At 42.9% G+C, this 243,793-nt stretch overlaps 4 protein-coding genes across 7 annotated transcripts; 3 read left to right on the plus strand and 1 right to left on the minus strand.

Annotated features, from left to right (window-relative positions):
• The first annotated feature begins 5,682 nt into the window (after nt 1-5,682).
• CACNG4 (calcium voltage-gated channel auxiliary subunit gamma 4) lies at nt 5,683-63,262 on the plus strand. Its single transcript, XM_032457037.1, has 4 exons — nt 5,683-6,143; nt 51,249-51,332; nt 56,203-56,343; nt 60,370-63,262. The coding sequence occupies exons 1-4, from the start codon at nt 5,924-5,926 to the stop codon at nt 60,906-60,908; spliced, it is 984 nt and encodes a 327-aa protein (XP_032312928.1). The 5' UTR covers nt 5,683-5,923; the 3' UTR covers nt 60,909-63,262.
• Nucleotides 63,263-73,174: 9,912 nt separating this feature from the next.
• Nucleotides 73,175-84,466, plus strand: CACNG1 (calcium voltage-gated channel auxiliary subunit gamma 1). The gene is made up of 4 exons (XM_006177422.3): nt 73,175-73,502; nt 81,856-81,930; nt 83,052-83,189; nt 83,699-84,466. The coding sequence occupies exons 1-4, from the start codon at nt 73,268-73,270 to the stop codon at nt 83,923-83,925; spliced, it is 675 nt and encodes a 224-aa protein (XP_006177484.2). The 5' UTR covers nt 73,175-73,267; the 3' UTR covers nt 83,926-84,466.
• Nucleotides 84,467-96,776: 12,310 nt separating this feature from the next.
• On the minus strand, nt 96,777-238,499 carry HELZ (helicase with zinc finger). 4 transcript variants are annotated; one of them, XM_032457042.1, is made up of 33 exons: nt 238,450-238,499; nt 237,066-237,124; nt 233,064-233,120; nt 215,466-215,693; nt 213,093-213,129; nt 203,123-203,247; nt 201,477-201,533; nt 197,325-197,376; nt 195,869-195,944; nt 193,501-193,699; nt 192,928-193,035; nt 191,582-191,879; nt 183,700-183,967; nt 177,344-177,677; nt 176,894-177,024; nt 171,974-172,153; nt 171,329-171,430; nt 165,474-165,652; nt 162,583-162,701; nt 161,267-161,412; nt 159,856-160,003; nt 153,646-153,829; nt 151,473-151,701; nt 145,537-145,741; nt 139,408-139,459; nt 138,433-138,623; nt 136,522-136,729; nt 133,070-133,149; nt 129,031-129,601; nt 128,388-128,631; nt 127,073-127,589; nt 108,605-108,857; nt 96,777-104,855 (listed from the first exon to the last, which is right to left on the minus strand). In XM_032457042.1, the coding sequence occupies exons 4-33, from the start codon at nt 215,673-215,675 to the stop codon at nt 104,521-104,523; spliced, it is 5,838 nt and encodes a 1,945-aa protein (XP_032312933.1). In that variant the 5' UTR covers nt 215,676-215,693; nt 233,064-233,120; nt 237,066-237,124; nt 238,450-238,499; the 3' UTR covers nt 96,777-104,520. The 4 variants fall into 4 exon arrangements, with proteins under 4 accessions (XP_032312933.1, XP_032312930.1, XP_032312931.1 ...); XM_032457039.1 differs by having other exon boundaries at nt 171,329-171,433; XM_032457040.1 differs by lacking the exon at nt 237,066-237,124 and having other exon boundaries at nt 171,329-171,433; nt 238,450-238,496.
• LOC116669296 (translation initiation factor IF-2-like) lies at nt 236,812-243,505 on the plus strand. The gene is made up of 3 exons (XM_032498593.1): nt 236,812-236,840; nt 237,910-238,510; nt 238,916-243,505. Exons 1-3 carry the CDS (start codon nt 236,812-236,814, stop codon nt 239,129-239,131), a joined length of 846 nt encoding a protein of 281 aa, XP_032354484.1. The 3' UTR covers nt 239,132-243,505.
• Nucleotides 243,506-243,793: the final 288 nt, after the last annotated feature.

A 243,793-nucleotide genomic window follows, 5' to 3' on the forward strand; every position in this document is an offset into this window, starting at 1 on the left:
TCCCCATTTTAGAGGGGCCCAGAGAGGTGTGGCCACTAGTCCAAAGCCACACAGCTGCACATGGCAAAGCACAACTAGAAAGCTGGGTTGACCTGACTCCAATGACCTTCCCTTTCCTTTTCCTAAGAAAAGATCTTGGAGAGAAAAGCAGCAAAGACTCAGCAGCTCTTCAGTAAAACAAAGTAAGTGGGAATTGCCAACAGAGGAGGCAGAGTGCAAACATCCCATTGCTTTCCATGATTCAGAAAGAACATCTGCCGTAGAAAGCAAACTCTCCCATCCAGAAGGCCAAGAGTGGCTGCAGCCCCCACCCCAGCAGGCAGCCTGGAGCCGCAGGAGGCAGGCGACGAAAAGGAGGGTGGGTTCAGAAGTCGAAAGCAGCCAGACCTACCCTGATCCAAACCTTTCATTCAGCAGCAGGGCACTTGGCAGCAAAGTTCTGCAGGAAATGCAGCCTTTTCTTCGAGCTCCTGCACCAGGCTATTATATTTTAGAGATTAAAAATGCCACTTTGGTAAAAGCACAAACCATCTGCGCTAGTTGCAGAAGGCGCCGTCACTGACCACCTTCCCCACCCCCATTCTCAAACGTTTCTGCCTCCTGCACCAGCAATTTCCTCCTTGGAGTTCTTCTCAACCCTTTGAGCCTCGGCTCAGTTTCAGAGGCTGGCTGTGGACAAAGGAACCTCTCAGCCTGTTTGTCCTGTCGAGTGTTTTGAAAAGAAGGTTCTCAGAATAACCCGCTAACTGTCAAGCGTGCTGAGCCGGAAGCTTTGGCCGAGTCAGGTTGTTAATACCAATATGTTTGCCAATGGGGCTGGTTCCCGAACAAATTCTAGCTGGGGAGACTGCCCCGAATGCAGTCTTAATGGAGTCCAGTTTGAAAACACACAGGTTTTGAATGAGCCCACATGCCCAGGAGGGTGGCAGTCTGAGGCCAGAGCTGTCTCAAAGGAGCCACTGGCCCCAAATTAGGGTGGCTCCCTGCCCTCCACTCTGGCCAACACCAGAATGGACCCTGGGGGTAGGAGCCAGGAGGGAAGAGGAGGAGAGTGATGGCTTCCAGCACCTGCCAGCAGCCCAGCTCACTCCTACCTTCCCAGGAGATGGGAAGCCTGCTTCACCCAACGTGGGTTGCAAGGTAGAGACATGTCCTAACCTCTCCACCCCCATATGACTTTGAACTTGATTTCATCTGGATAAATACAAGAAGGAGTGGGGGGCAGTGTGTAGCTGACAGTCTGGCTGTGCTCAGGCAGAGCTGGGTTCAAATCCCAGCTCAGTCACTTACTCTCTGTTTAGCTGCAGGCTCATCCTTTACAAAGTGGGGAGAAAGGCATCCACCTTCTACAGTTGCTGCTGCGATTAAATGAGTTGATGCACACAGGGGGACTGCCGCTCAAAGGCCACTCATTAAATGCTGCTCCCCTTCCCTCTGCACTGCTAGGGGCTGGCCTGGCGTGGAGACCATGAGCCTGCCACCGCTTTATGCGGCAGAGCTAAAACAGAATGCTGCGTATCCAGCTCCAATCACCTTGCAATGGGATAGAAGTGATAAGCAAATGAAATGGAATAAACTTGAATACATAAGGCCAGGTACCATTTTCTGATCTCCCTCAAAGGAATCTGCTGGAATATTGAAGATGAAGAAGAAAAAAGTCATTTTTGCAGTGTGCATAATCTGATGGAGGGGAGGCTGGCAGGTCTAGGCTCTGGAGGCATTCTTCTTGGATTCTGAGCAGATTGGATGGGTTGCAGATAAGCCTCCACGCTGAGCCAAGCCCCGGAACCTTCTAAGACTCATCCCCAACCCTTTGCTATAGAAACTCAAAATCACTCTTTCTGTTTATTCACCAGAGATATTCTCCTAGGCTCCCCAAATCCCCCTTAATATTAAGCCTTGCGAAATCAGCCGAACCATCTGCTTGGGGCAGGGAAATGAGATATTACAAAAAGTTGCCACACAAAGGTCATTATTTCTGGAGGACAAAGGGAGAAAACAAAGCTTTTAATAAAGGCTTTAGGAGCCGCTGCTGCAGAACGCGACCACGCTCCCCTCGCCAGCGCCAGCGGAGGGCTTCTCCCTTCCTCCTCCCCATGACTGCAAATGCAGCCTCCTGGTGGCTTTGACATGCATGTTACACAGCAGGAGCCGCCTAATACTGTATTCCTCTCCCACAGCCGCTGCCTGGCTGCTTCACCCTGGAGTTGGGATTGTCAGAGGGTTCTGAGCTCATTAAAGCTTTGTCTTCACAGCCAAAGTAAAGCGAAGAATTGTGGTAATTACCCAAATGATCTGGTGAGGGGGATAGAAACCACTTTGTGTTGCAAAAGATGGCTTTGAAAGCCTGGTCTAAATAGCTCCACCGTCTCGGCTGTCCAGAGAGTTAATACTATGTATGATGACTTATCCCCTCCCCCAAGAGGAAAACATACTGAGTGGCTCCCTGGGGAATGATGCCAAGTGTCCAGCCTCTCCAGAAGAAGAGCAATCCAGAGCCTTCTCCCGAGCAAGTGAAGGACATATTTCCCACCCCCCCCCCCCACACACACCCTAATCAAGAAATGTCACATGGGAGAAACTCCAAGGACCTCAGGCAGGAGTTAAATACTGCCATTTAGAGTTCTCTAATCCGGCTGAGCAGAAATTTCCAGATTTAAATTGTGCTCACCCAGGCATGATGAATGGTCTCAGACAGTCTTGAGTTTGCTCCAGCATCCTTCGCCGGCGGTCAAGTCCTTATTTGACTCCACAGTCTACATCCTCACAATCTCAGGACTCAGCATGGTTGCCAGCTGGGTGTCCACAGAGAGAAAAAGGAAACCGCCAAGCCCCCCTTGGAGTCCCCTGCCCTCGAGTGAATTAACAGGTAAAAATAACACTGTCAAGCACCACTTGACAAGAACCAAGAGGCTACTGAGTGTCCTTGGAAATCTCTGGCCTTGAAGTCATCGGGATCTGAGCTGGGATCTTCCAAGGTGGGGCATCTTGAATGAGTGACTCGCGGTCTAGGGGCTGTATATTACATGTATCGCTGTTCTAGCTATTATCCCCCTGCTGATTCCCGGGGAATACGAGGCACAGAGAAGTTAAGTAATTAGCTTGGTGGTCTCCAAAGAAAGGTAGAAAATGGAGCATCTCCTTCTCATTCCACAAAGGGTCGCTAAGTGTATGTGGTGTGCAAGGTACTCTAATTTGACCCTGAAGACAATTCTGAAAGGGGGGGGCTGGAGACATTTCTTTCACCCAGGTGGTTCTGACTTGTCCAAGATCACCCTGTTAGTTAGTCATGGAGTCAGCATGAGACAGTGACAGTCTTGGCTCTTAGTCTCCTGCTTTTTCAACTCTCCCACGAGCCCCTCTGAGAACAGAGGGGTGGGAGCTGGTCTAACAGGGCTTTGATAAAGAGTTCTGTCTTCTTGGGTCTGATACAAAGGTCACTTGTTTGGAGGAGGACCCCACCACCCTGGTGTCATCTCCCTGACCTAAGAGGAGACTGAGGGAAGCTACTGACCCCATTCACCAATCCCCACAGATCAGATCCATTTATCTGGCTTTCATTTGTTTCTCTCAAGGTCCCCGAGGAAGCCTGCAAGCATGGAGGGGTTGTCCCCAAGTGACCCAGGAACTGACTGAGGATGTCAGTTTTCACACCATGTTTCATGGAAGCCTAGGTTCACAGGGCTGCTTTGAGGGCTGCCAGGGGTGGTGTGGGTGGGTGGATATGGGTATTCTGGGTCCCCCATTCAACCAGAGCAATGCCATCTCTTACCTATAGAGCTCACTGGTGGGAGACCTGGTTTGTTTATGCTGGCCTTCTGTTTAAGGTTGAATTTGAAGCAAAGATTTGTTCCTTTCAAAGAAGAAGAAGGAGAAGAAAAGAGAAGTTTGAAATCCATCTTTCTGGGAGCCTCTGAGAACAGAACCCAGAATTTATACTTGTGGATATTAGGGACAGAGATAGGCAGCCCTGTTCTGAGCCAGAGTAAGTCATCTCATGCCTGGTGCACACCTTCAGACACACATTGGGTACCCGCTGGGTGCAGAACCCCGGACCAGGTGGCAGGTGGGTGGAATTAAAATACAGGTGATGACTCTTGTCCTCTGAGACTTGGAGGAAGCAGAACAGACACCCCCAAAGGCAAGAGAAGGGGTCAACAAATGCTAAGTAATGCAGCCAGTCTGCTCCTCGGGCTATGTTCTCTTGGAGTTTCCCCCCTCTTAATTATATGCTCTATTTTCCCCAATCAGACTATAATTTTCCAGGGGGCAAGAAACACTTCTTGCTCAGCAAACATTTCTTAAACGCTTCTCATATGTGTCAGATATGGGAAAGGCTCACAATCACATGCAAGAGAAACCAGTAACTCTAGCAGGGGGTAATTAACTTCCTTTGGGTAGTAGGGGCCAGGGAAAGTGCCAAAAGGAGGTCAAATTTGCATCTTTCAAAAGGAAAGCAGCTCACCATATATACAGTCTCTCCTGGGGTCCAGCACTGTATGCCACAAGACATCCATCAGTGATGCGACCTGAGCTTTGGGAAGGTATGAAGTGAAGGCATGCTGGACACACAAGTGCTGGTCTCTGAGGGCTTCCTGGAGGGGAGAGTGTGGAGCTGGGTTTTGAAGGAGGAGCCTGGACTGGTTTTGAGGAGAAGGGAGTGTGTCCAGATTGGGAACATGCCAGCAGCAAAGACAATTAAGTGAAGTCAGTAGTGCTTGAGGCAGAAGCTGGCAATAAAGGGAGGAGGTGAGGGAAAGCCAGTTAAGCTTGAGTAGAGCGAAAGGGAAAAAGAAATAAAAGTACTGAAGAGGGAGCTGGGAGACAGAGGGAACCAGCTGGGGGTTGAGATGGTGGAATCCAGTACAACTGGGGTGTTCCTGGGCTGGCAGTAATGTTCCATCAGAAGTGGGGTAATGGAGGAGAGCCTCGACTTCAACAAGCCTCACCAACCCTCTATAAACAGGGATCTCATGTTCTTCCCAAAGGACCTCTGGCTGACACCTCCCTTCTCCCTCAACCCCAAAGTCTGGGTCCTGCAGCCCCTGCCAGCGGATCTGGAGGAGCTGGTGGGGGCAAGAGCCACCGAGGTGGGGGAGGGAAGTGGCCAGGGCCTGGCTTGGCCTGTAACGCCTCCTGGCTGTGACCCACATCTGGGGCTTCTGGAATTCTGACCTGAACACTCCCACTCCCACACTCACCCTATACATTCATCACCAGGTAGCAGCACAGATACGTGCATAGGGAAGAAGGGACACCACACACACACACAGACATACACACGCCACATATTCAAGAGTCCCCAGGGCCATTTAAGAAAGGCGGGGTGTCCTGGGTTGGGAAAGTGGGGAGGCTGCAAAAACGGTTTCTTTTCGATCCTCCTGGGGAACCCGTGCCTCGGCTTCCTTCGCTCTAATAATGTGAATGAACCCTGGAAAAGGAGCAGAGAGCGCGCGCGAGCGCGGAGAGGGGAGAGGCGGGGAGGGAGAGGCAATCCGGGCAGGGGGAAGAGGGGAAGAGAGGGGAGCGCACACCCGGTGGGGGCCGAGGCTCGAGGGGCGGCGCCGAGAGGAGCGGGGCGCGGGCCGGGAGCGCGGCGGCGGCGGCGGCGGCGGCGCGGAGGGCGCGGGGAGGAGGCGCGGGCCGAGCCGGGAGGGCGGGCCGAGAGGGAGGAGCTCCCGGTCGCCGCCAACCCGCCCGGCGGCCCGCGCAACCCTCACTCGCCGCCGCGCCTCGGAGTTTGAGCCCCGGAGCGGCCGGAGCGCAGGCACGCCCGGGGCGCGGGGTCGGAGCGCGCTGCGCGGCGCCGCCCCCCGGCCTTCGGCCCCCCAGCCCCCGCGCCCCCGGAGCGGCGCGCGGAGGGAGGAGGGCGGGCGGGCGCGGCGGGCCGGGCCGGCGGGCGGCGGACTATGAGGCGCCCACCATGGTGCGATGCGACCGCGGGCTGCAGATGCTGCTGACCACGGCCGGAGCCTTCGCCGCCTTCTCGCTCATGGCCATCGCCATCGGCACCGACTACTGGCTCTACTCCAGCGCGCACATCTGCAACGGCACCAACCTGACCATGGACGACGGGCCCCCGCCCCGCCGCGCCCGCGGCGACCTCACCCACTCCGGGCTGTGGCGGGTGTGCTGCATCGAAGGTACGTCCGGCCCTGGCACCCCCCACCTCCCGCCCCACACGCGCGCGCACACACAAACACACACACACCCTGCTTCGGGCGCCGGCCGGGAAGGGGGTGGGCGCGGCAGTGGCTCCACGCGAGACACAAAGGAGCCAGAGCGAACCCGCAGGTCTCCTCGCGGCCAGCTGTGCACTACCTCGGGGGCCCTCCTGGCTGCGGACGCCCCCAAACACACCGATCCCACAAACTCTCCACTGGCACACGCACACCCCCTCGCACACAGACACAATGAAACACACCGAAACTCACGCGCGCGCGCAGCCCAAGACCGGAGCAATCCCGAGGGGCCGCGCCGGCGCCCCCGGGGGAGGTGGAGGCTGGCGAGGGGGCGGGAGGAGGCTGGGGTTGGGGGGAGCGGATGGGAGAGGAGGGGAGGGAGGAGGGGGAGAGGTTGCTTGGCAACCGGTGTCTGTGCGATTGCTATGGGAACTGGCCATCCTGGGGCGGGGCCGGCCGGGGGCGGGGAGCTCCGGGGCTCCTCCGCGCTCGCTCCAGGCCCGGGCCGAGGGGTGGGAGTGGGGGACTGGGCTCCGAACGGTTCTGAGAGACCCAGGTCGCCCAAGCCCGACGCCTGCCGGAGACCCTGCTCCGCCACCTACTCTTCCACGGAGCCAATGGCCTGCTCCTCCCTGCTTTGTGAGAAAGGGAGAAGAGCGTCACCGAGTCTTCCCCCGACCAGGGCAGGGAGCCCTCCGTCGTCGTCCCAAGGCAGGGAATCAGCAATAGAACAGGAATGAGCAGGGGTGTCCCTAGGACCGAGAACAGCCTGGGAGGGGCGTGGCCGCCCGGTCCAGGACAGAGGGGAGGGGCGCTGCTCCCCCCAGATGCGCGACACGGCGAGTAGTGCGTGCTGTAAGGATGGAATGCCTCTGGGGACCGGGATTGGGTGCCCTGGGACTGTGGGGACCGCTCCCTCCGGGGGAGGGGCTCGGACACCTCCAATGGCGACATGCGCCCGACTTAAGCGCCTCCCGCCCGCCCTGCTGCGGAACTTGAACTAACAGGTGGCTGTTCAAGGGCGATCTGATCCCAGCCAGGTCGTGGACGGGTCCGCCGCTTGGTCTTGGCTTTCAGATTGGAAAAGAGATGGGGGAAGCTGGCAGAGCGTTCCTTTCAAAAATCCTTGGACAGCGTTTTCTCTTTCTCTTTCTCCAACCTTTCCCCGAGTGTTAACTCCGCCCCTCAGTTGTTCGGGAAGTTCTCCCACACACCTAGCCTTCCTTACTGCAGTTATAGCCCCTGCAAATAGTTGAGCGTGGTTGAATTTTCGTGGAGGTTGGAAGGGAGCTCTTAAAGAGATGGCCCCTTTTCTGGCCGCATGTGGAGTCATGTCAAAAGAGGCTTTGTGAAGCTGGCTGGGTTGGCTTGGTGAGGTTGAATTTGCCCCCTTCCTCTGCCCCCTAGATCATGCCTGTTCTCATCTGGAGGCCTGCCCACCTCTGCCCCCCGCATTTGCTCCCAAGCGAGGAGGCTTTGCCCTTTGCAGTTTGGAGCTTAATGCCAGGGCTAAGTGGAGTCTTCCAGGAGCAAGAATGTGCAATCAATAGTTTAGGAAACACAGCCACACAAAGGATTGGTGGGCCGACAATCACATCCTCCTTTTTTCTTTTGAAAAACATCACTTTTGCTGTGCAGTTGCTAAGATCATGAACACCCACTCCTCTCATCTGGAGGATGTACCCACGTCACTACCTGCCACAGCACCTGAGTTAGACACAGGGGCTCCGGGGCCCTCCTGTTCTACCACACAGGCTCCATGGTGTTGTGTATGTGGTCCAGTAAGTCATGCCACTGTCATCAGCCTGACACACATGGGGACCCCAAGCCCTCCAGTTTCCCAGTTGAAATTGGAACTAACTCCTCCACACCGGCAAGCCTGGCCTCTGCAGAGTGGCTCGAATGCCTCCTTTATTAATTTCTCATCCTAATTAGGATTGATGCTGCACTTAGCATCTTGCCAGCTGCCTCGAGCCGTTTGCACTCGATGTTCATCAAGAGAGCCCCAAGCTGATCTGGGCAGCTGGCTCCGCTGGCAGAGGGAGGGTGGGGAGTTGCCATCTGGGGGACTTCGCCGAAAGAACTGGGCTGCTTCTGTCACCCCCCACCACACACATACACCTAGAGCTCAGGGGTTCTGAGGGCCAAACCGGGCCACCTCCAAGGGCCAGAACATCCTCAGACCAACCCAGAGCTGGGAGAGCTGGTTCCGGATTCCTTGTTGCACTAGAATCATCGTGACCGTCCCTCAGCCTGGGCGGAACCTGCCAGCTTATCTCATAAAAGCACATCGCAGAGTCCGACAGCAGTCTGACATCTATGATGTTGCCACCTGCCAGCGAGCGTCCAGGCTGAGACCCGGACAGCACACACACCCCAGGCCGTTCCCTGGGGCCATGGTAACCTCAATATTGGCTTTTGTGTGTACGATGCATTATTTTCACCCGCTCTCTAACAAAGTACCCCAAAGCATTAGCTGGAAAAAGATGAAAAGATCAAACCTCTATGCTGAAGCTGAGGAAATACTGCAGCAGGCAGCTAATAAAGCACCAGTTGTGACAGCGGGACGCTGAAGGGTTTGCTAGCAACTCACAAACAGCAGGTCCAGTTTCTTTGGTTGTTTCCCATAAAGGATGTTGCGGGGTCAGGAGAGCCCAGCCCTCTATGTACTTAAGGCCTCCATGCAGTCTGGCAGGGCTGCGTGCAGAGAACTGCTCCTCCCAGCCTCACCAGGGCTGACATCACCTCAGCTTTTACTGCCCCCAAAGCCAGGTCTCCCCGCTGCCCCTCTAGTAGACAAGTGTCAGATCCTCCAGGACACAGAGCCTGGTGAGTGTTACCGCACGGTGTGCTCACAACAGCCCTGAGAGGAGGCTGTCTTCCCCGCCATCTCCAGCTGAAGAAGCAGGCTCAGAGAGGGCAAGGCACCTGCCCAGAGGCTGCAGGGCCAGATTTGAGGCTCTGTCTCACTACAGAGCTCTTCCCACCATGTCATCCTGCCCTTTCCCAAACATCTTCTGGGTTACCATTAAAAATAGAACCAAGTACTTGACTACCCAGTGGAGCCCAGCTCTGAGGGTGGCTTGCGGCAGTGTGAAGGCATTTAGAAGTGAGGCCGTACAACCCATACAGAAACTGCATAACACACACTCTCTTCTTCTCTCTCTCTTCTTCCACCGTGTTCTGGACTAGCCTGTTGCCACCACAATGAGCCATCTGCTCCTTCTGTCCTCTAGACCCCCACCTCCTTCTTGCTTTGTATCTTTGGTGACACTGAGCCCAAAGCTGGGGCCATGGGAAAGGAGGCATCAATCTTTGTGGACTTTTGATCAAAGTTACCACCAACCAATGTTTGTTCAATCTTGAATGCAGTTTGGAATTAAGCAAGGTAGAGAAGGTAGACAAGCATTCTGGAGCATGTGCTATGTGCCAGAGACAGGAGACCTCATATAAACATGGGAGGGGAGGAGGAGACCCTGCGCCCCAGGGGTAGCAGCTCATATCAGCGTGCAAAGCCCCCACACCCATGTCAGCCCCGGAGTGTTCACCTGGGCTGCTGGACACCAGGGTCCACATGGGACCATCTCTGTGCTGCCATCTGGAGAGCTCTGGGTCTAGAATAAATGGTCCTGGCAAAATTCAGCCTCAGCAGCACCCCTCCCCTCCCATGTCCTCCATGCTCCCCAACACACTCACAGTGCTCTCCGAGCCTTTGATGGCCCCGTAGCTGCTCTGCCCTGGGCATTAACTGGGAAAGGTTTAGAGATATTTTAGACAGTGAGAGGGTCCTTTGCCCCAGTCATGCTCACCTCCCTTACCCGGGCAGTATCTCACACCAGCGTGCCCAGACTTTATCCACACCGTGGCACAGAGAAAGAGAAGTTATTACACTGCACCGTGGGGGTGGGGACGGAGAGGACCGCCATCCGTGACTATCTCAGGGGCACCTGCCCAGGTCCCCAGAGGTGGGGGTAGGGGCCCACTCTTCCAGCACACCTGGAACCCTTTCACACAGGTCCACGGGGAAGCCCTGCCTTAAACCACACTCCCGACATAGGATCATTCAGGGACGTTTGGATCCAAATAACATCCTTTCCCCACTTGCTCCAGGCCAGGTACTGGGCTGGGTGCTTTTCCTGTCTGTGTTTGCTTTCATTTTCTCTTGCAATAACTCCCAGGCAGCCTGTCCAATCAGGCTCAGGTGGGTGAGAGCAGAGAGCAGGCTTCCTTCCTGCAGCTGCGAGCTTGCCAGCTGGTTACCTCACCCGCGGGCCCTCCTTTGCCCTCCCGAGTTGATCATAACAGCCATCACTTATTGAAGACCTTCATGCAGGACATAGCATTCGTTCATGTAATTGCCAGCGAGTCTTCAAGGTAAATATTAATCATCTGCCTTTCCTAGGTGGAGAAAATGAGGCTTAAGAAGGCCACGGCTCCTGGCACCAGGGATGCTGTCCACTGTCTGTATCACAGTTGAGGTTGACCAGATTTGGGAAGGGGCAGGTGAGGGGCTTGTCTCCGTAACAAAACACGATGGGCTTGATGGCTTAAACAACAGACGTTATTTCTCACAGTTCTGGAGGCTGGAAGTCCAAGATCAAGGTGCTGGCCAGTTCAGTTCCTGGTGAGAGCTGCTTCCTGGCTTGCAAACAGATCCACCTGATCCCTGTGTCCGCATGTGACAGACAGCTAGCTCTCTGGTCTCTCCTTGAATGGACACTAATCCCATCCTGAAGGCCCCACCCTCGTGACCTCATCTAAATCTAGTCACCTCTCAAAGCGCCACCTGTGAATACCGCTGGGGAGTTAGAGCTTCAACATATGAGTTTGGGAAGGACTTAAAGATTCAGTCTGTAACAGACGTTCTTCCTTCCTGTCCCTGCTCTACGGCTGGTGCTCACTCTCTAATCATTCAGGAGGGGCCCTGGCAGTCCCTTCTCGTGTCTGCTCTGTCTCTTCACCCTCCTGTGTCCTTTACTCTTTTCTCTCTTCTTATAAGGAAAAACCAGCTGGAGCCAGCTGACTTAGTGAAGAGAAGCTGGGGATCTTAGTGGACCCCAGCCTGACTTAATGGCCTCACTGCAGAGCCAGCTTTGGAGGACCCCTATGTCAGGGGCTTCAGAAGGGCTCAGTAGGAAACCAACAGCTGTTTAAAATAAATCTCCTATATCCATCTCCTTAGACAGCCAAAACTGTGGGGATTTCTGCACATAGTCCCAGAAGCACAGTCGGAAGGGGCCTCAGATGATCAGATCAAGGGTGTTGGAGAGCCTAGTGGGCCTCTGTCTCCTCATCTGAAAGTGGAGCCTGGTTGATCAGGAACATTCCTGCCACCATTGACTTTCTGCCACACAAGCCCCAGCCAGAGAGCCCCCACCCAAAGCCTCCAGGTTGAACAAGGTTCAGCGTGGCCTCGAAGTGGACTCATGGGAAGCTGGGTTCTCCAGCTGGAAGAGCCTTGGAGATTACTTAGTTCAGTGGCTCTCAACCTTTTCTCTGTTAAGACATACATATAAAGGATATGTCACCTGCCTACTGGGCATCCTTCATTCCTTCATTCCTTCATTCATTCATTCCCCCATTCTCCCGTACATGCTCACTGAGCACCTGCTCTGTGTCAGACGTGTGGGGCTCTGAGTCACAGGGGGCACAGAACAGACGTGGTCCCTGCTCTCTTGGAGCTGACATTCTAAGGGGGTAGCTGGCACTTCCAGGTACTGATGAGTGTTTTGACAAAAACAGACAGAGGGGTGTGCTGGGTGGCTGTTGGTCAAGGGGACGGGAAAGAGCTGTCAGAGGAAGGCTGGCGGGAGAGCTCCCAGGGAGAGGAAGAGGCCCTGAGGCAGGAAAGAACCTGGTGAGGATGGAGGAGCATGAGCGAAGAGCAGGGGTGGGCAGGGCTCCATCACTGCATAGGGGTCTGCAGGAGGCTTCAAGGTCAAGGTCAGGAGCCTGCTTTATTTGCTTCATATTATGAGGGGTCAGTGCTTCTGGAGGGTTTTGGGCAGGAGAGTAAAGTGATCTGGTTTCTGTTTTCAGAAGATCTGCTGGCTGCACGTGGGGAATGGAGATTCTGGAAGGCAGGGGAGGCCACCAGGAGACCAGTCTGGACATTCTTGCAGGTGCCCAGACTGGGAGGCTGGGGCCGAGTGGAGTGGAGTGCAACTCAGGAGAACCACAATGACTCCTAATAGTCCAAGTGTGGTGGGTTCGTCACCACTGCCCCTCACGACAGGGCAGGATTTCTCAACCTGGTACCTTTGACACTTGGCGCTGGATCATTCTTTGTTGTGAAGGCTATCCTGTTTATTGCAGAAGGCTTCGCAGCGTCTCCGGCCTTCACCAGCTAGAAGCCAGTTACAGCGCCCCCCACCAAGTTGTAGTGACCAAAAATACCTCTGGACTTTGCCAGATGTCTCCTGGGTGGGGTCAAATTGCCCCCCATGGAGAACCCCCTGCTCTACGGGAAGCATCATTGAGGTCAAGGGCAAGGGCAGGTCTAATTCCTGGTAACTCCTGGTAATAAGAACTCCATTCATTTCTTTTTCCTTGGAAAAAACGCATGGACTGCCAGCGGGGGACGGGGAGCATCTCTATTAAGGGGATGACCTGGCATCAGCTTTAGGAGGCATCAAGGGTGCCCAGCTCCATTCCTTTCCTAAGAGTAATGAATCACCGGTGACCCAGCTCACCCTGCCTGTGACACCCCAGCATGTGTCCCCATGGGGATGGGAACTGCTGAAGTGGCCTAATCCTCACACTCTGCAAGCAAAGGAACCTCAAGGCTGGACAGGCAAAGCGACTTACTCAAGGTCACATGGCTGGTTAGTAAGAGCGGGGAGCAGAAGCAGGTGTGGGGGCTGCCTGGTTAGGGCTCTGCCCGCACAGCCTCCCCTCGGGCTGGCACCTGGGCGAAGGTTGGGCAACAGGCCCCTGTAGCACGAGGTAGGCCGCCAGAAGTGCGGAAAGAGGAAGGAACTCATTTCCTCTGGGCCTTCTCTGCCCCAGCACCCCACTTGCAACACGGTTAAGTCCCGTGTGTGTGCGCGCACGCTGGTTCTCCAGGGAACAGCTTGTAAATGAGAACAGACTGGTTCTCACCCCCAAGGATGGGCCAGGCAGGGCCTGCCTACGTCCACCCTCAAGTTCCCCCCACAGTTCTTCCTCTTCACCCCCAGGGCGCTCTGGGAAGGACTGCATGAGACCATCTTTTCTGAGCTGCAAGTCAGGACCTGGTACCAGACCAAGGACGTTTTTTCCTAATAGATCAATTTCTTCATATGAGAAACTTTTTGAAGCCGTGAACATGACATCACATGATTTTACTGTGTGTGTTTAGTTCTTCTTCCTCCAACCAAAAAAGAAAGGAAGGAAGGAAAGGACAAGATAAATTACGAAATAGGTGAGGGACTGAGATGGAAGTTAGAATGAAATAAGGAAAATAGATGATGGCTGAGTGCAGTCGGTGCATAAAACACCTGCTGTAAAGGCTGGCTGGGTTGTCAGAGGTGGGCTGCAGACTTGCCTCTGGGCTTCCTGGGCTGGGACAAAGAGAAGAACGTGCCCAGGTATAAAGGCCACGGGGCACATGTAATAAAAGGAAATAATGGCTCAAGAGAAGCCTAGCTGTTTCGGATACAGAGGCCTGGAAGAAATGTGCCCCGCATCTCCTTGTAGAAGGGACATTCTGTCCCATTAAGATGGACTCTGTTGAAAAGGCAGCATGAGATGGAGGAAGGAGGCCAGGTTTGAGGGAGAGAAGACTTGAGTTCAAATCCAAGTTTTGCAGGTAGCTGTGTAGTTTTGGGTAGATTACTCAACTTCTCTGACTTGTTTACGTGTCTGAAAGATGGAATAATGAGGCAGGGAACGTGGAAGTACTGAGCACACACTTACAGAGTAGGCGTTCCCCAAATGGCGTGCTTGTTCTGAGAACCCTGGGTGGAATCGAGTCTGCCAGGGCCTCTTTATGCCCCCAGGCTCCTGGGTGGGGGCTGCAAGTCAGACGGAGAAGTTAGCTGCCAACTGCCCACACGTGGGGGATGTGAGGGTGGCCATCCAGGCACAGGCTAGACATCTTTGCCCCTTCGCATTTTGAGGGCTCCCTGATACCCCTGCAGCATCAAGATGGGGCTGGGGTCCAAATGACCCTCCAAATGAAGCTCCAGGGTCTTTGCAAAGCAGATGGTACCTCCTTTCGAAGACTCAAGGCTCCCTGCTGGCCCGAGGATGCAGGGTGTGACTTCACCCTTAGCCACGCCTGGCCTTGGCACCAGGCCCTCTCCTCTTCCTCCTCTTCCTCCTTCCCTCCCTCTTCCCTGGAGCCAGGATGGAGGCAGGGGAGCCGCCCTGTTGGGTTGCTGGAACCAAGGATGTACTTAGGTCAGAAGAAGCCTTTTGCTCCGCAAAACATCAGGATCTCTCCATCATCCCTCCTTCCACCCATCCTCCCCTGAACTTCAATCTGTCCTTCAAGTCAACGTCCTCCATAAAGTCAACCCCAAGTCTGTCCTTGGACTCCTCAAGCATTTAGGTCCCCCAGTCACAAAGGGACTTGGGCTGGAAAGGCCTTTGGACTTTAACTGGAGCTGCTCTCACCCCTCCCCCACCTATTACTCCCCTCCCCCACCTCTGAGGTTGCAGACCCAAAGCAAAGCACCCCCCCACTACAGCATCCAGCCCTTCTGTGCCTCCTACCGAGCCAAGCCCACAGAGGCAGGGTGGCCAGCAAGTGCCGTCTGTGTGTCTCCCCACTCGCCTCAACCCCCACCCCGCCGCTGCCCCATCTCCAGAAGAGAATATGGAAAGATCCAGGGGAGTTCCTGGACTCAAATTCAGCTCCAGAGCCTGGAAGAAAAACAAATAATTAAACATTGTTAGCCTCCCTAGCTCACCTGCCGTCAGCCTCTCTGTCACCTCCTGGCCCTGGGGAGACAGACGGGCTGCGTGCTTGTGTCAGCTCACTTTTGCCAACCCTTTGTAGTCCACATGGAAGTGGCAGCATCAGATATCTAGCACTGAAGTCGTGTGGACCTGGCCTTGAGTCTAGACTCTGCCGTTAATTGGCTGTGTGTCTTCAGATAAATTACCTAAACTCTCTGAATTCCAGTTCCTTCATTGTAAAACGGGGGCATCATCGAATCAATCCTTGGGATTGTTGTAAAAAATACAAGAAAACACAGCAAAATAACCCTCATGGCACCTGGCATCTTGTAGATATTCAAGGTATGATTGCCTTCTCTCTATTTCCATATTTCCTGAAACTTGGAAGTTTTCCCAGAACAAGTAAGTCAGCCAACCTTTGCAGCTGAGCTGAGTGAGGCCCCAGGTCAGCTCACGGGCCTCCAAGGTCTGGGAATGGGAGAAGCTGAGCATCCCTGGGGATGTTCAGGCCGGTGTAGAATGCAGCACTGTTTCATCACCTCTCAAAGGCAGAACTGCTCTGAATGGCTTCTGTGAACCATAAAATCAGAACCTGAGCGTTCTCAGTTAAGAGTTGAAATAGGGTCTGGCATCAAGGCAGCGCCCAGGGTGGTGATGGCAGCCACCCAGGCACTCATCCCCTCATCCCATTTCCTGGTAGGCACAGAGACTACAGCTGTGAACTCCAGTGTCTAGGGATAAGGGTTCTGATAAAGGAGAACGGGGAGCTGAGTGTGGAAACATCAGGGTGGGAGTCAGGAGACCTGTGGTCTGGTCCTAATTCTGCCACTAACCATCTGCACAATCTTCTGCATATACCTTAGCCTCCTAGAGCCTCTGATTGGCTGTCAAATTGGTAAATGATACCTGTCTTTCCCCCCATCCTTCTCTCATCCTTCCCTCCGTCCTTCCCTCCTTCCTTCCCTCATTCCTCCCTCCATCCTTCCCTCCTTCCCTTCCTCCATCCTTCCCTCCATCTTTCCTACATTTTCCTCCATCCTTCCCTCATTCTCCCTCCTCTCTACCTCCATCTCCCTCTTTCTTCCATCCTTCCCCTCTCCTTTCTGCCTCTATCCCCCATCCATCCCTTCCTCCCTCCGTCTTTTCTTCCTCCTCTTTCCTCCATCCTCACCATGTCCTCCTCTTCCCTCCCAGGGTTGTGTGAATATCCGATGAGAGGTTACTTGGCAAAGTACTGTGAAAAACAGCGTGGCTGTGCTCTCACAGAGGCACTGCAGAGGGGATAGGACTTCAGGCTCATTTTCTTAGAAACACTTGGCTTGGCCCCCTTCACCCTGACACGTCAGCAAGGACCTGCAGGCTGGTGGTAGCCTCAGCCATTGCTTTCGCTTCTGCTGGTTAGTGTGTTCTCACCTCAACAGAATCATCCCATTGCCTCTCCCACAGTCTGCTTTGTGCCCAGCACAGTGCTGGCCACCACAGAGACAAGACTAAAAACCCCTTTCCTGTGACATCCTGGCACGATTCCTTAGAGCCCTCCCCAGCCCTGCCGGCTTTCCCTCCACCTGGATCCCAGCCTCTGTCATCTCTCGCCTGGATGCCCCAAGTAGTGGGCATCCCCACTGACCGGTGTTCCCACTGTCCCTCCTGCCCACCCCCTTGCTAGCCCTTCTTCACACACAGCCAGAAAGCTCTTGTAAAAGTGTATATCAGATCATGTCACTCCCCAGCTCGATACCCATCAATGGGACCACATCCCACTTGGGATAAAGTCAGACTCGTTCCCTGATCTTTGAAGCCCTGCAGATCTAGCCCCACACACCTCCCTATCATCTCCCATTGGGGACTTCCCTGTCCAGGAGGGAGTCAGGGAAGGTGATCTCTGAACTAAGTCCATGTGACGGTTAATAGGACCAGGGCTGGGGGTCAAAGAAACCTGCGTTTGCATCCTACCCTGCATTAGCTCTGTGACCTTGGGCGAATTCCTTCGCTTCTCTGAGCCTCTGTTTCTCATCTGTAAAACGGAGATATTATGGTAGACACCCCATGGCGGTGAGCCATTCCCCAAGACACAGAACCAAGGAGGAGTGTCCTGGGGGTGGGGGGGGGGTACAAGGGAGCTCGGCTTCGGATGGGCTGAGTGCACAGCGCTGGGAGACCACTCTCTCTACAGGGCAGAGGCAGGGCTGGCCTGCAGACACGGATGTGGGAGTTACCTGCTGGCTGGATGGAGACAGATCCCCTTGTAAGGAGATGTCAGGCTGTGACCATTGAACCCCGCTGCCTCTGGTTCCCTGACAGGACGAATAGCACTGAGGCATTTGTCTTTTCTGAACCAAAATTCTAGACAAAAGAGCAGAGGACAGATTTTCTCGTGTTGTTGTAGATATGAGAGGCAATATAGGAGGTGTTACTGAGATCTTGAAGTGTTGACATGCTTAGTTTTGGTGGCGAGATGGCAGAGGAGGAGGCAGGGGATGCAGAAAATTTTAAATCAAGACTGCCCTAGAAAAATCCAGATCCGAGTAATAATAGGTCATGTGAAAAAATGATTGGTGTCCCCAGGGCTGTATTCATGCACATTACACATCATTTAATGCTCTGCTGTCACCATCTTGAAAATCTTAATCATTTTGGAACAAGGGGGACCCACGTTTTTTATTTTGCACAGGACTGGACCCTCAAAATTACATAGCCAGGCCTGGGTGTCCTGTTCTATCCTGAGAAAAGACTTTGATTGGAGGAAGGATGGGGCAGGGGAAGCTGGAACTGGAGGGGAGGCGATACTGGAGCGTCCTGAGTGCACAGAAATTGGTGGCTGGGGTGGGGAACAGAGGTGGGTGCTGGAACCATCTCGTTTTCTCCGAGGGCCACCACAACCAGTACGCAGGGCCTGGGGCTGCCTTGGAGATGGAGAGCAATGTTACTTAAAACTCCATCACTCTGTTAGCATTTATGGGCCGCCTGCTGAGTGCCTGGCTTCGTGCTGGGCCCTGTGGGTACAGAGAGGTCTTGGGGAACTTACTCTCTGGTTCTGGGGAACCTGCAGGAGAAAAGACACGCAGCAGAATCCAGTGCAGGGTGTGGGCAGAGCATCAGAACACATCTGGATGTCAGGGCCTCCTCCTGGGGGCTCTAACAAGGCCTGTCTCTTTGGGTCTTGGGAAATGGGAAATGGGAAATGCACGCGGGACTCCACGTACATCTGCCTCTGGATAAACTTGAGATACACAGCAGCTGTTGTGAGTGGCATCTTGGGGCGGGGTGGGGAGGGGGGACATGGCCGTGGCTGTGGTGGTGGAGGGCCCCAATCCCGGAGCGAATTAGGGTTTGAGTCCAGGCTCTGTCTCCTACTAACTGTGAGACCTCCAACCAGCCAGTTCACCTTCTTTGAGCCTCAGTTGCTTTCTCTGCAAAATGGGTGTGTTAGCAACATCTACCGTGCAGATTTGCTGGCAGGAGCCGAGACGAGCTGTGTCAGCACTTGGCTTGGGGCTGGAACACGGTGCCCGAAGCCTGGTGACTACTCTCACTTGCTAACCCAAAGCAAGCCCTGTGCGTGGGGCTACAGGGGAAGGGGGCCCACAGTGAGGGTGGGTCTCAGAAGAGGGAGACCCCAGCCCCCAGTCCACACTGCAAGCTGGGAGAAGAGAGTGGCTCCCCGAAGACTCCCCGAGGACATCTCAGGACACCCAGGCTTCCTTCCAGGGCCGGGATAGTCCAGCCAAGGCCGTGTCACCGGCTCGTCTCGGCCGAGCGGCGGGGGGAGGCCGCCCGGCGCTTGCTTCCGGCCCGATAACAAGCGCGCATTGACGGCCGGGTTCCCCAGGGCGAGCGCGCTGTTCCCGGCTCGCATCTGAGCCCTCGCCCGAGACATTTTCTCGCTTCAGCAGTTTGGCATGTCATACAAAGGGGCTCTGATTTTTCCTGATGTCCGACTCCTCTTGCATGAAAAATAGCTTTTGTTATCTTTCTGCCCACGGATTCCTGCGTGTGAGTCAAGGCCAGATGCCTGGTGGGTGGAGAGGCCCCATTTGCTTAACCGTTTGGAGGGTCTTCCTTCTTGCACCTTGGCGGCCACTTGGGGCCGGTGGCCATGGTCCTGGGGTTCCATCTCTTGGGGAGTTGCCTGCTGGTCCCTGGCCTGTCCCCCATCCTCACGCTGGTCAGCTCCTCTTCCCACTTGGTGGCTTTCGATGTGCCCAAGGGTCCTTGTTTGGGCTCCCTCCACTTCCACCGCCCCCACCAGGACCACATCCACCTGGTCAACGAGTCGGCCCCCTTCTATGGGTTCATTTGTTCCTGCCCAGCCCTCATCCTTCCTCCCTCCCCCTCTTCCTTTTCTTTCTTCCTAACTTGTGTTTCTAATTATTCCTCCCGCTTTTCCTTTCTGGTCTGCCATATTTAAATCACACAAGCCCTCTCTTACTTCCTGTTCAAGGCAGTCTTTTGAAAGTTCTGGAGACACTGAGTAGATAAAAATGTATTCTTTTAACTCCGTGATTATTAAGAGGGTTATTAAACATGAGGGGAATTCTGTTAAATAGCAAATTGAGTGAATCAAAAACCCACAGATGTGAAACCTCTAAAGGTCACCTGGTACAGAATAGATGTGAATACGGCTGTGGCTGTTCTATGAGGTCTGAAAAAATACTGGGAAAAAAATCCAGCAAAAGAAATTTTTTTTTAAATGATGGTCGTGGGAACTCTGAGTGACTTATCGCCTTCTGTCTTTTTCAAATTTTCTATTGTGTTGGGGAGGAATACATGTGTTGTGTACATAAACCTGATACTTAATTTTAAAAAGCGCCAATCCTCAGACAGATGAATGGGTCTGTACGTTCATTCAGCATTGATGGTGTCTGTTCTCTTCAATCTTAAACGCATCCAGGAACACGTTCCAGGCATCATGCCCAGTCACCTTTTGTCAGTGTTTGATTACAGGCCACCCCTGACTTATAACCAAAGTGATTCCTGGATGAAAGCCTTTTCGAGCTATCCACCATTGAATCTTTATTTCCTGTAAGCACGATTTACACACTGGGTTTCCATTCCTAGAAATCCATCTCGTACAATAAAACTGCCCAAAGTGACCACTACAGTAAGTGAACAGTAAATAAAACCCAGATATATGCTCTTACAAACTTTTATCACATATGTAAAACTAAGCACTTAATATAAGAACTCTGCCATGAAATCTTCCTTCGGGGGTATCTTTCTGCCTGAACCAGACAGGCCAAAGTTTCTTAAAATATGAATCCAATGAAGTTTGAACAGAAGATGCTTGCTTTTTATTTTTCCCTGAAAAATCTCCCTGTGGCAAGTTTAAGCATGCTCCGTTGCACCAACCAAAAAAAAAAAAAAAAAAAAATCCTCAAATGCTGTAAGATAAAGGCTTCTTCTGTCTCAGAGTTTTTCCATCGCCAATTCCATTTGTGTAAATTCTTTAGAAAAGGTCTTTGCCTGGCAAATATCGGAGGAAAGGCAGGGTCGGCTGTGACTTGCACCGCCGTTGTGAACCATCCCTTGCTCTTTGTCTCGGTGAGTCAGTTGACCCTTCAAATGCCAATCAATGATGAGGAATCAGCTACCAGGGGTCCTTGCTGCCAGGTGCTCATTAGCGCTGCTTTTAGCCATTAGCTGCAGTCGTAGTTAAGATAAAAGCGCCAGTGCATGGGTAGAGAGGCATCCACGTCCGGCAGTCTGTGGCTGAGATGCTCGATACTTGAGCTGGAAAGTTATTTCTCGAGTCTCATCAAAATCTCCATGCCTCTAATGGCGAGGTCTAGTCCTTCTTATTCAGTTTTTCCCGGAGCTGAAAACAAAGCACTCATCTTCAGCCTTGAGAGCCCTTCATCTGCTCAGAAGTGGTGTTTATGCCATCCTTCGGTCTCCCCATCTCTGGAGGGTCGGGAAGGAAATTTACCTGGTTCTCTTGTTTTTTGTTTTTAAACCTGGGCGCTTTCTCTAGCTCCTTTTTCTGGCTTTCAAGCAACAAGCCTTTAAGGCATGGCTGCTGGTGCCAAGAGCTCTAGGAGGTGCTGGGGTCCAGAGCTCCGTGGGGGACCCTCCCCTTAATCAGAGGTGGGTTGTCGAGTTGCCCACAAGCAGGAAGGGGGCCAGGCCAGCCCTGCAAAGCCTAACAGCCCTTGTCCCCCCACCCCCACCCTTACCTGCTTATCCATCCCACACCCTCCTGCTCACTTCTCTGTGTAGGATCCACAGCACAGATTCTTTTTAAAATCAGGGCAAATATCTGTGAGCGCTCACTGTATACTGAGCACTATATGTATAATCTCAAGACCTTTCCATATGTCATCCCTGTAACAGCTATGATTGAATACTGTTAATTATCTAGCGGACTATTAGTTAATCAGGCATCTGCATAGAGAGAAAGCTGTCACTTATCTGGCCTTTACTATGTGCCAGGAACTGTCCCAAACACTTTATAGATAGATAGATTCATGGTTTAGTTTATCCTCAGCCACCCCGTAAGGTAGGTACTCTCCCTACTTCCATTGTATACACAGGGAAGCTGAGGTTCAGAGAGGTTAAGCAACTTGCCCGAGACCCCAGAGCGAACACGTGTTGAAATCAGGATTCAGATCCACACAATCTAGCTTCAGATTTCATCCTCCTCTTCACCGAGCCGTGACAGCGATAGCTATGACATCTGAAATCCTCTCATGTGCAGGCACTTTGCATAGTTCCTTTCATCCCTACGACACAGCACGGGGAGCACTTCCCTCGTGGGAGGCGGGGAGATGGAGGCAGGTTTTCTGGACTGGGACACAGCCAGCATTTGCATCCCGGGCTCCAACTCTAAAACCCATCGCCGGCTTTGTCTCCAGTCCCATGCTGAAAAGTCTCCTGTGCCCGCTGCATGTCAGGGAAGAGAAGCAGTCTCCCTGAGGAGAGGCTGTGGAGTGGCTCAGTGTCTTGTAAATGTCCCAAGCCTGCCACAGTGACTCTGGGAACCCAGGGGCCACTGCAAAGGCTGCTGATGCTGAGGGAAGGTGGGAGGAGGAGGGCTGCATGTGAAGACAGAGCAAGACCCATCCCCACAGGTGCAGCTCAGTGGCTGCCAGACGCTGGCTGTGGGCCAGGCTGGCATGGCAGGCTTCTCGGAAGAGGTGGGCACAGCGTCGTGACCAGAACAGCGCACGATGCCGGGCCTCGGGGCTGACTCATGCAGCCTGGAAAGGAAAGATTCTGCTGTCAGACCGAGGGCGGCTCTTAAGATGGGATGCTCTCAGCAAAGAAGGTGAAAATCATTTTGCTCAAGACAGCTCCTTTAAGGAGGCAGTAACTGTGCACTTCAAACCCCCAGAACCCACGTTTTGCAGGGGATGCCACCTGCCAGCATGCTTTCACACCCAGATTCCAATTGTTGGCATTCACGTGGTGACTCCCGACTCACCAAAGGCAGATAGAAAAACAGAGTCTGATCATACTGTATGCTTCCATTCATATCAAGTTGAAATGCAGGCAGAACTAATATAGGGTGATGGAAGTCAGCAACGTGGCTCCCTTTGTGGAGAACGGACTGGGAGGGGGCAAGAGGGATGGCAATGGTCTATATCTTGATCTGTGTGATGGTTACCCAGAGTAGACGTACAACCATCAAACTGCACTCTTAGGATTGCTCTCGGTATATTACCCTCAATAAAAATTAAAAACAGACAAGTACAGTTCTGGGGTGACAAAGCCCCCTCAGGTGGCCTGCCACCAGCCCTCACCTGCCCCCATCCATCCCCACCTCCTGGCCTCTGTTTTCTTCAATTCTCATCAATCCAGCAAATATTCATCGGGAGCGTGTGCACTTACCTGTGCTCAGTTCTGAAGATGCGAAGATTCACTTCTTCACTCAGGCATTCATCCAGCAACTGTTTTTGTGCTTGGTCTGCTTGACCTGCTAAAGGAAAATGATGTTCCTTTTTTCAGCGAGTTGCGTGATTCAGAGCTGTTCAGAATGACGAGACCTCCCACCTGTACGCGCCTGATGGTCAATAGACTCTCATGGAACCCGCAGAACCCCTTGGGAGACTGCTCTCTCTCGACTCTGCAACTGTGGTTTTGAAAAACTGTTTGGTACCCTGCCCTGGGAGACATTGCCATCAGTCCTCATCCTGCCCCCTCCCCCAGTTCTCCACCCGTACATTCTTTGAGTCTGTGTTAAAATCTAGCAAATACTCATTGAGAATTGAAAAAACAGCCCCTGGACAGAATCATGGGCATCCAAAAGTTCATTCATTCATTCAGCAAACATTTTCTGAGTGCCTGCTACTTACCAAGCAGCATTCTAGGTGGTAGGGAAAGTTTTCCCAGCAGTAAATAGAACAGCGATTCGTGCTAATGACTGTTGTCACAGGGGAGACACACAGTAATCAAGAAAAAACTGAGAGCATCAGGGTGAAGGTTGTGATGATAGAGTGGCTGGAGTGGGCCTCAAAGGGACAGGCCTGAAGGAGGTGAGGAGGTGAGCCCTGCAGAGGTGTCTGGGACAGTCAGGTCAGGCAGAGGAATAGCAGGTGTCGTGGGCCTTCAAGAGCCGAGTGGCTGGAGCAGGGAGCAGAAGATGTGGGTCAGAGAGGGGCCACTGGTAAGGACCTGGCCTTTTACTCTGAAGAAGGAGTTGTGGAGGACTTGGAGCAGAGTCCTGACATGTTTTTGCCTGGGTTCCAAAAGGATCCCTCTGGCTACCATGTTGAATAGTGTAGGGCCTGCCCTTTAATGGCTCCTAAGTGGATGGGGCTCTTCTGGGATCCTTGGTTAAGAGAAGCTTGTCATGCTGTTCTCCAGTCCAGAGAGAAATCAGGGAAGGCTTCCCAGAGGTGGTGACATTTGCTCTGCGTCTTGTGGAACATGCAGGAGTCTGCAGGCAGAGGGAGCTGAATGTGCAGAGTCACGTCTTCATTCATTCACACATTCATTCACTCATCTGTTCATCCTTTATTCATTCCACAGACATTTTATTGAGCACCTGGGTGAAAAATAGAATCCTGTTCCTCAAAGAAATCAGAAGGGAGACAGCAGGACACCCAAATCCATTACAATTCCGTGCAGAAATGTGACAGTACACACAGATCCAAGGAGCTGCAGTTGCACAGAGTGGGGAGAGGGAGGCCCTCTGAGGCACGGGGTGTGGGCACAGGAGTCTTTCTAGATGCCAAGTCATCTGAACCGATTTTGAAAGATGAGCATGAATTCATTAAGGAAATAGGAAGGAGGCTAGGGTTCCAGGCAGAGCACCAGCACAGGCAAAGCTCTGAAGCGGGCACGCGCTCAGGCATTCCAGACTTAGCGCGTGCCTACTGTATCCCAGGTCCCGAGTGAGCCACTTGGGATGTACGGGACACAGTTGGTTCTGGAATGCCGAAGAAATTTGGGTCTGCTGAGACAAAAAGCCCAGTATAGGAGGAGGCCCAGGAGCCAGCGTCGGGGAGGAAGGTGGGGCCGGAAGCTGGCACTCTTCACACGTGTCAGGAGCCTGCATTCGGACCTCCGGGCAAGGAGTGGCTCTGCTCCGAGGGATGGAGTGGAGGGAGCCAGGCTAGAGGCCAGGAGACCTGTTAGGAAAACTCTGGAGGAGTCCAGCCCAGGGGAGATGAGCCCTTAACGAGGACACGGGATGGAGCAGAGGATGCACGTGAGATCTGTCTTGGAGACACGGGGAGGAGAGGGGAGAGCTCGTCCTGGGGTGACAGGGTGGGTGCTGTGTCACCAAGCAAGACAGGACACTGGGAGGAACAGAGGACCTTATGAGTGGGACTGAAAAGTCCAGCTCCAGGGCAAGAGCTCAGGGCGTGTCTGGGGAACAGCGGGGCCCTATATAGCAGCTGGTCTATAGAAGACCATACAAGGCTCTCATGTGGGAGCTGATTTCTTCGCTATTTAACTATCCCCATTTCACAGATGGGGAAACTGAGGCACAGCAAGTTACAGTCACTCTCCCAAGTGGCAGAGCTGGCACTGGGATTTGAACCCAAGCCATCTGGCTCCCAAGGCCAAGCTCCAGAGCAACACACTGTGAGGCAACCCTGGGGGGGGCCCCTACCCCCTGGATGCAGGGTGAGAGCTGGAAACTTCGCTGGGGCAGTGAGTGGAGCCACGCAGGCTGGAAGCTGTTTCTCAGCGGCATATGGGGTAGCTCTGCACCCCAGGAACCCCCAGGTGTGACCATGAAGAAGCAGCTTCTTACTGAGGTCCCCTCAGCTGTGTCTCCTGGAAGGACTGTGCACGCCGGTGGGCCTCCCCACGCAGGTCACGTCTCCATCCCGCAGTGCTCGCTGGGAGAGAGTGACCACTTACGGTCTAGTGGCCCTAGCTCTCAACACAACAGAACTAAGCCCTAGAGGACTGGGAGCACAGTGACAGGAAACACTCCAGCGCGAATGAGCCTTGTAAACATTATCCTACGTGGAAGAGGTCACACACAAACGCAAGGACAGCTGTAACAAAGGGCCACCAGCTGGTGGCTTGAACCACAGAAATGTATTGTCTCCCAGCTCCAGAGGCCAGAAGCCCAAAATCAGGGTGTCAGTAGGGTTGGCTCCTTCCCAGGGCTGTAGGGGAGAATCTCTCTGTGTCTCTCCCCAACATGCTGGTGGCTGCCAGGGGTCTCTGTTTTTTCTTGGCTTTTTGGTCTCTGCCTTCATCTTCACAGGGTGCTCACCCTGTGTGCATTGTGAAATTTTCCCTTCTTATAAAGACATCAATCATATTGGATTAGGGCCCATCCTAAGGGCCTTCTTAACTATCTCTGCAATGACCCTATGTCCAGATAAGGCCACATTCTGAGGTACTGGGAGTTGGGACTTCAACATCTGAATTTGGCAGAAAGGGGACACAATCCAATGCTTACCTGCCACATACTGTGTTATTCCTTTTATACAACATACCCAACGTCTTCATAGAAACAGAAGGCATATTAGTGGTTGCCAGGGGCTGGGAGGAAAGAGGAATGGGAGTAACTACTTAATGGGTACAGGGTTTCCATTTTGGGGGGGTGGGCATGTCCTGAAACTAGGAAATGCAGGCTTAGGAAGATAGGTAACTTGCCTGCATACAGACGGCCGCTAAATGGGTAAGATGAGGTTTGCCCCAAAGCTTGTGTTCTTTCCATTACGACTGGGTTCAAATGGGAGTTTCTTTTCAGACAAGTTATTTAAATTCTCTGAGCCTCATTTTCCTCATCTACAAAATGGAGTCCATATATCAACCCCATCCTCCATCCATGTAAAAATTCAAGGAGATAATAATGCGTGTAGGAGTCACTGGCACGTTCTAAGTGCTTAGTAAATGGCCATTACTATTCCTCTATCAGCCAAGGGCCATCCAAGAAAACAGAGGCCACTCTGTGTCTTTAGACAGAGGAAATTTAATAGAGGGAGCTGATGCCCCAGGTGACGGAAGAGCTAAAGAGCCGAATGTGGGTACCATGGGACGCCTGCCACCGTTACAGTGGAGAGGAAGCAAGAGGAGGTGGTTTCACCAGTGTCCAGAGGCCAGGCCATCAGCAGGTGTTTAGATCACGGAGGAAGATGAGACCACAGAGAGAGGGACTTCCCAGAAGGAACTGGACTCCCAGAAGAGATGCTGCAGCTGCTGCAAACACCACCCAAAGAAGAGGAGGAAATTATGCTGACTTCTCCTTACCTTCCGCCCTCTCATGTTCCAGTGCCTCCGGTTGAGCACACCCTGAAGTCAAAGGGCAAGGGAGCCTGGGAAGTGTAGTTCCCTGGGATGCAGGGACTCTCAGGCACCCGTGTGGATGGTGAGCAGTGTCTACCGTTGGTCTGCGTGTGCATTTTCGTGTACGGCAGCGGTGTGCTGAGATGAGCCACGCCTCTGGCGTGTGCACGCCACAGCTCTGCAGCGAGGGAGGAAGCAGAGTTGTAGTACATGCGTGCATCTGCCCCGTGATCGCACCTCCCCTGTGTGTGCATAGGGCATGTGCAACTGCACACTGTAGGGCCACAGAGCCACTGGCCCAACAGGACACAGCCTGACCACATGGGTCCCCATGTGCCGGTGCCTAAACCGTGTGACAGTGTCTGGAAGGCATCTGCCTGCAGCCCGCCATGTATTGTGGCCGCAGTGGGAGCACCAGGCTGGGACACAAGCATCGAGGCTCAGAGCGCTCTCCTCCGCGGTGCCCCGCGGCTCGGCCAGTCTGGCCATCTGAGCCGCTGGACGGATCCATCTTGCTCCTGCACACTGCCCTCTACGCGACAGAGGATAGGGGAGCCGGGGAAAGAGGAGGAGGCCGCCGGAATCTGCAGCACCAGCTTTTATTTGAAGTGAGGAGGCCGCTTTTCTGGTGTCCTTAGAAATCCAGCTCCGTCAGTGGAGATTTTGCCCTGTCTGCCTATTGCCTGCAGGTCGGCTGGGCCCCCTGCAGGGCCCGCCTCCCATCGTCTCTCTGATTCATTTGGCCCCTGCCTCTCCCACCGCTCGGACCGCACCGAACAGCTCACGGTCCCCTCTGCTCTTCAGAGGGTCCCCAGGAATTTGAAGCTCCTCACCTCTCTCGGGACAGAACGTTCAAGAAAGTTCTGGGTAGAGGCTTCCCATTTCTGGTTCTGTCCTGGATAAAGCGTTGAAAAAGCAGGAGAGTTAGATGAGGAGGAAAAAGGAGGAAGCTGAGGGCTTTTTACTCCCAACATCTTTAGCACTGGGGTGTGATTGAGTTGAATTGTGTCCCCAAAAGGGTTGAAGTCCTAACCCCGGTACCTGTAAACGAGACCTTATTTGGCCGTCGGGTCCCTTCAGATGTGATCAAGTTGAGATCATACTCAGTCAGGATGGGCCTTAATCCCAACAGACTGGGTCCTTAGAAGAAGAGGAGAGACACACACAGGGAGAAGGCCACGTGAAGACAGAAGCAGAGATCGGAGTGGTACAGCTACCAGCCAGGGAACACCAAAGGCCGCGGGCAAGGACCGGAAGCTAAAGAAAGGCACGGGACGGATTCTTCCCTGGACATTTCAGAGAGGGCAGGGCCCTGTCAACACTTTGATTTTGGACTTCTAGCCTCCAGAAGGGGAAGAGAATACATTTCTGTTGTTTTAAGCCATCCCTGTTTGTTGGTGTTTTGTTATGGCAGGACTGACGGAAATTAATTCAACTCTGCGAATAACCACCCAATCGGCCAGCCTCCTGAATTGTTGCCTGTGTCCCCCTCCGAGAGAGGGTAACCTCAAAGAAAAGAAAGTCAATTTTGTTAGCAACTGTGTCTTGAGAGCTCACTCTGTAGGCTGAGAAGAAAGACACATCATCTCATTTAATCCTCCCACCAACCCTCTACTGTAGGGACCGGTCTTATCCCCATTTACAATCGAGGCAACCGAGTCTCAGAGAGATGAAATAATTTTCCTGAGGCAACGTGAATATTTTTCTTTCTTTCTGGGTCCAGGGCTGTTTTCAAGGCTGGATTGGGGCTGCTGAAGGCAAAAATGGGCTTGTTTGGATGAGAAATATATTTGTTTTTGATGCTTCTTAACAAATTACTGCAAGCTTCGTGCCTTAAAACGACAGATTGATGATCTCACAGCTGCTGTGGGTTGGGAGTCCAGGCCAGCTTAGCTGGCGCCTCTGCTCAGGTCTCCCAAGGTTGTAATCAAGGTGTCTGTGGGCTGCGTTCCTTTCTGGGCTTGGGGTCCTTTCCCATGCTCCCTGGTTGTTGGCAGAATTTGTTTCTTGTGGCTGTAGGACTGAGGCCCCGTTCTCTTGCCAGCCATCAGCCAGGGGCCTCTCAGTTCTTGGGGGCGCCCACAGAAACTTGCCACACGGCCCCACCGGCTGTTCACGACATGGCAGTATGCTTTCTTCCAGGCCGGCAGGAGAGTCGCTCTAACTGCTCCCCCTCCAGCCCGCCACAGTGGAGCCTTATATAATATGACCTAATCATCCCTTTCACAGGTGCCGCCCACACTCAAGGCGAGCTCACCAAGGGGTTTGGATTCTGGGAACTATGTTAGGATTCTGCCAACCAAGGTCAGGCGAAGTTGACTTGGAGACCAAGCTGAAGTTGCCTTGGGGGCCTGGCCCTGTCCCTGACTTGGGGTGTGACCTCAGAGAATTTTCTCTCACACCCTTTAAATCTCGGTCTCTGTATTTACAAAAGCGGGATGATAGTACTTGATTCAGGGGGGTGTTAGGAGGATTGGATCGGTGAGACCGTCAAGCACTGGTCGTTGCTAAGAGCTCAGGAAACGGTGGCTCCCTCCCCTCCCCTTGCAAGAGTATCTCCTTCACAAAGGAGAACACAGGATGGGCAGAGCACGTGGACGGCACCTGGCCCCGGAGCCAGAAGGCCTGGCCGGGCTCCAGCCCGATCACCGGCAGGGCACGCCTGTCTTACAGTTTCTGCTGCCCCCTCCCCTGCTCCCAAGTGGTAGGAATCACTGCAGCTTCGTCTGGAGAAAAGTGAAGCTGAAATGAGATCCCCTAACAAAACAACCACCTCCCCGGACAGTGTGAAGCGTGGCTCCCCTCCTCCCAGATGCCAGATCCCACAGCGGGTGGGGGGCGACCTTCCTGCCAGGCGCCGAGCCAGGCGGTGGTGCAAGGAGTGCGGGTCGGTGGCCGATGTCTTTTCTCTTGTGTCACCACTCATTGTCCATTTGGCACTTACAGCATGTTCTCTGTCGTGACCCTCAGGAGAGTCTCGTACAGAGCAGGGATTTCCCACCTGGATGGGGTGTGGGCCCCACCCCCTGTGTAGCCCCCAAACGCTAGTCCTGGAGAGGACCTGACAGCTCCTGACCACACGTTCATGATTCTTGGAGGAGTTGAACAACCAGCCAGGCATCTTGCCATCCGAGGGCCAGAAACCTTGTATGTTTAGGGCGTAAACTGGTCCTGATGCTGAAGCACTCAAAAATCGGAGGTGCGAAGGCACGATCTGCAGGCTGAGCTTTGCCACATCGAAGGAGAGCCCCACGTCGAGATCCCACTGTCTGCTCTGTGTTTCCAGCCTCACCTCCCACCGCGCCTGCTGGGATGCCCGTGGGTCCTCCCCGGGGGGAGCCACCTGCCCACCCCACTGGGTGCATCCTTCAAGACTCACCTAGAGGCGGCCTTCCCCGCGAAGACTTAACCACATTCATTCATTCCTCCATTCATTCATTCAACCTAGCACTGATTCTCCCAGACACAGGGTCTATATCAAATAAGAAGGTCCTCCCAGCTGCTCAAAAGGGACCCAGCCCTGCCTGCCACCATGCCCATCTTTCTCAGACAGAGGGGTCTGTGTACAGAAGCCAGCTAGAAGCAGCCCTACTGTGGGTGGATTGGGGGGGGCGGTGGTCAGACAGGAGCTGCCGGTGTGCACCCCTCTGAGGCATCTCGAGGCTCCCCGGAGCCTGATGTGGGGTGAGAAGGTGACAGCTGGTGGGGAGGGGGGCTGTGCTGTTTACATCGCTTTCTCCGGACAAGGTCAGCACAAAGTGGGGTTACCATGATGCTCAAGAAGCCGAAGCTTCAGGTCTTCCCTTGCAGAGTCCCTTCCTAGGTCTGGATTCTGTGCATTTGTAACTGTGTTTTTTTTTAAGGCCTGTCGAATGCAAACTTCAGGGCCCAACAAAATCTGGATCTGTCCTGGTTGGACCGTGGGTATAAACATGCCCCAAACAGGACTTCTCTGAAAGATGGGGTCCTTGTCTGTGGGGGCACCTGGAGGCCCTTTATGAAAGAAGGTTCAGGGGCTCAGAATGTAAATGCATACCTCTGAGGGGAGCCCACTGCCCCCAGCAGGCCTCCCTACATCCAGCTTTGTGGGGACAGGGACAGTGGGCTTGTGGCACTGAAATAGGACTGGTCTCTAGGGAGAGAGTTGGGGATGCCTCCTGCTGGTCCTACACCCTTACTGCCCCCAGGCCAGGCAGGGGGTCTCCCAGTGAGGATTGTGAGTCTTTCCTCTCCTTGCTCGATTCTCTGGCCCTCCAGAGAGTCAGAGAACACGCTGATCAGGCTGACCTTTTTGATTCCAGCTGGCAGTCCTGATTCGCATCTGAACCTGGCTGCCTCTGACTTCCCCAAGGGAAGCCCCAGAGGGGACGCCCACCCCTGGGTCCAGTGGCCCCACGTGTCAGCAACTGGCCCCAGTTCACTGCCCAGGCTTGGACTGGTCGTGAGTGATCTCCTGCTGGCCTCACCACCCGGAGGCTGCTTGGCACCGTTCATGGGGGCCGCACAGCACTGTTTCAGGGCTCGACATTTGCTGAGAGGTTTTCCATCATTTATTAATGAGCCTTGGCAGCAGCCCTGTGAATTAGAGCTCAGTTGGAGACATGGGCTTTGAGAGGCTGGGCCAGCCAGGCCACTGGCTTCCGGGGGCTTGTCATCGGCTGCTAGAAGACACTCTGGGCTGCTCCTGCCTGTGGGTCGCACCCTGACATCCTTGTCCGCTCAGAGCGATGAGCATGCATTTGGGGGAAAAAGGCAGCTTCTCACCCTCTCTGGGACTGGGCTGGGCCCTGGGACAGGTGCACACCCCTCCATCCACCTTTCCCCCGCATCACCATCCCAGCTGGAGCTCCCATGCACCCTCTCACCTACACGCCTGTCCACACACAGACAGCTTGACACATCCTGTCATTCGAAGAAAGAAGCATTTTAAGATCAAGGCTAATGTTACAAAGTGCTTTTCCTCTAAGGGCAGACACACACGGAGCAGGCGCGTCAGGCACTGTGCCAAGGTCCTCTCTTGCTTTTACCTAATCTTCACCCTCAGAGGAGGGTCCTGGGATTATCCTGGCTATTTGGAACAGGAAAACAAGGCATGGAGAGGGTCCCAACTTGAACAGCCTGTAATAGACTCAGCTGACTGCCAAATTGGCCCTTGGAGTGGCCTAGTCCTAGTGACCACGGAGCTGGGTGTCTTGTAAGTAAAAGAATACAACTATGGAACCAGATAATTGCGTTCAAATCCTGGCTGTCTCCACTTGCTCTTCATAGCACTTCCTGGAGCCTCAGTTTCCTCCTCTGTGAAATGGACATGTCAGGCAACAAATATGACAGCACCGAGGCCGACACTGGCCCAGCCAGCTCGCGGGTTCCCCGTCCTTCCTTCTAAGAAGCTGATAGGGGGTTAGGGGGTGAGTAAAAGAGTGATATTTCCCAGATGGGGGCGGTGAGGAACTGGGGAGTCACAGCATTGATATGGCGAGGGCTGGAACCACCTTTCCCCCGGATTATCCAGAAATTCACGGCCTAGTGGACGCCAGTGGAGACAGCCACTTTGCAAAGTGCTGTAGACTCAATCTAACATCTTTATTTCTCTTTAACAAATTTCCCCTGGGGCTGATTTCAAATCAAGTTTATTCTGGTATCTAAAGGTATAAAGCCCATAACTCAGAGGCATTAGATGTAAAATATTCAGGCCTCCACGGGCCTGGTGCTGGCTTCCGGCTGCAGCTCGCGCCGCTGCCCTGGGTCGAGGCACCTGGACAAGCTTCATTTTCCGGCTGTTGTGTGAACCGCTGGCAGTGGGCGTCCTGGGCTTCCGTCCACAGACAGGGAGAGGTTCTACTGGGGGCTGACGCATGTGCTGTTCCTATGTCTGGATCCAGATTTCAACTGGGAGGGAAATGGCTTACTGAGTGATGACTGCCCTGCCATCGCGCAAGGCGGCTTCTCACGGCGCTGGGGGTCGGGGGGAGGCAGGGGCTTTTCGGCTCCGGCTAAGAATGGGGAGGGGTGGGAAGTGAGGGGTGGGAGGCTCAGGGTCAGGACTTCCAGGCCGGGCAGGGGCGGGACTTGAGAGTCCACACTGCTGTTTGCCCACCGCTCTCCGTGGGGGCCAGCGTTTTTTCTGAAACATCAAGAATCTAGGAATTTAGGACAGTGTGTGTTGGATCCAGACAGACCTTGGGGTTTTTCCTTCTTCCTTGTGGCGATCATTTCAACCTTTGGTCTTAGAGTGGGTTAAAGTGGAGCCTGTCTGACAGCCGGTCACACTGGATCTCCGCCGTGGTTCTCTGAGGGCAGAGCTCCTGGGCATTCTCCTCTAGAACAGTCTTGTTTATCATATTACAATCGGCTTGTGCTTCCTGGAGTGATGTGTTGACCTAGGAGGGTTGATGACAAGCAGCGCCTTTCTCTGGCATCTCTCACTCTTCCCAGTGCCTTTCGGCTCTGTTATGGGGCGTTCTGGGTGCCACCCTGGGGTGATCACCCGCTGGTGTGGAAGACGGGTGACAGTGCAGAGTGGATGGTCTTTCCACTTTCCCCATGTGGACCTGGAACCAGGGGGAACCAGGAGAGAGCAGTGCCCCCCGACTTCTCCAGCCCCACAGAAGCCCCTTATGGAGACAGAAGCTCAGTGCAATTCCTCTGGCATGTATCAGGCAGATGGGAATAGGAGCTGGAGATTCAGAGGTACACAATTCTCAGACCTGGCCCCCTGAATCAGGCGGGGAGACACAATTTAAATACAATGCAGGAAGTTGCAATGATAGGGGAGTGCACATTATAGTGCTCAAAAGGAAGGGGGAAGCAGGTCCAGGAGGGCTTCTTGGAAGGGGCGGCCCTGGCCCTGATGACATTGGGAGTTCACAAGGCTGAATGGGGGAGGAAACTCCAGGCCAGGGGGAGAACCGAAAGCAGAACATAGTTCAGAAGAGCATGACAGGAACAAGGAATCCTCGTGGGGTCAGCCCTGAAACTCGGGGTCAGCAGGAATCAGCCCACGATGGCTGGCACGCCCAAACTTGTTCCTGGGGGAGGAGGAAAATCATCTATGGTGCTGTGGTCAGAGTCCCGTGTCACCAGAAGGAAGGTGATTTCAAGGGAGGCAGTGACAAGGTTACCAGTTAAGAGAAAGGTTATGCAAGCCCAGACATGGCGAGGTCGTGGAGAGCGGACGGATCTCTGTCTACTTGGCCTGGCCTGAAACGGAAGCTGGTGAGAGGCAGGCGCTCCTGAGGTGGTCCGGGGAGCTGGTGGGACATTCTGTTTTATGGGCTGGGCCTCCTTCAACCCTCTCCTGGCCAGCTGGTGCCTGTACGAATGTATTATAGAGAGTGTGTGACGGCAGTAGGGCTGAGTGGCTTCAGTGCTGAGGCTTTGAGGGATGGCTGCCTGCGTTCTACCCTGGGCAGCCCTGGGCAAGTCATTTAACCTCTCAGGGCCTCAGTTTTTCCATCTGTAAAATGGAGTCGATAGCAGCCCCACAGGAGAGGGTTGTAGTGAGGACAAAATGAGTTAAAACATAAACACTTGATAAGCGTGTTAACTAACTGATGTGTGTTAGCTGCTGGTGGCCACAGGAGTTCTGGTAGCACAGGAACAACTGCTTGACCCCAGAAGGCTCCCCTCTGCAGTCTTTGGTCCTGTGTCCCTTGTGCATCTGCAAAGTCTAGCAAGAAACCAGAGCAACTGCAACTGTTAGGGTAGAGGAGGCTCCAAGTTCAGGCTGTCTGACTGGGTGGCCTCCAGGGAGCAGGGCTTTATGTAGATGATTTAGGGGAGAGGGCCGACTTCTCCCCCCTGACTTAAGTGGGCCTGGGACGGAGTGGTGAGTAATAGATTCAGAAGCAGCACCCAGAGAGGAGGTAACATTTAGTGATGTCCAAACACAGACTGCTTCCTCATCAGGTGAGGACCACGGGTCCTCACCAGCCTTACCCTGGGCGCTCTCCGGGCAGAATCCCACTGCATTCCAAGCCGCTTCTGCCTTCCTCTGCATCTCTCGCCAGCATTTCTCTTGCTTAATAGTGAGGAGCTGCAGCACGGCTTCCCATTAACTTTTATCCTCCCCATAAACGGCCTGCTTGACTCACAGCGACAATTGTTCTGCTCTGTTCCCAGGGGTTTCTCCATCATCCTCTTGCTCCCAGCCAGCCTGTAACTGCTGAGGCCCAGCCCACCAACGCCCCACTCACCAGCCCTGCTGTGCCGAGAGGGAGGAAATCTGGGTTTTACATTTGGTTTACTTTTTTCTTTTGCCTTCAAGCAAAAGCTCCCGGCCTCAGCTCCAAACTTCCTGGAGAAAGTGGAGGGAAGTTAGCTGTCCCTGGGAATGAAAGGTCCAGGAGGCAGGGGAGGGACCACAGGCACAGGACATGTGCCCTGGAACCTGGAGCCGGCAACAAAGACAGGGGTGTGGATGTGGCCTCTGGGATGAACAGGGAGGGGCACAGGAGGACTGGCAGGGGCTAGTGGCCACGTCCTCCAGACCCTGAGTCTGGGCACAGCCAGAAAGAAGTGGGTGAGGCAGCCTGGGGAGGCCACTTGGAGAGGGCACTAGTGTCCCTGAGCCAAGACTGCTTTCCAGGGGGGATAGATGCTTAGTCTAAAGCCGGATAGGGGTGGGCGTGAATTCACCTTGGGGAATCCTCCCTCTCTGCCTCAAATTAGCAGGTGACTGTGAGTGAGACTTTTGTCCCAGAGCCTGGATTCCAGCTGCCTTCTTGTCTCTGCTCTGTACCCCCACCATGCAGAGGGACAGAACTTTCTAAAAACTTCAGGGTTCCCTCTGGTTCCGAGACCCTGCCATCTCCCATCTCTGCCCCCAACGCAGGCCCTCCACCTCCAGCCACCACATGGACCTCCTTTGAGCTCCCCAGATGTGCTCCAACCGCCTACCTCTTCCCTCTGGGCCTCAGCAGTGCCATTCCCTCTGCCTGGAACACATCCACCCTGTTTTCCCGCTGCCGGTTCCTGCTCGTCCTTCACGACCCAGCTCCAGTGCCAGTTCCTTGGGCAGCTTCCCTGACCCCATTACAGGCTCCCCAGCACCTTTGGTGATGCCAAGTCAAGAGATTCTGGCTCGGTCCCCGCTGCGGCCCAGTGTCCCGCCTGGCGCCTGGCACACGGTAGGCCCTCGGCACAGTGGTTGCTGACTTGAATTGAGGGGGGACTGGATGGCTGTCAATCCGCAGCTGCTCCACCAGCACTGGAGGGGTCCTTGTGGGGGGATGGCACTGACATGCTCTCTCTGGCTCCAGAGAGAATGGAAGGTACCAGGTCCAGCAATAATGAAGCCCTTCCGGAAACATCACCAGACGGTGGACCGAGCACAGTCAGGACATCCGGTGCTCTGAGGGTTGGGGACAAAGAGACAGGGCACTGGGTGCGGCTGAATAGCCCAGGTGCTGAGTCCTGTCCAAGCCCAGGGCTCGGTGGCTCCTCACCAAGTGACCTGGAAGCATCAGGGTCCCCGCAGGTGAGGGAGAATTTTAACCTGGCACTCTGGACTGCGGGTGCCGGCGGCAGTGACAGGGGACTTGAAAACTGGGTTGGAACCCAGGTGCTGGCTGACCAGGAGGAGCTGTTCCCAACCCTGGGGAGATACAGGAAGTGGATCTGCATTCCCAGCAGCCTGCCTCTCATCCCTCCCCACCTGCCTGTCAGAAAATGCTGGTGACCCAGCAAGCGTGTGCCCTCCAAGACACTGGGTCTCTCTGCCTCCCATCTTTCCTCTCTCCTGTCTCCCGTCTCCGGTTCTCAAACAGAACAGGGAGGCAGGGCAGCACCGTGGGGAGAGCTCTGGTTCCGGAGCCAGACGGGAGCAGGTGAGAACCCTGGCTTGGCTGCTTGGGGCTCTGCTACCTCGGGTAAGTTACTTGCCTTCTCGGAGCCTTGTCTTCCTTGTGTGTAAAATGGAGCTCCTGTTTCATAGGTTATTTTGAGGCTTAAACGAGAAAATGTAAAGAGCTTAGCACAGGGCTTTGCAGGGAGTCCGTGCTGAACAGAAACCAGCTCTTGTCAGCCCACTGGTCACAGGACTAAGGGACAGCTGGGTCATCTTGCTGGGCCTTCTAACAGCAGGGGGCTTTGCACGTTTTGAAAGCCGCTACGTCATGGGTATCTGAGGACAAGGAAGTGTCCGTGTCAGTCCTGATAGGGCACAAAACTGGCCTGCTCCCTTCTGATAGGACCAGCTGCCTCTTTGTCACTAGAGCAGGGCTGATTACCCTCATAGCAGCTTCCACGTTGTCCCAGGCACGGTGACACTGAAAGACTGTGTTAACTTGTTTAATCCCCTAAACAGCCCTCTGAAAATTTTCCCATTTATGATCTCCATTTCACAGATGGGAAAAAGTGAGACACAGAGAGATTAATTAGGACCCCAGATCACACAGCTAGTAGATGTCAGAGCCAGGACTCAGACCCGAGAGAATGATTTCAGAACCTACCATCTTCATGGTATCTGGCCTCGGGATGATCCAAAGGTATCAGCTTGACTTGTAGCCCCTGCATAGGGCATGGCATTGGGAATTTAGACTGTGATCGGGGAGAAGAGCGATAAGCAATGTCTACCATGGGCTTGGAGGGAGGATTCAGGTCTGCGCAGGCTACTTCTGTATCACAGACCACAGCACTAATGCCATTTTGGGTGGGACCATTCTTTGCTGTGTGGAGCTGTCCTGTGCACCGTGGGATGTTTAGCAACGTCCTCGGTCTCCACCCACTAGTTGCCAGTAGTACCAGTCTCCCCTCTCCACCAAGTTCTGACAGTCCAAACTGTCTCCAGGCATCATCTCCTGGGAGGCAAACTCTTCCCTGGTTGGGAACCTCTGCATTGGAGCAGGCGGTGCGGGGTGGGCCGAAAAGCACTGAGCTTGGAGTCAGGAGACTTGGCTCAGTCACCAGCCAGCCTGTCCCTCTGGAAATAGCCCCTTATCTCCCCAGGGGTCAGGCTCTTAACGTGTAAAGTGAACAGGATGAAGTAGATGGTCCCAAGGGCTCCTTCAAGAAGTTTATGATTCCGCTCTGTGTATCTCCTTCCCTCATCCAAGCCCTTCAGTTAAAGCTTTCGGGTTATTGGAGCGCAGCTTTCCAAAGATCTGCAGAGCCAAACCAACCTGGAAAAGCCTGGAACCTGCAGAGCTGTTTCGCCCCTTGGAGCTTCATATTTGCTCATGAAAAGAATGAAAGAAACAACGAAGAAGAAGGAAAAACAAAACAAAACCTTGGTACTGAGATTTCATACAAGCAGCAGTTATCAAGCAGATTCAAGTAGAAAAATCAGAGAGACAATAACTGAACACTCATTTCCCTGTGTTAGGAGAGAAACGAGCTCTTGGGGAAATCTCTCTGACTGCATTCAATTATGAATCTCGGCAGGAAGCCTGGAAAATCCCGGCCGCTCTGGAGCAAGGGGTTGGAAGATGCGTGAGGCCGGTGCTGTGTGTTCTTGGAGAATTTGTCAAATAAAATGAAGGATAGCGGATGGTGAGAGAGTGAGGCTGAGGTCCCACCTCCCACCAAGGGCCAGGGAACTGGGCCGTGAGGATAGGGACTCCCGTGCTTGAGAGCCATCTCTCGGGTCCTCACAGCAGGCCTTCCTTGAAGTGGCATCACGTTTGTGGGAGGAGACCTGGGTCAAGGGCTTAGTTCATGGGCCGCCAGCAGGTCGGGAGCCTTTGTTTCAGGGGAACAGGTAGGAAGCCTTTGTTTTAGGGGGATGGGGGAGAAACCACTGCGAATGGGAGCTTTCTCTGTGCTGGCCTCACGTGCTCTTGTTTCCCTAATGCCTCATGGCAGCTGCACAAGGTCTGTGAGGATCCCCACTCAATAGATGAGGAAACAGGGAACCATTAACTGATGAGCCCAGCAAGGGTTTTCCCAGGTGACTGAGCTCCCAAGAGGCTGAAATTCACAGGTTCCACGTGGGAACATGGGGACTGGCGTTCAGCATTCCAGTCCCCTGAGATTATATTCCCCTTCCCCTCCCCTGGGTTCTGTGGTCTCCTGGGAACCTGCACTCATTTTCACACCTCGTAAGAGCATCACAGACCTGCCCTGAGGAATGACGTGTGGCCCCAGCCCATGAGAACTAGGTTGGAATCTCTTGGGTGGAACCCCCGATGAAGGTGTGGGTGGTTGGGGGTTAGGGCTCTCCTGGATGCAAGAAACCAACTTCCTCTTACTTGGTCCTAAAGGAAGACTTTATTGGAAGAATGTGGAGAGTCCAAAGGGATGAAAGGAGCTTAACAGTCAAGATTGAGGAAGGGGAGAACCAGAAACTTACGTAGCTAGCATCATGGACCACTGAGAACACCTCATTTGTGAGCTCCCCTGAGTCTCCTAGCCCTTGAATCTCCTCTGCTTCTGACCCAAACTCCAAACTCCTAAGAGAGCATCTGATTGATCCAGCTTGGGCCAGGTGTGTGCCCGGGATGCCTGCCTGGAGCAGGGCCATGCGATGCAGCCATCTGGGGGATGCTGTGAGAGACACATTCTCAGAAAAAGGGGCTCCCCAAGGTGTACCCCAGGGGTACATCAGAGACTCAGGATGGGCTGAGCACCAAGGCGATGGCCCGCCCCTTCTCTCCCCATCTTCTGCCCTCTGAGTCACTGCCCAGCTGTCCCAGCATAATATCCTTGGCGTCCAAGACCTCTAGAGGTGCCTCCGTTTACCAAACTAACTGTGATCTCCAGGTTCCAGGTTTAAAGAGACAGAGTTTGGGGGCAGAAATAGAGTTCTCTCTGTGAATCCTGGGGGAAGAAGCCTGAACCAGAACGAGTTCAGACAGACCCCCAGTCCTCCGCTGGACACTGAACTAGAGCCCAGCTCCATTGAAACGAGTGCCATCTTTCTTCTGTTGCTGATGACAACAAGGGTGACTTCTTTCCCAAATCCTCCTCTAGCCCCACTCTGACTGTCCCAGTGGGGAAACACCCTTAGGAACATAATAGCTCACCTAGACTGCTGAAGAGGAGACGAAGTATCTGAGAGATGGAACCCCCTGTCCGCCACCTGGTTACAGACTAGAGCTGAAGGAGGGGCCAAGTCTCTGGGGAATCCACTCTCCTCTCTTGGGTCAGAAACAATGCAAGTCAGGGCCCATCACTGCTCAAGACGCTCTCTCCTTGTGAATGACAGTGAGTGAGGGGTGAGGCAGGCTGCATTTAAGGTCCCTTGCCAACCTCCCCGTTCCCTGCTCCTGGCAGCGTGGACACTGAGGATGCCACAGTCTGTCTGGCAGCTGCAGGAAGCTGGTGACTCTGAGCCAAAGTTTAAATGTTTCCCTCCTCCCAGGGCACTGCGGTGTGAGGGGGAGCAATGAAGGGAGAGCTTGTTAATCCTGGGAGAGCCGAGCCTGCATCTCCCAGGCAGCTGGGCTCCTCTGGGACTGAAATAAGATGCCCATGAGGCCCCAGGGTAGGGCCCTCAAATCTAACAGGTCGCATTCCCACGGAGCCAGCCTGGGAATAGAATCGGAGACGTGTAGAGCCTTGGGGGACAGGCGGTCCTTGAATTAGTCATGGGGAGACTTTTCCAGCTTCAGGAAGGTCACGGCGGCACCTTGGGGCCAATGGCATTGAATCCAGGATCCTTCCAGGGTGATCCAGACCCCCTCTGTGACTGCTGCTCCACCTGCTTTATTCCGCTTCAGCACCACCCCCACCAACTCCCCATGCACGCTCTCTTCCAGAAGCTCACTCCCCAGACACACCTCTGGGATTCTCCCTCCTGTCTTCCCCACCTGGGTTGCCACAGGTCAAATTCTACCCACTCCTCACCGCTCCCCAGAGCTGCCCCAGACACCCTATCCAGCACTTAGCCCTCCTTCTCTGAAAGCCTCATAGCACGTGTGTCACTGGCTCTCCTGTTCTAAGGTGATGCGGACACTCACCTCCCCAGCCAGGCTAGGAGTTCTCACCGGCAGGACCCGAGTCTGGGTTCCCACAGAGCCTGGCATCGATAGATGAATGGATACTGAATTAAAAGAATGGGCAAAGTGTTAAATAGATGAACCACGTCTCCATCAAAAGAAAGACCCCAAACAGATCCTGGAGGGACAATGAGGCACTTCAATGATCTAATAAGCTCACTTCAGAAAGGAGAGGAGAGCATGTGGGAATCTACCCCAGGCGCTGGTGCCCAAAGAGACTGCCCGGGCTCTGAATCCCAGGCAGTTGGCCATGGACAGGACATGGAGGGCTCCTCCCCAAACTCCAGTCCGGAAACACTCTCATCTGAAGCCATCTCCAAGAAACGAGGGGTTAAAAACTACATCCTCACCCTCCGCATCATCAGGATTGAGCCTTCTCAAAATGCTCTGACCTACGTGGGGCTCGCTGGGCCTCACTTCAGCTCTGAAAGATGTAAAAACATTTCTCCATATTTCAGATCAGGAGATGCTCTCCTGACTCTGCAGCCTGGGATGACGTGCTCTCTGAAACTCCAGCCTCCTCCTTTCCTCAGTGGTCACTGAGCGGCTGTGCGCCGGGAAAGCTGCAGGGTAGTGGAGACCCTGCCTGCCTTGCTGTCCCCTTGTATTATTGATTATCGCTGTAACAGAAACACGCCCAAATGTAGACTGTCTGAAACGTAATAGAAGTGGGTTTATCACTCGTGGAGCAGTTTAAAGTGGGTAGTCCTCTTCGTGGATGGCCTTCCTCCACAGTGGGATTCAGGGACCCAGGCTACTCCTGTCTTGTGGCACCACCATTCCCTGGGCTGGTGGAGGGATGCTGTGGAGATGGAGAGGCACCCCCACTTCTCCAGAGCCTTCTCCAGGAAGGACACACATCACTTCCGCTCACATCCCATTGGCCAACTTGGTCACATGGCCCCATCTCACTACAAAGGAAGCTGAGAGACAGAGTGTAGCCATGTGCCCAAGAAGAAGAGAGCCTGCATTCTGAGTGAGCAGATGCTCTGCCACATCTCTGAGTCCCCAGCGTCTAGGGCGTGGCAGGTGCTCAAAAGCCTAAGTTGGATGAAGGAATTGAAGGTCATCATGGCTTAACAGGGTCTTACAGAGAGTCACTTACAAGCCAGGGAGCTAAGGCTCCCCCAAGAAAGCCCAGCCCAGTCCAGCCCAGGCTGCTGCTCCAAGCCCAGAGTTTCTCTGTAGGAACCCGTGGAGAGGTTTCCCAGCCGCCTGCCTCCTCGCAACTGGAGAGAGGCCAGCTCTTAGGAGACACCAGCGTGTGCCAATTGGGAAATCACAGTGATTAGGAGGGCCCTTTGGAGTCTGGCATGGAAGTGGAGGAATTATGAAGGGCGCTCAGAGGGGGAGTTATAGGGAGCTGGAGTCAAGGCAGGGCAAAGAGCTGGAGGGGTGGGAGAGACGTGGAGCCTGGGTTTGTTGGTGGCAGCTTGGAGTACCGGATGCCTGGCCAGTGCCTCTGCCCCTAACCCTGTCTCATGGGCTGTGTCCCCTCCAACTCCTGTGTTGAAGTCCTAACCCCAGTACTCAGAATATGACTGTACTTGGAAATAGGGTCTTTATAGAGATTATTCAAGTTAAAATGAGGTCCTTAGGGTGGGCCCTGATCAAAAGTAAGTGGCTTCCTTATGAAAAGGGGAAATTTGGAGACAGACACACACATGTGTGCAGAAGAGGAAGGATGCGTCTACAAGCCAAGGAATGCCAACGATTGCCAGCACACCATCCAAAGCCTGGAAGATGCTCCCTCGAGCCCTGGGACGGAACCAAGTCTGCTTGCACCTTCATCTTGGACTTCTGGCCTCCAGAACCATGAAACACTGAATTGGTTTGTGGTACTTTGTTACGGCAGCTCTGGAAACAGTACACGCTGACTCTCCGTGCCAGAATGATCTTGGCCCATTCATTTCCGTCCCAGGCTCCGGTCCCTCATCTGTAAACTCATCTAAGGACAAGAACCAGGGTCTCCCTAAACAAGCTCCCTGTTTGCTCTGCCCTGTGCTGCCTTTCTTTTATATCTCCTTGCTGCCCTTACTCCGTGCAGCTCCTTTCAGGAGTGGCTGTCCCCGCAGAGCCTCAATCACAAGTCACCCTCGTGGAGACCACACAGTGAAGTCCCATCTCCTCAGCCCACCTGCAGGACACCACCCCTAGCCCAGCCTCTTCTGTCTCTGCCTCTCCATTGCTGCTCTCCACCCAGGCCAGGCCAGGCCACCTGAGGTTCCAGAGCACAAGGCTGGCCTGCCTGTCTGTTTTTGTACCTTTTGCTTGTACGGACCACTGTAGCGCCCCTCTGTCCACATCGGCACCTCTGGAAAATCAACCTGCCGCCATGGGCAAGCTCTGCCCTCACGTCCACCCCCACCCCTCCCTGACCACTCACTGTCCTGACCTGTGTGGGGTCTTGGATTGCCATCCCTCCTGCTCCAGCATCTCCACTTCCAATAAAAGGTTAACCCAACCTCAAACATGAGCTGGTGCCCTTAGCCCCAAAGTCTGGGAAAACAAGTTTTCCCACCAATAAGGAGTGTCAAGGACCCATGTTTCCCCGTCATGCTCCAGCCAATCAGAACTGCTTGTAGCTCTGAGAACACAGCGTGTCCTTCTGCCTCCACAGTGTGGGAGGTAAGGGCACGGACTCTGAAGCCGGGCAGCCTGGGTTCAAACCCCAGCTAGGGCACTTAGTAGCAAATGGTTTCAGTAATCCTATCCACCTTTAGGGCTTGTATGGAGTTCATAGATGTCAGGTGCTTAAAACAGAGCCTGGCACATAACAGATGCTAAGTGAATCCTTGATATTATTCCTATTGTGAGGATAACACTCTCTCCTCCACCTTCTTACCCATCATTCCAGCCAAAACCCTGCACCCCTCAGTTCTTCACTTCTTCCACAAAGCCCTGGGTCCTTTCTGGAAAGGTCTGTATCCTCCTGGAAACATACAGCCCTCCTGCTGAGCTGTTCCCATCCTTCCCATGGGAGGTTAGGGTCAGGGGACCAGGCTCATACATTAAGCAGCCCTGGGAAAACATTGGAGGAGGAGCCGTTCGAGCAGGTGATTGGCAGCAGGTGAGAGACGCAGGCAGGCTCTGAGTTCCTCCCACTGCCCCACCTGAGATGTGGATTTGGTGCATCTGGCCCTTGGACCAGGGCTGTGGCTGGCACAGATGACCCAGCTCACAGTGTACAGTCCAGTGAAACCATCCTAATCTGGACTAGTTACGAGATGGCCACTTTGAATTATTACAAAATCCAAATTGATAGCTATTTAGCAAAATAAGTGTGGTTTGATTATTTTCCAGCATGTGATTCAAACGAAGCTGGTGGAAGGTTTGGCCCCACATGGGGTTCCCACCCTCACCTCCTCCTCCAGTCTAGGCAGCCTCCATCAGCAGCTGGGCCTCATCTGGGCTCTTCCATGCCTCTTATTGACCAGGGTGATGGGGATGTTCTGAAATCACGTGTCTGAGCAGCCACCCCCGAAGAAGCATCTGTTCCCGGATGTGGGCCCCACACCTGAGCCCCGACCTTGGCTTTGAGCTCAGCCTCCACTTAAGATCCAAACCATCTCGTATCCCTTCTCCAGCTGTCCAGCTCGTATTGCCTCCGGAAGTGATACCAACCGAAACCCGCAGATACAGAGGGCCGACTCTAGTCACAATCACCCTGTCCTGGAGCCGAAAGGGGCCTTGCCGTGCCTGGCCTCCTCCTCCCCAGCTCCATGTACCCCACTGACCCAGAGCCGCCTTTTCCAAGGTCTGGAGACACCGTTGCCTCCTGCTTCACCATCAGGAAACTGTCCTCTTGATGCTTACCCAGCACCCTTGATTGTTACCTGGTTTCACTTCCTGATCTGTCTTGGGGAGGAAGGCCAGTGACCCACACTGCATCAGAACCCTTTCCTGCATTCGCTGAGGGCTCTTGGAAAGGCAGCATTCGGGTGCTGTGGGAAGAACACTTGGGGAGACATCAAGAAGCTGGATTCCAGGGGCTGCCGCTCTGCCACGGGCATCCCCTGAGCCTCTTCTTGAAAATGGGGCAAAGAAGTCTTTCCTTTACCGCATTAGGCAGCTTGCCTCAGAGCTCAGAGTTGGATCTCTGCGCTGGGGCTTGGGAGAACAGGGCTTTCGATACCTCTAAGCCTCTTTCTTGCATCTTCAAAGGCGTGTTGTTACAAAGATGAGATGGGCTGATGCACTGACCGTGCTCGGCACATTAGTTTTCATCTAAGCCTGAGCCCAGGGCGTGCACACAGGCGCTGTGTCTTGGGTGGCCATCCTGGGGAGCCGGCGTGGGGGAGGGCTGGGAGAGTGAGACTGAGGGAACATTTACCCACCAGCTCCCATCCTCCAGCTCAGAGGTTACCCTGGGGCAGTGTGGGAGGGGCGGTGCTCAATCCCTCGAAATTCAGTTCCACCCGTGCGCATGCGTGCGCTGCAGCTCCCCTGGGCAACCTACCCAGTGCCCTGGGCAAAAAGCAAGAAGTAAGTGGAGCAGCTGAATCGAGACAGCAGCCGGCGACACCCGCACGGAGCTGACTGCCTCACTGAGGAATGGCTGGAGTAAACGGTGGGCAGAGACGCAGGAGGTGGGGCAGAAAGTATGCTTTCGATGGGTGTGCCTTGCTGCCGTTAGTGTCAGTGAGGATCTGATGAAGTAGGGCTGGTGAAAATGCATTGCAAGCGATAAGGAATTACACGAGTGAGCGCCATGATTATTAAGCCTCCCTCTAACGTTCTTTTCTCCAGGATTCCCTGAATTATGACGGACCTCTGAGGTGGCCTATTATGGAAGCTTAAGTCAGATGCTGAAATGACTCATAGGGTGAACAACTTGTCCTGGTTTGTCTGTGACTCTCTTGGTTTCAGCGCTGACAGTGCTGCGTCCCCATGCCTGCCTGAGTCCTGGGGATTGGTCACCCTTGCTGCGTATCAGGGCTTAACCTCAGGGCATGACCATCACAGCCCAGAAGGAAATCAGTGGGGAGACTCACCCCTGGAGGCTAAAATATCACCCACGCTCATCCCCCCACCGCGGTCCCCACCCCACTCCCCAGCCTCCACATCTGGGTGGACCTGTGGTTCCTTCAGACACAACACCACACTTGCCTTACAATCAAAGATTTGGTTTCTTTTTCTCACTTTCAGTGAGCCTGGCTGGTTCACTTCCAGATGTTGTAGAAAATTCAGAAAATGCAGAGAAAATGTAAAGGAGAAAATTTTAATTCACTCGGAAGTAAAACAGTGGACACATTTTAGGGTATTTCTTTCCAGATGCTTCCTATGCCATCGAAATACCTTTAACAGGACGTATGTCAATGAATAGAGCTGTTAACACATGCACAGACTCCTGGACCTTTTCTCCACAAAATAGTCCTGGAATCTTAGAGCAGGAGGGGCTCCCTCTGGCGTGGTTCCCGAGTTTTACAGATAAAGAAATCACATCAGTGGTTTCCTGACCCTTAGGAGGAGGGGACCACTGGGTCTCTGGGAGCACAAGCCAGCGACCTCGGCACACCTTGGTACTCCTGCGCTGTGGCCAGTCCGGGATCTCAAAATTAGCCGCCCTGAATGTCACTAGATAGAGAACGCAGCAAATGGCGCATTCACCGAGAGAAAACACATGTGAAGTGGATGGGCAACGGCTTTCTCTCTTACTTCTCACATCAGCCATTAATTTTCTCCCTATTAAATGCCTCGAGGCCAACACTAACAAAATTAAATTTGACAGGGATGAATGTGGAGTCCTTAGAACTGAACACTCCACTCCACAAAAACAGGTTGGGGGAAGTGAGGCAGCTCTCGCGAAAAAAGTCCCAGGAGACTGAGTCACTGGGAACACCAGGTCCCATTAACAGAAGCACGGGGTCTGGAGAAGAGGAGGGGACAACACTGCTGTGCTCTGGGCTGGTCAGACCCAGCCTGGAACACTGGGTTTGGTGGTGAGTGCTGTGCTTCTGAGCACTGGGAGCTGGGAGCTGACCCAGAGGAGGGGGCGGGGCTGGAGAAAGATCTGGAACCCTCAATAATGAAATGGTTGAAGGAAATGAGGATGTTTGACCCAGGGAGGACTTTCATTTAAGGGAAATGCTTACATTCTTGATTCCAGGGGTGGGGAGCAATCTCTTTCACACTCCGTGTGCCGAAATGACTCCTGCCCTTCTCCCATAGCGCCCACTACTTAATGGGGGTAGTGGGGAGGCTGATGGGGGTGGGGTCAGGCTTCCAGCCTGGTAACAATGTCTGGCTGGGGGACTCATCTGGTCCCAACTGTTGGCAGCTGGCCAGCCACCTCTGGTCCTCAGTTTTGAGCTTTACTTTTTGTGCAAGGCCTGGACGGCTGGAAAACTAGCATGTCCTTCCATGCTGTTGGACACAATTCCTCTCTTCAGTGATTTGAAGAGTTGACACTTGATAGGTGATGGATTCTTATATTCCCCGGGATGATAAGTCATCCCTGTGGATGGAGTTTCGTGGAAGTAGATGGCCTCTCAGGAACTTGAAGCTAAAGCCGTTTGGAAAGAGAATGCCGTAGGAGGTGGTGAGGTCCCCGTCGCTGGCTGGAAGTAAGTAGAGGGGGAAGACTCAGGAACCTTCCCCAGTGCTTTGGAAGCCTAAGCCTGAGAGACTGCGTGAGTTTTGCTGTGCACCCAACAAGAAGATGCTTTTACAGATGCCCCATGCACGTGGCTTCTTAGACATCGCTGAGGGCCCCTGCAGTTGACAGGGTGCAGGAAGACCTAACAGGTCTGTCTGCCTTTCGGCAAGGCTGGACTCCAGTGATGAGTGAACGAGGCCCGCCGCACTTCCTCTCCCCTGTGTTAGCTTCCAAGGGCTGTTGTATAAGAAACTGTCACAACTGGGTGGCTTAGAAGAAACAGACTATTGTTGTCTCACAGTTCTGGAGGCCAGAAGTGTGAAATCTATGTGTCTGCAGGGCCCTGTCCCCTCTGAGTCTCTGGTAGATCCTTCCTTGTCTCTTCCTAGCATTTGGTGGTTGCCTGTGGTCCCTGACATCCCTCTATGTGTAGACGCATCGCTCTGATCTCTGTCTGTGTCTTCACTTGGGCTTTTCCCATATGTGTGTCTGTGTCCAGATTTCCCTCTTCTTGTAAGGACACCTGTCATTGGATTTAGGGCCGCATGAAGTCAGTGTGATCTCGTCTTACCTCGATTACATCTTCAAGACTGTTTCCAAATAAGGTCACATTTACGGGTATCAGGGGTTCCGACATCTGCAAAAGTTTTGGTGGGAGGGACACAGTTCTACCCATAGCAATGCCCGTTCCTTCAGTCTGTGCAGAAGAGCTTGGTGTGGGAGGAGGAAGGGAGAGGAAAAAGGAAAGAAAAGGAGAGGCGTCGCTGTGGGGAAGAGCGAAGGCAGAATATGTGCAGTCAACGTATCTCTGAGCAGAACGCCACGTGGCAGGAGCCAGAGCCCCAAGAAAGGAAAGCGTCTCTTCTACCATATAATCAAACTGATAAACCCTAACTACGGATGGTCATGCAGCTTCTAAAAAGAATGTGTTTAAAAATGTTAATATGTTGGACAGTGTGATTTCTATTTACAATTTCTACCAAATACAAAATATCACCCTAAATGCAGAGTGGAGGTTAGCAAAATGTATTGGAAGGACATTTGGAACTCGCATGTCTATACACAGGTGAATGTGTCAAAATCTGAGTTTTGTTTTCCGACTGAGTATATAAATATATGGTTTCCTCATCTCTGCCAAAGCACAATTTTCTTTTAGTGTTATCAGTGTTAGAGCAAGCTTTGGTCCCCAAGCCCCTCTGCTATTTCCTTCTAAGATTTCCAGCAATTTTTGGATTCGTATCAACTTACTGGTTTTTTTTGAAGACAAGTTTTTTAAAGTCAATTCTATGGGTATTGACCTAGAGAAGTTTGTATACATCAGTAAATGAAAAAAGCAGGTTACAGAGTAAAATGTATTGAATAATTCCAAGAGGGAGGCAGCTCTTCTGCAAACCAGTTAGGTTGGCCCTTATAACGCTAAACGAGCAACCATTGTATGACCCAGCAAGTGCACTCCTGGGCCTTCAACCCAGAGAAATGAAAACTTAGGTTCACCCCAAAGCCTGTACATGACTGTTCATAGCAGCATTATGAGAAACAGCTGGAAACCACAGCTGTGACTGGTGGAAACAATCCAGGTGTCATAAACTGGTACATCGATGCCATGGAATATTGCTGTGCAAGAAAAAGGGACAGACTGTTGATATGTCCAACAACTTGACGACTCCTCAGAGAATTATACTGAGTGAAAAGAGCTAGTCCCATGGTCACATGCTGTGTGACTCCATTTATAGAACCTTCCGGAAATGACAAAACCATACAAATGGGAGGACAGCTTGGTGGTTGCCATGGGTCAGTGTCCGAGGCTGGGGACAGGAAGGAGGTGGGTGTGGCTGTAAAAGGGCAGCATGAGGGATCCTCGCGCTGGTGGCATGTTCTTGACCGTCGCAATGTCAGTATCCTGGTTGTGATACTGTAGTTTTGTAAGATGTTATCATTGGGGGAAACCCGGAAAAAGGTATGTGGGATCTCTCTGTATTGTTTCTTACAACTGTGTGTAAATCGACATCTCCATGTAAAAATATTAATTTTTTTTTAAAACAAGGGGAAGCCTCGCGTACGTGCACACGTGTAGGTGCACATCACAAAGAAAGATGTGGGGAGACGCAGCAGGCGGTAGCCCCAAAAGTGTGCAGGGGTCAGGGGAGGAGGGAGGAAGGGGAGAGGGCTCCGTCTAGCCTACTTGCCCCTGGAAAATGCTTGTTCAGTATCTCCATGAACATCTTCAGTCTTGGGTGTGGCCTGCTCGAGCCTCTGCATCTCCCACCTCTGGCCACCCTGACACCAGCCTGTCCTGGTTCTGTTTCCTCTTGCTCACAGACGCTCATGATTCTCCATCAATTTAACCACTCACAAAAGAGTAAGACCCCTTGGGTAAAGGGTTGGGGATTTCTGGATCCCATAGCAACCTGCCTCCCTGATCCACCACCTTAGGCCAAGAATCGTCTTAGTGCCTTTCAAGTATTACCTCAGGTGATTCTCCTAAGAGCCTAGGAGATAAGGCCTGTGGTCATCCCCATTCTACAGATGAGGAGACTGAAGGGGAGTAACTAAGTTGTTCCTGCTTGACCTGGCAGAGTTCACTGTCTTCCGCTGTCCCTGACCAAGCCCCACCTGCCCACCAATCGCCCTGGAGGCCCCTGGGTCTTCAGGAAGCAGGGGTCCTTACCCAGCACCCCAGCTCCCTGAAGGCAGCAGCTAAGGAGCCGGACGTAGGGGAGAGCTTGGGGAGAGCTGGTAAGCCGGCTGACTGGTAAACAGGAGGAAAAGCAGCCAGCCCCCAGCTCTTCAGAGGCCTCTCCCGATTGGAAGCACCGAGATGAACGCTGGTCTGGCCCAGGCCCTGCTTCCTACCTTGTGCTCCCGACCAGGAGGTCAGACTGGGCGTGGGAAGGCCAGTGAGACGCTTGGCAGCAGCTGCAGAACAAGAATTGGCTCTGGTGGAAACCGCCCCCCACCCCACTCGGGCAGTGCAGGGATGTGGAGATGAGCCCCTGCAGGAGCTGGGGGCGGACCTGGCGTGAGGGGGTCCGCCAGCCAGGCAGAGCCTGACCCCCCGAGAACCCCCTCCACCTGTGTCCACTTCTGCACTGGCAGCTCCCAGACAGCAAGAGAGTGGGGGCTGGGAGAGCTAGACGGAAGATTCTGGAAGGGAGGACTGGGCTGTCCTCCTGCAGTTACTGAACTACCCAGGGTACCCTGCCTCCCACCCTGTAAGGCAACTTCTCCGAGCAGGGAGGGGAAGCCAGGCAGAAGAAGGTCTCGACTTTTCTGGCAGTTTCTCTTGTTCCATCTTCTCTTCCTTCTATCACACTGAGTGAGGCGATTAGAATCACGTTACCAGCTGTGTGCAGATTTGATGTGTAACTTAGGAGGGATTCACCATAATTGTGTGCTTGAGAGAGGGAAAGACAGACAGACAGACACCATGGGGGCAGATTTCATCCTGACCTACCTGACCCGTAGCATCCGCCCCACCTTCAGTCACAACCCCTCCCCCTATACAGGTCCTTCTCAGCTCCAGAACTTCCCACCCTGGGCAAATACACAGCCTCCTCCTTGGCCTCAAAGGCCTCCTCCTCCATCCCCTTGGGAAACTGTCATTTTTCAAGACTTGGCTCTGCAGCCCCCTTGAATAAGGGGGTCTCTTGTCCTGCTAGCCCAGGAATTTCTGCTTGAGTCCTCTTGTCCCTGCGTGGTTACTGATGGTGGCCTCACTCTCATAGGTGTCCAGATGTGGACTGGAAATGATACGGTCACCTTTGGGCACGTTTCTCCTGTGCAGTTCTTCTCTGTGTGTGCCCATCACCCCCCACTAGACCCGGGGACCCCTGACCGGATCGTTCTTCTCCCTCCGCGCCCAGAGCCAGGCACGCACGCAGCACGTGGATCTGGAGTGCGTGCACTTGGAGCCCACGCACACCGACCGCACTCTTCTCCTCTCCTTTCCTCCAGGGATCTATAAAGGCCACTGCTTCCGGATCAATCACTTCCCAGAGGACAACGATTACGACCACGACAGCTCGGAGTATCTCCTCCGTAAGTGTTGAGAATCCCTCCTTCATGTGCCAAGCAGGAGTGGGTGGCGGGTAGGCGGCTGGAGGAGAGATGTACCCGTGGGAGTGGGTGGGGTGCTGTTCTCTGGGTGCTCCTGTCACTCCCTCTCTGACTCAGAATTGTTGGTTCAGAGGATGGCGTTTTGTTCAAGGCTGGGCATCCCAGTGGAGTTACTTGGCTGATAGGATCATGCCGGAGGAGACTGGGGCCTGGGAAGAGGAGATGAGTCTGGGGCATCCCAGCTCCCCGGGGCTTCTGGGCATGGCTGTCTTCAGAGGAGTGGTTGCTGCAGCCAGTCCTGACAAGCAGGTTAGAAACATAGGCATGCCCAGTCCCAGCATCCCTGGGGGGCTCTGACACCCCAAGGACACTGCCCTGCCAGCACTGGATTGCCCACCCCTCCCCACACCACCCAGCATTCTCCTCTTAAAAAACCAGATTAAGTCACACACTGAGGAAGCCCGGTGGGTGCCAGGCAGCCTGTGGAAGAAGGTGAGGGAGGTAGCAGGACCAGCCTCGGACATGTGGGTCCTCAGTGTCTCCAGCACCAATTGGTCGAGCTGTCACCTCTGCCCGTGAGCTGCCCCTGCCCGGGTCCTGTGGCTGGGCTGGCCCCCAGATGGGAACCCAGAAGTCACAGAATATACTGAACCCCAAAGGACGAACAGCACTATGCCCTAAATCCTGATCTCATCCCTGGGCCTGTGGACACCTCCCTGGGAGGAAGGATGGAGCCACAGCCCAGGAATGAACCTGGAAATGGAAAAATCAGCACCGTTTTGAAGTCATTTTTCCCTTTTGCATTAGCCAAGACACACGCAGAGCTGCTCCCAGCAGCTCCCCCAGGGGCTGGTGCCAGCTGCATTTATGGAGAATCGATACCAGCATCCTCAGAGGGAGCACAATCCACTCTGCACCTGCTTATGGATCGTTTTTTCTAAGAGAAAGGATTTTGGTTGTGAGTCATCTAGTGAAATGAAACAGCGTGTGGTTCCCATGGAGTCTGGGGCAGTGTCAGGATGCTCTGGCCAGGCCCAGAACCTGAAATAATTTGGCCAGATCTGCCTTCTATCTCTCCTCCCTTACCTTCTCCTCTTCCTCCCACCTGTCCTCTCTTTCTGCTTTCTGGGGGTCAACACTAAACCAAGCAAATGTTATTCCATAGGGCTGCCACAAACGGTTGTGCAGGTTGCACACTGCACAATTCAAGGGATGTTATTTGCATAGACAATTATATAAATAACACTCCGTGAGTTGCACAGTGCATGGCCTGCACAGCCATCTAGGGCAGCTACTGGTGCTCAGCCCAGCCAGAATGGCTCAATTGAAAAATCAACCCTGCCTCAGAACCTGCCTCTTTCTGCACCCCCCAGGGCAGTTGGGTGGTTCTTAAGGCTCTGAGGGCAGATATGCCCCAGTGACCAGCCTTGGGACTGTGGGGAAGGAAGCACTGGAGAAACAAACCATTCTCTCCCACTTCCCACTTGAACTTGCCCCAGGTTATGGGAGTTGTCTCTGCTGGTTCTTCCTCTTTACTCCCCACCCCTGTCCCCTCACGGTCTCCAGGGTACAGGAATCTCTTGGTGGATGGGCCTCATGACACATCAGCCCAGAGGTCAGATGATACGGCTTCCCAGGTCCCAGCAGGAAGCAGAGAGTCTGCTCAAACGGGGTGAAAGGTCATTTAGTGAAGGACTCATTACAGAGGGGTGGGCAGGGCTCAGGGAAACTTGCAGGGGGTGGAGAGCACCCCGGGGCTAGCAACAGAAGGAGCCCTACACCCCTCGGCCTGAATAGGTGGGAGAATCAGGTATAGTCACCTGGACGAGGGGCGCTGTGAGAACAGGGCCTCCTGGCAGGAGTGTGGCCTTTATGAAGGAATGCAGCCACTCATCCTTGTCCGCAGGAAGGGAGCCAGAGGAATAACCGTCTCCCCTGCTCTCCTTCCAAGCCAGAATGAGGGGACCCTGATGATCTGGTCCCTGGCATCGGCCTCCCTGGGCCCAGAGCAGGATGGGGAAAGGGGGTCCGAGGATCTGGAAGGGCAAAGCGAGGGTGTACCGCACACTCGCCGATCCAGCTCCAGGCCCCCGCTGTCCTCAAACTCTGGCAGTGGTGTCCTGGGGCAGGGCGTGAGGGCTGGGGGTGGCAGGGTCCCAGCAGTGATTTTCCAAAATAAAATGATGGCGACAGCACGTCAGCAATTAAAGCTCATTTGGGAAGGAAACGTGGGGAGACCGGCTGGGTTCATTAACCAGCCCAGAGACACCCAAGGAGGAGGAGGGGCGGTGGCTTCGGGGCCTGTGATGTCGGCTGCTGGTGGAACTGGGGTGGAAAGTGCAGCCGACTCTCCACTCAGGGGCTGCGGAGGCAGGGAGAACTGACCCTGAAAGCGAGCTCGGAGTGCAGGTGCCTGTGAGCTTGGAGCCAGAGGGAGGAGGCAGCATTCCAGGACAGGCCAAGGTCTCTGGCACTGCGGCCACCCGATCTGTGTTTCCCTGATTCCCTGCCATTTCTATTCCACTGGCCCCACTGGCCTCAGGAGTTCCTTCCCACTTGCCCTGGGCCTGGTTCCCCTTTTCCAGGCTCCACTTTTCTGGTTGGGTGGATGGTTTCTGTATTAAGCCTCAGGAGTGCTCATGTCAGGGCTACTGGGAGTCCATGGTGTGCCTGCAGGTGAATTAGAAGGAGATGCTCATTCTCTGAGCAAACGCAGGTCCTCGCCAGGGCTTGACATGGCCCCAGGGCATGGGCTGGACATCAGCCCCGCTCTGTGCAAGACCCAGCCTGCACCAATGGCTGGCGCCTGCACACCCAGAGCCCCAGAATGAGCTCATGTGGCAAAGGACAGCGCTCACATGACTTACCTGGGCAGGATGGGCGGCTCTGAGCCCGGCCCGACCTCAGTGATTTTGGAGGGTCCAGTCTCCCTTCTCTCCTGTGACCCGTTTGCAGAACGAGGGCATCGAGGGGGACCTGATCCTCCTTTTCTGGCCAGCACAGCTCAGAGGCCCATTTCAGAAGCGCAGAGGAAACCTCCTCCCGGAGCCCACAACTTCAAGAAGGCAGAGAGGGGAGGAGGAGGAGGTGGCATAGAGAAGAGCTTCATTTAATGCCCCAAACAAACCCCTCTCTGTGCGGCAGGGGCACACACTGGTGGGCTTACAAAGAAGGAGACAAACGCTGCCTTCAGAGCCTGAAACCAGCTCAGCTGGCTCAGGAGGGGGGCCTGCCAGTGCTCCCTGACTCACTGTCCCCTGCCGGGGCCACCCAGGGTCCACGGAGCTGGGACTTCTCCTGGGCTGGGATGCAGGCGCAGCAGGGAGGCTGAGCTCGGGGCTCCTCTTCACGTGCCCTCTCCCTTCCTCCCGCCCCTCCTCCCAGCCAGATGCTAAGGAAGGGGGACCCGCATCCCCTAGGTCCCTACTAAGTGCTTTCTGTACCTTATTCCATCAAATTCTCACCACAACCCTCGCAGGTGGTGCATCCTTTTCCTAAGGCCACCGTAATAAATTACCACAGAGTGGGTAGCTTAAAACAACAGAAACTTACTGTCACACAGTGTGGAGGACAGATGTCTTCAGTCAGGCGTTGGCAGGGCTATCCTCCCTCCAAAGCCTCTAGGGGAGAATCTTTCTTTGCCTCTTCCAGCTTCTGGTGGCCCCAGCATCCTTGTCCTGAGCAACATGACTTCTTTCTCTGTCTCTGTCTTCACATGGCTTCTCCCCTTGTGTCTCCTCTTCTGCCTGTGTCTTTTCCTTTCTCATAAAGGCACTTGTCATTGGATTTAGGGCCCACCCGAATCTAGGATGGTGTCATCTCGAGATCCTTAACGTAATCACATCGGCAAAGACCTTTTTCCAACTCAAGTCATACTTACAGGTACCAGCAGTTAGAACCTGGACATAGCTTTTGGGGAGGGGTGGGCCACAGTTCAGCCCCCTACAGGTAGGTATTACTGGTCTCCCCTGGTTATAAAAGAGGGGACCAAGGTGGTCAGAAGTTAGATGCCCTGGTCACCCCACCAGGAAGCAGCAGAGCAAAGGTGCAAATCTTACTCTGTTGGACACCATTCCATGGATTTCCAACTCTGGCCAGCTGCCTCCTTCTCTCTGACCTCAGGAGGTCCTGAGTTTCTGCATCCTCGTCTGTCCCCTGGAGTGACGATGATGACGATGGCGCTAAAGGCTGTCACTTCAGAAGTGCATGCTAAGACCAGGCCCTGTGCTGAGCCCCTTAGGTGTGCAAAACCAGCTGCAGGACGTGGGTGCTGTTATGAACTGCTTTCCACTAACAGGGAAGCCCAGTTTTAGGTGATGTGACCAAAGCCACACAGCCAGCATGTCACAAAGCAGGCTACCCAGACCCACTCAAGCGAAGCCTGTGTCCTCAGCCACCCACCGCAGCTGCCTGTCTTGCCTGCCGCTCCCCAGCCTCCTGGAGGCTTCGTGGAGATGGTGTCCATGAAAGGGCCTAGTGGGCTGTGAGGTGTTGTCCGACTGTGTTTTCCTGGCTGTTGTGGTGGCTCCCCTGGTGGCACTGACTCCTCCCTCCTGGCTGGCAGAAGTGTGACCCACACCCCGGAAGAGGCCAAGCGAGATGTGGACAGTTATGACTCCAGGCCACTTGGCGTCCGGGGGGGTGACCAGCAGGCCTGGGCTGTCACTTGGATCTGGTCCAACTGTCCCCGCCTCGGCTCCCTATCCACCTTGGGTCTCCAGGACCAGACGGGAGTCTTGGAGTCAAGGGGAAGGGCCTTGAGAGCTTTGGGGCTTCTGGCCAACGCCCCCGGCCCTGCCCCAGAGGGCAGCTGGTCTCACCACCCTGTCTGCTCTGTCTCCCGCCGGCCCAGGCATTGTGCGTGCCTCCAGCGTCTTCCCCATTCTCAGCACCATCCTGCTCCTGCTCGGCGGGCTCTGCATCGGCGCTGGGAGGTTCTACAGCCGCAAGAACAACATTGTGCTCAGTGCCGGCATCCTCTTTGTGGCTGCAGGTGAGCTGCCCGCTCTGGTCCCCGCTGCACTGAGTGCTGGTCCTGCTGGGGGAGCGGGTCGGCCATAAGATCACTGGGCGTCATTAACATCAAAATTCCAGGGGGCCAGGCAGGGGGTGGGGAGCAACTGCTTATTGGGTATGAGGGTCTCCTTCTGGGGTGATGAACATGTTCTGGAACCAGGTAGAGGTGGTAATTGCACAACATGGTGAATGTGCTAAATGCCACTGAATTGTGCACTTGGAAGGGTTAATTTTATGTCATGTGTATTTCACGTCAATTTGGAAAAATAATAAGTCCAGGTGTGTAAAATGCCACAAAAGGGCAGTGCTAGTGCCTTACAAGCCTGTACCAGGGGAGCCTGGCTGAGTCGGGGCGTCAGGGAGGTACCCAGAGGGACTCACGGAAACCGAGACTTGAAGGAGTTGAGCAACTGCAGACAGGGTGAGGGGGAACAGGGCTGGCGAGGGTGCAGAAGCAGAGAAGCCCAGTGTGCCCGGGGCAGGGGAGCAAGAGGGCTGGGGCGGGAGCGGGGCAGACGCCCCCTTCACCGGGGCCATCCTGATTGCCCAAATCTCCTGGCTAAGAGATGGGCGGCAACACCTCTATGCCACCCCTATGTCGACCCAATGAAAACCCACAGAGCTGTGGGTAACAGTAACACACTCCCGGTCCAAGTGGTAGAGTGCTTGCTTAGCACGCACAAGGCCCTGGGTTCAATCCCCAGTACCTCCAGTAAGTAAATAAATAAATGAATAAACCTAATTACCTTCCCCCCAAAAAAACAAACCAAACCAAACAAAATGGCTTTACACTGTCGCTCCTCCAAGCCTGGATGCAGACAATTCAATGCCTGTCCCCTCTCCCCTCACACTGCAGACATGGGAGAAATCCAGGCAGGAGATGGGTCAGTGTTTATTCACCATTCAGCAGAGAACCTGGGTTTTCTGGCCTGAGTTGCTGGGGTGGTGGGTGCATGGAGGGGGTGTCTGCGGGACAAAGCTTGGCCAGTGGCATCCTTGGGACTCTGGGTGGCTCCTGAGGAGTGAAGATAACAGTGCAGCAGAGGTCCCTGTCCTGTCTGGAGCAACAGGAGCCATCTGACTTCGTAGGCCCCATTCCAGTGAATAAATGCGAGAAATGTTAAGATGCTCAGCAATTCTTTCCTAAATTGTTACCATAGCTCCTTACACGGTCCTAACAGCATTTTTGCTTTTGAAGCACCTTTCTTTTTTCTTACACCGGACTGGTGAGGTGGAGCAGTACAGGGGAGGCGGCCGGAGCTGGGCCGAGGCCCTGTGCCCTCTCTGCATCTGGTCTCACATCCTAATACTGTGAGGGTGGCCATGAGAATCCCAGTAGCTGGTGGTCTTGCCTCCTTTGCTGAGCTCAGGGAGGGGCCTCGAAAGGTGCCTGGCCCGTGTAGGTCCCCAGAGGTCCTCCTATCTCCATCTCTTCTTGTGTTCCCTTGGAGAAGGAGGATGACTTCCTTTTGCATCATGGACCTGAGGGGCCAGAGCGATTCAGAGACCGGCTCAAGATCTCCCAGGCAGGTCAGCAGAGCTGGGGCTCCTGGCTGTGCTTCTCATGCTCTTTCTTCTACGCCCGTTCAGCTGTCATCCCCTTCCAGGGCAGTCAGTGTATGCGTGTGTGTATCTGAGGGGGGGATGTGTGCATCAGGGTGTGTGTGCGTGTGTGTGTGCGCATGCGCATGTGTTGGGAAGTTAGGGTCTCCTTACCAAGAAGCAGCGTCCTCCTTCCACGCAATTTCCCTGCCCCGTCCCTTCTTTCCTCTCCTTGAAGCAGTCAGATTTCTCCAGGTGTGGACCCTTATAGAAATCCCTGCTGTGGCGTTTGAATGCTGCCCCCGTCCTTTCCCGAGGAAAGGAAAGAGGACGTACACTAACACGAGTGCCCGGTACTCCGTAAGCACAAGCCCCTCATCCCAGCTCCTGAGGAGGCAGGCAGGTGGCTCAGGCAGCTTCCCTGAAGTCACACGGTGGCAAAGACACGGCTGAGCCCAGGGTGGTCAGCCTTCAAAGTGAGGTGCCCCCACTGCTGCCCGTTTCCCCAGGAGGAATCATTTCAAAGGTATGTTCAGAGGTGCCACATCACCAGAGGAACTACAGAGCCCAGGGCCCAGAGACACTCAGCTAAAAACAAGGATCCAGCCAGAGAGAAGAGGACGCGGCAGGCCAGCAAGGGGACATTCATTTGTTCCCATTTACTCCCTGGTTCATGGAGCTTTGACTGTGGGCCGAAGCAGCCAGGCCCTGGGGCCCATGCAGGGCCCAGCCCCAGGCCACTCCAGCCCCAGCAGCGAGGTGAGACAGGCCTTGAAGAATTCCACATGGGAAATGATCAGAGCCTGGGGAGAGGTAAGATCCAAAGGCTGGGAGAGTCGGAAGAAGATGCAGCAACTTCTCTGGGAACACAGAATCTGCTGGGATGTGGCTTAAGGAGCGTTCTTGTGACTTGTGTAGAATACGGGGTAGGGAAGGAGAGACAAGCTAGGAGTCAGGGAGAGAAGGGACAAGAGAGGAGGGAGGGAAGGAAGCAAACGGTGAGCATGAAAGCCCATGTCGGGGAGGGTTCTTCTGGAACATAGCAGAAGGGGCGAGGGGCCCAGACTTAGAGCCAGTTTGCTCAGGGCTGGATCTCTGGTCCCTTAGCAGGAAATACGCTAACCTATCTACAGTGAGATCGGTGCAGTAGGAAAATGGACAAAGGACCTGGGTGGGGCATAGACAATACAACACGCTACTTTACTATACAACACAGTAGCCTGTAATAGAACTTAAAGCAGGCTCCCTGTGTGCCAGGCATGCTGTAAGTGCTTTGTACCTAGTAACTCATTGGATCTCCACAGCCAGCCAGTGAAGTGCGCACCACTGGTATTCCCATTTTGCACATGAAGACCCTGAGGCACGGAAAGGTCATTTGTCCAAAGTTCCAGAGCTGAGAGTTGGGAGAACCAGGATTCACACCCAGGCAGCTCAGTTCTGCTCAACCTCACTTGTAATTAGAGAAAATCACGTAAACACAACAACAGCTTTCACCTCCCACATCAGCAAAGATCCAGAAGTTTGATAGCACAAATTGTAGGCTGTTGAGATATTTTGTGCCCTTATGGAGGGGTCTTGGGCGGGGACTCTGAATTCAAATATAACTAAACTCAAGATCCTGGGACAGAAAAAGGACATTAGTGGAGACCCCAGTGAGATCCGAGGAAAGGCTGGAAGGTAAGTGAGTAGGAATGTAAGAGGCAGGATTCCTGGTTGTGACACGTGGACATAGTCATGTCAGAAGTTAATGGGGGAAACTGGGTGGGGAGTTGGAAAGGGGCTCTCTCTGTACTGACTTCACAACTCTTTAGTAAGTCTAAAACTATTCCAAAATAAAAGTTCGTTTTTAAATGCACACGCCTGATGAGGCAGCAGTTTCTCTTCAGGGAATTCATCACAGTTGTACGTGCGTGTGTGAAATGGTGTAGCCACAAGGCTGTCTCACAGCAGAGGGCTGGTTAGATGTCCCTGCGGCGGGTGCCACTTACAGTTAGAGACAGTGCTTCGTGTCCTGATAGGGAATCGTCTCTCAGGTTGTCTGTTAAGTAAAAAGAAAGGGGGCTAAAGAGTACTGTGCAAAGAAAAAAATAAATATATGTGAGAGAGACTGGATATGGTTATAAGAAGGATATATATACCGAAGAAGATTAACAGTAGCTGCCTTCAGGAGGGGAGCTGGGCAGCTCAGAGCCTGTGTTTTACTGTATACTCACCCGAACTCTGTACTTTATTACCCATTCAAAATTAACTACTTTTACTTAAAAGGTAGCAACCAGAACAAAGAAATACCTATCAAACGGGGAGGGGCCAGCAGCCCCGCCCACCGCCACGCCCACGGGCCCACCACGCCCACAGCCCCTGCTCCGCCCACGGGCCCCCGCCACGTCCCCCGCCCACCGGCCCAGCTGGGGTCTAACCTCTACCTCTCTCCCTCCCGCCCCACTCCTGCTTCCTCTTACAGGCCTCAGTAACATCATTGGCATCATCGTCTACATTTCCAGCAACACAGGCGACCCCAGCGACAAGCGCGACGAAGATAAAAAAAACCATTACAACTACGGCTGGTCTTTTTACTTCGGAGCCCTGTCTTTCATTGTGGCTGAGACCGTGGGCGTCCTGGCTGTAAACATTTACATTGAGAAAAACAAAGAGTTGAGGTTTAAGACCAAACGGGAGTTCCTCAAGGCTCCCTCCTCGTCTCCCTACGCCAGGATGCCGAGCTACAGGTACCGGCGACGGCGCTCGCGGTCCAGCTCCAGGTCCACCGAGGCCTCTCCCTCCAGGGACGCGTCTCCGGTAGGGCTGAAGATCGCCGGGGCCATCCCCATGGGCGAGCTGTCTATGTACACGCTGTCCAGGGAGCCCCTCAAAGTGACCACGGCCGCCAGCTACAGCCCCGACCAGGAGGCCAGCTTCCTACAGGTGCACGACTTCTTCCAGCAGGACCTGAAGGAAGGCGTGCACATCAGCATGCTGAACCGGCGGACCACCCCGGTGTGAGCCGCCCTGTCCTCTCTGCGCCGGCCTCTCCCCGGATTGGCTGTTTGTATCCTGCAGGGGGGGGGGCATCTGACCCTTAAGACGACGGACTGAAGCCAAACCCCACCCTCCCCAGTCTCCAGAATGCATCGCGGGCTGGCTTGGAGCAAAGCCCCCCCCGAGACCGGAATTGGAAGCAAGAAGGCTAACTTTATCCCCCAAAAGGGTGTTTGGATGCCCCACGGTTCTGAAATCTCCCAGGAGGCCCCAGAGCTCTCCTGAGGCTGTGCAGCCTTGAGCAACCTGGTAAAGCAAAATCGAGCCATTATCTCCTCTTGGAAGCAAATCTTGCCGGAAGAACAGACTTTCCGGGTTTTCCCTCCCAGCCTGGGCGCTGGGCCACTGGGAGGGCCTCGCGGGGCACAAGGGGGCCTCTGAATGCTGGATGGTTGCTTTTGAACCTGAAGTTCCTGTGTCTGTGAGCTGGAGGCGAGGATGCTGAAGCTTGCCCCCTTCCTCTTCTGTCTGTCTGTCCCTCTTTCTTGGGCAGTGGCCTATTGTCGAAATAACAGCAATCCTGTGGCCAACTGGTGCTTTGGCCTTTGTGCTATCCTGGGCCGGCTTCCCTCAACCTGAGGACACCGAGGCCCATGGAGGAATCTGCAAAGGGGGAGGCCTTCGCTGGCCTGGGCGTGAGGTAAAGGCCAGAATCTGTCTTTGGCTTTCCTCTCTGCTCCTGGAAGTTTCTGCCTCACATAGAAAGGGCAGAACACACTGACTGTACTTGAGCATCTGGAAGATTCCACCGGTCAGAGGAAAGGTGGCCAAGTGGCCTCTTGCTGTATCCTCCCCACCCCTGCCCACTGGCCTGAGGAGTGGCTCTGCCCCTCATGGTGGTGATAGGGGGCTGTGGAGACAGACCCTCTCCCCTCCCCATGGTGTTTGGGAACAGAATCCATGGCCTACTGAACGGCAACCAAAAAGAATCAGAACAAACATCCATTTCCTGGGTGGTTACTAATCCCGACTTATTGCAAATACCAGGAGAGCAAGTTACATTCATCCCCTCTTAAAAAGCAGCAGCAGCACCTGCCCCAAATCCTATAAGTGTAATTTATTCTGCCACCACCTGAAAGGGCTCAGCGAGGACGTTTGAATGCAAGGCCGACTTGACGTCTCAGCACTTGGGAAGCCAGGCGGCAGGTTCCATGTTTGACGTTTTCCCAACCATTTTTCCCCCTCCGGAAGCAAGCAGAGAACGTGGAAGCATGTCCGGGTTCAAAAGGAAAATGTCCTGGAACATGGAGCTGACCTTCTTTTATATAAAACACGTGCTTTCTAAAGACAAACCCTTTCTTACTTTTTGAGACTTGGTAATCATTCTCGAGCAGTTGTCTGTGATCCCGGTAGCTGTCGTACTTAGAAGTGACAAGCAAATTCTTACCTCAGCCATCTGTTCCCGGACCCCCCTGGGTGGACTCGGCCCCTAGGAGTTCAGATCCAGGTCATGGTCATCGCCATCCTCCTCTGCCCCACCGAGGGTATCTCCACATGTCCCGCCCCCAACAGACTGCGTGCCGGGGGCCCCTCTGCACTTGCTCGAAACCCCTCCCTCCCGTTGAGGTTGGCTTTGTGTGGTTTGTTCAAGCATGTACAGCAGTGAATGCTGGAGTGTCAGGGCTCGTGGCCTGCCCCTGCTGTGGGCCCACCCCGTCCCGCCCCCACCTGTCCACCCTCACCCTCTCCATGCCATGACACCATCTCACTGGGCTAGAAGGATGGGGGCGACATCTGGGGACACATCCCCCAGCCAGGCCCCGAGACTCTGCCTCTGTCACTTCCAAAAACAGGCAGCCTCATCCTTTCTTCTGCGTCAGCCACCTTCCCACCTGCTGCCCCGGAAATTTCTATCATTTCCTGGAGAAAGCTGTGTTCCAATGAATCCTACCTCTTGCCCAGTCCCAGGCAGAGAACGCGGGGCCCACTCTAGGGACCAAGAAAGTAGAAGGAAGTGACAAGGAGGGACAGAAGAGCAGGGAGCAGAACAACCTCAGACCCTCTGGTCTTCACAGCCTTTCTCCCCACCGCCGCCCCGGGCTCTGGTCCACCCCCTCTCCTCGGGCATCCTGGGCATCTCGGAGGGGCCTCCCTGGGGAAGGGAGTGGAGCTAGCTCCCCCGCCCTTCACTCAGAGACTCTGTGCCCACGGCGGGAGGGGGTGGTCTGAGCCTCCTTCCTCATACTCCCCCCACCCCTACCCTCTCCATCCAGCCCCTGTGTGTTTCGCCAGTTAAGCACCTGTGAATCCTGTACCTACTACTGGTTTTGGGTTGTTAGTTCTGTCTTTTTTTTAATTAAATAAAAACATTTTTAAAATGTTCTCTTCTTGATGTAGGGGGAGGGGGAGATCGCCCTTCAAGTCTTTGTGGGCACATAGTGTCCCTGGGAACGGGGAGAAGCTGGGGACCCTCCAGGAGAAGAGGAAGGGAGGGTGGATTCTGTGCTGAGCAAGGCCGGTTTCTCTGGCTTTTGTCCAGGTCACTGGCCACCTCCCCAGCACCACCAGCTGGGTTTTGACTTCTGGGTGGTGCTGTGGAGATGCCTTTTCCCAGATGAGCCAGAGGGACAGGCCACCTCCAGCGTGGTGGGGGCATCTGGACAGCTGAGCCTGCCAGGCCTGTCTTCAGAACCTGCAGGGTGGGACCAGCCCGACAGAGCCTCAGCCTCAGGGTCCCTAATCTGCCTGGTGGGGTTCCTAAGGAATTCAGTAACCAGCCTCCTTTCCCCTCCAAATCCTAAGGTGACTGAGAAACAGAGGGAGGAGCCCCGTACCAAAACCGTGAGCTTTATGCCTGGAGGGGCTGGATGGAAAATATGGCTCCAACCAGAGGCCAAACGAGACTGAGCCATCCAATCCTGGGCAGTGCAGCCGGCCATCTCCAAGGGATGGAGAGAGGGACCAGAGTGACCCTTCTGATCGACATACAGCACAGGCCCCCACCAGTCACAGTATAACCCGCCAGCTTCACCCTTGCAGGTGGGCACTGGCTGGATGTCAGCCCTCCCCTCTTGGGAGGCACTGAGGAGAGACGTCAGTGCCCTCCAGTCCTGCTCGAGCTGCAGACCCGGGCACTTTCACATCCAATTTCACATTCCCTTCTCTTTCAGGACTAAGACAGTGAGTTTTCTTCCTGAGAGCCCCGGTCTTCTCTGACCCTGTTGGAGTCAAGATGCACCAAACTCTTGAGCCTCCTTCAAGAGCACTTTGGTGTCACGAAGGCCTTTCCCACCCTGGTCCCAGCAAAGTGCTTTGAGCAGGGAGGCTGAAGACCCAGTGTCTCCATGAGCCCACCCTCGTGGCTGCAGGGACCACTCCGGCTTGTCCGAACTTTCAGCCCTGGCTTTCTAACCCTCTTTCCTCCTGCCTGAGATGGGCACTAGGGAAAACTGATGCTCCCAGATGGGCTGGGCCACGAGGCCCAGGGCCCAGGGGAGCTCGGGTCCCATCCCACCAACTGACCCCTGCCGAGCTCTGGGCTCAGGGCTCCTCCAGCCTGGAGCCAGCCCCGCCCGTCGTTGGCACCATGCGCCGGAACTTCTGTTTATTCTTAGCTCCGAGGAAACTCTGGCTCAGCACAAGCTCTGCAGCCGTCCTGGGCGGACTCCTGTGCAGCCTGTGTTCAGTGACACAGTGTGGCCTCTCTGTTCGATGTGGGGCTCACATGGTCGTGCATTTTGTTCAACTAAAACTCTTGCCTCTGTAAGTTGCAGAGTTAAATCCACAAGAACTGACAAAGAAGTGGATGTTCTGGTGCCCTGATCAAAATGCCACCCAGAGTGCCTGCCAGCCCCCATTCACCCTTCACTTGTATTACTCAGAGTAAACTAACGACATAACCAACAGCCTGGAATGCAGACTGGCTTAATACAATGGAAGTTTATTCCTTATCTGTGAAGCCCGATCAGCTGGGTGGGTAGGAGGTGCTCTGTTCCACACGGTTATTCAGAGATGTAGAGACCCACGCTATGGAGGCTCCACAGAGAGTGTTGTAAGAGGTTTCAATGGCCTGGAAAGTTGTAACTTCCCCTTCTGCCCACATGCCGTTGGCCAGAACTCAATCACATGTTCACATCTGAGAGCAGGGAAGATGGGACATGTAGTCTAGCCCAGGAGGAAAGGAATACAATTTGGGGGCATAGCTGGTCAGTTTCAGCTCCTGGTCTGTGTCTTTCGGCATCTCCCTCTTTTGCCTCCCCCTCCCCAATCTTTGTGGGAGTGCCTATTTGAAACTGACACCTTTGCCTGGGACTACATCAACTTCTGTGTGTCCTGAGCCCCTCCTTCAGCTCCAAAGCTAAAATCTGGGCTCTTCTCTGCTCCCAATGCCCCATCTGTAAAATAGGTCCATGCTATCTTCCTTCTTCGTAGGATGGAGGAGCAGGCTTGGGCTCAAGCCTTGATTCAAACAAGAACCACAGAATCACTAGACACTATGACCAGCAGGAGTGGCTGGTACCTTAGGAAGCATCTCATTCAATGTGCACATCACAGGAGAGGAATCAAGGCCAAAGAAGGAGGTGAGGGGGACGTAAAGGAAGAATAAAAGGAAGGAAGGAAATGTTTTTTTCGCGAATTTTTGTGACAAACTCGTCAAGCGGGGGCGATTTTGCTCTCAGGAGACATTTACCAATGTCTGGAGACATTTTTGGTTGTCATTTTGGTTTGGTTGACAACTTGGAAGGGGATGGGACTGGCATCTAGGGAGTGGAGGCCAAGGATGCTGCTGCACATCCTACAGTCCACAGGACAGCCCCTCCCTCCACCCCCAAGAATGATCTGGTCCAAAATGTCAGCAATCCCCAGGCTGATTTTACAGTGAGGGAAACTGAGGCACGGGAGGGTGACGATCCCACAGCGAGTGTTTGGTATTTGCATCTGTGGACATAATATGAAAATTCGTGTTTATCCTCAGTATTTCCTTTCCCTGCAACACACTCCAATTTCTGCCTTTCTTCTCTTCACTTTTGAGCCAACAACTTTGAAAAGAGAGGTTGGGGGTTGAAGAAGGAAATAAGAAAACAGTCACTTTTCCCCGGTGGGGGTAGTGGATACCTTATCCCTGGGTTTGTGACAAAAGGCTGATGGAATTGAACCGAACAGGCAGCGGTAGAAACAGCCCAGAATCCTGGCCCAGCACGACACCAGGACTCACCGCTGGCCGTGTCCTCCGCCCACACCCGGCAGCTGCAGCGAGAAGGCCAAGAGCCAGAAAGACGGAGATTAAATCCTCCAGTCACCCAAGCTCTCTCAGAGCCCTGGTGCCCTCCCAGGTCAAATAAGGAGGGTAATGCTTCCCTCCCAGTGCTGTTGGGAGAATGAATTAAACTTTAACTTAAGCAAACATTCATAAAGGCTCCAGCTTTACAACTGGTCTTCGTGTGAGGTTTCAGGAGTGTCTGTTGACTAAAAACACTCAAGGAATTTCCCAGAAAGAATTGTTCCTAACAGCCCTGGGAGGTGGTGCTCTCAGAGCCAGGCCGAGCGCATTGCACTTTGGTTCTAGAGAAACGTGTCATCCAGCTGACCCAGGCACAGTGTGGTGCACCCCTCTCCCCGCCCCCCAAGAGAGCCCTCCCATCCCAGTGGCTTCTCTGGTTGACACCCATCCACTTCTGCCCTCAGTGGTCCCCAGGCGGTGGAGTGGTGGCCATCAAGGCAGCCACATGGCTTCTGCTTTCTTTGCAGGCCTTGCAATCCCCCAAACCCCATCGGGACGTTCCCAGTTCCATGCAGGTGATACAGGCAGCAAAAGGCCCGTCCCAAGCAGTCTCGGGTGCCCCGGGAGCCAGGCTGCGTGGGGAGGGGTCCTGTTCTGGGCACCTAGCATGGAGCTGGCAAAGAGGACAGGCCTGGGGGGAGGGAAGGCTTCCTGCAGGGAGCTCAGAACCCACCAAGTGACTTCATCTCCCTGCACTGGTTCCTAATATAGCACCCCTGGCTGCCCAGCCCTGAGATGAGGGGTGGGGAAGGACCGAGGGGAGAGATAGCTGCTCAGGGACCTTAGAATCCAGAGGGGCAGAGGGGACAGGTACACCTGATACAGGTATTTTTAAACTTGCAGCTTTCCACAAAACTGCCGGTATGACTTCAGGAACAGAAGACTGCGATCAAAGAGGGTATGAACCCACTTCCTCGTGCTCACAACAACAGGAGAGGGGGCTTGGAAGGACCTAGGTCCTGACCTTTGTCCCCTGATGAGTGTTCTTGGAGATACATTAACCCCCTGTCGGATCTCCAGAAACCACAAATTAAACTGCCAATAGCCAGGTGCTTTTCAAAACAGACAATACTTACGCTTTTCTCATTCTAAAAGTATTACATTTTACCTTAAAAAAAAATCTAAAAAATACAGAAAAGTTAAAGAAAACAGTATCAGACAAAATGCCAGCACCTAAGCACAGGTGAGGTTTCAGTGCACCCAAATGTACATGGGGCCTGGCTTAATATCATGCCCCGTTCACTGTTTTTCATCCTGAGGCTCCTCCTATGTCTTTAAATATTCCTCGGAAACATAGCCTTTAATGACTGCATAAAACAGAGATCCCGCCGTTTATCTAACTATTGCTGGATGTGGGTCTCCGGATCTTAAACCAAGTCTGAATGGGGCCAAAGTGCTGGGATATTCGGGAGGCATCTGGTTAAGATCTGGTGACTTCCCACTATGAACCTTGGGCCTGGCTTTATCCTAGAGGCTGATGAAAAGATAAGGTTCCAAACCATCACTCCCACCGTCCTGGGGGAAAGCCTTCTCCGAGGGCCTGGGAGGCCATCCCGAACCCTTTCTCATCACTGTCCTCTCCTGAGCATCTCCTGGCTACTCCTTCACGTCATCAGGGTCTTCATCTTTGGCGGAAAGCCCTCCTCTGTACCCCAAAGTCCTGCCACCATCAAACTGAACCACATCTACGTCTCTGGGGCCAACCACTCCGGCTCCTGGTCTCACAGCTCTCCTGCCTTCTCACCTCCATTGACCATCTGACCTTCTCACCTCCACCGACCTTCACCTCCAACCTGGATCTTGTCTTCACCCCTGACTGTCCCCCCACCCCGTAATCCTCAGGGCCATCGTCCTGCCCTCTGACCACAGCTTCCAATGCTCCCAACTCCTTCACCACCTCCCTCCACTGCACCCGTTCTCCAACCTCACCAAGCCCTTCTGGGCCTTGTCCTCTCCATTTTCACATATTGACTCTTCCTGGCTGCAGGAAGGCCCAGACAAATGATGGCAAATCAGCATCAAAACTCACCCTTGCCATGGCCCTCAGTTTCCTTGGCCTCTTTTCCTTGGTGGAGCTCCAACCCTCTTTCAATCTCACCTCTCATCTTCTCCATCACTACACCTGAGCTAGAAGGTGATGCCAGAAAAAACTCAAGCAAACCATAAGTCAGCGCCAGTGGTGGGCAGAATAGCAGCCCCCAAGGTGTCCAAGTCCTCATTCCTGGAACCTGTGTCTATGTCCCCTTACAGGGCAAAAGGAACTTTGCAGATGGGATTAAATTAAGGATCATGAGATGGGGAGATTTTCCTGGATCATCTGGGTGGACCCAGTGTCACCACAAGGGTCCATATAAGGGAAAGAGGGAGGCAGGAGAGTCAGAGAAGGAGACGTGATGATGGAAGCAGAAGTCAGAGTGATGGGGTCACTGACTTTGAAGATGGAAGAGTTCTGGGTCCCGTGGACAGAGGTAGAAGCTCACAGGGTGGAACTGGCAACAGAAGATCCAAGCTGAAAGTGTAGGGGGGAGATGAAGGGGCAAAAATAGATTGAGACCAGTTGGTGGTATCCTGTTTTTTTCTAGTATGTTAAGATCACACACCCAAGGCCATTTCTCAGCCGAATTAAGCCTGAGCTCAAAATTAGATCCACATATTGCCAAAGGGTTCATTCGGCCCCCACCCAGGTGTGCCCTGACCCTGGCTCTGGGAGATGTTTTCTTTCCCCTAATTATGTCTGGTCCTTCTTGGGAAAATAGCAGTCCTTTGGGATAAATGAAAGCTGGTTCGTCTGAACGTGTGCAATACAACTCCCGATTCAATGAGTGTGGCATCTCTACTGCGAAGACCATCTATAGAAAATGTCAGGTCTTCCTTCCGACTTGATCACAGAGGTGATGATGGTGCCCTCCTGGGGTGTCCCTCAGCACCTAGAAGCAACTTAGCCATTGGTCCAAGCTGTCCTGGGTCTGCCCTAGCTGGCATTTCTTATGTCCCTGTGGCCTTAAACCACATAGAAATGTCCTTTGGGTCATCTGGTGGAGTCAATTATTTGAGTTTCTGTCCCCTTCTTTTCAGTCCATCCATCCATCCATCATTTAATAAACATTTATGAAGATCCGACCCTGGGCTTAAATCCACGGAGGTTTCCGAGGGGACCCAGAATGAGTACATAATACAGTCTTATACAGTCTCACCATCTCTGCCCTCCAGAGGTTTACAGCCTATCAGAGAGAGCTGATCCACCTGCAGTCTATAAGTAACCGTGATAGCAACAGCCCCCCTGGATGGACTGCTTCCTGTATTAGTCAGCCCGGGCTGCCATCGCAGAAGACCGTAGACAGGGTGGCATAAACCACAAAAATGTATCTTCTCACAGTTCTGGAGGCTGGATGTCCTAGATCAGGGTGGGTTCTGGTAAGAGCCTTCTTTCTGGCTTTTTTTTTTTTTTTTTTTTTTTTTGCCTTCTCACTGAGTCCTCATGTGGCAAAGAGCGAACAAGCTCCCTGGTGTCTCGCCCCACCCTCTTGACCTCATCTAAACCTCATTACCTCCCAAGGCCTTGGCTGAAAATGCCATCACGTTGGGGCATTTAGGGGCGATCTAACTCAGCCCACGGCACTCAGCACAGGCTGAGCTGGTCAAGCAGACTCCCTGGAATCCTAGAGGGAAGGGCCGTTAGAGGGGTTGATGGCTTGCTGGAAGCCGCGCAGCTGGAGGCCAGCAGAGCAGCGATCTGACCCTGGGGCAGATCCGGGCCCCACTCCCTAAGATGCCCCCCTCCCTGACTCCCCGGGGAAAGGGAAAGACTGTGTGGAGGGTGCTGGCGTCGCCCAGTCCAGGCTCCCAGCCTCCCCAGAGCCCCCTTCCTGGCCAGCAAGGCCCTGGGGAGCAGAGCAGACAGCCCGACAGTGGCCTTGAGGATCAGAGACCAGTAAGCCGAGCAGAGAGAGCAGACTTGCCTGCAATTCCTGGTGCTGCCGACCTCGTGCTAGATTTACACAAAGTCTACTTCAAAAGGAAGCGGCCATCAATCTTTCATGTTTCTGCTGGCAGGGTCGGAGGACTCAGGACCCCTGCGTGGCACAGGCCTGCCCCTCACGGAGGGAAGGTGCAGTTCGGCTTCTCTGATGGGCCTGCGGTGTGGCGGCCGCTGAGGCTGAGTGCACACGCGGGCCAGGCTCCCCCCACCCCTGTAGGGCTCGGAGGCCCTCAGGGGCTCCTGGGACAGGACGGGCCAAGAGGCCCACCCCTACCCACCACACCAGGAAATTCATTTTTGGTTCTTCAAGTGACACCACGTTTACTCGTAGTGCTAAACTTAAAATCGCTTCTTTCCAGATATTCTGTCATAAAACACAAGAACCTTCTTGCCCCCCAGCTGCTGCCTGGCACACGGCGGGTCTGCCTCAGGCTACCCAGTGCCCCCTGAGACCTCCAGCTGCCTGGACCCTGAAGCTGGGCTCACATGGGCGATGGGAGGGGGCTGAGGCCACGAGTCATGTCCCAGCTTCTGAGAGTCCCTGATGGGGAAGGCCCACCTGTCTGGAGACAGAGTCACTCTCTGAGCTGAAGCAGGGCAATGACAGGCATCAGCAAGTCACTGGGCAGTGACAGGTTGGGGAGGGGGTGCAGGGAAGGAGAGGAGGGGGCAGAGATGAGGAAGGTGCAGAGAGAAGCTGTGGGGAGATGCTATCTGGGTGCAGAGGCTTGTACCGGGGAAGTTCAGCTGTAACTGCTCTCAGGCCAGCCTGGGGCCAGAGTCGCGAGGTCTCAGCCCTGGAGCTTGTTCACTGGGTTTTCCTGGCTTATGCCATCCTCTCTCTAGGCTGCAGGGTCCCTTCATCAGTCATGACGGGTTTCAGGACACGCTGCCTCAAAATACTGCGTATTTTCCTTGGTGTATTGCATGTGTTCAGCTGAAGGAATCTGAGAAATGGCAGGTGCAGGAAGGACTCTCTGACCCTCCCCTGAACCAGGTCATAAGATTCTCACGAGAGAGGTGCCCTCCTTGTACCTGGAAGAAAGCAGCAACCGTTTCACAAATGCAGAGGAATCTGAATGAACAGACCTTCTTTTCCCCCCAGTTTCCTGCCCTCAGCTCAGATCCTTTTGTCCTACTGTATTTTTCCACTCTCCATCACACCTCGTATTAAAACGCTCTGCCTTAGATCATTAACTGTTTATCCCTGGATGAGGCGGGGGCGGTGGAGGTTACAGAGAAGGAATACAGAAAGAGTAAGTGTCACTTTTCTCCTCCATATACAAGAATGTGGTTGCATTTTTATAATGAATGTGTTTTCATGTCGGGAAAAAAAAATTAAGTTAATACAATAAATATGCTGCTCAGAAAAAAAGACACTCAGGTTTAACTCTTTCTTTAGGTCTTCATTTTTCATGAAGTCTCCTGTGCCACTTAAAACTTGTATTAATTTATATGCTTTTCTCGTTAATTTGTCTTTTGAAAAGACGGACCTGAGCCTAGAACTTAAAAGGGGTGGAGGACAAAGACATTTTCCCTCTCCTACTGTCACAATAGATCTTGAACCACTGGTTACGAGTTTGGGCTCTGGGTTCTGAAACCTGGCTTCACCATTTACCTGCTGGGTGACCTCGGACAAGTTCCTTCATGTCTCTGAGCCTCTGTGTCTTTATCTGTAAAATGGGAGTAATAGTTGTACTGACCTCATGGATTGGTGTGAAGACTGGCTCCAATGATGGGGAAAGGCTCAGCAGAGTGCCTGGTAGATAGTAAGCACTCCCTGAAGTTGAGCTCTTACTACGGTCATTGTTACTAATTAACAGTCTGTGATTCCAAGGCTGGACCCCTGAATGTTTCTCCCGACTCGGGCAGTCCTTCTATAAGCCGTGTCAACCTGAAGCCAGGATTTTAAAGGCCAAAGCCCTGCCCAGCTCAGGGGTCTATTTCTGGCCATGCATGCATCAGCCTCTTGGATACATCCCAAAAGAGGCCCCTGGTGAACTGAGAAAGGCAATACAGAACCTGGAGGGTTGAGGGGCTCCCAGCCTGGAGTACTCGCCTGGGGAGTGGGGAGGCAGGCGTGCATGTGGGTAGGCAGGACCCTCACATGGTGGTCTCAAACTTCCATATGTCCTTTGCTGTATCCACACACCCATTAACCTCTTAATAGTCACCTGTCTTAATAGTCACAGAAATCAACCTATTTCTGCTCGTTTTTATGTAAGTGTATTTCTTTTGTAAATGACAATATAATCAGAAAATCCTTATTACCTGCCATTAATAGAAGGTAAAACTGAAACGATATAATGAGAACAGAACTACAGTCAAACCCAGCTGGATTTTTGGTCCTTGCCAGGCTATTCTTTGATTCACAAGCATCAGAAAGGTGCTGGAGGGATGAGAAGGGAACTGAAAAGGAAATACGTTCTCATGCTGGGCACAGTGTTGGGTGATGCCAAGCCCAGGAACCACAGGAAATCTTCCTGCAGTTTGAGGGATGGGGTGGGGTTCAGGTCTAAAGCACTTGCCTGGGCAGTGGGGTCCAGGGGCCCTGGGCGGGGCATCCCTGAGATGTCCCTTGGCAGGCTCCTGGATCCCAGACCCCAGGGGACATTCACCCGGTCCTGGTGACCGGCCTGCCCAGTGTTAGGACTGAGGCTACGCAGCCTGCGTCCTCCAGGGTCCCTGCCCTTACGCCCGGAGCAGGAAGATGCCTGCACACCTGGCGTCCCCGCTGCCTGCCCCTTGCCCCCTCCCAGCTCGGGTACCCTGTGCTGCCATTCCATGGACGGTCTCCAGTCTCCATCTAGAGCCTTCTCTCCTTGCCCCACCCTAGCCTATTTCTGCCTCCAGGAGGGGAAGAAAACCTGAAACCCGAGGAGACGCTGTTCTCGAGGCTTCGCCTGGAGAGGTGCATTAATAGAAGCCTCCCTCAGGCCCCTGACACGTCTGGGCAGCTGCTCAGCCCCGTCCAGTGTCCCTCAGCCCAAGGCCAGCCCACTCTGGCGCGGCCAGGCACACTAAACTTAGCTTCCTGGCTCGATAACTACTGCTGCCACCCCGGCCCAGCCGCCACCTGCCCGGGAGGACACTGCCCCGAGCACCCACCCCTCCGTGACCACCATGTCCCAGACCAAAGCACTGAAGGTCCGCGTGACCCTCTTCTGCATCCTGGTGGGCATTGCACTGGCCTTGGTGGCCGTGGTGACCGACCACTGGGCCGTGCTGAGCCCCCACGTGGAGCACCTCAATGCCACCTGCGAGGCGGCCCACTTTGGCCTCTGGCGGATTTGCACCAAGCGGATCTTCGTCGGCCACAGCAAGGACAAGAGCTGCGGACCCATCACCCTGCCTGGGGGTAACGTACCCTTCTCTGTCCCCTATCCCCACCTCCTGCCCTTCCCGTCCCTGGGGAAAAGTTGTCTGTGGGAAAGAGGGCAGGAGTCTCTGCGTCAGAACAGAGCTGGGCCCGGCCCTCCACGCCCGGGGGAAGAGGATCTGAGTTGCATGTGGTGGTGCTGCTGGCCAGAGCCGGGTTGTAAAATGAGCACCTTTGTCTCCAGCTACTTCTGTCTTGCTGGGGCTCGGGGCTCTTCGCCCAGAGCAGAGGTCTGGAGGGGTGGGCAGGAGGCTCGAGAAAGAGACTGTGGATCTACCAGGCCAGGGCTTCGGGGCGTGCCTGGCTCCTCTCCCTGCAAAGACAGGCCCCGTGTCCTCAGGTGGCAGGGACCCCTGGGCCGGGGGAGGTGGGTCCTTCTCTAGCCTCCAGGCCGGGGTGTAGACAGGCTCGGCTAGAGAATTTACAGGGCCCTGTGCAGAATGAAAACGCAGTACTCCTTGGTATTACTATTAAGAATTTCCAGTCGGCAAGGGCAGAGCACCAAACCAAGGGGGGACTCCCTCCCGGGAGCCGGGCCTTGAGCCACAGCACCGGTCACATGTGAGGCAGGACCTGGCTGTAGATGAGCCACCTGACTTTGTCAGCACTGTGGGTCCTTCTGCACATCCTCCCTTAGCTAGGACCCCTTCGGAATTAGAAAGCATTTCCTTCCACTATGATTTACATGCCTTCCTGGAATTCCTACCACGTGCGTGAACCACCCATGGAGGGTGAGCTCTTTGTCAAGAACACCTGGTATTAAGGTGACTGGTGTATTCCACAAGCGTGGAGCCCTCTGCATTCATAGCAAATGGAGCATGTGCTGAGCCTTGAGTGGGAAATCAGAGGCTGGGCTCTGCTCCGGCCTTGCCCCGACCCGCTCTAAGTGACTCTGGGGGGTCGACAAAGCCCATCACAGCCTCTGCTTCTTCCTGTGAAATACGGTGCTTGAGCTCGGCAACATCAAGTCCCTTCCAGTGCTTACAAATGTCACTCCAAGGTGGCAGTGGACCAGGGTGAGTGTGGCATCCCTCTGGTTTTCAGAATTATTCCCTCTGTTATAAGACTGGGTGTTCCTTGACACTTGCCCTGCAAGGAAGCCATGGCTAAGTCCCCAAAGATCTTGCAGCGTGTGGGGGACAAAGTAGCCCAAACCCCATTCCTCCCATTTCTGTCCTTCCTCTTCCTTCCCCTCCTGCTGGCTCCAGGAAATGCCTGCCTTGCTCACTCGCACTAGACACTCAGAAGACTCGTAAATACCCAGCTGTCTTGGAAACACCAAGTCCCAGGCCTGAGGGGTTTAATAGGCACAGCCATGTGCTTGAAGGGTATCATATAGCCCAGACGCCCACACCCCTCAGCCACGGCTGAGCACACCCATAAACAGTTGCAGCATCCAGCCAACCCAGCTCTCCCCAGGGACGGGGTGGGGCAGGGCAGGGCAGATTCTCCAGGTACCACGCATGGGAACACACTGTTATGGGCCTGTTCACCTGTCCTTGGCACCTGTCTTTTAAAGCCTGGTGATTTTTCAGAGCAGATGAGCAGGGAAATGAGGTGAGTCTATACAAGGAGAGACAGACTGGTGGGAGGTGACTGGGCCAGCCACAGGGGATGAGCAGGCACGGCTTGGCCTTGAGCCTGAGCAGAGTCTATCTCTATGCCATCTTATCCTGGTCCAGAGTGGATCCTACCTTCTATACCTGTGGCACTGCCTTACCCACAACAAGCTTCCAAAGTGTGTTCCTGCCTTCTTCCCTCTCCTTTCTCTGCCAGTGGACACATTTTTCCTGTCCCATCCAACTTTCCTGTGCTCTGTGACATCTCTCTTTTCTGGAAGGAAAAATGTATGTTCTCTTGTTTATTAACACCAACAACAACCACAAATACAAATATAGCACCGTCTGCCAGACATTGTTTTAAGTGCCTTATGTACATTAACTTTGGATGACATCAGAAATAAAGAAGGACAGAGTAAGAGCCTTCGAATATCCTCTTCTCCAAAAAAACCAATGAGCACAGTGGCCAAAATGGTCAGAATAAACTTTTTCAGAACTCTCAAGTTAACCAGTCTTGCAGCAATCCAGCAAGTGCTTATTCAAGAAAAATGGGTGAATCTAAGTAACTACAGTGAGTTTTGTGGTACCCTAACTTGCTGTAATCCAATTCTCCCCTCCCCAGCTCTGTGATAGACTTGAAAACCAACAGCCTGCCATCACAGTGAACCACAGCAGCATGGTAGCCACCAGAGAGGATGGAACAGGACTGGATCTCTTTCAAAGCCTCATTCCCAGAGAACTATCATGATTTAATCTGTCTGGTGGCTCCCTGGAAGTCCCCACCTGCAAGACTGCCTTTATTCGACCTTACTCTGAGCTCATCCAGTGGAAACAGTCTTTTTTCCCAAGAGGCATTTGTCAAAAACAATTAGAAGCAATTGTTTAATACTGTGACTGCCTAAGGCAGTAGGTAACAATTAGGGCAAACAATAGGCTGACCAAAAAAAGCTGGAGAATGAGATGGGAGGCTTTGAAAAGCTCCAACATACTTCTGGGAATTTAAGAGGCCGTGTGCATCCACAGTGCTATCTGTGTGCACAGGAAAGATCTGAGAAGGCCCAGAAATTTTATCTCTGGCTTATCTTGAGCTGTGTGGAAAAAAAACAAAAAAGTGAAGGCTTAGGCAGAAATATAGACTACTCAGCTGAGTGTTTAGCTCTTTACTTAGCAGTTAGCACAGAGCCCCCCTCAGTAAAGACTGGGAGATGTATTGGTTCCAAGCATTTTAGGAAATCTGGGTTAGCTGACCACCAAACTAACTGAGCAGAGATCTCAGTGGCCACACATGGTGAAGAATACAGACTTTACAAACTTAATTCAGAAACGTCACTCAGCAGACAGAAACAAACCCTGGGGAAGAGTGGAAATCGGATTTCCAGAGTTTGTTGCATTATATTATTTTAAATATCCAGTTTCAAATTTGAAATTGAAAAAGTTACAAGACATGCAAAGAATTTTTTAAAATGTGGCCCATATATGGGGCGGAGGAGGATGCAACCAACAGATCCTTAAGGAAGCCCAGATATCGAACTTACAAGATAAGGACTTTGAATCAGCTATTTTAGATACAAAGAACTGAAAGAAATCATGTCTAAAAAACTAAAATAAAGATTAGAATCACAGTTTAAAAAATGGAGAATATCAATAAAGAGATAGAAATTATTTTTTAAAGACCTAATAGAAACTCCAGAGTCGTGAGGTACAATGACTGAAATGAAAAACTCACTAGATGGGTTCAGTAACAGATCCAAGCAGACAGGGGCAAGAATCGGTGAACTTGAAGATAGTTCAAGTCAGATTAGCTAATCTGAGGAACAGACAGGGAAAAAAGAATGAAGAAAAATAAACAGAGCCTCAGAGACCTGTGGGACAGTATCAAATTTACCAACCTAGGCATAATGGCAGTCTCAGAAAAAGAGGAGTGAAAGAGAGAGAGAGAGAAGAAGGAAGGATACGTGAAAAATAACGGCTGAAAATTTCTCAAATTTGATGAAAAACATTAATCCACAAATCCATGAAGCTTAATGGACTCCAAATGGGATAAATCCATACCTGGCACATCATAATCAAACCACTGAAAGATAAAGACAGAGAATTTCATAAGTAGCAAGAAGTGACTCATTACATACAAAGAATTCTTAATAAGATTAAATAGTTTATTCTTCCATGGAGGCCAGAAGGCAGTGGGATGTTTTATATATATATAAAACATATATATATATATATATAGTCATATATAATCCTCACAAAATCCTCTAGGAGCTCCATACTATTATCATCATCCAATCTTGCAGATAAAGAAAACGAGGCACAGAGAAGTTAAGTCATTTGACCAAGGTCACACAATGGCCACGGCAGAGCAGCCAGGACTCGCACCCCTAAAATTCACCTTAGTTGCTACATTATGCTACTTTACAACAACCCCATGAGGAGGCTCTGATTCTACAGGAGGTTCTCCTTCTACATGAGGGAAAACTGAGGCTCAGAGTGGCCTTCCCAAGGCCAGCCATCTAACAAGTAGAAGTTCAACACCCACATTTCAAATCCAGAGCCTCTTTCCTCTCCGGTCCCTTCTCATACCCTCCGCTGTACATAGAAACACCACTCCCAAAAGCTGCTGAGCCAGGCAAACACATTAGAGACCAGCTTTTGACATGACATGGTTTAGAGCCGTTGCAATAGCTGGTGCAGTAGAGGAGAGTTTTCAAGGTCTCATTCAGCCATGGAACGCTGGAGGATCTGAGAACACCAATTGTCTGATTTGGTTCTTTTTACCGACCAAGAGTCCCTGAAGGACTGCCACGCACAGCATCTACATCTGAGGTCAATTCCAATGTCTCCAGTATTAGAGTAGGGGATTCCCCAGCTGTCAGAAGAAGCTGTCTGTCTGAAGGTCCAAGTGAATTCCCAGAAAGGTCATCTCTTGCCCTTGGTCCGGGTGGAATGTTGTTTCTTTCAGGCTCTGCCTCTTTAACGCAAGGCAGCAGCCTGCCCCAGTGCCCAGTTTCCCTAGTGGCCCATCTTCTCTTCCAGTGCTCGGAGCAGGGACTGGGGCCATGTGAAAGAACAAGATGCTAGTGACCCCAAGAATTTCAGACGCCCCTTTTCCCATCCAGAGGAGTCCGTGCCGGAGACTCCAGCCATAACTAGGCTTGTCCCCCATACAACAGCAATGCTCTGAAGCTCTGGGGTCAGGTCCCGAGGATTTCTCCAGCCCATTTTATAAAAGTCTTCACTCAGAGGGGTGGGGGTGGACAGCACAGAGAAACCACTATCAGGAACATCAAGAACTTCTTCTACAAAAAACGGGTGAAGACAACCCTGGCATCGATGCAAGTAACAAGTGGGTGGAACATTTCTTCCAACTCTTAAAGCACTTGTTCTCTGGGTTTTGTGCAAATCAACAAGGCATTTTAAAATATATTAAAGTCTGCATCCACCAGCATTGAGTACAGTGATACATTCTCAGCGATAACCCAGAGGCATCCCTTAATCATACAAGCTGTTCCAACTATCAGAGAAAGATCTATATTAACTCAAGTTCAGCTTGGAGTTAAATGTGCCTTCTGTTCTAGTTCTCTGAAATTGGCACAGATATGGTTCTGCATAGATAGTCCCTCTCTTAGAGTATTTGGTTAGCCTGAATGCTCCAACCCCAGTCAAGCCCCATAGCTGAGTTCACCATATTTTTTTTAAAGAATAACCAACTTAAAGTTTTTAGACCACTGAGTCTTGGTAGACATTTCTAAAATACAGGGGAAAAAAGAAATACAAATATTAAAATTACTGTGAGTCATTTGCAGAGACAAAGGAGGCTGGGGAACCTCAGAGTTCCTAATTATGGTCCCAGATCATCATTCACCCTGGCTTGGGTATCTCTGCTGACTTGGTCCCAAGCTCTTGCTTCCTCTATGCAGTAGGGGGCTGGAGATCAGCAAGGCAAAGCTGCAAGTCCTGAGCTTTGTGCAAGTAGGATGGAGGCCAGGCAGGGGGAGCATGGAGGGGCATCAGAGAGGCAGAGAGGGGCATCAGAATCTGCACAGTCTGCACAGAACCATCACCTGCCCTCCCCTCCAAGCCCCCTACCCATGACTAAGTGACTGAGTGGCTCACACGGGGCCCATCTCAAATGTCCTCCCTTTTCAAGCTGCCCCTGATGCTCAGTTTGCCCAGACAAAGGGGCAGGGCCCCGGGATCTGCCCCTCTCCACAGGACCCTGGGCAATTCTTGAGTGACACTGGCAGATGCCCGAACTGATTTATCCTGAATGAGCATTCTTTGGTTACTGGCCATGTCTGACAGCCCACGCTGAGGCCATCAGGGACCACAAAGGGGCGTGTAGTGTCCAGTGGGCAGCCACGGAGCGGATGTTTCTCCTGGTCCAGTGCAGAAGACAGTGGCCTTCCTCATGTGCTAAGTCCAAGAGAGGGGACGGGGTCGGTCCATCCATCCTGAGTTCAGCGCGTCAAAGAAAAGCTGAGACTTCCAGATGCCCTGAGTGGAAGCCCCACCTACTGGGCTCCCTCCAGCCCAGCCCCCATGTGTGAAAGCATTTAATAGGGAAGGGGAGGGAGGGGAGCCACTAAGGGGAAAAATCCCTCCAGAATCTGCAGACTGGCTTCTGCAGGCATGCAGCCTCCCGCTGTGGCCTGAGCTAAGGCAGTTTTCATGCCAGGACCCAGTGGCAGCGGCCTGTCCAGAATGGAGCCGGGTGGGGGCTGACAACCCAGACGCTACCTGTGCTGGACGCGCCTCAGCCACGCAGAACTGCCAGGCGGCTGGGCCTTGGCCAGGCCCTGGGCCGGCCTTCATCTCCAGGCCCCCTGCTCCAGAGGCTTTTAACTCACGGTTTGCGAGCAGTCAGGAGGCAGCTGATCGTGAAATACACTTGAATTCAGTCAATTCTTTTCAGAAGGTTTTCACTGACAACCGAAATTGGCCCTTAAAGAATGAGACAGAAATCGTTCCTTTGTCCAGAGGGAGACACTTGGAGACCTGCGACGTCGCACAGGCCATTTTGAAGCAGGGATTTAAGAGAATCTATAGTTAATAATCTAACAAATATAAGAGAGTTGCATTATGCTTTAAAATAGCACCAGAAGCTGTGAGGGAGAAGCAGCAGCAAGTCTGACATCACCAGCGGCAGTCAGGCACCCCAGGTACCTTGGTTCAAAAGGAAAGTGATTTAAATATAGAAGCTCAAAGACAGGGCTGTTTACCTCACGGAACATTTCCTGCCGCCAAACCAGGCTCGGTCTCCTGGGGTCATTTTCTTTCTCCACTGAGGGAGCGGCAGGAACCCTGACACTGGGCGAGGGTGAGAGAGTGGGAGGCCACGGGCTTAAGCGGCAAGAAGGTGATACGGGTCAGATAGAAGGAAGCCAGTTCCTCAGCGAAAGCTCTGACTTTAGCAGCCCCTCGGGTGTGTTTTCAAAAGAAATTAGGCATCACTCACCTGGGGACAACTTAAATGTAGGCTGAAGGTGAAGAAATGAACGCACAAACTAGGTGCCCTCTAAACTAGGAGTGGAGATGTCCTACTGAGGTTCAAGGAGCCACCGGAAAGAGAGAATTCAATGAAGGGCCTCACAAAAATAAAAAGCAACCTAATTTAGTTTTTTCTTAAGAAAGCAAAATAGCATCCAATAACCCATTCATCTACTTCCTAAATCAGGAGTAAAGAACATTAAACTATATTTAATAAGCAGTAAGACTATCCTTCGATTTTTATAGTATGCCTGATTACAAAAGAGATTAAAGGAGGAAAAAACAGAAGAGAAATTATATTGAAAATCAGTGTGAATTTTTTTGTTCTGAGTCCTTCCCTCTGCCCCACCTCCCCATCAAATCCAGACTTTTGGTCCTAGTGCCACGCAGATCAACTATGGCTTTTCTGACACTAGTCAGGTGGGCCAAGCAGCTCACCTGGGGAGGTCTTAGCTGGGCTGCATGTGTGGACACAGATGTCGAGGGCCTAATGAAATGATTTGATGGGGACATTTGGCCCTTGATTAAAAGTTCTCTACCATTCACCCAAGTCCATCTAGATGGTCCGCCTAGAAAAGCCCACTTTGGGGCATTTTAAGGGGGCCTGGAGCCAGGCTGCTCAACCTGGCAGAGCATCAGAATCTCCTGGAAAGTTTTTGAAAAGCACTGTTTGCTTCCCAGGTCACACCCAGGGCCTCAGGGTGGGTCTGGATGCTGATAAGAAACTCAGCTCTCCATTGGATGGAATCCACAGTTTCTCAGCCTCAGCACTACTGATAATTCTATGTTGTAGGGGCTGTCCTGTGCACTGTAGGATCTCCAGCAGCCTCCTGGGGCCCCACTCCCTAGATGCCTGCAGCATCCTGCACAGATGTGACACCAAAAATGTCTCCAGACATTGCCCAGGGCACCTTGGGGGCAGAATCAGCCCCCAAGAATCACTGTTTGGCCCTTGGTTGACCACATGTCCTGCACCCGCTAAAATACAACTTGAGCTCTGGGCCTCAGTTCCCCTATCTGCCTAATGGGCTCAGTACCCACAGTGGACTCAGAAAGCCTCAGCTCCCGGCCTCTTACACAACCCCCCTTCCTACTGAAATTTTGGTGTAAGGGTTAGAGAAAGACATTTGTTTCAGCCCAGAGTCAGGGTTTGGGGAGCCGAGAACCAACCAGAAGCACCGTTCATGCCTGCTCCAGGGGGATCACACCCACCTTCTCTTGGCCAAGCTCCTGCCCCAGCTGCAGGCCCTTTCTCTCAATTCATAGGCTGTCTTCCTCCTTTGCAGAGAAAAACTGTTCCTACTTCAGGCATTTCAACCCAGGCGAGAGCTCGGAGATCTTTGAAGTCACCACTCAGAAAGGTGAGCCCGTGGTGGAGAGCTGGGAGGGGGAGGAAAAGTGGCTTCCGTCACACGCTGCTGAGCCAGAAAATCATCTAGCACAAAAGCCCCAACGTCCTGGCTCTCTGTGACAAGCGGCCCCTCCTGATGCAGAGCCCCGTCACCCTCCGTGCTCTGGAGTCGGCGGCACCCCATCTCCAGGCATCCCAGCAACCATGCATCAGGGCTTGGGCAAGTCTGTAAAAGAGAGGTTTCCTGGTAGGCTCCCAAATGGCAGGAAGCATACATTCTCCCACGGAGCCGAAGGGAAGCTGCCGTGACAGGAGCTCTGAAACTGCAACAAGGATGCAAGGTCCCTGTGATGGTTTTCAAGGCTGGTGGGTCAGAGTCAGTAGGGCATCTGAATCCCTCCCGCACCTATAAATCACTCCCTGAGAACCAGAGGCGGGGACTTGGGCAGATGTGTGAAGGACCACAGGAGCACACGTGCCCTGGGAGCCTCCTGGGAACCATGGAATTTGGGTGCATCCCCCTGGCCTGAGTACAACCCAACATCTGCATATGTACAGATGACTGCACACGGCATGGGCTTGCACACACGCACAAGCACACATACACACATGCACACACATACACACATACACACACGCACAAACACACATGCACATATTCTGACACACATAGATTCTCTCCCACACCCAGATCTGTAATAAGCCACCCTCTGCCATCCTCCCAGAGGCTGCTTATCAGTCCAGGGACAGCCCACCCCCAACCTGAGTGCTGCCTTCTTCCCAGTCACTTGGAGGAGGGCTTCTGTTCCAGAAAGGTCTCCAGCCACAAATCTCCCACCTCCTTCCGAGGCCTCTGCCCCTGGAGGGAGGAACTTCAGTTTAGTGCCTAGAAGACCTGGGGGAAGGAATGAGGTCCTGCGAACGTCCTGGACCCACCCCTTATCCACTATGTGACTTTGAGGGAGTGATTTCATCTCTTGGACCTCAGTGTTCTCATCCAGGAAGTGGGAAGATAGAATGTGGTACAGTCACTAACCTGGTTGCAGGCACAGCCAGCAGTGACAAAATGTCCAAGGGATGAGCCCCTTCTGAGGCACCTGGGGGCCATCTCTGCCCTTTCGTGTGTCGCAGAGTACAGCATCTCGGCAGCTGCCATCGCCATCTTCAGCCTCGGCTTCGTCATCATGGGAACCATCTGTGTGCTCCTGTCCTTCAGGAAGAAGCGGGATTACCTGCTGAGGCCGGCATCCATGTTCTATGCCTTTGCAGGTACGATGGGGGCCCCTGTCCCTATGCCTGGGGTCCCGGGGGATGCTTCGACCCCATTCCCACATCGCCTGGGATTTGGGTTTGGAAATTCCTAGACTCCAGCCAGGGGCAAACCTGATCAGGGCTTCAGCCACTGGCCATGTGCCAGGAGTAAGGGCAGATCTTGGCAGTTTGTCCATTTCTTACAAAGACAATCCTCAAGGCAGTGAGGATGCTAATTAATAACAAAAATTAAAATTAATTTTTAAAATAGTACTAACAAATGAAGGAATGAAAGGCGGTTAAAGGCAAAGGGGTCACTTTGGCAGGTTCCCAACTGGAACTTCAATCTCAGGGCCGTTCTCCCCACCCGGAGGCTGGGTCTTGACCTTGACCCGGTGCGGAAGCCCCGGCAGATGCAGTGAAGGCCGCTGGGGGGGTGGGGGAAATGGGCGGGGGGGGGGGAGGCAAAGGCCGCAGGGGCTTGCGGCATGGAGCCCAGGGCCCTGAGAGTCCGGCTCTGCCCTCAGGTCTCTGCATCTTCGTCTCAGTGGAGGTCATGCGTCAGTCGGTGAAGCGCATGATCGACAGCGAGGACACTGTCTGGATCGAGTACTCTTACTCCTGGTCCTTCGCCTGCGCCTGCGCCGCCTTCGTCCTCCTCTTCCTCGGCGGCCTCGCCCTCCTGCTCTTCTCCCTGCCGCGAATGCCCCAGAACCCCTGGGAGTCCTGCATGGACGCCGAGCCCGAGCACTAGCCCCCCAGGGGGCCCAGAGACCCTCGGGGCTTTCCCCTCAGGACACCGAGCCCAGCCCGGAACATTCTAGAAAGGAGGTGGGAACTTTACTTCTCCCCTGTTCCCACCTGCCCCCCTGTGACAACCGCAGCTGCTTCCCCTCTCTGAACTCCTCTCTGGGCTGGAACAGGCTCCTCTGTGAATCCAGCAGGTGGACGTGAGCCAGGCCTGACCAAGGCGGGAGGGAGACAGGGCCAGGGGGTGCACAGATGTTTCGAGAATCCTGACCTTCCACTGGAGTGCCAGGTTGTCCCCACCGGGCCAGTTGTCCTTGATAAGCCAGCTCCGATTGTCCTCTGCAGCCTTAGAGGCATGCCCTGTGCGTATGTACCAGTCCTGGGTGTCTGCCTGTGTAAATAGGCAGCCCCTCTCTCCTTCTCAGTGACAAGATGCACCCTTCCCGGTGACCTGAACGTCTGCTTTTTGGCTTCTGGGAGACTTGAGAAGCATTTTTTAACTGGGTGGAATCTTACTGTGGTTTGAAATAAAATCTGTTTGAAAACTTGCTTTTTCCTTGGCCTTGCAGAGGACCACAGCCCAGGGGCCCTATGACCTGGCAGGAGAAAGGAAGGCAGGTCCCCCAGAGTGTGTTGAGGACTTTAGTGTAGATGAGGGGAGATGGAGGGTCTGGTTTACGAATAAGACCTAGAGTTTCCGAATTCCCATTTGTATCTCTGGGACCTGGGATGGTCTTTGGGAAAAACCAGAGGCCATCTGACTAGGCAAGGGTGTTAAAAATAAGGAAGGGTTATTTCTGGAGCCGTCGGCATGCTAGGCATCTGAGCGCTAACACAGCACTCCGGCCGAGCAGCTACAAGTGATTTTGGACGCTGCACTTCTGTTCTGAAGAACATCAGGAAGTGAGGCTTAGCAGCTAGACACGCAGGGCCACCCGCAGTATCCCAGTTCACACTCTTCTGCCTTCAAAACCCCACCGTCCACAGCCAGCCCTCAGAGATGGAAAGTCAGACATAGTCGGGGGAGGGGACCCGGTGCTCCTTGCCCTGAACGTGCACGAGAGGCCCTTGTGGGGTTTATTCTTGCAAAGTCAGGTCAGCAAACCACTGGCCCGAGGTTCAACCTGGGGCTCCGTCACCTGCTAAGAATGGTTTGTACAATTTGAAATAGTTAAGAAAAATCAAAAGAAGAAAAGTCTTCCGTGGTGTGAAGATTTCATGAAATTCAAATTTCAGCGTCCCCAAGTAAAAATTTCTCAGAACTGCCGAAGGTAAACAAAGCCACAGTGAGAGTGGTGAGGACAGACGTTAATCAGTAACATACTATTGCAGCCGGAAGAGTTGGTATGAACTGAACTCAGCTGTCTGTACAAAGGTGACCGGGAGTTTTAAAGAGTGAATGTGGGCGGGGTGGAGGGGGGCTTTGTAGAGTCAGAGAAGTGGAAGTGTGCAAAGAGCTGGAAGGAGGTGGTCATGTGAAACCCGTCTAGGTTGGCCAACTAGAGGTTATCAAAGTTAGGTTCCTACCCTCTCGCCGAAGCTGGAAAACGAGGGCCTTCTCCTCAGGTGCTGGCTGGACAAGTTCTTTAGGAAGCCTTGAATTTTCTCAAGCAGACACTTTAAGGAGGGGCTTAGGTCTTCCTAGGGATGTGGCCTTGAGCAGTTAGAAACGATGCTCATGTTTGTTCACATCTTTCTAAACCAAGGTTGAGGGGAGAGGAGGACTCAGAGCAGCTTGGCTAGAGTCTGGTCCAGGAGAGAGTCTGTCAGGGCACAGCCATGCCCCTCTGATGGCTCATTCTTGCTTCCTGGGCAGTGTTAAGTAGTTGCGACACGGCCTGTCTGGCCTGCAAAGTCAGAAATATTTACTGTGTGATCCTTTTAAGAGAAAGTTTGCCAACCCCCATTCTGGAGTAACTACTCTCATCTGCCAGCTTATTAACCCCTAGCTGTTAAATCTGTAAAGTGAGGGGAAAGAGACTCGTTCCTTCTGCTAAGAACAATTTAAACGGAAGGAGCATGAGTCGGGGGCACCTGGGGAGTGGCCATGGTGGGGCTTGTGGAGCTCCCTCTCTGCTACCTCAGAGGTCTGGAAGCCTGGGAGACAGACAGCCGAGCCAACCTTTGAGTCAGGGGAAGTGCAAATGCCTGCTGCCTGGTTTTGAAGCCAGAAGGGTCCAGGAGTGGAGGGTGACACAAAACGGGATGAGGTCAAAGTGTGGGTGCTGCGGAGAAGGGCAGGCGGCTGCACAGCTCCGTGTGGTCCTACAGCCAACGACGGGATGCTTCCTGAAGATGCAAAGACACAGCAGACTCACTCCAGGTGAGAGAACAGGAAAAGCAAAGCCTGGCCCAGCCTGGGAGCTGGGGCCACGGTTTATGAGTAAGAAGAAAGACAGATGCCCTCCTCCCGCAAACTCCATTTTGGAGTTCAGTATTATTGTTTTTAGTGTTATTATGATTACTTTTAGAAGAATTAGGCTGGTGTGCATTTTATATCTCTACACGGATAGCTGTATGTTTAGCACCAAACCCCACTCTGAATGGAATATCCGCTGAATGTTCCATTCCACTCCAGAAGACATTTGGTTTCCCAGAGGTTCAGCAATTTGGGAGAGACATAAGCCCTCCCGAAACTGCTGGGCAGACAGAAGGCTTGGAAGGTGGCTGCAAGGATTCTACAGAACAAAATAGAGCCGGATGCCGATTAACAAAGAGATCGACCAAACCAATGAGGGAAAGCACCTTTTTCTCCCCAGTCCAGCCACGGGTGCTTGCTGGGAAGGATGTCGGGATGGGCAGGGGGTCAGTCTCGCTCCGGTTGGGTCTGGCTCAGACTTCGAAGTGTCCCCTGGCCTCACGGCAGAGCCTAGCTGGGGCCGTGGTCAGAGGGTCTGCCCAGGGGCACACAGCAAAACGACAGTGCGATTTGCTCTAACCTGTGCAGTTAGCATCAGACACCCACAGCTTCTAATTCCTCCCTGGAGGCATGTGAATTTAACAGTCATCAAACCCTGAGGTTCCATGATGCTTTTTTCTCAGCTTTTTAAAATTCGTCAGATCCCATGAGGTAAGGAAGGTGGCAGAGCCAGGACTAAGCAACTCAGTCAAGATAAATAATATTTAAGTGTGAGATTTCTTTTTTTTTTTTTTAATGTGGTAAAATATACACAGCCTAAAATTTACATCTTAACTATTTTTAAGCGGAAAGTTGAGTAATGTTAAGTGCATTCACATCGTTGCAGTCAGTCTCCAGAACTCTTCCCATCTTCCCAGACAGAAACTCGGTCCCTGTTAAACAGCTCCCGCCTACCACAGTCCTCCCCAACACTCATTCTACTTTCCATCTCTCCGAATTTGACTACTCTGGGTGCCTCATATGAGTGGAATCAGACAGTGTTTGTTTTCGTGTGTCTGTCTTATTTCACGTAGCACAATGTCCTCAAAGTCCATCCACGTTGTAGCCTCTGTTGGAATTTCCTTCCCCTTTAAGGCTGAATAATGCTTCACCGTGTGAATACACATTTGTTTATCTGTTCATACATTGATGGACACTGGGGTTACCTTCACCTTTTGGCTATTGTGAATAATGCTACTATAAACATGGATGTACAAATATGGATTACAAGGTCTTTGGGACCTTGTTTTCGATTCTTTGGGATATATAGGATATGTGATTTTTTTAAATCACAATTATTGCAAAATATCCAGAATGATGATAGTGAGGTAGGAAGCCCCCTAAAAAGACCGGCAGGACCCCCAGGCAGGGCCACTACTCTTCTGCCAGCACCATCCGGTTTCCTGGTCCAGAGGCTCTATCTCACTTTTTGCCTCTGAAACGGCTTACTTACCTCTAAAATCCTGTTGATTCCCTGAGCTCCCTCCTGATTGGTTATTTCCTTCACTCCTGTTTGGTCCATTTCCCTAACTTCTGATTGGTCCATTTGTAGTACTTCATTTGCATGGAGCTCACTCCTGATTGGTTATTTCTCTCCCTCCTGATTGGTCCATTTCTACAAAGCTTGTTCCTAATTAGTCAACTTCTGTTACACTTTATTTGCATATGATTTTGCAAAGTGTAAACTGACAGCCTATAAAAGCTTGTGTAAACCTACAGACAGGGTCCAGAGCTTGGAGTGTTAACCCCTTTGGGCCTGCTGGCGTAGTAAACCTGAGTTCTCCAACTCTCCGAGTGCTGCTTGGTCTCTTGCCAGGGTCCAGGTTGCTGTCACAACTGAGCTATAACACATTTTTTCTGCAACAATAGTATCAAAATTTTAAATAGAGACAGCGTCCATGTTATGGATTGTTCCTTTTTGTCACTCTCCTGTGGGTCAGCGGGGCAGTGGAAGGTAGCCACGATGATCCCCATTGTACAGAAGGAAAGACTGAAGCCCTGAGGAGGGCTTGCTTCCCACCGTCTGGTTAACTGGTGCCGGAGCAGGAAAGAGAACCGAGGCTGCTGGTTTCCCACCTGTGTAACCAGGGTCCTTTTCAGTCTTCACTAGGGGGACCAAGAGACATCAGACTCTCTCTTTGGCTAACCCATAGTCGGGTCTAACACACAGAACTGTCCAGGTGGTTGGGTTCTCATTATCCCTCCTTGAGATCGAACGTTTCGAGTCTGTGTACCTCCATTCCTCCTGCCTGCCCCAATAAAGAGGGGTTTTAATCACATCCTATGTCAGTGTTTCCCCTGCCTGCTGATGTGACTTGTTCCATTTTGAGCAACTGTTTTATTTACAGATTCATGTCTAATTTATACCCTGTCTGCTTTCAGAAAAGATCTGAAGTGGAGACAAGGTATTAATAAATCCATGGTGTGGAACATGTCTGTTAAATCAAGGACTGGCGGGAGGTGAGGATGCAGCTGCCCGTGGCCTCCTTGAGCCCTCATTTCATGGCTCTAGAGCAACCACCGGTGCCAGCAATTCATCCCCACACCAGGCATTGATCCTGTGCAGCAAAGGAAGTTCATTAAGGTAATTGCCTTTACAAAGAACTATACTTTGTCTTCTTCTGACTTTGCTCCAGACAAGAGTTTTTGGCCTGAATGTGAACACCCTGACCTCATGGAAATGCTTGTTGATGTGGTTTGATCTGCCTCATCTTGGCCCACAAAGGGATCCTGGTAACCCCGGGGAGAAGTGGAGGATGGGGTGGAGGGTTGTCTGCAGCCACGACCTGCGAGTTCTCAGCTCTGAGCTTGAGGAGCCCCAAAACACACGTCTGAGCCATGATTTCAACGGCTAACACTCTTCCTGCCCCCACCTCGCCGTGTTTTAAACAGGGCGCCTTCAGGCAACCGTGCACATGCTTCAGAGCCTAATGAAGTTAATAGAAACAGGGATACAGTTCACCTAGGAATGTCCAAGAGGCAGGGGGGTGACAATATAGAATCCTCTCCATCTAACGGGGAGGAAAATGAGAAAAGGGAAACACAGCAGCCAAGGCCAGCCCCAGCTCAGCGAGAGGCTGCCGCAGTGGTTAAGATGAGGTGATGGGTGAGACTGAAGCCAAGAGGCTGGCCTGCAGTCTCCAGAAACTCAGGTATCAAACTCTCAGCAGAGAGATGGGATCTAGGAGCAGTGAAGAACCACGGCTCTGTAGGTTTCACAGGTGTGAAATTGACCTCTGAGGGAGGACACCAGCTACCCTGCTGAAAGATGCTTCTCCTCCTCCTTCCCATCTTCAGATATTTGGGAGATGTCTGGAGGCCAGAAATAGTGGCCTGTGAAGTGTGGTGAGACCCAGCTCGTCCCTGAGCCCCAGGGGCCCCCTCCCCCTCCCCCTCAGAATGGCCGAGGCCATGGTTGACATGCCTCCCTCTCGTCATTTCCTGGTTCAAGATCTGCTTCCAACACAGGACAGAAAAAGCTCCAGGAGGGCAGAGGCTGGCGGGCTCATCCACTGCCACTACAGAGGCCCCGCACACAGTAGGCACCTTAAAGGAGGTGGAAAGAAAGGAGGGAGGGGAAAATAGTGCTTTTCCGCAGGTAATGTAGGTTTGTGAGTGGGGTCAAGGACGAACAGGGCTGCCGATCAGCAGAGTCTTCCGTTTGCATTGACGACGGTGCTGCTCCAGGGTTCCCTTTGCTGAGGTCTGCCCTTAGTCACCCTCACCTTCCTGGCCCCACTACGCGCCAGCCTGGGGGTATAAGAGACAGAGCTCCAGGTCAGGGCAGCTGTGGACCTTCCCTGGGCCTGTTTCCTCACCTGCAAACGTTAACTAGCTCATGTGAGACTGGAGCATGTGTCAGACTACCTCATCGTTACGGTCCCTCAAGCTCTACCATTCTCTGGGGCTGTGAATACCCAGATACACGATGGGGTCCCAGACCTCAGGAAACATGATGTGCACATTTAAAAAATCACCATCAAATGTCCTTGAAACAGTAATAATGGTGCACTTGATGTGTATTTTCTCTCTTAAGCCTCACGACAACCCTGTGTGTTAGCTTCGATTATTATTCCCAATTAACAGATGAAGAAACTGAGACTCAGCAAGGTTGAGGGCCTAACCTAGAGGATCTAACACAGCTGGTACGTCCCACAGCAGAGCACAGAATGAGAGTCATGTGCTTGTCAGTTTCAAGGGGCTGAACTGGTAGCCACCTTGCTGTGTAATATGAGTTCAGTCTTGCCAGGTCCTGGTTTTCTGGAGAGACCAAAGGTTCCTGAAGGTTTCTCGTGAGCTAGGCAGATATCTGACTCTAGTTTATTTCAACTGGAACAAAACCCAACATGCATTTATATGTGTCACGTGCATCACTTTGGTATATTAAGGACCCCTGAAGTGTTAAACTCTGTGCTGTCACTTTCTTCTTCAGACATTTCTCTGCCTACATTTCAGCTTCTTGTCTGTGTTTCATGGATGAGGATTTTTGTTCTGAGTTGGTCTTTGGAAAATTCAGGCCTGTGCATATCGGCTCAGATAAAATGGTGCAGAGAAAATTCTACTGTTTATTTTCATTAATCAAAATATTTTCTCATATCGCCCAACCAAAACAAAGTAGAGAAAATAAATTAGTGTTAGATTTAGATGTCAGATTGCTTCTGTCTTTCATAAATTCCATTTTCCAATGCTTGTGTCCTTCGGAATAGCATCATTACTCTAATGAATGGATTTTACAAGAGGCTGTTGTGAAATGTGTTTACTAAATACATTTACAAAAGTAAAACCTGTATTTTATATATTGTATATTGAGGCCTTATAGATATAGGTTCTAATGTAAGACTTTGTTAGAATTTAAAAAAAGGACGCTGTTGCTTAAAATGTTTGGAAACCCTTGATGATCATTTGATTATTAGATGATCTTTAAGAGTCCTGGTTACATTCAATGAAGCAGATCATGCGATCAAAACTTGTAAGAGTTCAAGAAAGAGCTCTTTGAGAAAGTTGACACTGCTTATCTTATGGATGGCCAGGGAAGGCCTTTGAGGAAGAAAGTGGTCTGACAAAGATAAACGAGATGCAGATGAGAGATGTCTGAAGGGGCAGAGGCTGCAGGTGGAGAAAGGTAGGGCAGTGAATGTTCCTTCTTCTAAGATCTACCGTGTGGGTTTCATCTCCCGTTAACTGACCAGAGTCTCGAAATAATTCTCAGTACCCCGGTCACCACTGACTTTGCATTCCCTTCTCAAGCCCCACGTGCCACGCCATGGAGTGTGCTCTCCTGAAGGTCACCAGGGACCTCTCCATCGCCAAGCTGCATCCTGCAACATCCTTCTCTAGCATTTTGCCCTTCGGGCCTCTGCTTCCTCCTTCAGATTTCCTGAATTCTCCCTTTGTACTGGTCCTGTTTATGCAATGTTCGTATTTCTACCCTGCCCCTTGAACTTGTGTGTTTCCAAGGTTTTTGTCTTTGGTCTTCTTAGCTCGCACCGCAACGTCTATGAAAGTTTCACTCCCTCCTGGTGCTCTGGCTCCTGGCGACAAAGGTCCCCGCCTGGGTTTCCAGCCCGTCTCTCTGTGCAGGTGTCAGCGCTGCTGCGTTGCATTGCTTTGCCCGGGGACCTGCATCCCAGGTGTTCCAGATGGAGAAGTCCTAGCCCTGCCTCTGACCCTTCTGACCCAAACCTGCTCTTCCCTCTTTGTTCTCTCATTCTGATGACGCGCTATCTCCCCATTCACCCAAGCCTCACCCTGCGGTTTCTTTGACTCCTAGCTTGCCTCCTGAGCCAGGCCTCCCAGATTCTACTTCTGAGATGACTCCCAAATCCACACGGTCATCTTGCTCCCCTCGCCGTCGTCAGAGGCCCTCTCTCTGCTGCTTGTGCCCTGAGCACTGACCACCCTAGAGGGTGCTGTTTTCCATACATGCTAAGCCCGTTCACATCCCTTTCACAGGGGATGTCCTTCACTTAAGCAAATGTGCACTCATTGAGTATCTTCGGTTCCTACTGATGCTGTAACGAATCACACAAGCTTAGTGGCTAAAACTAACATGAGTTTATCCTCTTACTGTTGTGGAGGTCAGAAGTCTAAAAATGAATCTTGGAGGCTAAACTCAAGGTGTTGGAAGAGATGGTCCTTTCTGGAGACTTTGGGAGAGAGTCTTTGCTTTTCCAGCGTCTGGAGAGCACTCACGTCCCTCGGTTTGTGGCCACATCCTTCCAGTCTCTGCTTCCACCATCACATTGCCCACATCTCTGACTTTGATCATCCTGCCTCCCTTCCTCTTAGAAGGACCTTTGTGATTACATTGGGCTCGTCCAGAGAACCCAAGCGGAGCTCCCCATCTCAAGGTCCTTAGCTTAATCACATCTGCAAAACGCCTTTTTCTATATAAACTAACAGGTCCCAGGGGTTAGGATGTGGCCGTCTTTGGGGGACCATCATTCTCTCTGCTCCGTTGGATACAGCACTGTGTGCGAGGCACTGGGCTAAACCAGGACACAGCGAGAGATAGTTTATGGTCTTGTCCTTTGGGTACTTAGAGTTCAATAGTGGATGCTTTTCAAATAAAGTACAAGTGCTATGCAATTTAGGTGGGCTGCGTGGAAACACGGAGGGGCATGGGGCCTGCCCCTTTGTGGAGCCGCTGATGTCCCACTTACTCTGCAGGGCCCAGCTCAGACATCACGAGGGGACATGTCTTCCCACCTCTCTGTGCAGAATTCACGCTCTCTTCCTTCTGGTGCCCTTGACCCTGTGCTCATAGTCCTGTACCTGCCCCTTTCTGTACTGCTCCCTGGGCCGGCCTGCCTTGCCGGATTATAAGCTCTTCGAAGGGAAGGCTGTTATTTTCCTCAGAATCATCCCAGATGCAGCTAGGACCTTCCCACCCCAGTCCTTGAGCCAAATCCTCTGCACAGCATACAGTGTACAGCGCCCCCTGGATGTGCTGGTACATTGAACAAGTGCATGCCCTGGAAAAACGGAGGGGTGCGTGCAGAGACACTGCAAAGAAGAACCAGGAGGCGCAGTAGGACGGCCTCTAGAAGCACAGGAGGGGCTTGACGGAGCTCATTCGGATCTGGTTCCCTGGCCTCAGGAGTCTGCAGCCAGAGCCGCTTATCCCTATGCATGCGTGGCCGGAGCGGGGTTGATGGGCCCGAGCCGCCGCCTGTATCTGCCAGGGCTGAGCACACGGCTGATTCCGCAAAGTGAGCTGACTTTCTGAGCTGGAGCACATCGGCTGGCAGCCTGTGCCAGCACACAGATTTCCACTTGTGCTTTGCTGGGTGGTTCAGAACCACCTTTAATTATGCGAGACCACAAATTTATTTTCAAAATCGTTTCTCTTCCCCCCTGTTAGCAGAAGCAGCCTGGTAGGAATTATCTGGGTCCTAGAAGGCCTGTAGGTCACAGCGAGATTTACTTCATCAGATTAAAGCCCATGTGCTTACTCACCTGCCAATAATTCCCTGTTACTTTTGTCCCGGGTTCCACGTTGCTCAAAGCCCGATCGCGAACTTTGAGGACTGAATCCTCAAAACTTTCTCTTTGAGGAGGAGCCCCAGCCCAAAAGAACACCCACTTCTGTTAAGCTTTGTGAAAACACGTACAATGTCTGGTTTCCAAACGGGTGGAAGACCTAGCAGGTGGGTCTGAACAAGAGCAGGCTCAGAGACGAGCCACCCACCCCTGTGACTTCAGGCCCCTCCCTTTTGGCTTCCTCGTGTCTTTTGCACATAAAGGCAACAAAACCGGAAAGACTAATTAGAACGTTTCCAAGTTTCTTTTGCAAGGTCTCCGACACTTTCAGGCACTCTGCTCCCATCAAGAGGGCTTGTCAGCAGACGCCTTGGATGGCACTCCTGTTCAATTAGTGAGCAAACGGCATCCAACCACATTGTCCTCTGGTTTGCTTTGCAGGGGAGCCCAGAGCCCGAGCCGCTCAGCCAGCCAGCCACGCCCACCTTCCAGAGTCCCTGCCAGTTCATCCCATCGTCTGACTAGCTCAGCTTTCTTCACGGGAATTAGTAGCATGGTTTCCCGAAACAATGGTTCAAATCAATTTACAGAACATCAGTTATAATGAGCTAAGTGTGGGCTAATACATAGATTTTGCAAGCTGCAGCTCCTATTCAATTTAATTACCTCCCTCTGCGGATTTAAAATCAACCAGAGCTTCAGACAAAAGGGGTTTTCATCACTTCCCCAGAAATCTGCATGGTAGGTATATGCCCACAGACCAGGCTATGCTAAAGTAGGCAGCATCCATCAAAACTGACGTAACCATGGTGAAGCTGTCAAACCAAGGGTTCTCACGGTGATACCTGGGAAGGCACAGATGCCGGTGAACACTCATGCTTTGTCATTGCTGGGAGAGCTGAGTGAAGTGGGTGGGGGTGTCACCACAGCGCCCAGCTTACTCCTGCTCCCCAGGCCGTCACTCCTGACAACTGATATCCTCTGGCCACACTGCACTGGCAAAAGACATCCCTGGGCAGGGGGGCGTGTTCTTGAGTTCTTCTCTCAGTCAAACCCCAGTCAAAGCCCAGTTCAGCAGGCGTTTGAGGGCTGGCTATATAAGACGTACAGAGTCAGTGCTGCAGGGTTTAGGGTCTTAGGACAAGATCTCTGCCACCTAGAAGCTCACAAACTCCTAACTCTAATACAAAAACTGTGATAGCAGAGGTATAAGGCAACTAAGCAGGCCCAGAGGAACAGGGAGCTAATTCTACCCGGGGAGTAAGGGGGGTGGATTTGACAGTCTCGAATAATAAGAAGAGCTCCCCAAAGTAGACCTGGGGTTCTGAGTGCTGAAGGTTGTGCTCTGAACAAAGTAGAGAAGCGGGAATGTCAAGGGCTCGTCCAGGGAAGGGGAGGCGAGGGGTCTGATGTAGTCAGCCATGTGTGGGGCTCAGGAACAAGACATAGGGGTGCCAGGTTTGAACAGGAGCACACGAAGAGACAAGCCAAGAAATTTAGAGTGCGATAGGAAGCCACCAGGGGCTTCTCAGAAAGAGTGACACCGTCAGATGTGTTTCAGAAAGGTAACTCGGGCTGTAGTTAGTGGGATGAGCTGGAACGGAGGCCACGCAATCAAGATGGGGTCTTCAGATCTGAAGAAGAGGGCTTCCACGCACTGGGGAAGGGGTCTGTTAGGATAATACCACTATATGAGTCAAGCAGCAAAGCTGATTTCAGACCAAGGGCTCATCGGCTGCTTAAAACCAACCAGAGGGGTGTTTGGAGGTTCCAGTTTAACGGAGCCTAGTGCAGACAAGTCCCTGTTCCAGCACTCCCTCCACTGAGCCCACTTTCCATTCTCACGCCTCACCTGCACTCCCTACAGATTGTTCCCACCTTGCAGTTTTGATGAAATTACATTTTCCCACTAACTTTCACACCAATATTCTTGCAAAAATGCTTCAAAGAGCACCACTATGGCACAGGAATTAACACCTGAAAGTCTTGTTTGCATTTTCCCACCCATGACAGGCCCCTGGTTACTTCATCAAGAGCAGATGGCAGCCCAGGGGGTTCTCCACATCCATTTGATTTGTACGTACAGAAGAGTTTTTCTTTCTGACATCCAGAGATGATTTATGTCATATTGTATCAACTCAACTCAAAGAAAACAAGACACGTGGCTTAAAAACGGATTCACTGCAATGAGTAAGAATAATGAATTGTCCTTATGAAAGGCTGGCTGTCCTATCTTCTTACATTTGCAAACTTTAAGCACAGCATATTCAAGTTAGATTTATAGTGCCACATACTGGGATGTTAAAAATAAAAAAGCCAGGGCACACCAAGCATTCTGTGACCTGCTAAATGCTTCTCAAAATCACATCATGGCAGAATGCAAATAATTATTTCCCCAACAAAAAACAAGCCCCTGACTCAGGGCAGTTTTCTGCACAGCCGGCATTTGGAGGGGAGGTGTTGGGGAAGGTTGAATTAATGCTTGTCATATACCGCCGTGAAGTGTGTTATTATAGCCACATAATATAAATGATATAAACTAGGTTTGTGAGTTCTGAAATAAATTCTGGACCACACAAGCCCAGCAGTAACAAGTGACTTGTTAACAGTAATTGATGATCACAATTGATGATCACTTTCTTTAAAGTTCTTAAGAACTGTGTTGAATGACAATTTGAGGACGGCTCATTTTCTCACTGACCCCTGAGGATCTTTAAGCTTTCAGGTAACACTTAAAGCCTTCAGGCCTTGGGTACTGCTGAAGTTCACAGATTTAAGTAAAGCTGCAAATTTCTTGAAACTAGAGGAGTCACAATTTTACAAATTAATATGAAGTCCTGTTACTTTAGCTGGTTTTACAGATGAATATTATGAATGAAATCAAAGGGCTGTGCTTAACTTCTGTCAGACCTTTGATCTTAAAAGTAAAAGCAAGCAGAGGATTGTGGTTCACACATAATAAACACATCTCCAAATTATTAAAAAGGCATTTTATTATAAATACATTTTAGTTGTAGCAGTAAAATACATTTTGTGTTACCATGAATCTTTTAAAACAAAAGAACTTCACTGAGACAATGATCACAATGTAGGAACTACAGACCCCCAAATTGAAAACTTGTTCTAAGGAACCAAAGTGGCTAAAGAAATTCCAAAACTAAGTTTAAAAAAAAGGAAACGACAGAAAAGGAAGAAAATAAAAACCCTAGAGAATGGCTTTGGGGTTATTTTATGGTACAAAGTCATTTTTACTTTTAAGGATAAACTCTTAAGGTATTAGGACCTCTCGGACGAGGTATCATTAACTGTAAGAAATAATAATAATTTTGTTATAATTTTGCCATAACTTATGATTATTACATGACTGTACAACTGGTACTTTTAAGAGATGGAAACTGACCATCTCAGTTTTATATAGCCTCCCTTTGGAAGACTTGCCAAAAGAAGACCCAGTACGAATTTGCTAAGTAATTGATTGTATGAAGTTAGCTGAACAAGCTTAGATAAGAACTTGTATTTTTGAAGCATAAAAAAAAACCCTGTGTCATTAATAACAGGACCCTTTAATAAAATGCAAAACCCATTACCTTTATCATTTAGAGGAGAGGTATTTTAATCACCGTATTTACCTAGGATACAACTACTACGTATAACCAGTACCTTCATGGGTTTCAAAGAATCAGGTTGGATGACTGGCACAGAAAGCGGATACAGTACAATGTCATACACGTGGGTTTATAGGAAGCAGGCATGGTCTGGATACGTAAAAATCCAAGACCTTTCCTCTGAATGGGAGGGGGTGCTGAGAAACATTCTCAGGTGTAACTGACGCGTCCGTCAGGACCTCAGCCTGGATAAAAGGACCCTCCGACCAACGGAAAGAGAGAAGAGGTCTTTGCATCCAAGGCATCGTGCCAAGCAAAGTGTGAATAAACAGAAGCTCCCTGTGAGTTGGAACTGGATAAAGTAACCTGTGCTGAACATACAAACGATCCCACCAAAGGTTAGCAAGCCTTTCAAGGAGGAAGTACTGTGTTTTAAGAATTCCAAAGCTGTGTGTTCTACGATGCTTATCATATGCACTACTTCTAAGTCGTTCTATAATCTATCACCTTAAAAATATTTTTTTTCTCTTTCTCGTGTCTCAGTAAATTCAAAGCCAAACTAAAAACCAGAGGCCGAGACCAATACCCCTCAAGCTGCACTGACTCCAGGGGGAATATTAACAACAATGACACTAACACACACATTTTTAAAATATCCAAAGACCTGTAGGTTGATTATATTGTAGGCAGTTTCTTTCTCAAAAATAACTTGTTCATACATGTGCACCTATGGTTTATGAACAACTCATGCTGTGTAGGTAGTAGATTCCCCTAGACTGTTGCTTTTTCTTTCTTTTTTTTCAAACATTGTTTTTTTGTTTTTTTGAAGATAGCAAAGCAATCAGAGACAATGATCAACTTTCTGCCATATACATCACTTCAGGCTCCCCGAACACCCACCGGCATGGCAGAGAATCCAAAATAATTGTGTTAACCTGAGAAACACATAATTTGAAAAGCAAATCCTTTGTCCTCAACTCCCTCACCCCCAAAGCATGAAAACTACGAATACATCATTTGGGGATTATCTGTCATTTTTGATGCTCCGTGTCACTGCCACTCAGGACAGGGCCTCCTGTACTTAGCGCCTTGGTAAATGCAAAGTGCATCCTTGTGATATTTGAACGGCTTCCTCCCACAAGTCTCATCTCTGTGTGTACAGACCATCAAGATTGCCTCTAAGCTCTTCAAACAGATGCACGGCTTCCAAACCAAAGCCCAGGCTGCAGTGCACACACACCAAATCCACCCTAGAAATAAAAGAGCCCCTGCACCCTGACACGGAGGAGCAGCGCAGACCTTACAGAGCGTGAGCGCTGGAAGGGGGTGGCCACCATCCGAGGGGCTCGTCACTCCATTGAGGTTTTTCTCCATGAATGTCCCACTCATGGCATCAGAATTATGTCCCAAGAGACTAGTTTTGTATACTGAGTAAATAAATGCATGACTGACAAGACCTTCAGACTCTTTCTAGACCAGGGGTTCTCAAAGTGTGGTACCCAGGCTGGCAGCATCAGGGTTGCCTGGGAACTTGTTGGAAATGCAAAGGATCAGGCTCCAGCCTGGAATCAGGAACTCTGGGGGTGGGTCCAGCGACCCGTACTTTAACAAGCCCTCCAGGTAATTCTGACGCTGTCTACCGTTTTAGAACCACTGCTCTCTACTTTGCTCAAAACTTCAAAATCTTAAAGCAGGACAGATTTGTAAACAGTCCTGAGTGGCTTCTATTCTGTGTTGAAATCTATGGAATTTGCCCCTTCCCCTCAACTGCTCAAACATTAAAAAAAAAAAAAAAAAAAAAAAAAAAGAATGAATGAAAAAATATATTTCAAAAAAGTTAAAAGTAATATTGGTTTCCCCTCCTACACATAGTTCTAAGGCAGGCAGTCACGTGCTAGCAAAATGCAAACTAAAATACAGAGGAGACCTCATATGTGAGGCATAGAAAGAGCTGAAAAGACTCCCAAAGAACATAATGAAGATTTCATAATATTGTTTAATGAACTTACAGAATTATATAAAACTTACTATGCTTTATGCTTAATATTCATATCAAAATAAAATCTCTGTATTGAACAAATTGCAAATAAAGTCAGGTCTAATTCTCTGATGACGAACTATAGGTCCATGAATGCCTCTGGGTTTTCTTAACACGCCAGCTCTAGGAGCTCTAGACTACCGCTGTATGACCACAGTTCACGTTACTAAGTCTAGATTCTTCTACTAGGTGCCTCCTTTCAAAAAAGTTGAGGAACTCCCTGTGACTATTTCCTGAACATTTATTCCAAAGTAGATATTTTCAAACATTTTGAAATTTTTAAATGCTACATTAAAATTTTTCATTTTTAAACGTTTGATATTCTAGTTTCAAGTAATAACAGCCATTTTCTGAATGTGTTTTGCAAGACTGTTAAATGTTAGGAGGATTCACTCCTTGTAACAATGGTTTTGAAATTGCTAATTAAACAGGTACGAAAGTAGTAAGTGTGAATTTAGCAGCTTTACAGTAAAATCGAGGCAAATAAATATCCAGCCTCAAGTAGATGGAGGATTCGAGACACCTCATGTAATGAGCACTTTGAAGACTAACATGCCACTTACTCTTCCATGAAATCATGGTGTCATGAAGCAATCATAGAACATTATCCATTATTTCTAATTGCTGAATAGTTTGTGGATCAGATGGCAAAGAGCGGAGCAAAAAATCAGATCCATTAAAACATTTATTTCGAGATTTGGAAAAGCAAACAGGGTGGTGGTAGAAATTGATGGTTCCCACACGTTAAAGGGATGGTTAGCAAGAAATAATGCCTGGGAGATCATAAAAGACAAATTACTACCTTTGTGGAGCTAAAAGAAAAGAAAAGAAAAAAGACCCAGATAGCCTACGTGACATTTAAGGCAGCAATTTGCATCTTTCAATATATTTAAACTTTTAATCTTGTATTTTTATAGGCTTTTTCTGGGTTTCCTTTTTAAAAACAACTCCAGTATGAAACAGTGCTATCCAAGGATAACAGGTGTCTCTTCTTAAAACGATTTCAGTGAATCTAACTTTCTTCGTAACAATAGTTGAAATCTAAAATTTATCTTGAAACTGGTTTTCACATCCTGGCTCTTAGGCAAAGTGGCTTTCTCTAGCCAAGGTAGCTAGGGATATATTCGTATACGTTTATAGCTTTGCCTTTGAGATGTATATACATGGAAAATATTAAACATGTAAAATCAACTACACTAGAGTAAGGTAATTCTATATATTAATTATCTCAAGTTAGGAAATTCAGTTAGCTTTCTCAGCAATTTCAGTGCCTCCATAAACAAGGAAACTGTTTTCACAAACAGTTCTTGGAGATTGCTGTGTTTAATTAGGCAACACTTACTCAGTGGGAATTCTGCTTGTTTTACTTATTCTGCAATTCTTTGAACTGAAAAGACCAACTGATGTTTACACCAAACCTGAACTTATCCTAGAATCTCTGATGAACAGAAACCACACAAAGCAGTTTGTTATTTCACACATACAAAATGACCTGGACAGAAGGCAGATCTGTCTGAGGGAAGGAAACTTAAGGTCATGTTAGTTTAAATGGTCAATAATTAACTACTGATCAATCAAAAACAAAGCTCTGCTACAACAATTTGGCAAAGCATATGCCAAAATGGCAGCCAAAACCCCTTTTAAAAACACACCAGAAAATATCCATGTTACCCTGAATGAGGCTCTTCAAATCTTAACAGAAATTCATTTTTAGATCAGGAAAAAAAAAAATTTAGCATGAAAACTCTACAAATTCTATCGTCCACAATAATTTCTTTAAGATAAAAAAAGAAAATCTCAGTAGCACTGAAATTAAAAAGTAAAATGAATACAAAATAGTTCTGGCAAAAAAAAGGGAACTTCAGAGTGATACAAAGAACAAAGAAGAAGAAAGACAGCAGGTGAACAATTACCCGCACTAAGAAGAGATCTGTTTTGGAAGAAAAGGAAGTTGGTAATCCTCAGTATTATCCAAGAGCTAACATCAAGCTTTCTTTAAAAAAGAAAAAAAAAATTCCATCTGAACTCTAAGGTTGAATCTAGTATATGAAATTCAGTCGTCCCTCAGTATCTGCAGGGGATTGGTTTCAGAACCCCCAGGAACACGAAAATCCGAGGATGTTCAAGTCCTTTACATGAAATGACAGTATTTGCATATAATTTTCACACATCCTCCCATATATTTTAATTCATCTCTGGATTACTTATAACACCTAATACAATAAAAATGCTATGTAAATAGCTGCCAGCACATGGCAAATTCAAGTTCTCCTTTTTGGAATTTTCTGGAGTTTTAAAAAATATCTTTGATCTGCGCTTGGTTGAATCCGTGGGCATGGAACCTGCAGATACAGAGGGCTGACTGCGTGTTGTTTTATAAGTCTGATTTGTGGGCCCCTGCTAGTACTACACAAGTCACACCCAAACAGCATGAACGGTACTCAGAAACCACGCTTCATTTCAATGGAAACTTGCAATGCTTCTTTCTGTAAGACTTTCTCACAACCGTTATAAGACACTATGCATAAATAACATTTAAAGCATGGCTGGAAGGATGGTATTAAGTAATGCTGAGAAATAAGCTTGTTGGAGGCTGAAATATGCATTCGAAGCCAAATCTAAAAGAGTATTAGATGGAAACAACATTCGAATTCTTGACTGGCTGTGTAAAATGATGAGAAATACTCAGACACTCAAGAGCAAAGCAGTGGACTAAAAAATAGCTATTGTTTTTTGTTTTTTTTAAGAAGTAACTGCTTAGAACAGCGATGTCACAACAACAGCTTCCTTATGCAAAGCTTCCATCAATATATTTATATGTGTACATGACCTCTTTAACTAAATATACATATAAATAATTTAAAAACTGGTATTTTGTTCAAGTATGGAGAACAGGAAATTCAACAATTACCTCATGACAAGGGGTTAACTGGAAGTCCTGACATGACATCCTGTCTGCGTAAGATCCACCTGCTTTTGGACACTTATCTGGCTTGTGTTGTAGTCCTGCGTGTTTGTGAGGGGGGAGAATCATCACTGACAAGAACATTATTTTTCATGGACCCCTCACATCAGGGAGGCTGCATTTTCATTTGGGCTACATCTTGAGTTTTGTCACAGAGTTGGAAATACACAGCTGTATAACAATATTTTTTTTCTTCTTTCCTTGTGACTAAAGAATGCTGAGGAAAATTTGACCTAGCTAAGCATGGTGATCTGACATCATACAGAGAAAACGAGGTGCTGTGACCTGCTGGCTCGGTTTTCACCTGTGACTGACGCTAACCACGGACGTGCTGCTGTCTACAGGTCAACATCTGCCACCTTACAGAGAGCCGCAGCCTGCGGCGTGAAGCCGCATACAAACGAACTGCGCTCTGAGCAGAAAGACAGAACTGAATAAACGAGGTACGCTTCGTTTGTCCTTCAACTCAAGGCACTCTCTTCTCCAAAACTGTCTGAGGATGACAGGGGGGTTGTTGCTGGCCAACATCGACTCAACTCCTGTGGTGGCAGTTTTTTCTTTACCCCTCCACTTTTCAAGTCTGTTTTAAAAATGGACTGCGAATACAGGATGGCCTATTCCAAAGGAGTCTTCCAATAAACTATTTTTGAATGGATCATTAGGATCCACTCAGGATTTGCAATGTTTCCCAACCTCATCTTACTTGGAAAAAAAAAAAAAAAAAAGAGGTTATATTGTAGTCTCAAGATATCTCTGAAGTATAAAAGTAGTACTACTAGACCAGGAAAGCAATAGAACATGCATCGCTTTAAAAGTGTTACAAGACCACAAGTTTTAAGAGGGTAAACATTTTCCTTTGGATTTTTACCAAAGTTCATTCAAAACAATTTTTCAGACTGTAGAATATTTAAGATAGCTATTTAAATTTTATGTTTTTGTACAAGTTCAGTGGGGTTCTTTTAGAAGAATTGAAAGACATGAAAAACAAGGGTAGTTTTTTGCCCCAGATTTTGATGAATTTTGATACACCTTTGACAAACATTGTATTTCTTTTTTAATGATGTTCCTCAAACAAAACAGTTAGCAAAATCTTTGAATTGCCATGGATAATGTCACATTTTACTGTAAACATCAAATAAGGTACCAAAATTTTTTACTGGAGGGAAAATGAACCTTAAAGTGGCACAACTCTTTATCCCACTGGAGGGGGAAGGGGGAGCCAGATTACAAACATTTACACATGCATAGTGAGGAAAAAAAGATTTTACTAAATTCACGCATTTTTAAAATAGTTATCAAGTCTACTAAGCACCAACAATCCTAAAAATTTTTCAGCTTCATGATTTGTTTAAAAAAAAAAAAACACACTATCAAATTAACATTAAAAACAAGCTTGAAGTAGAGCTTGTCCAAAAAATAACTAAGTATGCCACTGTTTTTTTTCACGTTACAAAAAACAGTGGCATAATGAAATACACCTGCAAAAAATGCCTTTAACTCTATCCTACAGTGGATGGAGAGTACAACAGCACATCATACATAGTCTAAAACTATAAAAGTTTTAGAATGCAGCATCTTGTCACCAAAAAAAAGCTGATAAAACTTAAAGTATTTAGAGGATGCTGCCCCTTTATTTTAAAAAATTTTAAATGAATTTAAGCAAAAATAACATACATTTGTACATCAACTGGCCATTTCTGGTACAGAAACCCAGCATATGGTAATATTATTGAATAAATGTAAATGCTACTTACAATTTTTTTTCTTTTTAAATACATTTTAGACAAACTTTTTTTTTCTCTTTTTTTATAGTTGCACAATTAACCTCTTAGCTGCTAGCTTGATGCAAACATATGTAACAATACACAAATTTAAAAATATTTTTTATTCTACATAAAAGCTGTCAAAATTCCGACTCACGTCAAAAATGCAAAATAATGGAATATACTTTTAAAAAATTAGTTGCAAGTCTAGCAGCAAAGCAATTAAGTAAGAACATATTTAATATTAAAACAAAGGGAACTGTGCAGCTATAGGTGAAGTCCAGCTATCTTAATTCTATTGATACAAACAGAAATGAAAACATTCTCCCTTGAGGAAAAAAAAGGTGATTATTTAAAATAGGAGTAAAAGCCATTGCTGCCCGATGAGCTCCCCAGGCTGAGTTCCTGGAACAGAGACAGAGGGTCGCTGCTCTTCTTGGCCTGCTCCGGCGGGGGCCTGGGCTTGGGAGGGGCGCGCAGAGCGCTGGCGTAGGACATGGCGGGCTTGCTGCCTCCAGAGCTCTGCTGGCTGCTGCTGCTGGCCGACTCTGCGATCTGCTTGTTGGGCATGAGTGGGGGGAACTGGCCGAGATGCTGCAGCACATTATAATTGAAGGAACTGGACACCTCGAGGTTTTCAGACTTCAGATGATCCTCAGGGGGTTTGACCGTCTTGGGCGGAGCTAGAAGCAGAGAACAGTGACACTGACTGAAGGGCAAGCCCAGTGATACTAGAGCGTCTCATTAACTGGTTCTCATCTCTGGGAACTCAGTGACTGCAGAGCCACAAGGACAGACAACTTCTGCCACAGAAATCACAACACATCTAACCAAACTTCTCTGTCTTATAAGCACTTGAAAAAGAATTAACTCTGTGAACTGGAATAACTAAACATGTAAAACCTGATTTTGGCTGAAAGCTATCATAAAAGTTAGATGGAAAAAAAGGAGAAATGATGTTGGTGCTTCAAAAAACTAATGTGCACAACTGTACACTTTGATATTTATTATATTAACTGCTCATAGTTTGCAAATGGGAAGAAGACGTGTTCTTTCTTACATAAAAAGAAGCTGTACATGCAGACTCCTGGTCAGAACAGCTTTCATTATTAACCTAAGAAATGGTAGCGTCAGATTCTAATTCTTAAAAATGCCATCTTTTCTTGTAATATATAAGTAAACATGCAATAAGGTGGGGGAAAACAGCTATAAACTTTACTTCCCATTTCCTATAACCTGTCTGACTTGCAAGGTCCTTTAAAATTTGACTCCCCTCTTCCTAACTAATTTGGTGGCCCACCAAATCAGAACTTGTTTTATACATTGCTTTTCTTTTCTAGCTTTTGAAAATTTAAACAACATTATATTGGATTACAATCATAATACATATTCATTGAGGATAACTTGGAAATTACACAAAAGACCAAAGAAGGAAATAAGTTGTTCATTTTCCCAAATACCAGAGATAAGCCTTAACTTGTTGGTGCATTTTTTCCTATGTCATATAATGCAGATATTTCATAACTTTTTAAAGTAACCTCTCTTTTTACAAATTTGGATAATAGTCAATTTTTCACTTTTCTACACTGTGATAAATGTTACTATAGATAAATATTCCTAAACATTCATGACTGTTTCCTTAGGATAAATCCCTAAAAGTACAATGGTTGGGTCATACGGTGCATACAAAATGAAAGCTTTTGATAACTGTGGCCAAACTTCCCTGCAGGAAGATACCGTAATTCACACCCAATCAACAATGGTGGCTCATTTTCCTACTCCATCACAACATTAATGTTATTATTATTATTTTTCACTTTAGCCTATTTTATAAATAAATAATTATCTTGTAGTTCTAATTTGCATGTCTTTGATTACTAGTATTTATGGACATTTTTTCCTATGTTTATTACCTGTTTGTGGATTGGAAAGCTGAGGTGAACATATTTCACTTTTCAGTCTAAGTATTTCATTGATTCAATATGCTAATTTCATAGAACTATTTAAAAACTTAAACAATTCATAAAATTGTTCAAAATTATTTTAAGCCACTTAACATCCTTCTAGAACATTTATCATCTTTTCCGTCTAAATGCCACTGCTTTTGTGAATGACAACAACTGCTTTTAAGAGCATTAGTTTAACAAATATTTCAAGATAAAAGTGGCCTTACTACCTAACATAATGCATAAAATAAACATTTTACTGGCTATTCATGAACCTACTATTTTTATTTATTTTACTAAGATTTCATATTTAACCATATTCTCATTTTCATGACAATATAGAATTTAGAATGTTTTCAATTAAATAATAAATACTTCCAAAATAATATTTTAGAGGCAGTTAACCTAATGCCTACACTCTTATCTAACCATGAGTCTAAGATCTCTATCAGTTTGATTTACTGTATATCCTCCAGATAAGAAACTATTCTTATTCATATTTAAAACTATGAATTTTACTAATCTGGCAACCAATGATTTTTTTTCAAAATACACATCTCTATCTAATCTTTAAATATTCATCTGTGCATGAAAAGAAAATGCCTGATGAATTTATGCCTTGTCACCAAGATAAATGACTAGTACCGAACACATACATGTTGGAGAGACGAGCTCACCAGGCACAAAGGCCCCGAAGGAGGACTGGATCACCCCCTTGATCACACAGGATCTGTTTTCAGGATCTCCTTACTCAGTAGGCATTTACCAAGAGCCTGAAGTGTGATCAGTGCCAAAAGGGGAGACCAAAGTTCAGAAAGGTCAAAGACATGGTCTCTGTTCTCAGGCTTGCAACTGCGGAGAAGACAGGGCCATCTCTAGCCACCATGACCTCTTTCAAATTTCAAACCAATATAATATGAATAGTTTCCTTCAACTCAAGAAGTAAGTCTCAAACTTCAAAAAGAAGTTTCCCAACTGGTGATTATATTCCTCTGACTCACCACTTGTAATCACTACATTCCTCTAAAAAAAAAATAAAGTAAAATGATAAATACACACATACATACATACATATGTACGTACTGTTAGACAAGAAGTGGTGCTTCATCAGGATATTAGTGATTTTGAATTAATTCTTAAATACTTCACTGTTACTTTCAACTAAAGAATACTACTATTTGTCTCCTAGCAATAAAGAAAATAATAATTTTATATTTGTGGAAAAGATGGCATAAATGACATGTGCTTTGGGCACTTGTTTAGGAAATTTTTACCTTACCAGATTTTTATTGATTTTGACCAAAACCTATCCTAAAATTTAGATGGAAAAAAAGGAGAAATGATGCTGTCTTTACAATAATCATAAAAAACAAAAAGTAATAAATTTTCATCACTGATATGTAATTTAGATGTTTCTCAGGAAATTCAGATATGATAAATGTATTTTTGTTAGACCTTTAAAATGACAATGCAACCCCAAGCAGCTTCTACAGAGTTAGTGCTAATGAATGACAATGTCTCTTGCTAGGAACGAAACCAGTACCTTTTTACTGCTTTCTGCCCTGTTATACCTATTGTTCTAAAAATAATGCTTGTATGGCACATACTCCAAAAGGTTACAGAAACAATGGATTCACATTCTACAGATGAACAAAATTAACCTCAAATACAGAGGTTAATGCTACCAGGGCGGAAATTCAGCAAAGATTACAGACTTGTTCACAAAGATCAATGTCTACAGTCCACAAAGAGAGTCTCTAGATTAGAGAAGTCAAATAGTATCATTCTTAACATCTAACATTTCTTTACATTTAACACACACACACACAAAGAGGGAACCAAAGGAAAGATAAAAGTGCATTTGTGTTCAAGGCTAAAGAGGAAAGTCTTTTAGACTTCCCACCACCCAAGGTAGAGCCATGTCCATTCCAATGCTTTCCTATCTATGCCTTCTTTTTTCCCTCTTTGCCCTTTGGATTTCTCATTCACTAAAATATAAGGAATAAACATTGGATTTCTAAATCTCAAAATGTTAAGACTTTACTGGTTTCTCTTGTGGCCAAACTCTTAATTGTGAAGCAAACTGTCAACAACTTTATTGACAATAAATCCTTGAAAAGTGGTACTGACCTAACCCCACCCCAACCCTGAAGCAAAAACAAAAATCCAGACAACAAGCCTTTTCCAAGCAAAGGTGAGTCTATTTAGAGATACATTTTCCCATTACTTCCCATTCAGTCACAGATGAAAGTGATCAAAATGATCAGTTCCCAAATACTGGCAGACCTACTTACCTTCCAGACCGTAAGTAAGGAACCAACATAGTCCTAAATAAACGCCTGAGGCACACCTGTGAGCTGTGAGCATTAAATGCTGTTCAAAGATCATAATGCAAATGGAGGGGACGGGAGAAGAAAAACCCCACAAATACCCAGCAGCTGAGTGGTTAAGACTGCAACTGTGGCAACGCGCCAAGCCCGCCTTACCGATCAGCTCTCTGGGCTGCGCTGTCCTGCTGGATCCATTGCACGGAATGTTCTGATAGGGGGTAGATGAGGTGGTGTTTACCCAGGACTCCGGGGAGGAAAAGTTGAAAGAAGGTTGGTTATTACGGTCCTGAAGTTCTTTACACTGAGCAAGACTGTCTTGAGGAGTGCTTACTTCTTCAGAACAAGGCTGGACTGAGCTAGGTGAGATTCTTCTTTGGTACAAGGGCCGGCCAGGTCCCCGGGGTTCATACTACACAAAGAAAAAGGGCATTTCATAAATCAGTGAAACTTACACCCCACTCCCTTAGGTATACGGCAATCTCACTGTATTAAGTGGAAATTCTCAAAAACATTCTTTTCCGTGGCTGTGAAAACTGCCCAAGAAACAGCCTGAGCTCTGGACACGGTGTCAGGAGACCTGGGTTCGAAACCCAAGTTCTGGTCCTTAGCAGGTAGTCCTATGACAACACACACCTAATTTCAGACTCTGTTTTCTTGTCTGTAAAATATGGAGCTGAACTACCTGTCTTCAGTTCTAAAATTCTATCGACATTCTAGGTAAACATTAGATTAAGAGTAAGAATGAAGAAACGTATCTTCTCAAAATTAGTAGGGAAATTACAGTCAGAACCTACTGAATCACAACCGTCTTGAACACACTCATCCATTCTAGACGCATCTCGTGGGCCCTTCACAAACTTCCAGTTTATTATTCCTTAGACCAGATGGCAAGACAGGACTCCTCCCAGCCAACATGAGTGCCCCTGACTGGATTCCCTGCACGTCTCCTTTTAGACAGTCTCCAAATGAAACAGAACATTCATTAGTCTTGATATGTCTGAAACCTGATTAACATTTTTCTCCTCCCTACACTGCACAACCCAAATTTCTTTAACCCTCTCAACAAGACGTATTTGCCAGACATCTCCAGATATTTTATTGCTACCTAAGCACCCTCCAAGTTTTTCTGGCCTGACTGCTGTGACCAATGTTCAGTCTCAGTTCTAACAGCAAGGCAGTATGGAGCAGTAGTTAGGGGTGCAGCCTCAGTCTGGAGTCAGAATCTCTGGTTAGACTTCAGGCTGCTTTTTACCAGCAGTGTGACCCTGGGCAATTGACTTAATCTTTCAGGAACTTCGGCTGTGAATATGGCTTCATTATTCACAGCACCTACCTCTTAGGATTGTTGTGAGAATTGAGTTCAGCATGCATAGCATTTAGAATAGTTCCTGGCATACAGGAAGGGTTTGTTATTAGTGTAACATATAAAGATAAGATTCCATGTTAGATCTTACATGACAGGACGGAACTGGCTTTTTTAACTGCCCCCTCTTTCTCCCCCAACATAACGATTTGCTATACAGTTTGTGGTCATTATGATTCGGAGGAATCTTTCTTTTACCATGGTTGTTAGCAATAATTGGAAATCAGGAACTGGAGGTTAGATTACAAAGGAGAGAGAGAGAGAGAGAGAGAAATCGGCATAGAAACAGCAGGATTTGGAGGGTGGGGATGTTAATATAAGAAAGAACAAGCAGATATTGTCAAGCCAACTAAATGGGGGAACTTGTGGGTGTTAAGCACGTGAGGGTCAACTCATCACAGATGGAACCACAAGGATATAAACCAGGCTAAGGAATGGGTCTGGACTGGCTGCCTTGAGCACAAAGGAAGGAAGGAGAGGAGGGGGAGAAAGTCTTTCCCTATTAAATGATGAGTGCTCAGGTCATTTCTGTATTTCCAAAGTTTTAGCCACTGGATGAGGAAGGAGAGAGATAATACTTCCATCCAGTTAATTCCTTTTCTCATATATTTTTATTCTTCTGTCTCTAAGTATAGAATGTAAAGTCATCCTTAATTTTATTCTGCTTTAAGGGCAATTTTTTTCAATCGTCAAGATCATTTTGAATTTGAATCTTATTTTCTAGAATATTAACCATTCCAACTAGGGTCAACTGTGAATTTAATCAGCACATAGGAAGTTTCTTTGTCCAGCTCATTAACTCATGGTATTAAAGAACCAACCTTCCTACCCTGCTTCATGTTTGCTATTACTAGGCAATGCCTGAATGATTGGTTTCAACAGCTTGTGCCCTGTGCCTTTTTTATCAACGTTTGTTATGAAGACGATTAACTCCTAGAATCAAAATAAAGTATTTCTTTTATTACCATGTCCCGAGTGTTTAGCCCAGTCACAAACTGTAGGGGATCACATTCTAAAGTCTTTATGTGTGAATACTACAGTACAAAACTAATGTCTGTTAATGGCCTTAGAAAATAATCAAATCCCCTGGCGATACAGAACATACTCACATGAATTTCAGGCATTAACTTTATAACCCCGTTTCACTAAATACTGAACATATATACACTGGTAATATAAACAAACACCTTTTTGCAATGAATAGATACATGAACCACAGAGCTTAAATGAGGAAAACTAAAAACCAGAAAGCAACGGAAAGCTGATAGGAAAGGGGAAAATATTCAATTAAACTTTCTAGAAAATGTGTATCCTTTGTATCTTCCAAACTGAAATCCCCCCAAATCACACAACTGACATGCACAGTGGGACTTGTGGAAGTACTGTCTAACATACTTCTAGTAGCTCCTAAGTAGCTGCCGACAAAGATGAGTGTGTAGACAAAACATGAAATTCAACCTCAGGCAACATGAATGCGACTGATTCTATAAGCTACAAAAAGAACCAAAACTTGAAATTGTTTGAATGTTCTTAAAATTAGATAAATATGTTAAAGATATATGTGTATATGTATGTGTGTGTGTGTGTGTGTGTATACACATCTGGTACATCTATTTCCTATACCACAAATGAAGGTAAATGCATGAAAATAATGATTTGCCACTTTGGAATCTGTCCTCAAAGGTAATTTGAGTATCGGCAGATAAATCTTGATGACAACTGAAAATGGTTTATACACAAAAAAAATGACCTTTGAGCAGTTTTGCAGATTTTAGCATACAGATCCTGTACACGTTTTATTAGATTTAGACCTAGTATTTGATTTTTCTTTGAGCTGTTGCAATGCTTTTTGCTTTTACATTTTGGTTTCCAATTGAACACTGCTAGTATATAGAAATGAGATTGATTTGTGCCGCCCTTATATCCTGAAACCTTGCTAAACTCACATTACTCATAGGATTTTTGTTGACTTATTTCCTGGGTAGATTCCCTGGGTGTTTCTACATTGACAATCATGTCATCTATGAGCAGAGACAGTTTTATTTCCTCCTTTCCGATCTCTATGCCTTTTCTATTTCTTGCTGTACCTCACTGGCTACGACTTCTAGTACAATGCTGAATAGGAATGTTGAGAGTGGACGTCTTACCTTGTTCCTAATCTGAGAGAGAGAGCACTCAGCATTCAGTCTCTACGATTAATCATGACGGTAACTGTAGGATTTGTATAGATGCCCTTTAACAGGTTGAGGGATTTTCCTTCTATTTCTAGTTTGCCAAAAGTTTTTATGAGTGGATGTTGTATTCTGTCAAATGTATGTGGGTTTTTTTTTTTTCAGGGGAGGGAGGGTCTATTGACATAATTGTGATTTTTCTCTTTAGACTGTTAACATAGTAGATTATACTGATTTATTTTCAAATACTAGACCAGCTTTGCATTCTGGGAATAAGACCAAACATGGTCATAGTGTATTATTCTGTTTTAGATGTTGCTGAATTCAATTTGCTAATGTTGTGCTGAGGATGCTTGCACCGATATTCACAGGTATCTGTAGTTTTCTCTTTTTTGTACTGTCTTTGTGAATATTGCTTATTTTTATAATTTGGAATTTGGGACCATGTGCTAATAAATGCTTCTTAAAATCAAACTTAAAAACTAAAAACTAATAGAAATAAACTCAGATTTTATCAAATGAGCACTATAACCACACATAGAAGAATTATTTCAGATGCCTTTAAAATCCAGCATTTTAACTAATATATTATATATATCTATGGGATATAGCCTTAGGACAAAATGAACCACAATGATATCTTCAACTGCATTTACTGGTAACTTAACATCAGTATTGTTACTATAAAACCACCATACACACACACCCCATCTCTATCTTATCTATCTATGTGTATGTATACACATATAAAGCAAGTAATTAGTTCTGTTAGTCATTTATTAGAAACCATGATCTTTAGTGTAAAAGAAAGTAAACAAATATTAAAAACCCTTCTTCATTTGACTTGGAAATAGCAGTACGGATGCGTGACCTATTTTTCCCTTTCAAAAAATAAAGCACTTTCTAGCTCTGCCCAGGGCAAATGTAAGGACAACCAGTAGCAATGAACATCTTCAGCACCAGAATACAGTCTCCATCAGGGCTCCCTGAGCAATAACTGATTCCTGGTTAGGAGCAGAAAAGGTGCAAGATGAGCCAGAGACATCCTGTGATGCCTGAAAGTACGGAAGCTACCGAAGATCACTGTCAACATGTCAAAAGAACACAGGCATCAATACGAAGGGAATCCCACTGGCCAAAGACAGAACTATGTGTCAAAAAGTAGAATGATACTCAAATGTATAAGGGTGAGAGGAGCCTCAGTGGTCATCTTTGGGGCCTTCATTACTCTGAAAATTGCCTAATAAAAGGCAAGAATCAATCAGTTAGGCTGTCTATTCTACATAGACTGGATTTTAGGTAATCAGATATTCGATGAGGAGAAGTTTCTCTTTTACAGAAGAAAAATAAATACAGAAGAAATTAAAAGAATTTGAAAACCACCATTTTGCTATCTCTAATGAAACAATGGTTCTAAGCAACAATCATCAATAGCTGCTAAATGTGAAAGGTTGTTGGGAACTTTTAATGTTGATGGGTCAGAATAATATGTTCTGATCACTGATACCCGGTGATCAACTTAACATTACTTAAAGAAAAACCCAACGTTACGTGCATCTTGCCCCATATGCAGATAAACACACACACTCATTTAAACATGAGATACTAGATACAACATGCTAGTTTCTCACTAAAATAACACAGATATCAGAATTTCTATATAATGAAAACTCTTTTATAACATCATATTTAATGAATGCACTTTACTTCTTCACTTACTTAAACTTGGAGTAACATTCTAATGTCCACGGGGCCAGGTCTGTAACCTAAATGTGTAAAGCAGACCAGGTGTTGGACGATGTGAAGTTAAGCTGTCACAAACCAGAGAAAATATGCCTGGCAATCAAACTGGTCAAATTTAATTTTCTAAAAAAACCTCTAAACAAGTAAATGAAACAAATATGGACTATTAGTCTGTACTCCCTGAGTTAAGCCACATCCTCATTTCTGGGGCGTTTAGTAATTTTTCACAGTTTCTCAAATTTATTGGTCCAAAATATCACTGAATTCCATTGCTTCACATCTTGTTCAACTATAAATTCTCATACAAGATGAAGGTTATTGGTTCATTAACCAAATTAACTTTTTGGAGATGCTTGTGTTTTCTTTTAATTTAAAAATATGTTTTTGGCCTGAATTCATGTGATCCAAGAAGATACAATATAACCTTGACCTATATTAAAATTTCAAGGACATGGCAAGATTCTGGGGCAGAAACCAGATCTTACTCACTTTTGTATTCCCAGCACCTAATACCATGCCTAGAACATAGAAGTCCTCAATAAACATTTGACAAAAGCATTCAGATGTTGAATGTTGAATACGTGCTAGATCTTCCTTTTAATTTCCCCAAGCTTTGAAGAAGAAATTCTTGACTGTAGAACACTCTTGGGCTCTACTAACTTACTTCAATTTAGCTCCCCTCAAGGTTATCATCTTATGTCTAAAGCAAGATGCTACAATTTCGTTGAGTTACCTGGAAAGAAAGAAACTAGAAAGGAGGGAGGGGAGGAATATCACTGTATGATTAAAAACAATCAATATCAGCAAGCCAGGCAATGTATCCTGGATAAACTGTAACTTGCAACAGTAATGTTTATGGGTACATGTGATGTATTCTACTGAAAAGGACTTGATAAATTAGAAAATAGTATTTGTTTTTCAAAGGCATGATACCCCAATTAATGGTGGAGACTGGTCCAAGACTCCACTAAAATAATAATAAATGAAAATAAAAGATCTATATATTAACAATCAAGACTGGATGACTGGCCATCAACAAAGGACACATTTCTGCAATACATGGAGGACTGTGTAGGCGAAGGATGGAGTTACAGCTACAGAAACACCAGCTACCATGGAAAGTGAAGAAAGGATGAAGGGATAAAATTGGGGGGATTAACTGAAAGTCTGTACAGGGAACACGTGGTCTCACTCTGCACTCCCCTGCAACAACCAGAGGGATTCAAGCATTAAAAAGTCCCCAGGGAAAGGCCTACCAGGCAGTAAGTCCTCAGATAAATACAAAATTCCCAAGTTGCTTTTTAGTGACACAGATAATCAAGGGTTATCAGACATTTCAAGGGAGCCTCCAGCAAAAAAGATGGTTACAAATAAACAAATAGGAAAAAAGGTTGGCCCAGAAAAAAGTAACAATGATGTTTTCAAAATATTTTTAAAATACTGTTTTAGTTCTTACTAAAAATCTAAGACAAAATAACAACAAACTCTCAATTGGTTTCCTCAGAAAAGGCAATGCATTTGTAAAACAAAAATAAGATGTTATGAAAAAGGAAAAATCCGAGAATGAAGAACTCTCGGAAATTAAACAAACTGAGGGCTCAAATATGGAATGTGAGAGAAGGGTTTGTAGATAAAATCAAGGAAATCTCTCAGAAAGTAGGAAAAAATACAAACACCAAAATATAAGAGGGAAAAAAGAATTTGAAGAATTCAGGAGGTCTAACATTTCATCAACATAAGTTTCAGAAAGTGAGAAACAGATTAAAGAGATGGTAGGCAATTATCAAAGAAATAATGTAAGACAATTTCGAAGAGCTGAAGGGTACGAGTCTCTCTCTTGAGCAGTGCTGTCCAAAAGACCTTTCTGTGATGACAGAGACGCTCTGCATCTGCACTGTTCAGTAAGGTGGCCCCTAGTCACACGTGGCTATTGAGCAACTGAAATGTAGCTAGTGGAAATGAGAAACAGATGATTTTATTTCACTTCATTTCAGATCAGATCTACTCCATCAGAAGTTCCTGTAGGTGTTACCTACAAACAGATCTTGAATTTATTTTTCACCATTTCTACTGTTCCATCATAGCCCAAGCCTCCATCATCTCTTGCCTAAATAACCGTGTCACTCTCCACCATTTAAAATATGATTTTAAAATAATTATTTTTAAAATAAAGTGCATTATTTTAACAGAAGTTTAAAAACAACTTCAATGTCACATCACGTTCATAAGATTCAATTACATTGATAAAAGCAAAAATGTATCTTAATTTCCAAAACCACACTACATTTATTTCTGGGTTTTGTTATTGTTTTTCTTGAAAGAAAGGTATACTGAAATAAATACGACTTTGTAGTAAAGTGCATTAAAATCAATTTAGGTCTAAATAAAGAAAAATACCATTTGAAAGCATCTCACAGGCAAGGGCACTTACAATCTGCAAACAGTATTTTCCCACCAACCAGTATTCTTTTCCTATATCCAAACACAAAGTAATAGAGGAGATACTAGAATGAATGCAATATTACATCTAAGAAAGAAATGTCAGATTCACTACTGTGACATTTTGAGCTACCTTGACTATCTGGCTCTTCTTAACACTTGAATATGAAACAGTCAAGTTATCAATTATAGACCACACTACCACTTACAATGGAAAAATGTCAGCTTAGATAGGAAATAAAATAGTACACAGAAGTTTACCTTCAACTCATAGCTATCTGCATTTTCTCTGAAGAATCATAATTATCATAATTAACTTGAAACACAAGATAATGCCAGAGAATTTTTGTTTCAATTTTTAAAGAACACTGAGAAATGAAGTACATCCCTTATAGTTAATTTTCTAGTATTTGAGATCTCCAAATAAATCATTTGAGCAGTCAAACATTTAGCAGCCAGAGCTGGACAGCTTTTAAGAATTAAGAATTCCATCTTCCTCTCTCTCTACCACCATCCCTCCTCCTCCTGAAAAAGGAAAACTTTATGTAACTGAAGATTTAATTCTTTGGTCCCAAGAACATAATTTGTGCCCCCCCACCATTGCCATCTACTTCATGTAATTGCAATCATTTCTCGTTTTCCAGGAATAAACTTTATTCGTGGCATAAAGATGTGAAGAACAGTTCAAGATGCTCCAGAAACAGCACAAGATTGGAAGTCAGGAGTCTCAGCTCCGCTGTAATTAGTAATTGCTCAAGTTCTAAGTTCTTTAATGTCTTAGTATCTCAGTTTCCTTTAAAAAGGAGTTAGAATAAATGATCTTCAAGGCCTCAATTAATTCCAAAGTTCTAAGTTTTATTTTAAAGACTTCAATAAATCTGTTTTTGTCAACAAGAATATATTTTAACTTTTTATTAATTTGTCCAAACATAATCCATCACCAACTTTAATAATCATCAACAATTTGATGTATTTGCTATAATAATTAAAGTGTTATATATAAGCCTATTTAAAGTTATTTAAATGAAAAAAACTATGGAGAGCATACTAATTTATTACAATAAAATGCATTATGGGAAATGAGCTTAAAATTTCAGATTTTTTCCCCACAGAGGGAAATTTCTAAAAAGACTTTGAAAGAGAAGGGCCTCCAAGCAAAAATTTGAGGAAAAAATTCCTTGCCTACCAAAAAATATACATTTCTGATAGAGAACACTCTTCTATTTCTACCTATACTTCAGTTCTATGGGCCTTTAGGCTGTTTAAATGTATAAACTATACCTCTTTTCTTTCTTCTCTCTTCTAGGCCATTTTTTCTTTCCTGTTACTTTTGCCCAGTTCTCAGTTTTTTTCCATAAAGAAACTATTCTTTCTATACACATCTTCTGCCAATCAGATTGTTCCTTTATTTTCAGATGGCAACCCTATCAATGACTGGCACCCAGATTAATTTTAGAGTCCTTAGTTCTTAAATAATTTCATTAATTATTGCTTAAAGGCTCATTCTACTCCGTCAGAGATTCTTACTCCTGGGTTCAGTATCAATTCCATATATGTTTGTGTGTTTATAAACATTCTTCACATTTAAACTGTGAAACTGTTGTAACTAAACATATGATCATTATTTTCTAAGTGTACTGCTAATATCTCCTTCTAAAAATCAAAGTATAAAGCTGACATTTCAAAAGCCATTTAAGAAGGAAAAGCTAAATGACTAAATTCATGTATGAATATCTATTGTTAAAGGCGGTTGTCAGTTTAAGTAAAAATTCATAATCTGCTTACCACTGTTTTATAAGGCATCTCTCTAATGCATAAGGTTAGCAAAACATTTCACATGTATATGTATAAGTAAATAACTGGGAGAAAGTTTAGCAATTTAATGAATTAGAGCTCTATTTACAATTATACTATCAAAAGCTTAATGCTCTGGTGGAAATTCCAAGTCTCATTAACTATGGTGCCAGAAACTTTAATTAAAATAGAACACCTCATTTAAATCATTAGCTTTGATAATTCAAGCATGAATAGAGGTCTAATTTGTTGATTTGTTGATCACTGTCTCTGTCATGTGCATTAGATGGTTTGTTAGATACCACACATTAACAATATCTTGGAGAGGTTAACATTTCGGAGAAGACAGCAATACTACCGCCTGGTTATGCAACATAAATCCTGAGCTGACATCATTTACTCTGAAAGCCAGAGTAGGCAGAATATATCAATCAGCCAAGAATACAATCTTCAAGCTACATTTATATAGTAACACCCTGCCCCGTAGAAAGGAACTTGGTAGGGGTCGGGGTAGCGGGATGATTGGACAACAGTATTGAAATCATTGAGTATTGAAAGGCAAATACTTCCTGAAAATAATATTGAAAACTGACTTCATAACTAGAAAGAAAAAATGAAAATAAATAGATGCACCAAAAAGTGTCTTTGTTCAAAAGCTAACATTTAAGACAGAAATGTTTCAAAGCAGATACATCACAGAGGCATACATGTCATCTCTAAGATGGCAAAGGAAATGCTGATTTACTGAAAGCTGATCAAAATGAGTGATTTACAAGCATTCCATTTTCATTAGAAAGCCATTACATACAAACTACTATATATAAAATAAACAACAAGGTCCTACTGTACAGCACAGGGAATTATACTCAATATCTTATAACCCATAATGAAAAAGATAAAAAAGAATATATATGTATAACTGAATCACTATGCTGTACACCATAAACTAACACAACATTGTAAATCAACTGTACTTCAATAAAAAGAAAGATAGGAAGCCATTATAACAATACCACCACTGCAACACAAAAATGTGCAGCTTTTAAACATTTGGAGACTTTTACAATGATGCTTTTAGAAAGAATTTTCCATTTATTACTAGTGAGCACTTTTAATCGAACTATTCCATGGCAAAGCATGTCTTAAACAGCCAAAGTTTTGCTCTGCACCAACATTAGCGCTGCTGGTTCTATGTTAAACAGAAGATTTTAACATGATAAAACTACTTAAGAAGAGTGAGGATTTGTCTCTCAGGATAAAATGACTGGAAAGGATAATGGGGAAAAAAAGATACTGTTCATAACAAAAACAAAGAAAAATCAACCTATGAGTAAATTTAACCAGAAATGAAGGCACTACAGAATTTTACAGAGGAATATCCAGAAAGCAAACAAAAAAAGGAAAGGTGGGAAGATGAGAGAAAGGGAAGGAGGAAGGAAAAAAGACTGAAATATTCAAGACTGTACCAGTTCCTAAATAAGACGTTTAAAATATCTGTAAAGACAAAATTTCCCCCAATTTGAGCTATTCATTTAATGTAATTGAAATTAAAACCTAAGAAAGGTTTCTGATTTTGTTTGGAGGTGGGGGGAGGGGGAGGTCACACAGATGTTCTAAAGTTCTAGTAGAAAAACCAGAGAATAACCTTCCTGTCTGCTGCCCCCTCCCCAAAACTGGAAGGAAGAAAAGTAATAAAGGAGACTTTACACTATCAAATTAGAATACTAGAAAGCCTCAAAAATTAAAATAGTGTAATTCTGGTAGAGAAACATATAGATAGATGAGGAGAAAAATAGAAAGTCCAGAAATGGATTGCAGTATATACTGAAGAGCTGCATCTTAATCAGGGACTAGATTCTAAAGTCATCATGTAAAGTGAAAAATCTCATTGAGATCCAAACTCCCCTAGAAAAATCCTGAATCATGACTAAATTACTAGAAACCGAATCCTTGGACGCACTGAAGCCAAGAATTAACTTCTATTGTTTCTCTTTGCATTTCATCTCCCCTCACCCCTCACAGCAGTAAGTTGAAAAGTAAGTATGATACAGCGCTATTATAAAGAATTTAATATTTGACAAGATAGCCTCTATTCTGTTTAGTGAAAATGTTTAATATGAAGTATGAAAACAACTGGCTATTTAGAGAAAATTAAATCATAACCCCAAGCTTACACTGACATTTGAAAACAAATTGGAGCAATTTATCAATCCGTTTCCAATCAGGAGTGGTCTGCAACCCAGCCCAAGTAGGAAGGCACCTCTGCCCTTTGTTCTTCTCCTTATCCCATCACACCAGGAAAGAACTAGAAGTGAGAGAGGGTGCAGGCACTACTGCCAGACCACAGAGCCCTGGCTTCATCCAAGTGGCTGAGGGCCAGGGCTTCTGCTGCTTTTGAGGTAGGTGAGGAAAACCCATGGAATTAAGCCTTAAGCATCTAACTGAAAATACTCTAAACTTTTCAAGTTGCAGAAAGTGTTATAGAATAGGATTAAGATCCCATTTAGGGTGCCTTAACCTGGTTGAAAGGAAGGTTTGATGGGGGTGACACCGAGCATAGCAATTAGGGAAAAAAATTGTTTCGAGTCTCCAACAAGTAATTTCCCTCCATTAATCAGTCACATGTCCCTATCTATGGATGTTATGAAAAGCTATCTATTACTGTAGGGGAGCCACCTGACAGTGTTTGCCACCCCAAGATGTCTCTCTGGCATGACGATTAATTTAGGCTGATTATTTTTAAGGCCCCAAAGACTCAGGAAGAACCTTTGACCTTCCCCCAACTGCCTAAAAGGACTAGACAGAGGACTGTTCCAGGAAGGGAGCTGCTGCCACAGGTAACTGTGGTAGGACCTAGGTGAGGCACACAGAGAAGAACCTAGCAAAATCTGCTTGTGAAAACCCCTCTCTGGGTCCCACTGCCTCTGCATGGCCAGCAAACCACTGTTTACCAAACATCTGCTTTTTCTAACTCCACGTCGATTGCCTTCCTCCACTGTGAAGTCCCAAACCACTGCCCTCACATCCTTTATGTCTTTAGCTGAAAATGGTATTTGAGGTGAGGGCTTCAGTCATTGTGGTGGGTCACTCAGTTTTCCTGGTCTCTCCCATGTATAGATGTTATTAAACTTTGTTTGATTTTCTCCTATTAATCTGTCTCATGTCAATTTAATTCTTAGACCAACCGGAAGAACCTAGAAGGGCAGAGGAAATTTCTCCCTCCCTGACATTATAGTAGCTATCCTGGTATAGTGAAATTAGAAACAATTTCTCTAACTTCCACATTTTCCATGCTGACCATGTACTCCATTTGTCAAAAGAAAGTCAAAATTATTATTAAAAAAAAGAGAAAACTAATGAAATATAATATAAAAAACCATCTGTTCAAGTTAACTGTTAAGCTAACATCTAGATATTTTCATCCCACATAAGATTAATCTATCAAGGTTTCTAACAATAAAAGAACTCACAGTCAGTAGGTAAATAAAACATTTTTCTGTATTGTTAATGTTAAAGAACTTATTTTAAAAGGCTGGATATAAAAATGAGTATAACTCAATAAAAAAAAAAGTTTAAAAATATAAATAAATAAAAGGCTGGATATAAACAAGCAGCACATAAACCATTCACTCTGTGAGATGATTCATGCAAAATCATTTTGTACACCATAACACACGAAAGTTATCCTAACGCAGTGAAAACGTCAAAACCTGTAATGTGGTAAAAGTAACATTTTCCTTGTCAAGGGTTTTTTTTTTTTTTCAGTATTGAAAGTTAGTCATCATTTGTGAATCTCATGCATCAAAATAAAGGTGACCAAATGTTTTTGCAAAAGTAATTTCACTCTAAGAACCCACTAACAATTGAAGGTACTTATTCATACGCTCACAGCTAAACAGTAACAACAAATGTTAAAGAGTCTGACGGTACAAAGAACTTAAATTCCAAAACTAAGAAACATTTAGACAAATCAACGACTGAAGTACACTATTCAGTATTCAGCATTATTTAGCAAAGTACGAAACTTCATAAAAACTTTGACATGTTATTTCCCCCCACATTATGAACTCATTTGGCTGGTTAAATCAAAATATTACAAGTATTATCAGTGTAAATGGTGGAGTAAGGAATTCCATAAAAGCAACGAAAAAACTGGCAAAAACTGGCACAATCAACTTTCTTGGAATTCAGGAAACTAAAGTTTGCAGCAGCCAGGGATACACTTAATCAAGAAAACCCAGGAAATTTCAGTAAGAACAGCAAGATCGATGGTATTTTAATTTACCCTAGTCCAATGCCCCTGCTCTCCAGCTCAGTGGTAGCCTTGAAAATAAGACCCTGCATTTCCAGCACCAGTATCAGAGGGAGCAGAAGGGGCCTCATTCTCAAAGAATTGTAATTACTTGTTTTGATCTGGCTGGTACAACAGCAACATTTGCCTTATCTTGTCTGACTAAGAACTCAACCAGTGCTAGAGGGGCCATACTGAAACCATTCACAAGGCAAATGTGTTAGCTGCTGCTACCTGAAGCAATGGGTAATAGTTTGACCAAACATCAGACCAACCAAAAGCTGTGAAGGAAAGGCTGGGTTATGAGATACTTTACAGAAAAACGACTTTGAACAGCTCTGACCTATTTCTCCTGAAAATCCAGAAGATCACACACATACTGTGCACATGCTCAGGAAAGACCTGAAAAGTTCCCACCTCTGGCTGACCTGGAGGCTCTGGAGAAGCAGGAAGTTAAGGCTAAAGGAGAGATGTAAACTGCCTGGCTGAGTATGGAAGGTGTGCCAAAACACACACAGATGCCTCTGTAAAAACTGGGCAACGTTTTTGACTCTGGGCATTTAAGGAAATCTCTGGGCAGTGACTACTGATCATTAAGCTAATGGAAGAAAAAACTAAGCGGCCATACATAATAGACTTCAACAATTAGCTCAGAATTTAAAAACCAATTTAAAATTAAATTTTAAAAAATAGTTTAGAAAAGTCACTAAACAACAAATGACAAAATCAAAAAGCAAAAGGATGAGAAAAGACATTTTATGCAAACTATAAACCAAGAGGGGACTGGTGTGGCTATACAAATATCAGAAAGAGATACTTGAGGACAAAAATGTTGTGAGAGAGAAAGGACATCATATAATGATGAAAGGTCAATCCATCAAGAAGATATAACAATTATAAACACATGCAAAACTAATAAACCAATCTCCAAATACCTGAAGCATAAACTGACAGAATTAAAAGGAGAAATAGACAATTCAACAATAATAGTTAGAGACTTCAACATCCTGCTTTCAATAATGGATATAAAACCTAGACAGAAGATCCAAAAGAAAGAGGAAACTTGAACAATATAAACCAAATAAACTTAACATATCTACAGAACACTCCACCCAACAAGAACAAAACGCACATTTTTCTCCAGTGCACCTGAAACATTCTCCGGGAGAGACCATATGTTAGACCATAACACAAGTCTCAATAAATTTAAAAAGATTAAAATTATGTAAAGTATGTTCTTCAGCCACATGGAATGAAATTATAAGTCAATAACAGAAGGAAATTTGGAAAGCTCACTCTAGAAATACTTGCTTTTCTCTAATTTTGCCAACTGTGTACACAGGGCAATTAGGCAAAAAAGAAAGAAAGGAAGAAAGAAAGAAAGAAGGAAAGAAAAGACATCTAGATTGAAAGACAGAACAAAACTATATTTGCAGATGACATTATTTTCTATGTAAAAGATCCTAAGGTATCCACAAAAAAATCTATTAGCACTAATAAAGAGTTCTGCCAAGTTTGCAGATATACAATCAATTTTATTTCTAAACACTAGTAATGAACAATCCAAAAAATAAAATTAAGGGAACAATTCCATTTACAGTAGCACAAAAAAGAATTAAATACTTTGGAATAAATTTAACAAAAGAAATGTAAGACTTATACTTGAAAAACTGTAAAATGCTGTTGAAAGAAATTTTAAAAGACCTAAATAAATGGAAACATGCCCCATGTTCAGGTACCAGAACGCTTCATGTTGTTAAGGTGGCAATACTCCCCAAATTAATCTACAAATTTAAAGCAATCCCTTTTAAAATCCCGGCTGGCTGTTTTTGCAGAAACTGACAAATTAATCCTAAATTTTATATGGTAATTCAAGGGACCCAGAATAGCTAAAACAATCTGAAAACAGAAGAACAAAGTACAAAGACTCATACTTCCAAATACATAACTTAGTATAAAGCTACAGTATACGTGACAGTGTGGTATGGCATAAGGACATATAGATCAATGAACAGAACTGAGAGTCTAGAAATAAACCCATACCTCTATGGTCAAATTGATTTTTCACAAGGTTGCCAAGACCACAAGATGGAGAAAGGAGTCTTTTCAAAATATGATGCAAAGAAAACTGAATAACCACATGTAAAACAATGAATTTGACACCTACCTCAAAAATTGTACAAAATTTAACTCAAAATGGGTCAAAGAATTAAATATAAGACCTAAAAGTATAAAACTAGGAAAGGTAGATATAAATTTTTGTGACCTTGGATTAGGTAAAACAGTTTTAGATAAGACACCAAAAACACAATAAACAAAGAAAAAACAGAGAAACTGGACTTTATCTAAATTAAAAACTACTGTGCATTAAAGATACTATCAAGAGGGTGAAAAGACAGTCCACAGAAGGGGAAAAAAAATTGCAAATTATATACATAATAAAAATCTTGTATCCAGAATATACTTAAAAACTCTTACAGCTTCACAACAAAAAGACAACCATTTTTCAAAATGGACAAAGGATTTGAATAGACATTTCTCCAAAAAAGACATATAAATGGCCAACAAACATATTAAAAGATGCTCAATATCATTAGTGATTAGGGAAATGCAAATCAAAACAATGAGATACTACTTCACACCCACTAGGATGGCTATAATTTAAGAAAAAGAAAAAGAAGAAACTGGAACCCTTATACATTGCTGATGGGAATATAAAATGGTACAAGACACTGTGGAGAACAGTTTGGCAGCTCCTCAAAAACACAGTTACCATATGACCCAAGAAGTTCAGGTACGTATCTAAGAAAACTGAAAATATACTTTCACACAAAAACTTGTTCATGAATGCTTATAGCAGCACTATTCATAACAGTAAAAAACCCAGAAACAACCCAAACGCCCATCAACTGATGAATAAAACTGTAGTATATCCATACAATGGAATATCATTCAGCCATAAAAAGAACGAAGTACTGATACATGCTACAAAGTGGATGAGCTTCAAAAGCATTACACTAAATGAAAGAACCAAGACACAGAAGACCATATATTGTATGAGTCCATTCATATTAAATGTCTCCACAGGGACAGAAAACAGATTGTTAGTTGCTAGAGACGAGATAGGGGGCATTGGGGAGTAACTGCTTAATGATTATGTCATTTCTCTTAGTGTGATTTAAAATGTTCTGGAATTAGATAGTGGTGAATGCTGCACAATATTGTGTATACACTAAATTTTACTTTAAAATGGCTAAAATGGTGAATTTTTGTTATACGAATTTTATCAGAAATAAATACACATGTAGATAAATACATAAAACATCACTTAACTGAAAATTACTACTGTTTAGTTGTGAAGGTCATTCTATTATAATTTGAAATAATGTCAGATATGTGTCAAATCTTTAAAAGTATGGTTCTAAATTTCTGGATCCTCACAATACATGTGTACAGATACCAATTCATCCTAGGGTTACAATTCATATTAGGAGGCTAAGATAGCAATTAAGCTGTTTTAATGACAGTTATTATACAGGATAAGTCAATCAACGAATACTGGAACAATTTGAACAAATTACCTTCAAAATCCTACAAATAAGATACAAAACTTTCCCTATGAAACTTGACCTTTTAATCAGCATCTATAGCAGAAAATTGCAAAACATGAATTATTTCTAAAGCCTTTAGAAATCACTAAGGAACTGCCAAAATGAGGCTAATATCAAAAAATATTTTTTGTAACTCAAAATAAGAAATGTTTATTCTGTTTTAAAAAGACATCCATGATGATAATGACCACAACCAGCTTTACACAGTCTTATCTTTAATCACTGCAAGTTTAACTGGAACAGCCTAGAAGTTTCTATAGTCCACGCCAAGTGATACTGTTTTTGAAGTTTTATAACTTGGTATTACTAAGATTTTTATATCAGTGAAGGTCCATAAAGAAGCTCTTTAGCAATACCAAAGTATTTTAAGATAAAGATTCAGTTTCCCTTAAAATGCTTAGTTTAGCAGAGTCAATTCTATGTTAAGCACTGCAAATTCTGAAATCTGGGAATCAGTGTCACTGTCATTGCCTCTAAGAAAGCACCAGGATGAATTACAGGAGAAAGAGCACAGCCCTTGGAGATGACCAATGGCTGAGAAGGCCAATATTTATGGAAAGCTCTAATTAACAAATTTGTAATTAACAAATATAATGGAATACTACTCAGCCATAAAAAGAATAAAATAATGCCATTTGCAGCAACATGGATGGACCTAGAGATCGTCATTTTAAGTGAAGTAAGCCAGAAAGAGAAAGAAAAATACCATATGATATCACTTATGTGTGGAATCTAAAAAATAATAAAATGAATCTACATACAAAACAGACTCACAGACATAGAAAACAAACTTACAGTTACCGAAAGGGAAAGGGAAGGGGCAGGGATAAACTAGGAGTAAGGGAGTAACAGATACAAACTACTATATATAAAATAGATAAGTAACAAGGATTTACTGTTTAACACAAGGAAGAAGATTCAATATCTTGCAATAACCTATAACGGAAAATAATGTGAAAATAACTGAATCACTTTGCTGTATACCTGAAACCGATGCAACAGGGTAAATCAATGACGTGTCACATAAATTAATTAATTTTTAAAAATTAATAAAATGAAGCTGAAAAATAAAATAAAGTCCAAGGAAAGATTATCTTTACAAGACTATTAAATTCAATAAGGTCTGTCCACTGTCGTTACCAAACCAATAAATATTGATATTTCCACAATCAACTAATCCTGAAAGGAGAAAAGGAAGAGAAAGACATTTACCTCTTCTAAGCTAGGGAGCGAAGAAGATGACACTGTTCGAGATGACAACGGGTGGAAGGGCTCTTGACCAACAGCATGTTGATGACTCTGTATTTGTACAAAAGGGTTCTGCGGAGGCCTGTGAGGCAATGGAGGTAGGCCGTAGGGAAAACCCGGCCCCATTAGGTGATTCTGTTGTAAATTAGCAAAAGTCCATGCTCCATCAGGTGCCAGGTATTTCAAGGGAGGAGGGGCAAGGTGTTCAGATGGCAACGAGAAAGGTGAGCTGAACATCTGGGGCGGCAGGCGCTGTGGAAATGCTGGGTTGTTGGCTACTTCAACGTCTCTGCTGCTGTCATTAAAGTTAGAAAAGTGGGTACTGTGGTCTGTATTGGACGGGGGAGATGGGACTGCTGGTGGGCTCCTAGTCTGAATTTGTCTATATTGCAAAAGTCTTGATTGAGGTGGTGGCATTTCAGCTAGTTCCCGTGTTTCACTTTGATCACGATTAGACAGTTCTCTGATTAAGTCTTGAAACCTACATAAGGATGATGAAATAGGAAAGGAGAAAACAAAAGAAAAGCTCCATCACATTAAGGAGAGCTTAGTCAACAATGTATAATTTTTACAAGCAAAAAGCATGATACTTAATTAGAACTAGTATTAATTCATCTCAAGAGGCAGCATTAACACTCAATAGATGCTGAATTGAAGACATTAAATATGCCCAACTATTTGATTTCTTTCTTTTTCTTGATATTAAAAACAACTGTCCTTGTCTTTACATGTGTTCCGTAACTGGTCACCATAATGGCAGACCTTCATCAGAAGGGACTGGGAAACACTTCATTGCGTTCACATGACACACCAAAAAAACAAGTTTAGAATGAGGACTGAACACTCATAAACATCAGTGCTTAAAAGAAGGTAGAATTTTGTGCTGCTAGAAAAAAATTGGTAAATGTATAATTTTTAGCTTTTAATCACTAATTTAATTTCACCCTCATTCATTCTTTGCATTACTACTGAATGTGAAAAAAAAAACATCCACAGTGATGGTACATTCCTCTTTCAGAAGAGACTGCAAAGTAAGGAGCCGCATTAATTTACAATCCACAGCAGATCACCCAGATCGCCTAGGTTCGCACAAAAGTTACTGCTCAGTGGATACTCTCTATTTTAGAGTCAATCAACAGAACTGTACATGTGCCTAGAAGGCTGGCATCCAATTTCTTTAGGATAATAGTCCAATTTCACGCAAAAAAAGACAACACTCAAGAAAGAAAACAGTAAAGGGGTCATGTTTCAGAGACTATTTTTGTTCTGCTGAAAATACCTTGAGTCTGTTGTTTCTACTTCATCTTCAGCACTGCTGGGGAGCTTCCAGTCTGCTCTCACTGGTGGCGGATGTAATCCAATGGGCGGCTGGGGAAGATGCTGGAGGTGAGGGTGAGGGTGGTGATGGTGTGGGTAAGGAATGCTGCCCTGACTGAGATAGGCATGATGATGCTCATTCCACTGCTGTAACCGCACTTGCTGCTGCCTTAATGTTTCCAGAGCTACACTTCCATGCATACGATCTGCAAAAACACATGAGAAAAGTTTAAGTTTTCAGCATGTGGGGGTGTCCAGTTAATTTCTGCAAGAATTTTTACAACCAGATTTTGCCCACAAAGAAATGGCTACAACTTGAGTTTTGGAGAAAGCAATGTTTTCTAAACTTGCCAGTAACTAAAGTTAGAGTAATGATGAGGATCCTTCCTTACCTACATTACAGTGTAACCTGGCATCAACCGGATGCTTTATATTATACAGCACTAGGAACCAGATTCTGATTGTTACACTAAGTGATTGGTTTTTCTGCTGGCACTATTTAAGGAAATGAATCAATCCTGACTCAAAATAATATTGTATACTACATGTCATTTAACTAAATGATCTCTGAATCTGTCACATCCAGCAGTGATAGGAGAACTTACCTAAAGCCTCCCCTATAGGCAGTCCCGGGGGGTTCTCATCAGTGAAGTTATTCAGATGTGAAGGAAGAATGGGGCCGGGCTGCGCGATGGCTCGCAGAGGACTGTGGCCCTCCTGCAGCAGGGGAGGGGGCTGCTGCTCAGGAATGACAGCCTCTGCAGGAGGGGACTGTGGTCGATGAGAAACTGCATTATTGAAAAAAGCGCTGCTGGGGCCTGCCTGATAGGCAGGAGAAAGCTGAGGAGGCGGCTGCGGAGTCAGCTGATTCAGCGGATTCTGCTGCTGAACTACTTGATTTGGCTGGGGTGGCATTTGATTTGGCTGTTCAGGCAAATTATTCTGCTGCTGATTTAACAAGGCGTGCTGCTGTGGAATTGGAAAGGGTGGTCTTGGCAGCTGAGGAAGGGGATGAAAATGACGATTAGGAATTGCATACTGTGCATGGGGGGCAGGAAGAGGAAGATTTATGTGTCTTGGGTTGAGATTATCTTTGCGATGAAATTTGGTATTGGGATAAACAACACCAGGGCGTGATTCAGGACTTCTGTTCTGTGGATTCGATTCCAAATCAATCTAGAAAAAAAGAAGAAGTCTTTTAACTGTGGAAGATCTAAGTCCTGTGGCTCGCCACCTTTTCCTACCCTGGGCCCATCTAAAGGATATGATCCGTTCTTATCAGTAATAGTAGGAGTGCTGGGTGCCAAATCAATCATTTTCTGATAATCAAATAAGGGAACATTCTTTACCTTAGGAAAGACGAAACAGAAAAAAACAGCATATTAAATCTGAGTCATAAGAAGAGATACTGCTATTTCATTAGCATATCCACTTTAATTCCTTTAAAAACATTATTTTTAATTTCACACTTTCTTCCTTGGAAAGAGAACCATTTACTTCCATCTGATATAAATCATTAAAATGTGTTCTTTCCTTCTGATTTTATTGTTTTTATACATCTTTCTTCAAACATATCTAAATTAATAAAAAAAACTTTTTTGTCTCAATTTAAACAACTTTGAAGTGAAAAAAAAAAAGTATTATATCACTTTGTATAACCAGTTTGGTTGTCAATTTTTTGTCATTATTCCTTCAGCAAACACTTACTGAGGGTCTACCAAGGACATTGTGCCTGGTGCTGGAGATTAAAAAAGCAGTAAGAAGACTCAGATTGTACCCTCAAGAGCGCAGAGCAGGGATTGGCAAACTACGGCCCCCAGGTCATTTCCAGCCCACCAGATTTTTGTAAATAAAGTTTTATTGGAACACAGCCACATTCATTGTTTACATACTGTCTATAGCTGCTTTCTTACTACAATGACAGAATCGAGTAGTTGCAACAAAAACTGTATGGCCCACAAAGCCTGAAAATTTACTCTCTGACCTTCTGCAGAAAAAGTTTGCTAAGCTCTGGCTTAGAATCCAGTTGAGGATACCAATATGTAAACATAAAATCAGAGGTGCTGGAAAAGGATGCGATGTAAGATCCTGATGCCTGAGAAAATTATAGGCGACTTCACAGAGATGATAGCATTTGAGTTAAATCTTGCACAAAAAGCTGGAATTTTCCAATGAAAGAAGGACATTCTAGGTAAAGATAATAGCTTACATATTGAGAGAGGAGAAAAAGTATGGCAGATTTAAGGAGATGAGAAATTTTGTGTACAAAGAGCTACAACTTGACTTGTTTATAGGCTAATTTCTACTTCTTGACATCAGCTGAAACTGTAAAAGCCCAATTATACAAGACCTTGAATGATTCAATACCGAGTATAAACATTTTTTTAATCCTGTAAACTGTGGAAAAGGTTTGTAAGCTATGGAGTGCTGTCAAATTTCTGAAACACAAGTTTGATCTTAAGTGGTGACAGTGTGGGAAATGAAATATAAGGTGGAAAGAGGCAATTTTTCTTTTCCATCTTTGTCAAAATGCTCACTGAGCTGCTTTAGTATATCAATCTCCTTACAAGTTTCAATGTTGAGTCACTAAGGATTGCTGGGTACTTGCCTCACCAAAGGCTCTCAAGTTAGACATGGAACTGACCATTCCCAAGAAGACAGAACAAGTAGCTTGTTCCTGAATTGAAGCGGGGGTACACCTGGCAACCAAGTTATTGTAACAAATGGCTGTGATGTGCCAATCATGCCAAGTGCATCCTCATCTCTAATCACTAGCTCAAAAGGACCAACATTAAATATGACCCATATGGTCCTGAAGGTTATTGGGTGTATATAAATTGTCTGGAAAGTGAAATGAGAAGGATGACAACTCTGTCCCAGTCTTCCCAAGCAGCTGCAATGCCTGCTCCTCAAATTTCTCAGAATCTGATTAAGGTTCTTTATAAACACACATTTTCCCCATAAATCTTTATCCTTTAATTACCAGAGCTACATTCAGCTGGGATACACCTTTTCCCAAAAGACACTGTTGATAGGCAAACTCTGATCACATGAGGGAGACCATGATTAGATGTCAAGGTTGTGGATAAGCTGATGTTTTAATTGACCTCTTTACTTCTGACTTTGACATGGACAAAATCATGACCATGGAGGTAGACCAGTGTCGCAGGAATTTAGATCAAGACTGCGCTACTCGACCACATTACAATGGGCTAAGCAGGACAGTGGACTGCAAGGTCTGAAGGATTCTGACTCTAATATTATTAGAATTAGATCATCCTCTATCACTTTTCTCTTAATACAGGAAAGTTAGGATATTTTCCCCCTAGGCCAAAGCAGGACAAAGCATCAGGATAGGAAAGAAAATGAAACACATCTATCAGGTTGCCTACTCCCCTAACAGGGAAAGACCAGAACAGAAATTTTAAAACAAGGACAGGAGAGACACTTGGCTATTGTGGCTTCAGTTGCTCTGATAGCACCTAAGACTCTTGTGGTTGGTTTTGTCCTAAGCTGCTTCAGACTACAACCGCTGCGGCTGCAATGTCCCAACAGGCCATCTGTTCTCTCTCTGCACCCTTTCCAAACACACAGGATGTCTACTTACACTGCTGCTCCTCTCTGACTCTATCGGCAAGTTCTCCTTGCTGCCTAATCTGCACTACAAATCCTCTAGTGGGTACTGAGTCTTTCCAGTTCTACAAACTGTGAGTCAGAGCTACTGATGAGACATAAGTAACTGAATATAGAGAAGAGTTGCTTAAAGAAGCAAGGCTGAGGTTTAAGATACAGATTTGGAAGTCACTACCATGGAGTGGGTATTGAAAATAATGGAACTGGGCTAGTTTATGGTAAGAAATCTTAGAATATAGAGAGAGGTATGAAACACTGACAGAACCTCTTCCTCTGAGACTGGTGATTAAGAAGTAAGGATGTTCAAGGAGACAGAAAAGTACTGAGTCTAAGGTTTTGAGATGACAGGGTAAAATCCTAAGGCAAGGCCATCTCCTGATCATAAAGAGTAACAGAAGGTGGAAGGTAAGCAGGAATCAGATGATCTGCTGAGAAAACTGGGCAAAGGGACCTAAGTCCATGTAAAAGAAACAGGAGGAGCCCCACAGGTTCCCTGAGATTGGAAAACATGAATTTTGAGCAGCACTAATTCAACCAGTGATTTGATTTTCCCTAACTGGGTCACAAGCACAGAAGCAGAGAAAGCAGATGAACAAGTGGGCTAAGGGTTAAGGACTTCTGCAGTGGGTGTGACGAGAGAACAAGGTGCGGGATGTGCGGAGGTCACTTCTTCCTTCTTCACTGTAACAGCGCTTCCCCTTCTGACATAATCTTTAATGAGACATCTGTAGCTGTGCCTTCATTTACTACTTTATCAGGGAAAGCCTCTAAATTCAAGTCTATCATTGAATAGCACAATTTAAGAAAAGTATTCTGATAAATAAAATAATGTGGCCAAAGAAAAGGTAGAGGGAGAGAGTGCAACATGACCCACCAGATCCTCATAAAACGATAAACGTAAAAGATAGACACAAAAAGGTACATAATTTTCTTTAAAACATCAAGATTCCAAGATGATCAATCAAACTAAATCCATTAAAACAATACATGCACTACATGTAAGCAGCATACCTGTTTTGATTCCGTAGGCTTTTTCTCTGGTGTTCGAATCTTATTAATTTCAGGTCCAGGATTATTTGTATCACTTTTACCTAAGAAAACAATTAAAAACTCTTATGAATTGTCCCCAGAAGATGTTAAAAATGCCAATGACTATCCAATATTAGACAAAGTATATTTTAAATATTTTTCACCCACTATTGATGTATTACTACTGCTTGGGTTTTGTTCTTAAATTTTCAGAGTTACAGCTCCTCTGCAAGAAAGAAAATTAATAAATGAAGCAAACCTCTCTGGCAAGGTAAAAGCTTAATAAGGGAATAACCTTAAAACATCAAATAATTCCAAAGATAACTGCCCACTCTTCAAGAATTTATAGCCTCTTTTTCTTAAACTAGACATAGAAAATGCCTTGGCATTCTTGCCTTTTTATAAAGGCACAATACTTTGGCCATTTACAAATGCAATTAAGCAAAAATTTTTAAAAAGTGTCAATACAACTTGGTAAAGGAATCTAAACTGAATAAAGATGTTCTAAAAAGAATACAGTTATACTTTTTAAAGTAATAAATATCAAGCTAAATATAAGGGGATAATAAATAGCAAAGGAAGCAATATTAATTTGAAAAAAAATCACAATTACAATAGGAACATCATGCTAGTTCACACATGTGAAAGGCTTTTAATATATAAGAATTAACTACTACATATTTTAAATTCCCTGAAAGACTCTTTGATTTAGGTTCTTCCTTGAAAACATACTTTAAAGAATGCCATGGGAACTTTGTATAGTGAATTTTCATGCCAGAATAGCCTTACTGCTAAACTTCAAGAAATGAAGACTATAATGTCTGAGATGAAAAATATACTAGATGGAATCAGCAGATGATTAGACATTGTAGAAGAAAAATTTAGTTAACTTGAAGGCACAGCAATAGAAACTATACAAAATGAAACACAAAAAGAAAAAAGTTTGTTTTTTTTTAAATGAAAAGAGCATCCATGAATAGTAGGGAATCTTTAAGAAGCCTAATATATAGGTAGTTGGAATTCCTGAAAAAGAGAAAAAGAGATAAGGCAGAAACAATTTCTGAAGAAATAAAGATCAAAATTTTCCAAATTTGATGAAAACTCTAAACCCACAGATCCAAGAAGCTCAATCCCAAACACAAGAAACACAAGAAGTAGGAAGAAAATTACACCAAGGAATATCATTTTATCATAATCAAATTACTAAAACCAGTATAAAAAGAAATTTTTAGGAAAAAAAGACATGTTGTATGCAGAGAAACAAAGATAAGGATGGCATCAGATTTCTCACTGGAAACAATGCAAGCAAGAAAATAATACAATAACATCATTAAAGTACCAAAAGATAAAAACTGTCAACCAATAATTCTATACCCTGCAAAAGTATCTTTCAAAAATAATAGTGAAAAAAAAAATTTTTCAGACATACAAATGCTGAAAGAATTCATCACCAGCAGACCTGCACTACAGGAATGTTAGAAGAAGTCCTTCAGGCAGAAGGAAAAACTATTCAAAAGGAAACATAAATTTATAGAAAGAAATAAAGATTATCATAAATGCTAACTACATGAAGAGATACAAAAGATTATTTTTCTTATTTATTATTTAAAACTCTTTAAAAAGATACTTGGCTGTTTAATGTTTGTGGCTTATAACATATAAAAGTAAAATGCATGACATAATACATAAAGCAGTAAACTGTGATAAGTTAAAGATGTGTACTACAAACCTTAAAGCAAGTACTAAAATGGAGTTACAGCTAATAAGCCAACAAAGGAGATAAAATGGAATCATAAAAAATATGCAACTAATCCAAAAGAAGGCAGAATACTTGGAAAAGGGGAATAAAACAGTATGGTACTGGCACAAAAACAGACAGATAGATCAATGGAAAAGGACAGAGAGCCCAGAATGAACCCACACATTTATGGTCAATTAATCCATGACAAAGGAGGCAAGAATATACAATGGAGATAAGACAGTCTCTTTAATAAGTGGTACTGGGTAAACTGGATAGGTACATGTAAAAGAATGGAATTAGAACATTCTCTAACACCAAACACAAAAATAAACTCAAAATGGATTAAAGTCCTAAATGTAAGACCAGATATAATAAAACTCCTAGAGGAAAACGAAGGCAGAACACTCTTTGACATAAAACACAGCAATATTTTTTGGGTTCCATCTCATAGAGTAATGGAAATAAAAACAGAAATTTAAAAAATGGGATCTAATTAAACTTAAAAGCTTTCGCACAGCAAAGGAAACTATAAACAAAACAAAAAGACAACCTTTGGGCTGGGAGAAAATATTAGCAAACTACAGACAAGGGATTATTTCCCAAAATATACAAACAGCTCACACAGCTTAACATCAAAAAAACAAAAAACCTGATCAAAAAAGGAGCAGAAGACATAAATAGACATTTTTCCAAAGAAGACATACAGATGGCCAACAGGCACATGAAAAGATGCTTAATATCACTAATAATTAGAGAAATGCAAATCAAAACTAAATGAGGCATCACCTCACACCAGTCAGAATGGCCATCATTAAAAGATCTACAAATAATAAATGTTAGAGAGGGTGTGGAGGAAAAGAAACCCTCCTACTCTGTTGGTGGGAAGATAAATTGGTGCAGCCACTATGGAGAACATTATGGGGGTTCCTTAAACAAACTAAAAATAGAGTCACCAAAATTTGCATGGGTGGGTCCACTTATATTATAAACTATAGTAAAGACAAAGTATGAGGACAAAAGTCAGATTAGTGGTTGTCGAGGGCTGGAGGCTGGAGGAGGAGACTGATTGCAAAGCGGTATGAGGGAACTTTTGGAGGTAATGTAAACACACTGAATCTTGATACTGGTGGTGGTTAACAACCGTGTGTATTTGTCAAAACACATCAAACTGTATATTTTAAAGGGTGGATTTTACTATAGATAAATTATACCTCAATAAATCTGACTTTAAAAAATTTAGAGTAATTTTTCCTTATCTATAATTCTAGTAGACAAGAGACTATGATTTGTGTAAGAAATAACTACTTCAAATCAACTATTACCACAGTAGCATTAATGTTCAGTATGCTACAAAAATATTTAGGGTCAACAAAAATGTTTAACAGGAGAGGATTTTCTGTCTCAATTTTAAGTGACTACCATTTAAAACACTCTGAATATTAAAATTAAGCATTTTTTTTTCAGGAAATTGATAATATCAGTCATAAGCAGTTAGGTTACATGCAAATTTTGTATCTGGGTACATATCTGTATCTTCTGGAGACAGGATCCATAGGTTTTACATCAGATTCCTTCTCAAAGAGATCTATAATCCATGAATGAGTTAACAATCACATTGTTGAAGGAACTTTGTACACTGATACCACCTGTCATATCATCAATTTAGGAACATGAGAACAGCAAAGCAACTCACCATTTCGACATTGCTCATGCTGATCCTTCTCCTGATGCTGGTTTTGTGGCTGCCCTATGCTGACAGGTGGGTGATGACCAAGGCCATAAGGTATAGGAGACCCCCGTCCATGCGTCTGTAAGAGGTTCATGTTGTAAGCCATCGCTGCCTGGTGTGTAATGATTCGAGGATCAACTGCAAACCTACCCTGGTATCCTGTCCATGGTACCTAGGTTATTGCAAGAAATAGAATAATTGCATTAAGTACATTTTGGAAGGCAAACTGCTATAGTGTTATTAACGAGGAAAGAGCAAACACACAGAGATGTTAATTTTATCAAAGTGAATAACTAAGAAGCCAATTCTAATAGTAACAACTGGTAGAATTATTACTATATCTTAACTAGCAAAAATAAAAAAAGGCTCCTTTAATCTTTAGTGTGTAACGGAAAACTGATCATTTTTCAGGTTAGGAAGAAATCAAGGAATTGGTAATTATTCATTTTATAATCTTGAATTACCTTCCCTCAATATGAATGTATATATGTCACAGATTACCATGAAAACTGTCTTTTAAAGTCATAACTGTATAGTTACATAGTTTAATAGACTTGAATAAGAGGACAGGGGAAAAATTAAGAAAGAATTCAGCCTAAGGAGTCTCAACTTAAAAAAAAAAGGTGTTCCAATTTTATATGAATAACCGATCACTTCATGTTCTTTTACTGTAGTCAAAATTCAAACAAGTCAAACAACTAATTTAATTAATGCTTTTGATAAACTCAATTCTTGCCTTAAACCACAGAACAAGAAAATTTCTTCAGGTGTGTCTAAATATATAATCTCTGCATATTAACATAAAAGGAACAAACACAATGACATCTGAGCTACTGCCCCTATTATTTTATTATAACTGTCAAGTGCCCACTCTTAGAAAGCTTATATAATAAAAGTCTCTTTGACCTAGTAAAATGAAATAGAAATCCTAAGGGACTTACTATTTAAAGCAAATGATATATGATGTTGCCAGCCTGTCTGGGAAGGAATAACTCAGCTAAAATTGAAAGTCTATGGAGAGTGGGCATGAATTACATATTTCTTATTGACTGTTATTCTCATTGGCTGCCATGATTGTGAACAATCATGACTATTATGGCTGACAAGTGTTTGCAGCTAGGCATTTTTGCATTCTAGGGGTGTGGGCAGGGGTGTCGCAGATCCTTGGCAATAATCACCTTTACCTAAAACTACAGTACTTGTCTTATATCAAAGAAATATTTTCTAGGCTGAAATTCCTGAATTTAGAACCATTACTATATCAGCAAAAATTTTGGATTACCAAAATATTCAAACATCTTAAAGGAAAAAAATAAGTTTTACATAAGATGGAAGCCCTCTAAAACTCTATATTCTTAGAAAGGATTTAATAATGTTTATAAGTACCAGTAGGATTTCATAAGGTGTGGAATTTCTCAGATAAATTTAGATCCAAGGGAGCTAGATTAATCCAAGTCTGTCTTCTCCAAAGAACTATATTTCTTAGAAAGGGTTAGTGAATTATGTAAGAATGAAAAAGCAAAAGATAAAATAAAAACATCACTTTATAAGAGTCCAGTTTACTAGTCCCTGTTAACTTGTAGCCCAATTTTCCCCAGTAAAAACATTTAAAAACAATACAAATGCTTGTCAGTCAAAGCATCCAATGTATAGATTTCTTCATAGCTACTGACAATCTAATAACAAATTGTAAGCAACAATTCACATTTCTTTGGTCCTTTCAAAATTCGAAGCTTAAAGATAAGAGCAGTTTAAAAGAAGCTTATAGGCATTGAAAAGTTTAAAAAAAAAAAAGAGGTTGGTAGAACACTATTTGGGATAGTCACTCATTTATTTTATCTTACTCAATAGAGAGTATCTCAAGTGTCTACTTACAGGTAAAGGCACCGACATAACTACATTCCCTCCATAGACAGCAGGTACATAAAGAATACTTGTCCCAGTGTGAGGATCTATTCTTTGAACAGGGCTTGGAGATTTCCCCAAATTTGGGTGAGGTCCAAGAGGGGGTGGAGGAGTATAAGCTCTAATAGGATTGCCAATAAGTACAGAAGGATTGGGCTGAACTGAAAAATAAATAGAGAAAGGATGCACTCAATAGCTGTATGTATTCACCTAGATGAAAATCATTAAAGTCATCCACTGGCAAACTTTATTTCCCGGGTTTGCCATAAGATATCTTATAATCAAAGAATCATCAGTGTGGAAGGATAAAGCATACCAAAAACACATAACCATTCTACCGTATTCACTAAAATTAGCTTGAGACATACAAGTGCTCCTTTTATAAACTAGCATAATTTTTAAAATGTCTTCCAAGGAGCTGGAGATGTGTCCCTTAAGAGAGAAAACATGCGTACACATAAACACGGAGACACAATACACATTCTTCTAAGACTAGAAAACATTTGTAATTCCTCAAAATAAAGTTTTGACTTGCAATTGTAAAACAGCCACACACAAAATGGTTAAGCAATTACTGTTTTAAAAACACAATTCTCCCAACATTTTAAATCTTTTAAATAAATTTTATCTTGAAATTGGTATGATCCAGTATTTGTAGGATATAAACATGTTCCAAAAACTTACACTGCATAAAAGACTTAAATGTTGATCCTCAAAAGTTCTATATATGTATCTTGGTACAAAATCACCCCTTTTCAGAAGTGACACATCAAAGCATTCACAAGAACAGACGTGTTGAATGCAAGAGCTAAGTGAGTTCCAAGATGCTCATGTGAGTGTGTGCGTTTGTGTGTCCATGTCCCCATCCTCTTCTAATGATAAAATCTGGGGTAAATCTCTTTTATCATAAAAGCATGTTGTCATAGAGCTAATTTTTCCACTTACCAACCCCATCATTCTGGAAATGATCATTCTGGGTATGATGGAGGCTCTTCCCCTTTACAAAAGAAAACACACAAATGTGTAATATTTTAAATACATTTAATATTAAAGAACAATGACCATTTTCCTAATCCTATGCAAAATAAGTATACACATAACAACAATTCAAATTTAAATACTGTGAGTTTTTAATTAATAACCATTAGATGGCTTTGAATTAACTTTCTCTTTAAACATTAAGTCATGGCGCCAGGCCTCAAGTTTTCCCAACTCCAAATTAAGGATTTCTAAAATTCTTCTTTTTTTAATGAATTTTTTAGAAAAAGAAATATACATCAATATGACTGAAACATAAACTCTATTCCTTTGAGCTTCTCTACAACTTTTCTATGAATTAAATGATGAAATGTGAAAGCTATTTTCAAGGGAAAAATATCAGTCTTCAGTCCTTTAGGAAGAGACCCTTTAAAATAATAACATGAATGTAAATATGTTTTGGGGTGTATGATATTTCTGAGTACGATTCATGGCATGTTAAAGTGTAAACCTTACTGAAGGAAAACAAAAATAAACAATGTCACAATTTGCTTAAGAGAATGTACAAACTTTCTAGAAAGCAATTTGGCACTATATGGCAAAAGCATCAAAAATGTACATATACTTTAACTCAGTAATTGCACTTCCAAGAATCTATCCAAATAAAATAGTAATAGATTTGGGCACAGGTGTTCATCACAGCATTGTTTATACATGTGATAATGTTAACAACCTAAATGTCCATCAACAGAAGATTTATTAAATAAGCAACAGCAGATTCATACAACAGCATGCTAGTCTACCATTAAAAATGATGACCTTTGGGCAGAAACAATATTTGAAGAAACAATGGTTCTGAATTTCTAGACTTAAAAAATTTCTTTGTCTTTCCATTGGCTAAATGTAACACATAAAGCCATTAGACAAGTTACCCTTCGACCACATAAATTTGTTATTTGTATATTGCATCTGAAAACTAAAGTTGAGGGATAATGTCTATAAGCAGGAAGAAAAATTGATTCTTGACCGAAGCAAAGGTACAGTGATGCTTGATTTATCTCCCTAACTGTCAGCAACCTTAAATATTCAGATCAGCACTAAACATCAAAGGCTTATGGTTAGTTGGTTAGTTAGTTGGTAAGGGCAGATAAGCTCTAAACTCCTAAAAAGTAAACAAAAATAGTCAAAATAAGAATCATAGTTGGTCCATTAACCAGAAGTAAATGTTCACAGGGACTGTCACTAGCTATAAAAAAACAAACTTCTGAGGAATAGAGAAGTGAAAAGAAAATTAGGCAGAAGAAAGGAGAAAAAGTGAAAAGGAGAAATGGCAGACAGCAGAGATGACAGCAATGGGGGGAAGATCAGAAGCACAAGCAGTTAGGAGTGACAACAAAATCGGCCAGGGGCACATACGCTGACAGAAGAAAGGAGAGCCAGGGACACAGAGATAAGACAGTTTCAGGAGGCTAAACAAATCATTTATATTTCTTAGCCTCTAAGGACTTGTCAACCAAGGGCAACCATATAGCACGTGAAGAAAACATAGTAATTTAGTCAGAGTGCGGTAGGCAGAAGAGCCTCACAAAGATGCGCATGCCCTAATCCCTGGAACCCATGAGTATGCCATGTTATGTAGCAAAAGGGCCTCTGAAGATATAAAGACATAATATAGGAAGATTATCCCGGATTATCTGGGTGGATCCAATCTAATCACATGTGCCCTAAAAGTAGAGAAATTTCTCCAGCTGGAATCAGAGAGATGAGGCAGAAAAGGAAGTAAGAGATGTGGAAGAGGAAGTCAAAAAGATTCCAAGAGAGAGAAGGATTCAATACACCACTGACAGCTCTGAGACATAAGTGCCAGATGCAAGAACTGGAGAGAAGCCTCCAGAAGCTAAGAATGGCTCCTAGCTGACATCTAGGAAGGAAACAGAGCCCTCATTCCTTACAACCACAAGAACTGGATTCTGCCAACAAATTGCATGATCTTAGAAGCAGATCATTCCCAGAGCCTCCAGATAAGAGCCCGGTCGATCAACATTCTGACCCTGGCCTTGTGAGACCTGGAGCCAAGAAACCAACCAAAACAACCTGGACATCTGACCCCCCAAAATATGTGAGATAATAAATGTTTTTTCAAGTCACTAAGTTTGTGCTAATTTATTATAGCAGCAATAGGAAACCAACACAAAAAGTAACCACAGTCTAGGATAATCCCATACTGTAAAGCTAGAAGCATGTCAGACAATGCACATCAGCACTCTGGGTGTGTGTAATAAACTAAGAGAAAAAGCAGCTTGAAAAGTTAACACTTACACCACAGTGTTGTTGTGATGACTCTGTTGACAGAGATGATGTACAGAGAGTATAAAAGGACCTAATCATCCAGGACTTTATCTGGTTAGGTCATTATTGAGTTCCTGAACACTGCCTGGCTCAATAAATATGGTTGAATGAATGAAAGAAAAAAAAAGGAACTTGGGGTCTATCAGGAACGAGATAGTGGCTTATCTGCAGGCATACTTCAGCACTCTGTACAGCTCAATAGAGGAAAAGCTCCTCTAGCACATTTAGACCTAGCATGAAACTGCAGGGCAGGAAGTGTTCTTGGTCTACACAAAATACACAGTGTTTGGTAGCACACAAACAAAATAATAATGCATCAGTAAGCTAGAGCTATGTATGTGTAAAAGTCATTCCATAATGATAAATTCCAAACTTCTCCTAATAAATCTCAGAAAGTATGTGAATTTGGCAGAATGCTTAAGCAAATGTAGTTCATATCATCTATTTTTTGAAGATTATTTTTTCACTGAATCATTTATTCATTCAAATATCTATTTTTTCATTCACTCACCCTTTCATCATTTTCCATTTATTCATTCAACAAATGTTTATGAGGGCCCACGACATGTCCACCCCTGGCTGGGCACTGAGGCTACTGAACTACACAACACTGACACACTTCCTGATGTCTGGATAGCGAGACAACATAACCAGCTAGACCTAGCGAAAAATATCTCACAAACTAAAATCTACACAATAATGCTATGGTCTTTTCAGAGGATCCATTTCTGAATATTATCCATCCTCTGAATAGTGTTTTGGTATGTACAAATGAATGTGTTCAATTTTAGCAAATCTTCTAACACTGCTCCCAGCATGCGCCCTAGGAGTAAGCAGAATGAAGATGGGCAAGTTGTTTTTCTATGTGCTAATTCTGCAGGCGCCCAAGAAACAGATGCTTTCCTATAAACGATGCCTGGAGAGAGTGAGGCAATGAAGGGTTAAGCGAGCACTGCCTGCTCCTGGATCCCCTAACATTTTGTACCTTCACTAAACTTTACCACAGAACTGACGTCTTCATGAGGAGAATATGGCTATTCGATTGATGAACGTTAGGGGTATGTTTTGTTGCCAAACACAGTCCTGAGGAAGCAGGTCCTGGAGCACATTTAACCATCATCCAGCCTCCTGATGATCCTATCTACACGAAATCTCACCGGGATTTTGTCTTAGTCTAACATTAACACTACAAATTTTCAATATTTCTTGTACACAGAATTGCGTTAAATGTTAAACATTAAGGAAATTTGGGGGAGAATACATGGCTTAGCATCATGTTTTCAGAAATAGCATTCTTTTCTCTCAATGAAGTAAATTCTACCTCATGAAAAGACTCTAGCATATGAAATAAAATATCTGAGATTTGCTGCAAAATTCTCTAGCATGAATATGTGGTGGTGGTGGTGGAGTGAAGAGGTAGGCTGTCGATGAAACAAGATGAAGAATAAATTGCTACTTAATGAAGCTGGATGATAGGGAATTCATTAGACTATTCTATTTATGTCTATATTTGAAATTTTCTACCACAGAAAGTTAGATAAGAAAAGACTCCAGAACAGATTCAATTCACAAAACAATTTAATGGAAGTAAAATACAGTACTGGGGAGAGAAGGGAAAGACAATGACAAAAATAACCATTGGCTCACTATAACTTAGTTATTTAAAATAATTATTATGATTCATGATATAAATAATAGCTTTAAATAACCGGGTCTATAAACAGTTTAGTGAACCACCGGGTTAGTGACTGTGAAAATGCACATCCACTGGATCAGGGAAGAAAATACTCTAAAAAGTTAACAAGGAAACTATACAGAGATGGATACTGTGGCACAATCTTCTTATTGAAAGAAAAAAGCCACACTACACTCTACTGGATGCATCATAATCATTATTCACTTATCATATATTTTCTGAACACCCACTACATGCAAAGAATGAGGCTAGGACACAGGGGCCATAAAAACTATACAGAATAGGATTTTTGTCTTCAGGGAGCTTTGGTTTTGGAAAAAAAACGTGGATTCAACATATATTTTCTTCACCTTAAAAACAAACAGCAAACTGCAGGATCCTGCTTAGGGTCAGTACACTTTGGTATCATGGCCTGAATCTAGCTGCATCTATGGTGTATTAATTGATGCTAAACATTGCTCAGTTAAGTAAAAAGAGTTTATTTTAGTTACTCTGTTGTATTTAAGAATGAACAAAAGGTATAATGACTCTGCAACATTTTAAATAAAAAACAATAAAATGTAAAAGTTCCTACCTGGGTTCCCCACTCTTGACCTTCCCTGTAGAGCCTGGCCTCTCACACCTCTTGCGTTTTGTATGAGTTCTTTATTAAGCCTCACTGATTCACCTAAAACAATACTTCTAAGTGCCTATGATGAGCCAGATTTATTCTAGGCACAGAGGCTAGTGCAGTAAATAAAACAATCAAAAACTTCTGCTCTAAGGGAGCTTATAGTCCAGTTTGTGACATGTCTCCCCACTCTCCCACTAACTCTGCCCACTCGATGGGCTCCTAAACAAGATCTCCATGGTGGAAATTGCCTGGAATCTACCTACTTCCTCTGACCATTCATCCGCCAACATCTGCCACAAGAGGATTCGGGCCTAATGTGCTTACCCATGCTTCTCTAGCACCTACCGTAACAGCTGGCACACAGAAGAAACTTAACTGCTTGATAAATAAGTTGATTATTAATTTATTAATAGTTTAAGTTTTAGGAATATAGGAGATTCATTTATGCAAAATGCTTAATCTCCTAGTAATCTCAAATCACTAAAGTATTATTGCATATCAGGTCCATTTTTATTAAACTAAGACAACAAACAACATATTAACAAAGAAAACAGTTCTCATCTCAATTTATACCTATTTAGCTAAAAGATTTTCAAGATCTTAAACCATTAATTATTGCTTACACATTAAGTTTTATATTTTTTAAATGAAGCCCAAAACTGGCACACTCTCTTAATTCATGTCAGTAAGTTTAATATCATGCTGATGACTATAAATACATCTAAAAACCAGAACAAATACTAAACATGCCACTCTCATAACTTTCTTTTCTAGATGGTAAGCGCAAGCACTTTTTTTTTCAGGCAATCTAGCAAATAAACCAGATGTCTCTGCCCAAAATAAGAACAGTTCAAAAGTAGAAATGGCCCCGATTCCCCCACATCCAGTCCCAATGACTGGACTACTTCATATACAACAAAATCAGTCAAAATCAATTAAAACAATCAAGAAGTCAGCCAAATTTTCTCACTGTGTCAAGTATCACTTGAAATAAACTGGTCATCAACAAAAGATTAGAACTATTTTCTTTATGCAAATATTGTTATTATATTATTCCTTGTAAAAAAAATAACATTATAAGAACACGTTTTTAATACATGTGAAAGTCTTTTAAACTGCTTTGCTTTACTTCACATCTTGCTAAAATAAGTCTATCAGCAAAGAGGACTAGGAGATTATATAATACAAAGGCACCAGACCTAATCAGGTACTTGAAAACTTTCTGAGGGTGATTCTGGCACGAAGCATGGCTAAATATCACACTGTATTTTCACTTACATGTCCAAACTGGACAAGTTCCTTGCAGAAACTAGAAACTGCTTGCCTCCAAATGTAACCTTCCATTCCAATACTTAAAGTAACTTGAGCCCAATAAACCTTTGATACCCCTGCGCTGTTCTCTACCTTTAACCTCTTCAAGTTCACTAACAGACTTTACCTTGGGGGGTGATTGCTGCAATTTGTTGGCATTTCCTGCATGCTGCAGTCTTAGAGCCCGGGGGATAAATTCAGGTGCCAGTGGATTCAACACATATGTCTTCTTTAGTTCTAAAGCCTCTAGCTGAGCTTTGATCTGTTCAAAAGTGATTCCATGTAGGCTATTATTTTCATGACACAGGGCAATAAACCGCTCCCAAAATTTCCTACAGAAAAGATTCAGAAGATCAGTTTACAATTTCAGTGGACAAGATCACAGAAATAAATATTAACAACTAAAGATAATTTAGAGTTTCTTCCCCCACCCCAAATTCTTAGGCCCAATATTCATCTATGATTCAGGTATAATCTTCCCACTAGGTCACAAGATTTTTGGAAGTTTGGTTCTGAAACTATAGTCATGGCTAATATTGTGGGACATACAAACTACACTCTCAGTTAATTCTGACTGATCAATGGAAGTAACACGGTCAGTGTTCAACTATTCACACTAATCTAGAATGATGGTTTTTGTTACCCACACAATAAGGATTTCAAAACTGATAACTCATTTTATAGAAGATTTGTACTTCTAGGCATACTCATATACACACTTATATGTATACATATATACATACATACATACACACACGTACATAAATTAAACTAATTCGAATTATGGGGCCAAAGCAGCCTGGTGCTAGATGACCAAGAAGAGCCAACTCAGGACATAAATATGAGCCACAAAGTAGACAATTCTTGTGAGGATTCTTAAGAAATAACTAGCTACTCCTGTATTTTTCTTTTCATTAACTGATGCTTATCATAAACACAGCTTGTAACATTAATTGACTAAGTTAAATGAGTTAAATCATGAAAAATACAGGAAATTGGAATGCTCATTTTAATGATAATTATTCATCTCCTAATCAAATTAATAAATATTAAAGAAGAAAAATACATTCAAAATTGTTCCAATTATATACTGTTGTCCCTAAGAGTTTTGAAAACTGATCTCCAAATATTAAAAATATTAAATACATGTTACAGAGGACAACATATAAAAAGCTTCAAGATTTTAAGTGACTACTATAAATATGCATACCTATCTTTAATATGAGGTTCAAATAATGTTTTATTATGCTATAAAAGATATGTGATATGGTTTCTTCCCAAGTTGGTATCCTTGTGTCCAGGTGGACAGCAGGTAATCAAGATGGCTTCAAGAAGCATAAATGAAAAGGTTTATATTGTAAAAGTTAGTATATGAATGGGAATTGAGTTATTAATATATTCATAAAACTTTGCAGAGTTGAATTTCAAACTATGTTTCTCGTACACATGCTTTTTACCATCTCTTCTAATTTTTTAAAGATGACTTTAAGAAATGGGTCCAGGAAAAATTTCAGGCCTCTATGTCAATAACAGGAAAATAAAAATGCTATAAAATATTATCTATGTATTTCTGACAATAAGACATCAAGGCTAACAAGACAGTCATTCAGTTGCAGGAAGTGTGTGTTGCTAAGATATTCACACTAAAAGCTGCTCTTTATTTTTATACTTAAGAACCTTCCTTAGGAGTCAAGTTTTTTTCCTCATAGTCTGATAGCTAAAGAAAGACTATCTTCAATATAGTACTCAGGATCTAAAATCCATAAACTTTCCCACACTTTTGATTTTAAAAACCCCATAATATTCAACTGTATGAATATTTATCAACACAATTTGACTACATGTTGTATTCAAAAGGAAGACTTTTTGGGGTCTAATTGATAAAGTATCAATTTCATGGAGTGGCATTTCATATTCGTGTTGAACTTTAAGACACAGCAAGGAAGAATGGGTGGGCTTTACTCTAGCTCAGTTGTAGTATCAATTTCTTGTATTTTCATTTCCAGCTTACATAGCCAAAAATGCTAGAATTTGCTTTATCTTCAGGCTCTTTTTTGAACTTCATACCCTGTCCCTGTACTGCTCTCACTGACCTCAACTGCATAGAACACGATGCGTATCTGCGCACACACATATCTAACATCGAGCTAAGTGGAAACTTTATAAACAACCCCACACGTCACAAGAAGCTGGTAACTTGGTGACAGTTTCTGTCTACAAGATCCTAGGGACCAAGGAAATAGCCTTTGAATTAAAGAACACCACCTGAGAAGTAACACTAAACACTTACTGTTAAGTCAATCAAGTTAAACTAATTCCAAAAGTAACCTGGAATCTCCACTTCAAAGCTCACTTGTCTTTTGATTCCCCACTGAACAGCAAAGCAGTCGAGCGCAGGGATACCAGAACTAGGCTGCCTGGGTTTCCGTTGCGGCTCTGTCGTTCAGGAGCTGTGTAACTCTGGGCAAGCTATTTAACCTCTCTTCAAACCTCAGTTTCCTCATGGGTAAAACAGGGTACCAACAGAATTATTATACTTCATCACTAAAAAGACTCTTATTTCTCACTTTCAAACTTTCAGAGAAATGTATTCTTTCCTTCAAAAATTCTTAAAGCTAAAAAGATTCCCTTTTTCTTTCTCCGTGAAGGCTCTTTCAAAGACTATTTCACACTGTCCTTGAACTCAATTCTTTAATGAAATACTACACATAGCATTATGAGGCATTTCAGAACACATAACTGGAAGGTCACCTGAGAATTTCAACTACACTCTGAAGAATTCACCACTATGGTTATTTAAAGGCTTCACCAATTTTCAGCCCTTCCCTAAAATGTTAATGTTACGTTAACATTTTTTTCTAGTAACGTTGGTTAAAGGACAATCACAGCATGAACACACAAAGTCTGGCTTTGTTTTAATGCTAACCTTATTTCTAGGATCACTGATAAAACATTGAAAAATCATTTGGTGTTCTTAGGTCATAGAGAGAGAAGGAGTGTGTGCACATACACACACACGTCTCTACACATGTGAAATATGTTTATATCTCACTGAATAAATGGAATCTGCTACTGAAGAAGTTCAGTTCAAAATACCCTGATTTAGAGAAAGGTATGACCACACCCTTCTGCCTCTGCTCTTCAGGGCAGATTGATCCATGCATATGCATTATTTCCTGGGAAAGGCAGGGTAACCCAGTGAGGACAGCTTGGGTTTTGAAGTCAATCTCACATCTGCTGGAGTGAGCCACTTAATAGCTCTGCGGTCTTGGGCAGTAATTTAAACTCTCTGAATCAGGCTGCCCATTTAAAATGCAAATAAAATACCCATATTGCAGGGTTGTTGAGGTGACTGAACAAGGCAGTGTGCAAAGCACTTAACACACTTGGCACCTGGCACAGAGAAAGCTGTCGATAAACAGCAGCTACTAAATTAACGTTTGTTGGTTTGGCAAGTGGTGGGAGGGGAAGTTCCCCACATTTGTTCAGGGCTCATAGAAAAATTCTGTTTAAAAATACTTAAGTGCAAAAAAGATTATATAACTGGTTGCCTTCTAAACTGGTATATTATACAAAGTAGTTATTCCTTGAAAAGTTAATCAATATTTGGAAATAATCATATTTATTTTTTATCAATATCAAAAGAGGGCAGAGGGAGATGTCCTGATTAACTTAAACTACGAAGAATTCACTCCTTCATTATTATTGTACCTAAGAATCACATTATATTCTTCAGGTTTACTTGTATTATGAGATTAATTTCTAATGAAATTTCTGAAAGAGTAAAGCATAAATAGCCATACCAACTCTTGGGTTAGAACCATGATTAAACTGTCCAAATCACATAGATAATCGGCATTCTCATTTAGCTACGGGTCACAGGATTTTCTCTCCCTACACAATGTATTTACCTCTCTGAAAATATTTTACTTAGCTCATAAATTAATTTGCAGTCCTTGACACACTCCAGCTGAGCAGTAAGAAATGAGCAACCAGCAGACCTGGCTTCCAGTTAAAAATTAGCCCTGGATAATTCTGACAGCATGGCCTCAGGAAAGAGCATTCACCTATTTGCTCTGAGAAAATAACAACTTATGTCACAGAAGGGGTAAAAGTGCTGATCTCATGCAATTCACAGTATAATATGACTCTATAGAAAGTGATAACGGTTTAAAAAAAAAATTCATGTTGGTAAATGTTCGGAGTTGTTTATAAGGAGAGTCCAGACGTAACGTGGCTCAAGACTACTGTTATACCTATTTATTCCCCCAATGGTTTCTAGTTGTTTTTAATACATGTCAACCTAGTTTATGTATGTGTTTTAATCTATTATATTCTAATCAAACTGTATGTGCTCTCACATTTATCAAATGATAAACAGAAACAAAAATGGTAAAATATCACAGCAATATTCTAACAAAGTATGTTTTCAATGAATAGTAAAGTAACTAAAGTAAAATTCTCAGGGAGGAAGCCAAATTAATATACTGAGCTTTATTCATTTGCAATGTGGAATTACTATATTCCCTTCTCCAACTTTTTGTCATTAGTGGTTAAAAATTAATGGAAGTCTGTTTTTTTAAATATGAAAGTAAGGATATTTTACAACAGAATTGTTTAGCCATATATAAACAAATCATGGACCATTCAAGTTTTACCATTTAAAAAAAAAGGCTATTTTTCATGATGCAACCATAAATTAGACTCCATTTGATTCCTTTGTTAATGGCTTTCCCCTATAAAAGGATATTAACTTATTTTGGAGTCTTAAAGTCTAATAAATGCAGCTTATTCTTAAAGGTCCCAAAAAATCTCCCTTCCCATAGAAAACCTTTTTCCTGCTGAAACATAAAATAAAATGCTGCTGTATCTATACTAGCACAGAAAATTTGGTTTAAAAAGGCCACTTCTAATAGCTTTGTCTACTTTAATCCTAACACATCAAAAAGAAGTAATTACCTAAGGCATATTTGAGGCCATCTATTTCTTCTACTTTTCTGAACTCACTTTGACAGGTACTAGAACCCTTATAAAATTTTAAATAATCTCTAGTGTATTTCTTCCTTTTTCATAAAGAACATTATAAATTTCTGGGGTTTTTTGTAGTTGTTAGTGCTAACACAGTTTTTTAATACTGCAAAAACCAAGTCTTATATTACTGGCTTCATATAGTTAAAATTCCTATTAACTAGTATAAATCATAAGTGTACAAAGAGAAATTTTTTATACTGATATTTTAACATTCTTTATGACTACAATCTAAGGAATACTAACAATATTTTCCAAAGAAAAGTAACAACCCATTTCAACCCCCTTAATTTAAAAATCCTCTGGATTAACCAGACACAAAGAATTGTTTGCACTGAGAAGCCTTGAGAGAAAATGAGAAGGAAGTTCATCAAAAACAAGCTAAAACAATAATGATGGGTAAAAAGGAGGGAAGTATGGATATAAAATTGAGTCTCCATTAGATAAGCACGTACACAAAACCACCTCCGGACCCTTGCACTAGCTGTTCCCTCTTTCTGGAGCACTTTTGCCCCAGACGCTCATAGCTCGCTCCCTCATCTCCAAAGTCGGCTTCCCAGAGAGGCCTACTCTGACCACACCATGTGCTGTCACAGCCCGGCCCACCCCACCCCCATCACTCCTAATCCCCCTTAATGTCCTATTTCTTTTCCATTGAACTTACCAAGTAAAATACTACAGAGTGTTTTTATTTTGTTTGTTGTCAGTCTTCCTCTCCTCTCCAATAAAGTATTAAGCCCCACAAAGGCTTTTGTCTCTTTTGTTCACTGATGTAACCTCAGTGGCTAGGAGAGGGCTTAGGACATAGCAGGCACTCAGGAAATACGTGCTGAATGATGACTGACTGGGTGAATACACGATTATGTATATGATAAACAGACTCAAAGCAATATACTTTTGTGTTCCCACTGGATATGAGTTAAGATTAAACTCGATTTTACTTAGCCAAGAGGTCATATAGATAAACGTGTGCACAGGGATACAAATTACTCTCCTTTCCCGCCTTTAATGTCTCAAACACTGACACACAATTACCTGCATCTTCCAATAGAGCACAGAGCAATGGGATCACCCACCACAGCAACCAGGGATTGTGCTCTGGTGATGGCAGTATTCAGAAGTTTGTAGTTAGATAAAAAACCATAATCTAAGTCCTCTGTGGAATCTTCCAGCAGTTGCTCTTTCTTTTTAATTGGTGTCTGTTTGTGTTTACAAGTATGCCTTGTACGTACTGTGCTAAGAAACAAAACTCTGAATTGCTTTCCTATAAAAAAAAAAATAAATAAAAGATGATTGTTATTCTGAACCACTGATATAATAAAAGCATTTCATTTTTTAAAATGTTATTGCTAAATAATACATGCTGATGAGGATGTGGAGAAATTGGAACTCTTGTACACTGTAGGTGGAAGTGTAAAATGTATGTAAAACGCTATGGAAAATAATATGGCAGTTTCTAAAAAAAATTAAACACAGAATTAACATATGATGCAGCAATTCCACTTCTGGATATATACCCAAAAGAACTGAAAGCAGGGACTCAAACGGATATTTACACACTCGTGTTCATAGCAGCATTAATCACAACAGCCAAAAGGAGGAAGCAACCCAAGTGTCCACCGAGAGATGACCAAATAAACAAAATGTGGTCTCTACGTGCAATGGAACATTAGTCATTCTTAAAAGAAAGGAACTCTAACACATGCTACAGCATGGGTGAACCCTGAGGACAGAGGCGAAATAAGCCAGTTACAAAAGGACCAATACTGTGTGATCCCGCTTACATGAGGTCCTTAGAGTAGTCAGATTCACAGGGACAGACAGTAGAATGGTGGTTGTTAGGAGCTGGGGGGAGTGGGGAATGGAGAGCTTTTGTTTCATGAGGACAGAGCGTCACTTTTACAAGATGAAAAGAGTTCTAGAGACAGAGGGTAGTGACGGTCACGCAACAATACGAATGTACCTAATACCAGTGAATCGTGGCATTTTATAAACACATAAAAATGTTTAACATGGTAGATTCTATTAAAATTTCTTAAACATTATTGCTGGAACCAACCTTAGTGATTATCTACTCCAAGGTCCCACTCAATACAAAGACCCTCCCTTGAAGCAGGGCCATCTGGCCTCTCGCTGACCAAAGCAGACACAGCTGATTCCGTGAGGAAGCCTACACAGAGTCTAGTTTGTACAACGCTTTTCCCCATGCTCTTTCTTGTAGTAACATATCTCTTCCCTCATCCTATGACAAGTCTCCAAATATCTACATACAGTTTTAATGTTGATTCTCAGTCCTCCTTTCTCTAGGCCAAACAATCCTAAGTTCTTTCAACCACTTCTGACTCCATGTGGCAGTTTCTAGACCACTAACTATGCTAGGTCTCCCCTGGGTGCTTCCTACTTTACTAGTAATATTCCTTCTAAAATGCGCACCCAAATTCTGCGTGATCTAAAACACACGGAATAGGGGAGCTATTTTTTCCCCCATGATCTAGAAATTGTTTTAGCCTTACTATTGTATATTACCATGAAACCTAAGATTTTACTGGGCTCTTTTGCCAGTCATATTATAGTGTTGCTTCATTTATTTAAATGCACAAATTTTACAGCAACTAATTACAAGAAGACAATTTAAAAGAGCTGTTGGTAACTGTTCACTTAGGAAAGTCTATAGATGAAAAATAAGCTATGCCTTTAAAAATGCATTTAAACAGAATTCACTTGTGACAATGAATGTTCATGTATAACTAAAAAATTGTGCTCTACACTGGAATTTGACACAACATTGTAAAATGACTATAACTCAATAAAAAAAGTTTTAAAAAAATAAACAGAATTCACTTGACAGGTACAAGTTTTTTAAAATCTTTATGAACAAATTAGTTCTCAGATACATTATAACAACAATAGGTGTTGTATGCCACTGTGATTGTAACTATAGCATACAGCTATTGTGTATGGTGTTCACGTAATTACAGTCATTGAAAAAGTCCATTTGTTCATACATCTCTTATCTGGATATAAAAATTTAATAAACACGTAAATGAGCTTGACCTTTAATTGCCAAATCTGGCATTAAAGTACTTGGTATGAAATGAATACATAATTGCTTGTTCAGGAAGGAGATCTTGAAAACTGAAAATCAAATGTGTACACCCTTTAGGATTTAAGCATCTGCATAACTCAATTCATTTTAATTAGTACTCACCTTGAACATTTAGCACCCTTTCAACGTTAACATCAGATAGTCTCTTTTTCCGAAGCTCAGCACGTATCCTGAACACTTGATCCGCATATGGAGTCACCACACCGATACTGCCATCATCTAACTTGCCCCACGCTACCGGCCACTTCCTTCTTAACTCTTCCACACGTTCCACCACTTCAAATACCTTTAGACGAACACACATACGTACATATTAAAGTTATACAAGGGTTTGGAGAAAAGAATATGGTAACTGAAATGGATGTACAAAGGATTCCATTTTAGCAAATATCATTTTAAAATTACTTCTAGATAGGAATAATGCTTTGCTGATATGAACACAGGGTGAATAAAAAAATTTTATTTACATTTCAAGCAGTAAATTTCTACAATAATGTACCCAGTGAAAACATGAAAATCAGAGACAATGTAATTGGCAGCTGGCAACTGGCACCCAACCTTCACTTAGCCTCCATTCTTAAATGGGGACAGGCTCAAGTTCCTGTGTAGAGAGAAGGCCATGCAACTGGCAACCCCATCTAGGGAAACAGGGAAGCAAGTCCCCACATTCCCAGTGTTTCTCAGTCCACTCTCTGCAGTTCAGGATAATGAAACTAACCAACCAACCAGAAGATCCCTAGAGTCAGTGCCACCGCTAAGTCCCAGCAGCACAAGGTCTATCACTGCACCCTCTCCCCATCAGTATAACTAAACAGAGCAGCCAACAGCAGGCATCAAACCACAGCTGGGATCAGGACAAATCTGGATTGGAGAGACAGACTTTCAGAATTCACTGCCTTCTAGTGGTACAACTCTGCCCTAGCCATTTCATTAACCCTGCAATAAAGTAACACCATATCTCACCCATTTGAATTTTTTGGACCCCACTTACTGGATTATAATAGGGCTTTCTGTGTAGTTCAGTCTAGTTTAATTCAATGAATTGAGCAGTTTCAATGCCTGGCACAGCAGGGGATAAAATGAATAACAAAACATGTTTGCCTGCTAAGAGATTACTGTATATTAGGAAAATAGATTCCTAATTTTAAAAAATACATGTAAGGCAAGCTCAATAGAGGTTCAGGCAAGAGTCAAGGGGCAGAGAGAGGAAGGAGAAATTCTTTTCAATGTAATTTAAATACACTCTTTATTTACTATTTGTTAGTAATACTATCTACTTAAATTATAATACAAAAAAAAACTGACAGTTTTATTCCTTTTAAGAACTTAAGGATCACTGGCTAGGATGCAGTTCCCACATCCAGATACAAATTCAATGACTGACAGAGGTACAGACTACAGTTGTCCTATGGTTATAACCATATGACAGCAAGTGAAACAAACATACAGACTGTCAAGGATTCTGATGAGCCAACTGGAGTGAAAACATGGTGCTTTCACTATAAGGAATAAGAACGGTGGGTCTGAGTCTATTGCAACAAGGAGTAAGAGAAAACTGTCTTTACTCACTTAGCTAGATATGGGGGTACATGAAAGTTGGGGAGATACTTCTGCTGCTCCCACACACACACACTGTTCCTACAACTAAGCATCACATAACTATCACCCCACTTTGTCCCTCTGTTACAACCTTATATTGTACACAGCATAAAACTAGTCAAAATACACAGACTTGGAATGGAATGGTGGTATGAGAAGTTTGGGGAAAACTCTCTCCCTGGTAGACATCAATTAAGCTGGCCAAAATTAGCAGACATTTATTCAAAGTGTCTGGTGATTGAGCAAAGAGCTTACAAGAAATTGAGAAGCATTTATTCAGCAAATCTAAGGGGGAGGGTATAGCTCAAGTGGTGGAGCATATGCTTAGCAAGCACAAGGTGCTGGGTTCAATCCCCAGTACCTCCTCCAAAAATTACCTCCTCCAACAACAACTAAAAAAACCCAAAAGAAAAATTATGTCTATTCAACAAATCTACAGAAAGTCAGTAGGAAGAGTGGAAGGGTGGGGCATTCACACTAGGGACTGCACCCATTTCCCCACAGCACTGTCTTACAGGACTGTTTCAGCAGCGGAGGGGCAATTCCCAACTGTTCCACTGCCTGGGTGAACAAGCTATTCCAGGTGGTTTTGGCAGCTGGTGAACATCAGATATCTCATTTTTCCACAGCAACATGCTGCCCATGAGCCCATGAGCGGTTAGCAGCAGTTGGGTGGTACCTGTTTGCCTACTTCCATCTCCTGCTATGTGGGGAGGATCAGAGTGGGACAGTGGGTGAAGAGAGTAGTTTCCTTTTCCTGCACAGGGAAGCTGATCCAGTGAGCTTGGCAGCAGAGTGACAGCTGCCATCTTCCCCATCTTCCTAGGACAGAAGACTCATTGCAGGTAGACTTAGCAGCCAGTGAACATCAAGAGATCCCCACCTCCCCAGCTCTGGGTTGCAAAAGATCCACACTGGATGGTACGGCAGCTGGATGGGAGCACAGATTCTACACACATATACCACCCACACAGAGCCCTTGTTCCACAAGGGTGAAGACAGCCAGGGAAGAGCGAGCTCCACATCCTCCCACGGCAGCTGCTCCATAAGTTCTGCCCAGGGGACAGCCAGAGTAGACCTCACAAACCAGCAACCCTCTGCCCCTGCGAAGGGGCCCAACTTTAGCTGGATTACACCCTGGAATAGTTTATGCCCCAGCGAGATGCAAAGTAAACTAACAGAAATAAAAAATTCCCTAGAAGGCCTCAACGAAAGATTTGAGCTGGCAGGAAAACAAATCAGCAAACACAGAAGTAGAGAGTATGCAATCTAAAGAACAGAAGGGAAAACAATGAGCACGGCCTCAGAGAAATGTGCAACACCATTAAGCTCTCTCTTCTGGAGAAGAGAGAAAGGAGCAGAAAAAATTTCAAAGAGATAATGGCTAAAATTTTTCCAAATTTGATGAAAAGCTTTATGTATCAAGCTCATCAAACAAGTAAGATAAACGCAAGGCGATCTACAGCCAGACATATCATGGTCAACGAGGTGGACGCCAAAGACAAAAGTAAAATCTTAAAAACAGCAACAAAAAAAACAACTCATCATTTACAAAAGAACCCCAATAAGAGTAACAGATGACTTCTCATCAGAAACAATGAAGGCAATAAAGGAGCAGGAAAGCATATACTAATGTGCTAAGAGAAATAATTCAAGCAATAATCTAATATCCAGCAAAATTACTTTTCAAAAATGAGGGCAAAATAAAGACATTCCCACAGACACAAAAACTGAAAGAAATCCTTACTAGCAGACCTGCCGTAAAAGAAACACCTTAAAAGGAGTTCTTCCTGCTAAAAGCAAGTGACACCAGACGGTAATGCAAATCCACACAAACAAAGCATACTGCTAAAGGTAATTATGTGGTTAATTATAAAAGACAGTATAGTAGTATATTTATTCTCCTTTCTCCTCTTAACCGATTTAAACAGTTACTGCATAAAACAACATGCAGTATAATAGTACTGTTAGACTATAATATATAAATATGTAATATAGCTGACGATAACAGCACAAAGGCAAGTGGAAACTGACGTAAGATGGTAATTTGAATCCGAAGAAAAAGAGAACCAGAAATAGTGAATAAGAAGGTTAACACAGCAACCTCTATAAAGATGTACTTCCCCTCTTCTTCTCTCAGAATCCTTAAAGGGTATAAAATCACATAAAGCAGTAATTATAACAATGTGCTGCTGAGTCATAATACACGTAGGCATAATATGAATAACAGTAACAGCACCTGCAAGGGAGAGAGGGACTCGAGACAGGTAGGAGCAACGCTGGAATTAAGTCAGCGTCAAGCTGAAGCAGGTTCTGGTAAGATTTATACAGTAGGCTCTGGAGAAATCACTAAGAAAACAACTCAAAAAATACAGTTGAAAAATTATTCAACAACTAAAAAGTGACACTAGAAAAGATGCACTTAATGCAAACAGCAGCAAAGGAGAAACAAAAGGTCAAAGAAACATATGACATAGAAAACAAAAAGCAAAAGACAGAGGTAAATCCAACCATATCAATAAGAACATAAATGTGAATGAATTCAACCATCCAATCAAAAGGCAGTTATTTTCCAAATAGATTTAAAATAAAAAATCTAAAAACAAGATGCAGTGATACGGTCTACAGGTGATACACTTCGGATTCAAGGGAACAAAGAAGATGAAGATGGAAGGATGGGGAAAGATACACTGTGCAAACAGCAACCATCAGTTAGCTGGAATGGCTATACTAATACCAGACAAATTGACTTTGAAATGAAAAAAAATGTTGCTAGAGACAGAAGGACATTTTATAATGATAAAAAGATCAATCCTCCAGGAGGATGTAACAATTAGAAACATACAAAACCACTAACTACAGAGTCCCAATCCATGTGAGGCAAAAACACGGCCCTCCTCCAGGCCACAGGCTCCACCAGCCCGACGGAGTCTTTGTTCACATCTGAATGACTCAGCCCACCCCTCGCCCATCATACTGCCTTATGGTTACTTGTTTCCATAGCTCCTCTCCTTTAGACTTATTTTCCCAAGGTTAAGAATCGTACCTTGGTGTTTAGCATTTTAATTCTCCTTTTTCCCCGCAACTTGGCATTATATTGAAACCATTTCATTATGGTGGGATATAAATTCAGTCAGAATAAGAGAAAAATAAAAAGAAGGACCTTTCTCACTCTCTTTCATCCTACCAGTTTAAGCATGTGAAAGAAGACACACGTTCAAGTGATAACACAAACACACGATAAAAAATTTTTTAACATTCCCTAAACAAAGCACAATTATACACAGCAAAATGCTGTGAGTATCTAGCTCTTTAATTTTACTTTTACTTTCATCCTGTTTTAAGTTTCTTGTAATGGTAACTGTGCTTAAGACTACATTATTTTCATAATAATGAAATCTCAAATCTCACAATATCCTCCTAAATGTTAGTTAGAACCTTTATAAAAGAAGAAAACTCACTTTTCCCCTACTGATGTAACTGGTGCCACTTGCTTTGCTTGCTCTAGAACACAAAACACATCTGAGTTTCACCTTTAAATGATATCCCCTCAAGAAAAGTCCAGGGCTTCTAAAAACATTTTACTGTCCAAACATGCCTACACTGGTATTTAAAACTTGGGAAAATCTTGCCTATGAACTCCGAGAGCTTCTACTCCCACCTCAAAGGACAGGATAGCTATATCCCCTCCATCAGCTGCAGTCAACAGGGCTCAGCTTTGCCCCCTGTGGAAAGAGCCCCCGGGGCCACGTGTCTCACAGTTTTTGCCTTCAGTATCTCATAGGGCTGAAGAGAGTGAACAATCATGCTCTGGTGGTAAAGTTCGTGGTGGCTTAAGATTTCTCTAAAGTTTCATGTCTAATATGTAAAGGTCACACAAATTTTATCTTGGAGGTTGTTAATACGAAAAATATTTTCCCCCAAAATTGATTATGTAAAATTGATCATCCAGGAAGATGTACCTCATTTATCCTACAGTTCCTTGGTTTCCTGGGAAACAACATCATGCACCATGAAGGAACAAGCAGCCCAGCTTGAGAAACTGAGCCTCCAGTAAACGTTAACTCTGCCTCAGGATCAATGGCAGGGCTCAGCTCTGACCCCTGCCCAAGCCTCCTGGATTTCAGGCTTGTCTCTCCCCGTCCACAGGCTCACCCCCACCACGGCTGGTATCCAAGTTTCCAGCCAGTGGGTTCCAACCTGAGTGCAAATGTAATAAAGGAAACCCTAGACTTATCTGTCAATATTTCAAACATTTAAAGAAAAGTTTATCTTTTCCTAAAATTAAATGGCACAGACTAACTAAAATGTCAGGTTTCTTTGTTTTTGGCTAGGATTTTATCAAGTAGGTGCTGTCAGTTATCTTGCACTAACTTCTAACTACAGGCCTCTGGTCAATTTTTTTTATAAAGGAAAGATGAATTACTATTACATAATGAAAGCCATTTCTTTTGTAAATAAAATGAGTAAAGAATGGGAATCAAAGGAATAGAGGGAGATGGAGATCCCAGATAAGAATCATTCCACTATTGACCAACCATATACACCTTCTCCCCTGGGTTTCCTGAAATAAATAAACTTTAACATACTATTTTTACGTAAATAAAGTCAACACACAATAAAATATCAACCCAAAATTCTAACTAAACGCTTAACAAGACCAGACTATGTGGCTACAAAAAATGTTAACAATTTGCAAAAAAACTGAGGTACCTCTGCATTATTATAAAAAGCTGTGCTATTTTTTTCTTGTACATCTTCCCCTCTTGCTGTAAAGAAAGTTAGTGGATAGAAATCCTTGTGTGCTGGTTGCTTTCCACTGGCCATCAGTTTGCCCTCATAGAAGAGCTCAGAGGTGTAACTGCAGAAAAAGACCAAAATAAATAAAGAGTAGTCAGTCATCAAAATTAACCTTACCCATAAGAAGAAAATCACCAGTCAATTCTAATGTTGCTTTATGCCCATGATTAATTTTAATCTAAACATCTAACACCTATGATGCCAAGATTTTCTCCAAAATTAACTATAGCAATAAAAACACAGTAGGCTCCTGGTATACCACTGCTAAATGGGCTGATGTGGGGAAGGCATGGAGCCAGAATAGAGAAAGAAAAGGCAGAAATCACAGCAGTCCAAAATTAGATAAGAATCTTGCTCTATGAGATTTGATAGCTAGCTTGTTTTCTATACTAAAAATTTTTATTGCATATTTTTATTTATGTGGATCATATACATGCAAACACAAAGAGCTATAGATACTGAAAATACACACAACTGAAGGACATTCCAGTCTTCAACTGTAAAATGAATACTCTCCACCAATGAAAATATATAGAGTACTTGATTCATCACCGACTGCAGCAAATTACTGGCAACAATAAAAGAGCAATCACATTTTGAGATATTGATAAAAGCCACAGTTAAATCCAAGTTTATTTTTATATCCATCTATCCTACTGCTTTCAGAGGAACCTAAAAATGATTTTCACATGACTGCCATAATCAATATTGTTAAATTATACTAAACTTTAAAAAGTCTTAAGTTTTTGGTGGTGGCAGTGACTGGAAAGGAGCACAAAGGGGCTGGTAACATTCTGTTTCTCGGTCTGGATGTCAATTACAAGGATATGTTCAGTTTGTGACTGTTCTCTGAGCTGTCACCATATTTTTACCTTTATAGATGCATACTATATTTAATAGAAACCTTTAAAAACTTTTTTACTAAGTTTCATGGTTTTTCCTTCCTTCTTCCCTCCCATCCTTCTTCTAAGAAAGATTCCTTGTATAATACAGCCAGACATAGATAAGTAAACCATTCTGTGGTTTGTCAGTCTATCTGTTTATTACATCATGTAGCTTTACCCACACGTTATGTATTTAGCCACAGAGAAATATGTTATAGCTAGCAGAACCTAAAGTTTCGTTTCCAGAACTGCCCTATTGTGAAAAATTACAGCTCTGACTTTTGAAGTGTTCTTTAACAGACATAAAATTAAACCTAATTTGCAACACCAGGGACACCACATAACTCTGCTGGGAATAATCTGTCCCTAGAAACAGTGCCGTTTTGACTTCCTCCCACCAGACTACAGGAAGTGGGACAGAGGGGGCAGTTCACACCCACTTGATGATAGCTTCATGGGAGCGGTAGTTCTCACACAGGAGGATCCTGCATGGGAACTCGGCAGGGTAATGCTCGTAGAGTCGATCAAGTAATGAAACGTGAAGGTTTCTCTCCCTGGCAAACTCGCTGTAAACAAAAGGACTGAGCTGTAACAGATAAACATATGGAGAAAATTTAACTAAACATACAAATAGTATTTTTTAAACCCACTTAGAAAAAAACAATCCACCATGCTGAAACTTCTGATGTACTAAACCTCAACATGCCAAACACTGGAATAAGCAGAGTCAAAAATACGTTTTAACTCAATAAAAAAATGTTAAAAAAAAAATACGTTCTAGTATTTTTATACAACTATAAAGAATGAGGCTAAAATTTGTAACTTTCCATTTCAGTATGCCAACATTAATCTAGAGTTGGTACACACAGGTTAAGAAAGGGCTCCTCCAACATAAGAATAAACAGCTGCTGCCTTAGTGATTTTAGGGATGAAACCCACTGTATCATTGGGGGGAGTCAATAAACTATTTCACTAAGTTAATCAACTATTGAAAATGGTGAGCTGGCAGGATATACAGCCCATGACTAAAAAGTTTATTTTTAATTATTAGCAGAAAGCTATCTTTATCTTGTAAAGTAGAAGGAGCCATTTTTGTTTATAACTTTGACACTAAGAACAATATTAAACTACTTCTGGCAAAGAAACAAACAGAATTTGTTCCTCTACATTTAACTCTTTCCTGGATGTCTGGACAGCTACAATACTACATAGGTTCAATCTTAATAACTGTGACAAAAGAGAAAAAACCTCAAATTGCAACTCGGTAAAATTGATATTTTAATAGAAAAACTGTTAATTCTCTCTCATACATAGGTACTAAGATCAGACATGTTCTTTGAGATTTTGACTACTATTTTTAATTAAGCACTTTGTTTCTTATGATAGTGAAAAATTAGCTCTTCTGAAAAACAAATGTTGGGGACAGGTACTGGGGAATCGTAAGAAGGGCAATTTAAATGTATCTGATAAGGAAAAGTTTCATACTATGGAGAACTGAATTTCAAATTACTGAACATGAAAATGATAAACACTGATAAACTCATTCATTCCACTCTCTATCCAAAGAAGAAAAAAAGGGTAAGATAGCAATTTTCCTTCAGAAATATCAATAATTTCCATTATTAGTAGAGAAATATTTAAAGTACTTAAATTGTAATATATAGCACAATTTCATAGGATGTTTTAGAAAGCAAAATTTTAAACATCAAAATATAATAAAAGTTTCTTTCGCTATGATGACTCAGAGGGCACTTACCTGCATGTGGTCACCAGCCAAGACAATTCGAGTGCTCTTAGTTGCTAATGCTAGAGGCATAATGGTTTCACACTCCATGGCCTGGGCAGCCTCATCTAATAGAATGTGCGTAAAAAACCCTACAAAGTACAGTGTAAACACAATAAAGTGTATTACAGCAGTGATTAAAAAAAAGGAATAACTATTTTACTCAACAATAAACATATAAATGTCATCTGGTGCTAACGGCCCCAAGACTAACAGTTAAATCAGTACACACAAAAAAGATTTTAAAAGATACTTTATAAGACAGCAGCTTTTCACCACAGCGAAGAGCTGACTACTAAACACTGATGGGCAAAATCCTTTCACTAGTTATTTGCTAAAACACCAAAAGTAAAACAATGGTAGTTTATAAGTAACTTTAGCCTAAACATACATATTAGACATTAAAATAAAGAAAATCATACCTAAAATCTAATATAAAAGAGAAAGTTATAATCCTACTTAGACCAAAAACAAAGATTATTAGCAAATTCACTACTTTGATTATTGAGGTTTATGTGTGTGTGTGTGTATAGGCAGGTTATATATAATTTTTTAGTCTAAAACCGTATCTTGGCTGAAAAAAATCACCAGTCTGAAGAAAACAAAGTGACTGACAACAAATATCAAAAATGTACATTATTAAATATCCCCCAGATCCAAATACCTACAGTAGGAGGCATCCATGTTTTGGTTACTGTTTCCACTCACACTGGGGCAGAGGAGACTGTGTAGAAAAAGGAAGAAAAAGTCTCTTTGCCCCTGAAAGAGGGGAAAGAGGCAAAAATCTTGCTGTCCCCACGTGTCCCCTATTGCCAACTCACTGAGGTAGGGAGAAGGGGATGTTCTTTTTATTGGTACAGCAAAGAACACAAAGCAGTTTCTCAACAGAAATGACAAGTTACAAAACGCTCTGTATTAATTAGCCTCCTCTGGGTTGGCCCAAGAACCTAACCTCTATTTCCATCTCTATTGCTATGAATATCAATAAGTTCCAACAGTCTGTTTATACAACTTTCTAATGCAACTTGTTTTTAGGTTGGGAACTTTCTAAGTCTTACTGACTGGCAGTAATCACCACCACCATCACCATCATCATCCATTCAAACAAATGGCTTTGGCTGACAGCACAAGTATCAATAACTATGGTCTATGTAATGATAGTGGCCCAAGCATGATTTGGACACGTGCATTTTTCTTCCTATTAGGGAGAATTTGTGCTTTTTGTTCTACAAGACTAATTAAGGAAGATGACTATATAAACGTAGGATCAAATTGGAAAAACCTGAGACTAGTGGAAAAAACCTATTGTTTTTGTTAGATAACATTTTAATTAAATAGAGCTAGGATTGAATCAGGAACTGAATAATAAAATTGTTATACTATTGCTTAAGCTGATAACAGTAACTTGAATTCGTCAAACTGACTGAGCCTGAGCCTTGGTTGTCAAATCTGTAAAACAACCCTCCACAGACAGAGTTGATAAGAGAATTAAATGAAATAAAGTATAAACAATGCCCAGAACAAAACAGACAGTTGACTTCCAGTAAGTGTTCTTTTACATTCTTGCTCTCCAGGCTCATTCTTTACTCCTCCTCACAAAACTATACTGTTTAGGAGATTTGGGTATTTAATTTACGTGGCAAATATGCAGAGTATAATCTTAAAGTAATGAGACTGATTGTTAAATAAACACACCAAAATTTACATTTCAAGTAAGTGTTGTTCCATTCAAAGAAGTCAGCTGGGAGGAAACATAACTCATTCCAATGATGCAGCCACTGTTCAAAACATTTTTGAATGTTTTTCTAACTGCCCTCACCAGCCAGCTATGAGCTGCATGTACAAGAAAATAAGTCTCATTACATGAGAGGCATGTCTCTCTCTCTGTTTTCTTATTTTAAATCCCTAATGGTGTTGCTCAGTTTGATCACCTACATTTACCAGACATGTCCCAGAAAGATTTTAAAGCTTTTCTAAAATTAAATCTACCCTCAGAAAAGAAAGTTTGGCCACCATTCATTTAAGATAAACAGAGGTTTATCAAGGGCCTCCAGATGTCTATACTCTGGGCCAGGTGCCAGGAATAAAAGGTGAAGAGACCCATCACTACCTTCCAAGGACTTAGAAGAAATTTGTCACTGGCTTCGAAAGCAATTCCAAAAGCAGAGAGCAAAAAAGTGTTGAGCAATGTCAAAAATTATAATACAGCAGTATTAAATAAATATTCTTCCAAAGCAACGACCTTAAAGTGATACCATATTTTGATGGTTAAGTTCTGCCATATTCATCAGAACTTCTTCTCACTTTATACCTGCACTTTGTATAATATTAGTTTGACTTTACATAGTGCTTGTACTTAAATATAATAATCTTAATAGTATGTGATTTTAAAAAACCTATCATAATTGTTGTCTCTACACTACATTAATGCAAAACTATTTTATAATTAAAAATTAAAGAAAATTGTAAAAAACACCAACACTGTCCAAATTTGAATTTTTCACATGATCTACAGTAAGTAAATACCATCTGATCAATTAGAGAACAAACAGAGTAGCAGTCACTAAAATGTCTAAACTAGGAGTTGACAATTTTTTGTGTGTGAAGGGCCAAACAGTATACATTTTGGGGTTTTTTTGGCCATACAATCTCTGTTGCAACTACTTACCTCAGCTGCCGTAGCCCAAAAACATCCATAGAGAATGTAGGTAAATAAATGGGCACAACTGTGTCCCAGCCAGTAAAATTTTATTTACAAAAACAGACAGCAGGCCAGATATGGCCCACAGGCCAACCCCCGGTCTACACCGAACGCAAAAGCCTTATGCATTCAGACACCCTATCTGTGTCTCAAATCAGCATACCAGGTTCAAGGTCCAACTGACAGAGGTACTGGGAAGTATTCAACGTAACAACCACCACTCGGTGTTTAAGAATATCTTCTTTCTGTGGCATCTGAAAGGTGGAATGTGTGCTTGAGATCAAACAGTACTGATGCACAACTGGGTGGACAGTCTTTACCCAGCGATTTCTGAAATATACCCTATAAAAGAAGACAATATTTCCTATTTATATTTATTAACATCTCACCAGTATCTGATTATCAAAATATTGACATTATGATTTTAAGACTACAGTATCTGGAAATCAACAAATAAATCTGATAACTGTTAACACTCTACTGGCTTAGAATTTAGCATACAACTGTGACCTGCCCTCAACCAAAAAAGAATCAAGCAGAAAGTATATATACTACAGATATAATGCTGTATTTTTAAGTGTTCAGATTAATCTTACAACAGAATGATACACAAAGAGTTTCATAAACATTAGTTTTTTTCTTAATTCAAAACGTTCCCATTTGGGAATTACTTTTTTCTAGAATATTCTTACAAAAATATACTTAACTTGTAATTATCTATGTTAATAAAAAATAGTGAATTGTGTATGTACATGAGAAATTTTAAAGTTTTCTGCATTTCACTTTAGAATATATCCTTATACCTATATCTAAACAGACCTCTATCTAAAATTCTGGAAATTTCAAGATAAATTTTTCGACAATCAGAAAATCCTTTACCTACCCACGCCCTCACCACCAGCAAAAAAAAAAAAAAAAAAAAAAAAGGAAATCTTAAGAAAGAACATCTCTTCCATTAATTACAAAAGAAAAATATTAATAGGCCTCATGCAACAGATTATTACTAAGATGGTACAAAAACAACTCATCCATCTATCCACCCACCCCCCCCTCCATTTCTCACCCACCCATATCACAAAGATCTCCTGGGTATCTGCTCTGGTCCAGCACAGAGGCAAATCACATGGCTTGCAAGCTTTCATAAAGGCTTTGGATTTACTCTGATTTTAATGGAAAGCCATCAGAGAGTTGTAACAAGGCACGTGTCATGTGACATGATTTATGTTGTTAAAGGACCCTTCTGTTTCTTTGGACAGAATTCATAGTTTGGAGGTTGGGAGAGGGTTGGACAGTGGTGTGTGTGATGGTAAATTTAAACAACCAGCTTCGGGCAGAAGAGGGGATGACCTGATCTGTAGTGTGTGCTGGTTTCTGTGGTAGAAAACATACTATCATGGGTAATTTCAAGCTACCAACATGTCACCAAATATGAACTTGAGGGTGAACTTGAGAAGACATGTACATAACTGGCTTTCACAAACCAGTACAAGCTACTCCAACACACCACAGTCTGGGAGAGAGGCAGAGGCAGGGGACAACAGAAGGGAGACCAGTAAGGAGGCTGCTGTAAGGATCTGAACAAGAAAAAAGAATAGCTTGGACTAGGGTGGCAACAGCAGAGATATGACAATGGTCAGATTCACATTTTCAGAGTAATGCTGACAGGATTTGCTGACAAACTGGATGTGGAATTTAAGAAAAAGGATGATTCTTTGATTTTGAAACTGGATGAATGACAGTGCACAGTGATAGGAGGAAGAGATTTGGGGTGGGAACTGAGAATTCAGTTTTGGACATAGCCATTGATGTCCAAGTAGAGATACCCAGTAAGCAGGGGCATATATAAATGTGGAGTTCAGAAGAATGCCTGGGACAAGAAATATACAATTGAGGTAATATTTAAACCTTGAGACTAGATGAGTTCAGCTGGAGAATAAGTGTAAATAAAAAAGAAACCAGTTGGAAGAATGACTGATGGACTACTTCAACATTTAGAGGCTGGGAAAAGGAGAGGGACATAGGAAAGGAGACTGGGAAAGAGTAGTCAATGAAATAGGGGAGAACTTAGGAGATTTGCAGGGGTCCAGTCGAGGGACAGAAACTCCCATGTCACTAAATCATTTGGACACTTTCTGGGCCTACCAAGTTACTTGACTTATTAGCAGCATCCCGTTCTGTGGTTGCTGCCTCCGTAAAGCACTCTCTTCCCTCAGCTGCCATCACTCAGCCTCTCCTGCTTCCTTCTACCTCTCCAGGCTAGGGCTTCTTAAGGCTTAGTCTTCAGTGCTCTCATCTTCTCAAGCTCTGTTCTCTCACCTGACAACCTTACCCCAGGTCCATGGCTTCAATTACCACCAATACCCTGGTGACTCACATTTTTCTCTCTTCAGCCAACACCTCACCTCTGAGCTCCAGGATGCAGCTCCAACTATTTATTTGACATCTGTCTTCTCTAGAACGTTTCAAAGGCAGCTCAAATGTGATATGCACAAACACTAATCTCGTGATCTTCTAACTAACACTCCATGAAACAATTAAAACTGGTCACTGTCTTTTTTTTAAGCAAAGCAAAAAAAAAAAAAAATAGCACTTAATAAATGCCCCTAATTATAAATTACAATAGAGGAAAGTAAAGAAATGTATTTTAAAACATTACTATGATAGGAAGGACTAAAAGTTGTTAAAAATCTTCAGCATGCTTTAGTTTGTAATAAAAAATGTCTAATCAGATCAGCAAAGCAGAATTTACTTTTAAATATATGAAAAATTTCATTTTATAAATTATCTGAAAAAATCATTTATAAATTATGATTCCATTAATATCAACTAAAGTGTATGTATTTAAGCATATAAATTACTAGAAATTAAACTCCAAAATGTTAGCAGTGTTTATCTCTGGCTGGTAAGGTTATGGGTAATTTTTATTTTTTTCTTTATGTTTTTCTATATTTTTCATATTTCCTTAAATGAACATTTCATTATAAAATTGAAAAAGTGGTTTTTCAAATTACTCATTAAATCTAATTCCAAGCACTGCTTCTTACTCAAAGGAAAAATAGAAACCAAAGTTCTAAGTCTCACTGCTGATTTTTTTGTAGTTAGGAAAGCTACCTCAAATTGAAGCTAGGAAGAATACAAAGTTCGATTATTAGTCCTATTTCCTTAAAAATATAATAGTCTAGGGCTGACTTCAAAAAGATTTAAATATTTTCCCAGTACTTTCATTCTGTACAACACTTAAGGTAGACACTATCAATCAGATTATTTCAAACACATCTAAAATTTTTCAAAATTGGAGAATTGACACTTGTCAAAATCATAGTATAAAATGTGACACCAGCTAAGTAATTTACATATTTCTAGAAACAAACCATCCACAGATCCCACATGATTTATAATGAAATTTAAAACAGGAGACTGTCTGGTAATGTACCATTTTAATTCACTGAAATTTTATTCACGTATTGAATTTATATGCAATGAACACTCCCAAAAATATTATTACTTAAGATATTACAGAATCACAAAGACCTGATCTATTTCTTTAAGGAGCTATATAAAATAATATATACCTTCCATCTGCCCAGAAAATAGTAAATGCACACTTTCTCCATAGATAACATTTATCTACTAAGTGACAACTTCGCCAGAACTAGATACTGATCTTCAGAGCCATAAACAGAAAGAAACTACATTTTCCTCTCTATTCCATTTTAAAATCTTCTAACTCTAATAAAGTAAAAACTGAAGCTAAATGTAATCTAAAATGGATCCTAAAACTTCCATGCCCAAATAATTTAAGCTCAACTCCTGTCAACTAACAGAATTTTATACATTTTAACTGTAAGTGTGCATATTTAAACATACTTACTGTTTTAACTATTTAATATTTGTGACTATTTTCATACTTTATCACATTTACCAGGGCCCTACACTATGATACAAGAAGGTAAACTCTTCATCATCAGCCTTACTCCACAGACACCAACTCTTCAAGGTCATGTGCGGACACTTAGTGCCCTCTTGTGTTCTTTCCCCTGCATTCTGGGACAATTCAGATAAAGGTGATCTTCCCAGAGTGCTCAGCCATTCTAATTTTCTCTATTCCATCTCCCATACCTCTCCTATTTGTTGTCCATTAGGAAAATTATAAATTAATCTGAGTTAATATAGTAATAGAAGGTGCTAACAAATCCTAACATTTTAATGTATTAATCCCCCTAGGAAATGCATTCACAAGTTAACATCTTTCCTGAACAAAAAAACTATGGTGAAAGTGTAGTGCCACATAAAGAAAGTATTTGGCGAAGCCAAGCCTTTTCTTATTTTATTCTATTTACTAAATGAAATAACATGAAATTTGTATTTAAATAAATTTAAATGTTTTTCCATCTCTGACTCAGCCACTTAAGACTTGGGGAGAGATGAGATTTTCTGCTAGAGGGCAAGTTTCTGAATTTGAGCCATTATGACTATACATATACCCTCCTGGAACATAACTTCACATTCTACATATTTAGTTACACTATATGCGGGATTATAACTCCCAAAACATAATTTTACATGGGACAAGCTAAACACAATGCTAGCCAAATAATGGATTTTACTATTTATCAATAACAGCTCTCCTGCTCCAAATGTCAAAAGACCTATGCTAGGTCAACCAAGACTTGAGGGGCCTTCATTCCACTGTTTCCAAGCCAAGTACATCGTGATAATTGAAATTGTCACAGTTCCTATGTAACACACACATATACAAACATGAATACACACACATGCTCTACCAACAATAAAGGCAAACAACAGGCAAACAACATCTCCATTAAAGTAAGAACACTCATATGAAAAATGCTACCAGCTAATTCACTTTCACTTATGAGCTAAAAAAGATTATAATCTGAAGCAAACTAGTTTTTGATGAATTTATCCACTGGTAAACACCACATTTTCATTTACAGTGATTGTATGCATATACATGTGATATTTTCCTATTAAATAAAACTGGTTTCTACTTAAATTATTTCTTCTCTAATTTGTCTTCCAGAGTAGAAACAGAGAATGGCATATAAACCTGTGTTAACAGGCCATGCCACTTTTCTCTTCTTTGTTCTTTTTAATACAATTGTAAAATCATTCAAATGGTTTTGGTTGTGGTTATTACAGAATTAAATAGTGCATTCTCATTTTTCCATGCCTAGGCTCAACTAGAAATAAAAAGTTAGTGAATTATGATTCAAAAGTGTGGTTAGAAATTAATTTTTAAACAATTAATTGTATTTGAACAACATAGGGCATGACATATTAGTTTATAAAATGGCAAAACTAAACATTAATTCATATAACAATGAAAGCAAATGGTATAATAAATAACCATTTAATGATGCTTTATTGTTTTCTGAAGAAAAGGATTTTATTTCCCCACAATCCTGTATTTAAGAACATTTCATATCCATATACACCAGAGGACCTATATCAACCTAGACTTTTCTTTGACACTCTGTCTCTTAAATGATAGCAAAGAGTTGTAAATACCAGTCAATTACATTTTGTTGCAGAAATAACTTCCATTTCATGCTTCTCTAATATGCAGCTTCTATGAAATTACCTGTATTATCACAGTCAAAATTTTATTTCCATAAAGAACTATCATTGCATGATTACTCTGCCATGCAAAATATGCTAAAATTTTTAATTAAAATTGATTTAATCATATTTATATTACTTCATCATAGTAGCTTTTAGAGGTACACATCGAAATCAGCTCAGATTGTAACAACATTTTAATATACAAAACTTAAAAAAGGATGTCTTTCTCTTTACTTAATGTTTAAGAAATAAATGGTCAAAGATTTTTCAATTATCCCTTAATTTAAATGGTTTCTTCAAAAGGCATAACCTCCAAACGCCAATGCATAGTTAAAATTTTTGGTTTTCTAGAAGTTACTAAAATCTTTACAGACACCTTTTCTTAAGAATAATAAAGTATGATACAGATACATAATAAGCCTTAAAAAATACCTGAGAGGTCTTGCCTGGGGATTGCCTGCTTCTACATATGGATGTAAATAATCCTTTATGTAGAGGTCAGCAGCACTATTAGAATGGGTGCAAATGAGAATCCTGCTGAAATAAATGGTGCAAATAAAAAGAATGATAAAACACAAAACTATTCAAGCAGTATAATATCAAAAAAAAAAGCAGTGGCCATTTTAAAATTATACATTTCCCTCAACCTACTCAGTAACCGCTAACATATTATTCAATTATGCTTTTAGGAAATTATTCTTAAAGCTTAATTACTCTTCAAGCTGTAAAGGAGATTAAGTTCCCAAAATTATTTTTAAATCTATCGTATAAAATTATTTTTTAAAAATCCAACCCTTTTGGCTCTAACGTATATCACAATTCCTTACGAGATGTGGCATTTTGATGACTATTTAAAAGCTACCATTCTCTGCATTGCCAATTTTTAAAAACAGTATGTTTAAAGAGAATTAAAATTTTAGTGGGGCTTGAGTGTGGGTCTTTTTCTTTCTTTTATATTTTTTAAAAATTTTTACAAGCTGGATGAAAACTGCCTCACTAGCCCTTGCCTTGTACTCACAGTAAGGACAGAAGTTGTGCCCTACTGATGAGACCAGAGCACACATAGCACCGCCTCACCTCGTTTCCTGCTGCTGGAGTATATGCTTGACGGCCTGAGCTAGAGTGAACGTTTTGCCTGTCCCATAGGGTCCGATGATGAGAACAGGAGGCAGCTGTATTGAAAGCGGAGTTGTAATGGCCAGAACAGCTTCTTTCTGTTTCGCGTTTAGCCGAGGATCCAACTGCTCATCCCACTGCCTATAGAAAATAAAAATACTATTATTATAAACACATGCATCTTACTAATAAACAGAACATGACACACAAGTATCCTGAATTTTACTGAACCATTAAAAATACTGAAATAGTAGCATCTATAAAAACAAATACTTATTCTGAAACTACTTTTTAAAAAAATTCCCAACAGAGTTGGTGTAGGGTGCTTTACCATGCTGATCAACATTCACTTCAGTTACCTTGTCCTATCTAAGCGCAAAAAGATTCTGATAACTAACCTAAAGACCTCACACACTGCTAGCACTTCTAGTCTAGCTGCTGCCAAGTCTATAAATAGTAATGGCAATGCGTCAGGAACTTAATTTCCCTCTGTTACATAAAAGCATCAGAAAACTTTTTTTCTGTTAATAATGTAGCAGTAGTTTCTTTGCATAGCAAATAAAATGTAAAAGGGAAACTAATTGATTTTCAAGTTCTAATCATTAAAAGATCTCTTGGTAAAATGTAAAGCAAGGGAAAAAGAAAAAACCGGTATGTTACTGGTTAAGAGATATCAAACTTCTACAAAGTTCTTAATTCAGAAAACAGCAGGGTTTTTTTGGTAAAGGTCAAACAATATAAAATGTTTCCTAATATTTTCACACACAAATAATATACATATGTCCTATTTCTCAGGGTAGGGAACACCTGTCATGACAGCACAAATGGCTGCTGTAATGAGATCTATCTTACTAGTGTCCCTTCTATGACTTGGCTAAGTTTTGAAGATTTAAATGGACAGCAGATGCTGAAAGAGATCAAACTAAGTAGAGAATCAACAGGATTCTTTCTCATAACTACAATTATAATACTATATTTTGCAACAACTATGGCAAAAATATTAGAGATGTAAACCAAAATAGGAAGGGTGTGTAAAAATGACTCTTAGAAAATTTGCAAAATGTCTACAAAATAATCCTGAAATAGGACACGATTTAGACAGGAAAATTCCCACTCTGTAAGGCTATACTCTATTTAAAACAGAAGCTAGTTATTTATGGAAAATTTTCTTAACTCTTTCAGTTTTAAAAAATCATAACCAATGTTATACATTATGATAGATAATTTCAAACAAGCAAAGAAAATTGTCATAAAAATTGTAAAATCCTAGAAAACAAATTTTAACCATATAAGCATGCCATTACTTATTTTTCTGGAATTTAAATTTTTTAAAGTAAAAAATAGAGGGGAGGGTATAGCTCAGTGGTAGAGTACATGCCCAGCATGCATGAGGTCATGGGTTCAATCCCTGGTACCTCCAGCAAAAGTAATAAATAAATAAATCTAATTACCTCTCCCTCAAAAAAAAAATTTAAGTAAAAAACAAAAGGACTCTGACCAGTGGCACTAGATTCCCTGGAATTCGTTTAACTAAACCTCCGAAGAATCCCTCAGCATTAACCAGTTTATTTACCCGTAATTCTGCCAGTACCTAGCAATGCTCCATCTTCTATAAATGAGGAAACTGCTTTAGGTGACCACTAACATGTGGCAGATCTAGCATGTGGCAGACGCTATAGACTGGTTACCCCCAAACCATCCATGGCACCCTTCTCTAGGGTGAACCTGGACTCTATAATACTGCATTTCCCGGCGTCCTTGGCTGAAGAGTCAACTCTGGTCAATGAGATGTAAAAAGAAGTCCCTCAGAAGAGCTTCTATAACCAATAAAACAAAAACAAAGCCTCACTAGAAGAAAGCCCTTCCTACCCCTTTGCCTTCCTCCTTCACCTGGCTGGAAGAAGCTCGTGATAAATGAAGCTGGAGAAGCCATCTTATAATCACGAGGCAACAGGTATCAGGAAGAAAACTAACATGCTTTACATGGTAGAGAGGAGAAGACGACCTTGGTCCTCAATGGTACTGCCGAGCCCCTGCACCAGCCCTGGACCACCAAACCCAGCTCTGGGCTTCTAGCTCTACTCATTTAAGCCACAGTTAACTCAACACACTGTTCCCTACATCCATACCTGACCACAATGGTTCTATGATACCTGACCCCACTGGTTCTGTAGATGGAGATAATGATACTTGCACCAGATGGTTATTTTAAAGATCAAACAAGATAATACATGCAAGCTGTTAAGAAAAATAATTGAGAAATACTTGACCTATACACACTTCCAAAATTCAAATATTTTTTAAAAACACCCTTTTATCTTTTCAATTTGGGGACTTAAATAAACTTATGAATGAGATAGATATTAGATTATACATATATAAGTATAAACCTAAGAGGCTAATGATAGATTTCTACATATAGTTCTAAAATAGATCAATACTTCTTTATTTTATTTATATAGCCCATTCTACATGTCAATTGCTTCAGTGTAAATAAATGCCTCAGAGCAGACCAGAAACTTTATCAGTGTAAGTCATCTCAATAGTTTCTGGTCATGAATGATGAGTATTTATAGAAAGCCAGTAAGTAAAATAAACTGGCTTTATTTATTATACCACCTGCTTACAATAAACACACTGGGAAAAGTCCTCTCTGATTTTCATCATTAAAATAGTATAAAGTCTCTTCAAGTTTACTCTGAATAAAGTAAGAGTTATTTTCCTCCCTGAACCAAATTAATTCTAAGTTCTTTTTTTTCCTGGTCTAATGCATTGTATAATTTACAGACTACATGCTCAACAATAATTTCTCAATTTCATTTATCTTTCTACATTCCACCTTATTCTAGACAAGATTTTAAATGGCTAATGGCTTCTCAATGTTTCTAGACCCAGATACATTTTAATTACTATTTAAATTATAGTGGTATAAAATCTCTTCCTGCTTGAAAATTTTCTGCTACTTGACATTTCTTTAGATACTTTTGCAGTTAACACTTGCAATCAGTGATATTTGAATATGCTGTTATATACAATATAATTTTCATAAGTGAGCGTATCAAGTAAACACCCAAAAGTTTACTGGTGTGGCCTCACATTTGAAACCCTAATTTTCTTCTTTAAACTTGACATTCTTATTCATTTAAATGTGTCATATTAATAATGTACAAGGCTGTGTTGGAGAGTCAAAGATAAATAAGATACGGTCTCTTCTAAAAACTTCAGAGTCCAATGAGAACAGTAGAAATGTACACAATTGACAAAAAATAATTTTAGAGAAATTATGCTTGAATGTACAAAACTGACTGAACCTAGCACACAGTAGGCATCAATAAATATGTATTGAAATAATGAAATGAAAGGGTCAGATTCATCTACTTGAAGGAGAGAGCACTTGAGCTGGATTAACTCTTAAAAGACAGGTAGATCTTCAATAGAGCAATACTGGGCAAAGATTACTGCAGGGAGAGAAAATCAAGGATAGAAGACAAGGCTGAGGAAGTGGACATGCAGTGAGTATACAGTTTCAGTTTTGCAAGATGAAAAAATTTTAGAGATTAATTACAAAACAACGTGCGTATACTTAGCACTATTCAATGGTACACTTAAAAATGGTTCAGATGATAAGTTTCATGTTATACAGATTTTACTACAACTTTAAAAGAATTTTTAAAAAGACAAGGAGGCAAATAAGTGTACGGCAAATTAAACAAACTTCAAGGTCATTCAATATGGCTAGAGCATGGAGATTTAGAGGAAGAAAAGGAGTTGGAAAGTAGAAAAAAGTAAAAGAAATCTGAAAAGATAACTATCGGAAAGCGCGGTCAATGAGATCATACAGGAGGAGTTTTGTACTGGGATTTTCAGACTTTAGCTGCATATCAAGGAGAAGCCCTTCAGAGATTTTTAAGCAGTGAAATGATTATTCTGGAAAAAAATACATGGGCTGGACCACAGAACAGACACAGAGAGCAGGACTAGACTGACTAGAAGGCTACTGAAACAGTCCAGCTCTAAATTCAGCAGTAGATGTAAGGATAGGAAGAAAGGGAAGGATGCAGAGAAGCTGAATCAGAAAAGAGGAGATGTCACTGGACTTTCACAGTAGTAGATCACTGATCGCTTTCAGGAGAGTGAGGAAGTAGAAAACAGAGATTTCAGGATGAGTAAGAATACCAGAAGCAGGTTGATTGTTCCTGCTTCAGAATTTTGGCAATTAAAAAAGGAAAAAAAAAAACAAATGGGGAAAAGGTAGTATGGATAAACGAAAACAAAGGAGAAGTGTTTGGATTTTGTGTTGCAAGGCGTATTTTGCTTTGTTCTCTTTTTAGGACAGAAGAAATGGAATGTGAGGAGAAATGATTCGTCACTTCTAGGCCTGGCCCACAAAACCTTCCCACATGATACAAAGACATGCAAAGAGAATTTAAGTAGAAAAATATTTACACAACCATTAACTTAAGAGCAGTTTCTGAAGTAGTGTATCTTCTATGATACTTTCTCCATTTTCCTAAATTACAAAAAAAAAAGTCTTCTAAATTCAAAAATCATTTTAAATTAACTATTTGAACCACTTTAGAAAGGCCCTAATTTTCCCATTCAACTTCTCAGAAATAGTCCTAAATTGCTTGGCATCCTATCAAATTAAGGCTGTTGAGAAAAGCAACAGAACGCATTTAGCCTCTGAGGGAAAGTGAAGAAAATAGATGATGAACTTCAAATGCATCATTCTAAGGGTTTTTACTCTCTCTTCTCAACTAATAACATGTCTCTTGAAGAATATATGCATACTTTTTAACAAACGTATACTTGAGTTATTTGATACAGATATTCAATTTAATATTAACATAACTTCTTGAATGAGCTATCTCTTTTTTGTACCTGTTGGGACTCCAAGGTATGGTTGGAGTCATAGTGATGTCTGGAAACAAAACCCCATTGTCCTTGATCCTGTCTAACGCATAATGCATTTCACAGAGGGGTAACCGATTTAATTGAAACTGAAGTTCAACCTGAAACACAAAATGAAAAAAAAAATTAAAGCATTAAAGCAAACTTCTTTTAATCTGTTTCTCCATTGCTGATTTAAAACTCAAATCAGAAAGCTTGACCCTGTATCAAACTGGAACACTTTAGGTTTTTCTTAGATTAAAAACAATTGATTTTCTCTGAAAGCTACCAAAGGTCCAATTCTCCACTCACCAATATTAACCCCTCAAAGTCAACTGCACTTCTGCTTATGGCTGAGGAAGGCAAACGAAAGCAGAAGGATGCCAGCCGACAAGGAGACTACAGACAACCACAGTGAAGCTGCCACATTTCAAAACCTACCTGTGTGTCATGATCAGGCCGAAGATTAAGTTCTTCACAGCATTCCCTGGATATCCTTAAAAATATATATTCTTTTGTTTTTTCTTCAATAGTAGCTTCATAAACCTTCTCTTTGGTTCCCTGGGTCTGTACTAACTTCTCTTTAGAGACTGGTAATAAATAAACAGCATTGACTTTGGTCATCACCAGCCGTCCAGCCAAAGTATCTTCAGAAAGTGTTTCAGTAAGCTTAAAGCGACCAAAAAGTTGTCCATTCTGAGCATACTTTGCACCTCCAGAAACTCCAGTGAGCATGAAGCTTGCTAGAATCTGCAATTGCACTTTAAGGTTGAACCTAAATTAGAAGTAGAAAATGAGTTTTAGTACTTAACATCAAAAACATTAAAACTAAAAGAGTAAACCAAATCAAATATAAACATAGAAAAATTAAAACTCCATTATTGATTCCACTGAGCTATAAGCTATACACTATCTTTCTGCCTTTAATCCACGCTGGAAACAAACCTTTTTTTTAAGTGAATAAACTCTCCAAGTTTATAAAGATGCATATACTAAGTTGTGTTGAAGAATACACACATTAAGTCTGAGCATTTAAAATAAGGCTAAATATGATTTTTTAATAAAATGAAATAGCATGTATTAATTAATATGGAAGTCTGTTTGAATATACCATTAGGACAGCTAAGACTTTAAAATCACCTAAAACCAAAAGGAAATGTACCACATTGAACTACAACAGACTTTTATTAAACTGATGCTTTCCAAGTAGATCCTATCAAAAGGTTCTAATCACAAAATTTCTCTTTTCAATACTGTTAACGAATAACATCCAGAATAAATTTTTGTTCACAGCTACATTAGGGAAGATCCCACACAGAAATTACAGGAAGAGCTATCTTAGTTACAGGCTACCTCGTTAGACAAAGGCCGCTGCACTCCCACTGCCACGTGCACACATAAGCATGAAAGAGAATATGTGTGTGCAGGAAACACTAGAATCAAGATTAATTTACAGCCAAGAAATATGAAGTGAAAGAAAGATTTAAACTAACAGCTCATCCCCTGTGCCATTCTGAAATGGTGCTGTAAAAGAGAAGACAAAGTGGTAAGAATGGGAACATCTACTTTTTCTTAATATGGTTTAAAAAATTTGAATGAAAAAATTAAATTGTTTTAAAATCTATATACCCATTTATGGAAAAGGCTACTTTTTAAAGGTACTACTGAATTGTTTTCCTTTCAGATCTTCTTTTGGATACATGATGTCAAGAATGTCATAAATTCTTAAGGGAAAAGAAAAAAAACACTTTCTAAAACATTATACATTTCTTTAATGCAAACATTTGTATTGTTTACAATATTAGGCAACTAATTCTAATTAAAACACTATAAAATTTTGAATGTCCATTTATATACTTTAAAGTTAGAAAATTACAAGGTTCGAGAAATATTTTAGCAGAAATTTTTAAAATGTAAGGAAAGTAACACATCTGAACAGCTATGCATGCATTAATAATAAGTCACAGTTTATAAGCTCCATTAGTAATTTCAAAATACACTTACAGTAGAACATATAAGGCTCCGAAAAGATGTGTAAAAATATACTTTATTATAAATATGAACTTGGTATTTAATAATGTGGCTTTATATGAGGATCAAATGAATTCTAGGAGTACTCGCCATGTATGTGTGTGTATATATGTGTGTATGTGTGTGTATCATATATATATATATATATATATAAAAAATGTGGAATTATTAAAAATTATGTTGTTTCTCTCATTCTCTATGCACATTTCACTAGATCCAAATTAGAAAAGCAGGATATATTTTAAAGAAATACAGACTGTATGTTACTTATGTTTGACTCTTTAAAGACTGGAATGTGCATTAAGAATTCATATAAAAATGAAAATGAAACAAAAGTATACTACCCTCCCCAGTTCACATATAATCTATGTTCATCTTCCTTTTAAAAAAATAAAATAAAATATATGCTTTACAAAAAAACAGGAACTCTTAGGTTATTCACACTTTTTCAAATGAAGTTAGATTTTTATTTTCTAAATACTATCCATATAACTGAGATGTGCAGTCATTAAAAACTTTCTCAGAGAAAAGAGATTCCTTATAGTACATTTTTCATCCACAACTGACCTCTTTATTGCTAAAGTTGATATATAGCTTTCTCATCTTTTTTTTTTTTGATTATTAGTACTTTGCAACCACTTTCCATTTTCTTTAAACTCCCTTTTCCACTGGTTTCTGTAGAGTCATACTCTACTAGTTCTCTTCCTGCCTTTCTAGCTATTTCTCCATCTTCCATCAAAGCATCCATCCCACCCTCCTCTTACTCTATAGGCTCTCAGTAGATGAGGCTGCCCCTCCCAGATCTTCAGCTCAGGGCTGTAAACCCAACTGTCAAATAGGGAGGTTGGACTATATGCTCCGCAAACTCAATACAAGCGAAACAGAATCACCATCTGACCTCCCCACATATCACCCCAAACCAATCCTTCCATGTATTATACAATTTATGACACTATCCATTTAGGTTTCCAAGCCAGAAACCAAGCTATCTTTGACCACATCTCTCTCACCAATCTTCATCCCCTACCGTACAATCACCAAGCCCTGTTAGTTCCTCTTACTCCTAAATCACCTGTGTCTCAACATTTTTAATTTGGATCACTGTAACAAACCCCCACCATGACTTCCTGCTTCAAATCTATTCTCCAAACCACCACCAGAGAATCCTGTAAAATGCAAGCCTGACAAAACACAGTTCTGACAGTAAAGTTTAAACAGCTTTTGCTCTCACCAACCCACCCCACCACACATGTGCCCTCCGGTAAAATTACAATGACCAACTTGCAGCTTCCCCCAAAACTCAATGCCCTTATTCTCATATCCTGTTTCTTCTAACTAAATACCTTTGTCCTATTTCTTCATCTGACAATTCTGCCTGGTTTTCAAAATTCAGTTTAAGTGTCATCTGGTCCAGAAAGCACACTTGATTCCCTCCTCGACTTGACTATCCTCCTTGTCCCTACTAACATGGGGCAGGTCCCTCTCCTGTGGGGCCCTTGTGCTCTCCTCCATCCAGTGCTAACCACAAGTTTCATAATCCTACATTTATAGGTCTAACTGCTCCACTTGATTATAAACTTTGGGGAAACAAGGAAACATAACTTGTTTGTCTTAGAATCAGCAAAGACGAGCCTAGAACCTAACACTCTGAATACTCAATAAATTCTGTTCTTTGAATTAATTTTACATGTTTGTGATAATCTGACTTTTTTCCAGGCACCATATACCCATTTCAACTACTTTATATTATTCCCCGTCAAATTCTTGAAATCCTATAATGTTTTCTCAACTAACTTGGGCAATATATTAAAGGTTTCCTGTTACATATCTTTTAGAATCTGCCATCCCAAAACCTTTGATCACAATTTGGCAGGCACGAAAAATTAATCTCACAGTTTTAAAGCAATAAGAGAATCCTCTTATGACATTCAGTTGTACCCTGCAACAAAACCCTTGCAGCAGATGCACTAGAAAATAAAGGTACTAAGAAATACAGCTTTTCCCACAGAAGATTCATCATATGTTCAAGATACAGACATTAGAAGCTTTCAAGAAGTTACAGCTACTAACATATAATTTTTCTAAAAGATTAACAGGCTAAAACTAAAAAGACATTAGAAAGTTTTCCTAAGTATTTAAAATAATGTGCATTTTTGAGATTTAATAACTCAGAAATACCTGAAATACAAAATATAAACTATAATTATAATTTATAATTTCTAAATATAGGTTTTAAAAATCTATATTTCTTAAAAAGAAGAAACATCTTTCCATTGTCACATGCCACATTTTGAAATCAACTTTAAATCTTACATAATTCCTAATATTTTAGGAAGTAGCAGAATGGTAGCCCACCAAAATTTTCAACCAACTTAAAACCATACTTCTAGCTAAAAGAAACATGGCTCCATCATCTTAGAAATAGTTACACCTCTTGAGTGTAACTTAAAAAAAAATTTCAAAGCTATATAGTGAATTCCACTTTAATCAATTTCTGACTAAATGAACAACAGAAAAATCAACCAAGATAGTAAGCCAATAAGTACCTGGGATTACTGAGGCAGAGCATCAGAACCAAGGTATAACCAATCGAGGCCTCGGGCACCTTAATGATGAAATATGTACCCACACACCAGGCCTGTCATGCCAGCTTTAGTGCTGAGCACCCACCACACCCGGATCAGGCACGCCATGACACACTTCAATGCACACGCACTCAAGAACTTCAGCCAAAGTCAATTTCTTTTGATAATGCGTATCTTAGAATGAAATAGATTTCACTTCAGTGTAGAATCATTATTGAATGCATGCACATCAACAAGTAGCTGGAGGACAAGAGAAATTTTTTAAAAATCTTGAGAGAACTCAGAAGCATTCTAAAACTTAAATGAAATGCAGTATTATCTTTACCACCTTCACACATCTCACACTAAGACTCAACATAAAAAGAAAGCTTAGTATCTGGACTGCTTTGAAAAATCACCTTTCTTAAAAAAAAAAAAAAGATAAATCTGATTACCAAATCCAACCTCAAGCCAAAATAAATTTCATCTTATCTTGAGAAGCTTCAATCTATTTCAAAAAAGGAATGTTAGGATGATCATGTAAAAGTACAGGTATACATCATTTTATTAAACTTTATTGTCCTTTGCAGATACTGCATCTTTTACAAATTGAAGGTTTGTGGCAACCCTGAGTCGAGCAAGTCTAGGCGCCATTTTTCCAACAACATTTGTTCACTTCATTGTCTCTGTGTCACATTTTGGTAATTCTTGCAGTATTTCAGACTTTTCCTTATATTATTATATGTGTTACAGTGATCTGTAATGTTAATATTGTAATTGTTTTGGGATGCCATGAAACGCACCCATAAAAGACAACAAACTTAACTGACAAATGTGTTTGTTCTGACTGCTCCACTGACTGGCCATTCCCCCATCTCTTTCCCTTTCCTCAGGCCTCCCTACTCCCCAAGACACAATAATAATGAAATTAGGCCAATTAATAACCCTACAATGACCTCTAAGCAGTCAAGTGAAAGGAGGACTTGCATGTCTCTCACTTTAAATCAGAAGCTAGAAATGATTAAGCTCAGTGAAGAAGGCATGTCAAAAGCCGAGATGGGCCAAAAGCAAGGCCTCTTGCACCAAACAAGTTGTGAATGCAAAGGAAAAGTTCTGGAAGGAAATTAAAAGTTGTACTTCAGTGAACACACAAATGATAAGAAAAATAAAAGTCTTTTAAAAGACCATCAATGGGCCATGACAAAGTCTTGGAGTAATGAAAAATGTATTATACTCTATCTGACTTTTTTACAAGTATTTAATTTGAAATTAGATACTTCTCAAAAGTTATATCATATTTAATCCATAAATAGAGTAATACAAGTTATCTTTAAGTTTTCACTTTTCCTTGTCTGGATATATCCCTTAAAGAGTGTTCAGTATCTATTAATAATATTAATGATAAGGTATCAATAAGGCAGCTTAGAAAAGAAAAATACATTGGTTAGGCTATATTTAAAGGAAAAAATACCCTTCAAAATGTGTCCATGTTTTAATACTTGTGGTTCGATTTTTAAGCCTCATTCTCATTTTATCTAAAAAGTAGAATACTATTATTAAACACAACAACTATTTCAGTAACATCTTCCTTCACTCAAATTCTCATTTCTAAGATTATTTTTTCTGTGATGATTCAAATAAGCTTTTTTTTTGATATTTAATTCATCAGTATTTATTTATTCTATGAGGACAGTTCAAATCAGCTTTTGATTTAAAATACTTGGTCTTACCTGTGGTGTATGGATAAACTGTAAAATACGTCGAAGCATTTATAAACTGCTATAAAGGTATTTTGTTACTATCAAATAGTTTTCCTGACGACTTTTAAGTTGTTTCATTCTTAAAATTACTTTCCAAAATATATGGTCTCTTTCAGTTTTTGTACATTTACTCAACAAATAATCACTGAGTGCTTGCTCTGGCTACCATAAACAGAAACCTGCTGAAGAACAAGGAGCAGGTGGTTTATACTCCCAGTACATGGCAAAGAGTCTTGTGGAGATGAACTAGGTACTAAAGCCTAGGGATGCTAAGATGAGCACAGTTCTTGCCTTAAGAAGCCCATATACCAATATTCGATAGCAATCGTTTTACTAGCTGACTTCACTTAGGCACTTCCTCCATATTTTAAAAATAAAAAATACCATCCAAAAGGGAGATCTAAAAAAAGAAAGAAAGAAAAGTGTTTCTAAAGTAACTTACTTGCTGACTTCCTTATATTGGGCTATCTCCTCAATATAAAGAAGGTCATGCAACCGTGACTGATAGTTGGTCTTGGTCAACGATTTGTCTAAAACGGACTGGGTAAATAGCTGGTCAGCAGAGAGAGGAATTTGGTATCTGATAAGAAGGCTCTTCTCCAGATCAGTAGTTTCATTAGGTTCAAAATCTATAATAGTCTTAGAAGAAGAATCCCAACGCTTAGCTGTGGTTACTAGCTGTTGTTTTGCATGCATCAGGTATTCAAGATCTAAATGGAAACAAAAAGCACATTTATAAAGGAATACAACATTAAAATTCTCAAATAATACATTATGCATTTTGGTAAGAGAATTTTATATGCTAGAGCTAAAATTCTTGAAAATCAATCAGTACAAGCCCCATTTGACAGAGTATTTTCTCTGTATCAGAAACATTTTTTGTCTAGTTTAACAAAATAACAAAAACAGGAATCCATGGAAAAAATATCCTTTTTTGTTTTTCAATATTGGGTTAGGACCTACCAGAAATAGTTATTAACATTTTAAAAATACAGATTAACATTTAGAACTCAACTCTTGACTTTAGTCAAGAAAAATCTGATTTGCAGAAGAAGGTCTGATAAATTCCTCATAAGATAAAATCTATCAGGTAACAATCACTTTTCTCCTCTTACTACCAATACCTGCCCCATTATAGAAAGAGAAGATCAGAAAACTGCAAGAGGGTAAATCTTTTCTTGTGTGGTAAAGCATAGAGAAACTCTCCGAAAGTCAACTTACAACAAACAAAAACCTTTTGGTTTTTTTCCCACGTTAAATTTCACATTAAAATGTGGTACAATGTACCATTCAAATGCCATTTCAGAAAAATCCAGTTTAGCCTCAGCTAAATTACACAGTAAGTAGGGCACAATGTCAAAATGAATGACTGTTCAAGTTCTGACAGCTCCGGGGAAAAAAAAAAGTAGCACAATACCAAGACAGGGTGAAATATACCAGAACATAAATTCTGAACACTGGGTAGGCTCACTCCGTCTGCAGTGCACATTACTTTTCCACTGAATGGAACACACATATACCTATAAATATAAAATTTGATCAGAAGAAAAAAAAGGTGCTTAACTGACTCATTAGGCCAAGATCCAGTTTTAATATAATGTAATTGGAAAGATGGTTTCACAACTCAAGCTAAAATTTTAGGAAGAAATAAGAAAGTTTAAGCAGAAATCGGTCTCCAAAGAGCAAAGACATGTTATCCTGCGCTATCTGGGAAATGAGAGCGTAATGTATAATTGCCTTGTCTTGCTTAGTGAGAGATTTTGCTATATTTAAATGCTATATATAAATTATAAACAGATAAGTATAATCATCTATCAAAATTAATTCCTCAATATTAGAAAATAGCTTATCCTAATATCTTAATGAAGAGTAGAATGTAAAGGCCCTAATTTAAATATAAAAAAAATTTTTTTAAAGACCCTAATTTCTAAACTTTACTCTTCAAAAAGGCACTTTTCATGCCAGTTTTATCATTCTTCAAATGACAACATAAACACAACTGTAATAATCAAGATAAAAAGTTGGTCTTCTTAAAAATTTGCATTTTTAACAGGGAATTATATTCAATATCTTGTAATAACCCTAATGGAAAAGAATCTGAAAAAGAATAGAGAGACATAACTGAATCACTTTGCTGTATACCTGAAACTAACACATTGTAAATCAACTATACTTCAATTTTTTTAATTTGCATTTTTAAAATACTCTGGATGAGATAATGATTTGTTCTGCAATTGCCTCACAAGTAGAAGTTTCATAAACTAAACTAAGCACATTTTCTTCCTAAATCACTCTACAATTGGGCTCTGCCCATTCATTCATTAGATCATAGCTATTCTAACAAAGCATCCAAAGGGTTGGTTTGTTTTCTCTTGAAGTATATAGTACAGGAGACTTGAAAATTACCCTTAACAGGACCTAGACAGTGGGTAAGAAAAAAGTAAGGAGAGAAAAATCCAGTGTTCTACGTACCCTGCACAAGGGTTGACACAGAAGAGGCATGCAATAAAATGCATGTTAAATGTGGAATTTATTTAAAAAAAAAAAAGCCATACTTATCTAGGACCTAAAGAGAATGAGATGAAATGATTCCCAGTTCCAAAATCAGAGACAACGCTCTTCCTCAGGAAGCATTTTGGTCTGTGGCTTTACAAATCTTGACAGCCCAAATTATAAATAAAACAAAATCCAAAAGTAATCTCAAACTATGATTTCGGCTATCCATTTCAACATCATTCCTTTCACTAAAACTGCTACATAGAAGTAAGATGCGCATCTCTTAACTTACCTATCTTGTCTGTTTCTATGTTCATTCTCTTAGTGAGGCTAATAAAAAGTTAAAACAGCAGAGCAATAACATAGGAGTACCTCATACTTTTTACATGCTTCTACTCAGTTACATTTATCTTTTGTTGACAAATACACTATTTTTAAGTCTATTTTTCTATTAATTTTCTGATCCCATAATAGTAAATATTATATGTTTTAATACTATGCCCTTAATTTACCAACAACTTTGACAGCTGGAGATAATTTTTAAGTCATACTAACTTTTAATGCTAATGTTAACAATATACTGCTAGACTCAAAGTAATGTGTAATATCAAATTTTCAAATCTAAGCATAAGAATTAATTTTCAACATGTAGTTTCCAGAAATTCAAAGCAGAATTTCAAATCAATTTTGCCAAGCAGAAATTTTCCATTACTCAAAGTTGTGGTATAAAGTATATAATGCAATTTGTGTTCTAAGCAAGGAGAAAACTAACTTCCTTCTCTTACAGATGTCTCTTGCCACAAATTTGTGAGAAGCACATCTTCAATCCCCCCCAAAATTTTTTAGCTCATATAGTATCTTTTTCTGTATCTGAATCTCACCAACACAGAAAAAATAATGAAATAAGCAAAGTGAAGGCTATACACATTTCCTGAGCAGTCTGCAGTTCTCTAACAACTAGAGAAAAAAAAATTCACTCGTGGCCTGCAAATAGAAAAGGTTGGGATACTTTAGACATTACGGCAGTAACGTAAGGAAAAAACTGTAGCGTTTTTCCCAATTCAAATTTGAATTAACTAAGTAATTAAGATTTTTAGCTCAATATTGAACAATGAATTAAAAAAGAAATGTCCGCTATATAACTTGATTTCAAATTTTAAGAAGTTAATGCACTAAAAAAAGAAGAAGTAATGCACTAATGTAAGTTCTATGGTGAACTGAGTCTTTAATTATTGAGGTGCACTGTGAATCCCTAAGAGGGAAATAAAGCATGCTGCATTTCCAAATGTATCTGTATATGGAACTCATTACCTATTAAGTTCAGTTTTGAAACACGGTTTTAGAAACACTAAGCTAATAGATGGTCTAGCATGGTCCTAATTTAACCTTATAGAAGAGAAATATATGTTCCCAGCATTAATTTAAGGACAAAAACTTGCTTAAACAATGAACAGCCAATCAGAAGTAATCAATATAAAGATATTTCCTTTGTGGAGAAAAAGGAACCCTCCTACACTGGTGGTGGGAATGTAAATTGGTGCACAGCACTATGGAGAACAGTATGGAGGTCCCTTGAAAAACTAGAAACAGAATTACCATATGATCAATCAATCCCACACTTGGGCATATGCCCAGAGAAAACTGTAATTCAGAAATATACATGTAACCCCGCATTCACAGCAGCACTATTTACAACAGCCAAGATATGGAAGCAATCTAAACGTCCACTGACAGATGAATAGACAAAGAAGATGTGGTGTATATATATATATAATGGAATACTACTCAGCCGTAAAAAGAAGGGAAACAATGCCATCTGCAGCAACATGGATGGACCTAGAGATCATCACACTAAGCATAGTAAGTCAGACAAAGACAAATATCATACATCACTTACATGTGGAATCTAAAATATCATACAAATGAACTTATTTACAAACCAGAAACAGATTCACAGACACAGAAAACAAATGTATGGTTACCAAAGGGGAAAGGGGTGGGAGGGACAAATTAAGAGTTTGCAAGAAACAGATACACACTACTATATATAAAATAGATAAACAACAAGGACCTATTATATAGCACAAGGAACTATATTCAATACCTTATAATAACCTATAATGGAAAAATCTGAAAAAGTATATATATTATGTATACATTTATTTTAATAACTTAATCACTTTGCTGTACACCTGAAACTAACACAACACTGTAAATCAACTACATTTCAATAAAAAATAAACCTATTTCCTAAGTAAATTCTAGTTTTACCATCAGTACATATCTCTGTGTGTGCACAAACCAAATTATAGTATGGTATAATTTATAATACTATCAAAACTGCTTGGAAACATGATAAAACCCAGACCTAATCCAGTTCCCCAATTCTCAACTGTATTTGGCCAACTTGTACCTGGAACGACACTTTTCTCCTAATTCTAGTCAAAGGAAGATCAAATAATGAATAACCAGGCTGTCACATTGTCACCAAATCAACAAAGAAGTTCTTTTGCTCTCAAATGTCTGAATGTTATCCACACAAGTATTCCAGGAGAAGATACAAAAAGGACACTGACATTTTACACTTTTTGTTGTTTCAAATGTTTTATAAAACTGTGATTTCACATAAACAAATCTTTTGCCCTCGATTTTTTTTTTTTTTTTTTTTGCTGACAAGCACTCTGCTGTAATTATCAAAAACACTAACATCAACATAGAAGCAGGAACCAAATACTATACTGTTTATATCCTGCCTTCATTTGTCTAAAATTCTGTTAGGACTGTGGACACAGTCACACTGAAACAAATACAGTTACACAATAAAAATTTTAAGACCTTAACCAAAATGTCAAGATATTCCATGACATCAATCGTAAGAGTAGAAAACAACAGACAAAGACAGAACTAAAAATCAGCACAACAGGTCAGCTAATTTAAGTAATGACAAAGTTAACCAAATGTCATCTAGCTAGCCTAAACCTAGGTTCAAGTTTTTCTAATGTTTAAAATGTCTTGTCAGAAAATACATTTTGTAGATTTTATATTGTTCTCTTGTAATATTTGTTTTTCCTATGTCCTTGAAAAACAAATTTCACTATGTGAAATTGTTTTATTTCCAAATTAGTTCAAGATAATGCTTGATTTTGTTCAATTATTTTCCATAACATAACAAGTTAGAAGTAAAACCTTGTTTAAAGGAAAATAGTCAAGGATATCAAACTGCATAAAGATCACTAAGAAAAAGGATATAGTATTATAAAAGGGGGGGGGAGGGTATAATGGTTCCTAATGGGAGGAAACCCTTGTCTGTATTAACTCCCGTTACTAAATCTGAATGAAATATAAATTTTACTATATTTTCAAACTGATACATTAAAAATATCAGAAATGAGACTGTCTCTTCCAGTTTCCAGTCTCAGAACATCATTCATCTTGGACAACTCCTCTTGCTGAGATCTGTAGGTGCTATGGGCCTCAATTACTTGAGTTGTCATCTCTGCTTTTCAGTCCCACGGCTGTACCCTAGTCTTTGTCCTCATTCAAACAAAAAAAATCCTCCTTTTCTCTTTCTACCTTTTTCATTGTTTGTAAACCAGAAATTATCTTAATAATAGTTAATGATAAAAATAGCAGCTACTAAAATGGAAAACGATCTGAAAAAGAACAGATACGTATATTATATATATAGATATATATGTCTATATATAATTGAATCACTCTGCTATACACCTAAACTAACACACTGTAAATCAACTATACTTCAATTGAAAAAAAATAGCAGCTACTATTTACTAAATGCCTATTAAGTGCCAGATACTGTGCAAGGCTTATTTCTGTTTCTTACGATAATCTTCTACGACAGGTATCACTAGCCCCATTTCACAGATGTTTCCACATGAAGCTCAGAAATGTTAAGTACTTCACCCAGGGTCATATAGGAAATAAGCAGAAAATCAGGATTTGAATGCAACTCTATTTACTCTGAAGTCTGTCCACTTCCCTCTTTCTCGAACTAGAAAAGTAGCACAAAGCTGATGCAAAAGTAGCCAAAGCACCCTCAACCTCTCAAGCCCACGAGGGTGCCCTGAAATCCTCATCACCACCTTCCTTTGTTCTCATCTGCTTTAATAATATCATTTTCTCTTACATTTTATTGTAGATATTTTAAAGTTTATATTATTAATTAAACAGGCTTTTTATTAACTAGTACAGATTTTTGACAACACTTACAAACTTATTTTTATGGGAAATGAGTTATGAGTTAAAAGCCACAATCTAAAAACAGCCAAGAACATCCTTTTAGAGTTACATTTGAGAGTAGGGGATAAATTTTGGTCTCTCTTTATGATTTTAAATCCCCTTACGATTTTAAAAAGGGTGCTATCTAGTAGTTCTCAAGTTCTAGTTGCTAAAAGCAACGCAGTAGTATAGGAATAAACAAATCACTCGCTGCATACAAGACAAACTCAGCCTGCTACTGGTTTTGAAAATAAAGTTTTACTGGAACATAGTCACACCCATCCCTTTACACATGTCTACGGCAGCTTTCTCACTACAATGCAGAGCTGAGCATTTGCAACAGAGATCATCTGCCCTGCGACACCTAAAATACTTACTATCTGGCCCTTTACAGAAAAAATTTGCCAATTCCTTTACTAGTAAATATAAACCAAATAGTTTCATTTCATCAACTATCATATCTGTTTGGCTACAGGAATTAACATATTTTTATTCCAAAGAGCAGTAAGAAGATGACAAAAACAGAACACAACAGAATAAAAACAGGTAAAAGGGATCAAAGTAAGTAAGAAATATGAGTAAAAAGAAGTATGGGTAATAATACTAGCACATATGCAAGAAGGTTATGCCTAAGTGTTCAATTTTGGCACAAGTGTTGCTTACTGGCAGCTAAAGGAAGGGAGGAGACAAAACCAGTTCCACCTGTTCACCATGTCCAAAAAATAAAATCTGAGCACTGCTCATGAAAAAACTTCTAGATTCTCATAAAAGGAACACTGTGGACATAATGAAAATCCTCCCTGGCGTGGTCAGTCACAGCCAAAACAACAGCAAATTTCGTACAACTCCACAATACAAAGCATTTATTAAATAAATATTTAGGGTTCATGACATAAAATAAAGCACCTGTAAGTCCAACCAAGAACCAAAAAAACATGTAGGCTAACATGCCCTTCCCTTGTCCTGTTGGAGCTTGGCAAAAAAAAATAGGTATAGGCAGTAATACGACAGTTTACAAAGTAAGTCATCATCTCCTGCAGGTGCCTGCAGGTTGAAACCAAGGACCTCTTCCCAAGAACATGAAGCAGATCCTAATAAAGGCACCTTGGTCTTCTTTATACTAGTGAACTCAACTTATGAAAGCTTATAATTTAGGACTTTTCATTCAGAGATAATGTATTAATATCAGCAAAGGTAACTGGAGAGTCAGTCAAACATGGAAATAGACATTGTAGGTGTATTCACAATTACATTAAAATGATATTTTACTTAAACTAATATTGAAAGGTTTTACTGTGCTAAAATTACCAAATGAGATTGGTAGACCAAAACAGACCTGACTATCTACTCATACAAGTCTGGGGAACCTTCAAAGCAAGCTTTGCCTGGTGACTGTCTACAGTGACCAGGGCATACTGCAAACCATCCTAATCCCATTACACAGTAAATGAGTCAATTAATTTGGGATCTTTTTCTTTACTATTCCTTCTCTAACCATGGAATATTTAGGGGCCAATACATATCTTTTAATGTCGCTGTTATAGTGCCTTTTAATACATCGTATCAGGGGAAAAAAGTCTAAATATTACCTTCTGTAGAAGCTGCATCAATCATTACTCTTTGCATGAGTACTGGTTCCAATCCAAAGTCGAAAACTATGGTTTGGCGAAAAGTTCCAAATATTTCTGTGTTAAATGCTATCCCGACTTTATACACGTAATGATCTAATCCATTTTGGGCCATCTTTCCTCCTATCCATTCTTGACAGTTTTCTGGGACTTCTTGTGATACCTGGGTAGTACTATCTCCGGCAGATATTGCAATGATACTAAAATGAGGACGATGAGCATCATAAAGCAATGCTACACGATACAGCATTCTTGCAGGCTACAAGGAAGTTAAAATAATTCATTGAGTACAAGGGGGTGAAAAATCCAGTTGTAATTGGGCTCTTCAATGAAAATATTTCCATAAGGGACTTTTACTTTCCCATGCTTCTAAGTTACTATGTTAAAAATACAAATTGTACTCACAAGCCACTTAAGAAAAAAATCAGAACAGTTCAAAAAAATCAGTTGTTAAAATGATATATTTATGATGTCAATTATACCTCAATAAAGCTGAAATTTTCAAAAATGATATATTGATGCTACAGTACTAGCCTCCCTGCTCCTTCTGTGATACATTCATCTTTCACTGTGGCAAAAGCTATCAGCTGTATCACCATCACCTCCAACTTTCCAAACTCTTGGCCTCAAAAGGTTTTGTCTAGCCTCAAGTAGGAAGTCTTCATAGGAGGGCAGTTACCTCTGAAGGCACTGGATTGGGTTCAAGGCCGAAGCTAAATGTTCCCAGATTTTTCATGTCAAGCTGCAGGTGGTTGATACAGTGGAAGAAATGCCACCAAAAAGTACACAAAACTTTTCCACTGCACATATTCACAGAACTTTTTTTACTTTGCTTCATTCTTAAACTTTGCATATTACAATTCAAGATAGGACACACTGTAGAAAATCTTGTATTTAAAACTCATTATTACAAAAGTTGTGATTTCATCAAATCAAAAATAAAAACAAGCTGTCATTGTTTGAATATTTTAGAACTGTCAAATTAAATAATTCAAATTTTAAATAGTTAATTATAAGCCATGAACCCCATTCTATGTTTCAAGTTTGTAAAACATGTCTTTACCAAAAAAATAAGCAAGCATCTAAACAACTACAAAGAATTTATCTCAAAAATCTAAAAAGAAAAAAAAATCTGTACCTTTAATGATCAAAATACAGAAATACACTTTATCACAATATAGAACCTACATAAAAATGTACTTAGGGTAAAAGATTTTCAATGCTCTTTTAACACAGAGATTTAAAGGTCCAAAAAAGCTTTAAGAAAATGGAAAAAAATTTTACTCTAACTGGTACAAAATTCATACCTTACAAGTGAGAGCAAAGGTCCACGTCTGGTGCGACTTTTTGGTGTTGACAGTAACCGACAGGTCAGGGTTATGCTCTACCTTTACTCCTTCTATGCATTCACTAAGCTGAAATCAGAAAGCAATGAGTGTTAATGTTCTCATCCCTAAAAACACAAATGACAACTTTTGGCATGTTAAATAAATGTCAACGGTAAGGAAGTTGATGGCACTGCTTACAAAGCAAGGTATTTTATACATTAATTTTCAGTTATTTTTAGAAGAACAAAATACAGTAAAAGTCAAATAAGAGACATAAGAAAATTAACAATAAAAAAAGTCAGTTAAAAACTCCCTGAATGAAGACAAATTAATATAATACCTGTAAATCTCCAAATAAATGGCTTAGTTCTGCTCTTTATTTTAGCAAATGGGTCTACTTTTGCTATTAAAAACACTTTGTCAAGAATCAAGTGTTTCATATAAAGGATAGGGAAATAAACCAAAATATAGCACAAAATAAAAGTCAAGACTCAAACAAGGTCATTGTTTAAAACAAACAAACAAACAAAAAAATGCAGTTATTTTCCTCACCACTTTCTCAGGAGATAATGAATTCATCCACTTTTCTATCAAGGTTTCCATGTAACTGCCTGAGAGCTGTTTATTCTCATTTTGCTGTTTCAATTTTATCAACCGTGAAGCATATCTTTTCTGCCATTCTGCTAGTTCTTCCTGGGAATGTGCTGAAGTACACTGGGCACCATACCTACAGATTCCTTGCTCTAAAAATCTAAGTAGAATAGGAAAGACTGTTTTATCATATACTTTGTTGGATCATTTAAAAGATAAACTTCCAGCATTTGCCCTCTGACTCTTCAATAACAAAAACAAAATTTCATCTCCTGAAAGGCCATATTTATCACGTCTTGCTCCAAGGAGGAAGAGGCTCACAGAACATTTACAACAGTTAATCAAACAGCAACCCCCCAAATTCGCTGACCTCTTTCTTTGGAATAAGGGGATGCTAAAGCAGAACATATAACCACCCTCCACCCACAAAAACTGGTAGTGAAATGGTAGCTTCCTTCATGATATAACAACTCTGTTAAGACAATTCCTCTTAGAGCAGAATTTCTCTAAAGCAACACTGACATCAAGTGGATTAGTTCGTCAAACACAGGTCTGCCCTACTTCCCAAAATGATGTGACCTAAAGAAAATTTTCCACATGATGGGAATTTCATTCTGAAAAAAAATGTAGTATGCCATTGAATTAATATTTCAAGCCTTCTACTTTCCACCTTCAAATATAATTAATGCCTTACTCTTTTCTACCTTACTATCACCTATAGCTCATTGAAAATATTGGGCTATATTAATTTGCTTGAAGCTTTAAATAAATTAAGAATAAAAGTTTTATATGAGAATCACAATTAACTTAAATTCTTCAGTTGGTAAATTCATAAATGTTCATTTTAAAAGACAAAGAGTTCATGATTTCTCAATGTTTATGACTCAGAAGATTCAACTGATAATTCAATGGTCAAAAACAGATAAAAATGCAAGACTTTGGTGGAGGGTACAGCTAAGTGGTATACTGCATGCTTAGCATGCATGAGGTCCTGAGTTCAATTCCCAGTACCTCCATTAAAATAAACAAGTAAATAAATAAGCATAATTACCTCCCCCCCAAAAAAAAACAAAAAGACTTTGATTAGTAAATTTTTTAAGCTTCAAATACTCTATAAATAATAGTCCAGCCAATTTTTAAATAATTAAAACATTTAAAAATTAATAAAAGATCATCTGAGAGAAAAAATTAAACTATAAATAGCAAAATGGATAAAAGGGATGTTATATTACAATTTTTCAATTTGAAAAATATGGATAATAAGAAATATAAAATGAACCACAGCACAATGTAAATTATCAAATGGTTCCTCCTACATGGAAAGATGTGTATTTAAAGCTTTTCTTGATAATACACAAAGCATTTGAACTCAAAGTATGCTATTTATTAAGTTCTCTTATGTTTCATAAGACACATTTAAATTATGCATTTGTTTCTTTTAAGTATGCCTTTATGAGTCAAATATTTCTTTGTCCTTCTATTGCTTTATTTTAAATTATTTCCCTAAAAATGGAAGGTCTGATATTCTTACTTGGACTATAAATTTTCTCATATTTCCTCTGCATAGAATTGTATTTTATCTCTCCTACAACACGATGCCACCAGGATTTTCAAAATTTACTACTTAGTTTCTTTATTTCTACTATAACATCAAGTCTGATCTCTTGACTATTCAATCATCAAAACTACATATCAAACTTCCTTCATTAACAAAAGCAGTTAGAGTAATTAGAACCTATATTCAAAAAACCCAGTATTTACTAGTTCTTATAAAAAGAACCTTTCTAAATGTGGCTTTAATAATTCTTTCTACCTTAATATATAATTATTAAATTTTGAAAAGTAAGCCCTTCAAATATAAATTACTCATAAATCCTATATAAGATTACATGAAGATAATAGTTTTTTTCAGAAAAATTATCAAAATAACTTAACATTTCTTTATCTATTTTATGCTCTACTTCAGTTTATATAAGGTAATTTCAATTTCAATCACCATAATTTAAGTAAATTTCGTATAAACAAGAGACCAGCAATTAAGTCATAATAATCCAACTGGAATTATAAAAATCTTAATCTCCATTTAGACCACTGTTGTTTATAATTAAAAGAAGGTTCATCAATATATTTTGATTTTTATTATTTAATGATAATGACCATTATGGCTTCTGTTTCAAGTTGAAAATAAGTCATTTTACTCAATTCACATATTCTTCCTTCACATATTATATTCTTTAAATTTGAATTACTACTTTTCAAAAAGTGAAGGAAAATTAACTATCCTTTGAATAAAGACATGTCATTGGTTTAAAAAAAAAAATCACGTTACCTTTTACACAAAGTATATTCCTCGCTGCTTGTGATTCCCCTAGGTGGTGGGCGGAAATGCCAACCATTACAAGATCCTAGAGAGTAATCAGGATATAGTCTTATCATTTGAGGCTTGCTGATAATTCTGATATTTTAATGTGTAAGAAATACTATAAACCCTCCACACACATCATCTCAGATGATGTAAAAAGGACATGACATGCTTGCCTCTACCAAAAGAGTAATCCACCAATCAAATGAATTAAATCAATTAACCATATGAAACTTAGAAACCACTAAGGAAGCAGCTACACAGCAGCTAAAACAAGTCAGTGACCTTGACTTTATTCCAGCAACTGGTGGCCATGTTTCCAGAGCAGGTTCCTCCCTAACATCTGAAGGGGGGATATTGGCATGCTTGTCATTTTGCAAGTATGAGCTGTGTCTCTATTAGGAATTACTTCAGGAATGATAAAATTATTGTATTCTGGAAGGAAATTTTGTAAAACAAATTTCAGTACTACATATGGAGTAAGAAGCTCCACTTTACCTTCCAATGTTCCTTAGGGTTTGTCTGACACATGTCACTGTATAAAATAACCCTTTTTTATAACTGAAATGAAGTTCAAAGAGTTGAATTCTGAGGTAGGAGCTCAAAAATAACATTAGTTTACCTCCAAATACAGTGAGTTTTGATTCATTTGGGAAAAAAAGGTTCCAAATAAGCCAAGAAAAATAAAGCTTCAGAGAGAAAAGGCTAGAGCCACAGAGGCTGAACAGCAACAAGTTTCCAAGGACCTTAGTCATTTTCTATCTCTTCACAAGTCACTGTGCTCTAACCACCTGCCCCCCCACCTAAAAAAGACATTCAGCCAGGTTGACTTTAAAGCTGTGTATCTGTATTACTGGGAAAATTACTGAACTTTGATAACCATCAGTTTCATCACCAATCAAAATGAGGGAGACGGGCTCTAGGAAGTTAGTTATTTGTTTTTGTGAAAGCCACTACACGGTACACATCATGTAGCAAGCGCTCAATGAATGTTGGTCTCTTCACTTTCCTCTGGCAAGAGAAAAGGAGATCGTGGACTTTAATCATGGCAGAAGCAACTCAGCCTACAGACCAGAACTTTCAAAAAGTAGTAACTGTACTATTCTGGGATAGAGAGAGAGAGAGAGAGAGGGAAAGAAGAAAAGACCTCCCTCTATAGATTACTAAGAATGAAGTTTAAGTTTAGAACTAATAAGTACACGGAGGAAAGATGAAATAGGTGACTTCTGGAGTTACCTCCGACCTCCATTACTTCATTATGAAAAAGGGCTGGTGAAAAAATTGCTTCCATCCACACTACTTCTTAAAATGAAACTTTTATATCCTGTCCTATACCTCCACTAACATGTACTGTCACTCAGTAAATTTCCTCCCAATAATCAATAAAAAAAAGCAATGTCTGGGATCACAGCTTGGTACTTACCTTCTTCTAAGTCTTCCACGTGATATCCAGAGAGGACGTTACTAGTTGCTGTCTGCAATTTTTCAAATGAAAGATATTTTTATAATAAGAAAGAAATAACTAGACAATTTTGAATTAAACTTGGACATATTCAACATTTTTTAAAAGCTTGAGTTTAAATATTTAGAAATTCTTAATAAACATTAATTTTGCAAGTGGTATTTTTTGCTCTTTGCTCTACATTAAACTATATTTAAATATGGAAAAGAAGTACTTGTGTGGCCTTCACTTAAAAAACTGATAGAGATTCCCTACATAAAAATCAGCTGGTAGTAAAAGAAGAGAAGTCTCAGTCCCCAGTCCCGAACCCCACAGTGTAGCACATTCTATCCATTTATGTATTTCACTCTCCTCTTCTAACCTCTAGAGTAGGACCAGCTAGAGGGGTGCCTTTTGTCCTGCATCGAGCGCAGCACCACCACTTCAGGGCCGGGGAGCACATCCTGCCAAGCTCTCCTCGCTCTGGGATGAGCCCTTCTCCCACAGTGGAGCCCGTGGCTGGGGACCTACTCACTTTTGACTGCCCGGTTTTCTTGACTCCCCTGGTGCAGATAAATCTGCCCTTCTGGCTTTAACTTTACTCTGACCTCCATACCCCCAATTTCAGCTGAGTGCCAGCCAGGGTACTTTCACCTGACTATCCAATAGCATTTTATAGGCTGGATCATTGTCAGCCATGTACAGATCCACTGTCAACAGCCTGCAAGTGCCTTTCTGCATTCCTGCACCTCAGAGGATCTGTCACATAATGAATGCTCAGTATATCTGGATGGATGGGTGAATGGATGGATGATCACCCAAGCACTTCATACAGAGTTATGTCTGAAATAAAATTCATCAACTTTAACCCCAAATCTCATCTTCCTTCAGTGTCCCTTATCTCAGGTTAATGGATTCATCTTCCCTAAAGAGATCCAGGCTGAAATCCTGAAAGCCATCTTGAACTCTCCATTTTCTGCCCAGCTCTGAGTATTCTCCAAATCTTGCCCAGCCAGGTCCAGAGTGTCTCTCATGTCTGTCTCACACTCCACCCTCACTGCCAGTGTCCTAGGTAAGAACCTCATTGCTACTTGTCTCATCTACCCCTTAACCAACCAACTGCCAAGTCACCTCAGCTTCCATCCTTTAACCTCAGTTCCCACACTCCAGCCCCCGGTTTCCCTGCCAGGTGCTAATCTCTCCTCTCCCAGCTTGTATTTCCATTACAGCACTTACTGACCACAGGCTGCCCTCTGGGTACATTAGCTCTGTGCATCTTGGGCTGGCCCAGCAGATTGTTCTTCATGGATATCTCAGCTTTCCAAAACCCACAGAGCCTTGAACAGTACAAGCACTCACCAAATGCTGAACTGAATCAGAATGAGTAAACAATATCTGAAGATGAAATTTAGAATATCTTGTATCACAGAAAGAATGTCATAAATGCTAGTTGGGTATAACTGAAACAATAATATCATCATAATTTACATGTCATTGATTAAATTGGACCCTTTTTAGGTTGGGCTGGAACTAAATAACTAAAGTACTGTTTCAGCAGGAAAATCCCTTCTGATTCTCAAACTACTTATTAATACGTTTTTAAAGACAACCCATTCTTTCTGTAAAATGAGGACTGAGTATCAGAATATAACAGCTAACAAATAAATCAGGAATAATTGTTCACACTGCAAGGATTCTATGCTCAACAAAAAGACACACTGAAAGATCCTTTAAAATTCTATAAGCAAGATCTAAGTGCCACAGTGCCACACCAGCCCTTAAAATATGATTCCAACTACATAGAACTTATCAGCATAAGAGCTAAAAAATTCACATAAAGTATGAATTTAAACTATCTCCTCTAAAAAATTTATCAAAATAAATTTACCAAATATGTGAGAAGAAATGGGAATAAAATGTTTCAGTGACAAAATAAAGCCAAAAGCATTTATAATTGTTAAAAGGGAAACATACATGGTGTATTTCACAAGTCAGCATCTACAACAATCTGTGTATGTACAACAAACAGAGTATGGCTGTGCTGACACCATAGTTCTCAGACTGGTGGGACCTGGCCAACAGCATATCCTCTTCAGAGGAGCTGGTAGAAATGAGAAGCTCAAACCTGGGCTGAATTTGGCCACTGCGGCTTTTAGGTTCCAAGGTGTTGTGTTCGGGGTTTTTTTTTTTTTTTTTTTTTTTTTTTTCGGGTTTTTTTTTTTTAACATGTTTTTTATATGCTCAGACCCCAAGACAGAAAGGCAACAACCATCAGCTTATGATCTTCAGTCTTTATTGAGATCTTCAGGGAAATCAGCCAAATTTCATACGGCTAGAATTCCTATGAATACACAATCAAATCTATTGATTTGATATTTTAAATCTGCTAAAGGATATGTATTGCTTTTGTTTTCATTAGTCAGCCTTTAGTTCCCTGTCTGTATCCTAATTCACCAGCATTTATAAGTTAAACACCAGCTCAGCCCAAACTTTAAATAACAAATTGTTGCTATTTTTAAATATGTCAGGTGCAATAATAAGGGCACCATTGTTTGTTAGCTTTTTCTAAATGGATTTTTTTTCATAGTACCAGTTCACTAACCAAAAATAATAGTGCTTTAGTTACATAGAAAAGAAATTATAAACAAAACTTAAGTCACTTATTCCAAAACTACAGCCACAAAATAGAAGTCAAGTGATATTTGCGGCCTTAAATGTAACAGGATTATAAATATTAAAAATAAAATTTTATATATATTTGAGATTATAAAATGTAAAGCTAGTAATTCAAGAGAAGAACAAAGCCAAAAACCTTAATAAAATGAAAGGTCATCTTATTGTATGTTCGCATTTTAAAAGTCTAAAACATTTACAATTGTCTTCTTTTACTTCTTAAAAAATTAAAAACACTACATATATACAGTAAGGGAAATGGTTTTGAAGTTAGAGCATATTGATTCTCAGTTACTTCATAACAAGATAACAGAAGACTAAGAAAATAACATTTGTTAAGTCTGTTCAATTGTAGCAAAACAAACAGTATCTTTACCCAGCTTATGTAATTTATAATGACTATCTTCCTTGTTTACGTATTTGTTGGTATGAACTATGATATATTATTAGATTTGAAGTGGGAAAGTAATCTATATGAGGTCAAGGTTGACCCTCAGGGTTCGCTTCATCCTCTCGGCCTGACTGGAGTGCCCTCCATCTCTGTCTCCATGAGACCAGCACCTTCTCATCTCTCAACTCTGCTGAAGTGTCCTGTCCCCTCACCACCATTCCATCACAGTGAGCTTATTCTTTTCCATCATACCTAACTTGCCTCAATGTGAATTACACTTAGAGTTGTTTCATTTATTCTCTATCTCCTCCCTGAGACTTGAACCTCCCAGAGGACAAGGACCATGGGTGTCTTGTTCAGTGCTGTAGTCCCAGCACCAAGCATAATACCTAGCACACAGTAGGTGCCAATTTATAAATAAAATAAGCCAATCAACCCCTTTACATGGGCTTCCATTTATGATAAAAAGCTGACAAAAATGGCTATTTTTAAAATGAGACCATATAAATAAAAATATTTTTATATGCCTGTATGAGGAACGGAAATGTGAGCCTCACAAAGCCACGGGCCTTCTACACTCCACTGCTGTCCCTGGCCTTCCCTGCGTCATTCAAGTGCTTCACCAGAGCACATTTTTGTTCACTATTTCCTCTGATACACATTATTTCCATCACCTAAACTCATTCCCTTAAAAATAGTCCTTAAATCACAGACTTCTTTTAGTTGCTTAAAAACACAGAAGGCTTGAGGAGTACCTCATTTTTAAAGACAGTATTTTCTAACAGCCAGATGTAGTTAAAAACTAAAATGTCCCAATCATCTTTCCATTTACTGGCCAACAAGCTAAGAAGAACTGGGACAACAAAAGACCTGGGAAGCACAGGCACCTTGAAAGGAATCAGTGTTCCTAGGATCAGACCAAACTGGGTTATAGGAAGTCAGAAGGTTCCACTACCCCGCCTTTAAAGCCTTGCGGATCAGCCCAATGATTTTCCAAATGTTAATACAGAACACTTACTAGCCAGAATGAGTTAAACTCTTCCCAAAGAGATCCACTGAAATAGTCTTACCTCTGTTTCTGTGAGAAGTGTTTTTAGTCTTGTCAAATCTTTTGTTACCATCCCATTCTGAAAGGGCAAATGAAAAAGGGAAAAAACCAAGCAGTATATTAGTTCTTTCCTATGAGGACTTAACTCCTCAGCTGTTTCTAAGGTATATCCTTAGAAAAACAATGCTGCCCTCATCTCCCATCCTCACTACCTTAGAGGTGATAATAAAGCTAATCGTCTATACAGAAAGTTAAAAAGATGAATAGGACAGAATATACAGTGTGCCCTAAAAAACTATACTCACCTTGCATAAGAATTTAAAATTAATTCAATAAAGTATTCAATAAAAATATGTATAACCAAAGAGCAATATAAGCTAAATAAAGAGAAAAAATAAACCAATTTTTAAAACTTCTTTTTCCTAAAACTAATAGGCTGTATTTGCAAAATAGTGAACTCAGTTACCCATGACTCAGATTCACAAAAAATGATCATACTGCTTAAAGACAGCTCATTAATAAAGCTGTTGAAGGAAAATATTTAAAATATGTACTCTTCTGAAATTCAAGTTTCACTTGAGATTTGAAAGCGAATTACCTCTTCCTAATTTTAAATTTAGAAACCCAACAGGTAAAACTGTGTAATATACTTAACTTACGTAAAGTTCCTTAAGGATAGAATTATCTAAATAGTAAAGAAGAGATATATTCTTTACTATCTATTTAGAACTAAATAGCTATATAATTTTGTTTTATTAATAATACATTTTGGCTATTATATTCATTTGTTAATTTGGTGAAATAAAAAAAAAAAACAGTGTTAAACCAACTAAACAATTCACTGCACAATAGTTCCTTAGAAAATAACTAAATTTCCCTCTGAGATAGAGCATTATATTATACTCAGCAATATTCCAAGTACTTTCCTAATTTTTTTTTTTACTAAATATATATTTATTTGCAGTGAAAACACAACTTGGCTCCAGTTTTCCACAATTTATATTAATTCAGAAAAATAAATAAGGCATAGGGAATTCATGCTGCATAACAAAGTACACATATATTTTCTTGCTTTCACTGTTTTTCATTATAATTCCTGGAAAATATCAGCAAATTTTGTAAGTTACCAACTGGTGAAAAAAAGTTATCTCTCTTTTCTTCCAGTTTCTATAGATTGCCAACTCTAAAGTTCAAAAAAAGTAGTCTTTCAATTACCTCAACCAAAAACAAAAACTCTAGAAAATTAAATACCACACACAAAAAGTTATTCCAAAGTCTGAATATAAATTTAAACATTTTATAAAATAAATGGTTAAAGTTAAGAACCCTATAAGATCATATGTCCACAGGAGCATTTTAGAACTCAAAAATATTTTCAGGTTCTGTTAAATTACATCTTTAAAGAAAATCATTTAATTTCATTTAGTATTCTATACTTTCAAAGTTCTAAAAAGTATCTCCAATTCTTATACATATTATCACAAACTACAAGAATCCAATGATTAAATACCAATTTGTTGAAGAGAAATAAGTATCTCAAGATATACTTAAAACTTTGATTTCTGATAGGAGAATGCAGAGGGACACAGAGGAACATAGGTAATACACCGGAGCAGTCAAATGAATGAATCCACTTTCGAACATTCAAATTTGAACTCATCAACGTACCAGGGACTCTCCTGTCAGTGACTTGGCAAGAATGCTGGATACAGGTTGGAGCTTGCCTTTAAGCTGCATGCAGCAAAGCACTGTCTGGAAGGCACCATCACCCTTGGCCAGTCCTTCTCCTAGCACTGCCACGAAAGAATAGCCATCATTAACCCCATGACATTTAATACACATTCTTCTCGATTTTATTATCAGCACACTATTAAGAGCATGACTTCTTTCATGCTAAAAGAATAACTACAAGAGAAAAGCAGTGCTGTTTCAGTTCTAAGACGTACATAAAGACAAGGAAAAACATGGGGCAATCCACGTATCCAACCCACTACAGCCAACAGCCAGGTAGGCTCACACCAAAATCACAAGGGGAATTAATCTTAAAGCTCTCCAGTGAAAATAGTGTTCAACCTATGATTTCTGGGTAAATGAGGACTATTAAACTGCAGAAATATTCACTGAATAAAATTCTCACTTTTTGACAGAGACCCAGTGCAACTAAAATGCATAAGAATAGAAACTGTAAACCTCAATATTTGATATTCTTAAGCAATTAAGAATTAGCTTTTATCAAAACCTGCAAAATTAACAAAGAACTCAACTGTCAAAAGGTCAGAGAAAATGCTACCCAAATTGTTTGCCAGTGTTTACAGATTTAATTTAATATAATCACAAGGAGCACATATTTCTAACAATACAAAATACACTCATTTTTATGCCATGTCATTTGAGACAATTTCTCACAACTGCTAATGGTTCAGCTGGTAAAACAATCTATATCGTCTTTACTGCTAAGTCCAAGATTCTATTTTTAGTTTATACACACTTTAGCTTCCTTTGCAAGAAAACAATTTGCTGAAAGAAAATACTTTGGAAATTGCATTTTTTTCTAATTATTTTCAAGGAAATGTTTTATTTAAGTATCAGTATAATATACCGCATTTAAAGGCCATTGGGCTTGTTCATAACATATTGATGAACACATCCTTTTGTTATATGGTTCAATTTTTTATTGCACAAATAACATAACAACATTAATAAAATTAGACATAGAAGCTCACCATGTGCTTACCACTCAACAAACTGTTTTTACTTACTCATATTCTCTTCCAATTTTGATTAATATTTACATAATTTTTCACATGATTATGTGATGTAAATATAACTTAAGTCCTCATTCTGCTTTACTTCCCCTTGATACATTCGATATTTTCCATGTTATGAGTGTTTATATTTATATTATTACCTATCTAATGTTTCATCAAGTAGATACATCAATTAATTTATTCTGTTCCCTTGCTCCAGAACAGTTCCAATTTTAACTATTAGAAATAACACTGCAATAAACATCTTTCTATATATTTACTTTATTGAATTTTATTCAATTACTTTCAGTTTAGGTCAACCTGTTGTCTCACTCCATCCACGTTACACATCGCTCATCGCCTCAACTGACAATTTCAATACGTGAGTAATTCCAATGATGTATCGTTAAGAATGTCTTGAGTATCTTAACAAAATTCCACAGTAAGCCAACATCTCCCTCAGATCTTACAATTCCTAAAACTATTCAGATCTGATCTTTGGCAAGTCATTTTATCTCTCTGGCCCTCAGTGTGGTCATCTGTAAAACTGAAACACGTAAAAATGTGTTGTAAGGATCAAATGATACAATGCAAGTAAAGTTACTTTGAGGAAAAATGACAGTCCTCCTAAAGTCTGGATTACTTACATTCACCAAGCCTGTTTCATGCCCTATAAAATGAAGGTGAGAGTAGCTACCTAATAAGGTTGTAGTAGAGATTAATTGTGTTAATTATATAAAGTATCTAGCACAGTCTCCTTGTAAGAGTTCCCTAGATGCAACCTTCTCCTCTAATAATTAGAAACAGTATTGAGAAGGGCTGAGGAAATATCGTAGTTCCTATTCAGCAACTGGGATAGGAAGAAACTAGTTGTCAAGAGCTGAAGAATGTTTCAGGGAAATGAAAAAAATCTAAGAATATTTCAATCTCATATTACTATGTTATGTTTAAAGTGTATTAAATGGCATGAAATTTTACAAACACCTTTCATAGATCTTTGAAAGGTATTTGTTGAATTTTATTTTGCAAAGTTTCTTCCATTACATTCATGTTTGAATGTCTCAATATTTGTCAAAATTAAATTTCTCCTTCCCCTCTCTAAAAATTTTAGACAAGAAGCATTAATGATGCACTTTCTTCTAGTGCGTCTTTAAACGCAATTCAGTGTATGTCTTGCAGGATCCCACATGAAGAACTATGGCAAAGAAACCGTCAGCTATTATAGATAAAGCTATCCTGCTACGGTGTCATATAACAAAGTCAAACTGCAATTCTGCCAATCTGTTCCCATATTATCTTTAATATCTTGAAAAGGCTTGAAAGAAAACAAAGTGTAGCCTAGTGTATTATAAAACATCTGAAATACGTCTTACTTGGAATGTTTTGGACCAGAAAATGAGTAATATTAAAGGCGTATTTATTCAACTGCTTCTATAAAAATTGCCTCTGTAAGGGTTTGATAGCCCCTGGCTATCAAAAGGAAAGGATTAACAGTTAAAATATAATTTCCCTGGCTCGTAAACAATTACCTGCAATGAGAAAGGTAATTTAAAACAAGCTTAAAGTTCAGGAAATGTTGAGTATTACTCTGTATTTTTCTGTATTTTACATTTTCAGTAACATGACCATACTATGTTATTTCTTTCGTCAAGTCCTTAGTTATTTCTTAAATCTTTTATTGAAGAGCACAGCCTAACCAGGGTAGTATTTTTCCAAAATTTTCAGAAGAAATTTTTTTTAACATTTTTTTATTGATTTATAATCATTTTACAATGTTGTGTCAGATTCCAGTGTTCAGCACAATTTTTCAGTTATTCATGGACATATACACACTCATTGTCACATTTTTTTCTCTGTGAGTTACCATAACATTTTGTGTATATTTCCCTGTTTTTAAATTACCATTAAACTAAATCCTTTAGACATTAATAAAGTGAACTTATTCCCTGCTTGGATATAATCACATTCTCAGAACCAATACATCAGGAACTGAATGAAAAATGAAAATAGATTTATTTTATAAATACATAAAATAAATTTATAAATAAACTCCTTTCCTAAGTATAAGCCATTTAATTTTTGACAAGAAATTGTCAAATGTATATGGATGGTATATAAACAGACTCCAAACAGTGGAAGACCTAAATGAGGTTAAAATGTCCATTTGTCACGAGTATCAAAAAGTGTAACATGAAACAGAATAACTCTGTGGCAAACTTCTCACTAGTGCCCATTTTTCCAAATTGGTTTTTTTCCCACTATTCTTCTCCTCTGCCTCAGCCCTTTTACTCCTGCCCTCTCTTTTCTTCCAACTGCAACACACAATGCTTTTAGAGATGTGGGCTGCAGCTTTTGTGGCATTTTATGTCCTTCCTACCAAGGTCTTTTACAGATAAAATGTTTCCTTTATAAAATGCTTTTAGAAAATGAAAAGCCCTAACAATACTCAATATTAGGTATCGCTGAGACCGCTTCTGAATATTTTATCTCCAGCTTTAAATACTAAATATACTTTCTCTCATTCTCTCCTCCCACCCACCCCCCAATCCCTGTCACCTTGCTCTTGCTCCTTTCAGTATTCAGTCCTTAATCAGGTCACAAAAATATTTCTATCTCTTTCACAGCCTCCTTGGGTGTGCAACGAACTTTAAAGCTAAGATCTAATTGTGTATTTCTGGAAGTACTCTTTCTTTCAGCTGCAGTCCTGTGTAAAGACTCCAGGACTCCTTTCTTCTGGATGTTTTCACATTACAGAAACATAGGTCATTTCTCCTGGTTTATTTCCAGTGTTTAGTTTAAATATTAGAGCTAATTCACTGAATAGCCCTCAACTTCTTCATTACTATACAAATATAAAATAATTATACACGGTAAAAAGCTGATAACACAAGCATAAAAACAAACCTGAAATCTGGTTCCCCAGAACATCATAAAAGGTTTTTATTTCCTCTACATATGCTTGAATAAACTTTTTACTTAAGGCACTGTTAAAATGGTATTTGCAAAAGTAGCCTGTCCTACACTGTGTGTGCATTAGAGAGACAAGAGAGAATCTGCTGCTTACAGAGGCTTCAACCTTCTCTTTATAAAGAATCTCAGTTTCCAGTATGCATTTGCTATTAAGTTACAGGAAAGTTAACCTCTGTTAACTGTTCAATAACTGAACTGAGATGCTGTTTCTATTTTTAAAAATCAATTTAACTGTATTTTTTTAATCTTAAAAGTCTTCCACCGCCTTCATGTCAATTTCAGAAGTCAACATCTTGCCATCTCCCTCGTAAGCTCTCAGAGGAGAGCCTGACTGGGGAGAAGCCTCTGCTAAGGCATTCCCTTACCTCATTGTTTCCATGGTTGATTTGCTTACTTTAGAAAAAAAAAATTTGCCTACTGAGAAAAACTCTAATATTTTGCTATTCTCCTGACTATTTTCTTGGCCCTATGGGAGAGGGCTGTATTTTCAGGTGTTCACAATACTCTTAATTTTAGTTCCCTACTTTGGTATAGTTTTTACTGAGATTTTATAAGGCAAGGTACCACTCATTTTCAATCTTCTCTTTTCATGTATAATTTCAGTAAATATAAAACTAATGCTAATATTTATTGCACAAGTGAAAAACAACATGAAGTACATTTACAATGTCACTCATGACCATAAGTGACACCCTGCATAAATAAGAAAAGGCCTAGAACAGTCATACAACCATGATGAGACACTTGCAATTGGGTTAAAAGGATAGTAAGTCAAAAGACTATTGCTTACTTAAATATCTACTCATACAAAAAAAAAAAAAAAAAAGATAGAGACTCTGCATACTAAGAGAATAACAGTCCTCAAACTTAATTCATATATTAAATAAACACTCACTTCCTTGATTTATATTCTATTCCAAAATTAGTATTCTATAATTTAGCTTTTTATCCCTATCAACTTAAATATAAGAACTTTACTTTAAATAGTTAATAGGCATTATGGGGAAATGAAGAGTGAAAGTCAAAATCCTATTCCAGAAAGCCTTTGGTTTCTATTGGAGAACAAACTGGTATAGCCATACTGTGGAACACTACTCAGCCACAAAAAGGATGAACCAATAATAAACACGAAAACTTGGATGGATATCAATACGTGATGAGAGGAAAAAAAAGTCATCTTAAAAAGGTCACATACAGTTGGTTCCATTACGTACTACTTTCAAAATGACAAAATTACAGAGATGGAGAATAGATTAGTGGTTGCCAAGGGTTACACGTGGTGGGAAGGCGGATGGTGAGTGTAACCATAAAGGGTAGCACAAGAGAGATCTTCACTGTAATGGATTAGTTCTGCATCCTGACTTGTGTTGGGGGTTACATGAATCTACACATGATAAAATGACATAAAATTATACATATTCTTTGAACAAAGGTCAATTTTCTCGTTTTGATATTGTTTTCTAGTTACGTAAGATGTAACCAGTGGGGAAAAGGTACATGGGACCTCTCTGCACTACTTTTGCAACTTCCTGTGAATCTATGTTTCCAAATAAAAATGTTTTTTTTCTTTTAATTCCTGTTGGAGAAATAAAAGTTTATATACATGAAATTAAAAAAAAACATTTCCTATAACTGGATCTAAAGAACAAGTAATTAAGAAATATTATTGGACTGCATCCCTATTTAAAAGTCTAGTCAACAGGGAAAACTGGATGGACTAGAGGCTTGAAGATACAAATTCTTGTCCCACTCTACTAATGGTTATCTAAGTGATCCTGAGCCTCAGTTTTTTCTTTCTGGAATATAAAATACCTGTTTGCCTCCCCCCACCAAGTTTATCATACCAAACAGAATAATGTCTGTAAAACCCTAAAGAACACACAGGCAGCAGCTCAGGGTAAAGAGAAGGAACACATGGCCTTTCAGATCAGATAGGCCTCACTTCAAAACCACAGTACTCTAGAATGGCTCTGTGTTCTAAAGCAAGTTACTTGATCTCACAAAGTCTGTTTCCTCACCTGTATAACTGGAATGATATTACAATGTGATTAAATAAAATAACCTATTTCAGAGGGTCTGACTCAGACGTAATTCTGAATAGTTACCCCATTAACTATTTTCCCCCCAATTTTAATTGCCATAAAATCTATTTAATCAAAACTCTTCAGAGAAGGAAAATGTAAAAGGTTCAATCAATCATGTATCAATTTGTCTTTTTTGATACAGTCAGCATCTATTCAACAGGGGTTTTTGGTTACTGAATCATTTACTTCACAGGGCAAGTATCATAATAAATGTCAGTAGATGCCCCAAACTCTTTCGTTTGTATTACTTTCTTAAATTAATGACACTCTCAGCTAGGGTTTAAAAATCTTGCAGCCTTATGAAAAATATTTTTTGATGTATATAATGATTGAATTTGACCTATATTTTACATGTAGCATAATACTCTTTTAGTTAAGACTATCTTTTGATTTCACTTTCTCCAGTTACCCCATTCCATTTTGTCAGTGTAAAAAATGTGAGTTTCCTATATGATGAATACGTCAAAGGTAGAAAAAGAATCTTTATTTAGGAAAGTTTTCCTGTTGTGCCAAACACAACCTAAGTTCAAATAATGAAAACAGACTTCACCACCTCACTTACCCAGTGGTCACTGGCTTGGCAACCCTCATTATCCAGAACACGACACCAAACTCCATGAACTTAAAGCCTGTGTAGTTTATTTTCCAGATGCCCTTGAGTCCTCACTTAATCTATTCCTTATTTAAGTAGAATTCCAACTTTTAAATTTTATGACTCTGATTACTTTCTGGTTTAGACAAATCAGCCATTAAAAAAACATTTTGGGGACAACCAGGTAAATCCGATCATGGATTGGGTTTTAGATAACACTTGGGAATTATGGTCAATTTTATGAGGTTAATAATAATATTAGGGTTATACAGTTATGACCTTATTTTTTAGAGATGCATACTGAAGTATTTAGGAATAAGTATCATGATGTCTATAATTGTTTTTAAATAGTTCAGGAAAAATTAATGAAGTAAATATGGCAAAAGGTTATAATCCAAGTTTCAAGAATATGAATGTTTATTATACTATTTCCCCTACTTCCCTGTATGTTTTAAATTTTTCATAATAAAAAAACTTTTTTTTAATGTTTTTTAACTCCATGACAAAGACTGCCTGTCTGATTTCCTATCCCTGACTGAGAAAGTGAAACCAGAAGGTCAGACGCAGCAAGTGGAGAAGAGGGGGAGGGAAGCTGCAATGAGGCATGTTGAGAGCTGCAAGGAATGCGAAGTGACAGCCTGACAGTAAGGGAACAGACACTAACACAATGCTGTAGTACATAAAATGCAAACATAAGTCTGGGGCCAGTAAGGAAGGAGCTGCTCAGGCTATCCAGTTTACAAAGCAGTGTAATAATTAACACAGATTGAGATTCTCATCCTGCTTTTTATCACTAACTGATTGTCTAAACATGGTATTTTATCTTATATAAAAATAACCTTGCTGTGCACCTAAAACAAATGTAATATTGTAAATCAACTATACTTCAACTTAAAAAAGAAAAGTTACAAAAAGGTGAAAATGAAAAAAACTACACATAAAAGTAGAACTCTACAACTAGCAAATATATACAGGTAAACTTGGGCAATATTCCCAAATGTTGACTTCAAATGAACAACTTTATACACATTTAAGTAAGCACTTCCACGTTCTTACTTGTCACATAAATGATAACAAGGAATGCACAGAATGTAATCAATGAACCTTACTGCAAGCTAACCAATTTTCCGCTCTTCCACACAGCACTGCAATGAACACCATTCCACAAACAATTTTTCCCTTCTTTTGGAATATTTACTTGGGACAGTATCCCAGAAATGGGATTAGTGGGTCAGACGTATGAACATACTACCAAGCTGTATTCCGCTTCATACTCCACCAATACCACAAGCATACAGTCACTTCACTATAACCTGATCTCAGACACTGGTTAAACTTTTTCCCCACATTACAGAGGTATAATCGGTATACCAAACCTGCATATCATTAATGTATACAATTTGGTGAGTTTGGACATACACATACACTTGTATTACTATGATCACAATTCAGGTAACAGACTTATCCTTCACCTCCAAGGTTTCCTGGTTAAATTTTTATTTTGGTAATTTAGTGCTTGTAAAATAGTATCTAACTTTAAAATAGTAAGTAAAACAATTACCAGAAAAATGCAACATTTTTCCATATGCTCCTTCACCAATAGTATTTATTCTGTGACTTTTCATTTAATCTTCTGGGACTTTGTATGTCCCCAAATGAGAAGTATCAACCTCACTAATACTCAAGCAAGTGAAAATTAAAGAAAGAGAGGCTATTTCTCACACATGAGATTGTCAAAATGGCAAGACTGAGAGGCTTCAGTGTTAGTGAGATCACAGGGACTGGGCATTCTCACCTGCTGATGGCTGTGTGCATTTGAAACTAATCTAATGATGTCTATTAAAATAAGTCTAGACAACCAACTTTTAAGACTAAGGACCTACAGAAATAAAGGCAACGGTAAGAAAGCATATATGTTTATTATAGGATGGACTATGACAAACTAGAAAACTCGAACCACCTAAATGTCCATCAACATGAGAATAGTTGAATACATTATGGCACATATTTAATATGTAATATTAAGCAGGAATTGGGGCTGATGTATTGTTAACTTAGAAAGATATCCATGATCTATTGGTACAGAAGAAAGCAAACTGCTTTGTGATGATCATATGACTCTTTTTTAATTTTTAAAGGAAAAACCTTATCTATGTATTAGTAGCATTTGTGTTTATCACTGTGGAGAAAGGTAAAGAAGATACAGCAAGCTAATAACATGATTTCTTCAGATGGGGAGGAAAGGGAAATGATTCCCTTCTTCAGATTCCTCTATTTTATCTGATTTATCATTATCTTGCTTGTTGGTAATTTTTAATTATCCATAGATGTAAAGTTTTTTTAATGGAAGACTGTACTAGAACTCTCTCAATTGCCAATTAACTCCCAAAGTATACAATTCTACGAAACAATGTTCACAAAGAGGTCGCAGAATCTTTAATGAGTGGTTAAATTATGTTCAATATGCCACAGGAATTGGTAAGATTGTTTTGTAAGGTTTACAACAAAAACAGCTTATACTTTTAAAAGTTCTGACACAAAGGAGTAAATAGGGAAAAAATTTATGTTAAACACCTCAACACCCCCCCCCAATTTGGATAACTGAAAACTGTATTATCCAAATCACTGAGCTGTGCAAAAATCCCAGCAAAGTGTGTGAGAATGTACACTGAACCCTTCTCCCACTCACTCCCTGATTCACTCTAGTGAACTGGCAGCAATCACCAAGAAAAGGATTCCTACTCTATGAGTATGCAAAGAGCAAGAATCTTACTAATCAATTCCCTGCCCGAAAGAAAACAGGAAAAAGCACTAAAGAGCATTCTAATCACTCTCCTCTCTAAGGGGAATCCTCTACTGAAGGAGCAAAACATTTTAGGAGGCAGAAGCCCAGCTTTTCAATTTATCCAAGCTTAACATTTGAATCAATGTGTGTTACAGTTCTTAAAATATGGCTCTTTATTGACTGAAAATCCTATACACAGACCTTTAAAGGGCATTATCAATGTCCCAAGGGAGTGACAGCAACGTTAACACTTATGACTAGGAACAGTGTTCACGTGTACACCCATCGTAGCAGGAAAGTCGTCATCCAAATTAGTCACTAGTCACCACCGTTAACGTAGGTTTTTTAAATATTATAATCACTTTTGAAATTAGTACATGAAAAAATCAAATCTTAAATATTGCTTGATTAAATAATTCAAAATCTGCAAAGCAGAAAAGAATCCTGCTTTTAAACATACCATGTCTACAATCTTCATCGGCTTGCCCGTAGTTTTTCTGCAAAATAAAAGATATGAGATAAAATTAAGCAGTTCAAGGGCTGCTTAAAAACAGATTTTATCAGAAAGCTCAGCTTTGTTTCAAAGTTTAATCGTGAATGTTGCAAAGTTAATATTCACAGAGCAAAGCTGGTTGAGGATGTACTCTACTAGACATGACAGTGCGCTTCCCTGGGCCACTTACACTCCTTCTCACCTTCTCCAACCTCAAGTCACCAGAATCTCTTCCCCCATCCTCACTCTCAGCTAATGACTTTACTGAGTCAACTTGAAGCGCTGAGAAGAGAATTCCCAGAGACTGTCACCACCCCTTCCACCCGCTTCCCAGCACACTCTCTGCCTTCCCCCTGTTACCAGGTGAACCACCCTGGTCCTGTCTTCGGCCCCTCCCACCGCCCGTGCAGATCTGCTCCATGGCCTACTCAAGAACATTGCTCCAGCAAGGCCCTTCTATTTCTCGTTAGTTTTTTGTTTTCTGTTGGTTCAGTCCTCTAAACAAACAGGCTCTTATTTCTCATTTAAAAAGAATCTTTCTCTTGACTTCACTTCTCCCACCAACTACCATTCAGTTTTTTATGCCTCTTCGGGGCAAAACGGCTCAAGAATTGTCTCTATTATGTATTTAAATTCCTTCCCTCTGATCCTCTTTTTTATTTACTTATTTATTTTTGGCGGGGGAGGTAATTAGGTTTACTTACTTACTTACTTACTTATTTATTTATTTATTTATTTATTTAATTTATTTATTTTTAATGGAGGTACTGGGGATTGAACCCAGGACCTCATGCATGCTAGGCACACACTCTGAGCTATATCCTCCCCTCCTTGATTCTCTCTTAAACTCTCTTTTATCAGGCTTTCACCCGCCTCTGCATGGAAGCCGCTCTCACGGAGCTCACCAATGATCTCCTTTGTATCCACTTAGATACGTTTACATGTACCCATTTAGACACACTGTCATTTCTCAGTCAACTCTGAATTCCCAGGACTCTATTCACAGCCATTGACATTGTTGAACATTCCCTAATTTGCAGACCCTCTTCCCCTGGCTCCCAGGACACCTTACTGTCTTAGTTTTCCGTAACCTCATGGGTTGCTCTTCAGGCTGCTTTGCTGCTTCTCCTCAACCTCTTAACACAAGTTCCACAAGAATAAGTCCTCAGTCCACTCCTCCTCTCTATCTACACTCCTTCCCCTGGTGGCCTGACCCAAGTGTAAGATTTTATGTATCATCTAAAGGCCACAGACTCTTTAGTTAGCATCTTTAGCCCAGACCTCTCCCCCAAACTTCATACCCGCATCTGCAACTGCTTACTCAACATCTCCAGCTGGGTATCTACGTGACATCTCAAACTCAGTATGTCTAAAATGAACTCTTCCCCATAAAACCTGTTCCCCATCTATGCCCTCTCACCTCAGTGGAAAGAAACTCCATTTTTCCAATTGCTCAGACAAAAAAAAAAAAAAGTCAGAGTAAGTAAACTGTGACTGCTCCGTATCTCTCACTCCTTGCCTTCAATACGTTAGGAAATCCTTAGTTATACCTTCAAATTATAACCAGAACCAAACCACTTCTCACCATCCGCGCTGCTACCATGTTGGTCTAAGCCACTTCGTCTCTGGCCCAGATTATTCCAAAAGCTTCCAAACTAGTCTCCCTGTATCTATTCTTATCCCTTTATCCTTACAGTCTATTCTCAACACAAAGGCCAGACAATTCCTGTTAAGTCAGATCATGCCACTCCTCTGCTCAAAATCCCACAATAGCTCCCCACCTCAAGCAGAACAGAAACCAGTCCTTACAGTGACCTGGAGGCCCCACAGGATCTACCTTGTCACCCTCCGCCCTTGTGTACTTTACTCCAGCACAATGGCCTCCTAGCTCTTCCTCAAACATGGCAGGCATGCTTCTGCCTCAGGAACTTTGTGCTGACTTTGTGGAACTTTGTGTGAATCTAAAGTGTTTACAATGCCTACTGTTTATTGCCTGTCCCTCTACTAGAAAAAGTACTATGAAGGAGGGCTCTTTCTCTTTCTCTTTCTTTTTCACCAACGTGTACCAAATACCTAGACCAGCATCCACCACACAGTGCACTCAATAAATATCTGTTGAATGAGTGAATAATCCAAAATGCTATGCAACAGTAAAACTTTCAAGGCTTAAAAACACAGTTGCTTGCCATCAAAGATATTCAGCAATCACCAGCCACTTCACTCATCTCTTCAACCCAGGATTTGGTGATCTGTAGGGGGAGTGACCAACAAAAGTCCCCACTCAATGAGAAGGGTCACTTTACGTGATTCAGCATTCATTTATTGACAGTGTTTACTCACCAGTTGCAAAAATGAGGCAATTCTGTAAAGAAGACTCTCGATTTTGATGCTTTCTATCTCTAGTGGACATGGCCCTGTGAAGTCGGCCATGGAGTACTGGCCAAGAGAAAGGAGGGCCTCTGTGCCGTGCTTGAGGGCCATTTCATAGTCCTGCCTCTTGAGTGATTCACACGCTTGTTCACATGCCTTCTCAGCTCTTCTGTCTTCCATGACTCAGGGACAAAAATCCTAAAGACAGGAAGAAAGAACAAGTAGTAAGTTTAAAACCTTATTAATTATAAATTCTAGCCCCATCCCTATCTCAGTTGGCTTAATTATCTATCTGAATAGTTACTCTCAACCAGCCTTTGGATCAAGGTCACAGCTAAGCGGCAGCTACTGATGCTACAAAATCTATACTTCTCATGCAGTTTCAATGAAGATCCAAGCAAAATGTCAACCATAAGTCAGGATCATTCCTACAATACATCAAATTTATAAATGAGGCAAATTTATAAATGAAACATGACTCTGAATAGTGCAAAGTGTAACAAACCAGGGAGGCTTCTCTTTCTTTTTTTTTAACCAGAAGGTGTAGGAATGTTTCATACCCAAACCTCCTATTTTCAGTCTTATAATTCTGTAACTCAGACTGCAGAGAATCAAAGTCTGTACCGTATAGGAATTTTCCCATCAATATAAAAAAACTGGCTAAAACTCAAGTTTGAACTGCCTATGAATTCAACTCAGCAAACGTTTCCTGAGTCCAGGCCCTGTGCTAGCAGCACTGAGCTCAAAGATGGAGCACGTAATCGCTGCTTTCAAGAAACTCAGATTCTAGCAAGAGAGGCAGAGCACAAGTGAACAATTACAAGGAAGACATTCCATCTGCCAAAAGGCATGAGCTGGCCTTGAAAGATGAACACCAGTTCACTGTGCAGGGATGATAGGGAGGGCACACGGGAGTGCTTCAGAGAGAAGAGTTGCACGAGAAATCACCAAGGAGAGAAAGCATGCAACAAACTCCAGCTGTGTCAGACAGAAGGGAGCTATGAATGACCTCAAATGCCACAAGGAGTGAGGGCTTTATTCCATAGGCAATGGAGCACGATGGAAAGTTTTAAAGTAAAGGACCATCATATAGAAGCCCTGTGAAGAACTGGTGAGAAGCAGGCACTGCCATTCATAAGAGACCACTGAACAGTCCAAGTAAGGGATACTGAGAACTCAAGCACAGCCTCTCTGAGCTCTCTCACTCACAGAGAGGGAGGAGAAAACCTGGGCAGAGAAGACCTAAAATCCTTTGACCTGACAGTCACAACATTGGAAGATCACACTTGGCGGCCTCCTGTCCCCAGCTCCATCAAGCACGGAGACCGCTTTTCTCACCTGCTCCCACCTCACTCCCTCTCCTGTTCTTCCCCACCTTCCACCTTACCTACTGGCCCCAAGGGACAGGTCTCCTCTGCTTTTCCAAAGTTTGATTTACACGACTTCGCTTTTACAAAGGACCTACTTAGTACCTGTTTTCCTAACCAAAAGAAAGCCAAAGAGAATTTTCCCTTTTACAAAAAAGGGGGAAGGGCGAAAATACCGTTCAGCGTGTTTTGCAGCAGCCCTTACAGAGGCAACTCACATTCCGAGCAGCCAGAGTGGCACCACCAAGCTCCTTCCCCAGGAACCACACTCAGCATCTCAGCATCAAGCCACCATAGCTTTGAACCATGTCCACGAGCATCGATGCTTTATTTCGATTTACTTTATGCAACCATTAGCAAGAAGTGTCCTATGGTCACCGCTTCTTCACTTTACACCATTTCAGCTTAGGAAAGGTTTTGCAGGAAGGCTCTTACTTTCAGACAGTGGGGGAAACCTGTACTTATTTGTCCTCCCGCCTCTCTCCAGCCTACACATCCACTCTGCCTGGCCTCTCTAGCTTGGATAAAGACAGCCTGGCTCCGCCCTCTGCCACTTACATACTGCAGTGAAAGCTGAGGGGAGAAATTGTTGATGGGCAGCCAAAAGGCAGCAGCAGTGAGTGAGGGCTGACGACAGACATCAGAAGAGGTCCAAGCCCCTTTTACTTTTGAGATGCCTGGTATATCAAAAAAATGTTGTTGGGGGTGGAGGGTGGGAAGGGATAGACTGGGATTTCAAAATTGTAGAATAGATAAACAAGACTACACTGTATAGCACAGGGAAATATACACAAACTGTTATGATAACTCACAGAGAAAAAAATGTGACAATGAGTGTGTATATGTCCATGAATGACTGAAAAATTGTGCTGAACACTGGAATCTGACACAACATTGTAAAATGATTATAAATCAATAAAAAAATGTTTAAAAAAAATGTTGAAACCCCTAAGGAATGGGATGAGGAAGAGTTCAAAATGGGCTTCAGAATTTGTTAGCATTTGTTAAATATGTATGGTACATACATGGAATGCAATGTGTAATATTCTCTACTTTTCTCTGTTCAAAATTTTTAATTAAAAAAATACCAAAACATGGTTTTTTAAATTATAGGATATTTTATATGTTCACACATTTAACAAATTAACACAACATAAAAAATGAAATCTAATTGTGTTATTCACAAGATTAATTCAACAAGTATTTAGAGAACTGTATCCTCAGCCTTCACATGGCCTCCCTTTAACTCCCTCAGCTCTCCCTCAGTGGGCTAGAATTCCCAGTTTGGTTTAAGGGAACATAAATATTTAAGTTACGGTTGGTATTTATGCCCCTTATACAAACATGCATTAATTTGGGAAAATCAATCATCAAACAAAAATCAAAAATAATGATTTCTATATTACTATGGTGACTTCGCCACTAGATATAAGAATGGCTTTATAAGATAATCAGTAACTTATTATATAGGCCAGATTTGATGCTACTGACATATTGGGCTGAATAATTCTTTGTTGCAGAGGGGCTGTTCTGTGCATCGTAAGATATTTAGCAACATCTCAGGCCTCTACCCACTAGGTGCCAGTAGCTTATCTCCTGACTTATGACAACTGAAAATGTCTGTCTCCAGACACTAGCAAATTTCCCCTGGGGAGTAAAATCATTCCCGGTTGAGAACTACTGATATAAACAAGCATATACAGTTTGTTTGACAGATAACAGCAACAGTAGATGGATAAATTCATGGATTCCAAAGGCCCAAATCCTCCCTATAAAGCTCCCAGCCCACATCTAGAAACTATTACAAAAAGAAGTAAAGTGAAAAGAAAAACTAACAATACACCAGTAAATCTTTACCAGGGAGAGAACACAGCAGTGATCGAGAGCACAGGCTCGGAGCCAGAGGACTTAGTTCAAAACTCACCAGCCCTATCACTCACCAGCTAGCCGTGTGGGCTGGGGCAAATGACTTAACCCAGAGTATCTCAACTTGCTCTCCACTAAAATGGCAAGAAGACAATTAATACCTACCTCCTAGTGTTATTTATTGTAAGGAGTAATGAAATAATACGTGTAAAGTGCTTAAAAGAATGCTCGCACACAGTCAGTGCTCAATAAGTGGTATTTCCCTAGAATAGCACTATTCTCTATCGCTATCTCCCAAGAATTCTATATTTTCAATTTATATAAAGTGGAAATCACTTTACTGATTTCAACATACAATACAGTATTTATAGAAAATAAAATATCATTCTATGTAACTATGTACTTTACCTACTTGACAGAGGAATTATTTTCACCTATTTTCTCCATCTCAGTAAAATAATGATTATGATTATGCAATCATAATAATGATTATGATCTCCAACAGCCATTAGAGAGATAAGTGCATTTGTATGTCACTGACAAAGACGAGCTAAAAACTGGCTCTGAGGGGAGAGCACAAAGACTACTGTCAACATTAGTCACCAGACATAGTAGCCAGGGAGATCTCAGTAACATTAACATACAACAGAAGTTAAGGACAGAACTATTAACTTCAGGAGCTATAGGGGGAGATGACTTAACTTAAAGAATTAACGTCTGATACGCAGGCTCAGGTGCCTACTTCAGAAGTGGATATGAAGATTTCTACCACAATTACCTTTCTTAATTAATCAGGTCCTGATAATCTGTTTCGAACTGAGGCCTACCTGAATCGTTAGGGGTACTTCGCTGTAGTGTGGATCTCCATACAAGGCCTCTGTTCAATTGTTTTCCCTGGTTTTTCAGAAAACAGCATGCCCTTGCTACATATACTCCAGAAGAACTTAAAACGCCTTCTCAAACATAAAATAAAAACTGCCAGTCAAAGTCAAAGTGAGACAATGTCTCAAGCCATGCTAAAATGGACTACAGAAAACAGTGAGAGATCTAGAACTATGTCTTTACGAGGCCAGCTCCCAGATACACCTCACTATGCAGCTGACACTCTTGTCTGGGTTATACAGATACACCCATATCTATAGCATATGATCCTGCCATGTGGCCACAACAGCCTGATCCAAGGGCAGACACAGACCAAGCTGGGTCTTGTAAGGGCCTCTCCCATAGGGAAAAAGAGGCCCAGAGACTGGAGCTGCGTCATGTGAGTCACACCAGTGCAGGAAGAAGCACTCCATCCACCCACTGTGAGGTCCTCCCCTACTGCCTTGATTCTTTCTCTTCCTGTTAAAAATTATCCAACTCTCACCAAAAGAATATAAAATACTATTACTTTCTGCAAACTCCTACCCCTGTGGGGAAAAAACTTGGGAGGATGTAACTTCACAGGCAGAAAAGCTGGAATCAGAAACCAAGATTCTAATCCAAATCCTTTAAGTCCTGTGATCTGTTGCTGACTTGCAAAAAGAAACTAATATCACATTAGTTTTTTTGGCCACCCAGTATCCATTTCTTTTTCTGGTAATAAGAGCCCCAAATTTCCCTCTGAGTATTCACCTCTCCCCAACTCTCAATGTGGTTTCTGAAGAGCTGATTCCACCAGAGAGCCAAGAGTGGCATGTGACCAGAATCGGCCAATCCCGAGCCTCACAGCCCCTAACACAGGGATTGACTGAGGGTAAGACATGTGACCCCATAAGCACCAATGAGACAACATGAGGCTTTTGCTGGCGCTTCTGGGGAAAAGACAGGCACTCTTCTCTACCAAATCTAAAATCTGAGAGGCTACAGGGGTTGAATATGCTGTGGCCATTTTTTTTTAACATATAGTGCCTATAACTTAAGTCTATATAGGAAAAGGCAGAGTTGATTCATGGGGGGGACCTGAGTCCTAAAGACTTCACTTGAGCCCTGAATCCAGCTAGCTGTGCCTGGACTTTGCAGTTAGGTGAGCCTAACTCAAATTTCTTTCTAGCTTAAGCTGGTTTAGGTTGACATTTCAAGCAGCTGAAGCTAATTGAAATATATGTGTCTATCTGATTAGTACCTCCCAGAATGTGAAAAGCTAAGTGAACTGACTGTTGTCTTGTAAGACAGCATCGTGCACATAGTTATTAATAGCACTGGTCACAGTTATTGACTAATAATAACAAATGTAAGGAGAAAAAAAGGTGGGCATGGGAGAGAAGTGATTTAGTGTGATATTTGGTTATTCTGTCTCTTGAAAATATTCCAAAACATTTGTTTAAACAATTTTATCATAAAGCTATTTCAGCAATAATAATAAAAATAATAACAAGAGACATTTGCTGAATGCCTCCTGTACGCCAGATACCGCTGAAATGACCATAACATCTGACTGAATCCTCACAGTGACCTGATAGGGTGGCTATTATTGTTATCATTCCCATTTACAGATACGGAAAATGAAGCACAGAAAAGTTAAGTTACTCATTTACACTGTAAATAAAAGGTAGAATTCAAATCCAAACAGTCTGACGCAGTTCATGCTTTTATTGACGATACTGATTCTGAGTCTACAGTCAAGGTTCTAATGCTGTTCCAATGCAGCAGAAACTCAAACTCAGGCACCCCCAAAAGCATCAAATGTGAGTGCAAAATATCACAATTTTAACTCTGGAACAGACTAATTCCTTCAACTGCATTGTGAAAGTATACATATTTAACCACGATAGTGACTACCACTAAGGAAAAAAAAAAGTGTGTAAACCCTCACAAACCTGTGGTTAAGCAAAAGCCCTAGGTGTTACCAAGACTGAGGAGTATACTAACTAGCATCACCTTTCCAGAAAATGAGAACATCCTCATCTTCCACAAAAATCAACTTTATGAGAACATCCCCATCACTAATTTACTTTTCACCTCTTTTATAGAATAGAAACTTCTTTTAAAATCTATCCAACTTGGAAAAAAAAAAACCTATCCATCTTGAAAAAAGAAATCTATTCACCTTGGTATAATCCACAAACAGAAAAAAATTATGAGCTGGACTTTTTCAAAATTAAACGTGCTTGCTCTTTGAAAGACACACCTAAAAGAATGAAAAGACAAGCTAAAGACTGAGAGAAAAACCAACAGCAAATCACATATCTAAAGAAGGATTTGTATCCAGATATATAAAGAATTCTCGAAGCTCAGAAGAAAACCACCCAATTAAAACTTGGGCAAAAGGTTTCAACAAACACTCCACAAAGAGGATAGAATGATGGTCAACAAGCACAAGAAAAAATGTTCAATGGCATTAGTCATCAGAGAAATACAAATTAAAACTGTGATTAGATATTACTATATAACTATGACGATGGCTAAATTAAAAATACTGATAATATCAGTGACGTAGAATAGCTGGAACTCTCAAACACTGCTAGTGGAAATATAAATGGTACAGCCACTCTGGAAAAACGGTTGATAGTTTCTTATAAAGTTAAAGATAAACAATCCCCTCTCTCCACAGATAGCTACCCTAGAGAAATGAAAACTATGTTCATACAAAAATCTGTACACAAATGTTTATAGCAGCTCTATTCATATTTGTTAAAAACTGGAAATAAATGTCCTTTAATAAGTGACAATGGAAAACTACTCAGTAATAAAAAGGAATAAACTTAATACATGCAATAACTTAGATGAATCTCAAAGACACAGTAAAAGAACCCAGTCTCAGAAGCTTACATACTGTATGATACCATTTATATGATTTCACAAAAAAACAAAACTATAGGGATGGAGAAAAGGTCAGTGGTTGGAAGAGTTATGGAACAGGGATATGTAACTATAAAAGGACAGCATGAGGGACTCTGGGGTGATAATATTGTTCTGTATCCTGATTGTGGTGATGGCTGCACAAACTACACGTGTGTTAAATTAACAGACCTGTATATACCAAAAGAAAACAGTTTTACTAGATGAAAATTTTAAGAATAAAATTTTTAAATTATTTTAAAAATATGAATCTCAATGTCACAATGGACACGGTTTTTAAAAACTGAAAAGAAATAAAGGATGTTTGTTGTTAATAAATGGAAAACCAAACATTTCCCCTCCCACAAATGTTAAGTTTTCGAGGTAAGAATGGAGCCTCAGAAAGAAGGTCTCCAAATAAAACAATCACTGAGTTCACTAGGTACAAAATGTAGGATACTTTTGAAGAATCCCATCATAGCTAGATAATTGGTGCAGGACCAAAAGTAAATACTGGGAGAAAAATGAAATCAACAGTGTACCACAGAGAGGGTAGGCAGGCGCTTGGACTAAGACATGCTCAGTAGCAGATGATAAAAAAGATGGTGATTTATAAGCATCATTCTCTTTCCACTGTGGTCCTCTTTCTGCAGCAGCATAAAAATAACCACAAGACCACCTTGAAATCTAGTCATGAACTGTACTTTTATATTTTTGAAAATCAGTTATTGTCCTTAAATTAACTTTTATTGTTAATTTAGTCAAGATCCTCTTTTATTTCTAAAGAATTCAATCTTATTTGATTAGAGACAGACTTCAAAAAAAAAATAAAAAACTGTGATTCAATAGCAGGAGCCAATAGTAGTAACTAAAATTTCTTCAATCTAAGTTGAAGATGTCTTTTACATTTGTTTCCATGAGAGAAAAAAAAAATCATCTACCTCATAATTAACTTGGATGGGATAAATCAGATTGCATTTGTAAAGGTTTTAGAAGACTGATGTGTTGTGCTAAACATTACCACCATCCACTTGAACAGAAATTACTAACATTAATGATCAGTTCTTGATTAGACCCCAAGTTATCTTTAATTATTATTAAACTATATAAACAATAAAATCATTGGAAAACTTTAAAATGTAATAAATTTCTTTACATAACAAAATAAAAATTTAAACAAAAGAAGTACTAGAAAAAATCAGAGATTTATGTTTTTAAAAGTCAGTAATTTGCCTTTAATCTGCCTCATACATTATTATTTTCCCTGTGGAAACCCAATTATTATCCTGAAAACAAGACTATTCTAGAAAGTAAATGTATTGTGAAAAAAGAATGAAAAGCCAGATTGATACATTATTAAAAATAACCCCCAAGACGTACCCTGAGGAGTAAGGAAATCATAGCAGAACATGCCTCCTTCTCCCCATTGGGCAGCGCAGCTGTGGTGAGACACTGCAGCTAGTAAAAGTGTGTCATGCTTCCTCAGGGAGGAAAAAAGTTAAGAACCACTCTGGAGATGGCACAGTGGTTCTGAAATGCCTATAAACTAAAGTCTACGCTCATTACCAAATATGCAGGCCACCCACAGTCTGGCTACAATCTAACTTTCCCATCACTCCCCACACAGGTCCCATGGACAGCAATGCCTCTGAGCCTCTGACAATGCCCAAATATACCTTCCCTCCTCTCTCTGGACCTAAATCCTGCCCAGCTTTAAATGAACACTTCAAGGCCTACAACCCTAAGAATGCTCCTCCCAGAACCAGAATTACTTCCTATGGAATGATTTGCCTTTTACTCATATACTTAATCTTGGATTAAATACATCATGTAAGACACTTTATCTGCCCAACACAATATCTTATAAATAGGAGTCATGTTTTATAGCATTTATATCCCCATGACAACCATTCAATTCACTAAAACCATTTAATAAATACTTCCCAAGAGATGACCTAGAATAACCTAAATGCCAAGCATTCCAAGAACGGTCCTGAATCAAATTCATTTCTCATTCGAATGCCAAGTCATAGAGAGGGATGTTGTATTCTCTTTAAATTTATTTGCTTTTATCCAAAACTGGAATCTGTTGGTCTATGGGATACACAGGCAAAATATTCTGCAAAGTGAAAAAGCTTTATTTGTTGTACTGTGCTTAATATTCAGCCAGACTTGCATTTTTCTCTAAAACTTATAAAATCACTGAGTATGCAAGAAGCACTAGAAAAGAGACTAAGCCTATTGAGAAGAAAACTGGAAACTAAGATCATCAATCATATTTTATTTTGAATAACCTCTTTCATAAAGAGGTAAATTCTTCTAAATTCCAGAATGAATGGAATTCAATATAGCAAAGTAAAAGGTTTTAAACACATAAAATAAATATCCTGATGGACCTTCTACCATCTGTTTTAGTAACTTAAATTATAAAAAAAAAAAAAAACACTAAATTTTTAAAAAGTTATATCAAGAGCTAAAATTGAGATTTTTTCCATCTATTACCTTGATTTTTCCTGACCCATTTTTGAGAATTGTCAGCAATTCTGGATCAATAATTCCAAAATATTTCTTGAAGAGTTTGAGTCTCCTCTCAAATCATTTAACATGCTTACTAATCAATAAAGATATGGAAAAAATACAAAACCTTTATTTATGAAGCAAGCAAATTATATTAAAAGACTGACTTCCAAGAAAAGTTTGCTGCTTGCTATGAAAGTTTTATTATTATAAAACATTTTCTATTATCCGTATTTCTTCATTTTCCTTCTTCATTATTTGTATGACCTTGTAAACACATCAAAATCCAAAACAATTGAGCTTTATAAATAAAACATAAATCAATATAAAAGTGCCAAATGCACAATTAAAACCAAAGGTACCACCACCACCATCTTCAATTTACCAACAGCCTATGTTCTAAAACTATATTTTCAAATCAGTTGTTTGAAATTCAGAACAGTATCCTACAGAAATGGTGTTAAGAACTGGGGTTACTGGAAAGATGTAAAGTAACAAAAGTTTACAAAATAATATCTACAGTGTAATCCCATTTTGTAAGTAAAAACAAGCAGATTATAAAATACTATAGTCCATAGTCCTGTTTTTATAAAATATATATCTATATATATTGAATATTTTACACAAAAAGCCAAGAGAGATATGCAATGAAGTATTAAAATTAGCGAATATCTCCTTCTCCAAAACCCTAACTCCAGTCTAATCTTGAGCAAAATACAAGACAAACCCAAACTGAGGGACATTCTATGAAATATCTGAACCAGGACTCTTCAAAATTGTCATTAAAAAAGGAAAGTCTGAAAAACTGTCATAGCCCAGAGGACATAATCACATTCAATGCGGATCCTAGGTAGATCTCTGAACAGTAAAGGGCTTTGTGGAAAAACTGGAGAAATCCAAATAAAATCTGGAAAATAGTTAATACTAATGTTTCAATGATGGTTTCTCAGATTTGACAAATGTACCATAAAAATATAAGATATTAACAACAGCGAGTGAAGAGTATATGAGAACTCTGACCTATATCACAACTTTCTGTAAATCTAAAATTATTCCAAAATTAAAAGTAGATACCTAAATGGTAGATTACAGGTTTTTTTCTAATTCACCTCTATTTTCTAATTTTTCAACAAGCAACATGTTGCATTATCACAAAAAACAAAAAAGGGAGGGGTAACTATTCTAGATTAAAAGAAACTAAAGAGACATAATAACCTAAAGAAATAAATAGCATTTTGGGGACAAATGGGAAAATTTATACATTTGATATCTGATAGTATAACCATTAGTATTATTGAATTATTTTCTTAGGTGTGATAATGGTATTGTGTTTATGAAGAAAAATGTCCTCATTCTTAGGAGACACATGTTGAAGTATGAATGAAATTCCATCTAAGATGTCTGCCACTTACTTTCAACTGGCTCAGGAAAAAAAGAGAAAGAAAACTCTAACTACATACTTGACAGAGAAAGAGAGAGAGAAGGCAAATTACGGCATAATGGTAACAATTGGGTGTTGATTATACTGTTCTTACCACCTTGCTGTAGACCTAAAGATTTTCACAAAATATTTTAAACTAAGTTTTAACTTTAAAAAGTGATTCAAACCCCAAACTAATGCAGAAGTCATAATTTTCTCTTAAATATAAAATATATTCTAATTTTTATGCTGCCCGATTCATCTTTTACAAATTAAAGAAAAAAAGGATCAAAAAAGGGTGACTTGTGGGGAGAGTATAGCTCATGTGGTAGAGCACCTGCTTAGCATACACAAGGTCCTGGGTTCAATCCCCAGCACCTCCATTAAAAATAATAATAATTAAAATAAATAAACCTAATTACTTCCCCTCCAAAAAAAATTTTTTAAAAGGTGACATATGTCACATAGTAAGAAATTACAGGTAACATTCAGGAGTAATATTTAAGTTTCCTTCAAACTGATATTGAATATAGTATTTTTAATCAGCTGGATAGTTTATATCAATCTTGGGTTCATTCATTTCTAACTTATCTAGTTTTTTTAAATAAATATGAACTATTTACTTTGAATACAGTTACCTCATCCTTTAAAGAAGCTGGAAAGAAGATTAAATAACCCAGAAGACACAGCTGGGAACTGTAAAGAAGTATAAGAAATAGTCACTGGCAGAATAGAAGAGCAGATCTCCTTACAAAGCAATTGCATTCTATATACCTGGGTCAGACATGGTTCATCTTGAGCCTTACACCCAAGATATGTCTGCCCAAAATGGTTTTTTTTTAATTGAAAAAGAAGTGGAAATGCTAAGGCACTGAAGAACATTCTTTGCTGTCTACTGCTAATTGAATTAGAAATCTGTAAGACCATTTCTAGTCCTAAAATTCTACTGTTCTACATAAAACAGCTTTAAAACAAGTATACATTATCACTTCATACCCATTAGAATGACTACTATCAAAAAAAAAAAAAAAAAAACCCAGAAAATAAGTGTTGGCAAGGATGGGGAGAAACTGGAACCATTGTGCATTGCTGGTAGACATAAAATGGTGCCACTGCTGTGGAAAATATGGAGATTCCTCAAAAAATTAAACACAGAATTACTATATCCAACAATTCCACTTCCGGGTATTTCTCAAAAGAACTGAAAGCAGGAACTCAAACAGACATGTATACACCCATGTTCCTGGCAGCATTATTCACAACAGCCAAAAGGTGGAAGCAACCCAAGTGTCCGTCAAAAGACAAATGGATTAAGAAAAGATGTCATATTTACAAAAAATGGCATATTATTTAGCCTTAAAAAGGAAGGAAATGCTGCCACATGCTACAACCCGGATGAAACCTGAAGACATGCTAAGTGAAATAAGCCAGTCACAAAAAGATAACTATTGTTTGAGTGCACTTATATGAGGCAACTATGGTATGAATGGACTCTACTCAAATTCACAGAAACAGAAAATAGAATGATGGTTGTCAGGGGCTTGAGGAAGAGGGAAACAGAGTTTGTGTTTAATGGGTACAGAATTTCAATTTGGGAAGATGACAAAGTTCTGGAGATCAATGGTGGTGATGGTTATACAACAATGTGAATGTACTTAATGCCACTTGTATGCTAAATTGTATGCTAAAATGATTTAAATGGTAAATTTTATGCTAAAATTACCTAGTATGCTATGCTAAAATGATTAAAATGGTAAATTTTGTTATATATATATTTTACCAAAAAAATTTTTTAAGTATACAAGCCATAATACCCTCCTATCCTCCTTAAAAGCATTAAGGTCCATGTCCTAATCTTGATGCAAACCTAAGGAATGCTCACTGCCTACTTCCCAATCTTCTCTGCCCATGAAGGAGAATGGAGAGCTAGCAGAGCCAGAGCCAGAGCCAGAGGAGGGAAATTGGTCCTGATATTAGTCCCACTAAATAAACTTAGAAAAGCCAAAACACAGGGTGCTGTAAAAGGTGGCTGAGGCAGGCGGGGGAAGGGAAGGCAAAGGTGGAAGGAAAGGAATTCCTCAGAACATGGGCAGCTGATCAGACTGGGGACAGAAAGGGCCACCATAGCTGTGAGGAAAAGGAGGAACAGAGAACAGCAGAGATCAGAGATGGGAATCTCCCCAAGATAAGAGAGAGGAGTGGAGGGAAAAGGAAAAAGAGAACTATAAATAAGGAGATTCATTTAAGAAGAGATTCTTCCCAAGTACCAGCAGAAAAATGACTTCCTTCCACTGAGGTGACCATTTGTATCTAAAGAAACCAAGAAAGTTGGTGAAGTCTACAAAATTAGGAAGAAAAAAATTTTCCATAAGAGAATACTAACATATTCCATCCACAGAGAACTATGTACTGCTATTTTTTTCATTTGTTTTTGTCTTTTTTTTTTTTTCACAAGAAGAGAACACTTATTTGTTTAGGAATAATTTCAGACTTACTTATTTGTGTCAAACGCTAGGATGCCACAAATGAGCTGAAGAGTTCTAAGGCACAGCAGTTAAGAATAAAGGCTTGAAGCCAGATCTGCCTGAATTTGAATCCTGGCATTGTCACCTGAAGCAATCTGCCTAAAAACTTGCTTCGATCTCCAAATCTGCAAAATGGGAATAATAACAGTACCTACACCTCAAGAATTAAATGGGGTAAAATATGAAAGCGCTTAGAACAGTGTCTGGCCCACACTGACCACTATTAAAGTACTAGCTTCCCATTTTCCTCCAGATCTGGAATGTGAGCTCCAGGAGAACTGGGATCTTGCCTGATTGTTAACTCCTGAAGCATCAGGCACCTGACATAGCAAGCATTTGTTGAATAACAAAAATGTATTGAATAATATAAACTTCATGTCAGCAACACAGAAGCCCAAAGGAATAGCACTACCTTTTTGTTATTACCGACAACTAAAACCTGCATAATACTTCAACCTCAAAGTTCATAGAGGGTTTTCACAGCCCTTCTCTCAAGTGAGTCTGTGAAGCGGATAGCATCTCCATCTTACAGACAAACTACAACCCAGAAGACTTCAGTGATCTGCCCAAGGAATTCTGGAAATTAATCCTACTTCTGTTCAATCTAGACCCCACCCGGAAAGCTCAGAATATACCCTACCAAACTGTTGAACCCTCCTTACGTGCAAATACACAAAGCTTAAGGTCACCAAAACACTTTATCCCATTTGCTTAACAGAATGGACAGAGAGGGAGGAGACAGAGGAAACAATGTTAGTAACTGCTGAAGCTGAATGACCAGTACGGGGGGACTGGTTATACTCTTTCTACTTCTGTATGTCCGAAACTTTCCATAACAAAAAAATATAATTAAAAAATAAACTCTTCACTCCCCAACATAAATTCCGCCACTTCCAACTGTCTGTTGAACACACCTGGGTGTGAGGAGAACCTCACAGCTGAAAACCAGTCTGAGGCAGAGAAGAGGGTGCCGGACTGGGAATCAGGAAGCTTCAGTCTTCGCTGATTCCTCTCACTCCTCTGGGCCCTGAACTTCCTCGTCTGTTCCCTCTAGGATAAAATTCTGATTTCAGCTTTCTACTAGTTCCTTAAACTCAGCATCCAAAACCAAACACATCCTTATTCTAAACTCCTACGACCTGTTCTTCCTCCTGACTTCCATATTCCTAATGTCCCATTCTGCCAGCCATCTAACCATAAAAATTTCAGCATCATTTCTGACTTGAGATATAGAACCGACTGTTCCTTTCCCCTCCTACCTAAATAGTCACCACATCTCTCTGTTCAAAATATCTTGAATCCATCACCTCCTCTCCATTTCCAAGGCCACCGATTCAATTCAAGCCCTTATCATCCCTCACTTGGACTACTACCATGAACCCAACTAAAGCCCCTGTCTCTAGTTTCTCCTCACTGGCAATCCATCATATTCATCCTTAGCCTGACATTTTAGACCCTCCAAAACCCAGTCTGGACCTCTCAACAGCTGCATCTTCCACTGCATCCCTTTATGTAACCCAGGGTCCAGGCAATTTGGATACGCAGATTCTTGACATCCGCCTCATTTATGAAAGCACCTCCAGACTTTGCTCAAGCTATCCTTCCCTCCAGAATGTCCTCTTCTTTCCACTGGTCCTCATTTTCACAGTGGTGCAATTTAAATGCCACCTCTTCAGTTGAAGTGTTTCCTTATATCCCCAAGGGGGCAGTATTACTCCCTCCACTGAACCCCTAAGCACCCTGTCTGAGCCCCTTTTACAGCACCCTTTAAATTCCTATTAGTCCTTTCTTTCTTTGGTGCCCCGTCCTCTCTACTAAATGATTCACTCCCTATCAGAGGAAATGATCTTTTATTTATCTTTGTATCCTTCAGAATAGAGCTTCTCAAAGAGTGTGTGCCATGGCACAGTGGTGTGTCATGAATTGTTCTAGACCGTGACCCCCTCAGTCCTCTAGGCAGCCACAAAGAGACTTCAGCAGCCAGGGTCCCCAACTGGTCAAGCCTCAAGCAGTCTCCTCCTTCAACCAGGTAGATGCCATGATAACTTAAGAAGCACTCAGAGGACACAACACAGCACATGGTACACAGTGGATACCGAATAAATATTTGCTGAATTGACTCTTGGAATAATCCATTTAATACCCTTCAACCACAATTTCCAAGAAAACTGACCATCTAGACTAGACTCTCTCTGAACATTTTCACTGAACGTGTTCTGGTCACCTTTTTAATAATCACCTGTTTACTAGCTGGTTATACTTGCCTTACCACCCAAAGCCCACATCTACAGTTTATTGCATAAAATAGCAAAGGATATGAACAAACAATTCACCATGAAAGGACTCAAAGAGAAAAATTCAACATTACAGAAGAAATTCAAGTGTCACTTTATACTATCAAATTAGCAAAAACTTTTAAGGAAAAAAAATGTATTTCTATCCAGTTATGGTGAAACAGGTGTATCTGTGTATCTGTTAGTACAAACTAGTATAACATTTTTGAAACACAGTATGCCAATATATATCAAAAGCCGTAAAAACATTCATACCATTTAACACATTATGCACTCAGAAATTTATCCTAGTGATATAATTAGCCAGAAAAAAAATACAATAATATATACAAGAATGCAGATTAAACCATTAACTGAAAACCAGCCAGCAACGTAAATATCTAACATAAAAAGATTTAAGTAAATTATGAGAGCATGACTTGATGAAATACTTTGCAGCCTTTCAAAGTGTAATCTTACAAAATTAAAATTGTGACAACTATAACATGGAAATGTTTCATAATCTAATAAACAGGAAAAAAATCCAAATTATATGCATCAAAATTAAAAATGAATACACATTTTTTAATGGAATGCCAAAAAGAAAATCAATTGTTTTAGGGTAGTAACCCAAACCTTTAACAATTTAGTTAATATCAATTCTTAAATTATTTAAGAGAGAGAGTTCCACCAGGAAACAAGGGGTTCTGGCAAACAAGCTTGGAAAAGGTCCACTGCTCCCGTCTACTGCTCATTTTGGCCTTAACTGAGAAGGCCACTTCACTCATGCACTCCTTTTCACAATGACCTATGACAACCCAGACCCCAGCTTTCCAAGGACCAACAAACTAGCTCAGCTGGTTTTCTGACCATCCCAGTGAACCTGTGGAGGATGAATCGTGCAAAACTAGCATATCCTCAAGAATCAAAGAACCCCTACAACCATGTTTTACTTTAGTAATCAACAAGTAGCCAAGCCTAAGTTCAATTATAAACCCTCAAAGTACACAGTATTGTCACATTAAAGTCTCTGGGACTAGTATTGAAAATATATCAAAAACTAATTTTAGCACTGATGCCCCACAAAGACAGTATTAAAACAGTCTTCCAATTGTTTTCCTGTAATATTTCCATTTTCTAAGTTTAATAATGAATGACCAAGTTACTAATGGACCAAGAAGATTAATTACTGTGAAGTAATAAATACTCAAGACTAAATTGTCTTTCTTAGGGTATTTCAGCTAAAAATAAATAATCTGAAAGACTAATACAACCATTGTATGAAGGGAACACAACCTTTAGGAAAAAAGTTTAACCTTTTGTTTCCACTGATGTGTTCTTAGTGTCTAGATCCTAAAAAAATGCAGATATATATCGTCATTCATGACAATACACAAATAGCAGATAACAGAAAAAACAGTTTAATACTTAACCAAGTTCATCAGAGCCCGGTGATCATCACTCAAGAATGTTGACACCAAAACTGAAGGACCTCTCAAGTTCCAAAATATGCAGATAGGTTGAACCCCTGTGCGGTTACTCATTCAAAACAGAAGTGGAAGATTAACCTACCCTCACTTCTCTTCAAACAAACTGACAAAGTACCAGGCAGTCTCCTGAAAGTATGTCCACCATCATCCAGTCCGTTCCAGAAGTAGCCAATTCAGTCAGGACCAGCGTATCCAGGTTACCAGTTTCACTAGTGCTCCATATCCCTCCACCTTGGCCCACCTCACCCTTTCTGGCCAGACACTTTCATCTAGATTGCGTCTCCTTTGTCTCTTCCTCAGGCATTGCCAAGTTCTTGTTTTCTAAATAAGGCTCTGCCAAGCCTTACTCACCTGCAGTTCACTGCACTGGGTATCACCCAAATAGCCCATCAGAGCTCTTTATAATTTCTGAAAGAGAGAGAAGGAACTTTTTAAAACACAGTAGAAAACACCATTGCTGGTGTATCAGTTCTGAAACATGTGTCCAGTATTCACAGCATATGGTCTTTTGGTCCACAGTATTTCAATAAAATGTAGCATAACCAGCCAGGACCAAGAGTCCCGAGATAAGAGTCCAGAGATAAAAATTTGGTTCAGTGTTGCTACCACTTGGGTGTGTGACCTTGGGTAAGTCACTTGACTTCTCCAGGCCTCAATTTCCTCATCTGGAAAATAAGACAGTTAGACTAGACAGAAGAAGCAGACCAAATCACAATGGAAAGAGCAGGCCCTTTCCAAGGCACAGCGCCGGACCCCCACTTACTAGACCTGTGACGTTATGTTAGTTCATTCACATTTAGCCTAAATTTCCTCTGCAAAGTGGAAATAACTATCTTGGAGTTGTTCTGAGAACTAAAGGAGAGAGAATGAGTTATAAAAAGCCTATAGTAAATAAACTGTGAAACTCATTCATAAAGTTCCACAGATGGTAATTACCAACATTACTCCCAGCCCTAAGGTTACATGAACTCAATTCCCAAATATTTATTTCCTTAAAAGATCAACAAATCAAAACTTTACCAACCTGACAATGTAATTAACTCTTTGAGTGTTTCAGTAACAATTCAATTACAGTTATCTTAAACTGACGGAAGCTTAAGATTATCAATATTACTTATCATCACAGGAAATAAGGATGGAATAGTTCCTGCATAACATCTAAGCCAGTTCAGTGGCCATGCCTTTCCTGACTTCTCTCTCTGCTTTCATGACTGCCAGGGTTCCTCAGCAAGAGAGTTCTTCAAAGGCCAAGCGACACCAAGTGTTTTCTATGGTCAGATCAAGGGAGCACAACTAACGGTGGAGAAGGGAAGAGAGGCTTTTTTTTTTTTTTAATCTTTTTTACTTTATATACTTAAGTACTACTCCAGTTTGTTAACCATAGCATGCATCAATTTTACATAAAAATAAATGATTTTTTAAAGCTATGTTACACATATTGCCTACTGAAAGGAAGCTCGCCTCACAGGAATATTTTCAACACAAGGAGAATATCCACAGAAGAAAGCAAAAAGGCAAATTCAGATGTGCCGAGAACACCTAAAATATGGCACAGAAATAACAAAAATCACAAACATTCACACTTCAGAATGGTTCAGTCAAAAAATATGCCATGCATTCCTCTGAAGAACCTAATGATGAATCAGGGCTTTTGGGGGTCAAAAGCAAGTTGAGTACACAAAATCTGGTTTTACCAGACAACTTCCTGCTCTTGGAGAAAATGACCCAGTACAATTTACATGAGTAAACAAGCTGGTATGACTGTTTGGTAGTATGTTGAAAACTTTTAATTTGCTTTAGAAAATTGGTAGCTTAAAAATATATATGCACACATATATATAAATATATACCTAAGTTAAAAGTCTTCATGTTACATCTACAATATTTTCTGAAAGAATATTAACTCTATTAAATTCAGAATTATTCAACGAATATATGTATGTATACATGTGACTGAACTGTTACGCTGTACAACAGAAATTAACACAACATTGTAAACTGACTATACTTCAATTAAAAAAAAGAATTATTCAAAAGTATTATCCCACCCACCCTTGAAGCGATAGCTCACTAAGTTTTATGTTGCTTCTAGTCAATGCTACAGAAATAATCCTGACTACACCCATCATTTAAATGAACTATAAACTGGTGTAGTCTCACTCTCCACACGTATCATAGTTCTCACCTAGAAAATATTTCAAAATATTACTTAGAAATCAAATTATATTTGCATGTACACTTATCTAAGTGTACTAAAATAAACAACCATAACAATTTGTTTATAACTTTTAAGTAGCTCCTCCCCCTCTCATATCTAATCAACAAGTTGATAAACTTGGCCTAAATATTCTATGCATTTAAAACAACAGGCAAAGGTCCTTATTTCTTGTGCTAGGCCTGAATTTGGAGTCTTATATATAGGCTGACAGACAATTACAGACTAATTTGCATTTAATATTAATACCAAGCCTCCTCTTAAACAGAGAACAAAAATGCATGTGTAAGATCTGGTCTACTTATTTGTAGGTCCTTCTGCAATATTCTTACCCTTTCATGAACATGTTGTATATTTTTAAACTACACAAGGCCCTATGCAAGCATCGTTCCCCTCTCCAGTAAAACACTGGATGATTCATAAATGTTTACAGACTTTAAAACAATGTAGATTGAATATTTATGGTATTAGAAATGAAACTTCTTGCTAACAAGTGCAAAAAATCAAGTTTACCAACTACAGAAAGGTACTTACTGATTCCCCAAAACTACAGCCTTACCTAAAAATAGTGTCCTAGCTTCCCAGCCAAAAGGACAGACTAAAAAAGCTATGTCTTTATTCAGCTCAAAGACACAGACTCCTACTTCACCACAACCTTCAATACTATGGTATTTCCCATTTTAGAATGCTTTGTGTAACAACCTGTTTGGTGGCCAACCACCAACTTCACTTTGAAGTTAATACTAACACTTCACATGGTTTGCATGTGTGAGAATTGTGGAAAATGTCTTCACACAATTCAGGCCAAACAACACTAGCCACACAAGATTACCTATTTCTAAATATTCCATTATAGACTACAAACAAACATCTCCATAGGCCAAAAAGTAGATTACTGGTCCCTTCCACAAAGAAATCTGTAAAAAAAAAAAAAAAAAGAAAGAAAGAAAGAAAGAAAAGACAAAAGGTACAGATTGGGAGGTCTAAGGCATGAATATGCCTCCATCTGTAAACTGAAAATAAATAAATTTTAAAATCCATTTGCTTTGCCAAGAATAAAAATAAAAATATACGTGATATACACAAGCACTGCTGAGTTTCAAACACAAGCAAATGTGGTGTATGCATTTACAAAAGGATCTTGGTTTATGTCCACCTTCCTTTCCCAAGTTTTTTTTTAAAGGCAAAAATGTCAATTGTATGCCTTAATCTGGAAAAAAATAAAGCACAGCTTATTCTTCTTAAACAGATGTGTGATAGAGATGAAAAGTTTGAGTGGATTTCAAAATACAAAGGCTACCCATATGTGTTAAAGAAAAAACAAAAAAAACCTGCAGTAACCAATCCACCATAACAACTTACATTGTCTCAATAAACCATAGTAAAATATTTTTAAAGTTGAGAAAATTGCTTGTGAAAAATTTTAAATTAGCAAATCTCTCTCCTTCTCCCCAGTACAGATTCTAACTATTCACTGACTCTATATCAATAATGTTCTATAAATCCAAAGCCTTATCGGTTAGATTAAATAAACAACACTTTGAATTCACACACTATGTGTGACCAGAAAATGACAAACCAGCCTTATCCCTAATAAGCTAAACAATATTCAACATTATCATTTTATTTCAAAATAACTATGAGAGAGACAAGTACTATTCATTCCATTTTTCAGAAAACAAAGGCAGAATCTGCCTAAAATAATTCTTTCTAATGGAAAAGGTGTACTTTATATGAGTCTCCAAAACTGGACACACAAAATCCACATACACAGTCACTAACACTCAATGCAGAGTAAGTGATGGACACCAAAACACACATAAAATTAAGACACTCAACTAATTACTCAAGGAAATTTAAATAGACAAACTATAATTACCCCTGATGAAGATACTTATCAAGGATGGCTACAAGTAACACCTGGCTCCAGATAAGCTCCACTATTTTGGAGCCACTGAAAAGTTTGGTACACTTGACAGTTTTCTTTTCTAAATCTAGCCCTGCCTCTACATGCATTTGACTTAGTGAGTGATTTGGAAATAAAGATGGCCCCAAATTACTTAGTTTTAGCCTTACCCTTATGACTTGATTAAAATAAAGAAAGAAAAAAGGTAAATCATTTTTAACTGCAGTCTCACCTTACACATCTCACCAGCACTGTAGTTCTTTAGTGATCAATTATTACTTCATCCAATTCCTGAGGCAAATAGAAAAGTAAAATGTGTCTATACAACACCAGTAACAGACATGATCAGTAGCAAATATTTTATCAGCCTGAAGTGAAAAGGCATCTACATTTCAAATGGAAAAAGTTACCACAATGGTACACTATGCAGCTTTGTAAATGAGTTTGTTTTACTTTAAAATAAAAACATTATCTCTCTGTGTAACAAAAGATTATAAAATGCTTTTAAAATCCAAAACATAAAAAAGTCATCTCTTACAGCACTGACCTTACTTTCTAAAAAAAAAAAAAAAAAAAAGAAGAAGAAGAAGGGAAAAAAAAGAATTTAAAGAAAAGAAATCTCATTAATATGAGCTGAAGAGAGGGCAAAATTAAGAACAAACTAGCCAGGCCAACTCCCTCCTCCCCCTACACACACCCAACTCTAGGAATCCACTGTCTCTGGATTTATACATATTATATTAATGATTTGCCTGAAAAGTGTAAGTTGGGAGAGAGAAGGAATTCTGAGTTTCAAACAACACCTGAGGATCCCAGTCCAAGAAGAATCCTATGACCCTGATTTCCAGCCCTGGCTGGAGGATCCTCAGCAAAGGGGAGGGTGCAGGAGGCTCAAATATTCTAGGGGGAGAGGAATCAAAGTTCCCTAAATAAAACTGCAGTCCCTTAGCTCTAGAATAGGGGAGTCTTGAAGGAATCTCCAGGAAAGGATAGTCTGTTTTTATTTTTGTTGATGTACTTGTGGGCCAATGAGAATTTCCGAGGAGGGGGCGGAGAAAGGGGCGAAGAAAGTGAAGCTCAGGCAACAGCCCTCGGCGGGGGGTGAGGGGACGCACCCCTGACCCACTTTTCCCGACGCCCACCCTCCGGCGCCCGCCCCCACCCCAGGTGGAAGTCCGAGCCCTGAGGGGGCAATCGAGCGGGGCGTGGGAGGCCCGCACGCTCCCCACCCCCAGCCGCGACCCGGAGGAGGGGAGCGTGCAAGGAGGGTCGACTCCCCCTCCCGGAGTGCCCGGGGCTAGACAAACCTCCTGCAGGCTCGCGGCCCGGGTCTGCAAGGCCCCCTCCAAGGCCTGGGCCGAGGGCGCCGCGGCCCCCAGCGGAGGGGAAGGGGACCGAGGAGGGGAAGAAGCTGTAAACAGCTCCAGCGTCCGGGCCTCGCCTCGAAGAGCCCCGCTTCCCAGGCCCCGCCGCGGGCCGCCTGGGCTCCCGGCCCGCCCCGGGGCCGCCCCTCCCGGGACCTGGGGGGCCAGAGGGGAGTCCAGTCCCCTCCCCGGAGGGCTCTGGCAGCTCGCCGAGCGGTCTCAGCAGCAGAGAAGGGGGAAGTCAGGACTTACCTGTCATTACTTTCTACGCCATCTTGGATCCACTTGTCAACGTCCCCACAAAGCATTATGGGTAAGAAAGAGCCTTTAAAGTGACTCCCCCCCCTCGGCCCCCGACTCCCGCCTCCCGCCGCCGGCGCCGCCCCTCCGGCCGCACCTCCCGCGCGGAAAGTTGCCCCGGGTGCCGGGCCTGCCCCGGCGCCAGCAGCCCGGCCCACTCCTCTCTTCTGCACTGTTTGCTTTTAAAATTCACCCCCATTTTTTAAACGTGGCTTTGGATCTTTCCCATTGCTCCAGCCCCTGGCCTCCCTTCCCCCCACCTCTCGCCTCCAAGCCTGTTCCCTTTGCCCCGCCGCCCTCCGATCCTGGCAGACACCCCACGTCTGCATTTAATCAGCTCGAGGTTTCCCTGCTGCTGGCAGCAAAGAGCTGCTCATTGATTTATTTATGCGCATTTATGCGTCTGTTACTGCTCTAGATCCTTGGTGCACGGCTGCGGGCTCCTGCTTCCCGCCCCCAAGCAGCTGGGGGTCGCCTTCGGGGCCCGGTAGTCCGGCAGCCCTGCAGCCTGGCCGGCGCTCTGACTGCCGCATCCGCAGACGGAAAGGTATCTCTGACCGCTCCGGGGCCGTCGGGCTCCGGGACCTGGGCGGACACTGTGTCCCGGACTCTAACGGCATCGCAGCGCGTTTAGCGGGGGAGGGATGGGGAGTAATAAGCTAAATGCAACTTCTACCCCTGTTTACTCTCCCTGCCGCTGTCTCCTCCCCTCGGCCAGTAACGCGATCCGCGACCCTCTGAGTAGGGACCCCTCCCCTAGGAATGTGACTGTGGGCTCTGCCACTTTTGTAAATCCACTTTTACAGCCCGGGCTGCTTGCAGACTGGGGACTTCCCCGGACAGGTAACTCGGGGGCGCAAGCTGCGGGCTCCTGCCCCAGCGCAGAGGTGCGCCAGAGCCCGGGGGAAGGTCCCGGAGAGGGTCCGGGGCCGAGAGGAGCGTGGGCCGGCCCGAGTCCACCTGCCAGGTCCCAGCAGGGCGGCGAGCGCAGGCGACCGGGCGAAGTGAGGACTGCGGGCGCCACTGCCAACCAAGGCTCGTTGGAGGATGCTCGGAGTCTCCTGACTGCGACGGGTGCGCTAGAAATAAGGGGCGCCGAGACGTAAGCCTGGGATCCAGGCGGGCGACCCCGCAGCCCCGCCCGCTGCCTGGGCCTCTGCTCCAGCGGGAGGACTGATTGCAGGAGAGCCGATCTCTCTCCCCGATACTCGCCACCCGCTTTCGGTTGCGCGGGCGAGCAAAGTGGTCCCTTTCCCCCTCGAAGCCCGTTGGTTAGTCCCCTGCGCTCTCACTTCCCATTGCCTCTGGTCTCTGATTTACAGACTTTGGGGGCCTACTCTGGCTGCTTTCCACCACCTCCCCAAGCAAATTTTTACAAAGAAGTGTCCAAGGAAAAATCCTCCAGGACATAGAGACTTGCGAAACTGTATTCGGTGTAAAATGCTGTTGAGTGGCTCTGAAATCAGAAGAATGCGCGGGGGGCATTAAACGCCCCCTTCGGCGCTCGCGGAGAGCCTGGGGCCTTGGGGTCGACTCAAGAGTTTTACACTCTTCCAGACCCTACGAGAAACCTCTCTCGAGGAACCTGGACGGTTGCTGACATACATAAGCCCTGCCCCCGGGGAGCTAAAAAAACTCCACCGGGCAATTGTCCCGGCCAAATGAGAAGAGTGGGGTGTAGACTCATTAAGGGATTGGCCCGGGGTCAGCGCTGAGGGAGGGAGCGAGGTAATGAGTCACTCCAGGCCGGCGAGAACGCGGCGTGCCGGGAGGGACCTCCCCTGAGTCACCCGCTTCCCTCAGCCGAATGAGGTGGGAAACCGGAGCCTGGAGCCAGGTTCTTGGACAATCCAGCGCCCGCCGCCACGCGGGGCCGTGGGCTGGGGGCGGGGAGGCAGAGCCCCTCGCGACTTTCAGCCTGCTGGAAAATGGAGTGGCCCTCCCGTCTAGAGGAGATTCCAAAGTCTCTTTGCAGGGCAGCCAGTAGCTGCGTTTCCAGGCCCCCTTATGCACCTAGCCACCCCTGTGCACTTACTGAATGGTTGCTTTGTGTTTACTCGGCAATCTTTATGCGTGTGGTCTGAGTTTCCTATAATTCAACGAGAGCGTAAGCCGAGGGTGAGGACTGTACCTCTCTGACATTTCTTCAGTAGGTACCTTTCTTGGCCTTGTATTGGCCTGGACCCAGAGAAGAGCTGGATATATGTGCCTGCCAGACCCACCCGTTCATCCAGTCCAGGGTGCTTCCTGGTCCATCCTTGTCCAAGACAGCCCCTGAAGCCTGAGCTAGAAACCCCCCCTAACTCTTCTCCCTGCCTCTACTCTGCCCCCTACAGTCTATTCCCCATCTGACCAACCCAGTGTGGTTAGCGAAATGTTAATAGTATCACGTGACTCCTCTGCTTAACTCCAACAAAGGCCACAGGATCACACTTAGAAAAAAACCAAATTCCTAACCATTGCCTACAAGGTCCTGTGCGAGGTGTCTTCTTTGACCCTGGATTAGAAATGTTCTTGTATGTCTCTTGTTGAATATTTATTATCTGCCCCACCCCCATTGGAGTATAAGCTCCATCAGGGCAGAGGTCTCAGCGAGCTTGTCCACCCAGTGGCTAGACCCGGGCCTGGCACGTATAGAGATGTTCAGCAAATACTCACTGAATGAATGACCAAACTTTTATGAGAGTGAGGAGTGGTGGTGAAAGAGTGCAGAAGCCTAGAATGAGCAGCTGAGGGCCCTGCCCTTGCTTCTGACCACTCGGATTGCACACAGCTGGAGGCAGGCAGGTAGGAATGGACTTGGGAAAAACAGGCCTCTTGGCCACCATTAATGGTACTCCATTCTGATTCTGATCTTCTGAACCACAGCCTCAAATAATTCCCTGGTCACACTCCTCTTCCTTCCCTCTTTTTGTCTTCCCCTCACTGGCCACACCTTATTCTTTTCAGCCCTAAGGCTCAGTCCTTGGGTCTCTCTTACTCCACTACACCCCCTCGCTTCTCCTTCAGTCTTAAGGCTTTAATAAAATACCATCTTTATCCTGAGGAAGGGCTCCAAACCTATAGCTGAAGCCCAGAGCTTTCTCCTGACCCAACAACTTGAAACTTTCACAGACATCGTAAATTCAACACATCCAGAACTGAATTGACTTCCTCCCACAGACATGCTCCACCACTGTCTTCCCTGGCTCCATCATTGGTAACTCCATCCTTCACATGGCCCAGGCCACGGTGACGCCTGTCTTTCTCTCAAACCCCACCTTTAATCCATCTGCAAACCCTGCTTTACCTTCAAAATGTGTCAGCATTGACTGTTTCTCATCACCTGCACTGTGGCCACTCTGATCCAATGCACTTTAATCTCCTCCCCCGTCCAGTGTATTCCCCCCAGGGCCATCACACACATCCTGATAAAGTGCAGATCAGACCTTATCACTCCTCTGCTCACAACTCTCTAGTTTCTACTCGTCTCATTCAGAGGAGAAATTAGAGTCCCACACAATCTGCCTCTGATGTGTTTGATCTCATCCCCCACCTCTCTCCCTCTGGCTCTGTTTCAGCTGTACAGTCTCCTTTTTGAGTGTTTCCTCTTCCAGTAACACTGTCTCTCCCAATATCCACATGGCTCACTCCTCCGCCTCCTTCAAGCTTTGCTCATCCCAATGAGTCCCTCTCTTACTATTCTATTTAAAATTCCAATATTCCTACACACACACACAGGTATACACAATTTCCTTCCTGCCTTTTTCCAATAGCATTTATCACCTCCTAATATAACAAATAATTTGTTACTCAGTTTCTTGTCTGTCTCCATGTGAAGAGTCAGCCTGCTGATCATCAGATTTGTATTTGTTTCTGGGAACTACATTTCCCAGCTATGCCCTTGCTTCCAGCTGGGGCCATGTGACCAGTTCTTGCCAATAGACTTGGAGCAGAAGTGTGACTCTGAATGAGCTCCTGCAAATCTGCCTGACCAAAAATACATGCAAGGACTCAAAGCTCAGCAGACAATAGACCTTTATTATGTTCATCTACTGGGAACTTGTGATCTATTTGTTACAGCATTTAGCACCTTAATTACTATACCCACCAGAATGGAAGCTCAATGAAGGCAAGGACTTGTGTATGTTTTGTTCACTCATGTGTTTATCCTCAGTGGCCAGAACAGAGCTTGGCAGATAGTGGGGCCCTAATAAATATTTGTTGAGTGAATGAATTAATTCCCTTTTCCATGACCAGTCATGAAAATAAGTGAACGATTGGCAAGGAAAGGACAATGGGAAAGGAATTTTGTTTGTTTGTTTAAAGAAGTAGTAACTGAATTTCTAGAGAATGATTGACTACAAGGCTTTGGTAAAACTGAATAAAGTTCCCTCTAATTTTGTTCTTCCCTGCTTCACCTTCTCTCCTCTTTTCTTCTTCCCACTTTTCTACCTCCTTCCTCTCTATTTCCCCCAAGTCCTCCTTCACTCTCCCCTTCTCCTTTTCACTCTCTTTTCTCTTCCATGGATTTTCTTCTCTTTTTATTCCCACTTCATCTAAAAAAAAAATTCACTGCGTATTAATTTGAGCTACTGTGAGTACTCAACCAGGATATCTATTCTAAGTCACTTAAAATATAGACATGGGAAATAACACAGGTTAAAAAACAAAGAAATATTAAATCCCTGGAATCCTATATTCCCCTTCTGCTTTTAAGGCCCACTTCATTTCTTCTTGACGTATAGAAAGGAAGTGATGGTGGACCAGATGACTCAGACTAACCCTCCCACTAAGGACAACTAGAACAAAATGGGTAACATATTCCTCAAAACATCTGCTCAAACACATTTGGGAGGTTCACAAAAGTGAAGACTACCAAGGATAGCCAGAACAGGGAGGTGATTCTAAAAGTTGGGGTCTTTGTGTCCAGGGCCTTTGGCTTTTGACAGCCATTTAAGTCAAGAGTATCATCTTGCACATTAGGATAACTATTATCAAAAAAAAAAAAAAAAAAAAAAACCAAAAGCAAAACAGAAAATAATGAGTGTTGGCCAGGATGTGGAGAAATTAGAACACTTGTGCATTGCTAATGAGAATGTAAAATGGTGCAACCACTGTGGAAAACATTGAGCAATTTCTCAAAAAAGTAAACAAAATTACCATATGACCCAGCAATGCCAATTCTGGGTATATACCTTAAAGAATTGAAAGCAGGGACTCAAACAGATATTTATACACGCATATCATAGCAGCATTATTCACAGTAGCATAAAGGTAGAAGCAACCCAAGTGTCCATCAAGAGATGAATAGATT

This window comes from Camelus ferus, chromosome 16 (assembly GCF_009834535.1).
Source record: "Camelus ferus isolate YT-003-E chromosome 16, BCGSAC_Cfer_1.0, whole genome shotgun sequence".
In the NCBI taxonomy this organism is placed as follows: domain Eukaryota; kingdom Metazoa; phylum Chordata; class Mammalia; order Artiodactyla; family Camelidae; genus Camelus; species Camelus ferus.

Coding starts and splice junctions, on each gene's coding strand:
- CACNG4 (XM_032457037.1), top strand. CDS start 5,924: ATGGTGCGATGCGACCGCGGGCTGCAGATGCTGCTGACCACGGCCGGA. Junction 51,333..56,202: donor CAGCTCGGAGTATCTCCTCC/GTAAGTGTTGAG, acceptor CCGCCGGCCCAG/GCATTGTGCGTGCCTCCAGC. Junction 56,344..60,369: donor CATCCTCTTTGTGGCTGCAG/GTGAGCTGCCCG, acceptor TTCCTCTTACAG/GCCTCAGTAACATCATTGGC.
- CACNG1 (XM_006177422.3), top strand. CDS start 73,268: ATGTCCCAGACCAAAGCACTGAAGGTCCGCGTGACCCTCTTCTGCATC. Junction 73,503..81,855: donor ACCCATCACCCTGCCTGGGG/GTAACGTACCCT, acceptor CCTCCTTTGCAG/AGAAAAACTGTTCCTACTTC. Junction 83,190..83,698: donor CATGTTCTATGCCTTTGCAG/GTACGATGGGGG, acceptor CTCTGCCCTCAG/GTCTCTGCATCTTCGTCTCA.
- HELZ (XM_032457039.1), bottom strand. CDS start 215,675: ATGGAAGACAGAAGAGCTGAGAAGGCATGTGAACAAGCGTGTGAATCA. Junction 193,700..195,868: donor GAATATACTTTGTGTAAAAG/GTAACGTGATTT, acceptor TATTCTACTTAG/ATTTTTAGAGCAAGGAATCT. Junction 162,702..165,473: donor TCAGTTGGACCTTGAACCTG/GTATGCTGATTT, acceptor TGTACTTTGTAG/GGTTTTTTACGCACATTCTA.
- LOC116669296 (XM_032498593.1), top strand. CDS start 236,812: ATGAAGATACTTATCAAGGATGGCTACAA. Junction 236,841..237,909: donor CTTATCAAGGATGGCTACAA/GTAACACCTGGC, acceptor AAGAAAGTGAAG/CTCAGGCAACAGCCCTCGGC. Junction 238,511..238,915: donor GTCCCCACAAAGCATTATGG/GTAAGAAAGAGC, acceptor TTACTGCTCTAG/ATCCTTGGTGCACGGCTGCG.